Raw genomic sequence first — 288,358 nt, 5'->3', positions numbered from 1 at the left:
CACCATTTCAATCAAAACAAAGTAAGGACATGTCGCAAACAACAATTTATAAAAAAATGTTTGTCGATATGTCATACAGTATTTGAAAATAAGTGAAAGTAAGCCAAGATCAAAATTTAGAATATGACCTTGACGTTTGACCTCGGCTTATTTTTCATTTTTTCCAAGGACCTCAAATCTGAAGATCCTAGGTCTCTATCATTTATGGTTTACCAGGTAGAAATGCATATCACTTGAATCAATTGAAAAGGATTATTTTTTGTCTATCTGATGAGTTAAGCCTTTTTCAACTGATTTTTATAGTTCGTTCTTATGTTGTACTGTTATACCACTGTCCCAGGTTAGGGGGCAGCACTCCTTTTGCGCCAATTACTGTTTTTCATGGGTATCATTTGCGCCAATATTTTTTTTCTCAAATGTATCAATTGCGCCAGTTTTCGGAACTAATTTGCGCCAAGATACCTGAACACATATTGATCGTACATACTAAAGAATAATATTTGTTATCATTTTTTTTCTAATAATTTTTTATTCATTAAATAATTGTTACTGTTGTTGGTGAAAGGTGAGTATAAATAATAGGATTACCATTAAACTAAAGGTATGCATATAAACAAACAGGTAAACACTAATTATAAAAAGTGTTCAGTGACGAATAAAAATAAATTATATATAATTATATATAATTATATTATATATAAATATATTATATATAAATTATAAGATAAGATAAGATAAGATAAGATATTTTATTTTCCAATTATGGGCCCCAAAGGGCATAAACATTACAACATCAATAATTTTTTTCATAATACAATACAAACAATGAGATAAAAAAAAAAAAGTTAAACGAGAACTATTTAAGTTCTTAAAGAATACGTAGATAAAGAATCTATAGTATGTTTTTTTTTTTTAATACTAATGCATTTTATTGCAAGCGTGGTTGATATAGATAACAAACAAGTAGCCCAAAAAGAAAAAAAGAAGAAAAATAGATATCCACATATGTATAGTACACAAAAAGTTGGATCAATTAAATATATAATAATTAGCCAAAAAGAAAGTAGAAATTAAACATGTCCATGACTCATCCTGTGTCAGCAGCAAATAGGAAAGCATTATGGTTTCCTAAAGGCAGCTGACACCAGGGGGCGATACCTTATGGGCCATAGGCATGTAAAATGTGTGTAAATGTCTCTTTCCTACCTGTATCAAAAGCAAACAAGGAAGCATCATAGGTAACTTGAATGCAGTTGATACCAGGGGACGATGCCTCAAGGATATAAGAGAACATTTGAATAAATAATATATCTTAACAATTTTTTTTTTTTTAATCGGCTAGTATGTTTGTGATATTCAGATGAATATAATTTTCTATGTCCAATCAAATGTATATACACACATAGATCTCCTTTAACTAATCTTCACTAAGGAAGATGTTTGTATATAAAATTACATATTATTTTAAGTAACTCAACATTTTCTACACTAAATAACCAGATAATTTTGCTTTGACTGTTCATATGATTAAAATAAGAATTATATTGTGCAATACTAGCTAACATACAATTTCTATCATCCTCAAATTTGTTACAATCAAATAAAAAATGAGCCTCATCTTCGACAGTATTGGAAGAACATTTATTACATATTCTGTTAATTCGGGGAATACCCTGATATCTACCTAATTCTATTTGTAATCTATGAGAAGATACACGTAATTTAGTAAAACTTCTTCTAAGTTCAAAATTCTTGATCAATGTTAGATATTTTTCAAAACCAAAATTTGTTTTATATAAAAGGTAGGTTTTCAGTTTACTGTCTGAAAATTTATCTATTTGTTTTTTCCAACAGCTAATAAACAATATTGTTAGCTTGGTTTGTATATATTTCTTAAATTTGTATAAGGATTCACAAAATGGAGCATTTATGGCATTTGTATAGTCAATACCAAGTATTTTAAAAACAACATTTATTGAACCATACCATGATGTTATATTCATGTGATGTAGTGTCTTTGATTGTGTATATGCCTCTTTTAATAGAGGAAAATTATCACCTAAATTCTCTAATCTATACCAGTACAATAACATTCCTTTTATAATATTAAAATATATTGGAAATCTTCCAAGTTCAGATAACACTGCAGCATTTGTTGTTTTCTTGTGTACCCCAAGTATAAATTTACAAAATTTTATATGAAGTTTCTCACAGGGTAAACCTGAATATAATTTTTCAAAAGATATATCTTCCTTCTTACATTTAGAGGAAAGAGAATTAAAAATCCCCCATATTTCGCTACCATATAATAAAATAGGTTTTACAGTGTGGTCAAAAACATGAATACTTGTTTTTACATCAGGATTAAGTGATAAAAGATCTTTCCTTAATTTGAAATGAGCTTTCAGGGATTTTTTGTATAGTTCATTTTGAGCATAACTGAATGAACCAGATGAGCTTAAATATAAACCTAGGTATTTGTATTTTGAAACACATTCCAGATTTATATTCTGAAATGTGAATATCTGTTTTACATGTCTGCCTGCCTTGTTGAAAATCAGCACCTTTGTCTTATTAGTATTCACATTGAGACACCAATCTTTGCAAAATTTATCAAGCATTCCCAGCTTTTCTCGTAGTCCTTCAGCTGATGTAGATAATAAAACAATATCATCAGCATACATTAAACAATGTAGATCTTTGTCATTGACATTAACTGGGTCTCTAGTATCTGACAAATATCTGGGCAAATCATTTATGAATATCTTGAATAAATTCGGACTGAGGTTGTCACCTTGTTTGACTCCAATATCTAATGGGAAAAAATCACTTACTTGATTTTGAATTTTGACACATGATTTGCTAATTTCATACATACTTTTAATAATGTTATAAAAATAAGACCCAGCCCCAATATCTAGTAATTTAATCTTGATCCCTGTATGTATAACAGTATCAAAAGCCTTCTGAAAATCAACAAAACAGGCAAACAGTCTACCTTCTTTTGAATTACAGTATTTGTTAATAAGACAGTTTAAAATAAACATATGATCTGCAGTTCTGGCTTTCCTTGTGAATCCAATTTGACTATCATGTATAATATTATGTTCCTGAAGAAATTTGTCCAGTCTTAGACTTAATATTCTATTAAAAAGCTTTCCAATTGCACTTGTTATTGTTATTCCTCTATAATTGTTAGGGTCACTTGTATCGTTGCTTTTAAAAATTGGTGTAATATAACCTTCAGCCCAAGATGTTGGGTATATACCTGAAGACAGACAAGTATTAAACATCTGTTGAAAACTTTTTAAAAGGAAAGTCTGTCCATTCTTTATCATATTATTACTAATGTTATCCAAGCCTGATGATTTATTGCATTTTAAGTGTGAAATGGCTTTGGATATTTCGGACTCAGTGATAACGGAGTCCAACTCGTTGAAACATTTTGAGTTTTCTAACTGTTTCAGTTTTTCACATAGCTCTGTATATCTACTTTGAAATTCACCTTTCAGTTGTGACAACTTTTGGAAATGTGATGTCAAAGTTGATGGTTGTACTCCACATTTTTTTTTAGTTTCATTTTTTTCCTGTAGTTCATTAATTAAGTTCCAATACAGTTTTGGATTCTCTTCGTGCAAGGAGTCCAGCTGACTAATCAATGATTGTTTGTATTGTTTGTATTTATATTTCCTTAGTTTGGAGTATTCACGATTCAGTTTATAAAAGTGATTTTTGTTAATTGGATCATATGGAAATCTTGAATAAATTTTTCCATAATTAAGCAAGTTAGTTCGAGCTTGTTGTAAACTTGCATCAAACCACTTTTTGTTTTTTTTTGTTTGTTTGTGTGTTTTTTTAAAGGTCGTTTAAGTGATAGATTTGCTGCTGATAAAAAGATGTTTGAAAGTTTTGATGATGCTTCATCTACTGATGTCTGAGTAAATTGAATTGTGCTGTTGTTGAATTCTAGTATGTAGTTTTGTAGTGTATCTGAAGAAAGTGTTTCTTGAAATTTTATTGCTGAACAGTCAGTCCAGATATAATTAGGTGTCATATTTTTCAACTGGATTGGAATATCATTTTCTCCAGGAACACAATATTTTGCAGATAATTCCCACTCAAGTTTACAATGACAATCAGATAATGTGGGAATAAATCTGGATACTTTAAAATACAGTACTTTTTTAAGAATTTCTTCCGACACAGCAACATAATCAACCACACTTGCACCGTTGGGGGTATAGCAAGTAAAATTACCAAATGTATCACCAAGAACTCTGCCATTTAAAATTCTTATTTGTTTACTAATGCAAAAATCCAAAACTTCTTTGCCTCTTTGATCAATTTTTTGGTCTCGACTTTTTCTTGTCATAATGTTTTTGTCAGTAGGGTATGTATCAAAAATTGGAGTAAATTTTGAATCATCGTTTACTATAAAGTCATTTTCAGAGCCTATTCTGGCATTAAAATCTCCACATAACAAAATTTCACCCATTTTTTTATACTGAAAGATATCTTTTTCTATGCATTCAAAAACATCAGAAGAGAGTTCTTGGGTATATTTAGACGTAACAGGGGGGTTGTACAGTACACAAATAAATAGGTCACTTTTAAATCCAAAAAAGGATTTTTCTAATTTAATCCATTGATAATCTGGATTACTGTTAATCAATATTTTGACATGAGGTTTAACGTGACTTTTCTGTAGAATTGCTATACCCCCAAAATGACGGTTATTATTTGATAATTTTCTACATATTGGATGATAATGAAATTTACCAATATTGTGTATTTGGGAATTATATCCCACATGAGTTTCGACTAAAAAAACAATGTCGTAATTCTCTATATGTTTCAGAAAAAGGGGATCCTCTGCTTTATTCATGCCCTTTGAAAATAAGCCACCTATATTCCAATAACCAAATTTTACAGATGATTGGTTTGATTTTGGCATTTTGGTTGATACAATTAAATCTGGTATAAATAATAGAATAGATTTTCTATCTATAAAAAAAAAATAATAAAAATTTGTCTCTAAATAGAAGGAAGAGACAACAAGGAAAATATTCAGAAATGTAAATATTTGAAATAAGTAGATTTATTTAGAGGATAGTTTTTACAATGGTTTTCTAAATACAAATAGTCTATGATATAATGACAGATAATTTCTTTTCTATGTATCCTCTTTTAACTGAATAACTATTAAACTGATTTGGGTTGAATAACCTGATATCCTGGGTTAATTCAAGATCAAAAGTATGATTCAAATGTGAAAAATAAAAATAAAAATGAATGAAATAAAATAAAAAAGGCGAACTTTTATACCTAGCAGAGGTTACATATATATGACCATGTAATAGTGTGACTTCTTCACATAATGGCTGTTTCATTTGAAAAATCTATTCAAATGAGAATATGAATTTATCAGCCCAAAAAAAAAAAGAAGAAATATATAAAGTTGTACATGTATATATAAATTATATGTAAATGACTTTAAACATGTTAAAGGAAGTCAACATAATGATATGGTAATATGTATAATATTAAAAAGCAAGTTATTCATGTTGACCTCTGCCACGTCCACGTCCACGTCCACGTCCTCTTGTGTTGCGCGATTTGGATCTACCTCTTGAATTTGGCATGGGAATGTTTAAGGCAGTGTGTATTCCACGCTTTAAGTTTGCCGATAGCTGAGACACGCCAGAGTCAGAGAGATGAAATTTATCTTCACTTAGTAGCTCTGCAATTGGGTTTCCATTTCGCAACATATTGCCATGATCAACAAGTAGAACATCTTTATTGTCATCATATATTTGTTTCAACAAGGCATTTATATATAAATATACTAAATAAATAAATGATTTGGAAAATACATTGAAGGTATAAAAAGTCAAGAGAATTCTGAATGCAATTAGGTTCTATCCGGGCACTCTGGTTCTAAACCTTGGTTCCATCTGTTTTTTTTTTGGTTCTGAACCTTGGTTCTTTGGTTCGAAACCATGGTAACTGATTCAACATCCGGGTTGTTTGGTTATAGCAACCCGACTTCTGGGTTCTATTCTAGATCATTCTAATGTTCCCGTTGAACTTGGAGAAGATAACCGCAAGTATCCGAATAAAAAGATAAAGTAGGTCGAAGACGCTAAAATTGTTTTATAACAATAAACATTTCAGCATCGGCGGTAAAGGAAGCTGTAAGGTATTTATCTTCTCTTTTCATTATTTTCATTAGGAAACTACATTGTAGATAAAAATAAATTATCGTATAGATTTAAAAAATAAACCGAAATATACAGTATATCGAACATCCTTTTATTTAATTCAGTCGTTCTGTTTTCTTTTATTTTTCTTTACTCATTCCTTATTTCCGTTAATATTTCTAGAAGTTTTAAAACGACATGTTCAATTGGCCGACGATATGTGCATCTAGCCACTTGACCAGTTAACGACTTGCATATATATTTGAATGATTGCATATTTATTTCAAGTTCGACTGAATTTTATTTAATTGGCTTTGTAGTAATGCCAGATTTGATAGAAATACATGTGAAGTATATGTAACAAATCGTTTTGTTCAAAACAAAATGTTAAAAGACATATAAAAAGAAAGAGATGATCAATTTAAGTTTGTAAGATTTAATTATTTGGAAAATAAACTATAAAATATTACAAAAATGTATATGTACAATACATTTGTCGAAGTTGAGACTCCTTGTGAAGGGTATGCATATAATCATTCGACCCCCCAAAAAAGAAATCAAAATTAAGATAAAATATTTTTATGATTAAATTGTGTTTGTGTGTTAATGACAGTGCTAGTGGGATGGGTATTACCAGCACAATAGTTAGAACTTCTGTGTTGGTGCCATAGTACAGAGGCATAAGTTGTTACCCTAGTCCCTCCTTCCCGAACATCCCAAATAAGGAGTCCCGTTCTCCTAACTTTAGTTTGCCTCAACCAATATTGGGAAATACTGCAAAACTTATACACAATATAAAAAACAAAATGTGGCATGAGTGTCAATGAGAACTCTCCACAAGAGACCAATTCAAATGACTCAGAAATTAACAACTATAGGTCACCATACGACCTTCAACAATGAGCAAAGTCCATACACAATAGTCAGCTATAAAAGGCTACGAAATGACGATGTAAAACAATTAAAACGAGAGAACTAACAGCCTAATTTATGTTCAAATAACAAATATGTAACACATAAACAAACGACAATCACTGAATTACAGGCTCCTACAAGCACATACATACAAAATAAGGCGGGGTTAAATTTGTTAACGGGATCCCCATCCTTTACCTAATATGGCTTGAGTGCCAATGAGAACCCTCCACAAGGGATCAGATGACACAGGAATTAACAACTATAGCACAATACTGTGTTCAACAATGAGCAAAGGTCATATCTCATAGTCACCTATAAAAGGCACCGAAATGACAATGTAAAAGAATTCAAACGAGAACAGAAACGGACAAAAAAATGAAAGAAAAACAAATATGTAACACATAAACAAACGACAAACACTGAATTACAGGTTCCTGACATGCAACAATCACATACATACCTACCGAATAAGGCGGGATCCCGACCATCCCCCTAACCTGGGACAATGCTTATTACCACACAACACAAAATAAAATTTGAAATTTGGTAGCGTCACTTTTACCGTTTATGAGAATTCGTGTCCCTATAAAAACATAGAAAATGTTGAATTTTTCGATTCCGTTCTCTAAAATAAGTTTGTGTCAATCAAACGTTATAAACCTTACACGTAATGCTTATTACCCAATGACACAGATCTATGAAGTTCGATATTGGGTGGCGTCACTTTTACTGTTCATGAGTCATTAGATGATGTGGTACGAGTACCAATGATACAAATGTCAACACGGAGCCCTAAGATAGGAAATATGCTAAATCTGTTGTTACCGTTCTTCAACTTCAGTTTGCCATAATAATATATTTTGAAACTTATACATAATGCTTATAGTCACAAAACGGTCAAAATAACGTGAATCCTGCACCTATATGTGGAAGTTTACTCCTATTTTTTCACAAGCAGGGGCATCTGTGGTCCATTGACATATTTTACATTTATTTTTAACAGCGTAATTACTTCCATTGAATTCTACTTCTAGAATTAACTTGCATATTTTTTTCAGGATCTCGGTGCAGTTTGGAAACAGACAACGATATTTCAAATTACATGTGACCAGCATAACAAAGTGTTTCACTAGATTGAGCTCTCTGTCTAAGTGTACTTTAAAGGTTCTTTGCATTGAGTTCAGTTTATTGATATGTGTATACCTTCTGTGTGAATTTTTAAGATGTAAAAACAGACTATCCATATCTGCATGTCCATGAAATGAAATCAAAGGTAAAATGATTAAAATATTTTGCATTACCTATCACAACTGGCAGCACATGATACTACTAAAGCAGTAAATGTTTTCTCTAATGGGGGTCTTGTTGGGGGTTCTGATCCCGGATCCCGCTTTTTAGGTCAAGGTAATATACACAGTCACTGTATCCCGACGTGTATAGGTCAAGAGTCAAAAAGTCATATTCTGGTCAATAGTTCCATGTAAAAAATATTATACACAGCTGTCATGCACGAAATTTCATCATGGTACACGTAACAATGTCTTATGGCATGATGCACTACACATGCCAAATGCAGAAAACGTAGCCGTCAAAGACAGAAACACAAGACATATAACTAAACTCAATTGAATGGTCCTTGTATTGCAGGTCACTACAATTGCCTTCAAAATAGAACATAAACTCTCGCAACACTGCAAAATTAAAACCGTCTTTCATAAAAGTTTAGCAGGATTCTTTGCAACGATTATCTTACCACTATCAATTGAGAATAGAGTCGTGCAGTTATGTCAATAAGTTAAAACGCACTAAAACTAGGGTTTACCATTAATTCCAAACCTAACTATGTGATAGTTCTATGGTAAACTGATGGAAACACATGATACAGTCATGAAATTTAATATTTACAATAGTTTGACCAGAACACTACAAGGCAGAGTTGTATACAAATGAAAGTAATGATACATACGAATTTTTAATCACATTTGTACAAATAAGGAACCGTAGTTTTCATTCAATTTATTTATCTAAAATGTACGCGTGCGTTAAACAATGGAAATTAACACAGTACATTTATATAAACGATCAATCTTGTTATATTATATTATATATAAATATACTAAATAAATAAATGATTTGGAAAATACATTGAAGATATAGAAAGTCATGAGAATTCCGAATGCAATAAGGTTATATCCGGGCACTCTGGTTCTAAACCTTGGTTCGATCTGGGTTTTCTGGTTCTGAACCTTGGTTCTCTGGTTCGAAACCATGGTAACTGGTTCAACATCCGGGTTGTTTGGTTAGGGCAACCCGACTTCTTGGTTCCATCTGGGTTCTATTCTAGATCATTCTAATGTTCCCGTTGAACATAACAGAAGATAACCACAAGTCTCCGAATAAAAAGGTAAACTAGGTCAAAGACGCTATAGTTATTTTGTAACATTAAACATTTAAGCATCGACGGTAAAGGAATTAGCTATAAGGTATTTATCGTCTCATTTTAATTATTTTGATGAGGAAACAAGATAAAAATAAAGCATCGTATAGATTTTTAAAAACAAACCGAAGTATACAGTACATCGAACATCCTTTTATTTAATTCAGTCGTTTTGTTTTGTTTTTTTCCTTTACTCATCCCTTATTTACGTAAATATGTCTAGACAGCGGTGGATTCAGAACTTTTCCTAAAGGGGGGAAGGGGGGCTCCAGTCATGCTGCAATGATTCCATTTATAATCAACCAATTTTGTCCCACGAAAGGGGGGACTCCCCTCTGGATCCACCTTTGCTAGAAGTTTTAAAACCACCCAAGTAGGACATGTTGTTTATATGGCTAACGATATGTGCATCTAGCCACTTGACCAGTTGACGGCTTGCATATAGCTTCGATAGCACATTTATTAACTGTTAAACAAATCTTTTTGTTCAAAACAGAATGATAAAAGACATATAACGGATGGTGATGATCAATAAGTTGGTAAGCTTCAATTAGTTGGAAAAAAAGTTATAAAATATAATAAAATGTATAATTGTGTACAATAAATTTGTCAAATTTGATACTCATTCAGTCATTGTGAAGGGCATGCATATGATCATTCGCCCAAAAATAAAGAAATCAAAATTAAGATTGAATATTTTTATAATTAAATTATATGTACATGTGTTAATGACAGTGCTATGGGGTGTGTATCACCAACACAATAGTCAGAACTTCTGCGTTAGCGCCATGATTTAGGGGCATAAAGAGTTACACTAGTACGTCTGTCCCGAACGTCGTATAAACACGGGTTCCGCTCTCCCAACTTTAGCTTGCCTCAACCAAATACTACAAAACTTTTACACAATAAATAAAAGAAGCTGGTGCATGAGTGTCAATGAAAACTCTCCACAAGAGACTAAATGACACAGAAATTAACAATTATACAATGTAGCCTAGGTCACAACACGGTCTTCAACAATGAGCAAGATTCATACCGCCAAGTCAGCTATTGAAGGCACCGACATGACAATATAAAACAATTCAAACGAGAAAACAAACTGACTGATTTATGTACAAAAAATAAACGAAAAACAAGATAGGCACGTGCATATATAATAAGGCGGGGTTAAACATGTAAGCGAGATCACAACCCTCCCCCTTATGTGGTATGAGTGCGAATGAGAACTCGCCAAAAAAGACCAGATGACACAAACACTAACAAATATAGGTCATATACAGCTTTCAACAATAAGCAAAGTCAATACTGCATATAGTCAGCAATAAAAGGCACTAAAATGACATTGTAAAACAATATTCAAACGAGAAAATAAACGAACAAATTTATGTACTAAAAAAATTACGAAAAACAAGTATGTAACACACAAAAAAAGACATTCATTGAATTACAGGCTCCTAACTTACCACAAGCACATACATACCGAATAAGGCGGGGTTGAACATGAAAGCGGGATCCCCACCTCTACACAAAATCAAATTTGAACTTTTTAAGTGTCACTTTTACCGTTCAAGAGTTATCATGTCCCTTTAAAAACGTGCTGACTTTTTCGTTTCCTTTCTCTTAAATAAGTCTGACTCAATAAAATGTTAGGAACCTAATACATGTACGCGATTCACATTACCCCATAACACAGATCTATTAAGTTCGATATTGGGTCCCGATGGCGTCACTGTTGTTCATGAGTTTTTAGATGTTAAAAGTTGTGGTCCGAGTACCAATGATACAAATGTCAACCCGGAGCCTTGAGATAGGAAAACTGCTAAATCTATTGTTTCTGGTGTTTTTTTAACTTTAATTTGCCTCAACCAAATGTTTTGAAACTTATTTACAATGCGTATGGTCACAAAACGGTCAAAATTACGCGAATCCTGTATCTATATGTGTAAGTTTATTAATTTTTTTCACAAGCAGGGGCATCTGTAGTTAATAGACATATTTTACATTTATTTCAGTAATCAGCGTATTTATTTCCATTGATTCTTCTTTAAATAGACTTAACTTGCACATTTTTTTCAGGATCTCGGTGCAGTTAGGTAACAGACAGTGATATTTCAAGTTAAATGTGACCAACTTAACAAAGTGTTTCACTAGATTGAGCTCTCTGTCTAAATGTACTTTAAAGGTTCTTAGCATTGAGTTAATTGATATGCGTATATCGTCTGTGTGAATTTTTATGATGTAAAAGCAGACTATCCATGATACCTACATGTACATGTCCATGAAATTAAATCTAAAGTAAAATGATTGAAACATTTTGCATTATCTATCACAAGTGGCAGCACACAATGCTACTGAAGCAGTAAATTTTCTTACTTGATATTCACGGAAATCAAAGGATCTAGTTTCATCTGAACCAAACATTCTTACAAATTGAGAATGGAAATGTGGAATGTGTAAAAGAGACAGTTACCATGTCAAAAGAGCAGAAAGCACTCAAAGGCCACTGTTTTGTCCTCATAGCTGACTATGCAGTATGGGCTTTGCTCATTGTTGAAGGTCGTACGGTGACCTATATTTGTTAATGTCTGTGTCATTTTGGTCTTTTGTGGATAGTTGTCTCATTGGCAATCATACCACATCTCCTTTTTTGTATCTTCAACAAAGCGAGAAAATCCCTCCCCAAGAGGCGGGCTTTAGATGGCGCTTAACAAAATGTGATCCAGTTCAAACTCCAAATAATAAAATAAACTTACAATTAAAAACATACAAGACTAACAAACACCAGAGACATCCCACTTGCCGTCAAGGTAATCATACCAGGAGACACATCCAATATGCAAAGGTCAAAAGTCAAAAAGTCATAGTCTTGACAAGAGACCCTTGTAAAAAAAGACACAAAGCGGATTTTGAGAAAAGGGTCATCGTGGTACACAAACCTAACAATATATCAATATATATAATATATCTTAGAAGATGTGGTACGAGTGCCAATCATACAGTTAATTCTCCATTTAATTCAAACAAAATATACAAGTTTTACATTGAGGGCAAAGGTCAAGCTCATACGAAGTTTCTTGTGCCAATAGACTCATCATCTTATGACAACACATCTACATGCCACATATTCAGAAGCAAGGTCAATTTAAAATTATATTTTGAGGTCGAGGTAATATACCGAGGAACACGCTGCAACATGATGACATACCCAACGTGCATACATGTAGGTCAGGAGTCAAAAAGTCAAAGTCTGATCAAATGTTCCATGTAAAAAATATGTACACAGCAGTCATGCACGAAAGCTCATCATGGTACATGTAACAATGTCTTATGTTATGATGCACTACACATGCAAAATATAGAAAATCTAGGGCAGAGACAGAAACACAAGACATATAACTAAACTCAATTGAAAAGTAATTGTATTCCAGATCACTACAATTGCCTTCAACAAAGAATATAAACTCTCAACAATGCAAAGTTAAACCCGTCTTTCACTTAAGTTTGAGCAGGATTCTTTGCAACGATTATATTATTAAAACGGTAAGATTAGACATTAAAACACTAAAAACTAGGGTTTACCATTAATTTTTAACCCAACTATATGATAGTACTATTGTAAACTTATGAAAACACATGATACAGTCATGAAATTGAATATTTGAAATAGTACGACCAGAACAATACAAGACAGAGTTGTAAACAGAAGAAAGTAATGATACATATCGAATTTTTAATCCCAATGAACAAATTAGGATCAGTTAGGAACCGTAGTTTTCATTCAATGTATTTATCTAAAATGTACGCTTGGGTTTAACAATGGAAATTAACACTGTATATTTATATAAACGATCAATCTTGTAAATAATATAAATAAATAATATAAAAGATGTTTTTGCTGATTGAACATATAAGTGTTGTCCGAAGTATTTCCAGCAATTGTATACAATACATGGATTCAGGAATGGACATTATATTCCACTTTTATATTGCCTTTGCCTTCCAAATCAGGAGAATGTTATAGAAAAATGTTTTCTTTGTTTAAGGAATGTTGTGAAAGATTTAATCTTCAAATGAATTTTACATCCATGCATGTAGATTTTGAGGAGAGAATGCACGTTGTCGTTAAAGAGTGTTTCCCAAGAATTAACATCAAGGCATGTCGTTTTCGCCTTGGCCAGCCATTGGGTCGGGAAATACAAAATCTTGGACAAGCAAAAGAGTATAAAAAAAGTTGGCAGTGATGTTAGCAAGTGGTTACACCATTTTTTTATTAGCTCCCAGATGAAGTAGGTGATTGCTTTGCTGAGTATTTAATACAGGATAATGCTAAAATACAAGAAAATAGAAGTAATTTTTCTTTAAATTGGCGCAATCGTATATTTTATATTTGGCGCAAATGATACCATGTAATTTTTAAAACAGGTGGCGCAAACGTAGCATTGGAGAAAAAAAGTTGTGGCGCAAAAGGACGCATTTTTGGCGCAAACGGATCTCTCCCGTTAGGGGGAGGGTTGGGAATTTGGGATCCCGCTAACATGTTTAACCCCGCCACATTACTTATGTATGTGCCTGTCCAAAGTCAGGAGCCTGTAATTCGGTGGTTGTAGTTTGTTTATGTGTTACATATTTGTTTTTCGTTCATTTTTTTACATAAATAAGGCCGTTAGTTTTCTCGCTTGAATTGTTTTACATTGTCTTATCGGGGCCTTTTACAGCTGAGTATATGCGGTAAGGGCTTTGCTCATTGTTGAAGGCCGTACGGTGACCTATAATTGTTAATGTTTGTACCATTTTGTTCTTTTGTGGATAGTTGTCTCATTGGCAATAATACCACATCTTCTTTTTTATATAATTTTCTTATGAAGTTTTCTTATAGCTTCAATCCAAATGAATAGTCTTATCCTGGAGATGTAACGAACAATTTGGTAAAATAAATCTGTCGTAATCTTTTATGGTTGCTATGGAGTAGTGGCCACAAGAAAAACAGTGTTTGGGGAGATAACTCTTACAACATTTTTAAAGCGAATAAACTATACAATACTTTATTTCAAATATCTAAGCGCGTCTTTTGAAACATCAATACTACCCAAGAAAAAAAAATGAAAAAAAATAATAATAATTAAAAACCAATTGTTCAGAGAATAATTGAATGTCTTTCAACCAATAAGGATCTATTTTGAAATGAAAATTTTAAAATTCAGTTAAAATTGTCAGTTCCTATGGCTTTATGATGCATAAATATGTATTTCCAGCAAAGGTCAAAATCTAGAACATCCAATTAACCTATCATCTTGACCTCAATTTAAAGGTCATAGACTAAACATCTCAAATCAAAAGACACTAGTTCCTTAATATGTATGAATAATGAGTTATATCACTTTATGCATAATTCTAAATATAAGATGGGCGAAAACTCCCATTTATTGTTTACGCACCCATTCAACCAAAATTTATAAGTTACGACATGTCGCAACTAACAATTTAGTAAAATTAATTTGTTGATTTTTAGGTTAATGAAGGTTAATGAAAATAAGTGAAAATAAGTCAAAATCAAAATTTAGAATTTGACCTTGACCTTTGACCTTGACCTTATTTTCACTTTTTTGGACCAAGGATCTTAAATTAAAATACCCTAGGTCTCTATCATTTATGGTTTACCAGTTAGAAATGCATATCACTTATATCATATACAAACGGGGGGATAACTCTCATATGGAGTCTCCGTATAGCTTTGGTCCAAACAGCCAATCTAATTCTGAAGATGTAACGAGCAATTTGGTAAAATAAATTTGTCGTAATGTTTTATGGTTGCCAAGGAGTAGTGGCCACAAGAAAAACAGTGTTTGGGGAGATAACTCCTACAATGTAAAGTATTTGGTTACGCGGTTGTCAGTTTTTGAATGAAGTGTATAAACTATATGATATCATCTTCCAAATATCTAAGCGACAACTTATATAACAACCATACTTAGCACGAAAATAATTTGGCGGAAGACTAAAAAAATAATAATCAGAACCGAAAAGGTTGAAAAACCTAATAATCAGAACAAAACCTATCGGTTTTTCAACCAAAAAGGTTGAAAGACCTGATCATCAGAACAAATTCAATAGGTCTTTCCACGGAAAGGTGGAAAGACCTAATAAACACAAACTGCCCCCACCGTACAAGCCTCTCCTGCTAAGCATTCATCACTTGCAATGTTAAAAAGTTAAATCACAAAAATACTGAACTCCGAGCAAAATTTAAAACTGAAAGTCCCTTATTTTAACATTGCAAGATCATAAGCCCGAAATACCAACCAAATGGAAAACAACTGTCATATTCCTGATACAGGCATTTCTGGTGTATAAAATGGAGGATTAAACCTGGTTTTTATAGCTAGATAAACCTCCTACTTATATGACAGTCACATCAACACTCAGTCAAAATATCTCTATTGGATAGGACATATATATCCAATAAAATCAAAGATTAGACGTTTTTTCTGGTATGGAAAGGTAACCACTTGGTCGATGCCACTGCTGGTGGACGTTTCGTCCCCGAGGGTATCACCAGCCCAGTAGTCAACACTTCGGTGAGAATGGAAATGGGAAATGTGTCAAAGAGACAACAACCCGACCAAAGAAAAAAAAACAGCAGCAGGTCACCAACAGGTCTTCAATAAAGCGAGAAATTCCCGCACCCGGAGGCGTCCTTCAGCTGGCTCCTAAACAAATATATACTAGTTCAGTGATAATGAACGCCATACTAATTTCCAAATTGTACACAAGAAACCAAAATTAAAATAATACAAGACTAGCAAAGGCCAGAGGCTCCTGACTTGGGACAGGCGCAAAAATGCGGCGGGGTTAAACATGTTTGTGAGATCTCAACCCTCCTCCTATACCTCTAGCCAATGTAGAAAAGTAAACGCATAATAATACGCACATCAAAATTCAGTTCAAGAGAAGTCTGAGTCTGATGTCAGAAGATGTAACCAAAGAAAATAAACAAACTGACAATAATACATAAATAACAACAGACTACTAGCAGTTAACTGACATGCCAGCTCCAGACTTCAATAAAACTGACTGAAAGTTTAAGACTTCATCATATGAACATCAGGCACAATCCTTCCCGTAAGGGGTTTAGTATCATACCATCATAACATATATGAGAAGAACATAACCCGTGTCATGCCAACTACTGTTTTTTTTTAAATAAATGTGTTTAGTTCCGATGCAAAGACCCTATAAGTGAATCCATATTAACGCCAAAATATGCAATCTTTGTTGATCTGACGGGCAGAATCAATTTGCGCCAATTGCAGTTTTGAAAAGGTATTAATTGCGCCACTCTCTTTTATTATGATGGTATTAATTGCGCCAATAAATGAAATGAAATTGCGCCACATTTACCTGTTAATATTTTTTAGCTATATCATACCTGTACATGTTTCACCTATATCAAGACAAGACAAGACAAATACTTTATTAAAGTCTCGTTACTTGTTACATATAAAATATTATTATACAGCTTTTTGAAACACTAGTTATCAACAAGAGCCACTCTATAAAGAGTTTTGAGAGACTATAAAACATTGTTTTCTTAAAATTATAATGCAAATACAAGTCAACTATTTAGAAAAGAAAGATTTAAAATATATGTGTTAGTCTATGTATAGAGAGAGAAGAAAACTGCGTCCGACTTACTTGAAAATTTTATTAGGATGCGAGGCTAATTTGAAATTTCAGTGTACAATGTCAGAGAATTGTTTTGCTGTTGGTACCTAGTTAATCATTTAGTTGTTATATATAAATAAAAATATATAAAATTGGCGCAATTAGATGATTTTTTTATTGGCGCAAATGATACCTATAGTTTTGAAAATTAGGTGGCGCAAAAGAGGTATTGGCGCAATAAAGTTGTGGCGCAAATGAGTTACTTTTTGGCGCAAAAAGATATCGCCCGATCTGACATGTTTGTGCTTTGTAAAGAATATTACCATAAAAAAGAATGTAATTAATTTAAAAATTGATTGAAGTCATCTAAAAAAAAGTGAATCATTTTTAGAACTATACTCATGTCTCAGTTATTTTTTTTCTTTTTCACGCAATGACACTTAAAATGTAAAACAAAAATGATGAATGAGGGATAAATGACTAGAGTCCTTTTCCTATCTATGAGTTTTCTTTCAAACAAAACATATAAATATTATTTGAATTTGAACCCTGCTTCAAATAGTGTGGTTAAGTCAAGTTGCATTAAAGTTTTTCACTATAACGTGCGTTGCGCTTTGTTTCAGTTGGTTTTGTGTTATAAAAAATATATTTTTGTTTTCAAATTATATGGGGATTATTTGCATATGCACAAGAAATAACACCAAATCATTATGAAATTATGTAAAAAATTCAATGTTTTTCCTTAAAAAAAATATTACAGTATGTGTTCCTAACAAAAATAAAGATAACAGAATATTTGTGCCAACAGGAACAAATATAGAGGCAAATGTTTATCTAAAAAAGTTTCCAATGGGAACTCCTGTTACATTGACAATGCCCGTGCCGTGTACAGTAAATGCAGCTCGGCATGAAGACAATCAACTTGAAACGTCAATTAGAAAAAGACAACTCGGGTTGTCAAACAGATCATGGAAGGTAATTTTAAAATGGATTTGAAACTCATTTGCACTCGCTCCACATCTTCCTATATCTATTGAAGACAAAATATTGAGCTGGGGTGTCAATAGAGACAACTTGGTTCGTTTTGCCTTCAGCAAAAATACGGTACGGTATAGTAAACTATAAAATTTTGTACAATGCCATTTCTGTATGGATACATCGTAGTTGTATATACTGGCTTTTATATGAATGCATATATAAGGTGCATCTGGTCTTTGTTAGTTTTGTATGTTTATTAGTATTGGTTATCTTTTATGTTTTGGAGTTTAGTGTGACGTCAATTTTCACTGAATAGTATACAATTTTATTTAGAGGCCAGCTGAGGACTACCTCTTGTCGGGTTTTTCTCACTTCGTTGAAGGCCAATTGATGGCCTTCGGCTGTTTTCTGCTCTTTGGTCACGTTGTTGTCTCTTTGACATTTTCCCCATTTCCATTCTCAATTTTATCAATTTAATTAGTTATGCTTAAATTGAAAAAAAAAGTGCTCGTAAATATTGTTTAAACTTTTCTACTTCTTAAAAATATATCTAATAAAATAGACCATTCCGTACCTGAAACTACTAGACAATTATTAATATAGATTAATACCATTTCACAATTATTAGACAACATTTTTTTTCTTTCATCTATTAATACAGATTGAGTATCCTGACTTTTTGACAGGATACATCTTTTTTAAGAAAAAAATGCAATGCTTTTCACTGTAGCCTTAAAACATATTCTAAAAATCCAATGTACCGATATGAAGGTTAGAGTAAACTTACTTTTTTTGTAACTTCCTCTGTATAACATGAAGCCATGGCTCTAATGTATGATATGTGCGCTTATTTCACACATTATTATATATGTTTAAATACAGCATTTCTATTGGACAATGCATAAACAAGAGTTCGGGGAATTGAAATAGGAAGTATTCGTTGTCATTTCTCTTTAATATAAAGGCTGTTAAGCCGCTTGTATAAATGCCAAATTATGATTTCAATAAGAACTCCCGTACGTAGTTAAGGTCATTTAGAAAATCACCCGTTTCACAACGCTGATCAACTTCCTTTGTTTTGTTTTCCTTCGGGATATAAATTTACCTTTTTTTTTGAACCGCTGCAATTAAATTCTCATATTTGTTCCGATCATTGATTCTGGATCAGATATATATATATATGAATACGTATATTATTGTCAACACGATTTTGTAACATCATCTTCATATATTACCATCTTTTATTGGTACCATATGTGCAAATTTTTAGACTTATATATATGTATTATATCAAAATATGGTTGAATATTCGGGGAGTGAAGCATGGTCTGTTTGATGTTCTTTGATCTTCGGACTCTCGACATATGAACTACATGTGTGAGGGTGGGTTCTGGAATCTTACATTTTGTGGTGGGAACTAGCTTTGATCAATCTTGATGGGGTACTAGCCGTGGACATCTGGATGGGGGAACTAGTCGTGGACAATGCCTTGGATGGTATTTGGCATTGCCGCTGGCAAGCCGTCCGGGCGTTGTTGCCGATGTAAAGGCAGGCCGGGATCGACTGACACCTATAAGTTTCAAAATTCAAACTTTTTAATAAAATAAATAAAAACAAAAATAATACAAAACAGTTACAAACAACAATAAAGTAAAACAAATACTTTAAATTATTTCCCTAACAGAAAACAATAAATATTTTGATAAAACTTTATTTATGATCACTATTAATTATCTTTATTTTAGTTAAAATTATTTCAAAATAATTTATTTTAAATCTTAATACTTTTAAAATCATGACTTACCTATAAGTTTCAAAATTCAAACTTTGACGTCTCAAAGCAGAATTCCTACTTATATAGCAATCATTTAATTGATGTTATGCCAACGTGGCTTTCTTTGTCACGATTTGATTAGAAATTATCTCTAAGTTTACTGTCCGAAATAAGGTCAAAATGTTGCATAAGTAGATATTACATATATGATAGAGAGGTCAATTTGACTTTGGTGATAACAAATAATCTTTAAATGACCAGAGAATTGTTTGCATCATCTAACGGTATACATATTGATTAAGATAATCAATACCTTTCTTATTTAAATAAAATTTGATTAATAATTTTAACGTCAGCTATGTCCAAAATGTAGTCCAAATATCTGTCACAATACATGTCTCAAAATTTATCACCAAAAATGTTAGATCCTCAAATTTGCCTTAGCAATTTTTCGTTCTTCCCTCATACGATACAAATGTTTGTAAAGGTGTTTGTGCCAACTTTAACACCGACGTTCTCAATTGGAGTCACCAAAGTTATTCAGATCAAACACCATAATGTATATGTAAAAGTATGTTATTTATATACTATTCAACAAAAGAAACGATACACGACTTTGAAATAAAATTTATCAAACAGTATTAAATATAACACAAAATGAGATACACTATTTTAAAGTTCTAAATAAAATTTCAAATTTGTTTAAAAATATTCAATATGCTTATCAAGTAATGTTCATGTTGTAACTAATGGGTTGAAATATTGTTTTTTTTTCAAATTTTTTGGAAAAAAGTGTTTTCTCAAAAAATGCAAAAACAACTTTTTTTTATTTCGTCTGAAATCAATGCTTTAGATATGAAAACAACACACAATAAATTTGGAACCTAAAAATAATAATAAAAATAAAAAAAACAAAAAGAAACGTAGAATAACAATATGTCACCCAAACTCCGTTTAGGGTGCCATAATAATATTTTTTTTAAACGGATTTATATTTCCATAATAATTAACTATTTCTACCTTCAATGTTGGTCCAATGAACGAAAAACTTTATCTTTAATTTGAAAAAAAAGTCTTGTTTCGTTTCTTTTGTTGACTAGTTTATGAAAATAAACTTCTCATAGATACCAGGATTAAAATTTAGTGTTTGCGCCAGACTCGCGTTTCATGTACAAAAAACTCATCAGTGACGCTCGAATAAAAAATGTTAAAAGGCCAAAATAAAGAACGAAGTTGAAGAGCAATATTAAAGAAACAAACAAATCGCAGAAAGTTTTTCCAAATAAATCTTAGGTCATCTATTTATGAGGTAGAAAAGTCCTAGTATTTCAATAATTCAAAGTTTTGTAAACAGTTAATTTATAATTTATGACCATATCAATGATAATTATTTTCGTTGGTCTTTTCTACTCGACCAACTGTGTATAGCGACAAGTGGGTGGTTTACCTAAAAGGTCCAATATTTTTGTTTGTTACAATGATACATATTTTACTTATCTTATTGTCACAACAAATTTTGATTTTATTTAATTCTTCTAATTACGTGTATGAGACCACTTTACGACAGACGTCATCCATCGAATAAACTGTTGTTAATCATTCATCATCCGCGCACGGTTTTGTCTCAGAAAAAATATATCTTTGTATCTAAACCTCACATTAGGTATGTTCATTCTTAGCCATGGTGGCCATCTTGTGACGAAACAGGAAAAAAAACACAGTTTATTCTAGATTTTCAATATTGTTTAAGTATTATATAGTTTCAGAGATGTTTGAAATAGTTTACTATTATTCTGGTACCTTCGATAAATATTAACACCATTGGTTCGATACCACTGCTGGTGGACGTTTCGTCCCGAGGGTATCACCAGCCAAGTAGTCACACATTTTCGGTGTTGACATGAATATCAATTATATGGTCATTTTAATAAATTTCCTGTTACAAAACTTTGAATTTTTCGAAAAACTAAGGATTTTCTTATCCAAGGAATAAATTACCTAGCCGTATTTGGCACAATTTTTTGGAATTTTGGGTCCTCAATACTCTTCATCTTTGTACTTGTTCAGATTTAAAACTATTTTGAAATGAGCGTCCCTGATGAATCTTATGTATATGTTACAGTGAATTTGTATAGTCAGGGATTAATATGTAGAATCCCTGATTTTTCAGGGAATATGTAGAATCACTAAAATTATAGTAATTATATACAATCCCTGAAAATGACCAGTGATTTTACATAATCACTGAACATTTTAATAATTATTCTACCTATTCCCTAATATGATTTCAGGGATTATGAATAATTTAAGGATCCTTTGTTTGATAAAAAAAAATATAGACAAATTATCATTTTACTTTCAAATTCCTTGCCAGATGAAATAATTTTGCTTTTAAACACAGGGGTTTCAGATAGATTGGAAGACTTCAAAATCAATAATATCAAGATTCCGATTATTGCGAGAACTTTACATGTATCGTTTGTTTATTTTAAAAAGCCAGCGTCAAATGTATAGTCATGTTCTATTTGTAAATCTACAGAACATGTTGTTTGTGGTACATGTAAATAAAAACACAGGGTAAAAAAGGAAAGGGAATCACAAAAAACAATAATTACCAAAAGTCTGAAAAGGGAGGTCGCCTGGCCTAAAAAAATGGTATCTTGTTCGAACTAGTTCGAGGTTGCTAATTCCCCTTATTTTTTTTATTATTTTTTTTTGGGGGGGGGGGGGGGTATGGAACCTACAGATGTTTTACTGAACACTTTATTTCTCTTAGGTGGGTCTTACAATCTGATTCGATATGTAAAGGAAACATTTTTTTAAATGTGAATAGTGTGGTTAAAACAGATGTGAAGCATATTATTTTAATATAATGTGTTTCATATTTTAATATATTGTGTTTAACAGTTAATTAAATAGGGTTATCATTTTGATATTTTGTGCTTAACATTTTACAATTTATGTTTACAGTGTAATGCTGTTTTAATATGATTTTATAGTATAGATTATTTGACTTTTATTCATTTTCTTCATAAATAAAACTATTTCACTATTTCAGTTATTATGTTTAATCCCTGACGTTTTTTCTAGTGATTATACATAATCCCTGAAAATTTTAGTGATTATATATAATCCCTAAACTGGCCAGTGGTTCTACATAATCCCTGAAAATTTCAGGGATTCTACATAATCACTGATAATACAAATTCACTGTAACATATACAAAATGTGCATCGTCTGGTGTAATCCTTGTACTTTTGATAACTATTACACCAGACGGATGACAACGGACGCCAAGTGTTACCAAAAGCTCACATTTCCTTAATCTTCCTTTGAAAAGGTAAGATAAAAATGCATTCTCCTCCTAAATGGTTTTAAAGGATTAAATCGTTTACGATAAAGTGCATGTCTGGTCATTGTTAATTTATTTGTTTTAATTTCCTTGGTTTTCAGTAACTATCAGGACTCTAATTTTGGTACCTCGTGTCCACTGTTTTTAGCTTATTCCATCACTTGGCGTCCGTCGTCGTCTGTCGTCGTAAACTATTTCAAAAATATTTTCCTCTGGAACTACTGGGCTAATTACCTTTAAACTGTAACTGAATGTTCCTTAGGGTTTCTTGTTTATAAACTTTTTTCGAAGTTTTGATCCATCGACGAATATAGCCGTCATGGTTAAAAATAGAACATTGGGGTCAAATTTTAAGGCTTATATCTGAATCAAAGAGCTGATAGCTCTGAGGGAGAAGAAGGTGAATAGAATTAACTTGAATAACCATAAAAGCAGCCCCACTTACCCAGCCTGCTTTGTTCCATTTTTGTTATGACGTATTTTTTTTCTTCAAACAAGAATGTGTCATAAGTACATAGATTTCCCATCCTTACAATCATTTTCTATGTTCAGTGGACTGTGAAAATTAGGTAAAATCTTTAATTTGGCACTAAAATTATAAAGATCATATCATAAGGAACACATGTGTACTTAGTTCAAGTTGATTGGATTTCAACTTCATCAAAAACTACCTCGACCATAAACTTTAACCTGAAGCCGGACGGACGGACAGACCGGAAAACATAATGGCTATAAATCGAGCATAAAAATAGTAAGACTTGTTACATTCCCGCCAAATTTTGAAAGTTCCCATGGAGGTTTTTAGTGCGCGACAACAATGTTAAAGGTTACAATTTTTAGCGAAGTATTTTGCACGATCTGAATTGTCTAGAAAAAGTGTCATATTTGTATTATGAATTTACATGCCTTTTTCTTAAGTCTGTTTGCATGATTCTAGTTATTAAATCGATAGAAAAGATGAACATGTAGACCAGGGTTTATTTTCTTGTGTAAGAATATTAGATGCTTGTTGAAATTTCGAATTTTCAATTATGCACACAAAGATGGACCTTTTACAGGTTGGGAACAACACTCCAAATGAGGGGTAACCCTGATTGGAAGAATATTACAACCCACTGTAAAAAAAAATGAGCACCTTTATAGTCATATTATTTGATGAAACTTTTCCCCTAGAACTATGCATCCATCAAGTATTAAATGTTCAAAACATGTCAAAAGAATTTTGTGATGTTTCTAAACTTATATCTTCTTTATTAATTTGACCCCTCATTTAGAAAAAGTTGTTCCAAATATAATGAATTTTTCCACCTTTGAATATAAAACCTTAAAAAAATGTCTTTCTTTTTTTTCAACAGTAAAATGACCCCTTGTTTTAGGGACAGTCCCTCATTTAAGGGACACCACTCATAATGGGGGAGGGGGGTCCCAACCTGTTTGTTGGTCTTTGTGAAAAAAGAATAGTACATTGTCCTTTAAATGATTTAATTGAATACAAAAATAAAATATGTTACAACAAGTAGTATGTCAATAAAAAGTAAAAACACAAAAATACTGAACTCCGAGGAAAATTCAAAAAGGAAGTCCCAAATCAAATGGCAAAATCAAAAGTTCAAACGCATCAAACGAATGGTAAACAACTGTCTTATTCCTGACTTGGAATATATAAAGACATCTTCATCAGGTTAAGTATTGGGTCAATTAGTTAACAGCAACTGGGCAAGCGATGCCTATAAAGTATATTTCGAAATTTCTATGAAGAATAAAATTTCTTTAGTTAGAAAAATGGCAAAATTTGTTTAATTGCTTTCAGAAGTTGTGACCAGTAAGAAGGTTTTGGTTTTTACAGACTCTATAGGGATATATTTGGATGACATAATTTGCATGGATTTGGTCGCGGTCAGAGGAGCCAGGATGAATTATTTAAGAAACATGATAAAGAGTAGAGATATATGTTTAGCAAACTATTCTCATATTATTATTTACTTAATTTAGAATTGAGCAGGATGTGCTCTAAGAGTAATGTAAGTTTCAAAAGGTCTTTTAAGAGATTTTTTCATAAAGGCATTCTAGTAAGGTCATTATTTGCCTTTAAAGATGGAAGGCTTCACCTTAATGAAGCTGGGCAATATTAATTGCGCAAGTGTTTTCAGCATGCTATTAATCGTATGTAAATAATTTAGTGTATTTTGTCTTCATGTATGTCACTATTATTATTTAGTTTTTATAGGCTAGACTAAAGGAAGTGTTTCATTCCTTAGGTTTTTGGATTTTCAAGGGAGTGTTTCATTATTTCGTTATTAAAGCATCACTTCTTTTGTAAGACCCTAATGTTTATATCTCTTGCAAACAAAAATTACATTGATTTTTTAAAACTGTTTATTGGCAAATTTTAATGACTTCGTTTCGTAGTGGACATTTTGTGAGGACGTACCTTCTGAAATTAAAAATAATATATTGAAAGCTGTTAATTAAAATATGTTGGCTCTGAACATACTTTTGAATTATTAAAGAACTTATGTAAAGTAAAAATAACATTTATTTCTTCATTTTTTACGATATTTTAGAGTATGAATGTTGAACAGGCGGTCTAGGGACATGCCATTTTGGTTGTTTTGGACCATTCAGGAGTCAATATCTTATCAATACCTCTAATAATAAACTGTTTCTTTGCTTAACAATGTTAAATCTAATTCAATGTACTGACTGCACAAAAAATTACTTGCAAAGATCAAACTCATTTTTTTTAAAGTGCCTGGGACAAGAAAATACGTTTTTATTGAAAAACGCCCACTGTATCTCTTGGGTTTAACCGCATCTGAAACTTGTATGGTTTTGTTTGGCGGGCTTGTTTGGCGGATATTTAATTTTTGCGGCCCGCCATTATGTGTATTGTTCTAGTTTAACTGAATAAGTATTAGCATTTGTATATGTCTTGGTAATGGTTCTGTATATTATTGTAAAAACATGTATGTAAAGATTTATGTGTTCGGCTAAATAAATTTATATTATTATTACAGTTTTTTATGATGCCAAAAAGTAATTAATCAGAAGTTGTTATGAAATTGTAATACACAGAAACGAATGCGACATACGGAGGTTCGATGATTTTAAATTCGACACCATAAGCCTTTAGAAGACTTGAAGTCTTCGTCCACCAAAAACTAAAGCTTTTAACGCAAATCTGACATGGGATAAAATTGGTCAATTGGTCCAGATTTATCAGCACTGAAATTTTCAGACAAACCAAAGTTAAGCTACATCCTTCTTCTTTTTCTTATGGTATCCAGTTACCCATCAGATTTTTGATGATTACTAACTGCTGCGCATACGTAGGATAATAATAAATGAATATTTACAAAAAAATAGTGCCAAAAATAAACGAATACTTACATGACATGTGGTTAAAACTATTTACATAACTACTAGGTTTACTGTTCTATATTGTAGATGTCTAGTGTGTCAGCTGTTCACTAAAAATATTTAAGGTCGGAGAAAGTACTACCTTTGGATGTAGTACATTCCATTGTGTAATAGTAAACGGAAAAAATGAATATTTGTAACAGTCTTTAAATGTAAGTATGTGTCTGTAAGTTTATGGATGAAATTGTCGGGTTCTATTGTCTGTTGGTATGAGAAAATCTGATGGTACGGCGACAATATGGTGAACAATTTTATAAAACAGTATGAGTCTAGTTTTAATTTTGCGTTGTTGTTAGGTAGGCCGATTTAAAGTATTGAGCATGCCTGTAACGCTACTGATGTTGTGATCTAACGATTGCAGGCATACATAGCTGCCCGATGTTGAACCATCTTAAAAGTTTATTGCATTGTTCAGTAGTATGAGGGTTCCAAACCGAACAAGCATATCTAGTTTTGGTCGAACAAGTGGTAGGTATGCCTGGGACTTAATGTTTGTGATTGATGTTTTTAGATTTCTTTTTAGAAATCTAGACTTTTATTTGCATTGTCAATGATGTTGTTTGTATGCTGGTTCCATTTTAAGTCAGATTGCAGTGTTATACAAAGATATTTAGCGGAGGAGACAGATTCTAGGGTATGGCTGTGAAGGATCTAGTCGTGTTTAATTGTATTTTTCTTATTTGAGGCAGTGAGAACTGTACATTTGTCTGGATGGAAAGCCATCAGCCAGACTTCTTCCAACTTTGCAGCAGCATCAAGATCTTCTTCAAGTTGACGGCTATCACAATCTTCTTTAGATTTTATGCTTTTTATGGATTTCAAATATTCTGGTCAGGTCGTTTCTGTAAACCAGAAATAGAACTGGAGACAGAACTGGAGTTGATTTTTGCCCATTAACAATGATTTTTCTGATTTTTGCAATAGATAGCATACTTTCACAAGACAATTATGATGAGAACTTATTTTAATAAGATTGAACATGAAACTAACTTAACAAGGTGCTCTCATAGAGTCTGAATCGCTCACCTGTAATTTTTTGCTTTTCAATATAATTATATTAATGAGTAGCTTGAAAATGCCATTTACAAGTTCATTGTATCTTGTCATATTTTCTTCAAAAGCAAATAAATGCATTTCCCCCATATGTTTCATTTTAGCCATATTGTATACGTTTCTTGACGTACAAGGAAGTAAAATATTATTTTTTTTACTAGATTCAATTGAGAAGATTTTTAATGTTACAAAACATACACAACTTTTGTAAAATTGTTCTTAAAGGGCCATAACTCCTTAAGGGGTCAATTGACTATTTTGGTCATATAAACTTTTTTTGTAATTTTATTTTGCTGAACATTTTTGCTGCTTTATCTTTAAATGAAATAAAACTCAAGATAATAACCAAAAACTGCGAAGTTTTCTTAAAATATCCAATTTAGTGTCAACAATGGGTTCTATTTCTACCGAATGCTAGTGGAGTTGCTCCCCTAAAAAAAGAGGGAAATTAATAACTGATACAAAACAAACAGCCAACATTTTAAATGAGCAATTCCAATCATTCTGTACCACCGAAACAGCATGTAATATGCCTGAAAAAGGGCCAAGTCCCCATCCAGTCATACCATCACTCACAATCCCCGTCGGTGACTTTCACATCCACATTGACCACAGGAGGGCCTTATAAATATTCTGGTCAGGTCGTTTCTGTAAACCAGAAATAGAACTGGAGACAGAACTGCTCTGTGGGACACCAGAAGTAACTGGACTAGCAGCAACATCTGATGAATCTCCATCCAGGACAACTGCTTGTGTGCGGTTTGATAAAAAGGCAGAGATCCAGTTAAGTGTTTCATTTTGTATTCCATAGAAGTGTAGTTTGTATTTGAAAATTTTAAAATGCCTGTACCAAGTCAGGAATATGACAGTTCTTGTCCATTCGTTTTTGATGCGTTTTGTTATTTGATTTTGCCATGTATTATAGACTTTCCTAATTGATTTTCCTCTGAGTTCAGTATTTTTGTGATTTTACTTTTTTTCTTTTTTTTTTTTTTTGTATAAGAGTCTTTGGTGAGGGACTTTGTGAAAGGCTTTGGCAAAGTCCATAGTTATAAGGTCTGTTTGGGTGTTATTGTCTGAATTTGAAGCCAGTTTTTGTATGAAAAATAATTGTTTCAGATGATCTAGACTGTCTGAAGCCGTGCTGGAGGTTGTATATAAAGTAGTTTTTTTCTAAGTGATTAATTAAATGTTTTGTTATGACATGTTCCATTAGTTTGCAACTGATACAAGTGAGAGAGATTGGTCTGTAGTTAACTGTGTTGTATTTTTCACCTTTTTTGTATGCTGGTGCGACATTTGCATATTTCCAGTCCGATGGTATACAACCAGATGTAAAATCACTTTCGAGTTCATCCGTCACCGGCAAAAACTCGTCAATTATACGCGCCTTTATTACGTCATTTACCAGATAGAGGGGGTCGCCTGTGATCGTCATTATGCAGGATAAACTAGAAATAATGGTTCTTCTGCAGGTACTTAATGACAATTCCCTAATGACAGCAATGCTGATTGTCAATTTTGAGAATTAAATTTGCCGAATAATTCGTACAATATAGAATTATAGTTTACCAACCACTCGCTCAACATTGGAATGGAAGTGACGACGTCCCTTAACGCACAAATGACGTTCACTAAACGGTGGTCAGAGTTTTTGACGGAAATGCATCGAACTCGAAAGTTGTCTATTGATTTCTGGAAAATAATGGTGGGAATAGGTACCGTTATGTTTTGAAGTTGTTTTAGAACTCTGCCACTGATGTTATCTGGGCCAGTGGCTTTGTGCGGATTGATGTTGGATAAGAGTTATAGTATGCCAGGTGTGGTAATTGTGAGTGATGGTATGACAGGATGGGGACTTGGCCCTTTTTCAGGCATATTACTTGCTGTTTCGGTGGTACAGAATGGTTGGAATTCTTCATTTAAAATGTTGGCTTTTTGTTTTGTATCAGTTATTAGTTGTCCCTCTTTTTTTAGGGGAGCAACTCCACTAGCATTGGGTAGAAATAGAACCCATTGTTGACACTAAATTGGATATTTTAAGAAAACTTTGCAGTTTTTGGTTATTATCTTGAGTTTTATTTCATTTAAAGATAAAGCAGCAAAAATGTTCAGCAAAATAAGATTACAAAAAAAGTTTATATGACCAAAATAGTCAATTGACCCCTTAAGGAGTTATTGCCCTTTAAGAACAATTTTACAAAAGTTGTGTATGTTTTTTAACATTAAAAATCTTCTCAATTGAATCTAGTAAAAAAATTATTTTTTCAAATAGTCACTGAACCATGAAAATGAGGTCAAGGACAATGCAAATATGACACAGAGTAACTTCATAACACAAGCATCTATATAAACAAGAGGCTCTCAAGAGCCTGAATCGCTCACCTTAATTCTTTTGGTTAAACCTCTCATCAATGATTATTTTGGCTTTTCAATTTATTTAAATGTTTTTTGGATCGTCCTATTTTCTTCAAAAGCCAAAAAAAATAATCATTTTCTCCTATGTTCTATTTTAGCCATAGGAGCTATGTTTCTTGACATACAAGGAAATAAAATATAAAATTTATACTAGATACTCTGAAACTCATTTAGCCTAAGTTTGGCTGAAATTGATACAGCAGTTTCAAAGGAGAAGATTTTTTAAAGTAAGTCAACATGATGAACAAATTGTGAAAAAAGTCTTTAAAGGGCAATAACTCCTTAAGGGGTCAATTGACAATTTTGGTCAAATTGACTTAATTGAAGATCTTACTTTGCTGAACATTATTGCTGTTTACAGTTTATTTCTATCTATAATTATATTCAAGATAATAAACAAAAACAGCAAATGTACTTAAAATTGTCAATTCAGGGGCAGCAACCCAACAACAGGTTGTCTGATTCATCTGAAAATTTCAGGGCAGATAGATCTTGACCTGATAAACAATATTACCCAAGGTCAGATTTGCTCTAAATGCTTTGGTTTTTGAGTTATAAGCCAAAAACTGCATTTGACCCCTATGTTCTTTTTTTAGCAATGGCGACCATGTTTGTTGATAGATCATAACTTCGGATACAATTTACAAACTAGATACCCTAAGGAACATTCAGTTAAAGTTTGGAAGTATTTGGCCCAGTAGTTGCAGAGGAGAAGATTTTTGTAAAAGATTACTAAGATTTACGAAAAATGGTTAAAAATTGACTATAAAGGGCAGTAACTCCTAAAGGGGTCAACTGACCATTTCCGTCATGTTGACTTATTTGTAAATCTTACTTTGCTAAACATTATTCCTGTTTACAGTTTATCTCCATCTATAATAATATTCAAGATAATAACCAAAAACAGCAAAATTTCCTTAAAATTACCAATTCAGGGGCAGTAACCCAACAACAGGTTGTCTGATTCATCTGAAAATTTCAGGGCAGATAGATCTTGACCTGATAAACAATATTACCCTATGTCAGATTTGCTCTAAATGCTTTGGTTTTGAGGTATAAGCCAAAAACTGCATTTGACCCCTATGTTCTATTTTTAGCAATGGCGACCATGTTTGTTGATAGATCACAACTTCGGATACAATTTACAAACTAGATACCCTAAGGAACATTCAGTTAAAGTTTGGAAGTATTTGGCCCAGTAGTTTCAGAGGAGAAGATTTTTTGTAAAAGATTACGAAGATTTACGAAAAATGGTTAAAAATTGACTATAAAGGGCAATAACTCCTAAAGGGGTCAACTGACCATTTCCGTCATGTTGACTTAATTGTAAATCTTACTTTGCTGAACATTATTCCTGTTTACAGTTTATCTCTATCTATAATAATATTCAAGATAATAACCAAAAACAGCAAAATTTCCTTAAAATTACCAATTCAAGGGCAGCAACCCAACAACGGGTTTTCTGATTCATCTGAAAATTTCAGGGCAGATAGATCTTGACCTGATAAACAATATCACCCTATGTCAGATTTGCTCTAAATGCTTTGGTTTTTGAGTTATAAGCCAAAAACTGCATTTGACCCCTATGTTCTATTTTTAGCAATGGCGACCATGTTTGTTGATAGATCAAAACTTTAGATACAATTTATAAATTAGATACCCTAAGGAACATACAGTTAAAGTTTGAAAGTATTTGGCCCAGTAGTTTCAGAGGAGAAGATTCTTGAAATAGTTTACGACGACAGAGGACGACGACAGACGACGGACGACGACGGACGCCAAGTGATGGCATAAGCTCACTTGTCCCTTCGGGACAGGTGAGCTAAAAATATGAAGCATCCACTCAAGGTCTTCCAGCTTCTTAAAAATAAAGCTTTAAAGAATTTAGCTAACGTCAATGCTGCTGGATCACTATTCAAATGTTGAGCTTTCTGTCACAAAGTTCAACAAAAATTACAATATACATGTAAAAGCATCATGTAAATGGAGTAAGAGTAATAAATGGTGTAGCCAAGCGAACAAGACATGATGGGCTAAGAAGAAATATCAAAAGTTATAAATATAATATAAAGCATTTTTATTCATAAAAAAAATATTTGTATATAATTTGAAGAATTTAAAAGCTTGTATTGATCAACAGATACATTTGATTTCTCAACAATGTAGAAATATCCGACTAATATTAAGTCTAAATGTAGTTTTTGATGGGTAGATTTTAATCCATTTGATTTTTTATTGTTTATGATATTAAATACAGTATTCCTCAAAGCTATGGTCCATATTTTTATGTATAACATTTTAACTGTATTGGATAGAAGCATTTCAGTTTTTAACTATGCAATAGAAGATATCTTTTTGAGATCAACATCTTAATCCAAAAAACATTCACAAATGAAACACATGTAGATCTTTCAAATATTGATTAGTAGAATACGACTTGTATTTTCATTAAATGATTTACAGAACACATCTTTTTATTGCAACATTTAAGAAACTAAAAAGTATCTATATACCCTGAAAGCATTTAAGAATTCAAAAACTAAAATAGCTATCACTAAAGTATTATATTTAATGATACATATGTAAGGTCTACACACATTTTGAATAGATTAATAAATAAAAAATGTATATTTAGTAAACAAAAAAGTATCAAAGAAAATCATGTAGAATCACATTAATCATATAAAAATGCCAGTCAAAAAATTAAAAAATATTTGTTCTATTTCACAATACTGGAACTGTCATATCCATCCAACTCATGGTTTAACAATCTACCTGAAAATAAATAAAGTTGCTCTATTAAATCAATAAGTTCATTCAATGTATAAACATATAAAACAAAACATTTCACTATCCTTTTTTTTTAAATGACCAAAATTAATTCAAAACATATATAACCTTTAATACTTATGTTTCAAATCTATTTTATATACTTTTAAAACAACAGAAGAAATCAACAGATTAATTTTCTGGAGTTTGTATGCAGAAAACATACTTTACAAAATGTACATGTATCTTGGTTACAGAAATCACTCAAGACTGATTTTTGTTTACAAAACAATTTTCACCATTACAGTTTAGAATTTTAAATAGCAAAATCTCTCAGTTTAAAAACTGGAATGAATTACTAAAGTAATATAGAAATACAAATTACTAAAATCCTCAAATAAATAAAAGATATTAATATCATGATTTTTAATATCACTTTAATCATTAGTTTATTTGACATATTTAAGGTTAAAGAATAAGGGCAAGTAAAGAAATATGACATTAACAGTCGCAGTTGCTACTTAATATTTGACTGTGGCAAAAACAATCCTATCACATTATATATCCAAAATCAACTCCAGGATACCAGAAATGAAAATTTAAAAACAAAAATGATTTGTTTATGTAATAGCTCTGTACACTACTGAAGCAGAAGACTTGGCACCTGTAAAATGTATGTTTGTTTTATATAATTTTTTTAATCATCTTACTAGGAACCTGGTATTCAGCATTATTTATTTTGAAGTACAAATGTGATTTATTATATGCTTACATATACAGTATAGGTTAAAATCCATAGGTGCCTTTCATTTCTGATACTTTGCTAATGTACTCCTTCTCTGCATCCTCCTTGGATTTACCTGAAATATTACAGTACACTATATACACAATGAACTAAAAAATCTAGCACCAAAAAGGTATATACAGTATATATCTTCAATTTCTAAATAACATTTTAAACATTATCCCTTTGTGCATGGGTTAAGACAATACATATAGCTTTAACCTAATTTAAAACCCATTTTTCTTTCATCATTAACCAAGTCATTAAATGATTGCTCCATTGGACTGCTGGGATGGTACTATTTCTTTCATTTGAATTGTAACAGATGCCAGCTTTAAAACTTTGGAATTTCAACTGTTAACATAGATAGGTCCAGGGTACCAAGAAAGGGAAAGTAAGTGTCTAAAATGGTTACATATTTTTCTCAATCTGCCATTATATATCATATTTAAAAAACACTTAAAATGCCACTTTCCAATCAATCAAGGACCATAACTCAAAAACAACATTAATCAAGTGAATTTTTCAATATCGTATTAATTTTACTTTCATTTTGTACCATAAAAAAACATGAAAATTGAAGCATTGGTTGAATGTTTTACTTGTTATTGCATTGGAACAAATACTTACCCTGTCCGAACTTTAAGATACAAATTTGGGCTATTAATGATTGGAGTAACTATAATATCATTTTACTATCAATATAAACATCAAATACCTTTTTGTTTCTCCCAAGCGTCCCATTTAGCCTTTCCTGTAAGATCTAGCATTCCTGGTCGTGCTGTAATTGATAAATGTTACATATATAATGAAAGAGCTTTATCATATACATAATAAGATTTCCTAACATTTACTTTTTTATCTTGGTATGAATTTTGATTGCTAATAAATGAAGCTTGAATGAACATGGGACAATTTCACTATGAAATATAAGGAAATAAAACTGATCTATCAGAGGAACTAATTTGCATGTAGTCAATTGACAGTTCCAATTAAAATGTCACTTATGATGTATTCATGAAACAAAACACTTTGTTTGGTTGCAGGGTACATTTGGTGTGACATTACAGCAAGGTGGTCCAAGTACATCATCTACATGTATCACTAGCAGGTCAACTCTGAGGTTCTTTCATAAACTTAGAATATATCAAGTAAACTTGAATTACAAAAATATGTTTATGAGTTATAAATTGTAATACATTGTACATTACCTGTATAAACATTGCCTACATTTGCCCGTTTAAATAAGCCGTATATTATTAACATTGTATATTACCTGTGTTAACATCGCCTACATTTGCCTGTTTAAATAAGCCGTATATTATTAACATTGTTTATTACCTGTGTTTACATCGCCTACATTTGCCTGTTTAAATAAGCCGTATATTATTAACATTCAATGTATATTACCTGTGTTAACGTCGCCTACATTTGCCTGTTTAAATAAGCCGTATATTATTAACATGTCATCATTGCTTGGTTTGGTTTTCAAATTCTTCACTTCCTCTGCTGCTTTATTGAATTCCTGAATAAAGAAAAAAAATAGAAGTTAACCAGATGCTTCGCAGGGCGTAGCTTTATACGACCGCAGAGGTTGAACCCTGAACGGTTGGGGCAAGTTTGGACACAACATTCAAGCTGGATTCAGCTCTAAATTTGGATTGTGATTAAATAGTTGACACAGCATAGGTTTCTGACACAGAATGAATGTGTTCTAATGAACTTAAAATTTGTGTTTTCTCTTAGAGCAATTCACTATGCTGTTCAATATTAATCCTCTCAAAAAAATGTTTGAAGAAATTTTCTTTTTATTTATGAAATTTCAAATGAGAAAAATCGAACCCAATTTTTTAATCACATCCCTCTTTCCCTTATTCCAAAACTAATCTCAATTAAAATATTCTAATGGAGTTTGCAACAATAACTACTCATTCAAATACATCATAAAATATTGAGATGTAAAAAACTGCTTGTTATCACTGAATGGTAAAGATTATATAAATTTATCAGTTGGTAGTAAAAAGTGAATATACATTGTATATTGTATATAACAAAGATTTAAGTTGATTCTGGACAAAGAAAGATAACTCCAATTAAAAAAATTCTTGCTTACTATTTTGGACAAAGAAAGATAACTCTAATTAAAAAAAAATTTGCTATTTCACAATATTGTGAAATTGGATATTTCTTGCCATTGCACAATACTGTGCAATTGAAAAGACTTGCTATTGCACAATACTTAATATAATAATTTTAGATCCTGATTTGGACCAACTTGAAAACTGGGCCCATAATCAAAAATCTAAGTACATGTTTAGATTCAGCATATCAAAGAGGCCCAAGAATTTAATTTTTATTAAAATCAAACTTAGTTTAATTTTGGACCCTTTGGACCTTAATGTAGGCCAATTTGAAAACGGGACCAAAAATGAAGAATCTACATACACAGTTAGATTTGGCATATCAAAGAACCCCATTTATTCAATTTTTGATGAAATCAAAAAAGTTTAATTTTGGACCCAGATTTGGACCAACTTGAAAACTGGGCCAATAATCAAGAATCTAAGTACATTTTTAGATTCAACATATCAAAGAACCCAACCGATTCATTTTTTGTCAAAATCAAACTAAGTTTAATTTTGGACCCTTTGGACCTTAATCATTAATGTAGACCAATTTGAAAACATGACCAAAAGTTAAGAATCTACATACACAGTTAGATTCGGCATATCAAAGAACCCCAATTATTCAATTTTGATGAAATCAAACAAAGTTTAATTTTGGACCCTTTGGGCCCCTTTTTCCTAAACTGTTGGGACCAAAACTCCCAAAATCAATACCAACCTTCCTTTTATGGTCATTAACCTTGTGTTTAAATTTCATAGATTTCTATTTACTTATACTAACGTTATGGTGCGAAAACCAAGAAAAATGCTTATTTGGGTCCCTTTTTGGCCCCTAATTCCTAAACTGTTTGGTCCTAAACTCCCAAAATCAATACCAATCTTCCTTTTGTGGTCATAAACATTATGTTTAAATTTCATTGATTTCTATTTACTTAAACTAAAGTTATTGTGCGAAAACCAAGAATAATGCTTATTTGGGCCCTTTTTTGGCCCCTAATTCCTAAACTGTTTGGTCCAAAACTCCCAAAATCAATCCCAACCTTTCTTTTGTGGTCATCAACCTTGTGTCAAAATTTCATAGATTTCTATTAACTTAAACTAAAGTTATAGTGCGAAAACCAAGAAAATGCTTATTTGGGCCCTTTTTGGACCCTAATTCCTAAAATGTTGGGACCAAAACTCCCAAAATCAATACCAACCTTCCTTTTATGGTCATAAACCTTGTGTTAAAATTTCATAGATTTCTATTCACTTTTACTAAAGTTAGAGTGCGAAAACTAAAAGTATTCGGACGACGACGACGACGCCAACGTGATAGCAATATACGACGAAAATTTTTTCAAAATTTGCGGTCGTATAAAAACTGTATTTAAATACTTTTTTTCAGGAGTGTAAGCTTGAAGCCACAGATTGAAGTTTATAAAATAGATTTTAATCAAATGACTTTCCTATGGAAATTGCATTTGAAACCTTTACTGGCCCCAGTTTATGGCAGTTATTAGTTGGAGGGAGAGTATGACTAAGCAAATATGCATTTTGCAACTAGTCACATTGTACACATGTACCAGAATATGTGTGAAAGCAGAGAAAGTGGCTATAGTCATGATAGCAGTTAATTTCTGTGTCATTTGATCACTCGGATTATTTTTAATGTAAATGCAATAAATGCAATGAATAAATGAACAAATGAACAAATAATCTTAGAGGTTAAAAAACTGAAATCACATTTCTGTGAAGACATCACAAAATAAACTATTTAGACATCAAATTTATGGAACAACATTCATAATGTACGCTTACAGGGAATATTTGTAGACTAAAATATGTCTGGAATAATATTCATAAGATAAGCTAGAGGGAAAAGTCTGAAGACAACACAATAAGAAAAAAAATCATGTACATGTATGCTTGAGGGAAAATTCAAAACACATCAAACTTTAAGAACATCATTCAGAGCAAAATTGTTAATCTCATCCTGGATCTTACTAGACAATAAGTAGATAACAATTAATTCACCAAATAATGATTAGACAGTCATGGGTCTCACTAATTAGCAACAGGTAGCATCAAGAAGCTACAAGAAGCAAGCTCTGATAAGTGACAAGAAAACAAATTCAGCATATAGAAATTAAATATATCAGTGACTGAGTCTGTATGTACATTGTTTAAATCATGGTAATTGTAAAACAAATATATATTTTCTCTGTTACTTTAACCAGTCAGGGGACTTACTGAAATAAGTGATTTTTAAATTCACTTATTTGAGTAGCAAATTCGAGGTTTTGTCACAAATTGGGATTTTTTAGTTTTTTTCAAAATTTTAAACACATGGGTTTAAATAATATCTTTTAATTAGTAAAATTAAAAAATATATGAACTTTTTGCTTCTTTTAAGTAGCAAGGTTTATGCCTTTGATGCTATCATTTACCTGAAAATTCTATTTTAGTTGAAAAAAAATGCTATAATAATGGCTTTACATTTAAATGAACTGATACTTTCTTAAAAGATTTTTCACAGCAGTGGGATTATTTTTCCTGTAAAGTTCAAGGTTTCATCTTTCAGATTATGTAATAAAATTATACTGTTCCCGATAAAAATTTCACTGTTCAGGGGTGTTAAAATTAGTGGGGATTATTAAAAGAATGATACTTAAAGAAGTGATTTTTGGGAAGGAAACTAAGGTCTGATACTTAAACTAGTAATTTTTATGTCATTATCCTAATTTCAGTACAAAGTCATCACCTGAAATGACCTGGTCATCCTAACCTAGACAACACAGATGTTGGTTCTGATAAGTTTAGAAACATAATTAATCCCTGGATCATTAGTATTCTATATTTAAAGCTACACTAATATTAAATTTCTTCTTCTAGTGATTAATTTGTACTACTTAAATAGGTGATTATTAAAGAAAGACAACTCTAACTTCCAACCTTTATGGAAATAATGTTACTTGAATCAGTGATTTAGAAAATCACTTGTTTAAGTAAGTCCCCTGACTGTTAACATGTAGATTTGTGAGAATAAAGGTCATTCATTCACATATAACATAATTAAGCTACAGAGCCAAAATTGACAGTTTGACACCTGAGGGTCATGGAAAGATATAAGAGACTCAAATAAGAAACACAATGGGAAGTCAGACAAGCCAACAAAAAATATATGGAAGAAGTAAGCACCAATTATAAAGACAACTCGAAGAAATTCTGGTCTTATATAAAGAGCAAAGGTCAAGGATGGACAGGTGTAGCACCATTGAAGAATAAAATGGGATTTCTGCAAAGCGACAATAAAAGTAAAGCTGAGATACTCAATGATCAATTCCAGTCAGTATTCACAAAGGAAAATCTAAATAACTTTCCCAACAAAGGAAAGAGCCCATATTCCACCATGGATGACATCAAAATCAGCACTAAGGGAGTACACAAACTACTTAAAAACCTTAAACCACACAAAGCTACTGGTGCAGACTCAATTCCATCTTTCATCCTGAAAACAGCAGCAGACCAACTCGCTCCTTTTCTAACAGATCTGTACCTAACATCCCTTAACACCGGAGAAGTCCCAAAAGATTGGAGAGATGCTAACGTGGTACCTCTATTCAAGAAAGATGAAAGACATCTAGCTTCCAACTATAGACCAGTATCCTTAACCTCCATCACATGCAAGGTCTTGGAACACATAGTCCACAGCAGTATTATGGACCATTTCGACAAATACAACATACTTACCAACGCACAGCATGGATTTCCCAAAAAATGAACTTGCAAATCGCAACTCATAATAACAATCAACGACATTGCTAAAAAAACTGGGAAAAGGACAACAAGTCGACATCATCCTTCTTGACTTTGCAGAGGCATTTGACAAAGTACCGCACCACCGCCTTTTACATAAACTGGAATTTTATGGAGTAAACCTAAAGCTAGAAAATGGATTCAATCATTCCTTGAAAACAGAATGCAGAGCTTTATATTAGAAGGAGCTGTCTCTTCTCAAGTCCCGGTACTTACAGGCGCCCCCCAAGGCACAGTTCTTGGACCGCTATTGTTTCTGACCTACATAAATAACATGCCAGAAACATCAACATCATCTGAAACAAAACTATTTGCAGACGATAGCCTACTTTTTAGAACAGTAAACAACCAGGCAGACAGCGAACTTTTACAAAAAGACCTTACATCATTGGAAGAATGGGAGAATAAATGGCAAATGAGTTTTAACGCCAAAAAATGCATAGTTATAAGAATAACTCAGAAGAACAAAGAAGTGAGAGACACATCATATAAACTCCATGGACATACACTAGACAACGTTGATGCAAGCAAATACTTAGGCGTAACAATCAGCAACAACCTATCTTGGGATAGACACATTGACAGTATTGTAGGCAAAGGAAATAAAACACTGGGATTTATCAGAAGAAACCTAAAAGACTGCACAAAACCAGTAAAAGCAGCAGCATATACATTGTACAGCCATGGTAAGACCTTCAGTGGAATATGCCTGCACAGTTTGGGATCCATCGAGCCAAAAGAAGATAAAATCACTAGAACAAGTTCAAAAAAGAGCAGCAAGATTCGTTAATAATAACTACTCAGACCGAACACCTGGCTGTGTAACACACATGGTTAAACAACTACAGTGGGAAAGCCTGGAAGAACGTAGAAAAACCAACAGACTATGTATGCTATTTAAAATCCAGCATGGGCTTATTGCTATAGATAGACAACAATATCTAATACCCAATGACAGCCGGACCAGAGGTATAGGCCGCTTTTACCAAGAAAGAACAAAATCTGAAACCTATGGACAGTCATTCTTCCCAAAGACCTTCAGGGACTGGAATCAACTGCCAGCTAATACAACATCAGCTGATTCGATAGAGGGTTTCAGAGCTGCTCTGAAAGCAGGCTCTGGAAGGAAGTGAACAGCATAGAGTGTACATAATTTTAATTGTAAATTGGCGAATGTTTTAAATGTATATACAGGGTTTTAGCTAGGATTTTGAGGGCTTTAGTCACTTTTGCGCGTGATAAAAATCAGCCTTAATTTTTTATAAAGCAAGGGATCTAGGATGTTTATCAAACTAGCTATACATATATGTCCAAGTCCTTCAAGGACTAGTCTAGGATCTTTGAAGACTTTAGGATTACTAATGTAGGCAGTTATTGACAATTTTGAATGAATTGACTGATGTGATGCTAAGATATGAAGATAAGAACAGGGATCTGGTAATATGGTCAAAACATCACTTCAGTTATTTTCAGGGCACACCCCTTATCAACAAAAGTTGGGTGCCTCTATTTTTTAACCACTGCACAAATGAACTTGTAACGACTTTTTCACTTCACAATCATGTATATCCTTGAAAATACGTTTTAATATCTATTTGGAATCAATTTCTTTAATATTGGATAGAAGGATCTGCATCCGTACTTAATGTGACGATTCTAATGACTGTAGACTGTAGATCATGTTTACTTTCGATTTTTAAACGAAAGAAATGAAAACGGGAAGTGACAATTGAATTATAATTTCAGAATAAAACCGGATTCATCTACGATCTTTTACGCATGCGCAATACATAGAACAGGAAGCACCTGTTTGCAAGTGAAAATATTTACGTTTTGAATAAAGTTCATTCTTTTTAATCGAAGTTGTCGAAAGTTTTTGATGAATATTTATATAAAGTATGACGAAAATACGTTGAAATGACGAAACTACGACAAGCAAACTGCAAATTATGATCGTAAGGGAAATATTGAAATTAAAATAAAGTTGAAATGTCTGGGAAGTTTATCAATTTTGTTCAAATGACGAAAATACGACTGAACTGTGAGAAATGATTAAAATGAAATGCTGACTGACTGATTTAACCTAAATAGATTATTATGATGGTCATTTATGAGGTTTTATAATGATAATTAAGGGATTAGCGACCCATCTGATTGGCGATAGGCGGATTACTTGTCATCACAACTTTTAACACCTTTGGTAAACGTTAATTACCTGAGGGTCATAAACTTGTCAGAAACATAAAGACAGGTAGAATTCAAGTAATTTGATGTGTAAATATTTTTACACTTTCCAAATTTAAGTGACGAAATTGATATGAAATATTTTTGTCATTTCGAAAACCTTTTCGTAAAATACGAAAGTGACGAGCGCTAGCTAAATCACTGGTATATAACTTTGAGAGGACTTGCTGCCTTGCCCGGCAATGCGCTAAGTTTTCGCGGGACCAAAAAACATTCAGTATGAATATGGTTCCTTACTTGGAAGAAGAAGAAGAGGGTACAGTCTAATGGGAATTTCAATCCTCATGTAGACACGGGCCTTGGTTTTGATAAATGCCACCCTCCTCTTTTCTTGTCAATGACAATATGGACAATAAGCAACTAACAATCAATCAATCCTGTCAAATGGTGTATCCCCCCTACACACATTAAAATTTCTTCAATTTCTTCAATAGTGAGAACCCTGCATAATTAACACCGACATTCAGAAGTTGCTGGGCGCGGTTTCAACCACAAGACACCTTTTTTCAAGAAGTGTACCATTATTTCGCTAAGCACAGTACAATAGAAATTAATTGATACTCACCGCAGACATTTTCTTGGCTGAATATTTCTGTACGTTTTTCAGTTAAGGTTATCAGGGTTGGATTTATAATCAATAGGCACGCGTTTTCGTTACCAAAGTCCACACACACGGAAGCCGGATATTGTCAAGGACATATAATATGACATCAAGTTCGGAAAGAATAGTACAGCCTGCGGATTATACATGTATTATGTACACGTAGTTCTTATCGGTATCTATGTACCGAAATTGGTAAAGCTGAGTCATATCCTAGGCACAGTTTACCTTAAATTTGAAATGTCTAAGTAAAGCAGATTTACCAGCCTGCATCGTAAATTACTAATTAGGGTTAATTCTGTCAAATTACATATAAATCATTAGAGCCTATTCAACGGTAATACGAAAATGATGAACTTCTGGGAGTTACTATATAAAATCGAGATAAAATTTTTATAATCAAGTTAATTTATCTGAAATATGTAGTATTACGGAAGTGTAAATTCTAATTTAAAGTCCGAAAAATATTTGATCACATTTGAAGAAATTACTATAGTACTGCTGAAATTTATTTCATTTTAAAGTTTCTATCAAGTTATCTAGTATTTTAGTTTTGAAGATAATTAATGGATTTTCAAACTTGAAATGCAAAACATATCATTAAAAGGCAATGACTACCTTAAATAACGAAACGAGTGGTTCGTGAAATATCTTGGATAGTTTATAAGGTTTTCGATTTCTTTCCAATTTCGCGGATTAGCCTTGTTACCACAGGCACTTGTCTCAGAAAATATTTTTTCCTATATACCTTATGTTATAATAAGGTATATATAGGGGAAAAAAATTCTGAGACAAGTGCCTGTGCTTGTTACATAAATTCAGGAGATATTATATCTTATGAAGATTCAAATATTTTGTTCGGGGATTGAACAACCCATTTTACACTTGTGATTTTTAAATTTGAGATTTCATTTCTACAAGTTAGTAAATTCTTTCAAACGTAATCAGATGCTCCGCGGGGCGCAGCTTTATACGACCGCAGAGGTCGAACCCTGAAGAGTTAGGGCAAGTATGAACACACCATTCAAGCTGGATACAGCTCTGAAGGAGTGTGAATAAATAGTTGAAACAGCATAGGTTTCTGACACAGAATGAATAAGGTCTAATGAACTTAAAAACTTATTTTGCTTTTGAGCAATTCACTATGCTGTTGATTATTAATCCCCTAAAAAAATGAAGATATTTTCTTTTTAATTTCTGAAATGAGAAAAATTGTACCCCTTACTTTTTTTTACTCCTTTCCCCAAAACAAAAATGTTCCCCCCCCCTCCCTCTTTCCTGTATTCAAAAATTAATCTCAATCAAATTTCTAATGGGGTTTGTAACAATAACTACTCATTTAATTAAACATATATATATAACAGTATTCTTTAAATTGAATTGGATTACCTCCCTTACACTGCTTTTAAATTGTCTGAATTGTCCTTTAACCCTCTTTGTTGCCCCTATTTGCGAAATGATTTGAGCAATAACACCCCTTAACCATCCATTTGTAGTATGGAAACTTGTGGTATAATTTCGGAGAGATTTACATACTTAAACACAAGTTATTGACTGGAAACTACAAAAACGCTTACTTAAGCAAAAACAGTTGTTGGCATGACACGGGTTATGTTCTTCTCATATATGTTATGATGGTATGATACTAAACCCCTAACGGGAAGGATTGTGCCTGAGGTTCATATGATGAAATCATAATCTTTCAGTCAGTTTAATTGAAGTCTGGAGCTGGCATGTCAGTTAACTGCTAGTAGTCTGTTGTTATTTATGTATTATTGTCATTTTGTTTATTTTCTTTGGTTACATCTTCTGACATCAGACTCGGACTTCTCTTGAACTGAATTTTAATGTGCGTATTGTTATGCGTTTATTTTTCTACATTGGTTAGAGGTATAGGGGGAGGGTTGAGATCTCACAAACATGTTTAACCCCGCCGCATTTTTGCGCCTGTCCCAAGTCAGGAGCCTCTGGCCTTTGTTAGTCTTGTATTATTTTTATATTAGTTTATTGTGTACAATTTGGAAATTAGTATGGCGTTCATTATCACTGAACTAGTATATATTTGTTTAGGGGCCAGCTGAAGGACGCCTCCGGGTGCGGGAATTTCTCGCTACATTGAAGACCTGTTGGTGACCTTCTGCTGTTGTTTTTTGTTTTTTATTTTGGTCGGGTTGTTGTCTCTTTGACACATTCCCCATTTCCATTCTCAATTTTATTAGACCCCTTTTTTTGTCCCCAACTTATTGAAACCCACATTGGAGCAAGAACACCAAAACTAAAGTCCAACCTTTCCCTTGTGGTAAGAAATCTTGTACATTTTAGGATAATTTCAGAGAGATCCATGCATACCCTAAACACAAGTAATTGTTGGTAAACTAGAAAAAATGCTTCTTTTTGGCCCCTTATTCCTACATGTTCGGGGAAACTAACCCACAAACTCAATCCCAGCCCTCCCTTTGTTATATGGAATCTTGTGGTACAATGTCAGAGAGATCCATACAGTTACACACAAGTTATTGTCATGAAACTAGATAATGCTTGTTTTTGGCCTATTTTTGGTCCTTAATTCCAAGACTGTTTGCTGCATAACCCTTAAAACCAATCCCAACCTTCTACTTGTGGTATTAAACATTGTGGTACGATTTCAGAGCAATTGAACTACTTATACACAAATTATTGTCCTGAATCTAGATAATTGGATATAGGAAGATGTGGTGTGAGTGCAATTGCTTGTTTTGGACCCCTTTGGGCCCCTAATTCTTAAACCTTTGTGACCATAACCCCAAAACCACTCCCAACCTTTATTTTGTGGTAATAAACATTGTGTTAAAATTTTATCGATTTCGATTTACTAATACCGAAGTTATCATCCGGAAACCATCTGTCTTCGGACGATGCCGACGACGACAACGACGACGACGACGACGACGACAACGTAATACCAATATACGACCAAACAATTTTGAATTTTACGGTCGTATAATCAGATAGTATTTGTAAGTTTTGATCTAGATATCTTACAAGGGTCTGGTTGTTTTTTTCAGTAAAGTGACTAATGGACTAAAACGAAATGAAAAAAGTTTTTAAAAAAATTAGAGAATAATGTTAATGCATCTGTATCTTACATTAATTTGTAGGATCCTTTACTATAGATGATTTAGCTGATCTGTAAAAATAACATCTCCATATATACCTTATATTTCATGTACTGTAGTAAGATGCTAGATTACACATGGAAAGGTAACACCCGGCCACCGAAAACTTCATTTTTATGAAGCCCAGGTGATCGTGTGGTCTAGCGGGACGGCTACAGTGCAGGCGATTTGGTGTCACGATATCTCAATAGCATGGGTTCGAATCCATGCGAGGAAAGAACAAAAAATTTGCTAAAGCAAATTTACAGATCTAACATTGTTGGGTTGATGATTAGACGAGTTGTATATACACATTAATGTACACAGCCATGCATCACCATCACTGCTGGTGATCCGATGGATAAATCTGCTGTAGAGTTGTCACTGGCTCAGACGTACTTATATATATAAAATCTTCATGCCTTATATATCATGTACTGTAGTACGCCGCTAGATTAAAACTGACGTGGAAAGGTAACAGATCTAACATTGTTGGGTTGATGTTTAGACGAGTTATATATACAGTGTATACCGAATCTGAATTGGTCTAAATTGGGGTCCAAAATTTAAAACTTGGTTGATTTCAACAGAGATTGAATATATGGGATTCTTTGATATGCTGAACCTAAGCATGTATCTCAGTAGATTTTGGTTATTGAATCATAATAGATCATTCTAATTTCAGTTTTTTTTAGCTCCTTGGCCACATTAATTCTTTGTCAGAAAAAGTGTCAAATATTTTATCACATGCCAAATCCAGAGCTGTATTAAGCTTGAATGTAGTGTCCATACTTTGCCCAATTGTTCATGTTTCAACCTCTGTTGTCGTACCAAGCTTTGCCTAGTGGAGCATTTCATAAGTTTGGTTATGTAAAGATCATGCTTAAACCTTTAATGGATGGCATACCAAATATATCAATAAATTACTTCGCCAAGCGCAGCTGTATACAACCGCAGAGGTCCAATCCTGAACCATTGGGACAAAAAAGGACACAATATTCACACTTTATACAGGTCTGAATTTGGATTGTGATGAAATATTTGACACATACTCAGTTATAGGTTTCTGACACAGAATAACTGTTGTCAAAGAACTTAGAATAGGTTATATGATTTGAATTTATACTCACTTTTGTTTTGCTTTTGGGCAATACACTATGCTGTTGCGAATTCAACCCAACCCAGAAAAAAATTGTATCCCCCCAAACAAATTATATTTATAAAGTAACTTTCTTTTAAAAACTAAAATGAGAAAAAATTGCCCCACCCCACCACACTTTATTTTTTACCCTCCCCCATTTTTTTTTAGCAATTTCTTAATGTAAATCAGCTCAAAGAAAATACAACATAAATTAAAGCAGTACAAGGGAGGTTATCCAACATATTACCTCTCTTACACTGCTTTAAAATGAAATAAAAAATTAAAATTAAAATTCAGTTTTTTGAAAACTGATTTTTATAATTCATTCTTATATTGTACATTGTACTGTTATACCACTGTCCCAGGTTAGGGGAGAGTTGGGATCCCGCTAACATGTTTAACCCCGCCACATTACTTATGTATGTGCCTGTCCCAAGTCAGGAGCCTGTAAATTCAGTGGTTGTCGTTGGTTTATGTGTTACATATTTGTTTTTTAAGGTCTTTCCTCTCCGCGAGGAAAGACCTTATTGTTTTTCTCCTGTTTTTTTTTTTTTTTTTTTTTTTTCATCCAGCATTTGTTTGACATGGCCTCCCCTCGTTCCCATTGGAGTTATCAAGACCAAATATGGATCATCGGTAGACCTCATCATGAAGTACTACCAGATGAGGCTGTGTAGGATTTCATCATCCCCTTTAGAAGTCATCTCCCTTTTATTGGGTTTTTTCGACATGGCTCCCCCTCGTTGTTTTTAAAGATATCATGACCTTATTTGGACAAAAGTTAGATCTCATCATGATGTGTTACCATATGAGGCTGCTAAGGATTTCATCATTCCCTATGAGAGTTATGTCCCATTGAAGCAATTTCTTTCCTTTGCTCATTTCTCAAAAAATGTTAGAGATAGAATCGATTTGAAAACGGCAACATGTACAGGAACAGATGGCAATGTTAATGAACATATACAATCATTTTGTTATTAACCCTTATAAGGAGTTATTCCCCTTGAAAAATTGTATACAATTTTAGAAAAAATCTATTTCAAGAACTGGAAGTCGTAGAGACTTGGGACCTTCACCAATAATCTTTAATTCATGTGACCTTCAATATGCACCCAAGGTCAAAGGTCACAGAGTGCAAAGAAAAATTACGCTGCAATTTCAAGCTTACATATTAGGAAAACGATAAGACTTTGCTGCCTACATACAGCGTATAAAATGTTCCTCTCGACGAACTCTACATTTTATATAATAAGCCCAAAAATGTCCGATTGTCTGTTCAAAAGTTACAACGGGATGATTATTAAAAGTATAGTATTTTGTGTATATCTTTTTAAAGGTAACAGATATCAACCTACTATAAACTGAAAAGATGATCAGTAATTCAAGACCTTCAATTTGAGGTCAATGTCAGGTCATGATGAAATTTCACCTTGACCTTCACATTATACTATGACCTTGACCTTGTGATATTTGAAAGGTCAAGTGGTCTTGAGTTGAAGGGTGATAGTCCGATGTCTCTACGCCTTCCGGTTCTCAAGTTTGGTATTGCATCATATATTTGATGATTAATTGTGACCTTGGTGAACATTGAAATTGTCCCAATTCTTTTTCTATGATGTTGTCCTTTAACTGTAGATCATTTACCATTTAACAGATTTGAGATATCTGCTGTCGTTTTAGAGATAATGCAGTTTGAAATTTTGCGAGCGGCGGCATGTATTTCTAAATCAACAACAGCTTACCACTTAAAATGTTTAAGAAATTGAAGAGGTTGGCATAGTTATATGTTTGACCAAATACCAAAAACATTCCATGGGAAAAAACACCAAAAAAATCATTTTGAAATTTTCATGTTTTGCATTAACTTTGTAAGTTTCATAACTTCTATTTATATCGTTGATATTGCATCATTTTTGACACTTTGCCAAATGGGGTCAACTGATATATCAAATTGAAGGTCTCAATAAACTCTGCTTAAAAATGAAAATTTTAAACCTCTTTTCATCCCAGGGGGAAGGGTGGGGTCATTTAGTGCAAACATTCAAATTTTTCAGATGGTAAGGTTGTCGCATATCAAATGAAAGAACATAAAGCGTACATTTCAAATTTCAAATTCACGTCCCCCGAAAATTGGTTGGATGGGGTCATTGAGTGCAAAAAATATTTTTTTTTTACGATATGGTTGTTGTATATCAAATGAAAGGTCATTATGTGTACATTTGAAATATCAAATTCCCGACCTCCAAAAATTAGTTGGATGGGGTTATTGAGTGCAAAAATCAAACTTTCTAGGACATGGCGTTGTCGCATATCAAATTAAATCTCATCTACCCTGTGTTACATATATCATACTTCCGATCTCAAAAATGTCGGCGGATGAGGTCATTAAGTGTAAAAAGCGAAAAGTTTCAGAAGGTATGCTTGTCGTATATCAAACGAAAGGTCATACAAAGTACATTACAAAAACATCACTTTTACAGGAAAGACCTTTCAATTGTTTTACAAACAATTGAGATACTAGTTGGTTCATTTTTTTTTACATAGATAAGGCCGTTAGTTTCTCGTTTGAATTGTTTTACATTGTCTTATCGGGGCCTTTTATAGCTGACTATGCGGTATGGGCTTTGCTCATTGTTGAATGCCGTACGGTGACCTATAGTTGTTAATGTCTGTGTCATTTTGGTCTTTTGTGGATAGTTGTCTCATTGGCAATCATACCACATCTTCTTTTTTTATATTGTAAATTAAATACTCACCTTCATAAATTTAGATCTCAGTCCACTCAATGCATTATTCAACCGGAAACCAGCCAGAAAAAGAACCGTGAAACCGTGACAACCTCTCCCACCTGACACCTGACACCCGTTCTAAGACTTCATCATTTGTTCCTTGAAATGCCAGGCACTAAGGGGGATGCAGGGGAGGGGAAGGACCCCTGATTTATGAAGGTGAGATTTTAAATTACAAAACTAAATTTTAATTAAAAAAATTGGATGTTTTAACATTTAATTCCTTCATAAGTTTAGATAACAGAATTTAACGATGCGCTGAATCCCCCCACTAGGAGGAGGAAAAACAACCTGTTGAGCAGCAACTAAAGGCCCTAAAGAATGGAGGTTGTCATAATGAAGAGGCATGGACCGTAAATAATGGTTATAAAAGGCACTATCTGACTGATCTGATTTCGACATAGAGGAGGAATTAAAAATATTCCAAGAAGAGGGTAGGGCTCCTACTTCATGTGCTTTAACTTGATGTTTAATTAAAACTTCAGAAGAAGTAGACTTATAAGCCAAAATGACAATATTGCAAATCCAGGTAGTTTTAGCAGAAATGTCAGAATTCCTTTTTTAATAAGAATGAACAACCTAACAGAACCAGCAGATCTTAATTTACTTGAAGAGGCTAGCTAATTTAAACAAGCAAAACTCTCACTGAACACTGTCACAAAACCTGATTATATGCCGTAGCAGGTGAAGCAGGAATAGTTATAAAACCAGAACCTTTATCAGGTGCTAAAAAGATGGATCAGCGAGAAGAGTAATTGAGGACTTATCAGCCGTAAAGCGGAGACACGACTTAGATATTGACAAGGCATGAATCTCACTCCTTCTACGACAAGTAGCCAAAGTTATCAGAAAACAACATTTATTAGATAAAAATTTGAAGGAGGCTGAATGTAAAGGTTCAAAAGGGGGAAACTGAAGAACTTTCAAGACTAAAACTAAGTCACAAGAAGGAACCAAACGCATTTGACGAGGTCTACTACGACGAGCTGGGACAGATGAAAACTGAGTCAGAGCATTGACTAACTGAAGATTACCTTCTCTTCTGGAGGAAGCACTAGACCCAAATCTGTCCGAAAATTTTCTCCCAGGAAATTGAAACTCTGACTGGAAATTATCTCCGATTTTCCCCATGAAATAAAAAAAACAGTCTCAGGAGTAAAAGGATGTCCAAATTGGTGTGTTCCTCTAAAAGAGATCGGCAATGATTCTTGATAAGAGAATCGTCTAGGTAGAAGTGAATGAGTATTGCCTGAGTATGGATATAAGACACCACCTTCTGAAAAAATCCTGGTAAAGAACTAGGGTGCTAATAACTAGGCCAAAAGGCATACTAGTAGCATTGAAACTGTAAACCTTGTCTGCCCAAACCAGTCGCAGGAAGTGACGAAACTTTTTCATCTAGGGTTTTATTCCCGGCTGTTCTTGGTTCTCAATCAATATCTGGTGGTGAAAACTTGTGAGAAATTGGGATGTGAAAATAGACGTCAATCAAATCTTGAGAGATTGTCCAAATTCCTAAATGAATTGTGGACCTGATAGACCTGTTGGTCTCCATTTTGAAATGTTTGACCACCAGATATTAATTGAGAACCAAGAACAGCCGGGAATAAAACCCTAGATGAAAAGGAGGATTTACCTCCCCCAAAACACCCTTCTGAATAAGAATGTTCACTTCGTCTTGTAACAACTGATTCTTTTGAGAATCCTTTGTCAGACAGATTGAGAAAGAGGAGACTGTTTCAGAAACTGAAGATCCAATTCCCTCCGTAAAATCGAAAGTACCCACTTGTCTGAAGTTATCAGAGCCCATTGATCTACAGAGTGGTACAGCCTCCCCCAACTGGAAGATGAGGAAGAGAAGTATAGTTTTCCTCTTCCAGTGGGGTACGATTCAACAGAGGGGACAACACATCACTTACCCTGCTTCTTTCCTTTAACCACTTTAGCTTTCTTCCCACTTGAGTAGTTGGGACGAGAAAAGGGTGATCTCTTCGTAGGCTGTGAAGAAGAGGTAGAAGCATTGGGCTAATGAGCGGAAGGATTGTTAACCTGAGTAGTCTTGACAAATATTTTCCCCATCGGTGACCTTCACATCCACCTTGACTACAGGAGGGGCCTTATTCACCTCCTCTTGTAACTGCTATAAGGAACCAGAGAACAACTTGTCCATAGACAAAGGAGAACTGACAAGTCTCTGCTGAAGAGCTTCAGAGATAGTCGATTTATCAAGAATCCCCTGTCTCTTAGCAAGCATAAAGTTGGACACCGTACTAAGAAGAAGGAAATGAGACATTCCGAGAATATTGTCTACGCGGAGCAGCATAGACCTCAAGTTTGAAAATTCTACCGACATATCTAAGGAAGATCCATGGATCTCAAACTCCTTAGATCTGCACCTTCCTGGTAAGAAGCAGGTCCGAAACCAGAGAATTTACTACCAACAGTTTTTCTAGTGTTAGAAAGATTCTCAGCCAGAGAAGAGTTTACAAAAGACAAAGCAGTTGTAAAGTGCCCAGACTCTGGGAAGGAATTATACCATTAGAAGCAAGACATAAAATCCGAAGTAGAAGAAGAGACCCTAGGTGGATACGACATGGGCATATCTGACATATCCCTGCGAATAGAGTAGACCAGACTCCTAAGACTATCCGAGTTGTCTGAAGAAGGCTACTTAGGAATGAAAGCATGTCTCTATGTGCTAACTACAATGTCAACATCTGAAATACCACCTTGGTCATCCAAAAAGGTACCTTCCTGACTTCTAGGAGCCAAAGAAACAGAGTCATCTTCCACCAACTGTCTAGGAATCTTATGTATAGAGGTGGTAAGACTCCCCTTCTCCTCTTTAAAAGAGGATGACTCTGAAGAGGGTCTATCACCAGACCCCTAACCATACCAAACTGATTGAGCCGAATACGGATCAAAGGGCTGAGGATAAGGTGGCAAGTTGTGCATACCAATAGGCATGGGATCGTAGGCAAAATTCATGGGCCACCTAGTACTAGAAAAGGGGTCACTCCTGATGTCAGCTGGAAGAGTCTCTTGACTACATGTTGTGCAAGAAACAGGAGACGTTGGTATCTCTGTAGCCCTAGTTAGGGTATGTGATACTCTGCAGGCCTAGTTAGGTTATGTGGTACCCTGCTAGGCCTCAACAGACTAGCACCAGGAGTGAAAGGCAAAGTACTGACAGGAGCAGGTTCTTGTTCCAAACTAACACCCAAAACACCTGGGATAAACTCCAAACTCCAATTCCAAAATTCATCCGAATTGGTGGCTGAACACCAAGGGGACCATAAATTACTATTGAAAGTGTGTATTTGACTGTTACGTAGCTGAAGCTTGAATTTTATCCATAATATTCAGATAAAATGAATAAATTTATCCACATATAACTAACAAAAAATTTCAAATTACATTTCTATATATAAATAAACAACTTGTTTGCCAAAAACAACTTTTTCATTCTCCTCAACGAAAGTGTGCAGAATGTAATGATGAACCGGAAAAAATTATGAAGGTTTAGGATGTGCAGGTGTCAGATGAGAGAGGTGGTCACGGAGTCATGGTTTTTTTCTGGTTGGTTTCTGGTTGAATAAAGCAGCGAGTGGACTGATATTTAAATTTATGAAGGTGAGGTATTTAATGTAATAAAAATGGTCTAAATGTCCATTAACCAAGAAATCCTTGTTTTCCACACTTGTTTGCCCATAATTCCTCAACAGTTTGAGCCATTATAAACCCCACAAAGCCAATTCTAACCATCCCTTTGTGGTACAGAAATGTGTTATTGTCTGAAAAACTAGAAAAATGCTTTTTAGGGCCTTTTTTTGTCCCCTAATTCCTAAGCTATTAGGATATTAGGACCATACCCCCCCCCCCCCCCCTCCAAAAAAAAAATCAATCCCAACCTTCCTTTTGTGGTTATAAACCTTGTATTTAAATTTCATCGATTTCTAATTACTTATACCAAAGTTATTGTCCAGAAACCAACTGTCTTCTGATAGCGCAGACAATGTGATACCAATATATGCCCACAAATTTTTTCGGCAGTCATATAAAAATCATTATTTTCAATATAACTATTCCAAATTGACATTTTGAAGCCTCACACACTTAAATAAACAACTATATCAGGAATTACAATTTTATTCTGGAAATACAGAATAAGTAACATGTAGGAAAATAAAACTGTGGTCAAATATAAATGATGAAATGTATGGCAACTTTGTAATACTACAATGCTTCAACATAAACAATATCAACAAAGAATATTTAATGAATAAAATATGCATTAATGATAAATACAAAGCGATTACAAATTTAACATTAATAATGAAACTTTCCACAATAACTATGTTTAATCACAAGAGAATTTGAACAACCTTTTTTAATTTCATGGAACTGAAACAAAAGTAAAACCTTTCCTGTCTATTACATTATTTTCTTCATGACTTCAAGAAATGGGAAATTGATATATTTGTCATTTAACTTTTTGTATAACAAACTTGTGAAGACATCAGTGAAATAAAACTCAATATGTACTAATTTAAAAATGCAAAAAATGAGTATTATTATCAGATTCAGTATCACAAATATAATTTATATTTTTCTTCATTTGGTTGTCTGAGAACTATTTGTACATGTATTTCAATATTTCTTCCAAAAAAAACCCAATTGGTTAGATAGATCCTCACAGAACATAACCTTTCCGTTCTTAACAATTTAAATTGGTGTACCTATCAAACTCTACCCCTGAATGCAGGTCAAATGAGGAGTTTTACCGTTTTATTGTCAGAAATGATTTGAGATAAAGCATAATATTCCTGTGGTCTGCCAAATTTGTGATTTTATAGGTGATCAGAATTCAACAAGTTGGCAACACTAAATCACAATTGTTTGTTAGATGTGTCAATGACTTTATCTTGAAATCCTTTCAATCATTATGGTATCCCATTAACAAGTTTAAAACAACTAAATGTGAAGAGTAATTAAGCTTCATATTTTACCTGGCATTATGATTATGATGAAATAATGAAGTTGCCATATAGTTAAACTATACAACAAATGAAATATTGTACACATTATTTACATCTAATTACATTTATTACACAATATACAATACATATATGGCATAAATATTGGCAGTAAAAACAACCATCCTGGATTATAGTCAGTTATCCATATATTCTGTAAAGAACCTTTTTATAGTGAAATATTTTAGAGCTATGATTTCTGAAGCACTATGAAATATGAAATATGAGATTGAACTATACAAATTTTACATTACTTTTTTTTTTATATAAAAATCCCAATTATAAAAGGAGTGAACCTTTTAAGCAATTCATTTAGCATTTCAATTTGTTTCCATTTGTAATTAAAGTCATGCTAAATATGATAATATTATATCAATAGACAGTAAATGGGATTTGTTGTCTTCTTAAAAGTCTAAATATGTCATAATACTGAAATTAAGTTAGAAAGAAAAAATATTCATTACCATAATAAAAGTAAACATTTGTTGATATCGTATGTCCAAATAAAACTAAATCTTTGAATATATTTTTCCTCAATCATATTTAGATATTTCTTATAAAACAGCTGACCTTCATAAATTTAATGAACTGTTATCACACAGTTGTTACATATAAAATGTATAAAACAAAACAATACACAAATATCTGATGTTTTTCTGTTTACATATAGGATTTGTAGCTGCCTATGTAAATAATACATGTTTTCAGTATAGGTTGAATAGGTAACTGATATGTTGGAAATACACAAACTCTTTAAAAACATATTGGATATATTTATTAACTCTGTGATCTTTGTTAAAATATTGGTCATAATTTAAATGGAATGTCTTGAATATAATCAGAGCAAATCCAGGCATATTTATCATGCATATACCTTTAATAATGATTGATTATTTTATGTTTATGATGCAAAAACCTTTTTACCAGCATACTACTTTTATTCAGCATTATCATTTAATCAAATAATTTGTTGAATGTAATTTTTTAAAAAGGTACAATATATGACTGGATTTACTCCTAACATAAATGTGACTAATATTCCAGAAATCTTGAATAGAGGTAGAAGTTATTTTTAAAACAAATTAAAGACATAGATAGTCCTGCTTTCTGATTCTATTTGTATATTCATCAATTTTATATTTTTCAATTAATGTCCAGTGCAATACATAAAATACAATACTGAAATACTATGATCTCTCTGGCCCTCTATAGAAGATTTTTTAGGAAATATATAAGGTAAAATAATAAAAATAATAATCAATATTCAACTCTTTTCTTTTGTCTTGTTTAACAAATGTGTAAATAGTCTTCTTATTAGGTTATATTTATAATTTCATACAGCCTTATTTATCTTGTATTTTGTTTTTGTCCATACAATAATCTTCAGAGGAATGTTTGCTTGAAAAATGCAACTCGGTTTATATACTTTTATATGGGTAAAACATTCAGCATCTTATTAATCTTTTTATAAACTTTCACCTTTAACCAGTGACCTTTCAAATGTGTGATAGATTAACCATATCACTACATGCAATTTAAAGGAGCACAAAAATGAATCAATTGGTTAAAATTTCTGTTCTATTCTGAGCAATGTTAATGTCTATCATTATCAAACAAGTTTGGTAAATCATGTAGTTTTTCTCATCTTCCTTCAAACATTTAAAGACAAATATTAGCCTTACTGACCCTAGATTCAAGAAAAAAGTGTTGCACACAGATATTTAAAAGACTAGATGCTATAAAATTTAAAAGAAATTTAAAAAGGCACATGTGTAAAATAAAAATATTACAACCATTTGCAGCAAAAATAACAAATACTGCATAGCACTAACTAAAGATATTAAAAGTGCAATAAATAAAACAACACATCAATATAAATGAGGCATATTTGATATAAACAGTTTTGTAACTGCTGATTCACAACCATTTGTTCAAACTCGTGTTTTTGTATTCAAGAAAAAATACATTTTTAAAGACAATTTTAAGTACAGGAACTGTTTAACTTGGTTTTCAACATGAAACAGATAAAACTTGTATAAAATATGATTATTATTAATCATTGAACTTGTTTCTGTTCATGCATCTTTTTAACGAACTTTACTGACAAAAATGAAGTAGAACTTAAAATCTATAATTTCATACAGGTTACAAGTAGAAATAAAGAATATAAACTCATAAAAAAAGTTAAATCAATAAAATCTTAAATAAAAGTCCAGAAGTACAATTTTGTCCACTATAAATCATTACAATGATATATTATATACCCTCTGTCAAATAGTGACATTCTATCACAACTTACTATTGCTATGCTAACAGGGGAGAACAAAAGTGGCATTTTGCAAAATTCATTCCTTTTGTTCTTTTTTATGTTGCTGAGAAGACAAAGGGAGGCAAGAAATGCAATAACATTCTCTACTTATATATATTTAACCTTGTAATAGATATGTTGACATCTTGGGTTGAGAGAGCAAAATCTTTTTAAAAATAGTTGCCAAAATTTCTCACAATTGAAGGGAATTGAACTTTAATCAATGTTAAATCAAAAGGTAAATAAAACATCAGTTTATTACAATGTAATGGTAATTTTTATCAGTCAGGAAAACATTCTCTCTCATCTTATTTGGTACATTTTTACTATCAAATTAAATCAACATTTGAAATGAATGAATTTGAATTCTTACTATTGTTATATATGTCAAAAAGATAGATAAGATACTGAAGTATGAATGTTGTGTAATGATGACCAGTTTAGTTGTGAATAGTTTTCTTTTCATTCAACGTAATACCTATTTCATGGTTATAATTATTTTTTATCATTTGTCAAACTTTTGCTGATCCTGATTGTGATATAGTTTGAACAGGTCTTTTTCCTGCCACTGAAGGATATACTGGGTCCCTGTATGCAAATATTGGGTCTCTATAATATCCAGATGAATGTTCATATCGTACTGGTTTTTCATGATAACTGAGTTCTCCATCAAAGTATCTCTCAATAGGAGTATGGCTTCTGGATGGCATACGAGGAACAAAATTGTCTCTATATGAATGTGTATTGTCTAGAGTATCACTACTTTGTCTCTGATGAAAGATTTCTGCAGCAGGCTGCCGTTGGTATCGTGGTTGTTCTCTTTGCTCATAATGATGATGAGATGGATGTACTTGGTAATGTTCTGGTCTAAAAAAGAAAACAAATGGTTAATTGAAAACCACTGTGTTGAAAACATCTTGTTTGTAGTTTTGACATGATACATTTTATCTGTTATGCAGAATGTATGCCTGCTCCAAGTCAGGAGCCTGTTATTCAGTTGTTGTCATTGGTTGCTGTCGGTTATATGTGTTCTTTATTTAATGTTTTGTAAAAAAATCTTGCTGTCAGTTTTTTTTTTGGTTTGAAATGTTAAAATCTTGTCATCTGAGGCCTTTCATAGACTACTAGTATGTATGCATTTTCTCATTGCTGAAGGCTGTATAGATACCTATAGTTGCTTAAGTCTGCTTCATATGGATTCTGTTGGATAGTTGTCTCATTGGCATTCATGCCTAATCTCTTTGTTTTATATAGTTCACATAGTTCAACCAAAGACTCCAAGACAACTGTCTTTTTCAACATGGCTCATTCATTTAATATGTCCTCGTGTGTAATATGAAAATTCTAAACCAAAATCACAATGCTGTAAATGCAGAAATCATTGAGAGGCTTTCATCTTTGAAAAAATTATGCTGGGTGAGTATCTCAATGATAAGAACTCATACTGTTTTTTTGGAATGCATTTAACATTGTACAAAAAAATAATGCTATCATTTTTGCAAAAACCTATCCCATTGCCTTTTTTTTAATCCATATAAACATTGCAAAAATTTCAGAATTTACTGTAGATTTCTAGAATAAAGTGTCAAAACTATATAGAAACTAATTCTTCTGGCAGTTGTAAAAAATGTACTTACTGATGTTTAACATGATTAAATTAAACATTAATAAATATATTAGACTCAAATTACTTCATTAACTTTTTTTACCATCTTCAGTTGGCGTCAAGTAATAATTTTAGTTTATCAAAAGATATGTTATATATACTAATCTGCTGGGTTGGATTAATCAGCTACTATGCTTTTTTTGCAATCCATTTCACAAAATAGTACAGAAATCATACATTTAATCCACTTGTGCAAAATGTTTCAAAACCACAAATGATAAAATAACATTGCTTAAATTGACAGTTTGAATTGTGCATTTCACACTTGTGCTGATATATTGTATACTCTGTTTGACTGTGTTTTGTTAAAATCTACTATTGCTTCAGACACATGTTAGCAGAAATGATAAAATGATGCTTTTATGAAAATAACCTTTTTTAACTGACGAATAAAATTACTGATCTTTCAGTTTAATAAAAAAAAAAATACCACTAAGTAACTAGCTCTGTCCTTTCTCATTAAAAAAAAAATATGTGAAAAATAAAAAAAATAAAATAGAAAAAAAACCCAACTGAGATGTTGTAGGCATAATGGAGAGTTGTTGCATTGGAACTTATACCACATCTTCTTTTTTTTCTATACAAAACAGATACCAAGTATTAGCAATAGATCCATTCATCTATAACTAAGCCTATGTTGACCTCTAAATTTCACTTTTCATACATTTGTAGGAAACTTTTGTGATAAATCAAAATATAAAGATAAAACATGCAAGATGAACCAAACTAGGCCTTAACTCTATGAAAATAACCATATTGAAGGCAGTCAATTTCACTCAACAAAAATTTGTCCTTGATATAAAAATGTATCTGCACATATAATTGTTCAGTCTTTGAATCAGAGAAAGATTGGTTGATGATTGCTTACTTCATGTCAAGCAATATGAGAAAGAGCTAATGAAAAATGTTGGCTAAGCCTTAAATGTAAGACATAACGATTCCAAAACACATAGTAACTTGCACCTAGTATCTAATTCTATACAATAACAAAGATGAACAACCAATTTTGTTTTAAGACCTTGTATTACAGTACACCAGGTTATCTCTTCTCTGAAATGAACATTTGTTTTCAATAACCATGTGCTTTAAGAGCTTGTGTTCATGTAGTTTAAAACATGTGTGCAATAACCTCCATAACCCTTCCTGTTTGTGATGCTTAAGAAAAAACCAAATTCATAAAACCTCTGCCCTAGAAAACATGGTGATATTATGATTGTTGATGATTCTTGAAAAGCATTTAAAAAGCACCTAAATAAAGCTTAGTATTATAACTTACAAAGGGATGTTAATCTGTCAGCTGTAACTATATATACATAACACAATAATTTTACTATGCCGTATGGCTGAGACCATCAAGTGTAAGATATTAAAATCTATAAATGCATTTTACATATGAAATCAAATGATCCAAGATTTTTTTAAACACATATACATCATGTATTAATAGCAGGATTCAGAAATTTCCATAATACATTGTACAATACAATAAAGATTACTGTGCCTACAAAAACTTTTTTTTTTCTACAAGAGTTCTGTTAAATATTAAAATAGGACTCGATCAATGTTCATTTCTAGGATAAAGGGGAATTAAACTATTAAAATACATTTTTATAAATCAATTAGTAAGTTAAAAGGATGTGAATATACTGCTGATACTACTTTATCGTGTAGGACATTTTAACAGGGAAATTAAGGTTTGGAACAATTAAATAATTACATCTTCTCTAATAAAAGCCTTAAAAACTTTGACTATTCAAACTATTCACACTAATTGTTTATATAAATGATACATTTTAAGTTAGTTTATACATTACAAGCGAGTATGTTGTTGTTCTGATGTTTGTACTTACCTTGGATTGTGTTACCTACTGTAATAACTAGTTTATTTCATATCTATATCATAGTCAAATCTTGTCTAATTTTTAGGGAGTTCCATATCATTGATATACGGAAATAAAGAAAGCCTGTGTATTAAATTGGAGTATATACATGTTTTTCCCACGATTACCGGAAGTCTAATTTCCTTTTGTAAGCTTAATAAAAGTATCAACAATGTCAATAATAAACATGACACACCATTTCTTTTTTTCCACTATAACATGCAGGAAAACATCACATATATAGGAGCTGTCTTATTTGACAATTAAGTCAAAAACCTTAGCTATTACGGGTTAAACTCATACTTATTTTATGATCAAAAGTTTGGAACAGAATCTTTCAAAAAGTTACTTTTTCCTGATTCCATTTAAAGTCAGATATTAAACTGGCTCACCAAATCCCAAGCTTTACAAATAAGCTAAGCTAAAGCTTCATATTTTCTCTGTTTACATAAGCATTTAGGTACATGTTGTAAATTGTAATTTTTCTTAACGATGAATAATAAGGGTTTTTTCCTAAACATAAATCTAGAGTTTACTACAAAATAATAAGCTAGCTTGCTTCTCCATAGTGTAGCTATCAAATATTCATTCAAAAGATTTTTTTCAATCAGTAAGTAGTTACCTGTCAAATTGCTGTCGACTTAATGATCTAGGTTTCTGATGATACATATTGTGGTGTATTGCACTGTCCCCATGAAACTGTAAATATAAAAGAAATAAAATGTATGAAGTTGATCAGATTCATTGTTTGAATTTGAAAGACTTGAAAAAAGGGAGTATCAAAGTTAGATCAACTTAAGTTAACTATCTCTGTACAATTTCGTTTTCCTGTAAAACAATGCTTATTTCCATTCCCAGTTTTATTACTTAGCCTAATGATGAAGATGCACTGCAAATATTGTCCAATTGGTCGATAATGGGAACTTACTTATCCGAAATTATGAATAAAATAAGCTGTCAGCACATATCAATTCATTGTACTTTTTCACTATTGCTTTGTAGTCAAATGTTTTGATTTCATGTTTCTACTAGACCCTTAACCTTTTATGATCTGACCTTGAAAATCGATACAGTTCATGTAATTTTTATGGTGATTATTGATACCATTTTTTTTAAAGTGTGCTAGCATGGTTTAGTCTGTAATGCATTCATACTATTTTGATTGAAACCACTGACCATTAACAATGGATATCTGAACTTTGACCCAAAACGTTTTAAGTTAGCACCAAAAATAAGACAGAGTTCTACAGCAGCAGGAAATATTTAACATTTTACAATTGGTGATATGTATCCTCCTTGAAAAAGGCATAACAAGCAACTGATAATTGTATAATGTTGAGGATAATAACTGACCAAAACTAGATATCATTGAGATGGAAGCCATCTCTGTGGGCCCCGCTGTCAATAACTTGGGGTAAATAAGTGTGTAAATGAGTGTAAATACTCATGTGTGATTTCAATCTAAGATTTTAAGTTAAAACTGATAATTATTCTCATCTTACTTTCATAGTATAATAGTGATATGACTGCATGATGTGAACTAATTGTTGACTTCTCTAAGGTGACTTCTGGATATATGGATTGATGTTTGAACAATATGTTTAAAGGTGCTGCCCAATTGATATTTGTCACATATTTTTAGAATTATGCCTTCAATATATTATGACCCACCAAGTATAAAGTATGAAATATTAACGGTTCGAGAGGTAGAGCGGACACAATTTGTTAAGAACAACGAACGGATGGACAGACAGACAGACTGACCTTAGACCTAGGATGCATACATTATGATACATTCTCTGGTGTTGGTTTATATATATGTTAAGTTGAAAATGTTTGTAAGGTATAAAGTATGACATAATAACAGCTGTCCTCTCAAAATATAGTGTGGATCAAATTTGTTAGCGATGGACAGACCAACAGACAGACAGACCTTTGACCTAGGAAGTGGTACATACATCATGACACACCCTCTGGTGTTGGTTAAAATGGATGTCAAGTATAATATTTGAAATCATAATGGTTCTCAAGATATAGAGCAGACACAATCTATCAAGTATAAACTTTGAATCATAATGGTTATCTAGATATGGAGCGGACACGATCTTCACCACAGGACACGGGGTTGTCAACTAAAACCAAAGTTTTTGACCTTGACCTTTGACCTAGAAAGTTGTACATACAACATGACACACCCTCTGGTGTTTGTTGATAATCATATTAAGTATTAAGTATGAAATCATAATGGTTCTCTAGATATGGAGCGGACACGAAAGTGTTACGGACGGACGGACAGACGGACGGACAGACTGATCACTAAAGGGCGACCCGACTTTTAGTCGGGGCCCTAATAATGCAGCCAAAGAATAATTATATGACTACCTGAGGTTTTTCTAATGATTGCTGTATTTCCTTCTCATGATACTCCTCCCTATCCTCATGAGGGTAATGCCCTTGTCTCTCACGATGTTTACGCTGATGCTCCATTCTTAAATACTGTATCCAGTCAGCACGAGACATATTGCTTGGTGGAGATTGGTCGCTGTCAAAGCTCCTATTAGATCCATGATAATGCTGTAGTAAACGGTACTGCTCGGAAGGTTGATTGGATTCTTGGAGACGACGAAATTGCTCTTGTGCCCTGAGAAATATTGAAAAAACATGTAACATGCCCCAGTTATTGTTACATTATAATATGTTGTGATAAAAAATATAAATTTTGAATGGTCAGATATAAATCTAGAGGTCACATGAGCTGAGGCAACAGTGGTTACTACAATCAATGACAATAATAGTATATCAAATGGTACAGAATTCTCTATAACAATCATATACATACTTACCACATGAATAAAATGCAAACCTATGCAAAAAGCTGTCATACTTTTAAACAGGTGAGTAACGAAGTAATATTTTCTCCATAGAGCCATATCTGCATCTAATTGGGAGAACTGTTTTCAAGGAAAATGCAAAAGGCTCCTTACAATTTTATTTTTTTTCATAACAGTTGGCCATGTTCACCATGGTACAGGTAATAAGAAGGTACATTATAAAGGGCTTTCTGACAAAATTAATTTCATATCGAGTAGAATTTCTGAATTCTCTAGTAAAATGAAAATTCCCAGACTGAGTGATTAGCAAAAAAATAAACAAGAATGTCTTCATAAGACAAGGATGGGCCACTTTCACTATCATTTTCTATGTTCAGTGGACTGCGAAATTGGGGTCAAAACTATAATAAGGAATTATATTAGAAAGCTCATATCATAGGGAACATGTGTACTAAGTTTTAAGTCGATTGGACTTCAACTTCATCAAAAACTACCTCGACCAAAAACTTTAACCTGAAGCAGGAAAGACGAACTAACAGAAGGACAGACAAACAAATGCATAGACCCAAAAACATAATACCTCTAGGTGGTGCATAAAAATATCAGCAGGTAATCTAGAAGATAACTAGAGACTTCTGTCATGTTCAGTGTCAATCTATTGGAACTCAGCCATTCCCAAGAAAAGATTTGACAATGCAATGAAGGCATATAATCTACATGTAAATAAGTTTTGCAATGATGGATGTTATTGGTGAATTGAGACTAAATATAAAACACTTATCCTTACAAGATTTTTTTCCTTAGTAAAATGTCAAATATAATGTTACCCAATCTTATATAAGTTACCCAATCTTTTATAAAATACCTTTCTTGTTCCTTTTGGTGTGCCCTGATAGTCTCCTCTCTGACCTTGAACTGTAGCTCAGCCTCTTTCAGACTATCCTGATCATCCTCCAACGTTTGAGCAGGTTCCTCTGTTTTCTTGTGCTTACCAATTCTATAACAAAGATGACTCTTATTTGCAACGTGGAAGAGAATACTACTCAATATAAAATATACTATGAAAAATACATCTGCACTAGTCTATTACATGTACAACAATCTCAATTCTGAATTTGTCATTTACTATAAGATTCTAATCTGACATTATGCATGTCCATAACATATAGAAATTGCAAATACCTATTGTGAAATTCATACATATACCATAGAGCATAAATAAGTTATATATTTCAGGAATCCATAGTTTAAGGATATATTAAAAAAATATCTTGTCTCCTGTTTGTCATAACTGACAATAAACTGACAACTCACCTGAAAATTCCCTTAAGAATGCCTCCTTTTTTATCTTTAGGATTTTTCTTCTTGGTCTTTTTATTATCATCTGTATGATCACTGCTGACAGATGACCTGGCTGAGTTAGGTAAGTTACTCTCACTGCTTTCTTCTTCCACTGAAATATAGTCATCAACACTGAACATGTGACATAACAAGACATTGTTTACACTTTATAATCTATATAAATGATCATGCTAATGCGTTAGCAAACAACTACCTGCTGGAGTCTCTCTTATTACCCTGAATATAATTATCATTGTGAACCATTAACTCTCTTATCTAAAATATGTAATAAAGACATTTTAATAAGGTCTATTTTAATTTCTAGATAATGTTGTCTACTTTTTTTCCATTTGAATTTTAACACTGGAAGTTCAAAAGATATATTACATGTGTTGGTTACTTTGCATCATTTCACAACTTCTGTCAAAACTAGTTTAAATAAACCAATTGAACTATTTAATCAATCTTTTTTTATAAATATTTGTTGACCCTTTGAGCAAACTGAACTGATTTTTTTTCTGAAAACATGTACCATTATTTTTATCTACTAATTCAGTTTACAGTTACCACTGTGTATGGAATAAACAAAATATAACCAGTGATGTGTGAAGTAACTCTATACACAACCATCGTGATATTAGTTTGTGATCTAGTTGACCTCATACTTGAAGTTTAAATTTAAAAGAGTTTACCTAAAATGATTGCTATGGCATTTCATTTTAAACTTGTTTATGATTTAGTTTGACCCAGATATAAGTGGTAAAAAATAGAATCATCATTTATTGTCAGTAACTCCAATTAGGAATCAGCTGATAATTGTGGTCAAAATGGGTAGAAGTTAAAATTAGACACCCTCTATTTAGAACAGTTTTCAAGATGTAAAGACCATACTTGGATTTTATTCCAGTTCTATATATGGCCCAGTTTGATGGGCCTAATATCATATATATTTATACATTTATGTATCTTAAACGTATACCCAAAAGATGAGTGTGGCAAGGGTTGGTTCCAAATAGCCCAATAGTTTCAGAGGGACAGATTTTTTTATAGGTTAACATATGATGACAGACAAAGTGATTAGAAAAACTCACACTGGCACCATGGGGCAGGTGAACTTAAAAATCTCCCATAAGTATTAAGATTATACATTTCCTTTTACAAATAAATTAGGCTATAAACCAAAAGGATCATTTTAACATGTCAAATAATGATAAATAATTACATAAACAAGGAAGAAAACAAACAAATAATCTGGAAATAAAACTATAGTTATTATTACATAACAAAAGTATATAAACAACATAAAACATCATCCCAAGGGAAGACAACTGCTACCACCAATATCCAGCTACCATGCTTCAACAAGATTGTGTCTATATAATCTGCTAGTCTAGAAAATTTTAGGGTTTTCTCTTGTGAAAATTCATTTGCTTAAAATCTTATAAAAAATCAATTTTCTATGTATGTACTGGTTTAAAATGTGGATGAATTGTGATGTAAAATATCACTGTCAGAGTAAAACTTCATTTCTCAATTACTTTTTAAAATGTCAAATAAATATTAAGTATACAAAGAAAACGCTTCATTAATTTTGCACTTGATTATATTTTGGATTAAATTCAACTCCATATATATATTCACTCTCTATAATACAAATTATTGGACCTGATATTAAATCAAATTAGTTTCTATATATAGACACAGTCTGCATTAAAACTTAACAATCGTGCTGTTAGAAAACATGAGCTATTCATGCACTTAAATAATTCTTTTAGTACCCTCGCCTTGTACGGCAAAACCACCGCTTGAATTTAATGGATCATCTTCCTCCTCTGGTTCAGAGTCATTGTTACGATTACCTAAAGAGCAAAATAAACCAGTCCAAAATATCATTAGCTCCACAACCAATGTGTTAAACTGTACCAAAAGATAGAACTAGTAAAAAGCATTATTCTTAGATAAAGTATAAACTTTAAGAAATCCAAGAGCCATTGAAGCCCCAAAATGCCAGAGAGAAATATAGTTATCATATAAAAAAAAAATGGTTGCCATATGTTATACACTTATTTCATATAATTTTCAAAATATAATTGGTCAGTCATGATATTTTCTACAGCATTGAAATATTCTTTTAAAAGACCTAAATATACATGTCTGACTGAATATTATATCTTTATAGTATCTGCAGGGACAATGATTTAAAGGTAAAATACTACTTGGCAAAATCTTATTCAGATTTGGAATAAGTGGGATGTTTAAGAGGAAAACCACAACATTTACAGCTCTTATACACATTAAAATAAATTATACAATTGTTGTTTCCTTGAAATTAATTAGATTTTCATGTTTGTTTCAAAAAGAAGTATCTCAGAAAAAAATGTAAAACATAATTTTCTTTTAATTTTCTCTTGGATGACTATTCATATAATTTCTCTATGTAATAAATCCTTTTCAGAACCTCATTTGCTTTGCTTTATGTTTCCTAATCATGCAACAATACAACTACACTAGCATTAAACCTACATGTATCCATAGTACTATGTGGGGTAGGAGGGTCATATGATCTATCCACCGCCGCTCGAAAACTATCATTACATTTCCTTCCCCGTGCCATGTGTGGTAGCTCAGGACTAGGAGAACTTTCTATTATTTCTGGACTTTCCCTCTTGTCTTCATTATCAGAACTTGTTCCTGTTGTTGCAAGGTTTTCCAATGATCCAAATCTTTTGAGATTTGATACCACAGGCTGCTGTGATTTTTGACCTGATGAGAAAAAGCATAAATCTATTTATAAATGCAATATATGGCACATAAATATTTCTTAGATTTAAAAGATTTATTTCAAAATGTTAGAAACAGACGTTAGGAAAAGGATAAACTATATTAAAGTTGAAAACTAACCCTGGAAAATAAAAAGATAATCTTGGTGAAAGACATATAATGTAAGACCAAAAAGAACTACTGACAAAGCACTAAATTACATGTTTGCATGTTGATTATTTAATGTGATGAAATTAATTTTATTGTTGATTGTTAGATCTAAAATAAGTATCTTAATGAAACACAATTCTCAAATCTATCATATGAACATAGCAGCCTTGGTGAAATAAAGATCTGAACACAAGACTCATCAAAGTTCAATTACATCTCAATTACATTTCAACTAAAATAATTCCCTAACTGCATGACCATATTCCTAGATAGTATAGAAGAATACTGTTTGATCATTCAAGCTACTTCATTCAGTAGTTAACTTAAACGACATTTACCATTGGCTGGATAGTGAACATTCTTCAATGGAAGGGGAGGTAACCTGGATCTGTTTCCATTACTCATTAATGATTCCATAGAGCCTACTCTAACAAAGTTTGATGACACTCTCTTCTGGCCACTTTGAGCTGTAAAATACCATTAGTCAATATACACTTTAAATCATATATTTCTCTTTACATAGAAAAGAAATTCAATTTGCGATCTAAAATCATTCTTAATTTTTTTAATTTTTTTCTCCCACTTTTTTCAGGTCTCAACATGCATGCTTTAATAGGCAGAACAAACTAAAATATTTAAAATATTAGGTCAATAAAAGTCCACACATTTAGTGCACACATTAAATTAAGTTCTATAAAGTTATTGTCTATAAACCTGAAAATTTATGAAAGATGAATACTTTGCCACAATTTGTTTTTATTAAATTGATATCAAGTTTGATTCAAATTAAAAAGTGATAAGAAAAGAGACTGCCGAAAGTTATTGAAAAGACAACCTTAGTAATTGTATATAATGAAAAGACAGAAATAAAGCAAAGAGCTGCATTGTTATAATGGGGAAAGAGCTTTATAAGTATCTTTTTATAAAATGTGTCATTTATAAGGAAATATGTGTTAAAAAGAATTTTTAATTTTGAAAAAAATTATGAGTAATCTGCTGTGGTTGTAACTAATGGATATAAATTAACTTTCCAATTAAGCTCATTGTAATAATAAAAATTGTAAACCAGAATATATAATTCTTATTAGCTAAATTCTGGCAAATTTACAGCATCAATAATTGAATATTAGATTTATGAAAAACAAGTGAAACTGCGAGCTGCTGCTCACTGATGATACCCCCGCCGCAAGTGGATAATATTAATAGTGTAAAAATATGCAAGTGTTCGGTAACTGGAAGTTGTTGAGTGATGAATCTGAAAACACATCACACGGTATAGCTGACTTATATAAATCCTGAAACCAAATTTCAGAAATCCTTGTATTGTAGTTCCTGAGAAAAATGTGACGAAAATTTTCAACTTGGCTATCATGTGTGAAATCATACAAGTGTTCGGTAAACAGGAAGTTGTCAAGTGATCAATCTGAAAACGCATCACACGGTATAGCTGACTTAGATAAACCTGAAACCAAATTTCAGAAATCCTTGAATTGTAGTTCCTGAGAAAAATGCGACAAAAATATTCATGGGACGGACTGACTGACGGACGGACGGACAGACAGAGGTAAAACAGTATGCCCCCCCTTTTTTAAAGCGGGGGTATAATAATAAATAAATACAACAATGAATTTCTACATGGCTACAACTCAAAATGAAAGTATTAAAATTAAAATATCTTTGATATATATTGTGACGTAAACTATCTGCAAATTAAATATAAATAATAATATATTGTGCATTAAGTCAGCTTTTTGAAAATTCTTGATTAAGTACATGTTATTGGCATTTAAAAATTTAAAAACAAACCTGACTTTAAAAGCTTAAGTAGTTTCAAGATGGAGACACATTTCTTAAGAATAGCAGAGTTCAAAAGTCGAAGTTATTTGCACCATACAGGTTTAACTAGGTTTCTGAAGGTGGTTAATGACCTTTTTCTCTAGATGTTATTGAAGGCCTTAATATTTGGCAGTAATTAAGCATTGTTAAGGATTTACACTTATTGGAACTCTGCAATTAATCATTATTTTTGGATTCCAGAAAAAATGCAATATATGTATGGAATACAGAATTCAGAGTTCCATTTTTCTGGATAATCAGGATACACCCCTTATTGGCCCCTCCCTCTTTCTGATATTAGGTTAAATGGCAAAAATAACTATGAACAGGACATAAAGCTTGATTCAATTGCTACATGTATGTGCACATTTGAATGGACATTTGACCAAATAGATATAATACATCAAAGACAAATAATCACACCACAACTTGATCTTGTTAGTTGCAAATAAATTTGGAGCATATATGCATTCTTTTAAGATAGTCCAAAAAAAAAACATCTGAAAATTCAATATATTTTTTGAAGCAATATATCTTTGCACAGTTTGGAAAAGGTTGATTTTTAGCAAACCATTCATGCTTCCTCAATATGTTGAGGGATACATAATATGTTTTAGTTTTACTGGTGAATTAAACTTCAAATCCTAGACTCGTTAAAAAATTATAATGTAGTTTACTGAAAACTGCTAAAAATCAATAACCAATCACTACCCTACAGACACATAGTGAAACCTATTTTTATATTAATATTCTAGAAACAAGGGTCTTAAATAAGAAAGTAATAGAATTACAGAAATTAAAAAAGAACTTTGAAAATGCTGGTCATAAAAAAACTATTTCCTCTTTAACACCACAATTTTGCAGATAAATGGTTATGACTAATAAAATCACATCATTAAATTCCCAACAATTTTAATATGGCTTTAAATAATAAATCAAATAGTCCACAGAACTATTTACAATTTATATGAAATCGTTTAGACGCAACTTTGAGGACTCGCTTTTACTTAATTTCATGAAAAATAGAAATGCATAAAAAATAATTGTTTTAAATTATTTTACCATCATTATATGTAAATATGTATAAGTAAAGAAATTATTTCAATTGTAGATTAGCACTACTGGTATATAAAACATCCAAAATAATATTATATTTCTCTCTATATGGCGTGAAATTTGGTAAATAACAAAAACAAAATCAGTTACAATTTGTCTTTACTAGAAACAAAAAAAACCTATGAATCAGCATTTTCAACAACAAAATTTCTAGGTTACAAAAGTTATGCAATACAAAAGAAGCAACAAAGATTTGATCCCCAATGACTGTCTACTAACAAATCATGGGATTGTGTACCTGGTATGTGAAAAGAAAGGGTTTTCCTTGTAGCAACACCTGAAATTATCACTGGTAATTTTTAAAAATGTAATAGAATATGTCCTCATAGCTATCTTATATGTAGTTATACTTTATGGTCGCTAAAAAACAGTTTTGTAATAATAGTTTAATATACAGTAATTATTATAGCTTTCAACTAATTAAAAGAAAAATAATTCAAATTAAACGATAAATGACCATAACAGACAAGTGAAAACCTCCACTATGGAAGCGGTATAACATTGAAAAAAACATGTACACTTTAATGAATTAATTTGCACGATAGTATGCACACTTCAAAATATCCGATAGTTCATTTTATTAGTACTCTTACCTCTATTACTATCCCTAATAGTTTTGATTTTCTGATAGACCTCACTCTGATTAGGATCAATATGGCCCTTGCGTTTCTCTGACATACTCTGTCTACCAAATCCTTCACGACTGAACGTTGCTGCATCACCCATAGGACTTACTCTACAATACAACAATATGCTACCATAAAAATGCAATATAAGGCTTTGAAATCCAAATCATTCATAACAGTTATAGTTCACCACAGTAATTCAATAGTTATATCTGTTAGCTTCAGAAGTGAGTATTTATGAAGAGGACATATGTATGCAAGTTATTTTCAAATTACAGAATGGTTTTTTACATGTAGTGCATGTGTCATCAACTAAAAAGAGATCTTTAAACAATATTTTTTTTTATAACCTTGAATTAATTAAAAAGTAGACAAAAATTTAAGCTGAAATATGGGAATAAGTAAGTCATCTCAAATAAACATGCAAGGAAAAAGTGACAATTGGTACAAATTATTTAATTACAATTCTTCACTAGTAGTGCTAGGATGCCTATCCCAGTCCTGACTTTGTAACCAAGGAGGCTGCTGGTTCCCCTCCTCTGAACTGGAACTGTTTGTAGAATTGTGACGAAGAATTCCAAGTGTAGAATGGGGTCGCATTCTTGTCTAAAATAAATGCATCAATAGTGTTAAGTTTCAAAATTGATAAATAGACAAATAATGTGAATTAGACCACATTCCATGATATCATTATCATTGATATATGTGCATGTTTTAAGTCAGGACCCTGTAATTCAGAGGTTGTCGTATGTTGCTGTATATATATCATATTTGTCTTTCATTGTGATTTTGTACATAAACCTGTCTGTCAATTTTCTTATTACAATTGTTTTACATTTTGTTATATAGTGGTATTTCAAAGCTTACTATGACGTAAGAGATTTTGTGAATTGTTAAAAGTCACGCAGGGACCTATAGTTGTTCAAATCTACACCATTTGTTCTGTGGTGGATAGTTGTCTCATTGGCAATCATATATTCAGGTCTTCTTATTCCACATTACTTGGATAGTACTTTTTGATATTTACTGTTGATTGCATGGATATGTTTTTGTTTCTCTATAGGAATTTTAATCATTATAAATGTCATTTTGTTTTACTGACAGATTCATGTAATAACAAGATGAATTCAAGAGAAAATGTTATGAACATTACATTTTGTAGTTTGTCTTCTTTTCATTAATGCATTCCTTATTTTAAATATATATTTTACATTTTATTTTATGAAACATTATTCATATATATATCAGAAATGAATGATATGAGATGTACCAGAACCAATCAAAGATTCTGTTATAAAAAATGTCACTTTCTGAATTAAAACCCACCTGTGGTTCCTGAGAATCCTCCTCAATCAATATAGAATTCCTTGTATTTCTCTCTAACAGTTCATGAACAGTTGGAGCACTTTTTAAAGGTTTTATAGGTGACACTTCTGGTGACGAAACATTACCACTGTCATTAAAACTATCATGAGTAGCACGTGTATATGACTCATTTCTTAGTCCATTGCTTGCTCCCATTAATCTCTCAATTAAAAAGTTCCGAGATTTATCTACCCCATAATCCTTCAGTTCTACAGGATGTATATTTTGAGTTATATCAGGTGGTACAGAAACAATCTCTTTTGAGTCATTAGATTCTGAATAATCACTGGATTTGTTTAGACCATTATAAAGGAAATAGTCCGTAGAACTCTCCTGGAATGGAGAGGGAGAAGGTGCACCTATTTTACGTGCTATAGTTAAATGTATGTGTCCTTGGATAACACCTTCTTTTTGCATAGCTTTTCTTAATGTTTCCATAGATTCAGAGTTGGAAAGATTTCTGAGACTTTCATCATTGACTTCTAATAATTGGTCATTTATTGCTAATCTACCATCCTGAAATAAATGTAATCATGTTATAATGGTATTGTTTTAATGGTATTCTAAATATTATCATACTAATGAAGCTTTACATAAATGATAAACTGTAAATTCATAAACATAATCTCACTCAAATCTTATGCCCATATTCATCTGTAAATAAGTATTTTAAATTACAATTGAAAATGAATCATCCTCTAGTGAATCAGTATTACCGTAAATTCACCTATTAAAGTGGAAACCTCAGGTATACAGGGTCATTATGATAAAGCACATTTAATGTAGAAAGTCTTAAAACAACAACACTTTAGGGACTGCTGGAGAAAATTATGTTTCAATGCCTAGGGCACCCTCATCAGGATAAACTGTTATAAGACTTTCTACATTGTAAATAAGAATGTGTAATGAAATCATTGCATGTGGTTGTGTAAGTTCTTAGCTAAAGTGATCAAAAGCTGCAGCATAAGCCTTAAAAGATATAACGTTTGTAACCATGACCTGGCAGATAGATATATATAAACCTTACTGTTGACACAATCTAGTGGGAACAATAACATCAAGTGATATCTGTATCCTTCAAGACAAAAGTTAGCTCTGGATAACATCTCCTCACACATTCTTCCATCGCAGATAACTTCTCCACGGAAATTGTGACTTAAATGATAATGTCTACTAAAGTCTAAAAGCCATGATACTATAATGACTGAGCAACTGACCAGGTTGATATAGGCCATGGGAAGGACAATTTATGACATCATCTTTATTAACTATTGCCCCATGTAGCACAGATCTGGAGTCGATTTCATAAAAAAAACTTACGAGTTTAAGATCGGTCGTTAGTCTTGAACAAATCAGTATACTGACTAATCTTAGTCATAAGTTTTTTTGAGAAATCCAGTCCTGATTTCTTTATTTAACATCCTGGTTTATTCTTACCCTTGATGCTGCTCCTCCACTTATTACTGCCTTTATAAATATTCCTAAGTCTCTGGTCCCCTGTTCTGGAATAGTTATTGTTTTTCCCTTCACACTAACACCCAGACCTGCTGATCCTGTGTCATTCAATGGAATGTCCAGAGATAATATTTCTTTATTTTTCAATAAAGCGAGTGAGCCATCATCTCCAGATTTCTCTGTAGGCTGCAAGACATTTTGTTTTTCTATGTTCTGTAACAAAATCAGAGGAGTCCAGGACATGTGCACCAAATAATAATAAACTAAACATGTTACAACAGTTAGCTGTGTTATATCTACAGGCATGTCACAAACCACACAGGATACACAACACATAGTCAGTGTTAATTCTGTCTCATATGTAGAACAGCAGCTACTTATGGAAAATTATAGCTTATTAAAAGACTTTTCTCAATTAAATATTAAAAAGAATGAGAAAATACCAATGTCCCAAGGAGCAATCAAATCCACAGGTCAAAGAATTATATTCCAATAGTTATCTTAATATATACTATGATTACTGAATTACAAGACAACAAATCCATTCATATACACTTAAACAAACATGCTGCTATTACAGGCTTTTTCTAACTTTATTAACTGTAAGTTAATCATATAGATGTAGATAAGATATTGTTAACACCAAGTTATGTATTAGTTTTATCATTCCATGCATATAAAGTTTCAGTACATAAAGCACAGAAGTCAGTCAGAAATATTAAGGACTAAATCAATGTCATCATTCATTTTCCTAAAAGTCTCCACCCCCACCCCCCCACCCCTTTTATTATTAAACAGATTCACTTCCATCAAAGACAATATAATGTATTGCTAATATGTGAAGCTACTGTGAATTTATTATTATCAGTTCAGTTATAATTGTTTGTGGATTACATGTGTATCAGAGTTCCTGAAGTTTTTAGTAAGTCATTCATAGGGTGAAGGACAGCTGACATATGTAGGATGGAAATTTCAAAAAATAACATACAGATATTCAAATTATGGACTTAAACTTCACTCAATAAGTCAAGGTCAATGCAATGGGATAAGAATATTTATGTCTAACATTAAATGACTTTTGTTGCAAGAAACACACAAAATTAAAAAGAAAAAGAAGAAACATTTCATCAAAACAGAAGAAACAGCTTACATAAAACAGAATATATAAACCAGTTCCAATAATTATCAATGTTTAACTGAGCTCAAACTGTTAATAAAAATTTCATGCTTTTTAAATTTCTTAATATTCAAACAGGTTTTAATTTGACAGGCTGCTCTCCTATTTAAAACAAAATTGCTATGAGGTGGAGAAAGGAAATGCATAATTTAAATATTGCCTGATAAAAATTGTGAATTTAATTTACGATTTTTAAAACAGATTTCAAAATTTCAAATTCAAAACAAATATATTTAAATTAAACAAAAAAGTGTAAATTGAAAAAAAAAAGTTTTCCTGAAAATCCTAGAGTAAACAGAGGATTTTGAGAAATGATGCCCTTATACAGATAGATTTCTATAAAAGAAAGGCCTGATTTGAAAAAATATCTGAAAAACATATTCTTCAAAGGATTTAAAATTGAAGTAGTTTGAGCTTCATAGATTTGCTCATCCCTAAACTTAGCTCAGTTAAACAAAAGGTTAGCTAAAATACAAGGACTACAGCACACAGAGCATGTCACTAGAACAGAATATATAATGGTTAAAACTAAAGTTAAATTAGCATCCAGGACTACAAAATTAAACAATGGTGCTTTCTGGACTCCAAACAATTTTGTCATCTGAAAAACTTTGAAAACCAATAAGATAAGAATTTGATATAAGACAAAACATTAAGATATTGAATAATAGGTTGCACTAAAAGCTAAAAGCAATAGAACTTTTGGTGGAAATAATGGACTTGACTCTGAAAGCTTTCAGAGGCATATGATAAAGAAAATAAATAAAGCATTCTTTTCTAATTTTTCAACAGATTGTGATTAAATAGTACAAATGTATAGTAATTACAAATATCTGAGCAAGAAGATACATCATTCAAAGAATGAACCTGCATTCAAAAGTGTAATTCAATTTTGGCAAATAATTTAGTAATAAATCTAAATCTGTTTGTGGTTTTCAACTTTACAGAACTTTTATACATTTATACATTTAGTGGTTTTCATTTGTTGATGTGGTTCATAAATGTTTCTCATTTCTTGTTTTTTATATAGATTAGACCCTTGGTTTTCCTGTTTGAATGGTTTTAATTTAGTCATTTTTGGGGAGTCCTTACTAGCTTGCGGTTTGGTGTGAGCTAAGGTTCTGTGTTGAAGACTGTACCTTGACCTATAATGGTTTACTTTAACAAATTGTGACTTGGATGGAGAGTTGTCTCATTCGACATTGGCACTCATACCACATCTTCTTATATTTGTTAAGATTTAAATTATTAATATATCAAATAGTTAACATGTTTTACTGAATCATTTACTACATAGAATTTTACCTGTCTTGAAACTTCCCGAACAACTTAAGACAAATTAATTTCTATGAAATGTGAAGCAAGAATATCATTTTAAAGAAATGACATTTTGTTTTAAATAATCATGTATGTTACCAATTGTCTAGGGACTTTAAATCGATCTTCCTCAGTAACCTGTCGAGATATCTCTAAACTGACAGTCTCGTTAAGTTTAACGTTACGTAGCAATGCAACAACTTCTGACTGGGACTTCCCATCCATATCCACACCATTAACCTATATGAGATCATAATATTGTTACATTATATATATTCTATGTATGTTTTCAAGTTGCATCAATACTGTTTGAAAGATTGTATAAAATGATCACTTTTTACATAAGTAATGTCTTTTTCTTTCTATTTTTTTTCAACTACCTTTTATTATGTGTATATGTTACAGTAAATAGGTGAAATTAGGAATTACATGTAATTACTAAAATTTAGGAATTACAGGTAATTCCCGATGCACTTAGTTAATACAAGTAATTCCTGAAACGGCCCAGTTATTACCAGTAATTACTAATTTTAAAATGCATTTTTACACCTATTTACTGACTGCTAAAGCAATGTTGTATTATGGTCAGATGATCAAAAGTTATAGTAATACTAACTAGCTATATATATAGAAGATCAGTTAGTACTCTTAAAATATTGAATGGTTGATTTGTATTAAAAATATCTTGAATAAATATGGACTTTTAAATATATGGTTAAATCAGAGTAACTTAAGTTTTAATCCAAATTGGTTAAAGTTGAGCATTATACATATATTTTTTAGCAATTTCAGCAGACATAAAAAATGGAAAATTCTCCCAAAGCATTTTGTTTTAACTTTAAAAAAACTGTTTGAAGAATATTTAGACTTAGTACCTTATAAAGATAAGATAACGTTATGTAGGTTGGGAACTGGAATGAACTGTTATGTATTAGCTTCGAGATATAAAAATAAATAAATATATTTTTTTTGTTTGTTAAATCATAAATATGATATAGTACAATTATAACTCAGCAGCCAATCTGGTTCTATTTTGTTAAATTAGCTGAGAAACAAGGTTGATAGGTTGTGCACTTGCGAGTTAATATTTGGACCTTATTGAATACGTATTCATGTGACCTTCAATTCAACCCCTAGCTGGAGATCGGTTATCGATGTATTAAGTTATTAAAATTGTAAGGGTTTTACAGAACAAATCGTCTCGCCTACTTTTTCTGTTAATCGCAGGCTCAACAAAAATGAGGAAAAAAAAAAAAAAAAAAAAAATATTATAAAATTTTCCTCTTGATACTATTTTTTACTAGTACTATAAGAAGCTTCTGTCAAAATTGGGTAAAATCCAGGATGGTTTATAAAGTATAATGTTTTAAAAACTTTAACTGCAGAGTGTATGTAATGTTAACTGGGGAAAAAACTAGTCCGTTTATCCTGTTTATAAGTAATATAGGATAAAAAGGATTTCTTTTACAAACTTTACTTTCGGATATTATTTTATGATCATAAACATTTAGCTTCTGTCCAAGTTTGGTAGAAATCAAGGATATTTGGAGAAAGTTATTTTAAAGTTTTAAAACACAGTGCATGATTAAGATTTTAGTTTAACAAAATTATGAAATCAATTTCGGATTGATATCATTGTCTTGCATGCATATATTTACGGAGTTTTAAGACCTAAAAAACAAACATTTTCCTGTTTCAATTCCCAAACACTAAAGAGTGAGCACTTTTGATGTGCCTTATATTCCTACATCCTTAAGTAAGCTCCCTTAAAATCCCTACCCCTACACTTTCTTTTTTGGTATCTTGAATTATGTTTTTAATTTTAAAACAAAAACATTAAGTTAGTAAATAGCTGTAAAAATGACAGAAAAAATCAGTAATTACCAGTAATCACTGAAACAACTAGTAAATACATGTAATTACTAAATTGGCTAGTAATTACAGGTATTTACTGAAATGTTTAGTAATTACGAGTAATTCCTAATTTCACCTATTTACTGTAACATATATATGATCTTTGCTCATTGTTGAAAGTTGTACAGTGACCTGTAGTTTTTAATGTCTATCTCATTTTGGTCTCTTGTGGAGAATTGTCTCATTGCCAAATTGGCAATCATACCACATCTTCTTTTTGTCGAGCCTGCATTTTTTTCAAATATTCACTCAGTGGTTAAAAGTTTTTTGAAATTTTAATAACTTCCTTAATTATGCTAGATTTCTACCAATATTTGACAGAAGCTTGATTATGATCAAAAACTAGTATCTAGAATAAAATTTTGGCAAAATATGTTTCCTTTTTTTTTTAGGTATATTACTTATATATGAACTTAGTTTTTCTTCCAGTTAACTTAACATGCAGTCTTCAGTTTAAGTTCTTAAAACATTTATTAGATTAATAAAGTAGGTGAGACAATGGGTTCCGCAGAATTTTTTATATATATAAACTGCAAATGGTGTTTTTTTAATATATGTTTGATGATGAAGATATTTTTAGGTGAACTGATTAGAAGGTAAAAATTATAAGGCTTAAAGTAAATATTCAATATTATATGATTCATGGAGAGGTTATACAATAAATACATAAATATGCAGATTTATAAAACATTTACCAAAACAGGACCTTCATTCCATTACAATGTCCAGTAAAATGCATTATTAACTTTGTAACTTTTTGCTTTGTTTACTTCAAATTTAATGACACTGTTTGGGTAATTACAAGTTCATGTTGATTGAAATATTATATATTACCATGAGAAGCCTATCACCAGCCTTCAATGTGCCTTCTTCAATGGCTGCACCTTTCTGGAGAATATTTTTTATATAAATAGGAGTAAAACCTCCAGCCGGATTGTCTCTTGTAGTCACACTGAATCCCAGACCAGATGGACCTGTATCAACAAAAAACTCATATAATAAAGTTAGTAAAAGTGTGTTTCTAAAATCTTCTTTCTATTTCCATTTATCATAAGAGTACAGTATTTTTTTAGTATGACATTTTACTTAAATGTATGCTACAATTAAGCTATCTTTCAATCATAACCACATGTTTAAATACCATTAGACTCAAAGCATACAGCATTTAAAGTTATGTCATAAATGCAACTGTACAAATCTTTTCAGTTTCAATGAACAAGAATAAAAGCTAGATTATATCAACTATTGATAAAATTTCAGAAAGTTTTCGTAGTAAATACCTTTTTTCAACTGGAGCGAAATTTTTGTTCCAATTTTCTTGGTATTAGTTGGAGCTATAATTGCATTCTCTTGAGATGACAGTGAAGTCTTGGGATCTCGAACTGGCACTGCTGGTGGAGTTTTCTTTGTTGGGGACTGTGGTTTGCTTGGTAAACCAGGTCTAATAGGTGGTCCTGGTTTTATTGGTTGTGGATCTCTGGCGACTGGTCTCCCATCTGTTGAGTCTGAGCCTAATGGACTATTGCTAGAACTGGGACCAGAATCAGTAGGTGTACTAGTTTTATCAGGACCAGTTGGAGATAAACAATTAGAACTGTCTAGTTTTGGTGGTGGCAAGGACAATGGAGAAGGTTTTGTTGGAGAATATCCCCTTGGTTTTGGTAGGGTCGGTGGTGGTTGTTTGGGTAAGGCTGGTGCTGGTTTCTTTTTAACAATTCGTATTTTGATTTCATCTCCTTTCATAGATTCACTAAATGTTTGTCTGGCACTGAAAAAACAAAATTTGTGTAATATTAACTTTCAGGTTGAAAATGAGTCACTACACATAATATGAATAATGTAATCTTGTTTTCTGTTGTCATTTACGATAATACAACAGAGATGGTATGCAAATTATTGGAAGAAGAAGAACTTGCCAATTAAAGCTTAATGTTAAGAAAGACAATTGTTAACTTTATCAGTGCTCATGATAAATATCTTCTGACAATATAAGACACACACCAGGAAATGAACGACATAGAATTATTTTTTTTGCAAAAGGTTACACTTGTCAGTTGAAAATAAATAAATAATAATGTGCTGTATTTTTGTTGACAAGATGTGACTCTGATTTTACCTTATAAAGCTGACATTAACTAAACTGATTCCATTGATTTCTACAATTCTATCGTTTTCTCGCAGACGACCATCTTTGTCAACCCTCCCTCCAGGTTCAACTCCATGTACCAGTAATCCATTTTCTCTGTAAATTACAGACAACAGTTTACAAACATGTCTTGGTCAATGTAATTCAACGTTATTCAACATATGCGTTGCTTAGGAAAAATTAAACATTTTTTTTTTATAAATTATTAAAAAGACAGAAGGATTTTTTTTTGGTGGTGGTTGTTCGCGTAATAAGATTTTCCATGTTTCAATTTTTATTTTTCAAACTTGTGTGCATGTTTAAATTCTTTAAAACAGTATTTCTACCTATATAATTGCTACCTTCTATTTTGTTTTACATTGATTATGTAATTTAGCTACTTTTATTTGTTTATATCTTATGCTCATATATAAAATTACTAATTTTGAGAAGGGTCATTTGCTTTGACCGATCAGATACTTACTTCCCTTCTTCATTGTAATCGGGAACCACATGTATACCAAGAGGACCTCCTTCTGTTGGTAGATTTATTAATATACTTCTGGAAAAAATAAAGAACAACATATTTATTGTAGAGACTGGATAACTATATAGAAACAGATCTGATGTAGACCAAATTATTTTTCTAACCAAATGTTAAGTTTTTTCCAATAAGTACAAAATAGCAAAAAGTCAAAGTAATTTTCAGTTTACAAGTTTCACTGAAACGATCACCTTGTAAGGTCACTGAATGATCATAAAAAATATGACAGAAATGTAGTCCTTGCATCCACTCCAATAACTAAATATAGAATATCATTGAGCAATCATGTTTACAGACTAAATTCTGAAAGATTAACCTGTGCACTGAAACATGAAATTGAGGTTGAGGGCATATGACATAAATTTCCTGTCAGACATATAGTGATATAATCCTTATAACCAAATAACCAATCTAATCTTATTATTTAGAGGTGTCTTGTGTAATTACAGAGAATTTGTGTCATCCTAATATTTGACCTCACCATTTGGGTTTGTCATGAGATTTAGGTCAGTTGACCATATTAAACCTGAATTAAAAGGTCTCATTATTGTGAATGTGTCCGCAACAGAAAAAGTAAAACCTATGTCAATGCTTCAGACTACTTTCAATGAGGGAGAGAAAATAAGGTCTTATAAATATATATGACATCTTTATATTTCCAATTTCATTGCCTTCAGGACTTTGTATAGAACTACTGCGCTCTGTCAGACTTTATGTGTAATTGATATATTAATCCTTATGTTCATCAAAGACTCCTCATAAGAAAATATACCGCCATATCATTTCCGATTAGTGGTCTACGAAACTTAATCTTATTTGACTTTTTTATAAACTGAGTAATTATCATATCACATAAATGTTTGAACATAAAATTATGAAAAATAATATAAATAATCCAGTATAATAATCTTACCCTTGTATATGTGGTTGGTGAACTCTGCTGATAACATCTGGGATATCTTTCTTCACATCAGAACTGACTCCACCCAAGGGCTCTTTCCTTTCCATCTGAATCAAAACATATAATCATTGGATTATGAATTAAAATTAAATAAAAAATCAAACAGAGAAAGAAAAAATAAAGAATTAAAGAGCCTGTAAGCTCTGATGGGAATGAGGAAAAGTTAATGAATAACTCCAATTATACAATAACAATGAAAGCAGACCATACCAACCAAGCCTACTATGTGCCATTCTGGCCAACATGACACATGGAGCATTCTGAATCTGATTATGTTAAGAAGGGATTCATTTCAGGGACTGAGCCTAGACTTAATCTGTACAGGGAATTGCTGGTTCCCTAGGACTGATGAAATTCAGATTCTATAGATAAATTCAAATGCTAAAGTCTTCCTCCCCTTTATTTATTTTACACCAGTATGACCAGTGCCATTTTCATAGTATTCAATTTTTTCTCATATGTTAAATTCAAACTATCATATCTCCATGTGTGCACTTTGAGATTTTTTACTTTTTAATACTTATTTTCTTAGCAGATAACAAAATCATGAATGCCCCAAAACTGCTAAAAACTACAATTTTGACCAATTCTAGCCAATTTTATGAATCCATCCTAGAAACAAAATTTAGAAGCTGTGCATTCTTAAACCAAACAAAAAAATGACATAATGTCAAGTTAACATTATAGCCTATTGAATACAAAACCATTCATTTTGTAAGAGACTTTCTTAGAGGTAAGAATTCAAAATTCTACATGTCGCTGTTGCATCTTAGAGGTCTCTTACCAAAATGACACCAATATACATGTCATACCTTGCCCCTTCTTTTGTGCCCTAAGTGTTCTGTAAAACCTCTAATTAACCCCTTGCCCTTGTTTTATTTCTATCCCACATTTTGCCCTTGTTTTATTTCCATCCCACATTTTGCCCTTGTTTTATTTCTATCCCACATTTTGCCCTTGTTTTATTTCTATCCCACATTTTGCCCTTGTTTTATTTCTATCCCACATTTTGCCCTTGTTTTATTTCCATCCCACATTTTGCCCTTGTTTTATTTCTATCCCACATTTTGCCCTTGTTTTATTTCTATCCCACATTTTGCCCTTGTTTTATTTCTATCCCACATTTTGCCCTTGTTTTATTTCTATCCCACATTTTGCCCTTGTTTTATTTCCATCCTACATTTTGCCCTTGTTTTGTTTCCATCCCACATTTTGCCCTTGTTTTATTTCCATCCCACATTTTGCCCTTGTTTTATTTCTATCCCACATTTTGCCCTTGTTTTATTTCTATCCCACATTTTGCCCTTGTTTTATTTCTATCCCAAATTTTACATTTATGTTCTATATTTTTTACTTGTTTTATTTTACATTCTTCACTTGACCTCTGTCCTTATTTCATTTTACCTCCTTTCCTTGACCATTATCCTTGTTTCAATATTATCTTAAAACAGTATTTTAAGTTTAATAATGATAACAATACGTTTTGTCAATCATCAAAATAAAAACAACTGTTTACCTACATACATAGCCTTATCAAATATATATATATAAATGAACAAGTTACTCATGATACTTAGTTCTCTAGTTGACACCTCTCTTACATAAGATCAGTGTATATAATGATAATTGGTGTGGACTGGAGAGCTTGAACACACTGGACTAATAGTAAATAAATCATTTGTAATGTAATAAAGATATAAATGTCTATCATCCTGTTGTACCTATTATTACCTGTTTATAAACTGTGTCAACAAATGAACAATTTATCAATTATATTTCTGGGTGACAAAATATTTTCTTTTTCAAAGGTTAATAGCTTTTGAAAAGTTTTCCATTCTGGCTTACCATGCTTACTCTCTCCTGATACAGTTTGTAATGGGTATAAATTGTTACTTGGATGGAGAGTTGTCTCATTGGCACTCACACCACATCTTCCTATATCTATATAAAGAACCCCCACAAAACTTCTATTTTCGACATGTATTTAACTGTTTTCACCTGTATGTGTATATCCATCACATTTAATTTTATAGGTTGACACTAGGATCTGAGTTTTTGCCAAGGTATATGTTGTGAGACTAGTAAAATATAGTTATAACAAATATGTACCACTGTACACATGCTAATAGGGGATTGTTTACCTCTTTTATTTGTACGACCAAAAAAAAATGATTAAAGTTAATTCAACATATACAAAAATTCAAAGTATCAAAACAAGGAAAGAGTTTGGCTTACTTTTTAGGGTTCATCTCTCTTTTTCAAAGGTATAGATGTGATAATAATTAATGTGGACTGAAGAACATGAACACACTGGACTTATAGTTAATACATCTTTGTAATTAAATAAAGCAATACATGAAGTGATTCTGTTCAGTACATGTAATACTAATAATAGGTTCATCAGGTGTCTGACAGATGTGAAATGTGTTCGCACCATCACTGTCAAGCTGATTTAATATGATTCTTTACCAAACTACCAGTGACAACAGTATTTCCTGATTGCAATATAGCCACACTCCATGTATAATAATAAGTGATAGGAATTAACTGGAAACTCTTACCTTATATATGAATGTACATGTATATATTTTAATAAAGTTGTATTTTTCAATAATCCTTAAACTTGTAATGAAATAAAAGTTCCCCTTTAACTAAAACTGAATTCATTTGCTGTGAATTCTAACCCGTATGAACACTTATACATGTACCTCAATTTCATTTCCAGGTATATTTCAATAATGCTAATTAACATATATTCTTCTCACATATAGATATTTGTTTATTTACTTCATTATGTATAGTTCTAACTAATTACCTGTACTCGGTCCTGTTGTTTTTCCTGAGCCACCAACCATTTGTACATGTCTGGCCTGTTCCCAAGGGACTGCCGCCATGAGTCCCTCGCGAATCTGTTAAATGGATTAGTGGTGGCAGGATTCTGAGTTCCATTTCTGGGTGAAGAAGTTCCGTCAGAGGAATGTTCCTCGATCACCTGTAAGAACATAACATATGAAAGGTAAACAATAAATACATATCTTAATACATGTCAAATATCATAGGTAAAATAACCCAATACACATCACTTATAGTCTGTTTCCTAATGTACATATGAATAATAATCTGACAATTATACCATTGTCATCTTGGCTCTTATAAATCAATTAGGACTAACGATTGTCGATTCTAGAAATGGATAGGCCTCTCCATCAAATTGTTTAAAGACAGTCATTTTCCCACTTAGGTTTACATATAAAGACATTCACAATCACACCTTTTCCAGCCTCAATAACAAATACATGTATCTCTTTACTGCTGTGATACAAAATGGATTAATTATATACAATGCAACCACAGTATAACAAAGTGATTATATTATTTTATAACAACTTTGATTTATAACAAATTAATTATGTAATCTTCTTGTCATTGAGAAATGTTTTGTATTATAAATGAATCTTAACTAGATGAAAAATATCATAAGGTCACAATTTTTTTTTAAATTATAACATAACAATTGTAAATTCATTTTGGTCAATGTTTAATTACAATAATCAAAACTGTCCTTCAATAAAAAAAAAAATACACTCAAATCTCTTACAATCAACTTCAAGTATATTTCAAATTTATATTTTAATTTGCTGTAAAATAAAGAGTTCAATGGCATCTTCCTAAAGAGGCCTTAAATACTGTAAATTCAGAAATTATTGTGTGCATTTATTATTGCGATTTTAATTTTTGCGATATTTTTGCAATATTGAGAAACTTTCTGTTTAATTCACACACATAAAAATTTTGTAAGGGTTCCGCTGAATCCAGTGTCTTCTTGCCTACTCTTTCTGTTAAACACACACTCAACAAAAATGAGGAAGAAACCATTAAATTTATTCCTCTTGATACTATGGTATCTTTTGATTGTAAGGCCACACCAATTTGATTCCTTGTTCGACGGACCCGCCCGCACCTATTTTTTTCAAAACAGATTTTTTTTATTTTTATTATATTCCCGCTTCCCGCATCCGGAAATGAAATCATGTCCATTTCCCGCACCGTTTTTTGTAAATATTATATAAAGATCTCAACATTTGTTTTTTAAAATCACAGTCTAGCCTTTATATAACGATTTTTAACCTATCAACACCCCATAACACTGTAAATATCTGCGAGAATATTTGTTTCAGCATCAGCATGTATTCCAAGCTGGAGTGCTCCGATATAAATAGAAATACCAGTACAGAACAAAACGTTGGTTTCTTTCCCCCTAACTTATTTTCCCTATAAAAAAAATGTTCGTTGTTAAAATAAAGTACAAAGAACTTCTGAAGGATTTGCCTTCAACTGCAATTGTAATGTATGGTGACGGTGATACCCGCTGCAGGTTTGTACACTAGTCCTCGTTGATTCAGAGACCTGTCGTTCAGCAGTTATCGTTTGTTGATGTGGTTCATTGGTATTTTCCCGTTTGGAAATTTTTCGTATAATTTATAGTCGCCGTCAGCTAAAATTCGTAGCGGTTATCGGTAAAAATAATCTAAACTATCAACCGCGTTCTCTCGAGATATAGTTTTTCTCAATCCATTCATAAATCGCAAAAAGAAAAACCACTACTGACCTACCTTTTAAGTGATCGCACTGTAATAGTCCTGACCTTCACATTTTCCAGAATGTTTTCCATTGTAATTCCGCCATCTTCGTTTCTATGAGGATCATTTGTTTACATGTGAAATTCGTCATTTACGCAGTTTCCTGAAATGTTCTTTTCATTGATGTGATACGGTTTCCCGCGCTTTATGCAAATGTTATGAAATTGAACTCCAGGAGAACACTTCCGGAAAAAACAATGGCGGATTCCACCATTGAAAATAGTCTTGGAAAATGTGAAGGTCAGGATTATCACAGTGCAATCACTTAAAAGGTAGGTCAGTAGTGGTTTTTCTTTTTGCGATTTATGAATGGAATGTGAAAAACTATATCTCGAGTGAACGTGGTTGATAGTTTAGATTATTTCAATTGATAACCGCTACGAATTTCAGCTGACGGCGACTAGATCGTTGGTTTTCCTGTTCGAATTGTGTACAATACTAAGTTGTGGTCCCTTATAGCTTGCTGGTTGGTCTTGATCAAAGCACTGTGTAAAAGGCCGTACTCTGACCTATGTTTGTTATTATCAGGTTGGGACCAACCCTCCCTCAGACAAGGGCCTTGAAGGGGAAATTTTACCATGTTTACTGTTCAGTCTGTTGTAGAAAAGAAAATAGAAATACTAAGGATTTGTACAGTGCTACTATACAAAACCTTTGACAACTTAGAATTTTTTACTCAAAAAGAGGAGAAATACATTGTATTTTAAACAACTTTTCTAAAAGAGGGATGGGTCCACTTATTTTGAATAATATTAAACTGTTAACATGATTGAAGTAAATGTGTTAACATGGTTAAAGTCCAGGAATATTACAAAATTCTTGGACATGTTTTGAACATTTAATACCAAATATTATAGTTCTTTGGGAAAATATAAGCCCTTTTGTATTAAAGTGTTTTTACAAAAAAAATATATTATAACTTGAATATTTTGACCCCTCATAAAAGGGATATTCATAACATTAAGGGGTTGTTCTGAACCTGATTATGACTTGGATGGAGAATTGTCTCATTGTCAGTCACACATACATAGACCAGATTTAATTATTCAATTATTTCTTGTTGAACAGGGAAAACATACTTCATAAATTAAAGAAATGTCAAGGTACAAGAGATAAATCAAGTTTTAATATAGTCAAAACCTACTATTTTATGTTTACAAAAAAAAAATATAATCGCTCGTCTTTACTTTTTAAGCTTCGCCTCAAAAATTTGCAAATTAAATATTTTTTTATTAAAATTTTCAAATCGCTCGCTCGCCCCAATTTTTGGAGTCCAAAAATCCGTAGAACAAGAAATTAAATTGGTGTGGCCTAAGAAGCTTCTGTCCAAGTTGGGTAAAAATCCAGAATAGTTTATGAATCTAATAAATTTTTTAAAACTTTAACTACAGACTGAATGTAATCTTAACTGGAACAAAACAAAACTTCCTTCTATATACTAGCTTTTGATCATAAACAGGCTTCTGTCAAAGTTTGCTACATATCCAAAATAGTATAAGAAAGTTATTAAAATTTCAAAAAGTTTAACCACACAGTGAATGTGTTGTTTCCTGGCAGAAAATCTAAGTCCATTTAAAAGTAAAATACAGAAAAACGGATTTATAGTTTTACAAAATTTGTTCTGGATACTGTCTCCTGATCATAAACAAGCTTCTGACCAAGTTTGGTATCAATCCAGAATAGTTTAAGAAAGTTATTAAAAATTACAAAAACTTTTAATCAGAGTGAATATTTGTGGATGTCGCCAACGCCGCAATGTAGGGTCACTTAGTTTCGCTTTTTTCGACTAAAGTGGAAGGCTCGACAAAAATGCAAGTTTAAATAATTCAGATTATAACCCAGTCACATTTTTCTCAATAATTAAAACAACGCCATTATTTCTGAATTTACAGTACTCAACAGGCTAAACTGCTGTCATTCATAGTTCTTGAGAGAATAAACTTCTGATGTATTAAGTGTTACTGTTTGTGTGTACATTACTTATCTACCAATAATTGAATTAATGTATAAATCTGGTAAATTAATCAATGAAGTTCCCTATTTATGTGTTCTATACATCAGTTATTCTCTTGGACAATACCCAAATGATATATAAGGATGTGAAGTCAATTGAAACACAGAGAATTTCTATCACAGCTTTATCTATTCCCATTGAGTAACAAAGTATCAGACAAAATAATTATTTCTACATCTGCATTCTAGAATTATAAATACTGCAAATTCAGAAATTTTGTACAATTCTTTTGAGATTGTTCAATCAAAGACCAAAAGAAGTAAGAATTCAGAAAATGCTGCATACTAGTATTAATAAAATTATCAAAATATAAAATGCCAGTTTTTATTTGTGCTAATCTTCCTCTGTAGAAATTCACACAATATTTAAAACAGTATTCAACTATACCCTCTATAATTAAAGGCAGTCAGCACATTACCCTGGGTCTCAGATGATTTTTTTTTATTGAAAAAATCCTATGCGAATCAAGTATGTGAGAGAAAAAAAATCCATGGAGGAAAGGGTTAATTATTTAAAAACGAAAGCTTCAGTAGGAACAGTCTGACATAAAACTCATGATAGAAGATACTTCAGTATATACATTAGAAAATTAGTAGCACATCTGATAGTTTGATGAGTAGTCTGGTAAGGCTAATTCAATCATCTAATTATCTCAATGTCTGATGTACGACTGTTGCTTAACTTCATACTCATTTCCTTAATGAAATCTAGATGTTTAATCATTAAATACAGACAATCGTAAAAACACACCTATCCGCCTCATCAATTAGCATTTGGTACTATCTTTTGGAAGCATCTTTATTGTTTGAAATTCAAGCGGAAATGTGTGTACTAGTGCTTTACATATCAGTGAAAGATTTCACTTTTCTTTGCTTGGCTGGTATATCTATATCTACCTCTTTAATTTTTTAGAAACTAGCTATAACATAAAAGATACAAAGGTTGACTAGATAAATTTGACACAGGTATTTGGGCAGTAACTTTCCAAATCTATCATATTACACTGCTAATATAGGTTTATTATCTTCATCATTTAAAAATTAGTCATGTATAAGACTGTATCATGACATTGAATCTTTATTGTTTTAGAAAATGTTTTTTTTCATATCATTTTCTGCTACTTTCACAAAGGTTTAAGCAGAATGAACTTAACATCACAGCTTACTCTGTCCCCGTCTAATGAAATGAAAATTGGGACAACTGCTTTAAATTATAAAATCAAAACACATTAATAATATTACTTCCATTGACATTTTCTAGATGGGACTAATTATGCCCTAAATAATTTAAAAAAACCATTTTAATGTCATTTCTCTCATATAAAAGATACTGAAACCAACTGATCTATGGACAATCTTGAGTGTAATCTAATAAAAGACCTTAAATAAATTCAAAAAGAGGTTAATTCATGCCTGACTGTGAAAATATTTAGTGTTATGATACTACCCAAGATAAACTTTAACCTAGATTGACACAATGAAATCAGGATACAATATGGCCTTTCATAAAGTTAGTCTAAGGAAACGTGGTATTTAAAAAGTGAAAAGGTGTTTAACATACAAAAGGATAATTTGCTGTTAATTTAGATAATTCTAAAGTTGTTTAAATAATAATTGCCAAAGATATGTTAATTAACAACATTGAAAAATGTTGTCTACAATCCACAATAGATATATTGAAAAGAACATTGTACCTGAAGTACTCTAAAAGTCAATAAAATAACAATAATTCAAATGGCAAATCTCTGTTCCTTTTATTTCAAATAAAGGAATAGCAAATGGTTATGCATAATACAGCTTGCAGAGATTCAAATAATCAAATAGTAAATCATATTGATCAATCAGTTGTTAAAATTTCACTTCTGCATATGTAAAAGGTAGTACCTAGTAAATAATAAATAAAACATAATTTATAATGACTGATGTTTTAATATTCTTTATCACTTAAATTACAGTTTACTTGTAAATTTAAAATAAATTTGAACAGGTGAGAATACCTGCTAATTATTGCCTGACATGCACACTCACAGATTGTTATTCTATTTATCTACACATGAAGCCCCAATTAACTGTATCCAGTCTAACCTTCTATTTGAAGTACCCAATAATAGAAATATTAAACAGACCAATAAATTGAATAAATTTACATAAGTGAACACTTCAGCAGGAAAGCAGTTTACCCTGATAATACCACAAACATTTACTGATTTAAAGGTGAAAGAGACTTGTAATAAGTTGACAAATTTGTACAATGTTTAAGATCTAGACAAGTAAACCAATATATATATATATACCTATAGAATAACCATACGTTGTCTCAAGATATTAGTTTGATTTTGCCAAGGCTTAATACCAGGTAGAATGTGATACTTCGAATAACATATCAGTCACATTTCATGTTCAAGTATGGTTTCTCTTATTATACTGCAACTATTAAAACTTCCAAATGACTATTTTTTTGTGTGAAATCAACAATAATGAATATGAACCAGACAACATCAAAATTTGGTATTATTTCATGACGCCATAGATAAAATTGTACAAAAAACATTATTTATGTCACATATAAGGCTAACATGATAGGTATTGGCAAATAATATAGTTGCAGTACGTTTAGCAATTATAGTGTAATTAAAATGCAATAACAGTTTTTGCCCACACACACACACTTAACACCAACAAATCATAGTAAAATAATTTTGTTCTTGAAGAGGAATTGTTTCAAGGGAATACATATGCAACAATTTTTCATTATGTTTTCCCTTCACATCAATTTGAGCTAAGAACACATAAAATATTAGGAAGAAATGACTGAATAACTGAGGGTATGATTTCACCATTTTCTCAAGATAATATTTTCTGCTATACAAAATATATTTATGCAATATTTAGGTTTCAATTTGACATTATTTTTTTCCTTCTCTTGTAGGTAAAGCTTTTTCTTATGTTTACATTACACTTTTATTTCTTTTTCGTTTTTAGCTGATAGAAGTTATCCTTTTGTGTTACAATTATATTTTATCTTAATTTTTTTAATGCCAATTTTCTTTTCACTTCAAACAATATCACAAATGTTTAAACATTTTTATTAATTTTCTATAAATTTGTGTATTTCATATATAGGCATTTCTTTTTTTTTATGATTACATGTATTCTTTATTCCAAAAACAATACAGTTATAGTTTAAAAGTTAACATTACAATAAATGTTATAGTTTACATCACATAGTAATTTGTAGAAACTTTATATGATACAATAGATTTATACAATTCCGGAGCATAATACACATTAAAAAGTTACAAACTCTTTGAGCATTGTATAAATACACCATAATCTTTTATTTAACACACAGATAAAATTTGTATAGGGTTAAATGCAGATGGATTTCTCTACTAATAAGATTCACATGAGTTCATATGAATTTCTTAATATTTTATAAATTCCATATTAAAATGATAAATTATCCTCTACAGAGTTACAGTCACATATATTAAATATTCTAGCATTCCTGTTTATATCTAAATTCCTTCCAGTTTAAATGTTCATGATATGTGCATGTAATTGATACTTGCTAATTGATGGATTGTATCTACAATTAACAGGGTCTACTCAGATAAAACTGCAACACCAGGACTGTCAAACATGTATTTGTAAAACTTAAATTTAGTGAACTACTTAACAAATATAAATTTAACTTATCAATCTTTACACTAAAATTGTTACATGTACTGCTACTGGGGTCAAACTGTGTTAAAATTAAAAGTGTTAATATAAGTAATTGTACAGGACACCTTAGTTATAATAACTAGAGTGCCATTGCCACCCGATGTAAATTCCATTATTATACATTATTATAACCATGATAACCATGAATACTGTTAAAATCATCCCCCCAAAAAAACTATCTCATTTCTTTGTGTTCACAAAATTTATATTTCTGTAGCCATCAACTTTAATATTTTGTTACAAAGTTTTCTGAATATTTACCGGTACTAAGAAAATATCAAACTGTCTAAAATGTCTAAATTCAGCCTTGCATCCAAATATGAAAAGCAGGTGAAATGTGGACAAAATTACACTCCACCACTAATTATAGATCCTAAAACTTACACTTCAAAAGAACATGTTGTAGATTGTAGAATGTAAGTGAAGGAAGATAATTTATCTATTTATTATATTTTCAAATATTCAAATATTCGTTTTTTTTTAATTCACATAAAATATATACTTAACTTACATTTTTGACTTCACATGTAGCAGGAGGTGTAACATTGTCATTTAGCGTATGAAGTGTGGGTTCACTACCTCTTCGCACTCTTAACCTCGAACCTGAAAATAAATGTACAGTGGATGTTATTTAGTTATGTCAGAATGTTTTGTATATGTATAGTTCTAAGTTTATTTTGACTTAATTTTTTCATCAACTGTACAAACTGTACAAAATAATTAATTTCTTCACACATTCCTTTTTAAAGATACATCCTCAATCAGTTTGCTGTTCCCAAAAAATGAAGATCAAATGCAAGCTTTTATCTGATTATTTTAGTATTACCAAACATATGTGTTCTTTACTGACAATATATGGTTTCTATTCTAAAAGATACCTACCAGCTGAGAGATCTTTAGGTGTGACAACCACTGTGTCATCCTCATTTACAGTGTGATATGTTTTAGGAGGTCTCTCTACAGGTTCTGGACTAGCTGTTCCTGTTGACGAGGCACTAGCACCATCTCCATTGTGTGGCTGGTAGTTATTGGCTCCCTGCTCCTCATAATCGGCTACAAGCTACAAATATCAAATGGGTGTTCGCTGTGAGTATAACAGTACCAATTTGCTCTAATCAAAACCATATTAATAAATATTCTAATTTGGATTAATGACAACTACTATGGAGGGTATTGTACCAGATGATAAATATGTTTCACCCAAAGTTCTATTTATAGTTATGACAGCCATGTTGGAAAACAGTCATATGTTTACTAAATATTACATAAATAAAAAACTTTTCCCCCAATCTTATTTAACAATAAAGTTAACTTTTTCCCCCTTGATTTAATGGATTTAATGAAAAAGATACTGAATAACCTCAAAAAAGTGAGTTTTTTTTTTTTGTGTGTGTTGTTTGCTTGCTGTCTCATTGATGCATATGCCACATTTTTTATTCAGAGAAGTTATCAAGAACCTGTAAGTGTACTTTAGGTTAACCAATGTTGAACAATATAATACTTCCATGATTGAGTATATTTATAGCACTTAAAACTATACTAGCAAAGTATTCTATCTAATTAAAACATTTGTTTGATACCTGTCTGATGAAGATATTTTTGGGGGTTCTGCAATAAAGACATGAGCTTCGAAGAGATGACTTTGCAGCTGGTACTAGCAAACAAAGTAACACATACATTTGTAACTATAATACTGAATTACACAGGCTAAACAAATGAGAAAATGTGAGATAAATACCTGTTCTTTGTCGTCAACCACATCAACCAGTAAATCATCAGGGTCTAGTATTCCACCATCAGTTGTTCTTAGGTTGTTTACTGATACCCAATAATCACCAGACTACAATACAAATACAGCCAAAGTTTAAAGTTTACACAACATACATTTTGTATAAACAAAATTCCATGATTCTGTTCAGATATAAAAGGTATTTGGAACATCAAAAAATAACTTGAGTAGCTTACTCTATCCACCAATTTCTAGTTTTCCACATGATAAAATATTTTCCATATATCTTCATACACTTTCTTTGTACATGTTGTACAAATCTAGTAATGATAAAAACCTAACTTACCATTCTAATACCCACATGATCAGTTCTGTAACTTACCATTTTAATACCCACATGATCAGTTCTGGTTTGACTAATAGTAATCAAAGCTCTCCCAGGTTTGTATTAGCAGGTCGAATGTTAGGTTTTATTTGTCAACATACATGTAGATAAATTTACAGGCCAAAGTACAAAATCATTGTATATGTTTACACTTTTTGTACAATGAACAATTCGTTTATATTTATCTAAACCTTCAATGAGATTACTGTACAACTGATACATTGTTTTACCTCTATCTGTCTTTGTCATAGTTATATGATTATACCAAATTTATAAAGTTGATATCTCACTTTATATTTACCCTATATTTCTTATTCAACTGACAGAGATAAAGACAAAAAGTCAGGTTGACAATTAGTGCTGAAATATTAAGGTAATCATGTGCATGTCTGAAGACAAGAAACCTGTTAAATGTTGTACATTTTTGTATTTGCATTGCATATTACTTTATTTTTGTATTGTGTTTACCAAGATTGAAAGTTTTCAAAGTTTAGAATTTGCCATAAAACACAGACCTTCAATTACATGTAATTAAATTATAAAAGGCAGGTACATGTGCAAAAATGTATGATGCTCTCTTGAAGTCTCTTCACTGCTTTTCTTGTTTTATTACATTGCAGGATCCTGTTTTAACTTTTCAAAATTATTAACTTATATTATGTGAATAAATATAAAGAATGTAAAGAATACCAATAAAGTCCTTCAAAATTAATGACCCATTTTTAAGTAAAAAAATACAGGATTATATCAATAAAATAACTCTTACATCATGTACATAATTCAATCAATTCAAAGCAGCGTACATATATCTAGTGAAATATATAGGGCTAATAACTTTTATCACATTTTTCTCTAAAATTTTGAAAAAGAATTTATTCTCTATTAACATGACTAATTTCCTTTGAAAAGATGATGATGATGATAATTAATGGCTGATTGTTTAGAATCCAGTGGCAAATTAAATAGATATAGGAAGATGTGGTGTAAATGCAAGTTCAAATTAGGGAAGTAAACATATTAAAAGTGATATGAATATCAACCTTTCTTATACATGTACTAACATTACCAACACTCTGAGCCTAATTTTTTAACAGGCTAAGTCATAGCCTGCCACATTATTTTAACTCTGGGCAGACCAGTCTGTGCTTTCAATCATTATTAAAGCATGCTTAGCTGAGAAACAACAATGAACAAGCATCAACTTAAAATTTGTTGATTTGACCAGGATAGGGCTTTACCTTGCCCACTCAAAGGGAGCACACTACCACCAAAAAGTTTTAAGACAAATAAAAATATTCTCCATAATCAAATCACATAATATAATTGAATTTCATCATGTTTGATGAGCTGACAACAAGCATGTGGTGTTCAAATGTTAAGTTTATATCTAAATTAAATGTAAAATATTTGTGCATGTACATTTGTACTCTTCCTGATAATACTACAACAATGCCTAAGAATGTGTAAAACAAATCATATGGGGAAAAAGCTTGTTTTAACTTGTAATATCATAGTTCTAGCAATAATATGTTAACATGAGAAGTGTACATGTCAGTCTCCCTTTTATTATATTTTAGGGCTCATAACAGCCTTGTAATTGACAATGAGCACATTTCTGTATGAAACACTTTGTCAGTGTTAATACATTTATAACAAATTGTACACTACTATACCCTTTTTCACCAAAAAAAAGAGACTAAAAGTCCATACTTAACTTACCGGTAATCAAATTGGACATAATTATAACTAGCACATTTATAACATGCTTATTATTTAACAAAATGAAGTCAATGTTTACATACATGTGGGTTTTAGAGTTAATTATAAACCTTGCAGATACAACCATACATTGTACATGATGTACATGTTTCAATGTTTTACCAAATTTAGTAAAATTCAATTACCCACCATGTAAGGACATATGATATGCAAGTCAAATCCACAGGGAATTAAACAGATAACTAAAATGGATTAATTAATAACATTAAAGGATCATGATGGTCATTCTATTGTCAATGCTTAATGTGGTGTATTCAAATGAATTCAGACAATCAATATCTGAAAATGACAAAGTGTAAACCAATTTCACTTCCTTTATCAGTTATCTCCTTCAGTGCACAACAAATCTAAGACACACCCCTTCTTAACAACCTCAGGTAAACAGATACTGACCTACTTATAATTCAATAAGATGGGGTAATATTTGAACAAATAAATGTCAGATAAAGGTGTAAATTTTGTTGATAATCTTACATAACTCAAATATCTTAACAGGACTGGAGTCAACCATCTGAGACAACCTTAAACCTAGACATTATGATGACAATATCACAATCTGATAAATCCATTTATTAATATATGATCCATTGTAGAATAAATTATTTTATCAACTTTACCATGATACGAATTCCAGTTCATTAAAGGTTTATATATTCTTTGTGATTCACCTTAATACAGAGGTGATTTACACTTCTATATCAGTTTATAGAAAAATTGCCTGCATATTTTTTTGTATTTACATGTGTACTTTTTTACCAATTTTTTTCTTCTTGATAAATTGTGTAAGCAAATACAATTTTACACAATAAAGAAATAACAGAATAGATTGTAGCATTTTGACTCACTCACTTATTTAATACACTGACCAAATCAGGACTTTGTAAACAGAGATTTTAAATCTCCACTACAAAACTATATCTTTACCTTAGATATTCCATCACATTAAACCAGAAATCAATAGTATCTAACTCATGTTCATTTCATGTAAATTGTCCTAGGTCAACAAGCCTTTGGTCAAAAGTGAGGCTAGGTCAATTGACAAAATATAGCAGTATTCAACCACCCTGCTTAAAACACTGAAGTAGTAATTATAATAAGATCATTAAAAAAAAATTTACTGAATGGATACAGATATCTATTTTGCCAATTTTCAAACAAACCTTTAGAATTAAGAATGTATACCTTAAAATGCATCATACATGTAAAATGTACATGGAAATTTACATTTTGAACCGAAACGTTTATTGGTACTTGCATTGTGTATCTTTATAATTCATACATGTACTTTGTATTATATTGATGATACCTCATCTAGACTATAAAATTGAGAAAGGAAATGGTGTATGTGTCAAAGCAACAAACACCCAACCATAGAGTAGACAACAGCCGAAGGCACATGTACAATGTTGTTGATCATCTATACCTATCTTATTGTATGGTTATTCTTTGTCATAGACCCCTACATATATAAACACATCCCTGGATTTTAAATGTTTAGATTTGAGTGTTCTTGATGTCTATTTCATTACATAAGTTGGGTTTAATATATATATAATGCACATACAAAATAATAAACTACATGAACAAAACTATAACTACATCTTGAAAGAAGTAATTGTATATATATTGACCAGGAATTTAAATACTCTTTTTGATTTTTTTTCACTTTTTGTATATGTACAGGTGTACATTTATTTTTTAAAACTAGAAAATGATCCTGCAGGATAATGGTTTCTTGTACACTCAGACATTGTAGTTACCTTAACTGTTGCTTTTTTAAACCTTGTGATGGCCTTTTCTATTAAACTGTGCACTGGAATCTCACCATCTCCACATGGAACAATAACTCTGACTCTATCAAAACAGACAGTCACTTTCATTGGCATTCTTCATGAAACCAATTGTAACAGTCTACACATGTACATGACCTATGCATTTCAGATCATTCAAATCTATATCTCTACATCATCAACGAAAAGTATAATCAACCTGAAATTAACAAAATTTTATTAAATGTTGTCATTTTTTATATAATTAATGCACATTTTAAGGTTTGCAATGTAATAACCATTGCTTAGCAAAGGAAGATGTAATTTGTGCATGTACTTTGTAGATTTAGATTTATATACAGAGCTTGTGTCAGGTCCAGGCTTTCAAAAAAGGAGCATTGATTCAGCTACATTTTACTTAGCACACTCATTGTTACACCTTTCTCTCAGTCTGTAAATGACTATTTCCTGAATAAATTTTAAAATTCTAGTTAATCCTTTAAAAAATGTCCTAAAATTTAATTATACACTATATGTGTCTATGTTGAACATGTTGCATGGGTGGCCATTGTATGCATTGTTTCGCATTTGTTTTTTTATAAGTGAGGTAAACAAAAACATGTCTACATGTATTTCCTGCCTCCTGTCCAATTCTATGTGTAATCACCCTTCAAATGTTTATTGTAATGCAAAAATAAAATCGAAGAAATACAGTTTAGTGTTATTAGAGGAGATGACCAATCCTCCATGTATTTTCTCTTAGTTACTAGTCACTTATTTAATTTAGTCAAAAAATTAATAAGATGAAAAACAATTGAATAATATATACAAATATAACAGCTTTAAATATTTCAAACAATCAATTGTGCATGACCAAGTACATGCACTTGATTCATAGTTGATTAAACACATGAATTGCAGTGGCAGATCCAGAGGGGGGTCCCTGGTTTTGTAGTTGGAACCCCTACTTTTTTTTTGGATGATCAATGCATTGAATTGGAACCTCTTAATGGAACACACATACAACCTCCTGGGTTGAGAACCCCGCCTTTTGAAAATGTCTTGATCCACCCCTGAATTGTCATATAAATCTGGACCAGACTTTTAGACAGCATGTGATCTCAGAAGAAAAATAATACATCAAAATGCAATAAAACTACTTGTAATTTTGTATGACAGGCGACAGAAATAATATAAAGTCATTGGTCCAGAAAATATCATTTAAAAATTAAAAATTAGCAAAACATCACATTGTAAATTATTCGTTACTTTGAGTGATTTCACTGCATCAGACATGATCTCCTCAGACAGAAGTGACCTAGTTCAAATATATATTTCACATGTACATTTGTACATGTAATGTATACAATACCCTTAGGATCTTACAGCCCACCCGTAGTTGTACAAACATACATGTATACATGAAAAGCACAACATATCTATAACAAATGGTGGTGTAAATGTTGTATTTATGGCTACAACAGCAACCTGATATAAATGTACAATGAATAATAAGTTCGATATTGCTTTACTTTTATGAGACTTCTTTAAGATCTATTACACTTTCGATTTTATTTTGCCATCTGTATCCTAGACTATGTGGCTCTTCAAAATTAAATTCTGTGACTGTGATGCCATTTTTGTCAAGAAATTGGATACAGATTCTGAATACGAAAACGTACCTAATTTTCTGCAATGATAATCCAGTGTCAGAAGAAATGAATTGATACTCCAGGAAATTAAAAGACGCGGGGGTCGGGTGACATACCCGAAGTAAAATATTTGTAAACACCTGGTAAAACACGATCGTCTGCGCAGTTTTTAGACACAATATCACACTTTTTACGAAGTTTTCGATAATCCCATACAAAATTGAATTACTTGGTATAGTTTTACAGCAATCTTAATCATTTATCTGGCAGAAAACAATCAAGGTAAACTGTTTCAATTAACTTTGATGACACATATCATGTTGAGATATATTTACTTGCCTCGTTTCCGCTTTGGAGTTTCCTAAGGGATGTAACTATTTATTTATTTTTGATAGATTGCGAGGCGATCACCTTTGTCGGCTGTCTCCTTTTTGAAATACAAAAATATTCCTAAAATAATTGTTCAAAGATATCACTCACCTTTATTTTTGTTTTATTCATTATGTTTTGGATAGGCTTTTGATCAATATCATATACATTTGTATTTTCGTCCACCTGGACCTTTTGTATGACTTTTATGGCAAGCAAAAGTGGGGGGAAAGGCCAATTTTTTTATACTGATTTTTTAATTTTATAATGAATTCATTTTTTAATAATAAGAATTTATTTTTTCATATCATTAAGACATCATTTTCGAATCTATTGAAAAATGAAGTTTTAATACGGTATCAAAAAAGAAAAACTCCATTTCTTAAAAGGGCACTAGCCTAGTACGAGATATATTTTGTTTTTGTTTAATCAGAGACATATATACACATATGTGTATATATGTCTCTGGTTTAATAAAAAAATAATGAAACAACAAAAATCAAACTAATTCGATCCACACAAAAATCCTTCTTATACAGGTTAAAACGATGACTAACATATATTTTTAATCTAAAATAATGCAAACGAACAGACATAGAAAAATCCAAATACACGAGTCTGACATTTTATATCTGTAAGTATATTTATATCCATTGCTTACATGGCAATCCGGAATGTTTTTTGGGGGTCAACTCGACAGTTAATTTGATTGCGTCTAGACTAAAATACACACGAAACGCTACCGTGATATTATCCAGCATATGCTCGGTATATTGTTCATTTTAGACATTTTAGAAATAACATTTGTTTTATATATTTATATTCAAAACATCACAAAATGATGTTTATAAGTCACATCATAATTATAAAGTGAACAAACTTTTATAAAAAAAAAAAGAGCAGGAGAGGCCAAAGAAATAGCCATTGGGATATCATCATCTCTCTCTAATGTTCTAATGACTATATTGAGACGGAGCCAAATATTCAGATAAAAATCAGATAATTTAGCTAAATGAGGAAGAGAATCAAATGCTTTTAATCGATCCATTCAAATTGAGGCAACTTTTAATCCGATGTCATTTCCAAGATCTCGAAAAGCATTGAAGGCGTTGTTTGACTACCTTGTCCTATTCGAATAGCATATAAAAGATCATAAAAGGTTTTCAGTTATTTTTAAAAAGTCCTTTTTTTTTAATTTTACTTAGATCTTTTTCAAGCACTTTTGATATCATCCGAAGAACACCTTCGGGTGTGACTATAATAGTAGCATAAGGGAAATGGGCTACCATCCATGTCACACCATCAATACTTGCAAAGCAAACAAATCGACAACGCAAAGGTGAAGCGTTTTTAATGCTGTTCGTCATATCAAAGTAACATTGAGGCCTTCAACACAAAGCAAATAAAATGTTTCATCTATAGTTCTTTTTGCCTTCTAAACTGACAAAAGTGTGCTTTGCCTTTCCTATGCCAAGAGTTTATAGTTTAGTGGTTGTCGTTGGTTCATGTCTGTCATATTTCTTATCTTAAATTTTGTTTTTAAATTTGACTAGTTTTTTTAAATGCAATTGTTTCATATTTTTTCATGACCTTTCATAACCGACTTAAAGGTAGGGGTTTTACTCATTGTTATTGGAGGTATTGTACCAAATTTTCATGCCGTGCGGAAGACCTTGGAACAGTAAATCTATATATATATATTCCTGGGAAGACATAACCTTTCAATCAGTATTAATGTCATTATGAGGTCTGGAGCTGGCATGTCAGTGACTGCTGGTAGTCCTTTGTTAATTTATGTAAATGTATCATTGTGATTTTGTTTTGTTTCATTTGTTACCTATTCCGACATCGGACTCGAACTTTTGTATACTGGCCTCTGATTGTCTTGTATGATTTTTAATTTTAGTTTATTTATATGTTTTGGATAAAAAAAAAAAAAAGAAGATGTGATATGATTGCCAACGAAACAACTCTCTTAAAGAGACTAAATAAGACAGAAATAAACAGCTACAAGTCACCGTACATGGAGTAAGACATCCATTTTCACTGAACTAGTATACTTTTTTAGGGGCTAGCTGTAATCCACCTCCGGGTTCATGATTTTCTCTCTGTGTTGAAGACCCAACAGTGGCCTTCGTCTGTTTTCTGCTCTTTAGTCGGGTTGCTGTCTAACACATTCACGATTTTCATTCTCAATTTAATAATGTTTTTGACAAGTCAGTCCGTTTTCCGACAAATCTTGTTCTTTTTGTCGCAACTCATGAAATCAAACAACAGAATTTGTAGGAAACTTTGTAGACAATTGGAACATTTCAAGCAGATGTTCATATCCATATTCTTGTTATGCTGCCCATTAAGGGCCCTTGATTGGAATAATAAAAATATTTTTTATTCTTATATTCTATTCTTATCCATAAGAATCTTTCTCAGTTGACGTTGCATGAGTTAATATAGACATCTAAATTGGTATCTGGCATATTGTCATTACTTAAAATGATAGTACATCTTCTAAGGAACAATTTGGACATTTCAACGAAATCTTTTACTAATAATACTAGGAAGATACTTAACAAATATGCAGTTTTTGTGGACAAACACTTGTAAGAAACGACGACAAGAAAGGCACATATATAGATAGAACCATACAACAAGTACATATGCATTCAGATGCTCAGATACAATCTTGCACATCGCAACGTGCAGAAGTTTATATAATGCCTTCCTTTCCAAATTTGGAGTTTTTGCTGCTATCCCAAATCAAAGTTATGAAACACATTTTATGAGAATCATTTGGTTATCAATGACACTTGATAGTGCCTCCTCCAAGACAGTCTTTAACATCAAAAGTAAACATTGGATACAGGACACTGCTAGTTATAGGAATTAACATAAGTCGGCTGTTTACATGCAACACAGTTTAACATAGAACCCTCTGAAAACAAAAAAGAGAACTCAATTTTTTTCAGAAAACAATGTTAAACGTCAAAACAGATTATTAACACGGATCTCACGGTATCCACACTTGTACGATTTAAAAAAATATATAAATGTTATTCCTTGATCTTGAATATTAGCTATAGATGAGTATCATAAAAGATCACGAAGATACACAAATTAAAGTCATAAGAAACGAGTGACCGGTGAAAAATAATGTTCTTCCAATTCTTCAACCAATGCAAACAAACATTATAAACTTAGTCTTCTGTGCTCGAATTTATCATTTTTTTCGTGTAAATTTCGTATAATCGTCAATTTTTTTTCAATCGGTCAGTGTTGTTGTGAAAATATGGCAGGTAATTAAAGTTCGTGTTTTGAAGCCGAAGTTTAACGATTGTCACCTGTTTGTCAACAATTGACGAAAAATAAACAAAAAAGCATGGAAATTGAGCACGTGTTTAACATGTAAATTCAGATAATAGTTTATTTTAAGGACATCCATGCGTATTGTGGTCACCGGATTTTTACGAGATGGGTCACACTGAGGTCACCTTGCATACGGAAAATATATCGGGGGAATTGCTTGCTGGAAGGAAGCAATTCAAATAAAGTAAACTTCTTCTAAATATGAATAAATTAAAGAATTTTCTTTAGAAAAAAAATTCCAGACTATCAATATAACGTTTAAAAGTGCAACATCAAACAAATAAGTCCATCCATCTTTTAAATTACGGATAAATTAAAGAAACGTATTTTCAGTCAAATTTGGTTCAGAGGATTTGTTTTTGATCGGTTATTTATTTTTGTAAACTGAGGTGACAGATTATTCATTTTCTGCACTATTGAAGCAAGATTTTTCATTTTCATTAAAGCAAGGGACTGATTATTCATTTTCACAACTATATTTATGATATTCGGACGACGATGACAACGCCAACGTGAAACCAATATCCGACCAACAAATTAAAAATTTTGCGGTCGTATCAAAAGGTAGTACCAAAGGTCAAAGCCTTATAATTATATCAACAGTGTTATTTTTATAATTAGTAATATTACATACTTTATCATGTGTTTTTTGTTAACAGTATTTAGTATATTCAATTTGACTATGTTTGTCCCAATGATTTCCAAAGCTAGGACCAGCTGTATCCCTACACAGAAAGTTTGAATGATTATAAGGAATCATTCTCTGTCATTCTGTCAATGATCATAAGTGCTGTTCTGACCTGTCATACAGATTTCCTTGAAACTATTAACAGCAAATATATTTTGAATAGAGCAAACAAATTGTGTGTACAATATACCCCTCTATAATATGAAAGAAACTTGATCTAATCTGGCGGACCTTTCTATAGTGACCTTTTCAACAGAACAATGCATTCCAATGATCCTTGTCAGAAATATAGTAAATTATGGACCCTAATAATGCAGGAACCTGTCTTGACAGGGAGATAATACAATTTGTAGTTTATTTGATCAATCCATGATATTGACACTGTTGATGCAGTAAGACAAGATTGCACTCACTGAAATGTGTCGCCTTCTTTACTAATCCTTGATACTTTCATGATAGACCTAAATATAAAGCTTTATTACAACTGTCACATAAACTCAACATTAACCAAGAAAATGAAACATTGATCAATGATCCATGAAAATAAGGTCACGGTCAGATGAACCATGCCAGGCAGACATGTACAGCAAACAATTCTTCAATACAACAAATATAGTTGACTTATTGCTTATAAATAAAGAAAAATAGACCAAAACACAAACACTTAAAACTTAGCAATAGACCGTGAAAATGAGGTCAAGGTCAAATAAACCTGTGTAACCGACATATAGATCATCAAATATTTCCATACACCAAATATAGTTGACCTAATGCATAAAGTATTAGAAAAATAGACCAAAACTAAAAAACTAAACTTTGACCACTGAACCATGAAAATGAGGTCAAGGTCAGATGACACCTGTCAGCTAGACATGTACACCTTACAATCATTACATACACCAATTATAGTAGACCTATTGCATATAGTATGAGAAAAACAGACCAAAACACAAAAACTTAACTATAACCACTGAACCATGAAAATGAGGTCAAGGTCAGATGACATCTGTTCATTAGACATGTTCACCTTACAATCATTTCAAACAACAAATATAGTAGACCTATTGCATGAAGTATGAGAAAAACAGACCAAAATACAAAAACTTAACTATAACCACTGAACCATGAAAATGAGGTCAAGGTCAGATGACACCTGCCAGTTGGACATGTACACCTTACAGTCCTTCCATACACCAAATATACTAGACCTATTGCTTATAGTATCTGAGATATGGACTTGACCACGAAAACTTAACCTTGTTCACTGATCCATGAAATGAGGTCGAGGTCAAGTGAAAACTGTCTGACAGGCATGAGGACCTTGCAAGGTACGCACATACCAAATATAGTTATCCAATTACTTATAATAAGAGAGAATTTAACATTACAAAAAATCTTAACTTTTTTTTCAAGTAGTCACTGAACCATGAAAATGAGGTCAAGGACATTGGACATGTGACTGATGGAAAGTTCGTACGTGAGGCATCTATGTACAAAGTATTAAGTATCCAGGTCTTCTTCCTTCTAAAATATAAAGCTTTTAAGAAGTGAGCTAACACCACCGCCGCTGGATCACTATCCCTATGTCGAGCTTTCTGCAACAAAAGTTGCAGGCTCAACAAAAATCATGTTATCAGCACATTCAAAGTATTAAAGTTGATGACTTGATTCCTTGATACTGTAAATTCAGGAATTAATGTGTGTATCATTTTTTGTGAATTGTTGAACTCTTGCAAAAATATGAGGTTTAATTTTAATGAAGTCACTGGTGAAATTGTGAATGAAAGTTTTTGTTTTTCCAAACTTTTACAGTCACTTATATGATAAATGGTGTTATGTATATTATTTATGTATGTATGTGCCTATTCCAAGTCAGGAGCCTGTGGTTGTTGGCTTTAAGTTTTATGTTTTTGTTGTGCATTGCTGACTATTTTTTCAGTTACTGGTATGTGTTTTTTTATAATACATTTTGTACTTCTTTTAAGAGTACTAATTCCCCTTTTCTGTTCCAGTTAGTATGCTTAAATTGTTATTGTTATGCAGTCCACCTGAATTGTTTATCCAATTCACACAATTGTTTAATTATAGTTTTATATTGTCTCTGGTTGTTTAAATGGTTGCAATGCCTCTGTATTATAACAAGAGTGCACACACTGAAATGTCTTGCCATCTTTACTAATCATTGATATTATGTTGAAAGTCCTAAGTATAAAGCTTTATTACAACTGTCACATAAACGTTACATTAACCAAGATAACTAAACAAAGACCAATGAACCATAATAATGAGGTCAAGGTCAGATGATTATGAACCATGCCAGGCTGACATGTACAGCTATCAATGCTTCCATAAAACAAATATAGTTGACCTAATACTTATAGTTTAATAAAAAAAAAAGACCAAAACACAAAAACTTAACACTGAGCAATGAACTGTGAAAATGAGGTCAAAGTCAAATAAAACCTGCACGAATAATATATAGATCATAAAATATTCCATACACTGAATATAGTTGACCTATGGCATATATTATTAGATTAAAAGACCAAAACTGAAAAACTGATCTTTGACCACTGAACCATAAAAATGAGGTCAAGGTCAGATGACATCTGTTCATTAGACATGTTCACCTTACAATCATTCCAAACAACAAATATAGTAGACCTATTGCATGAAGTATGAGAAAAACAGACCAAAATACAAAAACTTAACTATAACCACTGAACCATGAAAATGAGGTCAAGGTCAGATGACCCCTGCCAGTTGGACATGTCCACCTTACAGTATTTCCATACACCAAATATACTAGCCCTATTGCTTATAGTATCTGAGATATGGACTTGACCACCAAAACTTAACCTTGTTTACTGAGTCATGAAATGAGGTCGAGGTCATGTGAAAACTGTCTGACGGGTATGAGGACCTTGCAAGGTACGCACATACCAAATATAGTTATCCTATTACCTATAATAAGAGAGAATTCAACATTTCAAAAAATCTTAACTTTTTTTTTAAGTGGTCACTGAACCATGAAAATGAGGTCAAGGACATTGGACATGTGACTGACAGAATCTTCGTAACATGAGGCATCTATATACAAAGTATGAATCATCCAGGTCTTCCACCTTCTAAAATATAAAGCTTTTAAGAAGTGAGCTAACACCGCTGCCGCCAGATCACTATCCCTATGTCGAGCTTTCTGCACCAAAAGTTGCAGGCTCGACAATAAATATAAATTATACGAGCATTTGTTAGATTTCTTCACTTATTAGAATCTGCAGTTATTCATTACACACACTTTGTTAACTAATAAAATATTCATCTGAAACTCATGCTTGGAGCTGTCTTAAAAAGTTTCATAAAGAACATATAAAGATTCTGAGTCATTTAATACACCATATATTTCTAGTTCATATAACACTATACAACCTTGCAGTCATAAAAATTTCAAGCAAAATGTTTGTACTCAGACTCAGATATACCTGAGGAATCTTTCACCAAACAAGTCAAAACTCTGTGTTGAAGACAGTACTTTGACCTATTATGGTTTACTTTTACAAATTATGACTTGGATGAAGAGTTGGGTCATTAGCACTCAGTGTTCTTATATCTATATAAGATCATATAAAGATGTTTAAACAAACTTTATGAAAACAAGTTTATGTAATTTACACATGTTTCTGGTTTCTTGTTTTTTATATAGATGAGACCGTTGGTTTTCCCGTTTGAATAGTTTTACACATTTTGGGGCCCATTATAGCTTGTTGTTCGGTGTTAGCCAAGGCTCCGTGTTGAAGGCTGTACATTGACCTATAATCATTTACTTTTTTAAAATTGTTATTTGGATGGAGAGTTGTCTCATTGGCACTCAACCCACATCTTCCTATATCTATTGACACAGTATGGCTTTAAGAGATCTCATAAAAATTACCAACCTGTTAATGTGTAAATCAGTTTAATTTGCATTCATTAAAAATGCATTTTAATAATATAAATAGTTCTTCTTCACATAAAAATAAATCATAAAATACAAAAACAATCTTCTGCACATATAATCCATAACATTTAAATATGTAAACAATTTTCATATCACAGTCTTAAAATAGAATCGGAATAAATAGTTCATAATTAGTTGTAGAATAATATAGGATTACTCTACAACAGTAAAGAACTCAGATACAGGCATATTATTACTAATTTTGCCGAATACAGCATAATGCAACAATAGATTTGTTGCACACCAATTTCCTAGAGATACACAAAATTCATTTGCATATTTCTGAATCCTCCAGTTTGTGTTTATATAAAACAATACATAATAGTCACATTTATATATTAGATAAATGGGATACATGTGTAGTATTCAATTTTAAGTTTTGTTTTTATATTGAAAGCATACAAAAATTATGCAATATCACATAGTTTGCTTTTAGTGTATAATAAATCAATTAAAATGGACGGATTATTTTTCATTCAATCTGTTTCTAGAAAAACATGATATAAATACTATTAAAATTCATAAAGGTTATTCTATTTTTTTCTTAGATTTTTTGGGCTATTTGTACTTATCTTAGGCTGTTTGTAAACTCACACATATAAAGCACCCTATGAATATATTTTGAAATCTCCTGCTAGAGTTTTAACCCAGTACGTTCCAAAGAAGGGAAAATTGCTTGAATGTGTATTGAAATAATGGAAATTTTTCGCAATGTATACTATAAGATTCAGAAGCACTTAGTTTTAAATCATATAAATGTTTAGTAAGTCTTTTTTTTATCTCGTTACAGAAGTCTTCACTTAACTATGCATTAAGTTAATAGAAAAGGGCAGTGATAGAGAATATATGAAAGCATGATACATCATTCGGTCAATTTGTAAAACAAAAGAATAAACATTTTAAAATTATCTCCCTTGAATAACACAAAGGAAACATACAGTTCCATCTTAAAATTTGAAACATCTACCTTATAAGTTATACTCTACAGAAGTGATAAATTGGGTACTTCAGCAGTGCCTACTTAATTGAATCAACCTACTACTTCTGTGTGGTCATAAGGAAATATAAAGCATTCAAAGGCAGAACTATTGGTGGGTGGACAGTGAGAATACAGTATTATCTTGTGCTGATAAACCTGAAAGACTATATTGAATTCATGACATTAATACTGTCCTGCTTTCCCCATGCTTAAGATTATTCCTCTTCTTTTTTCACATTAGATGGAAAAATTCACACCATAGCATTTATACTCTATGATCCACAATCCTTTTATCACATCACTTTAACACAAGTTTAGGATCTGTAATGAGATTGTCTAGTTGAGTTGTTTTTGTCTGTATTTTTCCTCCTAATTTGTTATATTTTTTCATCATGAAAAATTCTATTTCTTCTTCTCTCTTTTCTCTACAAAAAGAAAACAATAAGTGAAAGTTAGGAAATTATTATTTGTGACACATATTTTTTTTTTTTTTCATATGGAGCTCATAAAAAATATATTAATCTTTAAAAAAATCTAACACTTATTTCAATTTTATTATTTAACAAGTGTTAGGATAATTAATAAATCTGAAAAAAGGTGAAGTAAGTCTATATATAAGTATAAAGAATTGAATTCACAAAGAGTGTAACATAATGCAAATTAATCCAAAATATGGAAAAACCATAAATTCATTTTTTTATGAGCCCTCATCATGTGTAGCCTTATCACCTATATCCAATTATTCCCTATTTCAGTAAATATAATTGCATAAACAGTTTGTTATTTCTAAAAAAATTGATGTTTTTAACTGGGATTTTTGTTATAAAACTGTTATTCTATGAAAAAGGCAACTCAAACTATTTGTAAAGGGAGGCAATTCAAATCAAATTTTATTGAGTGCCTATTTTCACTGCAATAGTAAATTCCTTGGTATAATGGGCAGTTACTCTTGACACATATTTCAAACAAAATACATAAGTTCAAAATAATAATCAAAACATATAATAAAACCAAAAAAAATTAAAAATTAACAGAACATTTAAGTAAATGCATGCCAACTTGTTCAAACCGCAAAGCATAAATCTGTGATGTACACATATAATTTAACATTGACTATAATCATTATTGTTCTCATTTTTATAACTTTATCATCACAAATTTATGTACTCACATGGTAAGAAAGTATGGTTACCTTAAATTGCTGTGTCACAAGTAACAAATTAGAATGTATTAGAGTTATTTCCCCGTAGATGCAAGGCAACTACATTGATGTTTAGAAGTTATTTTGTAAAGATGTTTTTATGAAATATGCAGTGATTAAACCAACATGCACAGCCCTGATTTTTTTGTCCTAGTTGGTTTTACTTTGGACCTTTTCTTATAAATCCACCTCTTAAAGTTTGCATTAACTTTGGGATTTTAAAATGGAATGGTTCATGTTTTTTTCAGTGCATAGCTAAACCTTCCACATAAAAACCATAGATAAAGTTAAGTGGTCTAACTGTCTACTCATGAAAAGAGTTAAAACCAAAACAACTAGTGTTGGCATTAAGTTTACATAGACAACTCTCAATTAGCTAAAATAGAAATATTAAGAAAAAATCCTTCTTTTAAGTTTCTTTTGCTTGCAAATACAGTCTTGTCTAACAATATAGCTAAGATTAAAAGCAAACCATTATTTATATGACTTATTTGAATCATTATTTGAAAATATGATTGTAAAGTGCTCTTAGCCATAAAAAAACCCAAGTTGTACTATAAGCTATTGTTCATTTCAAATGACACAGTATTGAGTAACAAGGTAGGTGAATAGTAATGGACTTTAAAGCATTTAACACTGTGGATGCAGACTTTATATAATCTTTTGTGATTTTCTTGACCATTTATCAGGTACCAATGATTACTGTATTTACCTTGGAACTGGTCCATATGCTGATACTGGAATGTTTGTTGTTGGAAGTTTATTGCCATAAGGGAATACATCTCTGAAAAAAGAAAAAAGTACATTAATTAGCCATCGGTGGTCCATTTTGAAATGTTTCACATAGTCATTCTATGGTCTTTTTCAGTTTATTATTTGGCATGTATTATTGCTCATTATTCAAGACAATGCAATTTAGTCATTGAACCCTTGATCTCTGATAAAAAATCTTTGTTTTGGCTATCCAACCTTATCTTCTTATTTTTATGCACAAGTTTATCTATAAACATGAAATTATTCAAAAACTGATAGAAATTCATACTGATTTAATATGGTAGAATTTACCATTTGTCAAATTTCTTCCATCCATAAAAAAATGATTTTTTTTAAAGGACTAAATGATGTATTTGCATGCTAATTTCTGTAAAAAGTTTTACAGTTTACCTATACCCATATAGCTTTATTTTAAATAATTAAACAGAAAAGATTAGTTTACATATACTTACTGTGATGTTTTCTCGTCTGTTGGAGTAGACGTATCAATGAGAGAGAATTGTGCTGTCACCATTTCAGGTGTTAATGTTACTTCCTGTCGGGATGTCGTCCTGCCTTCCTCTTCCTCTCTGAAAATAGCAATCACAAAATAAATATTTAAAAAAATATAGGATTTTTTCATTTTTTAGCATCAACTTAAAATCAGACTATAATGAAAATGTTATAACTGTGTTATCAATTTTTTTGGGGTATATTTACAAGCTTGTTTACCACCTAAGATGTGCTATCAAAAATCTTGGAGAGTGTCATGCATTTATTTGATGTAAAGGCAAGGAAGACATTCAGCTTCAAATAAATTTAATATCAAAGGGATGATTTTTTACATTGAATTTTATCATCAAATATATATTTCAAACAACATACTTTTGATAGAATTTTCTTGTGTTTGATTTTAAGAGCATAACCCAACTTGTAATTCAAAGTATCATGAATGTAAAATATGAAAGTGTTCACATGTAACAACATCACTGAAGCTGCTGGCCAAACAGGAAGTAATTAAATTTTGACAACCAGGAAGAACATGTAAGTGTCTGACAGAACTGAAAAAAGTCACATGTTACAACTCATCACTGTCGAGAAGCAGATTATTAGGACATGATTCTGTTTATAAATTCAAGATAAAAGTGTGATGGAAGAACTTGCTGGACACACACACAGTTGTTATATAATGTCTGTCCCTAGAGAATGTCTGTTTATATTTGTGTAATTTTAAAGTATATCCGAATGAGCCTATACAAGACTTACTCATCTAGAATATTTTGTTTGTCATCATCTGGTAGGGAGTCCAATAAATCTGGAACATCTCTAGGTAATAAATCATCATCAAATTGATCATCCCTTTAATAATAAACAATACTCAATCAGTTATATTGTCACTTTTACCTCAAGGTATTTTCGGGAGTCAGTCTACTGACTAAGAGACTCTTTTCAGAAAACAGTCTAATTTTAATGAACTTCAATAAATCCAAATTACTTTTAATTTTATTTTAAATGCTTCTCAAGTTCTGGTCCTCTTATAACAAATGTTGTACAATTTTTATCTCTTTTCCTTCAGAATGATATGAGTAATATTTCATTTTCAAGTCTATTATAATTTAAAGATATTTTTTTAGGAATAAAAATACAAAATGTCTAAGCTATGATGTAAAGTAAATATATATTAGAGGTAAAGATATGTCAACATACCATCTTGGAACCCACACATTAGTTAATGTAGGTGTGTTGGATAATGATGTCAGGCCTTGGGATGGGAACTTTTTCCATGTCATAACACCTCTGACTACATCCTGGAAATAGAACACTGTTTTTTAAAGTATTTCTAGCATAGCATAAGTAAGATATAGTATTAACACCCAGAGAGAGCCAGTATAAATATTGTATACTTGTACAAATTTTTGACAATACAAGACTTATTCATCAAGTCAAAAGTAGCAAATTATTTACTAAAAAGTTTTATATTGTAGATGTTTTATAGAAATGGCTAATACTAATAACATAAAAACAATTATTTCTTCTGATTATGATATTACATTTGTGTACTTTTCTTTATATTATAGAAAGATCTTGACACAGAATTATTTTCATAATGTTTTTTTGTAAAAGTCTGTTATATCAATAAATCCTGAAATCAACCTAGCCCACCTATATTTTATCTCATTCTTATACTGTATTAGTTTTAGTTGCAATTTAAGCAATCAGAACTTCTTTTATAATGCCAATGCTAAATTTCACAGAGTTATTTTTAAACATTTTAAAATGCAAGTAAATAAACTCATCATAGATACCAGGACTAAGTCTAGGTATATTTTGATTGTAACCCTGTAAAGGTAAACCTACCTCTCTATCTAGGTACTTCCTTTGTGTGGCTGCATGCTGATTTGTAGCATAGTCTTTCCTGATGTAGCGTGGTAATGGACATAAATGGAAATCAGGGTCTACCTCAGCATATGGAGCTGGAGCTTGGAATACTTGTAAACCTGGAGCTGGGTTCTAAATAAAAAAAAAAATCAAATAATTTTCTTTATCGTAATTTGTTTTACCTCTAATATCTAGTTTATAACTGATATAATACCTAGTTTGTAGCCTATTGAAAATAATCTGTAGACAACAAGATTTGATAGTTAATTAATAATGTAGATTTTAAAAGGACATTACTTTATCATGTAAAATAAGCAAAACATTCAACCAACAAACAAATGACTGAGGAATGGGGTACTATAGTTTCCATGAAATGAGATGTGGTAATGCTCATTACAAAAAGGGTGGATAAAAAGTTGACTCTGTGTAAATTTTTTATGAAAACTTATTGTAAGATTTTTTATGCATTTAATGCTTTTAAGGCTTTAATTTTATGCTAGTAGTTCTTCAATTTAACCATAATAAACAAACTCTATATATATAGAAAGATGGTAAAACTTTGATGCCATGAATTAAGTATAGACCAAGTAATGAACAGAAATTCCTTCGTTGATCATATTGGTTGGAATTATTGAGGTCTAATAACATTAAAATTATCAAAAATACTTATAATTTCAATGTTAAAACCATGTCATTTTGATTGTAATGCATTGAATAGATGTTAACGCAATATTATAAAACTTACAAATATATGTAGGGGTGGATATTCAATTGGATGAAATAATGCTTTAGGTGGAGTTAAAGCTACAGGCTGTGGATGAGACTGTATAACAACATCAGGTTTGGTGAAGTCCTCTGTGCCTTCAGGCAGAGTAATTGGTCCGTCCTCAGTTACATCTACCACTCGAGGAGCCGCTGTATCAGCCTGGTAAGCTGACAAAGTTATCACTTCATCCTGATAACAGACAAGTTGCCATTATTATCAAGTTCATTCAAATCAAAGTATTTTTCCATTAAAAGTAGCATGGAATTCATTTTAAGTTAGTACGATAAAACATACTTATATTATCAAATCCTATTATTTATTTTCAATTGCTTAAAGAAAACTTTTGCATTTAACACCTCCTATTATAATTATGGATTCTATTATTTTGTGGTCTATTATTTTACATTAAACACACATCAATTTCAAATTAAAATAGAGATTAATTCATATGAGATGATTTACTTGTGAGATGAAAATTATATATCAGATTATCAACAAAAACAATTTCTTTGTTTGGTATAAACATAACAGTTTTGGAAACATGAAGTAAAACCAAAATAAGAATCAAAACTATACAGATAAAATTTAATAACAAGCTGTATAAGTACCTAAATTTCTGCTTAGGTACAGTTTTATCCAAAATTTCATAAGGTAGAACAATATGTCTGACAGTGCAATGTACTCTTAAACAACTATTGCCAACAGGCTTAGAAACATCACCAGGTGCTGTTAACTATGTGCATTGCCATATATGCTGTATCTATATGCTTTCACATTTTACACATAATTAATATGGCTTCTGCTAATGAAAGCTCCATTTGGAGCTAATGTGTTTAGATACCTCTTATGTCATACCTTTCCTACACCCCTGTGTAGATACATTACTAACCTCAGCCCCTGTCTTTAATGGCCTGGCAAGTTTGGGTGCTACATATCCACTAGCTGATGTATGACTCTCGTGTATATCATATCCCATAAGTCTGTAGGTCTGGGGTACCTGAAATACATATCACAATTTGTTTTCTTAATCATATATAAATATACATTGCTTTTTAAAATTATGCATGCTTAAATCTGGGGTGGAACTTTGTGATATTGCTAGCTAAAAACAAGGTGTTATCCACAAAGTACTATAAAATCAAATGAGCAAAGTTAACACCCAAAAAGGTAAAAAAATCTTGTACAATAATGGTACAGAATATTAGTTTTATAGTTTGAATTGTGAACGGCAAATGAATGGACAACAATAAACCATATATCACATAGAGGTCATAAGAACGACATACAGATTATTTGTTGTTGTTTGTAAAAACATGTTGTAGCATTGACAACTGTAAAAAAATAATCAACTAAATAGAGGATCATACCTTTAATCCAAAATAAGGAACTTTAGTTTTGACCACAACTTCTGTAGGTTTAAAGGGTACCTTTCCAAGTGCATCTGGTGCCTGTAAATCATAAAAAAGAAAATGATTAAAACGCTTACTACTGCACATGTAATATGTAAATATGTACCATTTTATTCTTGAGAAGTAACATCTTTACCTTCTACTACATATGAGTGTTGTTCTTATGTATAAAAACTTTAACATTAACATTATTTTAAAAGCAAATCCTCTGTTCCTTAGGATAAGTTTCGTTTCTTGCATGTCCAATGCTACTGATACATGCTGATTTACCTATATCATTATAGCATAATGAAAAATATGACAATCAACGTGAAAATTTAAAATCTATCACTTTAAATCTCCTGGGTTTTTTCAAGCCCATGACTGTATACCGGTAGTAGTAAAGAAACACATCAAGATCAAAAGGTCTAAAATATAGCTGCTAACCATGAAATCGAAATGTAAGATTTGTAAAAAAAATATATGCAAAACTTAATCATTCTCTAGCCTGGTATAAAATACCTGAAACAATCTTGTCAAATTCTTTCGCAATCAAAACACCCACCAATATATTTGATAAAAAAAGTCCTGAAAGAGAACCTTCGCAAGTGCAGTTGAATTCTGTCCAGTCATTTAAAAACATTTGTGGATTATCATTCAGTGTATCAAGGTGACAGAAGTGATCCCTATGTTTGCTAGCGAAACTAAACTCTATCCGACAACATAAACCAATCTGTTGATTTGTTTCAACATGCTGGTATCTAAAGGGAGATAATTCTTACCATATCATCCTTGACATTAGGTGGTACATCTAAAGGGAGATAATTCTTACCATATCATCCTTGACATTAGGTGGTACATCTAAAGGGAGGTAATTCTTACCATATCATTCTTGACATTAGTTGGTACATCTAAAGGGAGATAATTCTTATCATATCATCCTTGACATTAGGTGGTACATCTAAAGGGAGATAATTCTTACCATATCATCCTTGACATTAGGTGGTACATCTAAAGGGAGATAATTCTTACCATATCATCCTTGACATTAGGTGGTACATCTAAAGGGAGATAATTCTTACCATATCATCCTTGACATTAGGTGGTACATAAGTAGGAAATGTAAATTTATGAATCTTCTCATAAGCCATTGTTAATGTGGTTGGTATTAATTCTTTTTTAGCATCTTCTTCCATTTTATCTTGTTGGTCATCTGCAAAGTTATGAAAAATTTATTCCATCATGTCAAAATGAGATTGTTTTATTGGTTATTTACAAAAAAACATAATTTGCTTTTCCCATCATACCTATCAATAGACTTCAAGAGATGGTTTGACACAAAACTAAGAAAAATGTGAGAACTCAATCTTTTAAATAGTCTCTCTCTCTTTTTAATTTTGATGATGGTATGTTAGTAACTATAAGAGGAATGCATAAAAATTACTTCAAGCTTTTAACACTTTTAAGATAACACACATCATAACTTTACTTTAAAATATTAAACAGTACTTACTTGACACAGCACTATTTATAAACTTTTTATCTTTCCATTCTGTAACAAGCATAGCTAAAGACTTCAATTTCACATCTGCTCTTGACCTAATTATAACCTTAAAAAGAAAAAGAAGAGAGACAATTATAAAATTTGTAAGGGTTCCACAGAACCAAGTGTCCCGCCTACTTTAGCTGTTAATCACAGGATAGTTTAAGGATCTTAAAAATGTTTAAAAACTTTAACTGCATACTTGATGTAATGTTAACTAAAAGAAAAACTAAGTTCATTTATAAGTAAAATACAGAAAAATTGAAATTTTATTTTTACAACAAAAAAAATTCTTGATACTATCTTATGATTAAAAACAAGCTTCTGACCAAGTTTGGCAGAAATCCAGGATAGTTCAAGAAAGTTATTAAAATTTAAAAAACTTAAACCATAGAGTGAATGTTTGTGGACTCTGCCAACGACACCACCAACCAAATGTAGGATCACTATGTCTTGCTTTTTCAACTAAAGTCGAAGGCTGGACAATAAATGAATTAAGTTCCCTTCCTTTTATATATTTTGCATGTGTATTTGTACATTTTCAAAAAACAATTCACAGCAGTACAATTCATTTTATTTATTCAAATTGACCCTTTCTTACAAAAATAAAAAATTTGTTAAGTGGCAACAAAACAATTTCAAAATACATGATGAATTATGAATCAAAAGAAACTAATTAGTTTTGTTGAATTGTTTTGTAAAACTAAGCCCAACATACATATTTAAGGTTATTGATTTAGTTCTGCAGCATTTATTTTTGGCAGTGTTTTGACATGTTTCTTGATAAAAAAAAAATCAAAATTTTATAATGTTAAGGTCTGTATCTATCTACAGTAAATACCACTATATTATATCAAGAATTTATATTCAGAAATTAATTTGACTTTAAAAGGTTAGATTAATTATTATAATATCAGGAAAATCTGTATACATATACCAGAAAGATGAGTTCTTATCATCGCCCAGTCACATTACTTGCATAACTAAAATCCACACAATGATTTCTGAATTTACACCATATAAATGTTCCAGACAAATACGTCTGATAACCAACAGCTTGTGATAAACAACTTACCTTTCTAGCTGCTTGTGCAAATTTACTTAAAGCTCTATGTCTGACAGCCCATAAATCATTGGTGTATGTATCAAATAAAGCCTCCTCTGGTGCCAACTGTAAAATAAACATGAAGATTTGTATAAACATTAACCATTAGAATATGACTTCTTAAAAAGGTTTATGCAGTAGTCAAGAAGCAGACGTTCTAAACCACATTTTAATGGTAACTTACAGCATAAAATTATGATAAGGTGGTGTCACAATGTCTGGTTGATAAAATACAGCTAGCACTGAACAAAATTTCACTTATTTAAGTAAAACATATTATAAGACAAAATTGAATCTATACTTTAGAATTCATAAATTTTCAATCAATTCTGACATTGTGCATCAGACGTTTCAATAAATTTGAACTACCAGTATCACAAAAATAACTGTTATTATTGTATAGCAATATAATATTTCCCACAGAAAGTAACCAAAAGTTAGCGTGCAATAAATTCTATTATTGCACTAGTGCAATAAATCTTCAAAAGTCATGACGTCATCAACGACAAAACGTCAGTTTATACCAATTTTAACTTTCAAATATTAGATTGCTATACAATAAAAGGGTTATTGCATGAATATTGGGGAATATTGTCCCTCGTAAAACATATATTGCACTCGCAAGCTCGTTCAATATAAAATTCTACTCGGGACAATATTCCCCAATATTCATGCAATAACCCTATATTATATTTACCTCTGAAGAATCTCTAAAAGTCCTTCGTAATGTACACTTAGTTCCAGTTCTTACAAATTCATCCTCCTCAACAGGGTCACCTCTCCTCTTGTACTAAAATATAGAAACTCAATCAATATTCAATGTATATTTACAATGGTGTTCAAAAATCTCTTCAATTTAATAGAAACAATGTCCTCTATTTTTTCTGTAATTTTGAATCTAACAAGACCAAACAATCATTATAATTTGATTGGTGCGTTTTTTTTACCTCTTTAATTCTTTAAGATATATTTATAAAAGTGTGCCAAAAGCACAAGTTGAACCCGGCTGCAACAATTGACCAGTAAACATTGAGAACATAACTAAAACCTACCACATATTCGTCCCAAGCTTCCCCTCTGGCAGCTAAGACACTTGCACGAGCATCATTTGTAATTTGATCATCACCTAACTTCACCTGCCATCGTAACTGGTTCTGTCTTTCTTCATAAACATTTTGCCGTACATTATGCTCAAACAATGCTTCCTAAAACATTAGACGATATCAATAAAATACAAAGTAATTATTGTACATTGTAATAGATGTTTAACTTTATGATTCAATAAGCGAAAAAAAGTTTACTTAAGGCAAGACCAACCACATAAATATAAATTATAATATGTGAAAAAATTAAATTACATCTTCACAGAGTTGAAAGGCCAAGAATAATTTGACCACTTTACAAAACAAATGTAAAAGGTTATAAAATTCTGTGCTTTATTACTCAATTTACAAATAATGCTTTAATGAAAGAATTATATTTCAATTAATAATATAGCAGAAATCATAATGTGAAGATGTCTTTTTTGTTTATAATTGTTTTGTTTGTGGTGTTGTTTGGTTTCTTTTGTTTGTGGTGTTGTTTGGTTTCTTTTGTTTGTGGTGTTGTTTGGTTTCTTTTGTTTGTGGTGTTGTTCGGTTTCTTTTGTTTGTGGTGTTGTTTGGTTTCTTTTGTTTGTGGTGTTGTTTGGTTTCTTTTGTTTGTTGTGGGTTTCTGTCTTAATAATGGTAACCACACATCTCCTTTAATTGGTATTCTGACTTGTACAAAGAGTGTCCTGAACTAATTGTTACTTTACCTTCATCTGTCTTGTGGCTTTCTTTGATTTGTCTGGTTTACTTTTGGCTAATACAGCTGGAAAAAAAGGGAACCGGTTTTAATCATCAACTTTCTTCACATGTATAACTAATAACTGGTTTTGAAGAAGGCATTCAGGATAATTTTATTGTGGTGTTTAGACCTTGCAATAATTTGAATCTGTTTTTCAGATTCAAAGTTTTATCATGTCTGAGTCAATGTGTAATGTAACTTTTACATCTCTTAATCTCACATATTATATAGATTATAAATATTTACAATTATCAAAAAATTAAAACACCATTTGTAGGGAACATTTAGACTAGTTGGTGTTCCAAATTTGTATTTAAAGATTATTTTAAACAAATATTTTCTCCTTGAACATAAGTCATCCAAATATGTTGTACAGAACAAAAAACCTTTTTATCATTAATACCTACTTTCTCTGAGATCTTTTGCTCTCAGTTTGCCTGGTTCTTGATTTAATACTTGTGCAACTGCATATGGTGTTTCTAAGTTTGGGGGAAACCGCACACCTCCATATTCAATTTCCTGAAGAAGAAAAATTTATAAAAAATCCAAAGTATAAAAAACATAACTGTAACTTATTTTCAATTATTTCAAACGACATTTTCAATTTTATCTTAATCACAAAATGAGCAAATACAAACCCCCTTAATTTTACCACAAATTTTTTAGATCTGGTTTCACTGTAATTTACATATACATGTATCAAAAAGAGGATTTTAATCAAATTGAAAACTGCTATGTTCAAATAGGCAAACTAGTTAATTTAAAGAGAATGACCATTTTTTTGAGATATTGAGACCTGAATATAAAGATGAATGTGACATAAGGTCGTACATAACACTAGAAAAAGATAAATAATAAATATGTAAAAATCAACAGAATGATTAAATCAAGTTCTATTGTAAAGGAAATATCAAGCTTCTAAATGATCAAAAATAAGGGTGCTTGACAAACTGCTATATCCAGTTCAATTTTTCCAATAAAATGTGTGGTTCAATTTTTTTTTGCAATTTTCACATTTTTGCAAAGGGTAAAGTAAATATTTTGTCAAAATTTTGAGAATTAAATTAAAAGATCCAAACTAATTTTATTCAAAATATTTGATACCACCTTAATTTGAACATGTAAAACTTGGTTATTTTTTCTGATTATTCATGTTTCTGGCACAGCTTTCAAATTCTTAACAATTTACACAATATCCAAATCTTGTTTCTGATTATTCAGTTTTTCTGGCACAACTTTCAAATTCTATACAATTTACACAATATATATCCAAAACATTGCATCAGTGTATGGAAAACAGTATAATTTTCTAAAATAGTCTATATTTATAATAAAAATTTACTTGTGATTTGAAAGGTTGTTCGTCTTTTGATTCCCTGAGTTTTTTCTTTGATCTTGATCTCTCTAAAGGGGTTACACATCTAGGATCTAATATATTCTGTTCTGATACTTCATGGTCATAATCCCTCAAAGACAGGTCCCTGAAAAGAAAAATATATTCTAGGCTAGAAAAGACATATAAACTTATTTCTGAAGTTACATTTCAAGTATATATATTGAAGCATTGAAACAAAATCAGAAAAAATATTTTAAAATTTGTAAATTAATATTTTAACCCTGAATTCATCCATGAGATAAATAAAATATAGCATTCAATGTACTCATTATTTGGCAAAGATGTCTCATTCAAATTATGACTTTTCATTTGACTTTGATGTGGAAATCCATATAAACATTAATCTATCTAACTGATTTTTTTTCTTCCTAATTGATAACACGATCTAGCACACTATAAGACTACTAAGCCCCCTCCTGTTAATCTGTTAATTGAATTTGGCCTAATCACCAGACTTCATCAAGTACAGTATAATTTTTGTGGTGTTGGATCTTTTAAATCTCTCCCTTGCAATCCTATTGTCTCCTACTTATGATTTTTTTATGGTCATTTTGCTATTTTCGCTCATTTCTAAACAAAGGTTCAATGGTTGCCATTCTATTGTCTTTATAGTATGTCAAACACAAAACTGTCCCTTAATTATCAAATTTGTTCATTAATTGAATGAAAAATATCTAATGTCTCACCCAAATCTCCAAATAGGAAGAAAAATCTGGAAAATATGACATGAGAAAATCACTCAAGAGGAAAGACAAAGTCTACAGCGGTAATATTTGGAAGGTCATATTATATTTGAGATTATACCTGAGTAACCCTGGTACAGATGAGCCTGTGAACTGACATACTATTGGTTTGGAGTTGAACTGTGAAATAGTTAGCTGTATCTTCATAAGTGCAGTCTGAAACTCAAATGGGGCAAATGTGACTGCAACATCTGCTTCTCCTTGTGCTGGTATAATACCTGTAACATAAATATCAATATTATCTTTCCTACCTTTCAGGTGTTTTTTTCTCTCTTGCTATTATGAATAAATAAATCTTTCAACTATATATACTAGAGGCTCTAAAGAGCCTGTGTCGCTCACCTTGGTACATTTGTATATGTGAATATTCAACAAAGGACACAGATGGATTCGTGACAAAATTGTGTTTTGGTGATGGTGATATGTTTGTAGATCTAACTTTACTGAACATTCTCGCTGCGTACATATATCCCCATCTATAATGATTGGCCCAGTAGTTTCAGTTAAAAGTGTTAGTAAAAATGTACAAATTTTATGAAAATTGTTAAAAATTGACTATCGATTCGTCTGAAATTTTCAGGGCAGATAGATCTTGACCTGATAAACAATTTAACCCATGCCAGTTTTCCTCTTAATGTTTTTGTTTTTGAGTTATAAGCCAAAAACTGCATTTTATCCCATGTTCTATTTTTAGCCATGGCAGCCATCTTGGTAGGTTGACCAGGTCAACAGACACAATTTTTAAAATAGATACCCCAATGATGATTGTGGCCAAGTTTGGTTTAATATGGCGCAGTAGTTTCAGAGGAGAAGATTTTTGTAAAAGATAACTAAGATTTACGAAAAATGGTTAAAAATTGACTATAAAGGGCAATAACTCCTAAAGGGGTCATTTGACCATTTCGGTAATGTTGACTTATTTGTAAATCTTATTTTGCTGAACATTATTGCTGTTTACAGTTTTTCTCTATCTATAATATTTTTCAAGATAATAACCAAAAACAGCAAAATTTCCTTAAAATTACCAATTTAGGGGTAGCAACCCAACAACAGGTTGTTCGATTCATCTGAAATTTTCAGGGCAGATAGATCTTGACCTGATAAACAATTTAACCCCATGTCAGAATTGCTCTAAATGCTTTGGTTTTTGAGTTATAAGCCAAAAAATGCATTTTACCCCTATGTTCTATTTTTAGCCATGGTGGCCATCTTGGTAGGTTGACCGGGTCACCGGACACAATTTTTAAACTAGATACCCCAATGATGATTGTGGCCAAGTTTGGTTTAATATGGCGCAGTAGTTTCAGAGGAGAAGATTTTTGTAAAAGATAATTAAGATTTACAAAAAATGGTTAAAAATTGACTATAAAGGGCAATAACTCCTAAAGGGGTCATTTGACCATTTCGGTAATGTTGACTTATTTGTAAATCTTATTTTGCTGAACATTATTGCTGTTTACAGTTTATCTCTATCTATAATATTTTTCAAGATAATAACCAAAAACAGCAAAATTTCCTTAAAATTACCAATTTAGGGGTAGCAACCCAACAACAGGTTGTTCGATTCATCTGAAATTTTCAGGGCAGATAGATCTTGACCTGATAAACAATTTAACCCCCATGTCAGAATTGCTCTAAATGCTTTGGTTTTTGAGTTATAAGCCAAAAACTGCATTTTACCCCTATGTTCTATTTTTAGCCATGGCGGCCAACACAATTTTTAAACTAGATACCCCAATGATGATTGTGGCCAAGTTTGGTTTAATTTGGCCTGGTAGTTTCAGAGGAGAAGATTTTTGTAAAAGTTAACGCAGGACGACGACGGACGACGGACGACGACGGACGACGACAGACGCCGGACGCAAAGTGATGAGAAAAGCTCACTTGGCCCTTCGGGCCAGGTGAGCTAAAAATGGATCTATTTTCATACATAAGCAAAATGTCAAGGAAATTATGCATTAAACATGAATATGAATTTCTTAGAAAAATATGAAGAACTAAACATGTAAAACCGTTTTAGTATATTTGTATTGAATTCTTTGAATATATAACAATTAGGATGATTCTTTTTGACAGATAACTATCAAGTATGGTTACAAAAATGCTTTTATTTCAGAGATTTTTATACGCTTATCAGATTGATGTTTTTGACCAATAAATGAAATTTGACAGTTTGAAACAATTCAGAGGGCATGGATTTAACAGCTAATTCTCCTTTAATAAAATTGAGATGTATGATTGTTTCATACAGATGTAAATACTGTTTCCTATGCATGATCTTGATGAAGTAACATTAAAGAAAAATATTGAATTCTAATTTATGAACTTTCAACCTTAAACATGTTAAAAAATCTAGTTTGATTAAGAGTATGTAGGAAGACAGAATACCATTAATATTTTTTAATTTATATAAACCAAATATTAACACTTTAAATCAACACTGCAGGGATAAAAAAAAATGTTCATTTTTTACTCTTCATTGAGCCTGTAGGCTACATTGCAGGTTCACTTCCAAGAAGTGAAGATATTCAACTTAAAATTATAATGTAGAATAATTTCCTGATTTGTGGGTAGGACTACCTACCATTCATTGGATCAACAGTGAAAGCTGGATGAGGTTGTAAATAAGCTAACTGAAATTCAAAATCTATTGGTGCATCACATCTTAATGGAAAAATTTGTGTCATTCTATGACCTACTGGTACGTTTGGAAACGTAAAGTTGGTTGGAAATTCCTTGGTACTCATAACAGGGTAGGCATGTATTGGAATAACCAAATTCTGTTCTCCCTGAAATCAAATATTACACATATTAACTAGATTTTACTAAATAAATCAGAGTGCATGAAACTGATTCTATCATATGATGGTTCAATGTTTGTAAAATTATTCATGCTTTTATCTAAAGTTAAACATAGTTTTACACCAATATTTGGAAATAAATTCATGAAATTATCATCCAGTTTTACCACAAGCAAGCAAGTTCTGCTGAGGTTGTACATAAATACATCCAAATGATCGATTGTGTGATTGAGTATTCAAAGTGCCTTCCCTTGATGATACATGTATACATGAAAAAGCTGGTTGCAATGTTTTTTAAGATGATTCCAATTTTTACAATTGAGCATTTATATTGATACCTTATTAATTAATTCTAATACAGTCATATTAATATCTCCATGATACCTACCGGACAATTAATTCTAATGCAGTCATAATAATATCTCCATTCATCTGGTGTAAACTCTATTGTGCAGTCTATTGTTAAACCAGGAACTAATCTTTCCTACAAGCAAATAAACAAAATTATAGTACAATATGATAGGTAGATTATAAAGAAGTATATAATATATCACAAATTTTACCTTCTAAATATTAGCTGGTAATATTTTACTATACACTTGTACTACATTGTACAACATGTACAGGAATCACATTAATTAATTTTTGGATTATTATTAAATGTAATACATGTATAATGAATGCATGTATTTGAATTTTTATGGCATTTCTGTAAATTCTGAATTTATTTGCCGTTATTTGTACTTTGAATAGTGAAATAAAAGCAGTATTAAACCTAAATGATGAAACATACTTGTTAAAACAAAATAAAGAAAAAAAGTTTCATTTCAAGTTACATTGTACAAATGATGTACCAGATGAACATGAGTTTTTTTCTCGCTCCAAGTTTAGGACCTCACTGTTGAGTTGAGATGATTGAAGAACAGCAATAAAAGTTAATTCTTTGCTGTGAGTACATTTGTTGTTGTTGTGCATATACTGATTTTGTGTCATGGATAGATACTCTGTATCCCTTGTTTTTCTATTAAGTAGAGCCTATCACATTTGAAATATTTACTCACACTTTTCTTATATTTAATGTAGAAGTATTTAGTTTGTGGTGGTATTATATGCATCCTTATGACATCTGTTGATGCATTTACAATGCTAAGTTTCTGAACATGTTTTTTGTCAGCTTCAAATCCACCAAAATGAACCACAGCTGGTTTAGCAATAACCATAGCATTTTGAGCAACCTTTGAATATATCTCTAAAATAGAAAAGTAAATAGATATAGGAAGATGTGGTGTGAGTGCCAATTCAATGAATATAAAAATGTTTCAAAAATGAACTTGAACTATCAGGAGATATTGATAAATTTGGTGTTCTCCTTAAAATTTGAAATTCTGAATGCTTTTTTTAAGTTATACCAAAAACATGTGTAATACGTACAACAGTTAAACGAAGGACAATAACAGATCTATAGCGATCAAAATGTTCATTGATTGTGAATTACCTTTATGAGAGAGACTAATTTAATAGGCATTCTTTTTCTTATTAATTCCATTACCTAAATTTGTACATTTTTTGTGTGTTTTTTAGTACAATTTTCATAACAGCAATATAAAGGTGTATTGTTATACCTAACAATAAGTTTCCATCATACTTTTTTAACCCAGCTACCTGCTAAGACATATGTGTAGAGAATATGTACAATGTACAAGTCCAACTTATAATAATGTCTTGAACATGAAAATAAGGAGATGTGTAATGATTGCCAAAGAGAGAACTATCCATCCAAGTATAAATAAATATATATCAGCAGTTAAAGGCAACTGTAAGGGGGGGGGGTTCGGGAATCAATAAAGATCATATATCCCCCTCAACTGTACAGCCTACAATTATGTCAACAATGAGAAAGATGACGTGGAAGCCGTTGATTTCTGCCTGGAATAAGAGAGAAATTTCAACCAATCTTTGAGCATTATGAAGGGGTCTCAATTGGGGGTTCCGATTCCACATCCCGCTTACTGTTTTGTCAGGTTCATGTATCCCACAAACACTTTAAAAGTAAGCAATTATCTTTTTTTGGTCATTTCCCGGGTCCTGCGAGACCTCATTTCCTGTTTTCATAACACAATATTTCACTTTCACGTGTAACGCTTGCAAAAAAATCAGCTATCCCACGTCACGCTTAGACCCCAATGAATGAGATCCACTTATGATGTTGAAAGAAGATCACAGAGTTGAAATTTATTAAAAACTTTCATGACATCTTAATATTTGGACTATATAAATAAAATATGTGCAAGTTGTTGATTTCTTAGCATATGATGTTACAATGCAACCAATCTGTGTTTAAGATGTGTGCTTATAGAGTGCAGCAAATACGACGAAAACTCATACTTGTCTCAAGAAGATGATTTGGGACTGTCTTGGAGCGTTTGGGTTCCACCAGTTCCATAGTGTCTATCAAAAGACCATCTGAACCATCATTTTGGAACCCTTTTAAAGGACCGGAAACGGCCCTCGTCATTGAGCTCACTGATGGCATTCTGAATTTAACAGTCAGTCGCGCATCTGCAGATAATTTTCACATCTTGTCAAAAGTTAGTTGTATGTAGTGTACTGGTGTCCGCCATATTGTTGATATGTAGTTAGGTTTTAAATTATACACAGAAAATAGTTCAAAAGTAATGCAAAAATAGATCAATCTTTTGTGATTTCAAATAAAAAATACTTCATTTCCTTTCGTAAAAACAAGTAATACACAAGAAATTTGCTTATTTTTACAAAACAGTTGTTTAATTAGGTATGATGCACTATTTCCGTTTCTAAGGAGATTATTTCGCAAAGCGGAAGTCCGATATTGGGTTGTCTACCTTGAACGGCGGGTTATATGGTGGTGCAATTCACTATTTTATATGAAAACTACCTAACTCTAAGCTGGAAGATTGCCTTCTACTTGGGAGTCGATTTTTAAACAAACACATGTATGATTCGTTTATTTTAAAACCTTCTCATGGTTGCCATTTCCTCATTACACAAATAATTGCACAAATAAAAAGGCAAAAATAAAATCAGAGCACTTGTAGCAGACGAATTTTGATACATAAATCAAAAGTTTTTAAACTATTTAAATACCTAATTTTGCAACAGTGAAAATATAAAAAACAAACGGTTTTAAATTTTGTATTTCATCACCTTTCGATTCATGCCAAGACTGACTGAAAATTGTGAAAAATGAAGAATTGTCAGTATCGATACTTCTATACACCTTATCGCTATTTGTCCGCCATTACTGGATATCACGCAGGTTCCCGTAAAATTTGGACATCATAAAACATAATATCTGACACCACAGTGGAAAAGTGATTGTTGTTGACGTCAGAAGTTCAAGCGGCCGTTCAGCCGAGATTAGTGAAAGGGTGTATACACCTAATCACTATTTATTTCATTCCTGATAAACTTTTATAAGGAGACCTGTTTAAACAACTGTAAATACTTCAAACAAAATATTTTTTTACTTCAATTTTAATTTTGAAAAAGTGGATCTATATATATAGTCCAAATAATTATATGATGCCTTGAAAGGCTGTTATATTTTTTTTTTACTCCTTTCTTCGACCCGTCAAAAAAAATATTATAATAGCCTTTCAAGACTTCATAATTATTTGGACTAAAGTGGATCATACTCTATCAAAGTATTTGATTAACGCTTTCTAAAGTTTTTTCTCCCTCATCTCATTACTGATGATTTAAAAAAGAAGATGTGGTATGATTGCCAATGAGACAACTATCCACAAAAGACCAAAATGACACAAAATTAACAACTATAGGTCACCGTACGGACTTCAACAATGAGCAAAGCCCATCCCGCAGTCAGCTATAAAAGGCCCTCATAAGACAATGTAAAACAATTCAAATGAGAAAACTAACGGCCTCATTTAAGTTAAAAAATGAACGAAAAACAAATATGGACCATAATTTGCTATTGGGCTCCGTTTCCTATAACTATAGAAAAGTGATAAAATGTGAATTACTGTAAGAAAAGTTGCAACTACATCTAAAGATGCCATTATTTTTATCAACATACAAGTGTATGCTACTCTTCCCTAGAAAAAAAATTAAAATAAACGAATTTCAAAGATTCTACAACCGTATTTTAGTGTCGTTTCTCGCGTTACTTTTTGCTTCCGAAGAGCATAACGCTGACTGATTTATAGATAATCGTCACCGGCAAATTTGTAACTTTTGCTTTCAAATAACAAAGAACATCGACCAATAAGAATAGTGAGAAGAAAATGCCGAGAACTATTAGTATTTATGTAGCAGATGTAAGAACAGTGGCATGATTTTTGTGTCCGATTTCGTAACGCAATTTTTGGATGATGTAATCTGCTTTGTTGTAATAGAATTCTTAAAAACAATATGCAAATATAAACTCTCCCGAGATGTTCAAACAGGTAAATCCGAGATGATTTACATTCTTGTTTTGATCTTCGTAATAATTAAGTAAGAAAATGACGTTATCGTTATGCGTTACATTTCACACGAAACAGAAGTCCAGTTATTTATTAAAATTGTTTTTGTCCTTAAGTTCTAATCATTTCCGGTCATACGTGAAACATGTGACTAACATGTGATAACGCCATTACGGCCGGATGTACGAAATACTGGGTCTAAACATTGTTTTTGTTTCCAACGGGATGTTAGCAAACATAATCTGTAGACTTGTTTCGTCTTGTTTAAAAGAGGAAAATACAATTGTCAAAGCGATTGTGCCGGTGGTCTATTATTTTTCCTATGTGCATAATGTTACATACGATCCTGTGTGAAAATAAATGCCCAATGACTTGACAAAATCGATTTCATATTTGACAGACGTGAGAGCACACTTCGTTTTCCGATAATGACGTGAAGAGTCCTTGGAAAAATTAATCAAAATTACGTCTCTTATCATTGTACCAATGCTCGTTGGATTGATTTAACTTCAGCAGTAAATATTACTGGATATTTTAGGTGAATAAATATAATTTAATAAAAAATACATGTTAATATACCGTTACACTTGGAATGTACAAAGTTGGAATCTTTGTCACAGTTTTTAATTAATATTTTTTATTCATGTTCTGCAAACACTTATCAGAAACGCAATAAACTTGTCAAAGGAGAAGTAAACTTTTACCATGCATGACTTGAAAGGAAGTACTTTATTGATTTTAGCCCACTAAAGTAGGTTAAAATGTGGAAACCATGTAGATGGTGTACAGGTCACAAGTATCACATTGTGCCTATTTTAAAGATTTTAATTCCAAGTTAAAAGTTTTTTTCTTTACTGGATTTAAAGAATGTTACATTGCCAATGATTTGGAATAAATTGTATATAACTGGAATATCAAAACCAAATATAAATACATTTTTTTGGCTTAAACATCAAGATACAACGATTATGGTATCCTGTATCAATGAAGAAAATATGGAAAATTCTGAATAAATTGTACTAATTGTTTTCAAAACAAGCACATATTGAGGAGTTTTATATTACTGTTACATTTAAGATGGATTTTAAGAAAAAGTATACTGTTCAGATTATTTTAAGCAGATTTTGCAATAAAATAAAACTAAAAAAATGCTTTCGGTTTCTTATGGTTTCCTGTCAGGTTTAAAATTTTTTTTAATATAACATTGAAAATAGATTTTAAATATTAACATGAAGCAAGTAACACTAGTAATGGTGTTTATTTTTGCCTATTGAATTATATTGTGCAAAATAAAGAAAATAAAGATTGGTTTCCTGTTTGGTTTCATGTCACGTAAACGGTGAATCAAAATGTATTAATTTTTTCTCGAAAAACTCAATTGTTCCATTCATACTATTCTAACACCAACACAACCCACAAAATAAAAGTTAAAATTTTAGAACTTATAAAAAAGGATACAAAAAGAAACCAAAGGCCGAATACCAAATTATGGTCCATATGTAACACATAAACAAACGACAACCACTGAATTAAAGGCTCCTGACTTGGGACAGGCACATACATAAATAATGTGGCGGGGTTAAACATGTTAGCGGGATCCCAACCCTCCCCTAACCTGGGACTGGTATAACAGTACACTGTTTTTCCCCAGATTGGACTAAATAGCGATAAGGTGTATAGAAAAAACCCTGTTGTTTATAGGATTTTTAATTTAAGTCATTTTCAATTTAACAACAAACATACAAAGAATCACTATTTCCAATTTATTTTTAGTATTGGAATATTTGTTTATACTAAATTTGTTTTTATTAACAATTTAAAATTTACCTTTAAAAGGCAAAGGAGAAGGTTCAGAAAGAATCAGAAAGGGTTAAAATTGGCCCTAAATTTTTAATGTTTTTTAAATTGATCATTTCCAGAAATTTGTTCATAAACATTTCCAGAATTCTGTTCATGAACATTTCCAGAAATCTATTCATGAACATATCCAGAAATCTATCAATGAAATTTATGCTCAGATATTCAAGTTGAAAATGAGAGCTTTTTGTAAAACAGTCTGAATTTATCTGCTTTCACTTTTTGTAAATCACAAAGTGTTGTTGTCACAAAACAGAATCCCTGTAAAAATTGTCAAATGGAAATCATGGAACAATATCATATGGTTAACTAAATATGATGGAAAACAATGCTACCAAGTAATGGAGCTTTCTAGTCTCATAGGAGTTATGTTCTCAAGGTGATATTTTTGGCATTCTACAAAACAATGGATAATGTACCATTTCTCCTTTAGTTATTTCAAAATCAAATTTAAGAGCAAGCATGGTTAAGAAAATATAATGACAAAGAATATTACAAAGTTTGAAGGCTGTTTGCTAAATGGTCTCTTGAGTAACAATGTACCACCCTTTTGATTTGAAAATTTTAATGTTACTGCACTTTGTAAATAAAACTCCTTTAAAACCATTTGACAAAATGCTCTCATACTTGGTAGTTTTGTTCTTTATCAATGTTTACCCATAAAGAACTGTCATTTCTATCTTACCATTTTGGAAAGGAGCTATGTGACTTTAACTAATTTTTCGAGTATTGTAATAAAATCACCGTACTATCTGCTAATGAATGCAACTTCTCTGAAATCATTTTACAAAATGCTCTCATACTTGTTAGGATTGTTTGCCTCCATGTTTAGTTAACCACAGTGTACCATAATTTTTTACTTGGCCATTTATATAGGAGTAAAGGGTCAATTAACAAATTCTGACTAATGTACCACAATGACATATGGTGACCAACTATTTAATTCCTTATTTATGCAGCCTATGGTACAATTTGCAACAGTAGCAACTTTGTTCTTAAAAGAGTCTATATGCATGATTTGTATATATGAAATATGATTTTTATTTTTTAAATTATTTATACCACTGACAATGACTAAGGTATCACATGACATTCTGTATTTACTTTTTACAGACTGGAAGAAATCATAAGATGGCAGTAAGTAAACCTGCCCCTGGAGTTATAAGAAAATTAGATGAAGTAGTTGTTAATAGAATAGCAGCAGGGGAAGTTATTCAGAGACCTGCAAATGCATTAAAAGAAATGATAGAAAATAGGTAGGTGAAAAGTAAGAAGATGTGGTATGGTTGCCAATAAGAAAACTCTCCATCAGAGACCAAATGGAAATTTACAATTATAGGCCTAGGTCTATGTACGGCCTTCAACAATTATCTTTTAAAAAATCTTTCACAATCACAGAGTAGAAATGGTCCTGTCAGTTTTAGAACTCAGTGGTGGATCTAGGATTTCAGAAAGGGGGCTGGCAATGACCTAGTGTTCTATAGTTCAGTGAAAAAAAGAGGTCACACTTAACTCCAAAACATACAAATGAACTTGAATTAAAAAACCATACAAGACTATCAAAGGCCAGAGGCTCCTGACTTGGGAATCCCGCAAAAAATATTTAATGCACACAATTAACATGATAACTAATATTTGTTTCAAGGTGCAAATTTAAATGTTCCTGCAGGGCTTATCTATCCATGATTTACTGCCTGTTCAGCCTTATTTCCAATGAAAATAGGCTGTGATTCCCTTCAAACATTTTCCTACTAAAAAATTGCAAAACTACTTTGATCATCTGTAAGCATGGTAAGGGCATGGCAAATTTCTTTCAAAATATAATTTGCAATTGTTTTGAATATATATATAAACTATTGATGCATCGGTATGTATTATCTGATAACTACGGCATATATACCAATATACAAACAATGTATCTTATAAACTCAGTGGACCTCAAATGCCTTCTGATTCATTGTGAGGGATTTTAGGGAAGGAGAGGTAGGAGCCATATTTCAGATCCAACCCTCTAAATCTTAGAAGTGTAAATTTTTTGTCAAACAATCCAAATTTTGAATGGTTATTTCCATGTTATTTGTTCAGAAAAGTACTAATTAAAAGAACAACATAACTTATTTTTTTTCATTTTGAAAGGTTTCAGGTTCAAAATTAAATTTCACACTTGAGACAGCAAACACTTATACTCATGTATTGTAATCTTAGCAAAAAACCTGTTGTGTCTAGTATATGTAAGGGTAAACTAAATGAAAAATAGATGGCAGTACACCTGGTTACATCATTTATTAGAGTTAATTTGAATAAGGAAACAAAAGAGAACAAGTTGAACTGACAGTTGTCTTAATATCCAAATTTTCTGATATTTTAAAAATGTTTGATAGATTATTTTTCTTTTACATGCTAAATGTAAAAGTATTCACACCAATTTGGAACATCAGCTTCTATTCTTTTCAGTTTGGATGCCAAGTCTACATCCATTCAAGTAACAGTTAAGCAAGGAGGATTAAAACTGCTACAGATACAAGATAATGGATCAGGTGTAAGGGTATGTATAACAGTAAAACAAGGAGGATTAAAACTCCTACAGATACAGGATAATGGACCAGGTGTTAGGGTATGTATAACAGTAAAACAAGGAGGATTAAAACTCCTACAGATACAGGATAATGGACCAGGTGTTAGGGTATGTATAACAGTAAAACAAGGAGGATTAAAACTCCTACAGATATAAGATAATGGACCAGGTGTTAGGGTACCTGCTGATAAGTTCTTATTTATAAATGTGAAAGACTGTTTTTCATTTTTGTAGAAGGAAGATATGGAAATTGTATGTGAGAGATTTACTACAAGTAAATTACAGAAATTTGAAGATTTGAATTCCATAGCAACATATGGTTTCCGTGGTGAAGCTCTAGCTAGTATCAGCCATGTTGCCCATGTGACAATAACAACTAGAACAGCTGATTCAAAATGTGCTTATAAGTATGTTATTACTGCATATCTTCAATAGGCATTATCATATGTATGACAACTTTTTATTTCCCCCCCCCCTCAATTTTGGTGAAACAACCTGCTTTTGTTCTGTCTGTCACAGTCATTCTCCATGCAGAATCCCTCGATATAAGATAAACATTGAATTGGACATTAAAGCACCATATGAGGTTAAGTAACTCATCTTTATATTTAAACTTTAATTCACAATGTGGGGATATTCATCTAGATTAGTGGACAGTTATACTCAATGATGATTTTATTAACATTGGTATTATTGATATGTTGATCTTTTCTTTAGGGGCATGTATTCAGATGGAAAGTTAAAGGAACCAGTGAAGCCTTGTGCTGGAAATGTTGGAACACAAATAACAGTAAGTTTTCTGTTGAAAATGCTTGTACATCTTTTGAAATACAGTTTGGTATTTGATGAAAGGTTTCATTTTTCTGATGTTCTAGATTGAAGTGATGTTTTCATGATATTTTTTTTCTAATTTTCTGATATATAAAAGGCCATTTACGGAGTATACTTCAAATAATGTGTCATTTATTCTTAAACTCATTTTTATGGCCCATTGATTTACGTTGCATTTGGTGATTAGACCCATTTCTAAACTACCTTATAAATATGTGAAAACTCATGAGTGGCCCTTATAAAACAGCATCGTCCCCATTGTATACTTGCAAACTAAATTTTGTTAAGTTGGAAGGGATATGTCAGTAAAACCATGTCTTAGTTGAAAAAAAAAAATAATCCTGATCTAAGATGATAAAGGGGAGATAATCAAATGTTCTTACTCCCATTTTACAATATAAGTCCAATCAAACCTCAAACTAATTGCAACAGATTTTTTTTCGTGGTTCTAATCTATAGCATTAAGCCCCAAATATACACAGTAAAATATTTCTTAAAATATAGCTTGAGGAAAACAAAAAAAAAAATGTTATGGGTATTTTGATTTTTTTTGCACATTTTTCAGTGAAGAAATTGCTTTGTGACCATTTTGAAAAAATAATGTGAAAATTTGATATTGTTTGTATCTGTAATTTATATTTTTTCTTCATCTACCTTGTTTAAAAAAACACTTTAAAACACAAAAAGAAGAATATATGCTTAATTATTTTTATTAAATTTTAGATTCTTTACCTTGACATGTTGAAAAATATAATAAATGGTCAACTAATAAATTACAAAATCTAGATTGAAGCTTAATAAAAGATATGAAAACACAATTTTACTAAGTTCACTCATGGTTCTAGTTGTATTAAACACAATCTTTTTATATTATCATCAGTTACACAGACATTTCTATATATATTGTATAGGATAATAATGATGCTACAACAGTGCTAATGCTTGTTTTGGGTTTTTCAATGCACCTGTCCTGTGATTTTGTTTCCTGGTTTCCTCTTTATCATACAGATATTATTATGGCAAGTGCTAATGTTGAAAAACTCATGAGTGACATATGTTTATGTTTTATCATTATTAGCCAAGATCTTGTATATTATATTGTATATTTTGAATATGTAGGTAGAAGATTTATTTTACAATATCACAACAAGGAGGAAAGCATTAAAGAGTCCTTCAGATGAGCATGCTAAGGTGGTAGAAGTTGTCAGCAGGTAATTTTTATTTTATTATCTTAGTTGATATATATTACAGACATAAAAATGTTAATCCTTAAACTCGTTTCTTTAGATTTTAACCTTTGCTGCTTTTTTAATCTCGATCATTAAATTACCAAGTATAAATTAACAAAATGTTCGGAAGAATTTGAATAGAAACCAGCAAGGAAAATCTCTTAACTCTTAATGCCTTGTTTCAAAAATTCCTATAGGGAACATATATAACATCATTGTAGTAATAAACCGTTTTTGAATGGTTTCTTATAACTTAATCTTAATAAAAGATAAGGGTATGATAAAAAACAAAATGTCATACATGTGCACCCTGCGTTGGACAATGCAATGTTTTATAGGAACTTCTTTCACGACTAAAACTGTACCTCTTTTACTAAGAAGTTCCAAAATTTTTCCAATTAGAATGGAAAGCTCATATGAACCACTGCTATTTTTTTGAAAGCTGAAAATATAGGGTTGTGCAGCATTTTTCCAACATTTATAAACCTCAAACTTTCAAAGATTTTATAAACTTATACTAAATCTCTGTACTACCACTACCTTCAGATTTGGTCCACTTTAGAATTTAAGTTGCCGCTAATTATGTTTATCTAGCTTGGAAACATTCCCAAGTTATGTCTCTATAAGAGGATACATAGTGATCATATCTGGGAACCAGTATGTAAGCAAAACAAACTATCTATGAATATTAAATATCTCCCAAAAAAGGTGTGTTTTGAGAAGCAGTTTTTTTTTTACATACTGCTTAAATTTGGGTTTTTGACCGTATGAAAACACCCAATAACAACATTCATCACATCTTTGAGTTTCAATGACTTCTTTACAATTCAAATAACATATGAATTTACTTTGCATACAAAGCTTTAGGTAAAACTATGTATACCGTAAACTCTGAATTTATGTCGAGTCATCATAGGGCAGGCCATGGATTGCGCAAATACTCACCACACTGCTATGAATATGAGCTAATCATGTTTAAAAAGTAAAATAAAGTTTTAAGATTATTTTATAAAGGATATATATAGTTGTGACATGTAATGTATTTTTATACCCCCGCTTTAAAAAAAGGGGGGTATACTGTTTTACCTCTGTCTGTCAGTCCGTCCGTCAGTCCTTCAGTCCGTCCGTCAGTCCGTCCGTCAGTCAGTCCGTCCCATGAAACTTTCGTCACATTTTTCTCAGGAACTACACATCCACCCTTTCTGTGATTTGGTATCAACATTTATATATGTCAGCCATACCGTGTGATGTGTTTTCAGATTCATCATTTATCGACTTCCTGTTTACCGAACACTTGTATGATTTTACACATGATAGCCAAGTTGAAAATTTTCGTCACATTTTTCTCAGGAACTACAATACAAGGCTTTCTGAAATTTGGTTTCAGGATTTATATAAGTCAGCTATACCGTGTGATGCGTTTTCAGATTCATCACTCGACAACTTCCTGTTTACCGAACACTTGCATATTTTTACACTATTAATATTATCCACTTGCGGCGGGGGTATCATCAGTGAGCAGTAGCTCACACTTTCACTTGTTTTAATTTTTTTTTTACAGATATGCAGTTCACAATAGTGGTGTAGGATTTACAGTCAAAAAGGTAGTAGATGTTACTAACCATCAGCAAGGAATGAAATGTAGTCACTTATTATTAAGTTCTTTCACTTACCCTTAATGGGCTGTAAAGATTACAGATTAAGTCAATATGTTAGCCTATCTTTCTTTAAAAAAAGCAGGGTTTTGATTAATTATGGGTCATATGATTCGATTTAGATATTGAATTAACTGAATAAAGAATATGATAGGTTCTAAGTTAACTGAATAAAGAATATGATAGGTTCTAAGTTAACTCACAGAATAAAGAATATGATAGGTTCTAAGTTAACTCACAGAATAAAGAATATGATAGGTTCTAAGTTAACTCACAGAATAAAGAATATGATAGGTTCTAAGTTAACTCACAGAATAAAGAATATGATAGGTTCTAAGTTAACTCACAGAATAAAGAATATGATAGGTTCTAAGTTAACTCACAGAATAAAGAATATGATAGGTTCTAAGTTAACTCACAGAATAAAGAATATGATAGGTTCTAAGTTAACTGATCAGAAAAATTTATAAATTGATAGAACTGCTATTGTATATTAATGTAAGGCGATTCAATGGTATACATCTGTGAGAAGGAAACCCACCAACAAAAAACCAACATGACATCTATTGGTAATGAACGGTAGAAACCCAACCAACAAAAAACAAACATGACATCTATTGGTAATGAACGGTAGAAACCCAACCAACAAAAAACAAACATGACATCTATTGGTAATGAACGGTAGAAACCCAACCAACAAAAAACAAACATGACATCTATTGGTAATGAACGGTAGAAACCCAACCAACAAAAAACAAACATGACATCTATTGGTAATGAATGGTAGAAACCCACCAACAAAAAACAAAACATGACATCTATTGGTAATGAACGGTAGAAACCCAACCAACAAAAAACAAACATGACATCTATTGGTAATGAACGGTAGAAACCCAACCAACAAAAAACAAACATGACATCTATTGGTAATGAACGGTAGAAACCCAACCAACAAAAAACAAACATGACATCTATTGGTAATGAACGGTAGAAACCCAACCAACAAAAAACAAACATGACATCTATTGGTAATGAATGGTAGAAACCCAACCAACAAAAAACAAACATGACATCTATTGGTAATGAATGGTAGAAACCCACCAACAAAAAACAAACATGACATCTATTGGTAATGAACGGTAGAAACCCAACCAACAAAAAACAAACATGACATCTATTGGTAATGAATGGTAGAAACCCAACCAACAAAAAACAAACATGACATCTATTGGTAATGAATGGTAGAAACCCACCAACAAAAAACAAACATGACATCTATTGGTAATGAACGGTAGAAACCCAACCAACAAAAAACAAACATGACATCTATTGGTAATGAATGGTAGAAACCCACCAACAAAAAACAAACATGACATCTATTGGTAATGAACGGTAGAAACCCAACCAACAAAAAACAAACATGACATCTATTGGTAATGAACGGTAGAAACCCAACCAACAAAAAACAAACATGACATCTATTGGTAATGAATGGTAGAAACCCACCAACAAAAAACAAACATGACATCTATTGGTAATGAATGGTAGAAACCCAACCAACAAAAAACAAACATGACATCTATTGGTAATGAATGGTAGAAACCCACCAACAAAAAACAAACATGACATCTATTGGTAATGAATGGTAGAAACCCAACCAACAAAAAACAAACATGACATCTATTGGTAATGAATGGTAGAAACCCACCAACAAAAAACAAACATGACATCTATTGGTAATGAATGGTAGAAACCCACCAACAAAAAACAAACATGACATCTTTTGGTAATGAATGGTAGAAACCCACCAACAAAAAACAAACATGACATCTATTGGTAATGAATGGTAGAAACCCACCAACAAAAAACAAACATGACATCTATTGGTAATGAATGGTAGAAACCCACCAACAAAAAACAAACATGACATCTATTGGTAATGAATGGTAGAAACCCACCAACAAAAAACAAACATGACATCTATTGGTAATGAATGGTAGAAACCCAACCAACAAAAAAACAAACATGACATCTATTGGTAATGAATGGTAGAAACCCACCAACAAAAAACAAACATGACATCTATTGGTAATGAATGGTAGAAACCCACCAACAAAAAACAAATATGACATCTATTGTTAATGAACGGTAGAAACCCAACCAACAAAAAACCAAACATGACATCTATTGGTAATGAATGGTAGAAACCCACCAACAAAAAAACAAATATGACATCTATTGGTAATGAATGGTAGAAACCCAACCAACAAAAAAAACAAACATGACATCTATTGGTAATGAATAGTAGAAACCCAACCAACAAAAAAACAAACATGACATCTATTGGTAATGAATGGTAGAAACCCACCAACAAAAAAACAAACATGACATCTATTGGTAATGAATGGTAGAAACCCAACCAACAAAAAAACAAACATGACATCTATTGGTAATGAACGGTAGAAACCCACCAACAAAAAAACAAACATGACATCTATTGGTAATGAATGGTAGAAACCCAACCAACAAAAAAACAAACATGACATCTATTGGTAATGAACGGTAGAAACCCAACCAACAAAAAAACAAACATGACATCTATTGGTAATGAACGGTAGAAACCCAACCAACAAAAAACAAATATGACATCTATTGTTAATGAACGGTAGAAACCCAACCAACAAAAAAACAAACATGACATCTATTGGTAATGAACTGTAGAAACCAACCAACAAAAAAACAAACATGACATCTATTGTTAATGAACGGTAGAAACCCAACCAACAAAAAAACAAACATGACATCTATTGGTAATGAACGGTAGAAACCCAACCAACAAAAAAACAAACATGACATCTATTGTTAATGAACGGTAGAAACCCAACCAACAAAAAAACAAACATGACATCTATTGGTAATGAACGGTAGAAACCCACCAACAAAAAAACAAACATGACATCTATTGTTAATGAACGGTAGAAACCCAACCAACAAAAAAACAAACATGACATCTATTGGTAATGAACGGTATGTGAAGCACTGAATCATTTCAAGTCTATTCAAAACATGGAACAGAAACTACACAAATATTTATCAGCCTACCATATTCTTAAAACGGTCACTCACAAATTTTTTGACTTGATTAGGCGAAGACAATTTTGTATAGATAATATTAACAAAGTTGAAATGCCTATTCTAGCATGGAGACAGTACAGCAGATGTAAGAACACCAGTTAATTCTTCACCTGTGGACAACATCAGGACAATATTTGGTCCATCTATTGCCAAGTAAGTCACTTTACTGTATTAATGTCAACTCTATGTACTGTAAATTCAGAAATTATTGCGATGTTTTTATTATTCCAAAAAATGTGACAGGGTTATAATTGCAATGATTTAAACTTGCGTTATGAAATTCTTTATATGAATTAAACAGGATTTTTCTCAATATTGCACAAATTTAAATCACATTTTAGTCTAAAGTTACATAATTGCAATAATAAATGCACACAATAATATCTAAATTTACAGTATCTCAAATTTCATATCTTGTCAGGAAGGTTGGTATTGATTTTGGAAGTTTTGGTCCCAACATTTTAGGAATAAGGGGCAAAAAAGGGCCCAAATAAGCATTTTCTTGGTTTTCGCACTATAACTTTAGTTTAAGTTAATAGAAATCTATGAAATTTTGACACAAGGTTTATGACCACAAAAGAAAGGTTGGGATTGATTTTGGGAGTTTTGGTTTCAACAGTGTAGGAATTAGGGGCCAAAAAAGGGCCCAAATAAGCATTATTCTTGGTTTTCGCACAATAACTTTAGTTTAAGTAAATAGAAAATAATGAAATTTAAACATAATGTTTATGACCACAAAAGGAAGGTTGGTATTGATTTTGGGAGTTAAGGTCCCAACAGTTTAGGAATTAGGGGCCAAAAAGGGACCCAAATAAGCATTTTTCTTGGTTTTGGCACCATAACGTTAGTATAAGTAAATAGAAATCTATGAAATTTAAACACAAGGTTTATGACCATAAAAGGAAGGTTGGTAATGATTTTGGGAGTTTTGGTCCCAACAGTTTAGGAATAAGGGGCCTAAAGGGTCCAAAATTAAACTTTGTTTGATTTCATCAAAATTGAATAATTGGGGTTCTTTGATATGCCGAATCTAACTGTGTATGTAGATTTTTAACTTTTGGTCCCGTTTTCAAATTGGTCTACATTAAGGTCCAAAGGGTCCAAAATTAAACTTCGTTTGATTTTGACAAAAAATTAATCGGTTGGGTTCTTTGATATGCTGAATCTAAAAATGTACTTAGATTCTTGATTATCTGCCCAGTTTTCAAGTTGGTCCAAATCGGGGTCCAAAATTAAACTTTGTTTGATTTCATCAAAAATTGAATAAATGGGGTTCTTTGATATCCCAATTCTAACTGTGTATGTAGATTCCTCATTTTTGGTCTTGTTTTCAAATTGGTCTACATTAAAGTCCAAAGGGTCCAAAATTAAACTTAGTTTGATTTTAACAAAAATTGAAATCTTGGGGTTCTTTGATATGCTGAATCCAAACATGTACTTAGATTTTTGATTATGGGCCCAGTTTTCAAGTTGGTCCAAATCAGGATCTAAAATTATTATATTAAGTTTTGTGCAATAGCAAGTCTTTTCAATTGCACAGTATTGCGCAATGGCAAGAAATATCTTATTGCAAAATATTGTGAAATAGCAATTTTGTTTTTAATTAGAGTTATCTTTCTTTGTCCAGAATAGTAAGCAAGAAATATCTAATTGTAAGATTTTTTTTTATTTGGAGTTATCTTTCTTTGTCCAGAATCAACTTAAATCTTTGTTATATATACAATATACAATGTATATATTCACTTTTTACTACCAACTGATAAATTAAAATAATCTTTACCATTCAGTGATAACAAGCATTTTTTTTACATCTTAATATTTTATGATGTATTTAAATGAGTAGTAATTGTTGCAAACTCCATCAGAAATTTTAATTGAGATTAGTTTTGGAATAAGGGAAAGGGGGATGTGATTAAAAAAATTGGGTTCAATTTTCTCATTTGAAATTTCATAAATAAAAAGAAAATTTCTTCAAACATTTTTTTGAGAGGAATAATATTCAACAGCATAGTGAATTGCTCTAAGAGAAAACAAAAAAAATAATTTCATTAGAACACATTCATTCTGTGTCAGAAACCTATGCTGTGTCAACTATTTAATCACAATCCAAATTTAGAGCTGAATCCAGCTTGAATGTTATGTCCATACTTGCCCCAACGGTTCAGGGTTCAACCTCTGCGGTCGTATAAAGCTACGCCCTGCGGAGCATCTGGTTTTATGAGTAGAACTAAGCGGCTTCCCATTATCGATTTTAAACCAATGGAGAAATAATGAATTGATTATTTGGTACAATTATTTTAGTTTTAACTTGTATAGAATGATTTCCATTAAACATATCCTAGTTATCTCCCTTTACATACTTAAACAAACCTGTCAAGTGTCAAATCATCATTACGGTTGTTATCATGCTATTTAAATCACTGAGACATTTGATTGTTCTCAATACACATATTAAGTTAATTTAGGCTGACAAAAGGTCATCTCGCCTCTATTTATTTGTTTACTTTTAGCTAATTGTTTTAGTGCAACAATATTAGAGGAAAATTCCATACACCTGTTAACTTCTTACATTGATGATTTTTTTTCTAAACATGCAAAAATGCACATACATGACACAAATGTGGCATTTATTTTGTCCTCATAGTGTTGTATAAAAAACTAGAATAATGAGGGCATATGAATTAAACTATGATTATTTTTAAAATAGGTCAAAAATAAAAGTACATGTAGTTATAACTTTTGTGACTGTATTAGCTATGAGTAAACTTTGGTGTGGAACACTCACAATCTTACAGCGAATTCTATTGTTATTTTGAGGAAAAATTGGATAGCTCTTCCTTTTCTTTCTAAACAAGGTCCTTCCAATTGAGATTTCTTATTCATACATGATCTCTATAAGTTTTTTTGTCCAACATTATTGATTTCAATTTTCAATATTCAATTTTGATAATATTTATACAAATGTGTACTGAAATCATAAATAGCAATGTTAAATTTTAAAAGAATTACAGCGGTATTCAATAAATCAATTGTCAAGTATACTGACACTGAAAACTATCAAATTTTTCAGAATTATTACAAAGGCATATAGTGCAAAATCTAAAGTACACATAATTTACATGGTATAGATGTGTAAAATAAATATAAATTGTACAATAGCAAGCTAATCAAAGATTATGATTTCGTTCTTTATTTCACTGTAACTTAATATAATGTTGATGTAAATGTAAAATGGTCATCGACATCCAAGGCTTGATCATATTTCAAATGAAATACGGATTCAAAAATTGTGAAAGTTACAAAGTATATCATTAAAAACTTGAATTCCAAAACTACTTTCGTAACATTCACGGTGATCTATTCATGTGCGATACACATGCATGCATACTTTCATACTAGTTATATACAGACATGATCTTGAATAGAATGAACTAGACAAGGAAGTCACGATAAACATCAATACTGTTTAATTTGATTTATAATGTCGAAAATTTGACTCGGTATGTAAGTCTTTTATAAAGCGCCTTTCGTAACACTTAAGAAGCCATTCAGGAGTTGGTTTCATAAAAAAATTTACGACTAAGTTTGATCGTTAGTGTACTGAATTGTTAATGACTTATGATCTAAGTGGTAAGTTTTTTTGTGAAACCTACTCCTGCAACTAAGTCTGTGTGGCTGTTGATACTAAGTAGTTCATCTATAGTGATTAGTGTCAACACTGAGTTTGTGAATTCAAACCCTGTTTATGGAAAAAGTAAAATCACAAAAATACTGAACTCAGAGGAAAATTCAAAACAGAAAGACCCTATTCAAATGGCAAAATCAAATGACAAAACACATCAAAAACGAATGGACAAAAACTGTCGTATTCCTGACTTGGTACAGGCATTTTCAAATGTAGAAAATGGTGGATTGAACCTGGTTTTATAGCGCTAAACCTCTCACTTGTATGACAGTCCCATCAAATTCCATTATATTTACAATGATGTGTAAAACAAAACAGACATAATAGGTAATTTTTTTAAAATATGTGTACAACAATCATCACTGTGTCACAATCTTAAAACAAACAAACATAGAAGGGGTTGACTCTGGTCTTACTTTATAAGGATTGCTAGTTTTTCTGCCATAACTCTTGTTTTTCTCCAGGTACTCCTCTTCCTATGCCAATAAATACTGACAGCCATGATAAAGCCAAGTGAGCTGAAGGTGGCCTTAAACACCAAATTTGAATCAATCAATCATGCTTTTTAATAAACAAATGTCTACATAATAATGACATTAACTGTTTCATGCAGATCATAGTAAAATGACTCTGTGGCCTGGTAATTTTATGTAACCTAATGATGCCTTCAATAATCTGTTTAACTTTGATTTGGTGTCAGAATTAATATAAATATTTACGAATTCCATAGTGATGATAAATTTGTTTATTAATTAAAACTATTGAGGGTCACTACAAAAACAAGATAATTGCAAAAATATAACATTCTTATGTTTTATTATAAGATAGCTACTGTGACCACAGTCATCTAAAATATGTGTTGTTTATAAAGCAATGTGTTTTACTGACATATAAGTAACCTGTAACCTTGGTCTAAAGAGGAGTAATTAATTAGTTAGTGTAAATTACATTTATACTCGGAAGTCAGATAGTATTGAAATCTTGTCAAGTGAATAAAAACAATGATATATGAAAACATTTTAATTAAGTGAAATTTATGATGATTTACATGATTAATAGGGAAATGAATTATAATTTATAGTTTGATAAGTTGCATGTCGTTCACTTTTTTAAGTGAAAGATTTGTCTTATTTGAGGTTGGTTTGTTGGCTCTTTGTGAGTTATTATTAGAGCAGAATAATTAACATCAATATGCTCAAACTTTCCATTAGTCCGTCCTTCGGTATATCTGTCCGTCCTTCCGTCTGTAGGTCCCAAAATTGGTTTCTGTTCTCGAACTTAAGTTTGCCTAAACCAAATGTTATGAAACTTATAAATAATACTTATTACCATAAAACTTAAATCAAGTTCAAATTTGGGTAGCATCACTTTTATAGTTCTTAAGTTATGTTCCTTAATAAAGTTACATGCAAGCGAGGGCATCATCTGTGTCCCAATGACACATTTCCCATTTACATTATTTTTTTTAGCTTATCTGACCTATAGGGCCAAATAAGCTTTTTTTTATCCCTTGGAGTTTGTCCTCATTCTTCTTAATAAAATATTCTCCTCTTAAAAAAACTAGGCCTTAATCATAATCAGGGATTAAAAAATGGTTGAAAATAGAACATAGGGGTAAAATGCTAGTTTTGTCTGTTATGATTATCTTGAAAGCTGTTATAAATAGAGAACATCTGACATGGGCAGAAATGTTCAAATCTGCCAACTCGCCATTTAAATTAAAACTGTTACATGACTTTTTAAAGGAGCTTTTATCATGTCATCATGAATTTCTCTTATTTTTTTTTATCATTGTTTTTATTCACATGACAAGATTTCAATTCCATTGCACTTCCCAGTATAATTACATGTTATCAAATTGATGAAGTACAGCGAACACACAGGTGGCTGCCAGCTGTTTCCTTGCTATAATATATGAACTGTTCAACTAATGCTTATCAATTTTTGATATGTCGATATTAATGTCAAAATGGAGGTCAAGTTCAACATTGATGATTTTTGCCTAAACCGTTCAAGAGTTATGGTCCTTGATATATCGAAATATGGCACTTTATGTGTTGTCTGTTTAATAACTTATGAAACGTTCAGATTTCAATATGCTGTACCTAATGACAAGATGATGGTTAAGGTTGATATTCAGGATTTTTGTCGTGCCTGCAACTTTTGTTGCAGAAAGCTTGACATAGGGATAGTGATCCGCCGGCGGTGTTAGCTAACCTCTTAAAAGGTTTATATTTTAGTGGATGGAAGACCTAGATGTTTCATACTTTGTATATAGATGCCTCATGTTATGAAGTTTCCGTCAGTCACATGTCCAATGTCCTTGACCTCATTTTCATGGTTCAGTGACCACTTGAAAAAAAGGTTAAGAATTTTTGTAATGCTGAATTATCTCTTATTATAAGTGATAGGATAATTATATTTGGTATGTGCGTATCTTACAAGATCATTATGCCCGTCAGACATTTTTCACTTGACATTGTCCTCATTTCATGGATTAGTGAGCAAGGTTAAGTTTGGTGGTCAAGTCCATATCTCAGATTCTATAAGCAATAGGTCTAGTATATTCGGTGTATGAAAGGACTGTAAGGTGTACATATCCAACTGGCAGGTGTCATCTGACCTTGACCTCATTTTCATGGTTTAGTGGTTATAGTTAAGTTTTTGTGTTTTGGTCTGTTTTTCTCATACTTTATGCAATAGGTCTTCTATATTTAGTGTATGGAATGGTTGTAAGGTGTACATGTCTAGCTGGCAGATGTCATCTAACCTTGACCTCATTTTCATGGTTCAGTGGTCAAAGTTAAGTTTTTGAGTTTTGGTCATTAATCTAATATTATAAAGAAATATTTTATGATCTATATGTAAATCCCACAGGTCAATTTCACGGTTCATTGCACAGTGTTAAGTTTTTGTGTTTTGGTCTATTTTTTTAGCTCACCTGGCCCAAAGGGCCAAGTGAGCTTTTCCCATCACTTTCGTCCGTAGTCCGTCGTCAGCCGTCGTTAACTTTTACAAAAATCTTCTCCTCTGAAACTACTGGGCCAAATTAAACCAAACTTGGCCACAATCATAATTGAAGTATCTAGTTTAAAAAATGGGTCCGATGACCCGGCCAACCAACCAAGATGGCTGCCATGGCTAAAATAGAACATAGGGAAAAAAAATGTAGTTTTTGGCTTTATAACTCAAAAACCAAAGTATTAAGAGCAAATCTGACATGGGGGTAAAATTGTTTATCAGGTCAAGACCTATCTGCCCTGAAATTTTCAGATGAATTGGAAAACCATTGTTGGGTTGCTACCCCTGAATTGGTAATTTTAAGGAAATTTTGCTGTTTTTGGTTATTATCTTGAATGCTATTATAGATAGAGATAAACTGTAAACAACAATAATGTTCAGCAAAGTAAGATTTACAAATAAGTCAACATGACCGAAATGGTCAATTGACCTCTAAGGAGTTATTGTCCTTTATAGTCAATTTTTAACAATTTTCATAAAATTTGTAAATATTTACTTACATTTTCCACTGAAACTACTGGGCCAAGTTCATTATAGATAGAGATAATTGTAAGCAATGTTCAGTAAAGTAAGATGTACAAACACATCACCATCACCAAAACACAATTGGTCATGAATCCATCTGCTTCCTTTGTTTAATATTCACATAGACCAAGGTGAGCGACACAGGCTCTTTAGAGGCCCTAGTTTTAAACTATAAGTAATATGTCAACTATATGCATTGTTAGCTTTACATGTCTGCCTGGCATGGTTCATCTGACCTTGACCTCATTTTCATGGTTCAATGGTCTTTGTTTAGCTATCTTGGTTAATGTTAAGTTAATGTGACATTTGTAATAAAGGTTTATACATGTACTAAGGACTATCAACATAATATCAATGATTAGTAAAGAGGGCAAGACATTTCAGTGTGTGCACTCTTGTCTTTTTTGCTGTGAAGAGTTATGGTCCTTGATAGATTGAAAACTAGGCATTTATGCGATTTTACTTATTATATCGAAAATTGTAGGAGTTAAATAGATACTATGAATAGCAAAAATAATCTACAAGACAAGATGTTTAGGAGTGATTGCCCTTATATAATGATTTATTTTAGTTTTTTTGCAAAATTTAAAGTGAGAAAGAGAGAAATTGTATACTGAAAAATGATCAGAAATATAAGATCAGCAAAAAAGATATTTTAGATATTTATTCTTTTCTAATCTACAATGTTGTAAAATGTCCTTTGTTGAAGACTCCTTAGTTACGGTAAGCCTTTTGATTCATTTTTAAAGAAGAATATTCTAAGAAATTTGAATGTCATACTGTGCTGACAATCAGTCTTGACAGTTTTAAATAGAAGGTGATCTTATACATATCTTTTGTATGTGTATGGTGTATTTATAGCTAATGACAGATGGTGATGCATCATTTACAATAATTCTTTTATCAACAGTAATATGTGATTTTCATTCAAGAAACAAAATTTTGATGTATGAGCGGTTTTTCCTTTTCCAGAAAGATAATAATAGTTATTTATCCTTGATTTTTAAAATAAAAATACCTCTTTTAACATAAATCATTGACTAAATGAATATTTTTCTAATACTTTGCATGGTTGGAATATTATATTTAATGGAAATTTAGGATTTTAGAAACTCAGGACTTTTAAACATGTGTTTGTCTTGATTGATTTATTTCTGTGTTTACTTATGATCATTTGAAAGGGAATACTTTATTTTATTATGTAAAAAGGGAATATTTTCATTATGGTTACTGGTTTGTAAAAGGAAGAAAGTTTTATTGTACAACAGTTTGAATACAAGCTGTCATTTCTTAAAGTTTTGGTGTATATTTATCATCATCATAACTGCTCTCCTATAGTTCAGCAGTTGTTGAAATACATGTATGTTCATAGATTAACTTAAGCCCCACAGCACCACAGCAGAGGACATGTAATAATCTTGCTGCCATCTTTTTATTACAGCCTCTTACTCTTAAGACCTTGTGTTGGATTGTTTATCACCTGACTGTACCTTTATAGATATAGGAAGATGTGGTATGATCCTGGTACCTTTGATAACTATTTACACCACTGGGTTCGATGCCACTGCTGGTGGACGTTTCGTCCTGAGGGTATCACCAGCCCAGTAGTCAACACTTCGGTGTTGACATGAATATCAATAATGTGGTCATTTTTATAAATTTCCTGTATACAAAACTTTGAACTTTTTGCAAAACTAAGGATTTTCTTATCCCAGGCATAGATTACCTTAGCCGTATTTGGCATAACTTTTTGGAATTTTAGATGCTCAAATGCTCTTCAACCTTGTACTTGTTTGGTTTTATTAATATTTTTGATTTGAGCGTCACTAATGAGTCTTATGTAGACGAAACGCGTCTGGCGTACTGAATTATAATCCTGGTACCTTTGATAACTATTATTATTCAGAAATTGCTGTATTTTTTTTTTTGGGGGGGGGGGGGACTTTCGTGATTCTCAACAGGTCATGTGTATCTGTTTTCATGTGACCTCACAAACACAGTAAGTAAAACATAGAATATATTATTCTATAAAGTGTGCCATTAGGTTTTAATTCTTGATGATTTAATGTAATAATAAAAAATTCTTGTCATATAAAATTTTAATGTTGAACAAACCTGTGCCAATACTAAATAAGTGATGGCTGTATTCTTAAATGTAGGTGTAATATATTAAAATATAGTAGTAATTAATAAATATTCTGAATATTCACATGCAGGGTTATCTGATTATACTCCTAATATATATTAATTACATATTATTTTTTATGTACCTGGTCCAACCAGTTTATGTGGGAGTACTTGTCAAAGTTGAATGTTAATATATGTCTTCACAATGAATTATTCTCACATTAAGATAAGTTCCAATTGTTATAACCTACACAACAATTTACCTGCTGCTAGCATATGGCTTACGGGAACACTTGTTTACGTAGACTTGTGGAAAGGAATATGTTGTATGATTACAAGTGAGACAACTTGTTGATAGAACAGAGAAAAGGATATTAACTACTGCCTTCAACATGCCATACCTATACTGTATACTGTAAAGTCAAATATTTAAAGACCCTGCAAAACTCATACTCTACTGTAGTAAATATGAAAAGACCCTACAAAACTTATACTCTAGTAAATATGAAAAGAGCCTGCAAAACTTATACTATAGTAAATATGAAAAGAGCCTGCAAAACTTATACTCTAGTAAATATGAAAAGAGCCTGCAAAACTTATACTATAGTAAATATGAAAAGAGCCTGCAAAACTTATTCTCTAGTAAATATGAAAAGAGCCTGCAAAACTTATACTCTAGTAAATATGAAAAGAGCCTACAAAACTTATACTCTAGTAAATATGAAAAGAGCCTGCAAAACTTATACTCTAGTAAATATGAAAAGAGCCTGCAAAACTTATACTATAGTAAATATGAAAAGAGCCTGCAAAACTTGTACTCTAGTAAATATGAAAAGAGCCTGCAAAACTTATACTCTAGTAAATATGAAAAGAGCCTGCAAAACTTATACTATAGTAAATATGAAAAGAGCCTGCAAAACTTATACTCTAGTAAATATGAAAAGAGCCTGCAAAACTTATACTATAGTAAATATGAAAAGAGCCTGCAAAACTTATACTCTAGTAAATATGAAAAGAGCCTGCAAAACTTATACTATAGTAAATATGAAAAGAGCCTACAAAACTTATACTCTAGTAAATATGAAAAAGGGCCTACAAAACTTATACTCTAGTAAATATGAAAAGAGCCTGCAAAACTTATACTCTAGTAAATATGAAAAGAGCCTGCAAAACTTATACTCTAGTAAATATGAAAAAGGGCCCTGCAAAACCCATACTATATAGATAAATATGAAAAGACCCTGCAAAACTTATACTCTAATAAATATGAAAAAGGGCCCTGCAAAACCCATACTATATAGATAAATATGAAAAGACCCTGCAAAACTTATACTCTAATAAATATGAAAAGAGCCTGCAAAACTTATACTCTAGTAAATATGGAAAAGGGCCCTGCAAAACCCATACTATATAGATAAATATGTCAAGACCCTGCAAAACCCATACTGTACAATAAGATATAAAAAGGGCCCTGCAAAACCCATACTGTATACAGTACCTTAGTAAAATATGGCAAGAGCCTGGAAAACCCATACTGTATATAGTAAAATATGAGAAGACCCTGCAAAACCCATACTGTATAGTATATTATGAAAAGACTCGACAAAACGTATAGTAAATTATGAAAAGAACCTGCAAAATCTGTACTGTATAGTGAAATATGAAATGCATTTTATACATAAAAAGGTACAAGATACCGCCTGTTTAAATTTATTACCATAGACAATCATAGATAATTAAGACAACCAATGACAACTATTTCAAGTCGATTTCATGGAAAACAATATTTTATCACTACAATCTATCTACCTTGTTAAATATTGTCAGCAACATTTGAGTAATCTTGACCTTTAAGATGTTTTAGAATTGTTTATTTATTATTTTTGAGCCAGTGGATCAGACATTTAAATGATGAATTAAGCCAAGGTGATACTCTCAATAGTTTAACTGGTGTAACCTAAATAAGAGAGCCTGCAGTAGTAGGTTATTACATAACATGGCCATTATAGAATTTGTTGATAAATCACCACTATTTTTATAATAATAAAAGTTAAACTGTCTTTTGCAGATCGCTAAACTACCGCAGTTGAAATGTTATGTTGTTATATATTGTGTGCTCTGTATATTATCACTGACTATAATATAATGCACAAAAAAGACATCTGAAAAGGCTTAGAATTCATGGACTGCTTTCCAATAAGTCAGCTGTTTTGGCATGTTTTAAATGTTGTGGGTCTGTTTAGTCTTATGTTTAAGTCCATTATGGACACCAGTTTGGAATTTTGATAGATTTACTTTTTCCAGTAAAAGCTTCATCTGTTGATATTTACTGTGAACTTTTTGTGTACATTTAAATATATTCAGCTATGCTGAAAGATGTGTATAATGTTTAATCATAAAAATTCCAATGGTTGAGTCTCAAAGAAAACTTGTAAAATTCTGAAGAGATTTTTGTTGTGTAGGTGCAATTTGGGTACTGTGACGCTAACTAATCAAATTAAATTGTGTATAGGCTAATTTTATTATTTCATTATGATCTTAACAGAGAATAATTTATGTATGATAATTTAAAATTATTGCCTTGATCTTTTGGTGAATGTTCTGTTTTGTAGTGATTAGATTTTTGCACTTTCACCTAGGGTGCCAAAAAGCCTCAAAATTTTACAACAAAAATATCGTAATTAACTATAACTTAAGGATGTACAAAGGTGAAATTAAAAAAATTCTAGAACTTAAAATTGATGCTACAAGTCAGAAGAGCATTAGTTAAGGAACAAAATAAGCACAAAATATTGATAGGTTATGTTGAAGGCCGAATGGTGACCTATAGTTGTTTTGGTCTCTTGTGGACAGTTGTCTCATTGGCAATCATACCACATCTTCTTTTTCATATACAGCTCTTTTATGAGATAATGATGTTTTTTAAATGGCATGAAATGTGTGAATTCAATGGACTTTTACCTTATACTTGCGTTGGTATTATTTGGGTATAATATCTATTTGGGAATAATATCATAAGAAAAAAAATCTTGAATCTACCTTAATTTTGGTAAATGATTTTTTATGAACTATTGTAGTCTTATTTAAAAAGAAAAAATGCTAGATATGATTTTTTTTTGTAATTTGAAAGATGCAAGGAAAATAGTTCTCAAGTATATATATTTTTTTTTTATCAATTTGTTGTACAAAATGCTTGATTAACTGATTAAACCTTACTGAACATCTGTTAAATAATGTCAACTAGTCATAACTTATATTTCTAATGCTAAGTATAGTAACATCCAACCACATGTCTTGTCATATAGTAGTGACAATTTGTCAATTATTGCCAAGTTTTGGACATTTATATCAATTTGACTACTAGCTTGTAAGGTTGATATATAACTAGGGGGAAACAATTATGATTTTATTTTATTGGTTATTGATTGGATAATATGAAACAGAAAATGATAAATGTGGTTATTGATCTCGGTATATTTTTTGGCAAATGGCAGGATGAAAAATGTGTGGTTATTTTGATGTACTTGTTTACCTCATAAATGTGTAACAAAATTAAGAAAATCAGTTTAGAAGAATTATGCCCCAATTATTATGGTCTGTTTTTCAAATTATTTTTGATTATCTCAATTAAGTAGTAAAAGAAATATTTTAGGTTGTTGTCTTGTTTCAAATAGATGCCTTATTGCTACCGTGGATTCGTTTTTGGACATGGGTTTCAATTTTCATTGATTGAGGATTAATTTGTGGTTGTCTTTATGTCATATGGTAATGTTTTGCTGGTTTTTATTTTTGAGAATTCATTGTTGTTGGGGATATTTGATAATGCAATGATAGAGCTGGTTTTTAAGCTTTGGCTTATATGTACAAATTAACACAGTAAACTTAAGGAGTACTTAAACTAATACAGCCAATGAGGGACAGTTATTTGTCTACTTTGTCAAGGGAAGCATAAACTAGTCAGAATACCATGACGTAAATATCCAACATCAAACCATAGCTTTACTCACTAAATCTTTATTTATGTTATTCAGTTGGGTTCCAAATATTAACAGTAAGGCATGATTTTCTTCCCAAACCCATATTACAAGATTCCATTGTTCATGTGTATTAATTTACCTAAGTTATAGTAAAGCAATGGATTACTATGCCAGTGGTTCCTGTTTTAGAAGATTTAGAGTTTGTTATTTTGTATTGACCCCTCTATATTGTTGATTTAGAGTTTGTTATTTTGTATTGACCTCTCTATATTGATGATTTAGAGTTTGTTATTTTGTATTGACCTCTCTATATTGTTGATTTAGAGTTTGTTATTTTGTATTGACCCCTCTATATTGATGATTTAGAGTTTGTTATTTTGTATTGACCCCTCTATATTGTTGATTTAGAGTTTTTATTTTGTATTGACCCCTCTATATTGTTGATTTAGAGTTTGTTATTTTGTATTGACCCCTCTATATTGATGATTTAGAGTTTGTTATTTTGTATTGACCCCTCTATATTGTTGATTTAGAGTTTGTTATTTTGTATTGACCCCTCTATATTGTTGATTTAGAGTTTGTTATTTTGTATTGACCCCTCTATATTGTTGATTTAGAGTTTGTTATTTTGTATTGACCCCTCTATATTGTTGATTTAGAGTTTTTATTTTGTATTGACCCCTCTATATTGTTGATTTAGAGTTTGTTATTTTGTATTGACCCCTCTATATTGATGATTTAGAGTTTGTTATTTTGTATTGACCCCTCTATATTGTTGATTTAGAGTTTGTTATTTTGTATTGACCTCTCTATATTGATGATTTAGAGTTTGTTATTTTGTATTGACCTCTCTATATTGTTGATTTAGAGTTTGTTATTTTGTATTGACCCCTCTATATTGATGATTTAGAGTTTGTTATTTTGTATTGACCCCTCTATATTGTTGATTTAGAGTTTTTATTTTGTATTGACCCCTCTATATTGTTGATTTAGAGTTTGTTATTTTGTATTGACCCCTCTATATTGATGATTTAGAGTTTGTTATTTTGTATTGACCCCTCTATATTGTTGATTTAGAGTTTGTTATTTTGTATTGACCCCTCTATATTGTTGATTTAGAGTCTGTTATTTTGTATTGACCCCTCTATATTGTTGATTTAGAGTTTGTTATTTTGTATTGACCCCTCTATATTGTTGATTTAGAGTTTTTATTTTGTATTGACCCCTCTATATTGTTGATTTAGAGTTTGTTATTTTGTATTGACCCCTCTATATTGATGATTTAGAGTTTGTTATTTTGTATTGACCCCTCTATATTGTTGATTTAGAGTTTGTTATTTTGTATTGACCCCTCTATATTGTTGATTTATGTCATTGTCTTCTGATTTCTAGAATAAAATTGAGAATGGAAATGGGGAATGTGTCAAAGAGACAACAACCCGACTAAATGAAAACAAAAACAACAGCAGAAGGTCACCAACAGGTCTTCAATGAAGCGAGAAATTCCCGCACCCGGAGGCGTCCTTCAGCTGGCCCCTAAACAAATAAATGCGGCGGGGTTAAACATGTATGTGAGATCTCAACCCTCCCCCTTTACCTCTAACCAATGTAGAAAAGTAAACGTATAGCAATACGCACATTAAAATTCAGTTTAAGAGAAGTCTGAGTCTGATGTCAGAAGATGTAACCAAAGAAAATAAACAAAATGACAATAATACATAAATAACAACAGACTACTAGCAGTTAACTGACATGCCAGCTCCAGACTTACTATTGTAATTATATCCCTTTTTAATAAGTCTATTCAAAGGTTTTGTAAGTTTCTGAGGTGAATACTGACACCTGTTTGGATTTCTATCTTTAATCTTTTTTTATTCTGTTTTGAACAGTCATATACATGTACTACTGGTGCATTTATGCATAAACACTTATCTTGAAGGCAACTAGAGTATTAATTGTGCATTTTGCAAAGAAAATATATATTTTCAAATTGTTGAACTGATCTGTTGCACAATCTGCTTAAAGCATTTGCACTGAAATACAAGTGTTAAGTTTCTTTTATGTAGAGTAATGAATTTGAAATATGGCAGCCAGAAGCCCAATTTTATAATAGGACAATTATCTTTACATTGCATCCTAAATTCTTACTTTGTACTGGATTATTTTGAAGAATTTAGGTGGAATTGCAATAGCATTGTTTGTTTTAGATATTGCCAAAATCAGCTGTAAAAGCCTAAGGATACTTCAATGCAGAATTAAATGATTACAATAGTCATTTAATTGTTAACTTAATTTTACATATCTTTTAAACTTGAAGCTCTTATTATTCACTTTTCCTCCCAACCAGAACATACATGAAATATTTGCCACTGGATTTTAATCAACAAACAGTCGATCAATCAATCCACCTTACCTGCCACTGTCACTATGTTCGATGGAGGCTTCCAAATGGCCATTTTGCATATAAAACCCCCATTGGTATTTTGAAAAGTTGGCAGGTATGCTTGTTGAAGGATATATGGTTACCTATAGTTGTTAATGTTTGTGTCATTTTGGTCTTTTGTGGAGAGTTTTCTCATTGGCAATCATACCACATCTTCTTTTTTATATTTCCTGGAAAATCAACTTTAACTCTCTAGTATTAATATTGACAAAACTAAAAGTAAAAAACTCGACAGATTAAGACTATACAAAACTAGAAGTAAAAAAACTGACGGATTGAGACTATACAAAACTAGAATCGGTAATGAGTCTTCCTAACTATCAAATCATTGTAGAAAACCCATTGAAATTGATGGAAAATAGAAACCTGCTAAAATTTGTCACTTAAGCAATAAGAGAAATGTTTAATTATTGTAAGAAATCTGATGGATAGACTAAAGGAAGTTCACTAAAATATCTTCTTTTTGAAGATGAAAGAGGAATCAAAGTAAGGGTTATATATATCATGTGAAATATTCTTATACAACCAATCCCTTATGTTTAGGCAATAATCATTCTGGAATTCAGGAAGTAATGTAGTAAGTTCAAATCATTTGTCTTCATTTATAAAATTTACAGAAAAATTTAATGTAAGACCTATGTTTAATTGTCTGCATCTGATTGATAACAATGGCGATAAAAGTATTATTTAGACCTGTGTTACCTGAATCTATATTTACTTTTTATGTTTTTAAAGTATTTTGAGTTCATTTAGGTCATTTAACATAAAAAATGTTAAGTAACATTGTGATTTTTCCTTAAAATTTTGCATGACCAAAAATTTACCGTGGAACAAGGAGTTTTGTTTTGTCCAGACAATTTGCTGATAATTCAAACCTGAAGTTATGCTGCTGCCACTGTTTAGCCACTGACAAGAGCCTCAAGAGGCATAGGAGTAATTTACTCATTTAGCCAATTATTAAAAACAACAATAATTAAATGATATGTATTTTAAATACTGTACTCTTAACATATCCTTGTCGTATCTAGATTTAGACATAGAATATGCCTGATAAACATGTTGTTGACATTGTATGTCACTTTGATGTTACATACGCCGATAATAACATCATCATAAGAAATGTTTTAAACCTAGGTACAATCTATAGGTGGCCATATAAGTATTCAAACTTGACGGAAATAAGGAAGGAAGTATGAATATGTATCGTACAGGTCTCAATATTAATTCTATTTACGTCAATTGAAATTTTAAAATCGTCACTAGATTTGATGAAAGACTTTCTATGTTAATTAGGCATACAATGAAGGTAGCATTTGGATGTCTTGACCATTTGATTTATAAAGCTTCCACTATTTTTAAGTATCGGATGCTGTATTTTTGGTAGATTCGATTGGTAGTAAAAGCATTGATCAAAGCACTTTTTTAAGGATCGTAGTAGTGCTCCATAAATAAAATGTGTGCAGTCCTTTGAAACTACAGAAAAAAGATGTATTTAATTCTTGTGATAACATTTTAATGCTAAAAGCAGAAACATACATAGGTTGTATATGCAATGTTATCAAGGAGTTACATTTTACTGAGAAATTAACTACTAGTATCAATTTAAAAGAGAGGTGTATTAGAGGTGTATTAGACCAATCAGTTTAGTAGAATCCTAATGAAATATTTGTGTAGTGTAATTATAATCATACAATGTAAAGTTGAGTTGACCAGTTGCTATACTTATATGATTATAATGCAATGAAGGTTAACCACTTGCCATAATTATATGATTAAAATGTTAGGAAGGTGACCCACTGATCATAACGTTATGACAAAAATATTTTGATGGTTAACCACTGGCTTAATTGATTGATAACAATGAAATAAAAGTTTCCATTGGCCATAATTTTATGATAATAATGTAAAGGTAATGATGTTATGTTTTATATGATAATAATGAAAAGTTTTAATAATAATGTAAAGTTCTATATGATAATAATGTAAAGTTCTAATAATAATGTAAAGTCTAATAATAATGTAAAGTTCTAATAATAATGTAAAGTTCTATATGATAATAATGTAAAGTTCTATATGATAATAATGTAAAGTTCTATGCAATAATAATGTAAAGTTCTAATAATAATGTAAAGTTCTATATGATAATAATGTAAAGTTCTATATGATAATAATGTTAGGTTCTATATAATAATAATGTAAAGTTCTAATAATAATGTAAAGTTCTGTATAATAATAATGTAAAGTTCTAATAATAATGTAAAGTTCTATATGATAATAATGTAAAGTTCTAATAATAATGTAAAGTTCTAGTAATAATGTAAAGTTCTAATAATAATGTAAAGTTCTTTATGTTAATAATGTATAGTTCTATATGATAATAATGTAAAGTTCTATATGATAATAATGTATAGTTCTATTATAGTATTAATGTATGAACTTTTTAATATTGGCCATGTAACATGCCTGAGGTGTTAATAATGGCCAAGGATGGTTGTAATGGCCCTGAGGCAACGCCGAGGGCCATTACAACTGTCCGAGGCCATTAATTAATATCAAGGGCATGTTACAGGGCCAATATGAAAAAGTCCATATATTGATACTTTTATTAACCAACTTTAAAGGCAACTTCATTCAAGAACAGTCTTCGAGTCTCGGATCCAAAATTATACAGCTATCCACATACTACAACAGGACCAATACAGAAAAACCTGTTTCATAACATTTCTATTCTAAAAAATGGTTTTAATTCTTCGATTAAACAAAGAGTAAGAAACTTACCGTGAAGAAGATACAGGAATTTCATAGCTGAGCTTCAACTTGTCTTTTCACATTCAATTTCGCATGGAACTTTAGTCAACATTATGACTGTCAGATGTAATTTCTGATTTCTCATCCAAGTACTTAATTTTATGCTATTAAATTTCATTTCATCTAGCAAATAAAAAGTAGCTGGGAAGAATAAATCAGACAGTTTAACTATTCTAAAGTCTGCATTCTGAGGATAGTACAACGTAAATGAAACAGTGATAATAATCGAAAGTCGTACGCGAAAAATGCTGTGAAATATTTCCGTTTCAAGTCGTTACAAAACAATGTCAATGAACATCATTTAAACTTGTTTTTATACGACCGCAAATTTTGAAAAAATTTTCGTCGTATATTGCTATCACGTTGGCGTCGTCGTCGTCGTCGTCGTCGTCGTCGTCGTCGTCCGAATACTTTTAGTTTTCGCACTCTAACTTTAGTAAAAGTGAATAGAAATCTATGAAATTTTAACACAAGGTTTATGACCACAAAATGAAGGGTGGTATTGATTTTGGGAGTTTTGGTCCCAACATTTTAGGAATTAGGGGCCAAAAAGGGCCCAAATAAGCATTTTCTTGGTTTTCGCGCTATAACTTTAGTTTAAGTTAATAGAAATCTATGAAATTTTGACACAAGGTTTATGACCACAAAAGAAAGGTTGGGATTGATTTTGGGAGTTTTGGTTTAAACAGTTTAGGAATTAGGGGCCAAAAAAGGGCCCAAATAAGCATTATTCTTGGTTTTCGCACAATAACTTTAGTTTAAGTTAATAGAAATCAACGAAATTTATACACAATGTTTATGACCACAAAAGGAAGATTGGTATTGATTTTGGGAGTTGAGGTCCCAACAGTTTAGGAATTAGGGGCCAAAAAGGGACCCAAATAAGCATTTTTCTTGGTTTTCGCACCATAACTTTAGTATAAGTAAATAGAAATCTATGAAATTTAAACACAAGGTTTATGACCATAAAAGGAAGGTTGGTATTGATTTTGGGAGTTTTGGTCCTAACAGTTTAGGAAAAAGGGGCCCAAAGGGTCCAAAATTAAACTTTGTTTGATTTCATCAAGAATTGAATAAATGGGGTTCTTTGATATGCTGAATCTAACTGTGTATGTAGATTCTTAATTTTTGGTCCCATTTTCAAATTGGTCTACATTAAGGTCCAAAGGGTCCAAAATTAAACTTAGTTTGATTTTGACAAAAAATTAATCAGTTGGTTTCTTTGATATGCTGAATCTAAAAATGTATTTAGATTCTTGATTATTGGCCCAGTTTTCAAGTTGGTCCAAATCGGGGTCCAAAATTAAACTTTGTTTGATTTCATTAAAAATTGAATAAATGGGGTTCTTTGATATGCCAAATCTAACTGTGTATGTAGATTCTTCATTTTTTGGTCCTGTTTTCAAATTGGTCTACATTAAAGTCCAAAGGGTCCAAAATTAAACTAAGTTTGATTTTAACAAAAATTGAAATCTTGGGGTTCTTTGATATGCTGAATCCAAACATGTACTTAGATTTTTGATTATGGGCCCAGTTTTCAAGTTGGTCCAAATCAGGATCTAAAATATTATATTAAGTATTGTGCAATAGCAAGTCTTTTCAATTGCACAGTATTGCACAATGGCAAGAAATATCTAATTGCACAGTATTGTGAAATAGCAATATTTTTTTTTAATTAGAGTTATCTTTCTTTGTCCAGAATAGTAAGCAAGAAATATCTAATTGCACAATATTGTGAAATAGCAATATTTGTTTTTAATTGGAGTTATCTTTCTTTGTCCAGAATCAACTCAAATCTTTGTTATATTCACTTTTTACTACCAACTGATAAATTAAAATAATCTTTACCATTCAGTGATAACAAGCAGTTTTTTTACATCTTAATATTTTATGATGTATTTAAATGAGTAGTTATTGTTGCAAACTCCATTAGAAATTTAATTGAGATTAATTTGGAATAAGGGAAAGGGGGATGTGATTAAAAAAATTGGGTTCAATTTTCTCATTTGAAATTTCATAAATAAAATGAAAATTTCTTCAAACATTTTTTAGAGAGGATTAATATTCAACAGCATAGTGAATTGCTCTAAGAGAAAACAAAAATTTTAAGTTCATTAGAACACATTCATTCTGTGTCAGAAACCTATGCTGTGTCAACTATTTAATCACAATCCAAATTTAGAGCTGAATCCAGCTTGAATGTTGTGTCCATACTTGCCCCAACCGTTCAGGGTTCAACCTCTGCGGTCGTATAAAGCTACGCCCTTCGGAGCATCTGGTTATGATATTAGTTTAAAAAAGAATAAAAAAATGTCATACTTATTTAATGAAATAAAACGACATTTTGATTTAATCGATGTCCCGTTTCATCTATTCATAATGCATGACTGTGATTTCGTAATGCACCGGTATGATTTCGTAAAGCATGACTGAGATCTCGTAATGACTGGCTGTAGCAATTTCTCCGTTCATAATGACCAGATGTCGAAATTTTCCTTTTATAAAGCATGGGCATTTCTATACATATTGTAGTAAGTTGGTTAATAAATAATAATAATGTAAAAAAATTCTATATGATAATAATATAAAGTTCTAATAATAATGTAAAGTTCTAGATAATAATAATGTAAAGTTCTATATGATAATAGTATAAAGTTCTATTTAATAATAATGTTAAGTTCTAATAATAATTTAAAGTTCTATATGATAATAATGTAAAGTTCTATATGATAATAATGTAAAGTACTAATAAAAATTTAAAGTTCTATATAATAATAATATAAAGTTCTATATGATAATAATGTAAAGTTCTATATGATAATAATGTAAAGTTCTATATGAGAATTATGTAAAGTTCTATATGATGATAATGTAAAGTTCTATATAATAATAATGTAAAGTTCTAATAATAATGTAAATTTCTATATGATAATAATGTAAAGTTCTAATAATAATGTAAAGTTCTATATGATAATAATGTAAAGTTCTTTATGTTAATAATGTAAAGTTCTATATAATAATAATTTATTAACCAACTTACTACAATATGTATAGAAATGCCCATGCTTTATAAAAGGAAAATTTCGACATCTGGTCATTATGAACGGAGAAATTGCTGCAGCCAGTCATTACGAGATCTCAGTCATGCATTAAGAAATCTCAGTCATGCATTACGAAATCACAGTCATTCATTATGAACAGATGAAACGGGACATCGATTAAATCAAAATGTCGTTTTATTTCTTTAAATAAGTGTGACATTTTTTTATTCTTTTTTAAACTTAATATCATAAAAACAAGTTTAAATGATGTTCATTGACATTGTTTTGTAACGACTTAAAACGGAAATATTTCACAGCATTTTTCGAGTACGACTTCCGATTATTATCACTGTTTCATTTCCGTTGTTCAATCCTCAGAATGCAGACTTTAAATAGTTAAACTGTCTGATTTATTCTTCCCAGCTACTTTCTTTTTGCTAGATGAAATGATATTAAATAGCATAAAATAAGTACTTGGATGAGAAATCAGAATTTACATCTGACAGTCACAATGACAATGTTGACTAAAATTCCATGCGAAAAGACAAGTTGAAGTTCAGCTATGAAATTCCTGTATCTTCTTCACGGTAAGTTTCTTACTCTTTGTTTAATCGAAGAATTAAAACCATTTTTAAAAAAGAAATGTTATGAAACGGGCTTTTCTGTACTTGTCCTGTTGTAGTGTGTGGATAGCTGTATAATTTTGTATCTGAGACTCGAAGACTGTTCTTGAATAAAGTTGCCTTTATAGTTGGTTAATAAAAGTATCAATATATGGACTTTTTCATATTGGCCCTGTAACATGCCTGTGGTGTTAATAATGGCCAAGGATGGTTGATATGGCCCTGAGGCAACGTCGAGGGCCATTACAACTGTCCGAGGCCATTATTAATATCAAGGGCATGTTACAGGGCAATATGAAAACAATCAGATAATTTTTGACTGTCATCAGAATGTTTATCGTTTATATCTACGTTACAGTTTTAAGAAATCAGTCTATACCTTATGTCTATCTCTAACTGTGTCCATTAAAGTTGGGAATAAATTGAATAGAAAATAATCAAAGATCTGACATTCAAAGTCATTTCTCAATATTCCCCTGTTTGTTGAGAATATTAACAGGAAAGGACTTTTTGGTAAATGTTTTTATTTAATCCCTGCATGACTATCATAGCATCATGTATTTTTTGTTTTTCTTTTGCAAGTAACAAAACTATAACTTAATAGGAGGATTCATCATATTTGTTATTTTTCCTGGAATATTGATTACATGAAAAAGTCAAAACTTTTTAAAGAGGACATGTTTCTAGTCCTAACATTGCTACAATTTTATGCATTTTACTTGCAAAGGAAGAAATGGAAAAAAAAATATTCCAAAAAATATGTAGTCTTCACCATTAAAAAGTGCATACATTAATACTATAGTAAAGTTCTATATGATAATAATGTAAAGTTCTATATGATAATAATGTAAAGTTCTAATAATATAGTAAAGTTCTATATGTTAATTATGTAAAGTGCTATATGATAATAATGTAAAGTTCTATATGATAATAATGTAAAGTTCTATATGAGAATAATGTAAAGTTCTATATGATAATAATGTAAAGTTCTATATGATAATAATGTAAAGTTCTAATAATATAGTAAAGTTCTCTATTTTAATAATGTAAAGTTCTACATGATAATAATGTAAAGTTCTATATGATAATAATGTAAAGTTCTATATACATTTGATAATAATGTAAAGTTCTATATGATAATAATGTGAAGTTCTATATGATAATAATGTAAATTTCTTTATGATAATAATGTAAAGTTCTATATGATAATAATGTAAAGTTCTATATGATTATTATGTAAAGTTCTATATGATAATAATGTTAAGTTTTATATAATAATAATGTAAAGTTCTTATAATAATGTAAAGTTCTAGATAATAATAATGTAAAGTTCTATATGATAATAATGTAAAGTTCTATATGATTATTATGTAAAGTTCTATATGATAATAATGTAAAGTTTTATATAATAATAATGTAAAGTTCTAATAATAATGTAAAGTTCTAGATAATAATAATGTAAAGTTCTATATGATAATAATGTAAAGTTCTATTTAGTAATAATGTAAAGTTCTAATAATAATGTAAAGTTATATATGATAATAATGTAAAGTTCTATATGATAATAATGTAAAGTTCTATATGATAATAATGTAAAGTTCTATATGATAATAATGATTGTTCTTTATAATAATAATGTAAATTTCTATATGATAAAAATGTAAAGTTCTAATAATTATTTAAAGTTCTATATAATAATTTAAAGTTCTATATAATAATAATGTAAAGTTCTATATGATAATAATGTAAAGCTCTATATGATAATAATGTAAAGTTTAATATGATAATAATGTAAAGTTAACTTTCAGCTCTCTCTGTTCTTTTTGCACTATAATTATAAATAACTTCAGCTGTTTTCTAATACTAAAGTTGTATAACATTGTTTTGTGTATTTTATAGCTTCAAGTGTCAATACTTTTACTTGTTATATTGTCTCATTTATCATGTTGTGTTGGTCCAATTTTCCTATTTCCCTAGTCTAGACTCTAGACTTGTATGCTTTCTCATTCAAAATCATGTCAAGGTTAAATTTAAGCTAAACATTTTTATTTTTCTTCAAATTTAAAATTCAAAAACTGGATTCCTAAGCCTTTAAGACTGAAAGTAAACTTCATTACTTTTACCCAATTAGATTCTAATAAAATGTTATAAATTGAACACATTCAATGTTGAATGCTTTGATATTTGTAATAAACAATTGGTTCTCTTTGCTCATGTGAGATTCTGTTTTTTTAGCTATTGGACAATAGATACTTCATTGAAGGTCAAATAGAAAGCTAACAAAGTAAATAAACAAATATCTCAAGCACCCAACTAGTATTGTACATTATTGTTTAGGGTCCAGCTGAAGCACTGCCTCCAGATGTGAGATTTTTGGACTGACTCCTGCTCTTTCGTCAGGATGTTGTCACATTCCCCAATTCTATCTCGTCTTCTATGATATATGACAACAAAACAGTTTTTTTTTATGATCAATACAATACTATCATTATTATTAGTGGGGTACAAATTTACATGGATTTTGTGAGTAAAGGTTACAAGAAGTACATATTTATATATAGGCTTGAAGGGAGAATTTTGGAAAATCATAAAATCAAATATTTATGAAAATATGATTTTTCCTCATGAAAACTGATTTATACAAAAATACATGAATCCACAGTATTTGAAAAATATTAGTTTTAGGCTTACATCCATGAATGATTCAATGTGATTTAATGATGTGCTAGAAAAAAGTTTTTAATCAACTCTGTCACCTGTAATTTATGATTTTATAAGCATGTTAATTAAGCCATAAGTTAATAATAATTTATGACTACATGCTATGTAAAATTTTTTACTACAGTTGAGTTACCTTCATCCTCAAATCATGTACTGGTAGGATGTTTTAAACCCATGATTTGTTTTGAGATTGTGGATAAGAAATTAAAATGATGAGAAACCTACAATTTTATGTTGGTGTGTGATCTACCTATAATTGTCCTGGTACGATGTCCATGCTTACAACAGTAGGTTACTTATGTTTGTATTGTATTGTTAAATGGACAGTGATTAATGACCTTGATAGATAATGACCTTGATAGATACAGCAATAGATTAAGGTGATGGGTTGTTCCTTACGGGTATATCTTAATCCTTCACTTTCTTAAATTGTCAACATTGTTTATTCAAAGAAAAAAGGGAAAGCACAAACAACTTATTTATTATCTAATCCTAAAGATTACGTCAAGACTGTAGTGCCATTTCTCTGATGATTAAAACAAAAAATTAAGTATTTTGATCAAGCATTCTTTTTTTAAATACAATTTTTTTTTAATATTTCGCAATTTGATTTTGCATACAGGGGAAATTTGCTGTTATTTTTTTTTCTAGGAGCTATGCCCCTTTTAAACTTATTAGCCTCAATATACTAGTGCAACAGTTTGTCATCACAACTCCTTTAAAAGCATACAAAAGAATTTCATGAAACTTTGTAGATTATAAAGGACAAATTATGTGCATATCAACAGGAAATTATGATTAATTTTTCCCCTATGATTTACACCCCTTTAAACTTATAAGCCTCAATATACTACAGCAACAGTTTGTCACTGCAACTCCTCTGAAACCACAAAACAGAATTTCATGAAACTTTGTAGTAAATGAGGACATACTATGTTAATGTGCATGTCCACAAGAAAATTTTCATCATTTGACTTTTGTAGAGTTATCAGTCTTTGAACTTTGAAACTGGTGAGATTTTGTTTGTATAGTGGCGGAGGCATGGGATATGTTAGCATACTCACATAGGTTCTTTAATTGTCGAAGGCCTTATGGTGACCTATAGTGGCGGAGGCATGGGGTATGTTAGCGTACTCACATAGGTTCTTTAATTGTTGAAGGCCTCATGGTGACCTATAGTGGCGGAGGCATGGGGTATGTTAGTGTACTCACATAGGTTCTTTAATTGTTGAAGGCCTTATGGTGACCTATAGTGGCGGAGGCGTAGGGTATGTTAGCATTCTCACAAAGGTTCTTTACTTGTTGAAGGCCTTATGGTGACCTATAGTGGCGGAGGCGTAGGGTATGTTAGCATACTCACATAGGTTCTTTAATTGTCGAAGGCCTTATGGTGACCTATAGTGGCGGAGGCATAGGGTACTATGTTAGCATACTCACATAGGTTCTTTAATTGTTGAAGGCCTTATGGTGACCTATAGTGGCGGAGGCGTAGGGTATGTTAGCGTTCTCACAAAGGTTCTTTACTTGTTGAAGGCCTTATGGTGACCTATAGTGGCGGAGGCGTAGGGTATGTTAGCATACTCACATAGGTTCTTTACTTGTTGAAGGCCTTATGGTGACCTATAGTGGCGGAGGCATAGGGTACTATTTTAGCGTACTCACAAAGGTTCTTTAACTGTTGAAGGCCTTATGGTGACCTATAGTGGCAGAGGCGTAGGGTATGTTAGCGTTCTCACAAAGGTTCTTTAACTGTTGAAGGCCTTATGGTGACCTATAGTGGCGGAGGCGTAGGGTACTATGATAGCGTACTCACATAGGTTCTTTAATTGTTGAAGGCCTCATGGTGACCTATAGTGGCGGAGGCGTAGGGTATGTTAGCGTTCTCACAAAGGTTCTTTAACTGTTGAAGGCCTTATGGTGACCTATAGTGGCGGAGGCGTAGGGTACTATGTTAGCGTACTCACATAGGTTCTTTAATTGTTGAAGGCCTCATGGTGACCTATAGTGGCGGAGGCGTAGGGTATGTTAGCGTTCTCACAAAGGTTCTTTAATTGTTGAAGGCCTTATGGTGACCTTTGTTTACATCTTTTTATTTTGATACAGACAATTGATTTGATTTCCATTAACTGTAACAACAATCAGATAATTTTTGACTGTCATCAGAATGTTTATCGTTTATATCTACGTTACAGTTTTAAGAAATCAGTCTATACCTTATGTCTATCTCTAACTGTGTCCATTAAAGTTGGGAATAAATTGAATAGAAAATAATCAAAGATCTGACATTCAAAGTCATTTCTCAATATTCCCCTGTTTGTTGAGAATATTAACAGGAAAGGACTTTTTGGTAAATGTTTTTATTTAATCCCTGCATGACTATCATAGCATCATGTATTTTTTGTTTTTCTTTTGCAAGTAACAAAACTATAACTTAATAGGAGGATTCATCATATTTGTTATTTTTCCTGGAATATTACATATAAAAGTCAAAACTTTTAAAAGAAGACATGTTTCTAGTCTTAACATTGCTAGAATTTTATGCATTTTACTTGCAAAGGAAGAAATGGAAAAAAAAATATTAAAAAAAAAATGTAGTCATCACCATTAACATGTACATAAACGTACAGTGAATTTTAAGCTCTTTTTAGGTATTTTACGAGCAAAATGTATAAAAATATATTATGAAACATATAAAAAGTGAAATGATTATACTTTTTTCGTGTCTTGTATTGTTATTATTGTTTTGGAGTTGTTTACATCAATGGAGACGGAAGACTTGTTATGTCATTCTCTTCCTTGTTCACAGGTGTAAATTGTCCTTGGGCAGTCACAAGGCTTTGTTCTAAATATCCAATACATTGTTTAGGGTGGTAAAGCCATGGGCAATCACAAGGCTTTGTTCTAAATATCCAATACATTGTTTAGGGTGGTTAAGCCATGGGCAGTCACAAGGCTTTGTTCTAAATATCCAATACATTGTTTACGGTGGTAAAGCCATGGGCAGTCACAAGGCTTTGTTCTAAATATCCAATACATTGTTTAGGGTGGTAAAGCCATGGGCAGTCACAAGGCTTTGTTCTAAATATCCAATACATTGTTTGCGGTGGTAAAGCCATGGGCAGTCACAAGGCTTTGTTCTAAATATCCAATACATTGTTTACGGTGGTAAAGCCATGGGCAGTCACAAGGCTTTGTTCTAAATATCCAATACATTGTTGAGGGTGGTAAAGCCATGGGCAGTCACAAGGCTTTGTTTTAGATATCCAATACATTGAGGGTGTATGACATTTGCACCGATTTTTAAAAATTTTCATTCTTTCAATTATGTGCCAATTTCCTTTTTAGCTCACCTGGCCCTCTGTTGTCCATCGGCATCCGTCGTCGTATAGATAGAGATAAACTGTAAGCAGCGATAATGTTCAGCAAAGTAAGATCTTCAAATAATTCAACATGACCAAAATGGTCAGTTGACCCCTTAATGAGTTATTGCCCTTTATAGTCATTTTTTACCAACTTTTTGTAAATTTTTCTAATCTTTTACAAAAATCTTCTCCTCTGAAACTACTGGGCCAATTTTCACCAAACTTAGCCACCATCATTATTAGGGTATCTAGATTTAAAGTATGTGTGTTGACCAAACATACCAACCAAGATGGCCGCCATGGCTAAAAATAGAACATAGGGGTAAAATGTAAATTTGGCTTATAGCTCTGAAACCAAAGCTTTCAGAGCAAATATAATTAGTATTTAATTTTTTTTTTAAGTCAATATCTATCTGTCCTGAAATTTTCAGATGAATCGGACATCAGGTTGTTGGGTTGCCTCCCCCCTATTTGTAATTTTTAAATAAATTTTGCTGTTATTGGTTATTATCTTGAATACTATTTTAAATAGAGATAAACTGTAAACAGCATTGTTTTATGGTGTTTTTTTATACTGTGGAATGGTCTTTTGAAAATGTCCTTGGGCAGTCAGAAGTCTTTATTATAACTATCCAATATGTCAACTTGTTGTTTGTAGTTATCTGTTTACTGTGGAGTGGTTTGTAAATTGTCCTTGTAAAGACACCAGACTTTGTTTTAAATCTCCAGTATGTCAACTGTTTACCGTGGAATGGTCTGTTGAATGTCCTTGGTCGTAAGCAGGCTTTGATATATATCTCCAATGCATTGTTGTATGTTAGTTATCTGTTAACTGTGAAATGGTCTGTAAATTGTCCTTGAGCAGTAAGAAGATTTTGTTATAAATATTCAATATGTAAATTATTTGTTTACTGTCCATGGTCTGTAAATTGACCTTGAGTAGTCAGAAACTTTTTTGTTAACTGTGGAATGGTTTGTTACCTGTCCTTGGGCAGTCAGAAGCTTATTAGTTTTATTGTGGAATGGTCTTTAAATTGTCAATCGGCAGTCAGATGTCTCTTTATTAATATTGTATATGTCAGTTAGTAGTTTATGGTGGAATGGTCGGGGCATATAAGTGTTGAAAATATGCCGCACAGTCCTGTATTTTGACCTTCGAGTACATTAGTAGTGCATATAAACTTTCCAATCTAGGATATAATTTTTTATGAGACTTTATAGTAAAAGTGGCACTGTTTTAACCTCAGAAAAAAATTGCAATGTGTATTTACAGAAATACAACCTATAAAATTGTAAGACAATACATGAGTTAACAAAATCTAGAATATGCCCGGCCCCTAACCTAAAAATGGGAAGACACAAAGGTACACCCTCAGACCAAGGATTTTGTAAGCCATGTAAAGATGACATTGAAGATAAAGTTCATTTTCTACTTCAATGTCCATCACTTAGATTTGGAAGGTGTGTTATTGCTGATATATTGTCTAAATTAACCAATTTTAAATCTTCAAATAACCTCTCAAAATCAATATGGTGGATGTCAAATGGAGATTTTAACAATATGGTAATAAAATGGTTAAATATCTTAAGATGTGACTGAGGGTCATTGACCCTCTTGCTCTTCCAACACTTGCAGAAAAATTCCAACTGCACCATTCAAACTATGATTGTTGTCTCCCTTTTCGTATCTTTTAATTAGTTTTAGTTTAATGCTTTCAATCAACAAAAATGATCATATTCATTGGTATACAGTGATTATGATTGTAATTGCTCTGCTCCTTTGAGGCATCGTAATTGAGAAATAAAATTGTTGAATTGGATTGTCTTGTCTTGGAAGTAAGTATGATTGCCATTACAACACTTATTTCAATGACTTTCACTTGAACCTCCTGGTTGACAGAATAAGCAAATCACACAATAAAATGGGGTGCAAATGGTAGTCTTGCTCAATAATCCTTGAGAGGCCTCGGAACATTAACAGTTACAATATGACCTTGAACAATGAGAAACCCCGATATCTTATGATTTACAAAAGATCATACAGTAAAAAATTGGGAAAGATTTTTAAAGAGAATTAATAGCCTTAGTAAAGGTTCCTATAATAATAAATGGAAAGCATGTTTTGTAAGAAACCTTTTAAATGGAATAAGACCAGGCTGTTTGGTTCCCTACCAATTAAAATGAATACTACAATTTAGTATCTACAACATCATTATAGAATAAAATCTATTTGTATACTAAATAGTATTGAATAATGACAATGTAAAATTCCAATGCAGAATAAACAAATGCTCATTCACCATGAGTCTGTAAAACATTGAAGTTTAGATATGATCCCTTTGGCCATTAATTACAGGGGACCTCATTATACTTCAAGACAGAGAGGTTATAAACTTACTGAAAAAGGACCAAAATATTGTCCACCCACAAAAATAAATTGGAAAGCGTGTTTTCATGTCATAAAGATGCTCTTTCATTATAAAGTAAAAATTGAAACTTAGATCTGTACTTTTTGCTGTTGTTGAGGAATGTAGAAATACCTTACCAGGTCCTGACTGGGTTTTAACCTGAGTTTTCAGAGAGATGACAAAAATGAAGGTCAAGTTTGATATTGACAATTTTCTTTTTTACCATTCAGGAGTTATGGTCCTTGATAGATTACAAAATAGCACATTTTGCTGTTTCTGTTTAATAATTTATGAATCCTCTCACCTGTAGTTTTCAAATTATAATATATTCTTACAAAAAACAAAATGGAGTCCATGTAATATTTTAACCATTTTCACTATTACCATTTAGGAGTTATGGTCCTTTATATGGGTTCCATTCAACTATTTATGAATCCTTTTATCTATTGTTTTCAAATTATATAACATTGTTACTAATGACAAAATTGTGGTCAAGTTTGATATTGATGATTTTCAATTTTGCCATTCAGGAGTTAATGGTTAATACATTGTATTGGAAATTTGCACTTCATGCTGTTTCAGTGCAATAATTTATGAACCTTCCAGACAATCCTTTTCAAATTTAAAAATGCTGTTACTGATGACAAAATGCTAGCCCTATTTGATATTGACAATTTTTATTTTTCTGTTTAAGAGTTACAGTTTCTGGTATATTGGACTATACATACAGGGCAGGTTAATAAGCCTGAAAGCAACATTTAAAATACAGAAAACACAGTTTGCTGTCAATTTGACAGCTCATTTCTTGTCATTATTTTTTTATGCTTGTATCGATCTGATGAGTTAAGCCCTTTCCAGTTTTTGTCAAGCCTGCAACTTTTGTTGCAGAAAATTTGACATAGGGATAGTTTTCCGTCTGCAGCGGCATTAACTAACTTCTTAAATGCTGTATATGTTAATGTAGAAGGTGGAATCAAGATTGTTAGGTGAACATGTCCAATTGGCAGGTGTCATCTGACCTTGACCTCATTTTCATGGTTCAGTGATCAAAGATTTTTTTTTTTTTTGGTCTTGGTTTTTCTTTAACAGTATTCAATAGGTCTACTAAATTTGGTGTATGGAATAATTGTAAGTGCCCAGCTGGCATGTCAAGTTTTTGAGTTTTGGTCTTTTTTGATATGCAAAAGGTCAACTATATTTGGTGTATGGAATTTTCTTTATGATGTACATGTCAGTCTCGCAAGTTTTGTTTGACCTTGACCTCAGGGTTCAGTGCTCAGTGTTAAGTTGTTGTGTTTAGGTCTGTTTTTCTAAGGATATAAGCAATAGGTCAACAATACTTGTTGTATGGAATGATTGTAAGCTGTACATGTGTGCCTGCCATGGTTAATCTGACCTTGACCATATTTATATGGATAATTGACAGGGGTCAATATTAAAGCTGGTTTGGTGGTCCGAGACCAGTAGAATTTGTGTCGAATCGGTAGATTTTGACAGCTGTTGGTCCGGCAGACCAGTAGATACTTGTTTGATGGAAATTGATGTTTGCATTGCAATCTTGTTTAAAACAAAAAAATTACCTGCGAAAGCAATGAATTGAGTTAATTAATATCTGGTCCTTCACAACAACACAAAAGGTGGAAATTTTTGGAAGGAGTTAAACCGCCAGACAAAAAAATTAAATGCAAAAATAAAGTTTATGAAATTGATAAAAGGAAACATAATTATAAAAAATCCTGGGAAAATCATCTTGAATGGTTAAATTATATAGTTGATCGCAATGAAAGGAATTGCATAACATGTGAAAAATGTGCAGTGACAGACCTACATGAAGATAAGAATTTTTTTGTAAAGGGATATTCAAATTTTAAGTTAGATTCAGTACTTGCTTAATTGAACAATCAGAATAGCCCAACAAATCTACGAGAATAAAGGAGAGGAAATCACTTTTCTTGTTTAACATATGTCAAAGAAGACATGAAAATAAAACCAAACATCTTTCATTTATTTAATTTAGTGTTTGTCAAATGAATGTCATTTTTGTAAGACCTGTAGATTTTTCAGTCTACTGGTCCAACTGGTCAGTAAACGAAAAAGCTTAAATTTGACCCCTGTTCATTGGTCAATGTTTATTTTTCTTGTTGAAGTCTGTTTTTTGGAAACTTTTAGTTGGTCTAATTGGCAATCATACCACATCTCCTTATTGTTTTAAATGTTTGGTAGTATCTCAGTTTAATTCCAGTGTTGTAACTTACCCAAGCATGGTATTTTTTTAAAGAAAAGTTATCCAATTAGGCTTGTAGTGAGGAATTTGTAAGAGTGGTTACATATCCCTTCTGTTACTCCTTAATTAAAAGAGTATTTTTACGATGAAGGCCATATGAAAAAATAGATAATTGTGCACACAAAATATTTTGAAATTAAATTATATATAAATACATGTAACAACAAATATTTTAAAATTATAAAATGATAAATGCATTCTGTAATGTTAAATTAATATATGTAAGTTGAAATTCAGTTTGTAAATCTAATGGGTAATGTCTTCACTACAATGTCAAATGCCTAAGTACAGTTAAATGAATAAACTAAAACAATTGTATCCTACTGGCTCCATGATAAGTTTTTCTATGTTTCCCTTACACAATACACATATTAAAGTTTTTAATCATTTCCTTCTCTCAATATTAGTTATGTTCTGTCAATCATATCATTCGTTGTCACATTCAATATTGGATTTGTCTTTATCTTTGTCACAGCCATTTTCACTCATCATCAAACAAATGGTTCTTTCTCCTGTTTCCTGTTCAGAGACAACTCTCGTTTTACGTCTTTCCAGTAATGAAACTATCTTGGATGACTTCCTTACACTTATATTTTGTAATAGTTTGTATTCCCCACATAGTGATTTCCAGAACTTTTTGTAGCCTAACTGAACTTCTTTAATTCTTACTGCATAGATGATTGGATCACAAATTGAGTTCAGTAATAGTAGAGAATACAAGTACTTGTTAGCTAAAATCAAAGCTTTGATCAAAGTAATGTCCTTCAACAAAGCTTGAGGATCCACATGGATTTTAATAAGAAGTACAGTTTGAAGCGTGAATAATGGCATCCAGCACACAGTAAAAGTTCCAATTATCAAAAGTGTTGTTATCAAAGTTTTAGAATTGTGTTCTTTATTGAAGGTCAATAAGGTCAGACGTTTGTTCATCTTACGAACTTCACAATATATCCTTAGGTACATGAAAACAATACTAAGAAGACAGACAAAAGTAAAAGCTATAACCAGATAATCTCCATGGAAATCATTGTACATTATGTATTCACAGTAGTTCAATTTACCCTCTTCAAAACTTCCTATCCCAGTGAAAAAGTTAACAAAGGCACCAATAAATGCCACACTCCACATTGAAATGATGATAATAACGCCATTACGCTTATTAAGGAGAAAAGCATACTGGTATGGTCTTATAATGGCCAAGTAATGATCTACAGCCATCATCAGCAGGTTCAACAGTGATATCAGATGGGCCATTATGTTCAGAGAACTGATAACCGCAAATGAACAGGCAATTGAGATTCTTTCATTGGCAGTAGCTGTTAATGGATTCAGAGGTTCATGGACAATATTCGAAATTTGGTGAGCTAAAACACTGATAACAATGAGAATATCTGAGATGGCTAGACTTATAATTAGTTTAGAATGAGTCGTTAATCCATTTGGTATATTATATGTTCCACACACAGCAAAGAAATTAAGAATCAGAGCCACCATACTTAGAGTTATAGTGATAATAGTTTCTGGTTCGGTAGAAGACGATTCTGTTGTTTGGTTGGTTTCAAAAGTAAAATTCATTGATGACAAAAATTCTTCAAATCCTGTTAATTTTTCCCTTTCAAGAATCTTTTCCAAAAATGAGATATTGAATTCCATGTCTATGGTATTGTGGATTTCAATTGCTTAAAAGTTAATTGATTCCTCTGGCCCAAGTTGATGTTTTATTTTTTTACAGATATGTTATCATAACTAGACAACGATTTAGTTCCTTTTAACTCCTCTTTTTATTTTCTGGTTTATAGTATATGTCTCTCTCTAGAAATCCACTTTGTGAATTCCTTCTTCATTAAATGCTTCATCCGAAATACTACATATTAATTAGTGAGATAGTTGTTGACTTCACTTAACTACGATTTATGACAGTTCTTCTCAAGTTTCTTTGAAGTTTCTGAAATTAGAATATGACAAATGATTACTTTATTTGTATAACCTTATAAGATCTTTTTAAACAATAAAAGAAGAATAGTAATTAAATTGAGAATGGAAATGGGGAATAATTCAAGGAGACAACAACCCGACCAAAAAGCAGAAAACAGCTGAAGGTGACACTGATGGGTCTTCAATAGTGAATACAGCGAGAATGTCTGGTATCAGAAGGTGTGCTTTAGCTGGCTCCTAACAAAAATGTTTAGTAGTTCAGTGATAATGAACGTCGTACTAAACTCCAAAATATTTGAAAGAAACTAAAATTAAAATTCATACAAGATTAACAAAGTCTTAATTAGTAAGCGTTCTTTAAAAAAAACCAAAAATATAATTTTGTAATTTTTTTCCCCTTACTAATTGATACCAGTTATTTTCTTTTTAAGGCAAAGTTTATGGAATTGTGATGTATTTCAGATTTTATGAAGTTTTGTATTCATATAAAACTCATTTTTTTTACATCTATTAACTATAAAAAAAAAAAATAGTGAAAAATGTCATCATATGTATAAAATTTCTGTTTAAGGCCAGAGAAAAAACAGAAGCAATTTTTCACTTGAAATTGTGATTTCTCAAATAATTGTGTACAGCCACTCGAAACATTAAAATACCGAATTAACATGGAATTTATATTTAAAAAAAATCAAGCACAAGAAATTATGGAAATTACATAATTTAAAATAATTCCAAGTTAAAATCACAGACAGATAGCCTGTAAATTAGTAAGGCTGAAATGTTCACAGCACTAGAATAATTTCAGCAAGTTGTAAAAGCACATACAAGTTTGTCAAAGTCCAGATTTTTTCTGAATTACAAATACTTTGCTCACATTGCAATTTAAAAAAAAAGTGCTATTCATAAAATTACTTTAAGAATTCTCAATAAATATTTTTGACAAATAAAACCTACTTTTTATTTGTATTCCAAATCATTCCAATATCTTTTATTTATTCCAATCACAACGACACAACCACTGTTCACCAATGCGTTTGCAATAATGAAATATCATTTCACTGCAATCAACATTTTCAATATATATTCATATTTTATGGGCAATCAAGTTCTTGAGTAAAATGTGGCATCCAGAATTTTTTTTTAATGCGGAAACTTCACAATTTTTGATAGGCTTGTTGTCCCAGACACAAAACATTTTTGGTTAATATTCCATAATTTATTCTTCCCTCAGCAAAACAAGTTGATTAGCAATATAGATCTCCTGTCCTAATTGATATTGACATTTGTTATTTATTTCATAGTATTCTCTCGTAAATATTAATTTATTACGACACAAATTAATTAATTACAAAATCTTCACACGATAAAACTCTATTTATAAGCTGATGTTTAGGTGGAGGATTTTAAAGTTGTCATTTTGATTGGCAGTAGATAATTTTTCCTTTGTCTGTGTGCACTTTCCGTTAGTTTTCCTGTATAATTCTTCAGACTTACGGAAACATCATACGTATGTGTATTGCTTGAAAAGTAAAAGTTATAAAAAGACTTATATAATATTTTACATTCTGGTTGGACAAGATTTGGCAGCAAATTTTAGATCTTTATAATTACATGTAAGATCATAAACAAAATTAGAGTAAATTAGAGTGTCTGCATATTATAGAAATTATATGAAGTTGAAGACAGTGCAGAAAGTTTCAGTCCTAATCCTCCAATATCTATACGTTGACATGATGCCAATGTTGCTCTCTGTCAAACTTTAGCTCAATTACCTCTTTCTGTGTGATGCCAATGTTGCTCTCTGTCAAACTTTAGCTTAATTACCTCTTTCTGTGTCGAACACAAGTAAACTTGTTTATTTCAGAAGCAGGTAATTTTACTTTAAAGTTAGTACCACATTAATTATGTCTTACCTGTTGATGAACTTGGAATTTGACTTTGAAGATTGAAGTGGATAGAAAATATACCTTTTAAATGAAAATGGTCTCTCAGATAGAAATCTCTTGGGATTCAATCACCCAATATAAAAGCCAAATTTGTCACAGATATATGTTACATAATATTATATTCTGATTCAGGTCTTATAATCATAAAAACTTTAAATCATCCTAATGATGTATTCAGGAAATAATCATTAAAACTTTTAATAAGATATAAAATAACTATTAAACTTTCAATCAAAAATAATCTATATATAAGATAATAAAAAGCTTCAGACAGTGTTCTGTTTCCTAAAACTGTTATAAGCAGTGCAGAAACTTATATATTGGTACAACAGAAGTTGCTGTTTTAGTTCCACAAGACATTGCCGATAGTTATGCATGAATTTCACAAAAATACACTTCATCAAATTTGTTACATGAATTTTCAAGAAGTTGTAAAGAAAAAAGAAAACATATATAATCTATTTCAGGGCATACAGTTTTGGGGAATATTCACTTTATGCTATTGGCTTTGCTCATTGTTGAAGGCTGTACAGTGACATTTAGTTGTTAATTTCTGTGTCATTTGGTCTCCTGCAGAGAGTTGTCTCATTGGCAATCATACTATAGAATTGAGAAAGGAAATAGGGAATGTGTCAAAGCGACAACAACCCAACCATAGAGCAGACAACAGCCGAAATCCACCAATGGGTCTTCAATGTAGCAAGAAACTCCCACACCCGGAGGCATCCTTCAGCTGGCCCCTTTTAAAAAATATATTTACTAGTTCAGTGATAATGGACTTCATACTAAACTCCGAAATTATACACAAGAAACTAAAATAAAAAATCATACAAGACTTATTTCCTGTATGACAAATTCTAAATTTCTTTGAAATCATTTTAACTCTAAATAATATTTAGGAACGCCATAGTACTGGAGTTTTCCGATTAGAGGGAAATTACTATTGTTCTTATCTGATTTTATGAGATTTCACTAAAGAATTTTACACTGACTATATAAAAGAATATTTGTCCTTATCTAATTATTTTTTGGAACCCAAACTGAGAATGGTAAAAATATATAACCTTGCATTGGCACAAGAGCCTTTCATTTGGAACTAAGTCTGAGTCATATCGAGGGATATAAGCATCACAAAGCTGTTCTTTGAGATATCTTTTTGCAGCTTGTTTGGAATCTGCTGAAAGAGATGTTTTGAGTCTTTCAAATTTTTTGTTAATTTGGTCGCAAGTTAACTTCTACTAAAAAAATAGAAAGTTTACACTTTTTTTCTTTCGAAAAAAGGTTTTCAACCGAGATGTGCAGATTATAAATGATGGCCAAGGTGAACATATTTTATGATAATTGAATATTGTTATATTGAAAGCTTTAATATCTTCTATTTGATAAAGGTCAAGGTTCACTATTGGCACAAAACTGCCTAACTTTATTATAAAACACCAAAAAAGTCACAATTTGGTTCATAAATGGGTCAATTTTAAAAGCCTCAGTTTTTTTCATAAAACTACATTATATTCTCCAAAGTAGGAGTATTTTGGACATTTTGTCAAAATACAATAATTTTGTGCAATTTCCAGACTGAGACATAAAAGCTTCAGGAAAACCTTGGCCACCACCTATGATCTAAAATGTTTATTGTAGGGGTCTAAGCATTATAAATTTTAAAGGAAGGTGCGAAACAAAATATATCTTTGTCTTACTAGTTTTATCATATAAGTATTTCTAAGTGAAATTTGTCATTTTTTAGCCCAATTTTAAAAACATCAAAAATTTATAGCAGATTTTAACCTTTTAACTGTTAATGAAATTACTCCTTTGTCTTTACATCTGAAAATCTGGAGTAATTATAAAATAATTAAATTTAGACAAACATACTTACGTTTTTTCCTTATAATGTAGAATTATTACACAGCAGTTATAATTTTCATCCCTTACCAAACTTTGTACCTGAGAAAAGAGACTGATTAATCAGTCAACCAGTTTTTTAGTTGGACTTCATTATTTATTCATATATATGTATACATTATGTCCAAGTGATGAAGAATATTTATTTCCTGAGGGATAAATCTGGACATTAAATGTGTACTATATTATGTTTAAAATGACACCATGAAAAACAGACTATGAGATTATTTGTATATATTGGACCTTGCTTTCATAAATACTGTAAACCAACTTATTTTCGTGAGTGATTTAATCTGCAACCTTCACGAGTAGAAAAATAACACAAATATAAATTAGAAAATCGCAAAATTTAACCGAAGCAAAGTGGACTCGGCAAGGAATAAAACAAAATAAAGTATCCAGGAAAATAAGTTGGTTTAAAGTAACTGATGTACGGAAACATTAACCTTGCTGTGTACTATGTTTAAGCTGGTTTTTTTTTAAAGGACATGAGAGATCTTCTGGAAAAGTTTTGAGTGATATAAAATACTATATAACGAAATTTTACTTTCTTTGCTCACATTAGTTAGATATTAATAGAAAACAATGTTCTTGAAAACTGGCTTTCCTGTCAGGCCCTGACGACCTGTCTCTTTTAATCAGTTTGTGGTGGTTTTTGTTCTTTTCTACGCTTTCTGGTATTTTATTTAGCTCCACTGATCACAAAGGTTTATTAATATAAAGTATATAATAAACTTATGGAAACAATTGATGGATCAAATTAAACTGCAAATACAGGACCAACAAATATGTAGTTGTGGTGGTCCAGTGATCATTGGGGTGGTCCACTAACCACATAGCAAAAAAGGATTTTGAGAACTGTGTAAAAAATAGAAAGTTAATACATCAGTATCTCACTGCAGTACTGATTTGAATTACCAAACTTTGTACCTGAGAAAAGAGACTGATTAATCAGGCAACCAGTTTTTTAGTTGGACTTCATTATTTATTCATATATATGTATACATTATGTCCAAGTGATGAAGAATATTTATTAATCTGGATATTCAGTATTTACTACATTGTGTTTAAAGTGACACTATGGACATTAAACCATTTATTATTATTATACCCCTTGATTTTTGAAGCAGGTGTTATATATAGAGAAGAGGGTTAGTGGGAATGTGCCTAGGTTACTATACATTTATACTAGATACTCTGACAGTTTGGCTGAAATTGATACAGCAGGGGAAGGAGAAGTTTTTTTTAAGTAAGCAAACTAGATGAAGAAATAGTGAACAAAATTCTTTAAAGAGCAACAACTCCTGAAGGGATCAATTAACAATTTTGGTCATATAAATTTATCTGTAGTTCTTACATTGCTGAACATTTTTACTGTTTACAGTTCATCTTTATCTATCATGACATTCAAGATAAAAACAAAAAACTGCAAAAGAATTCATTGATAAATTTAGATTTAAGCAAAGAATAACAGCTGAGCAATTCAGGCTCTTGAAAGCCTCTTGTCTTTATAAATGCTTGATGTAATTTGTGATCTTCTACCCTCTATCAGACCCTATTGTCTTAAACAATATATCAGATATCTTTGTGTGAAAAACTATTCTATTATTGAACAATTTATTTATTGGTGAGGTTTTTTTTATTTTGATGAGTGATCTGTTTTATCTGAAGTCAATAGGTTAGTAAATGTTGCATTTACATGCATAATAAGTTCTTAGTTAGTAAATAATAAGTTCTTAGTTAGTAAATAATAAGTTCTTAGTTAGTAAATGTTGCATTTACATGCATAATAAGTTCTTAGTTAGTAAATAATAAGTTCTTAGTTAGTAAATGTTGCATTTACATGCATAATAAGTTCTTAGTTAGTAAATGTTGCATTTACATGCATAATAAGTTCTTAGTTAGTAAATAATAAGTTCTTAGTTAGTAAATAATAAGTTCTTAGTTAGTAAATAATAAGTTCTTAGTTAGTAAATAATAAGTTCTTAGTTAGTAAATGTTGCATTTACATGCATGATAATGGTTAAAAAAATATTCGAGTAAATGTGGTGCAATTTGATTTCATTTCTAGGCACAATAAAAACCACCTGAAAAGTAGAGAGTGGTGCATATTGATACGTTTTCAAAACTGTAGTTTGTGTGAATTGATTCTGGCCATTTGTTGAAGGGGGTACTATTAAAAGATTTTAAACAATTAATTAGGATAGGAATAAAATCATCAGAGTAACAAATATTTACCTGAAAACATCGTCATGTATAGTCATATTGATTCATTTCAGCAAGAACAATACTGAGTGCATCATTATAAGAAAATACCAATTGGAGAGAATTTTAAAGTGAACATTTTTCATTTTTGCTTGAAAAGAGGTCTCAATTTTAAATAGTTTTTATATATGATTTGAAAACCAAGATAGATTGATATTTGATTTTTTTTTTAATTTTTGTCTTCCGGAAGTTTTCATTTTATTTTAAAGACAAACAAATTTTATTAAATGTACTCTATTTTATAGACAATCTTAATTTTAGCTTTTGTCACTGACTTGCACTTTTGAAATAAAAATGTATCTTACTTTTAGCTGTTTAAGGATTGTCACATGTACGAGACACATCACTTGTTTAGTCACTCCATTTCTGAAAACTTTTGGCAATCATACCACATCTTCTTATTTTCATATATCTTGGAATTCAGCCCATAATCTAATGATATGATGCGACTTATTGACTACTTGAAGGATTAAGTATTCTTAAACTATTTCCATCTGAAATTTTATTTTATTTTGGAAACCTAGACGTTCTAGTTCACATATAGAGAGTCTGGGTTCCTCAAAATAACGCTAAGCCCAAACCTTGATATATAAGACAGTATTTTGTAGTCATTGGTGTTATATTTGATTTGAGTATACCATTCTTAGCTACATATTTCAATGGTTCCATGACTTCATCACTAATTCTTTATTTTCATTGGTTGACAGGTATTGTGTGGAGTAATATGCTGTATGTTAGTTAAAAAATATGATTGATTAAGAGAGTTAGGGAGAGGAAATCACATGACATAAACCAATTCCTGGAAGAATAGTCTAAATGTGTTAAATGACAGTCCAACATAACTGCTGCTTAGTTTTTCAACAAGATCATTTGTAAAAGATAGGAATTCAAGAAATTAAACAATTATTTACTATTTTTTTTTTCTTTCTTGAAATTGATTTAGTGTAAATTGAAATGTCATTTCTTTAAATGCTAGACAGAATAAAAAAATGTAGAATATAATCATCCAAGATTAATTTATAAGGGTAAGGATGGACTTTTAAAATACCAAATTAAAAAGCGTTATTAAAATCAGCTTTTTTTGGATGTTGACTGTATGAGGTACAAAGTAATGTTAAAACCTAATATACATAGTGGGGTTATTTCCCGTGATAGCAAACTACCGTATATCAAATGAAATATACAATTGCACAGAAAGATATGAAATGTATTTAAAATCTACAACCTAAGGCTGTATTAGCATGTACTGTATGCATTACAAAAGAATTAAAATGTATTATAAAAAAAATGATTTATCTATCTTAAAGCATAAAATGGAGTTGGCTTTCTGAATTTTATTAAATATAATGATATCTAAACATGGATTCAACAATTGATGACTTGTTACTTTGCTGAAGGAATCCTGCTGTAAATTATTTATTTGTATGATATAAATGTATTATAGAGTTATATTGTTTTATTAATACATGACAGAAAATAATGACCCAGGCCACTATTGCACTTCTAGTGTTACCTTTTATAGATAAAGCACTATCATTGTCATGTACAAGTCAATTGGAAAATGTAAAAAAACACAAAAACCAACAGTAAATGTGACAGCATGTTACAAGCAGACAATTTATGATCTTATCAGGGACAGTGGTACTCATATACATTAATTATTGAAATGGATAGTTTGTCTGCTCTATGGTCGGGTTGTTGTCGCTTTGACACATTCCCCATTTCCATTCTCAATTTTATTATCTAAAAAAAAAGACAAATATAAGACATGTGTATGTCTAAAACGGATGACTTTGGACACAATAATTAGTTATCAGTTTATGTCTATTCCATTAAGATAAATAATAATAATATTAACATCAAGATAAATAATAATTATAATATAATAATCTACCTGCTCTTATCTGTGTAAGCTGTGTTTGCATGCTGTATAGATGATTTCTGCTGAACCATCACAAATATCCCTAAAAATATCTATGGTTGAAAAGGTTACAGTCAACTTGTTTTTCTATAACCATATCATATGTAAAACTATTCAAATTTTTGTCAATATAAGTTTTGAAATAAATGGCCTCAAACTATACTATCAGTACATTACTACAATGGTCAGTGTAGATATGTGAAGAGTTCAGGGACAGTCTAATTGTACATTTGATAAGTCTTGATGAAGATTATACTATATATAAATATATATTGCTGGATATGACATAATAAAAACACTGTACTGGTCTGCATTATTTAATGTCCATGCCAATATGGTATTATAGAGGTTTTATATGTATTTATCAAACTTAAAATTACATATTCGATTATTAGATAATCAAAAAGTGGGTAATATTTTAACACCTATGTAGGACTTACAGGAATTATATAATAATAATATCTTGACTTTTTTGTTGCCCCTGACCCTTCATTGTACATGTCCAGTGTGAATAATGTTACAAAGGAGAAAATTCGGTATTTATTTTTGACTCCGATTATAAAGTTCAATGTTACAACAGGGAAAAAAAATTGAACTTGACTTAAAGACATGTGAGAAATCTAATAGATCTCTTTGTCTCAAATTTTATTCTAAAGCATTCATTTTTACATCCCAAATAGGTCAGGATAAAAGATTTTGATGAAATTTGACAAAAAAAATCTGCCGGTTTTCAACCAACTTTAGAACCAGGAAACATTAAATAGAGTTTAGGCGTCGACAAACCAAATAATGAACTAACATGTTTTTCATGTCTTTACCAACATTATTTCAAAAGATCTTTTTGGTTCATGTATGTCTTTTTTAGCTCACCTGGCCCGAAGAGCCAAGTGAGCTTTTCTCATCACATGGCGTTCGTCATCGTCCGTTGTCCTCGTCGTCGTCATTAACATTTTACATTTTGTGCTTCTTCTAGAGAACCACTGAATGGAATGAAACTAAACATAGCATAAATGTTCCTTATGAGGTGCTGACCAAGTGTTGTTACTTTGTAGCCGATCCATCAGCCAGAATGGCCGCCAGCGGGGGACTTAGTTTAACATAGGACCCTATGGGAAATGCATACAAATGTCTTCTTTTAGAGAACCACTGAATGGAATGAAACCAAACATAGTATAAATGTTCCTTATGAGGTGCTGACCAAGTGTTGTTACTTTGTAGCTGATCCATCATCCAAGATGGCCGCCAGCGGGGGACTTAGTTTAACATAGGACCCAATGGGAAATGCATACAAATGTCTTCTATTAGAGAACCACTGAATGGAATCAAACATAACATAGCATGAATGTTCCTTATGAGGTGCTGACCAAGTTTTGTTACTTTGTAGCTGATCCATCATCCAAGATGGCCGCCAGGGGGGGACTTAGTTTAACATAGGACCCTAGGGGAAATGCATACAAATGGCTTCTTTTAGAGAACCATCAAATGGAAAGAAACCAAACATAGTATGAATGTTCCTTATGAGGTGCTGACCAAGTGTTGTTACTTTGTAGCTGATCCATCATCCAAGATGGCTGCCAAGGGGGGGCTTAGTTTAACATAGGACCCTATGGGAAATCGAAATGCATACAAATGAATTCTTTTTAGAGAACCTCCGAATGGAATACAGCCAAACATAGCATGAATGTTCCTTATGAGGTGCTGACCAAGTGTTGTTACTTTGTAACCGATCCATCATCCAAGATGGCCGCCAGTAGGGGACTTGGTTTACCATAGGACCCTATGGGAAATACATACAAATGACATCTTTTTCGAGAACCACAAAATGGAATACAGCCAAACATAGCATGAATGTTCCTTATGAGGTGCTGACCAAGTGTTGTTACTTTGTAACCTATCCATTATCCAAGATGGCCTCCAGCAGGGTACTTAGTTTACCATAGGACCCTATGGGAAATACATACAAATGACTTCTTTTTAGAGAACCACCGAATGGAATGCAGCCAAATATAGCATGAATGTTCCTTATGAGGTGCTGACCAAGTGTTGTTACTTTGTAACCAATCCATCATCCAAGATGGCTGCCAGCAGGGGACTTAGTTTAACATAGGACCCTATTGGAAATGCATATAAAAGTCTTCTTCTAGAGAACCACTGAATTGAATAAAACCAAACATAGCATGAATGTTCCTTTCCTTTATGAGGTGCTGGCCAAGTGTTGTTACTTTGTAGTCAAATTTGATCTTTTTTTATATGATTTCAAAAACCCAAATAGAGTCAGGTGAGCGATACAGGCTCTTGAGAGCCTCTAGTTTGATATTTTATACTATACTACTATAGTGTGTCATTCTATGTTGTGATGTTACACTATTGTTTCAGATAAGAGTGAAGGTTAGTACCTATTAAAAAGTTTAAACCAGCTGCAATAGTTTGCAACTGTTCTTAGTCAGGAATCTGATGTTCAGTAGTTGTTTTTTGTTAATGTGTTTCATAAGAGTTTCTATTTTTTTGTTTTTTTATATCGATTAGACCATTGGTTTTCCCTGTTTGAATTGTTTTACACTAGTCATTTTTGGGCCCTTATTAGTTTGCTGGTCCGTGTAAGTCAATGCTCCATGTTAAAGACCGTACTTTGATCTATAATAGTTTACTTTTATAAATTTTGACTTGGATGAAATGTTGTCTCATTGACACTTATACCACACCTTCTTATGTATAATTTAAAGATATCTTATATATTATATGAGATATCTTGAAATTTAGATTAATAGTAAAACAGCTGGCCATACTTCTCTTTATACAACATGTTATATGACAGTATATGATTTGTCCTTACTAAATATTTGCAAATAACAGAAACTATCAATGAGAGCATTATACATAAGGCCCAAGGACACAGTTATCGTCCTCTGGTTTTCGTTGTCTACGAATATAGTCCCTAGTGTAAACAGTGTATAACTTGCATGTTTTATTTGATACACTTTCCCAATTCAGTTCTTGCTATTAAATGCATGAAATATTAAGTAGGGGTATGTAATTACATGTCAAAAAAATTTTGGTGCTGAATCTTTATGTTAAGTAGTGAATTAGTCCAGTTCTAAAAGGTCAAATTTTATCACATCTGAAGCTGTCAAACTGAATTTTACACCCCCTTAACACAGAATTGTCAATATTTTGAGTTAGAGCTGGTAGAAGTTTCTATAATTTTGATATTATTTATCTCACTGGTAGTACACTACACTGTAAAAATCTTTTTGAGAAAGAGCAGGTGCGATTTTTTTAATTTGAATTTATTGTCTAAAAGAAATGCACTACGAAATAACTGTGTTCTCGGGCCAAAATTTGCTAAAATCATGACAATATGGTTATAAAATAATCCTTCAGACTTGTAGCAATGAATAACTAGAATAGTTCCAATTTTTAAACTTTGAAAATAAAATTGAGAATGGATATGAGAAACAATAACCCAACCAAAGACTGAAGAGCCCAATAGACCAAGTTGATGACTTTAACAGATTGATATTGATCATTTGAAAATTTGTAAAAGTAGTTATAATTAAATTTCACTTGAGAGATATTGAGGGAGGTTACATTTTAGCTGTACATTATATATGGTACCATTCGGTGAATTCCTAAGCTTTATATTAAGTCCTTCACTAAGTAAACTGAGAATCATTTTCACTCCTAACTGCCAAAAGTTCACTTAAATTATGACTTTTTACAATAAGAATCAGATCCTGAAAAGGCCATCAGAAAAGAAAGTTTAGAAGTTGAGTGTTTATATCAATTATTGAAACAGACACAATAGTTTGATTATTTAGTAGCAAAGTACACAGTATTTCTGGTAAGGGCAGTTGAAATAGCAAATTGTAAAGTAAGTTTTTATGACTAATACACCTGTTATAAACACAAAAAAGAAAATTGACCTATTTATTGTTTTATTTAAGTATGTTATGAAAGTTAACTATCAAATATAGCTAGGTACACATATTTTAGCTAGTAGTACATGTATCTGAAACCAGATTAATGATTTATCTACTTAATTATTTAATACTAACAATGATTTTATATTCAGAACTGTTGCTTGTTCTACAGGAGTCTTGTAATTAGCTATGGACATAATAAATTAGTTTTATTTAGTTACAAGAAAAATAAATTGAGTTATTTTCCTTTGTTCATATTTGATATAAGACATATAGCTAAACTTCATGTATGTTCATTACTCCAGTCTTTTATTATTTATTTTTTTTGTGTTGTTCAGGTATTGTCTTTTAAACATATGATACATCTAACATCTCAAAATCAGATGTGATGAAATATTTTTACCAAAGATATGTCATTTTTTTAATTTAATGGAAAATTGTATTGTGAGTGCAATTCTGTTGTCAAACCTACATTTTTGTTAGATTTTTTTTTTTATGAAATCTTTACCAAATTTTCCAATCATTTTTGTATTGGCTGCGACAAAAGTTGCAGAGATATATTACAAAATTTCCATCTTTTATATGTCCATTGTCCTTGATCTCATTTTCATGGTTCAGTTACTGCTAGAAAAGATTTTTTTGTCATGTGTATTTGTTACGTATGAGTAAAAGGATTACTATATTTGGTATATGGGTACCTAAAAATTTTCAACTGACCTCTGAAGCTCAACCTTATATCCTTGATCTGTGATCAAAGTTACATTATTAGGTCTGTTTCTAAGATACTTTTAGCAATAGGTCAACTATATATGGTGTATAGAATGATTGTATAGTGTACATGTTTGGCTGGTATCACCTGACCTTGACCTCATTTTCATGGTTCATTGGTCAATGTTCAGAATCTTGCTTCGTTTTTTTTCTTGGATACTATAAGCAATAGGTGAACTTTATTTTAAATATAATGAATTATTGTAAGGTGTACTTGTCTAGCCAGATTTATCAAACCTTGACCTCCATGATGATTAAGAAAATTTAAGTTTATGTGATACTTGTATTACAATCTGTACCTTAAAAGACTTTCAACAAAATCTTTCATTGTCAGTACAGTAGGTGAACAATTTCATCATGTGCATAGATATAAGAAGATGTGGTATGATATATGTTCATTAACTTCTATAGAAACAAACTATTTTCTTCAACTTCCTATTGAAACAATTTTTTTTCTTTTAAAATTTTTAATTATAATTAATCTATAAAAAAACACCCAAGCTCCCTGGTCTGTGCCTATTTTAAACATAGTCACATTAGAAGACAGTTATCAATCTTAAAAATCATACAAGAATAATAAAACCTCAATCTTTTTGTTTTGAATAAAATGATTTATGTTTGACTTTGATATTAGCCAACACAGAGCACTGGTTATGCCTGCAATCTTAACATATAGGGCTTAGTTTAGCAGTCTTACAACTTCTGTTTTGTAAAATTACAGAGTTGTACGAAGTTGAAATTAATTAAAAAAGATATCAATGAAAAATACAATTGAAGTCATCAAAAAGTCAATAGACATCAATGACATGTAAGATTATAAAGATGATCAATGCTATAATAGTTATCAGTATCAGTTTATATAACATTATTCAAGATTTCACTAATGAAATATAACATATTATCATAACATTTGATTATTAGTATTACAAATATCTAATTTACAATAAGATATTAATGTCAATACAGAAGATTGTTTTCAATAATGTCAGAGGGCTTTCCTTTAGCGATTTGACCATACTTATTTATTGAAAAGCATGATAAATGTAGGGTATCCAGTTAAATCAATGTTGAAACAATTCCAGCACATATTCATTTGAAAAAAAACCCAACAAATGTAAATACACATACTCTAAATTATTGTCTGCATTTCTTATTGCAATTTTGTTTAAGACTAAAATGCATTTTTTTTTTGCGATATTGAGAAATATCCTGTTTAGTTCATATAAAAAAATTTCTAAATGTGAGTTAAAATAATGGTGATTATAGCCCTGTTGTTTTTTTCACAATAATAAAAACATTGCCTTAATTTGTTATTTACAGTAGTTAACATAACCTTCCCCCATTAAAAGGTCTATTCCGGGATGTGTTTGTGATATTGTTGTTATTAATGTCAACACGATACATCCACATTATCTATATTACTGTTCTCAGGAGATAATGGACCTCATTTTTCATCACAGTGCATGAATTAAGTTCATACAGGTGTAAAATATTGCAATTTTTTCTAAGATGTAAAAGCAAATTTATTCTGCCACAAAAGTAAAGCCTGTAGCTATTGTGTGATTTAAGAAAACCTCACATGACTTTGCTTAATCTAATAATAGACCACATTTGGGCTTAGTATATTAATTTAAATTTGAATTTTTTACAATTTAGATTTGGCAATTTACATCTCCATTAAATGATATTGAAACATGTAATGCCATTGATAAACAATTTCTCATTGTAAACTTAATTTACTGAAAACATTAGTATGCCCTGGTTATAAGTATATTTCACAATTCCAATCCTTTCATATTCTTCTCCAAAAAAATGTACAATTATTTACGTGTATAACATACTAAATGGAGAAATTAGTATAAGAGACAATATAAGGCTTCTGAAATTGCATAAAAAGTAATATTATTTAAGCGGTTGAAGCTAGGTTGTGTCATTATGGTTCTGATAAACAAATAATTAAGAAAATACAATCTGGAGTAAGTATGTAGTGCAGAAAGAATCCAGTTCTGATTTCATAAACATGCTGAAATGGACCATATGATGGGCAAATATAATTTTGAGTTGCAGATATATCTAAATGTAAAAGACACAATTTTAAAAAGATACTTTTTACTCAGTTTCTGCAGTTTTACAATAATATCAGTCTTAATCATTATACATTTTGTATTGCTTGAAGAATACTTCAAAACTAAACGATGGTATCTGATACTATCAAAAGCCTAATTACAAATACAAACAATTTTATAGCTTTGAATTATGTAGATTGAAAAAAAAAATGTCACCCCACCTTAACTAAATGTCAATCACATTAACATCACATTAGATAGAGGTTCACCAGTGCAAAAGTATTCTGGTTTGTAAAATCATTAATGAATAATTATCATTATGGTTTCATTAGTATTTCATAGGACCATAAAACCTTATACAGACATTTGATTGGGCTCATTTGTCAAAAAGAACTATTTTCATCTCTTTAGGACATCTCATTAAAACTAATATATTATACATCTACTATACAAAGACAAAGAAATTTTGTTTGTAAACGTTAGTTTATTGTTTGTATATCTATTAAATTATAAATTCATTATGAATGAAAATGCATATAGAATGACATTTAAACTTTATTTAAATCTGTCTATAACAATGCGATCACTGACAAACTCCTCCAACTCCAACTTTTATTTTTGCTACAAGATGTCATGAAAGACAAATCTTTGGTCTGCCAGGATTTTTTTTGGAATAATTTTCTACTAGCTGTATACATATCTATTGCCTAAAATAACCAAATTTGAATATATGGAGATTGTTTTGGTGAGACCTTGTCATCTAAGACCTTTATCTCTTGTTCGCATTCCAGAGGTCAAAACAAGCTTAATATGGAAGTAGAGAAATGCAGTATGAATGCACAGAGACAATTATTTAATAGCAACCAAAAGATATGGTTGTAAACAGCTATTAGAGTTCACTATACACCCTTCAAAAATGAGCAAAATCCGTACAGTATAGTCCTTAAGGGGGCTCTAGGGTCTAAATCATTTTTTTAATTTAATATAAGATTTTGATATATTTTTCTATAAATGAACTTTATCTTATGCTTAGTAGAAAAATGAAATAAAAAAATGGGGTCACCGTTCATTTACGCTCACAATCTGCCTTTGAAAGAAACATACATTTTTGTTAATGTCCTTTTTTTCTGTTGAACTAATAGGAGAAAAAGCAGTAATATCGAAATTAAAAAGGAACTAAATTACAGAAATCGCTTAAATTGTACAATTATTTAGTTTTTGTACAGCGTATTCGAAAACGACAATAAAAAGTATAGGTCACCGATGAGTTAAAAAAGTTATTTCAATTTTGAGGCCAAAAAACGGCATTTTTACACCAAAGGGAGATAATTTGGAGCTTTTTCAATGATATCTACATTTTAAAAGTCACCTGGGGCCAAAACGAATAGATTTTTCGGAATAATTTTTGTACCAAGTGTTAAAGTCAAAACTACTAAAGGTAATTTATAAAATTTATATTGAAAAATAAATGTTTATTTTGTTTCTGAAAATCTTATACCCGCGAGCCTCCTTAAGGGCATACAATACAGTTTTGATCCCATATTTACAGTTTGATAAAAATTTCCATATAGACTATTTTTTACCTGATTAAATTAAATATATAATAAAAAATATACCTTCATATCCTGCTTTTTGAGGGCTATTGGTACTTTACGGAACGGAACGGAACGGAACGGAACGGAACGGAACGGAACGGAACAGAATTTCATTTAAGGTATCCAAAGGGGGCATTTATCAAAATTTCGAAAAATCTTTAAAACAAAACAAACTTTAAAATTTCTGTGTTTTACGGTTTTCCATATACAAATAACACAAATGTATACTTAATCTCATCTTCACAGGTGAAATGTGCAATAATGTATAACATCGGGAACTATTCTGTAAATGAATATGTCGGATTGTCCTGATAAATTATCATGAAATTAACGCATTTGCAAGTCATGCATTATGATATCTAGACTGACCTCACGTCGTCCTTTCCGACAATGATTAGAAACATTGGTTCTGATTTTAACTTTTTAAATTTATTATTCCGTTCCGTTCCGTTCCGCAAAGTACCAATTGCTCTGAGGAATTGGTATTTAACGGAATCGAACGGAAACAGACATCTTTAATGTAATTAAAGCAGTATGATAAAAAAAAATTGTCTGACACCTCTTTTTGCATAAGTGGTATGTGTTTTAGATAGCATTTTCGACTTGATCAATAAAAATTTTAACACAAAGGCAGGTTACACAAAAAGTCTTTCTCCTTCCATCGGTAATTATATTTTAAAAAAGAGGCCTACAACAGCCCGTTCCGACGATGATTAGAGACAGTGATCAAGTTGAATCTGATTTAATTTTTTTAATTTATTATTCCGTTCCGTTCCGTTCCGCAAAGTACCAATTGCTCTGAGGAATTGGTATTTAACGGAATCGAACGGAAACAGACATATATAAAGTAATAAAAGCAGTATGATGAAAAAAAATGTGTCTGACACCCCTTTTTGCACGAGAAATAAGTGTTTTAGATAGCATTCCCGACCTGATAAATAATTAAGAATTTAAAACAAAGGCAGCTTAGACAAAAAGTCTTACTCCTTCCATTGGTAATTATATTTTTTAAAAGAGGCCTTCCACCTCTCGTGCCGACGAGGGTTAGAAACAGTAATCAAGTTGAATCTGATTTAAACTTTTTAATTTATTATTCCGTTCCGTTCCGCAAAGTACCAATTGCTCTGAGGAATTGGTATTTAACGGAATCGAACGGAACCAGACATTTATAATGTAATAAAAGCAGTATGATGAAAAAAATGTGTCTGACACCCCTTTTTGCAGAAGAAATAAGTGTTTTAGATGGCATTCCCGACCAGATAAATAATTAAGAATTTAAAACAAAGGCAGCTTAGACAAAAACAAAAAATCTTACTCCTTCCATTGGTAATTGTATTTTTCAAAAGAGGCCTTCCACCTCTCGTGCCGACGAGGATTAGAAACAGTAATCAAGTTGAATCTGATTTAAACTTTTTAATTTATTATTCCGTTCCGTTCCGTTCCGCAAAGTACCAATTGCTCTGAGGAATTGGTATTTAACGGAATCGAACGGAACCAGACATTTATAATGTAATAAAAGCAGTATGATGAAAAAAATGTGTCTGACACCCCTTTTTGCAGAAGAAATAAGTGTTTTAGATAGCATTCCCGACCAGATAAATAATTAAGAATTTAACACAAAGGCCGGATAGACAAAAAGTCTTACTTCTTCCATTGGTAATTATATTTTTTAAAAGAGGCCTTCCACCTTTCGTTCCGACGAGGATTAGAAACAGTGATCAAGTTGAATCTGATTTAATTTTTTTAATTTATTATTCCGTTCCGTTCCGTTCCGCAAAGTACCAATTGCTCTGAGGAATTGGTATTTAACGGAATCGAACGAAAACAGACATATAAAAAGTAATAAAAGCAGTATGATGAAAAAAAATGTGTCTGACACCCCTTTTTGCACGAGAAATAAGTGTTTTAGATAGCATTCCCGACCTGATAAATAATTAAGAATTTAAAACAAAGGCAGCTTAGACAAAAAGTCTTACTCCTTCCATTGGTAATTATATTTTTTAAAAGAGGCCTTCCACCTCTCGTGCCGACGAGGGTTAGAAACAGTAATCAAGTTGAATCTGATTTAAACTTTTTAATTTATTATTCCGTTCCGTTCCGTTCCGCAAAGTACCAATTGCTCTGAGGAATTGGTATTTAACGGAATCGAACGGAACCAGACATTTATAATGTAATAAAAGCAGTATGATGAAAAAAATGTGTCTGACACCCCTTTTTGCAGAAGAAATAAGTGTTTTAGATGGCATTCCCGACCAGATAAATAATTAAGAATTTAAAACAAAGGCAGCTTAGACAAAAACAAAAAATCTTACTCCTTCCATTGGTAATTGTATTTTTCAAAAGAGGCCTTCCACCTCTCGTGCCGACGAGGATTAGAAACAGTAATCAAGTTGAATCTGATTTAAACTTTTTAATTTATTATTCCGTTCCGTTCTGTTCCGCAAAGTACCAATTGCTCTGAGGAATTGGTATTTAACGGAATCGAACGGATCCAGACATTTATAATGTAATAAAAGCAGTATGATAAAAAAAAATGTGTCTGACACCCCTTTTTGCAGAAGAAATACGTGTTTTAGATAGCATTCCCGACCAGATAAATAATTAAGAATTTAACAGAAAGGCCGGATAGACAAAAAGTCTTACTTCTTCCATTGGTAATTATATTTTTTAAAAGAGGCCTTCCACCTTTCGTTCCGACGAGGATTAGAAACAGTGATCAAGTTGAATATGATTTAAACTTTTTAATTTATTATTCCGTTCCGTTCCGTTCCGCAAAGTACCAATTGCTCTGAGGAATTGGTATTTAACGGAATCGAACGGAACCAGACATTTATAATGTAATAAAAGCAGTATGATGAAAAAAATGTGTCTGACACCCCTTTTTGCAGAAGAAATAAGTGTTTTAGATAGCATTCCCGACCAGATAAATAATTAAGAATTTAAAACAAAGGCAGCTTAGACAAAAACAAAAAATCTTACTCCTTCCATTGGTAATTATATTTTTTAAAAGAGGCCTTCCACCTCTCGTGCCGACGAGGGTTAGAAACAGTAATCAAGTTGAATCTGATTTAAACTTTTTAATTTATTATTCCGTTCCGTTCCGTTCCGCAAAGTACCAATTGCTCTGAGGAATTGGTATTTAACGGAATCGAACGGAACCAGACATTTATAATGTAATAAAAGCAGTATGATAAAAAAAATGTGTCTGACACCCCTTTTTGCAGAAGAAATAAGTGTTTTAGATAGCATTCCCGACCAGATAAATAATTAAGAATTTAACACAAAGGCCGGATAGACAAAAAGTCTTACTTCTTCCATTGGTAATTATATTTTTTAAAAGAGGCCTTCCACCTTTCGTTCCGACGAGGATTAGAAACAGTGATCAAGTTGAATCTGATTTAAACTTTTTAATTTATTATTCCGTTCCGTTCCGTTCCGCAAAGTACCAATTGCTCTGAGGAATTGGTATTTAACGGAATCGAACGGAACCAGACATTTATAATGTAATAAAAGCAGTATGATAAAAAAAAAATGTGTCTGACACCCCTTTTTGCAGAAGAAATAAGTGTTTTAGATAGCATTCCCGACCAGATAAATAATTAAGAATTTAAAACAAAGGTAGCTTAGACAAAAACAAAAAATCTTACTCCTTCCATTGGTAATTATATTTTTCAAAAGAGGCCTTCCACCTCTCGTGCCAACGAGGATTAGAAACAGTAATCAAGTTGAATCTGATTTAAACTTTTTAATTTATTATTCCGTTCCGTTCCGTTCCGCAAAGTACCAATTACTCTGAGGAATTGGTATTTAACGGAATCCAACGGAACCAGACATTTATAATGTAATAAAAGCAGTATGATAAAAATAATGTGTCTGACACCCCTTTTTGCAGAAGAAATAAGTGTTTTAGATAGCATTCCCGACCAGATAAATAATTAAGAATTTAACACTAAGGCCGGATAGACAAAAAGTCTTACTTCTTCCATTGGTAATTATATTTTTTAAAAGAGGCCTTCCACCTTTCGTTCCGACGAGGATTAGAAACAGTGATCAAGTTGAATCTGATTTAAACTTTTTAATTTATTATTCCGTTCCGTTCCGTTCCGCAAAGTACCAATTGCTCTGAGGAATTGGTATTTAACGGAATCGAACGGAACCAGACATTTATAATGTAATAAAAGCAGTATGATAAAAAAAAAATGTGTCTGACACCCCTTTTTGCAGAAGAAATAAGTGTTTTAGATAGCATTCCCGACCAGATAAATAATTAAGAATTTAAAACAAAGGTAGCTTAGACAAAAACAAAAAATCTTACTCCTTCCATTGGTAATTATATTTTTCAAAAGAGGCCTTCCACCTCTCGTGCCAACGAGGATTAGAAACAGTAATCAAGTTGAATCTGATTTAAACTTTTTAATTTATTATTCCGTTCCGTTCCGCAAAGTACCAATTGCTCTGAGGAATTGGTATTTAACGGAATCGAACGGAACCAGACATTTATAATGTAATAAAAGCAGTATGATAAAAATAATGTGTCTGACACCCCTTTTTGCAGAAGAAATAAGTGTTTTAGATAGCATTCCCGACCAGATAAATAATTAAGAATTTAACATAAAGGCCGGATAGACAAAAAGTCTTACTTCTTCCATTGGTAATTATATTTTTTAAAAGAGGCCTTCCACCTCTCGTTCCGACGAGGATTAGAAACAGTGATCAAGTTGAATCTGATTTAAACTTTTTAATTTATTATTCCGTTCCGTTCCGTTCCGCAAAGTACCAATTGCTCTGAGGGATTGGTATTTAACGGAATTGAACGGAAACAGACATCTATAATGTAATAAAAGCAGTATGATAAAAACAAGTCAGACCCTTCTTTTTTGAATGAGTGGTAAGTGTTTTAGATAGCATTTCGACTTGATCAATATTTAAATAAACAGCTGCGCCATGAGCACATGATACGCCCGTCGTCTTGTGAAAAAACATAAATCTTTTTTGAATAACACAGGGTTGTACAGGATGTCATGCTTAGTATATCCTGACTCCTTCCTTATTCCCGCTCAATAGGAAGATTCATCATTGTACAAGATGTATTTGGAAACCCGACGCAACATTAGCCTGTTAAGTTTTAAGCAACATGTGAAAAAAAACCTCTTTTTTTACAAAAAACTCAATAACTCGAAAATATAAAAATGAATCATCACCAAAAAGTATACAGATCTTTAGATTAATATAAAGAAGTGTGTAAAGTTTTAAGCAATAATCATAAATCGTTTTTGAGATATGGTGCGACATGTACCCCCCCCCCCCCCCCCTTTTTTTTTACACTCAATAACTCAAAAATGAAATTTTGAATCATCACCAAAACGTATACAGATCTTAAGATTTATATAACAAAGACATGTGTAAAGTTTTAAGCAATAATCATAAATCGTTTTTTTGATATGGTGCGACATGTAAACCCCCCCTTTTTTTTTACAAAATACTCAATAACTCAAAAATGAAATTTTGAATCATCACCAAAACGTATACAGATCTTAAGATTAATATAACAAAGACATGTGTAAAGTTTTAAGTAATAATCATAAATCGTTTTTGAGATATGGTGCGACATGTGAAAAAAACACACCCCTGTTTTAGTTACAAAGTGCCGTAACTCAAAAAGTTGTAATCTTATTTTCACAAAAAACCCTCCCCCTTTTTTACAAAATACTCAATAACTCAAAAATTAAATTTTGAATCATCACCAAAAAATATACAGATATTAAGATTAATATAACTAAGAAGTATTTAAAGTTTAAAGCCATAATCAAGAATTGTTTTTGAGATACGGTGCGACATGTGAAAAACACACACCCCTGTTTTAGTTACAAAGTGCCGTAACTCAAAAAGTTGTAATCTTATTTTCACAAAAGAGTATACAGATCATTTGACTATCATAAGAAACAACTATGTTAAGTTTCATGAAATTTGGATAAGTCGTTCTCAAGTTACGGTGCGACATGTTTACACCGGACAGACGGACAGACGGGCGGACGGACGGACACTGGACATTTGTATACCATAATACTTCCCGTCAAAATTGACGGACGTATAAAAAAATAACACAAAGACAGGTTATACAAAAGGTCTTTCTACTTCCATTGGTAATTATAAATTAAAAAAGGGGCCTTCCGAAGATGATTAGAAACAGTGATCAAAACTTGACAGACAAAAGATTGACGTGCGAGTTTAACACAATGTAATGTGATGCCTGAAACACTTCTCAAGCAACGTGGGTCCTATTTGGCACCACAAATAGCAGAGATCTACAAAAAGCTTGGCTGTGACAAAGAGACGTCTGCAGTACTCAAACTTTATTTATAGAACGAACAACATAAAAACAAGTACACAATCCCGAACCTAATAACCGTTACACTATCCCCCCTTTTCTTTATAAACAGACAGTTCTCAATTGGAATATCTCTTATTTTTTGGCACAAATGTTTTTGTCAATCTGAGAAACGTAAGGGTTGGTTTATTTTGCGTCCATATCGACTGATTTTAGGTGGGTGCTTTACTTTTGTCATCTGATGATTCCCAGGTAAGTCTGGAGCCTGTGTCCTCGACTCACTGGAATCTGAACTGTCATCCATCTTGGGTGAAATCTTTGGATTTAAGGCATCATTGAGAGACCCTATCTTCTTGGTTACGTTTGCATGGGTCTTACTACCACTTGAGACTGGACTCAGTGTCCCCGAATCACGTGATATAATCTCCTTCTGTTCTGATTCATCATCTTGTTTGGTTGAATTCTTGCCCGAATCTAAACTTTGTATCGTCTGTTCTAATGAACATATGATATAGTCTTCAAATAGTGAATTCTCTTTCTTTGAACTATCAGATTTATCGTCGTTAGCCACATCATAAGCATCTGAAATTTCGACAACAAATTCTTGCGATAGCTTAATATTCTTGTTCTCAAACCCACCTGAGTCTGAAGCCTGTGTCCTCGGCTCATGTGGCACATTTGAACCAATCGCACTTACCTCGTCCATGTCTGAAACATTATCTTTTTCAAGATTATCCTGTAGGCGAGTTTCCACTAAAACCGACCCAGTGTTGTTATTGTCTTGTAAGGAAGCTGGGTCTAAAACATCAACAATACTTTCTTTTAGACTTTCAACTCCTCCATATACATCTGTCTCGTCCATGGGCTTTAAAGTATCTAAAGTGGGTTCCATTTCAGCCGTCACTCTTGATATTTGGCAATCATTTTCTGTTCGATACCGTCCTGGTATCAGCTCATTATTTATCAGCAGATCACCTTATTTGGCCATTATGATACCATCTACTTCTTTCAAATTCCAATCAAAATATCATCTCTTATGGGGGCAATGCATACTTTCCAAATTATCTCCTTTTTACCCAGTTGAAGCTTTGCAACAATATTTATGTCAGCCTCCATTTCTTTCCCATTTTCTGCATTCAATAAGCAAGCTTTTATACCGGTAGTACCGCTCAAACCAATACAATTTGCAAAGGATCTTGAAAGTACCGTTACATCTGCTCCTGTATCAACAATAGCATCGACCTTATTGCCATTGGCTTGAATTGGAATGAGTAAATCTTGTCCTCTGCCAATTTGATAATATATCTCCTTTCACAATCAGCACCAGTATCTTGTCTTCTCATAGGGCTGGAGGATCGTGATCTTTTTGGACAATCACGTTTGAAATGGCTTTTATCGCCACAAAAATAACATCCCGTTGACTGTGCTGTCAAGGTAGCTGGTTTTGAATCATGCAGCATGGCCCTTTCTAAAAGATCTCTTAGTGCTTTGATTTCATTCTGTAATGTTTGATTATCTAGTTTCCGAAATGAATTTACCAACTGCCTAACGCTGTCCATCCCTTCATATTGGTCAGTTCTCTTTTCCTCTTCATCTTTCCACGTAACGCGTCTGGTCCTTTGTTTTGTATTATAATCAACATCCCTGCCCAACGTAGCATGATAATTGTGTTGTAGTTGTACAACAATATCTAGTGCTGAAGATACAGTCTTAGGTTGGTGGTTTAAAGCTTCATATGCTATTTTGGCGTTCTTGTGGCCCTTCAAAAAGTGTTCCGCTCTTTTCGGTTGAACCTGTTTTCCATGTGACGCGAATTGGATTCAAAAGTATCTCTTTCCTGTCGAGGAATTGCGGTCATAAATTTACTCGCCTGTCCTCGCAGGCATTCAATGAACCTATCTAAATTTTCCTCCTCTTTCCATTCGTTTCTCCTAGCTTCCCTGTTGAATGGGATAATAAACCCCTCATAATCATCCTTCCCGTCGAATGTTGGAAGTTTTTGGTGGGGAACGTCACTATTTGGTACTTTTTGTCTTGTCTGCTGTGTATTGTTACTACTGTGCATAGCTTCAATATCACTAGAAAACGAAGGTTGTATGTTTCTAATCAAATCTTGTCTATTATTTGTGTTCATAGAACTCGACCTAGACTCCCATCTTTCTATAGTGCTTAACAACGGTTTAAACGGGGGAGTGTTGTGGTATCCCTTGGTGTTGATGACAATGGTGTGTGTGAATTAGCATTTAGTCTGGGACTGTTCCCGCGACCAAACTGCAAACTCCCGTTCTGTCTGTCATCATCTAAATTCTGTGTTGTATCCCTTTGTGTTGATGACAATGGTGTGTGTGAATTTGCATTTGGTCTGGGACTGTTCCCGCGACCAAACTGCAAACTTCCGGTCTGTATGTCATCATCTGTATTCTGGGACGATGGCCTGGGACTGTTCCCTCGACCGAACTGCAAATATCCTATTGGTTGATTATCTAAACTAAATGAAGGTGGTCTGGGACTGTTCCCACGACCGAACCGTAAAACCGATTTCGGCTTGCTATCTTGACCGAACAGAGATTGTCTGTGACTGTTCTCTTGGCCAGCCTGAAAACTGTCAACTGGTTTGTTTTCGCCTAACTTAGGGTCTAGGTGTTCATTATTTCCATCATATAATCCATACTTTGGACAAATAGAAGACCCAGAAAAATCGTCAACTGTGTAACCGGAAGTATTAGTTCCTGTGCTCTTAATGTCGGATTTCGATGTCTCCCGGTTCTGCAAAAACGTATTGTTCAATTCTTCTATACTTCTACTTTGTTGGTAGAGTAGCTGCATTGTATTGGCAGAAACCTCATCCTGTTTTCTAAACATATGTCATGGTGTCAGCCAAGGTTCCCATGTCGTTCCCCATTCTTTCTAACACGTTAAGCATTTTTATGCCCAACTGATCACCATTTGGCGGGGAATCTTCGCTGACTTTTCGATCAGAACCCGTCTCTACTACTGTATCGTCAGTCATGTTTATTATTAAATTGCAATTTATAAAAGATTGTTATTTTCAATCCTGTGGATCGACGTGTACTGAAAATGATTCCCTATCTAACCAATACTCTTGGCATATGTCAAGTGGTAATCTTCTAAACCACTTTTGTGCCCATATTCTTTTATGATGAAGCCCGTCTCTTAGCAGGTGAAAATTAATATTTTGTCTGTTGTGTGATGACGAGTGGAATAGACCTGAGATAGTTGTGTAGAACAGTTTTACTCATAAGTCCTTTATTTTCTAAATTCGATCTGTAATACTTAAAAAACACGTATTACATGAAACAGTCTAAAAATATGCAAATTATTATGATACAAAATGCATATCTTGACTAAAATAAAATAAGAAATAAAAAATAAAAATGTTTTTGTATGTCCGGTAATTTGGTGACGAGGTCGGAGCCACCGGAATTATTTTTTTTCAAATGCAAATTTTCGTCAGCTAAATTTTTTGTAAAATTAAAACAATTTTCAGTATTTAAAGTATAAAAATCATACGATCTCACCGGAATAATTATGTTTGGGTTGTGATTGACGGGGATCCGCTTCTGGATCGCCCAATCGTCGACTCACGTGGTTTTCAAAACTGGCAACTTTCCGATGAATTTCCAAACTTCTCAGTCGAATAAATTCACAATAGTCGACACTTCTGACACCAGTGTGATGCCTGAAACATTTCTCAAGCAACGTGGCTCCTATTTGGCACCACAAATAGCAGAGATCTACAAAAAGCTTGGCTGTGACAAAAAGACGTCTGCAGTACTCAAACTTTATTTATAGAACGAACAACATAAAAACAAGTACACAATCCCGAACCCAATAACCGTTAAAGTAATTAAAAAATTGACACTGTCATAGTTTAAGTACACTTGTATTTCTACATCAAAAGCTTATGTCATTCGCACTGTATATTGTCAAAGTTGGTTACTTCTAATTTAATAAAAGGTTGATTTTGATATTTTCATTTGTAACCACTGTAATGACGCCGGGTATAATTGACGAGAGCTTTGTTTTTATTCAAGACATTTTTTTTCATTTTTTTTTTAACTTAAATACACATGCATGATATTCATTAGCACAATTTAAAACTTACATTCAAATGAATTCCAAGATGATCAACATTACTTTAGACATACAAATGTAGCAACTCATTCCGAACTTTAATAATTAACGACAACATTTTTTTGCCCATTTCATCATTTTTTTTCCCGAAAATTTTAAAATATAATAAGGAATGGATGGATTTTGGGTAACCTGCATTTGTGTTAAATTATTTATTAATGATCAGGTCGAGAATGCTATATAAAACAATTACCACTCATTCAAAAAAAGAAGTGTCAGCCTTTTTTTATCATACTGATTTTATTACATTTGTAAATGTCTGTTTCCGTTCGATTCCGTTAAATACCAATTCCTCAGAGCAATTGGTACTTTGCGGAACGGAACGGAACGGAATAATAAATTAAAAAGTTTAAATCAGATTCAACTTGATTACTGTTTCTAATCATCGTCGGAACGAGAGGTGGAAGGCCTCTTTTAAAAAATATAATTACCGATGGAAGGAGAAAGACTTTTTGTGTAACCTGCCTTTGTGTTAAATTTTTTATTATTGATCAAGTCGAAAATGCTATCTAAAACACATACCACTCATGCAAAAAGAGGTGTCAGACAATTTTTTTATCATACTGCTTTTATTACATTATAGATGTCTGTTTCCGTTCAATTCCGTTAAATACCAATCCCTCAGAGCAATTGGTTCTTTGCGGAACGGAACGGAACGGAATAATAAATTAAAAAGTTTAAATCAGATTCAACTTGATTACTGTTTCTAATTCTCGTCGGCACGAGAGGTGGAAGGCCTCTTTTAAAAAATATAATTACCAATGGAAGGAGTAAGATTTTTTGTTTTTGTCTAAGCTGCCTTTGTTTTAAATTCTTAATTATTTATCTGGTCGGGAATGCTATCTAAAACACTTATTTCTTCTGCAAAAAGGGGTGTCAGACACATTTTTTTTATCATACTGCTTTTATTACATTATAAATGTCTGGTTCCGTTCGATTCCGTTAAATACCAATTCCTCAGAGCAATTGGTACTTTGCGGAACGGAACGGAACGGAATAATAAATTAAAAAGTTTAAATCAGATTCAACTTGATTACTGTTTCTAACCCTCGTCGGCACGAGAGGTGGAAGGCCTCTTTTAAAAAATATAATTACCAATGGAAGGAGTAAGATTTTTTGTTTTTGTCTAAGCTGCCTTTGTTTTAAATTCTTAATTATTTATCAGGTCGGGAATGCTATCTAAAACACTTATTTCTTCTGCAAAAAGGGGTGTCAGACACATTTTTTTCATCATACTGCTTTTATTACATTATAAATGTCTGGTTCCGTTCGATTCCGTTAAATACCAATTCCTCAGAGCAATTGGTACTTTGCGGAACGGAACGGAACGGAATAATAAATTAAAAAGTTTAAATCAGATTCAACTTGATTACTGTTTCTAATTCTTGTCGGCACGAGAGGTGGAAGGCCTCTTTTAAAAAATATAATTACCAATGGAAGGAGTAAGACTTTTTGTCTAAGCTGCCTTTGTTTTAAATTCTTAATTATTTATCTGGTCGGGAATGCTATCTAAAACACTTATTTCTCGTGCAAAAAGGGGTGTCAGACAATTTTTTTTATCATACTGATTTAATTACATTAAAGATGTCTGTTTCCGTTCGATTCCGTTAAATACCAATTCCTCAGAGCAATTGGTACTTTGCGGAACGGAACGGAACGGAATAATAAATTTAAAAAGTTAAAATCAGAACCAATGTTTCTAATCATCGTCGGAAAGGACAACGTGAGGTCAGTCTAGATATCATAATGCATGACTTGCAAATGCGTTAATTTCATGATAATTTATCAGGACAATCCGACATATTCATTTACAGAATAGTTCCCGATATTATACATTATTGCACATTTCACCTGTGAAGATGAGCTTAAGTATACATTTGTGTTATTTGTATATGGAAAACCGTAAAACATAGAAATTTTAAAGTTTGTTTTGTTTTAAAGATTTTTCGAAATTTTGATAAATGCCCCCTTTGGATACCTTAAATGAAATTCTGTTCCGTTCCGTTCCGTTCCGTTCCGTAAAGTACCAATAGCCCTTTTTGAGTAAAATGAGGTCAAAATTTTGTATATTTGTTCAAAATTCAGATTTGTGGCCGTATTATCATTTTCAAAAGAAAGACATAACTTTTTTGTTTTAAAGGAAAAACACAAATTGTTTTTTTTAAACAATTTGTTATTTCTGTATTTTATAAGTATCTTCAAAATTTATACATTTTTTATTCAGAAATAAGTCAAATCTATCAAATGTTCATGAACGTAGAAAAAACATAATGTTTTTCTGTATATTTATCAAATTTTAAAAAATTGCGCTATTTACGTTGTCATGAAAATTGGCACACATAATCTTCTTGCATAATAAAACCAGATGGCATTTTAAAAAAGAGGGATTCATGAACTCATTTTCAAATTAGATAAGTTTGAATGATAAAAATCAGTTGAAAACTGAATCTCTTTGCGATAAGTCATAGTTTGACTTCGCAAAAATATCAATTTACGTTAGCAACGTCATTACCTCCCCTGTAACTGTATCCGATGTATCGTATGCCCTTAAAGTCAGCCAATTTAAATGTTTTAGGATTAGAAAAGGTCTGTTGTCATCAGCTACAATATTTAACCAATCATTACTAAGTTATGTATATGATATACAGGGAATTTAGAACCCGATGGCCAGTGGGTATTGAAGGGGATGTATATGATATACAGGGAATTTAGAACCCGATGGCCAGTGGGTATTGAAGGGGATGTATATGATATACAGGGAATTTAGAACCCGATGGCCAGTGGGTATTGAAGGGGATGTATATGATATACAGGGAATTTAGAACCCGATGGCCAGTGGGTATTGAAGGGGATGTATATGATATACAGGGAATTTAGAACCCGATGGCCAGTGGGTATTGAAGGGGATGTATATGATATACAGGGAATTTAGAACCCGATGGCCAGTGGGTATTGAAGGGGATGTATATGATATACAGGGAATTTAGAACCCGATGGCCAGTGGGTATTGAAGGGGATGTATAATTAAATGCAGTCAGAATGGAGACTAAAAAATTAAATCCATTGTATTTGAAAAGTGCCACACTATTTGCCTGTTAAAGTAACATTGAGTAGCTTTAGGAGGGATCTGGCAAAATATCTACTTTTACCCAACACATCTACTGACTTTTTGTCCTTTGACCTTGGATTATATTACAGAATGAAGTTGTAGCAAAAGCCTTGACCTTTATCTGGGGAAATTGTAAGTATCTAAAATTACTGGAGTGACGTGGACCATGCCTTCACTGACTGACTATTTATGACTTCATTATAACCTATATGTTATTCTTTAGGCTAGTTTTTATCAGACTAGATTACCTTTGTTGTCTATAAAGTCTATTGGATTTTTTTCTCCTCTATTTCTCAGATTCTACCATGAATATAGGAAGGAATTGATAGAGTAGGCATGTTGCTTTGTCTTTTACTGGATGGTCATGAACAGACATGAAATAGTTGCCACTGGATGTTATGCAACAAATAACCAATCAATATCTTCCTTGTTTGATAATTTTTATGGTACTTTGACTAGTTTTAGCACACCTGGCCCAAAGGGCCAAGTGAGCTTTTCTCATCACTTGGCGTCCGTCGTCGTCGTCCTGCGTACGGCGTAAACTTTTACAAAAATCTTCTCCTCTGAAACTACTGGGCCAAATTTAATCAAACTTGGCCACAATTATCATTGGGGTTACTAGTTTAAAAATTGTGTCCAGTGGCCCGGCCAACCACCCAAGATGACCGCCATGGCTAAAAATAGAACATAGGGGTAAAATGCAGTTTTTGGCTTATAACTCAAAAACCAAAGCATTTAGAGCAAATATGACAGGAAGTGAAATTGTTGATCAGGTCAAAATCTATCTGCCCTGGAATTTTCAGATGAATTGGATCATCAGTTGTTAGGTTGCTGCCCCTGAATTGGTAATTTTGCTGTTTTTTTGTTATTATCTTGAATATTATTATAGACAGAGATAAACTGTAAACAGCAATAATGTACAGCAAAGTAGGAACTAAAAATAAGTCAACATGACCAAAATAGTCAATTGACCCCCTAAGGAGTTATTGCGCTTCATAGTAAATTTTTAACAATTTCACAAAATTTGTAGATTTTCACTAACATTTTCCACAGAGCGACTACTGTTATAGATAGTGGTAATTGTAAGCAGCAAACAAGTTTAGTAAAGTAATATCTACAAACACATCACCATCACCAAAACACAATTTTGTCATGAATCCATATGTGTACAATGTTTGATATTAACATAGACCAAGGTGAGCGTCACAGGCTCTTTAGAGCCTCTAGTTTTAGCTCACCTGGCCTAAAAGGCCAAGTGAGCTTTTCTCTGACATCACTTGGCGTCCGGCGTCTGTCGTCGTCCGTCGTTGTTAACTTTTACAAAAATCTTCTCCTCTGAAACTACTGGGCCAAATTAAACCAAACTTGGCCACAATCATCATTGATGTATCTAGTTTAAAATTTGTGTTTTTTGACCTGGCCAACCAACCAAGATGGCCGCCATGGCTCAAAATAGAACATAGGGGTAAAATGCAGTTTTTGGCTTATAACTCAAAAACCAAAGCATTTAGAGCAAATCTGACCTGCGATAAAATTGTTTATCAGGTCGAGATCTATCTGCCCTGAAATTTTCAGATGAATCAGACAACCCATTGTTGGGTTGCTGCCCCTAAATTGGTAATTTTAAGGAAATTTTACTGTTTTTGGTTATTATCTTGAATATTATTATAGATGGAGATAAACTGTAAACAGCAATAATGTTCAGTAAAGTAAGATTAACAAATAAGTCAACATAACCAAAATGGTCAGTTGACCCCTTTAGGAGTTATTGCCCTTTATAGTCAATTTTTAACCATTTTTCTTAAATCTCCATGATCTTTTACAAAAATCTTCTTCTCTGAAACTACTGCGTCAAATTAAACAAAACTTGGCCACAATCATCATTGATGTATCTAAATTAAAATTTGTGTTTTTTGACCCTGGCCAACCAACCAAGATGGCCGCCATGGCTAAAAATAGAACATAGGGGTAAAATGCAGTTTTTGGCTTATAACTCAAAAACCAAAGCATTTAGAGCAAATCTGACTAGTCAAAATTGTTTTTCAGGTCAAGATCTACCTGCCCTGAAATTTTAAGATGAATGGGAAAACCCGATGTTGGGTTGCTGCCACTGAATTGGTAACTTTAAGGAAATTTTGCTGTTTTTGGATATATTCTTGAATAATATTATGGATAGAGATAAAATGTAAACTGCAAAAATGTTCAGCAAAGTATGATTTACAAATAAGTCAACAGGACAAAAATGGTCAGTTGACCCCTTTAGGAGTAATTGCCCTTTATAGTCAATTTTTGACCATTTTTCGTAAATCTTAGTTAACCTTTACAAAAATCTTCTCCTCTGAAACTACTGGGCCAAATTTTACCAAACATAGCCAGAATCATCATTAGGGTATCTAGTTTGAAAATTGTGTTTTGTGACTGGGCAAACCAACCAAGATGGTGGCTACAGCTAAAATTAAAACATAGAGGTAAAATGCAGTTTTTGGCTTATAACTCAAAAACCAAAGCATTTAGAGCAAATCTGACAAGGGGTGTAATTGTTTTTCTGGTCAAGATCTATCTGCCCTGAAATTTTTAGATGATTCGGACAACTCGTTGTTAGGTTGCTGCCCCTATATTGGTAATTTTAAGGATATTTTGCTGTTTTTGGTTATTATCTTGAATATTATTATAGATAGAGATAAACTGTAAACAGCAATAATGAACAGCAATTTAAGACTCAAAAATAAGTCAAAATGACCAAAATGGTCAATTGACCCCCTAAGAAGTATTGTCCTTTATAATCAAATTTTAACAATTTTCATAAAATTTGTAAATTTTTACTAACATTTTCCACTGAAACTACACGGACAAGTTCATTATAGATAGAAATAATTGTAAGCAGCAAAAATGTTCAGTAAAGTAAGATGTACAAACACATCACAATCACCTAAACACAATTTTGTCATGAGCTGTCTGCTTCCTTTGTTTAATTCACATATACCAAGGTGAGCGACACAGGCTCTTTAGAGCCTCTAGTTTAGTATTGTGACAATAACAACTTGTGAATGCAACCAATCTGATACCTTAAAAATAGCTAATAAAGCTCTCATACATGGTACCTATGTTTTCCATCATGTGTAGTTGACCATATTATATTTTCATTTTTGAATTGAGTAATTTTGTATTTTATTCACTGCAATTTCATACACAATTGGATACATCTTTGCATCATAAAACTTAGAATGAATATTTATGACATCACAGGATTCAAAATACTCAAAATGTTTGGAGAAGTTTGTAATCATTCAAAATATATGCAAATAAACACAAATCCATGTTTTTTTTTATAGATAGAGGAAACTTTACTTTGTAAAATCAACCTGTTGGATGTTTACTGACTGATAATTTTGTCTTAGATACATGATTTTTGGAAATTAGTTGTAATTGGCTTTGATCTAGCTGTCAGTAACTGCTAGTTCTCTCAGTCTCAGATCTGTACTTAGTGTCTATTTTGTTGTTAAAGATCACGGATGGATATATAACCTGTCACATCATGTCTGTGTTTTTGTTTCATGGTTTTCTTTGTACCTATTTGATGAGTTAAGCCTTTTTCAATTGATTTGTAAATGTTGAAATATTAAAGTTTGTTCTTATGTTGTTCTATTACACCACTGTTCCATGTAAGTGGAGGGTTGAGTGCTCACAAACATGTTGAACCCCACTATTTTCTTAAGGAGCCTGTAGTTCAGGGGTTGTCGTTGGTTTATAACTGTCATATTTGTTTTTTTGTGACTTGTTTGTTATCAATAAGGCAGTAAGTTTTCTCAATTGATTTTCTGCCAGGGCCTGGTATAGCTGACTATACAGTATGGATTTTTGTGATTGTAAGTGGCTATATGGTTGTCTTTAATTGCTTACATCCGTGTATGTTGATAGTTGTCTTATTGGCAATCAAACCGCATCTCCTTATATTGAAATCACGTGAAATCTTAGCATATTACTTCCTCAATAGATATACCTGTTGACAAAGTTTCCCTTTGAGAAAAAAAATTGGTTATAAATTAAAAACCTACTACATGTTGTAATAGATTATTCAGTACTGGTAGAAGATGGAGTATAATTTTTTACTCTCCACTATATCTGTAATCTTGGTTCCAGATGATAAATCAAATACTTTATTTTAAATTATCACTTTACTTGGATAGATTATAACATGCAGTAAGATGATGATTACTCCAGGACCAAACTTAGACATGATGATATTTTAGGAGAAGAAAAAAGGGGGGTGGGGAGATATTGATTGGTTAGCTCAATAAACCTAAGGTCAAGATCACAATTATTAGAAATCAATTTAAATTTTTTACATAAGGGACACTAGAACCCCCTAACCCCATGGCATCTCTGTTCAGTACCTAATTTTATATGGTTTAGAGGAGTTGCAGCTCATTAAATATGGGTCTCTTTCACTAATTACGTAGCGCAAGTTCCATATCAGGAAAGTCACCTCCCAAAACATCAATATAATAATAATAATAATTACGTAGCCTGATGACAATGGCATGGGATATTGTGATCTTAATTTTTTGTTTGTTATACATATGTCATATGGTCTGAAGTTCCCATCTAGTGTCTGTTGTACTTTACCTCTTTTTTATTGTGCATTGGCCAGATCATAAAAAAAAATGAATTTTATAAAAAAAAAAATTACACTCGTTGACATAATTTACTATCCTTAAGAAACCATTATAAATTATAGTGGTTATCTATTTTAATGGAATAAGGAAAAGTTATATTTTCAAGGATACTAGTTTATGACTGCATGGTTTCTACAATCTCTGCATACAAATCTATAGGAAATTCGTACAATTGAATTTGTGGTTAACCTATACCTATGAAATACATGACCATTTGTACCACACCAATAATAATGAAACCACAGTATGATGTCTTTATGTGGCATCTATTAATGAAGTACTTGATGCAGTAAATTCTCATTGTATATATCACCAGGATGGTGTTTATAAAGTCAGGGGATTAATTAAGTACTTGATGCAGTAAATTCTCATTGTATTATCACCAGGATGGTGTTTATAAAGTCAGGGGATTAATTGTTTCTGTGTGACATCATTGACTTTGTTAAACCTTCATACACATAAAATTAATTTAGATCTACACTTCTTAATTACATGTATTTATGTGCTGTTGTCTAAAGCAAAGTTATTTTTTTTTCTTTTCCCCTTTTAACAGATGACCTTTATAGCAGTGTTTCTTGCAGTCAACATTTACATTGACTCTGGGGTTAAACCTTTTAAAGTATCAAACATTTTTGCTAACTGTAATAAATTTACTTATCTGGGATAGAATCTTCTGCATGATCATTAAATACCATATAAAGGAAAGTTTTTAATTGTCAAGTTGCTTTTTAGCTCACCTGGCCCAAAGGGCCAAGTGAGCTTATCCCATCACTTGGCGTCCGGTGGCGTCGTCCGGCGTCGTCGTTAGCTTTTACACAAATCTTCTCCTCTGAAACTACTTGGCCAAATTAAACCAAACTTGACCACAATCATCATTTGGGGTATCTAGTTTAAAAAATGTGTGGCGTGACCCGGTCAACCAATCAAGATGGCCACCGTGGCTAAAAATAGAACATAGGGGGAAAATGCAGTTTTTGGCTTATAACTCAAAAATGCAAGCATTTAGAGCAAATCTTACATGGGGTATAATTGTTTATCGGGTCAAGATCTATCTGCCCTGCAATTTTCAGATGAATCGGACAACCCGTTGTTGTGTTGCTGCCCGTGAATCGGCAATAATGTTCAGCAAAGTAAGATTAACAAATAAGTCAACATGACCGAAATGGTCAGTTGACCCCTTAAGGAGTTATTGTCCTTTATAGTCAATTTTTAACAATTTTCATAAAATTTGTAAATTTTTATTAACATTTCCACTGATACTATTGGCCAAGTTCATTAAAGATAGGGATAATTGTAAGCAGCAAGACTGTTTAGTAAAGTAAGATTTAAAAACACATCAACAAAACACAATTTTGTCATGAATCCATCTGCTTCCTTTGTTTAATATTCACTTATACCAAGGTGAGCGACACAGGCTCTTTAGAGCCTCTAGTTTTGATATTAACTGATGAATTATAACTCTTATTGGAATATACAGTATGGACATAATGCAGTATGTCAGTGACATCTATGATTTTAAAGAATATCAGAATAGAGATTTTGTTAATACTTTGTTACGGTGTTTCTGTATTTTACTTATAAATGGACTTAGTTTTTCTTCCAGTTAACATTGACAATTCTTAAATAAATTATTGTATTATGGCATACCCCCACATTGTGGTCATATTCCACAGTTTATACCCAGAGACAGTTGACAAACAGTTGACATTTCACTTTGGCATAGTTATTTCGTTATTATATGGATGATTCTCAGGACAAGTTTGGTATAAAAATCCCACACATTCAAAGTGGATCTATGTGATGACACAGCCACCTTGTACATTACCACTGAATTCATATTATATATAGTGTGTCTTTTTCTATGTTTTGATAATACACTTTTTAGCTCACCTGGTTGGAAGGGCCAAGTGAGCTTCTCTCATCACTTGGCTTCCAGCATTAGTCGTTGGCATAAAGTTTTTACATTTTGAACTTCTTCTAGAGAACCACTGAACGGAATGAAACCAAACATAGCATGAATGTTCCTTATGAGGTGCTGACCAAGTGTTGTTACTTTGTAGCTGATCCATCATCTAAGATGGCTGCCAGCAGGGGACTTAGTAACATAGAACCCTATGGGAATTACATACACATGTCTTCTTTTAGAGAACCACTGGATGGAATGAAACCAAACATGGCATGAATGTTCTTTATGAGGTGCTGACCAAGTGTTGTTACTTTGTAGCCAATCCATCTTCTAAGATGGCCGCCAGCAGAGGACTTAGTTTAACATTGGACACTATGGGAAAAACATACAAAAATCTTCTTTTAAAGAACAATGGAATGGAATGAAACCAAACATAGCATGAATGTTCCTTAAGAGTTGCTGGCCAAGTGTTGTTACTTTGTAACCCTTCACTTATCCAAGATGGCTGCCAGCAGGGGAATTTGTTTAACATGGGACACTATGGGAAAAACATACAAAAATCTTCTTTTAAAGAACAATGGAATGGAATGAAACCAAACATAGCATGTATGTTCCTTATGAGTTGCTGGCCAAGTGTTGTTAATTTGTAACCCCTCACTTATCCAAGATGGCTGCCAGCGGGGAACTTAGTTTAACATAGGACCCTATGGGAAAAACATACAAAAATCTTCTTTTAAAGAACCACGGAATTGAATGAAACCAAACATAGCATGAATGTTCCTTATGAGTTGCTAACCAAGTGTTGTTACTTTGTAACCCTTCATTTATCCAAGATGGCTGCTAGTGGGGAACTTAGTTTAACATAGTACCCTATGGGAAATACATACAAATTTCTTCTTTTGAAGAACCACTGAATGAAATGAAACCAAATGTATCATAACTGTTCCTTATGAGTTGTTGACCAAGTGTTGTTACTTTGTAGCTGATCCATTATCAAAGATGGCCACCAGCCTGGGACTTGGTTTAACATGGGACACTATGGGAAATACATACAAATGTCTTCTTTTAAAGAACAATGGAATGGAATGAAACCAAACATAGCATGAATGTTCCTTAAGAGTTGCTGGCCAAGTGTTGTTACTTTGTAACCCTTCATTTATCCAAGATGGCTGCCAGCAGTGGAATTTGTTTAACATGGGACACTATGGGAAAAACATACAAAAATCTTCTTTTAAAGAACAATGGAATGGAATGAAACCAAACATAGCATGAATGTTCCTTATGAGTTGCTGGCCAAGTGTTGTTACTTTGTAACCCTTCCTTTATCCAAGATGGCTGCTAGTGGGGAACTTAGTTTAACATAGTACCCTATGGGAAATACATACAAATTTCTTCTTTTGAAGAACCACTGAATGAAATGAAACCAAATGTATCATGACTGTTCCTTATGAGGTGCTGACCAAGTGTTGTTACTTTGTAGCTGATCCATTATCAAAGATGGCCACCAGCCTGGGACTTGGTTTAACATGGGACACTATGGGAAATACATACAAATGTCTTCTTTAATAGAAATACTGAATGAAATGAAACTAAACATTAGGCTTAAAACATCATTATAAGTATCTGTTACTATTTCTTTCATTTTTTAATATTATTTCAAAATCCCAAGTAGAATTAGGTAAGCAACACAGGCTCTTGAGAGCCTCTAGTTTTTGTATGTAGTAAGGGTGAAGCTTGGCACCTATTAAAACGTTTAAACCCACTGCATTTGTCTACAGTCAGGAACCTGATGTTCTGTGGTTGTGGTTCACTGATTTGGTTCACAAGTGCTTTATCTTCTCGTTTTTTTCATACGCCCGTTTACAGGATGTATTATGGTATACCGCTGCCCGTCTGTCTGTCCGTAGTCAACATGTAGGACATTACCTCAATAATGCTTTACCTAATTTGTATGAAACTTTGGTGAATTGTATATATGGATTGTTCCCTTTCTTTTGAATAAATTGTGGATTTTATGATTCTGAGAAATAGGATTTTATTCATGTAAAAAAAAGTTTTCAAACAATTGCTCAAAAATGCTTTCTCCTATTTGCAAGAAACTTTCTTCAATTGTTTTAATATTGACATGAGCTCTCTTTTGATTTTTATAAATTTTAGATTTTACGTGTCAGAGTTATGGGATGGATTATTTCATAAAAAAGGGGAAAATCAGAAATCTTCGTAAAGTAGTTTTCATTTGTGTTTCATATAGAGTTTGAAATTAAATGCATACTTGCCTTATACATGTAGTAGTTTTTTTGTACGTATGACTGTATGCAGCTCATGGAAGGTAATGATACAAAAAAAAAGTCAGCAATAAAAAGAACTGGATTTTCACAAAATTTAGAAATATTGATTTTTGAACAAATAAGTTTGCAATTTAAAATTTGTGTATAGATCTAGACAAATATAATGTAATGTTTGGCAATGTCACTTCAGAAGTTTAAAATTTTTAGATTTTTAACTTGACTGCAAATTAAAGCATGTTAAGGGATATTAATAAAACCAAGTTATAAAACTTCCGTAGAATCTAATGACTCCTGCGTTTTTTAAAATAAGTGGTGACTGATAATGAATTTTTAATAACTGAAATTAACAAAAGGACTTTTAGGGTACATTTAATTCCATAGAGATACATGTTCAAATTTTAATTATAGTAAGATAAATATATAAATAATTTCAATGGGCATTTCTAAGTGAATTTAATTTGTTGTCTTATTTGAAATTTTGAAAATTAATCATTTATAAATAAGACTATAAATATTTTGAAGGACATATCTTTTAAAAGAAATATATAATATCAAGGTCACCTTTGTAATACCTATAAATAATGTAATATAGGTCAATGTGCATGTATATGAATATCATTGCAGTAGGCTAATTGCATCTATATTATTTTATATACCAGTATGTATATAACATCTGAGAAATGATTGTATAAAGGTCTCTGATAATATCCACATTTAAATATTTCTTATGTTTTAAAAAAAAAGTCAACTGACTAATAGTAATAGATAAAAAATGAAAATTACAACTTACAAATTAAAAAAAAATATGTTGATGTAAGTCTGGGGATTTTCCAATTTGAGAGAGTTGACTCTATCAAATTTGTTTTATCTGTATTTATAAATCATGTGCAAATTGTTGATTTAAACCTGCTTGTCTTGTATAATTTTCATTCTCATTTCATGCATTATAGTTTGTCTCTCTGGTATTTAATGAATTTTGGTACCACTGATGAAGTTAAATAAGATGTTCTCTGTCAACTAAAACAAACTTTGTAAGATTGATTTTAATGTATGCAAAATTGATATTAAAAATACACATTTAAGAAAATATTAACTACATTCTGAAATTTAACTAATGCATTTCTGAAGTGGTTAATATCTACACATTTGAATATCTTTTCTTTTTTATTTATCTGATATATTATTTGCTGTGATGATAAAATTATGCTGCACAAGAAAAGAAAACAAATAGGACTTTCTATTTTTTGTAAAAGGACTATGAATCTTTTCATTTTTCTTTAAAATGCTTTTCAATTTCAAAAATGTACTCTAACTTTCCTATTATAGTCACTAATTTTTTTCTGGAATTGAATATAAATAAGATATTTTGTAAACAAAAACAAGCAAATAAAATACATTTGTTCCTTGTATATGTCAGTTTGATTACTTCTTTAATTAGTTAATGAGACTAAATGAAACGGAAAAAGTTTGAAGAAAATAAACATCTGTTAGGAAAAAAATAAAGAAATGTGAAAGAAAACAACCAAAAAAACATTAGAGAGCGTAATGATTATTTAACTGTTAAATAAGATGTTTAATTAATTTTCCGACAAAGACAAAATAGACTAGTTTGAAGGACATATATGTGTACATAGAGCAATTATATTCCTATAACATTGTCATGCATGTTATAATGATTGAAGACTTTTTACATTGCTGTCTAATTTTGAGCGAAGATAAACATATCATGAAATAATTTTTTTGAAAATGAAAATTAAATAACTTTTTCTTTTATGTTTATTTATATAATTGGAATAAAAATTATCTTGATTAAGTTATTTTCATTCATTCAATTCAAATACTTTTTTTTGTCAATAATTCGTTTTCAGTTTGAGAGAAAAGAACTTGATTTTTTCTGACTAATTTAGTTCAAGTCAACAGTCTGGTCAGACAGTAGGGTAAAAATATAATGTCTGCAAGTAAAATTTGATTATATTATAATTCTGATTTAAATATATATAGCAAATAGTGTATTCAGTGGTAACCATCTTGCCTTAGGAGAGGAAACATTTTCTATAGTAGACATGGAGAAACAATCATTTGAATCCAAGTAGTACTCAATGGCTTTTATGCTGCTTAAACGGTTCATTCCAATTAACCTTACTTGTCAACTTTGTTAATGAATATTATCCCGTTCTCTCCTTAGTGAAAATTTTCATCAGATAATAAATTAGAACATTCAACTTAGGTGGAACTTGTGTAAATAAAAAAATGAAACCAAGTACTTAATCTTGCAATCAAAAAACAAAATTAGAATAACTTGGAGGTTTAGAAAAAAACATCCATTAATTACTGATATGTATTTTTAGGACCTTAGATATGTGACTTGAAGAAATATTACAGTGAGAAATAGATTTGCATTTGTAAAATTTTACATGAGAAGAGAAGGAACTATTTTTATTTTATTTTCTGTAGTCTCATATTACTGATAATTCTACCCAAGAGGCATAATGAGACATCGTTCTATTACCTGTTTATTTTTTAAGTTGGTGTTTGTTTCCTCAATCAGATTTAAATTTATTTCTAGCAATTATTTTAACATTAAGATAAAGAAAATAAAGAAAATTCGTTGGAAAGATATGGCACAACCATTGCAAACATGTATTCAAAACAATTTTCATGAGGAAAGCATCATTCTGTACATATACCCTTTTCCCCTTTCACAATATAGAATTATGAGATATGCTAATAAAAATAAGGAGATGTGGTATGATTGCCAATAAACAACTATTCACCAATAGAGTTCAAATGAAGTGAACAATTTTAGGCAACCGTTACAGGGCTAAAACAATGAGACAAACCCATGCTGTACAATTGCCAATGAAAGGACTTGCTTCAGAGTCTTAATAACATTAATTTAAGCAATTGTTTGTCTTAAATGTACAACCTCTATCCATAACCAAATCCAACTAGCTGCTTTTTGCAACATTTGCTTTTTTTTAATTATCTCCTTTCAAGATATGGATCATCTCTTTATATTTGTACTCTAAATTACTTGTAATTGAGAAACTGTAATTTTAATTTATGGTGTATATATTTTGTTTATTATTAAAATATTATATGACTGCTATCTTTAAGTTAAAAATCATATCTATATGTGTGATTTCAATGGAAAAAAAACCTTTTCAATGGACTTACTAATGTATTGTTTCCCATTATTTTTCCAAAAACATCAAGATTAGGAAGTCAAAATTATTAATTGAGATATCTATTAAAACAGCATTCTAATATTTTATATATATATTTTAAAGAATGGAGCAATTTAAACCGATTTTGAAAATAAATTTATACAACATAATTATAAGAAAACATAAAAAGAAATTTTAATCTTTCTTATATAGATTTCTATTACGCCTTAGAAATAGTTCCCATCACACCTAAGTTCTTGTTTACCAGTGAACGTGAAATAAAAACATGCCATTAAACAGTATTGATGGATAGTAATAAGATAAATAGAAGAGTAATCAAGACCAATAACTTGTCACCTTTGAAAGGCCATTTATCTACTCTCATATTACGTTAACATAGAAAAACATAACCAAAATATCGGAAAATTAAACTTCAAAATTATTTTAACCTTTTTATCTTATTTTTAATTCCTAAAAGGGTCTATATTATTTTACAAAATGCAATAAGAAGTTGCAACAAACTTTTAAGACCTGACAAAGTGCTTCCCTGTTTGATCAAAACTGAATTTTAATTCCCTCTCCATACTGATCTGGCTTTATTCTTTATACTGTCAGTTTTTTAAAAATTAAACTAAGAAAATCACATTTAAATAATTTAATAATAATGATTTTAAAATAAATTCTGGTGTAAAAGAGTTGTTTCTGATTCCAAAATTTATACTTGGTAACTTTATTGGGAAGTAACCATTTATCATAAAAAAAATAGTTGCTCTCTTTAATGTGTTCTACTTAAATTTTATTTAATTTGTTTGGTTTTGCATAATTTGAAAACAAATTGATATGCGGCCATGATATATCAAAGATTTCTCCAAATATAAGGAGGAAATGAATAAAAGCAAGATTATTTGAATGATAAAACAAAGATTTAGAAATAGAATTAAATAAGTTTTTTGAAATGGTTATAAATGTTTTACTTTTTTGTTTTTCCTTATTGGTGTTGATATTTCCCGACATCATGAAATTCCTGGTTTATTTTTAATTTCCAAATTCCAACACATCTAGTTGTAATGAAAACTATAAAGATTTGTAATTTTTTAATAAAAAAACAAATAAATACTAAATAACAGACTCACAATGATTGATGTTTAAAAGTGAAGTTTCATTATCTTCATTTTGACTAAAATGTGAAGTTTCATTTTCTTCACTTTTACTTGTGTCCTCGGCAAAGTCTTCAACATTATTTACTACACGAAAAGAAAATGCACTATCAGAGGGATTTTCCTCAATTCCTATCGTTCTATCAGTTTCAATTTGTGTAACACATCTAGAAAATCGTCTTGTATGTTTCTTTTTCTTCAAAAGTTCTCTAGTTTTTTTAAGGAATTTAAAATATCCTAATTGAACTTCTCTCAGTCTCACTGCATAAATAACAGGGTCACATATTGAATTGACTAGAAGTAATGCATATAAATATTTGTTCGCTAACAATAAAAATTTGAACGTCTTTTTCACCGACTCAATATCTAGATGGATTTGAATGATTATCACAAGATTGAAAGAAATGATAGGAATCCAGCAGATAGCGAAGGTTCCGATGATTAAAAGTGTTGTTATAAGGGTCTTAGAATTGTGTTCTTCATCATATCGTAATATCTGGATTCTATTCGTAATTCTTTTAACTTCACAATAAATTCTGAGGTATATAAAAATGATTGATATTAAACACAAAAAAGTACAAGCTATTACTAAGTAATCTCCATAGAAATCATTATACATGATATATTCACAGTAGTTTAGATATTTACTGGAGCGATTAGAAAATGAAGCAATTCCGGTAAAGAAATTTAAAAATCCACCGATAATCGCCAACAGCCACACAACTATGATAGTAATACATCCATTACGTTTGTTCATTATGTAGATATAATGCAGCGGTCTCATTATGGCCACATAGTGGTCAATGGCCATCAATAGTAGATTCAATAGAGATATTAGATGTGCCATGATATTTAGAGAACTCACAAAAGCAAATTGACACGATGATGGAAGTCTCTCCGCTGAAGAAGTTAACAGTGGATTCTGGAGAGGATTAAACATTTTAATCATCAAATGAGCAAAAACACTAATCGTCACTAGTATATCTGAAGACGCTAAACTTATAATCAGTTTAGAATGGGTCGTTAATCCATTGGGAATATTGTATGTTGCACAAATTGACACTGTGTTTATGCAAAATGCCAAAGAGCACAGAATCAGAGTAATAATTGTATCTGGTTTTGACAGAATTTCTGCTGATCTCCGGAAAGGGTCTATTGTATTATTAGCAGTCAAATTGTTCAAAAAGTTAATAAAATCTCCAATATTAAACTGTGTTACATTTTCTACTTGGTGAAATGTTGTGTAGTTGAAAGATGTGAAAGAGCTTTCCTCTGTATTATCCGTTCCAGCAGTTCTATCCACAAAATTTCCAAAATCAATTGACTTGAACAAGTCATCCATCTCGAGGAAATACAGTCATCATGATTTTTATTTCAAAGAATAGAAATTTCTGTGATATTGTTATATCTTAGAAACATTTTATCCTTTTAACAAGTGGTATAACAGTACGGCTTTATGATTGCTCCACATCAAAAGCTGTAAAAAAAAATAATGGAAAATTATAAAAAAGTATAAAAAAATAAGATAAGCAGTCATCTTTCACTGAAACTCTAAGCAGTCATATTTCTCAAAAAGAAATTATTTATTTTTACTCAAATTAATTTTCCAAAAATTAAAAAAAAATGTAGAAATCCATATAAAAAGTTTTATATGTCCAGTTTTATAAAGTCCTTAAGAAATGCTATATTACCAAACGTGTTGAGAAGTGTTGACACTTATTATCTAGTAAGATATATTTGTATAATTCCCTAGCACATGTAAGATAACTTAATTCCCTATAAGATATATTTGTATAATTCCCTAGCACATGTAAGATATATAAAAAGTTGTTCAGTATCCACCCATTTTCACACTTCTTACTATTATCATCAGTAAATGTAATATACAAATACATATATGAATTCTGATTGGGACAAGTCGTAAATATATTTATGACTTCTATTTTTGTATTCTGCTTAAGGCAAAGTTGTTCTTACACTCCAGTACAATATTGGTTACCATAAATAGTTTCCGCACGGTCATGTCCTATAATGAGCTAAATCGGGACAATCATTACAAGGTTTTACAAAATTTCTTACTTTTCTGTATGTTATTTTTTATTTGTTTCTTTTGTTTTAATTTATTCATACTTTTTATTTTGAAACTGGAAATTATTATTTCACAATTGAGTTTTTATGATTCTTGGAATAAAATGTAATATTTTAGTTTTCACACCTGGACAAAATATTTTTTTATCCTATATGTGGTATACTTTATGTACACCTTATTAGCTAAAAGTAAATAAAATGAAAAAATAATAATGAAATGTAAAAAAATTCTAAAAGTTGGCATTCAATTCTCATGGATTGAAAATAATTTCTTTAGTTAGCTTTAATTTACTGGCCTAGAAAGATCAATGATGCAATATGAAAACAGCGAAGTCAATGTTATGCTGGTGAAAACATCTGGAATCAATCAGATGAATAATTTAAAAGAAAAGAAAGCAATGCCTACTAGTAATGAAGAATCTTTGAAAGGGTCTAGAAAATCCTTATACACATTTAAAAGGAAATGTAGATGAGAGATTTCCAGGAAATATTTTTGTCTTGTCTGTAACAAAAATTGTAGAATGAGACACAAAGGAAATACAATCTGGCGATATAAACTATTTGTATAAAGCTGTATATTTGAAAAAAAATGAAGTTTTGTGAATTTTTCCCTTATTAACAATGTTTGGTATACATCTTCCTTGAAAGGTCTATATGTTCGTCAGACTAGATTCACCTGACCTTGGATATGTTATCAAGGTTAAAGTTATCTGATTGTAGATGAGAGATTTCCAGGAAATGTTTTTGTCTTGTCTGTAACAAAAGTTATAGAATGAGAGATATAGGAAATTAAATCTTGTGGTGTAAACTATTTGTATAAAGCTGTATATTTTAGAGGGAAAAAAATAAATCAGTTTTTTGAATTTCTCTCTATTTCTTTGAAAGGTCTACATGTCTGTCAGACTAGATTCACCTGACCTTGGATAAGTTATCAAGGTTAGAGTTATATAATTAAACCTGTTTCTTAAATACTTAAAGCAATTTTTCAACTAGATTTGGTGTATGGAACGATTTTAAGGTACACATCTCTGTCTGGCAGGGTTCATCTGACCTTGACATCATTTATATGGTTCATTGGTTAATTTTAAGTTTTTGTGGTTTGGTCTGTTTTTCCTTAAATTCACTATGCAGGTCAATGTGACAAAGTAATTGCAATGTGTTCTATCTTTATATTTAACACAAAATCAATGGTACATAAAGCAGGATGTTTTAGTGTGTGCACTGTGTGCACTCTTGATGGTTATTATGTGCATTATGGTGAATTACAAATGGAACAGTGTTTTATTCTGCACTACCTCTTTGCAATATATCATGACGGTATAATACTAAACCCCTAACAGGAGGGATTGTGCCTGATATTAATATGATGAAGACATAATCTTTCACTCAGTTTAATTTAGGTCTGGAGTAGGCATGTCAGTAACTGCTAGTAGTCTGTTGTTATTTATGTTTTATTGTCATTTTGTTTATTTTCTTAAACTGAGTTTTACTGTGCGTATTGTTGTGCATTTGTTTTTCTACATTGTCTAGAGGTATATGGGGAAGGTTGAGATCTCAAAAAATATGTTTAACCTGTCTCATTTTTGGGCCTGTCCCAAATCAGGAAGGAGCCTCTGGCCTTTGTTAGTCTACCTAACCTACTCACATACAACACCACATCTGCAACTAGAGGACACAACAAAAAACTGACCATCCAAAGATGCAATAAAAATATAAGATCCAACTTCTTCACACAACGAATTGCACCAATATGGAACAGCTTACCCAGCAGTGTTGTAAATGCACCAACTATTCAGACATTTGAAAGTCGCCTAGATAAATTTTGGACAAATAGTGAAATGAAATATAACTATAGAGCAAAAGCTGACACAGGAACCGGAACCGAAACAAGTCAGCAAATAACGGAAGATCTGAGCATAGTGGAGTGATCCAGCGCTCAGTTACAGACTATGTAAGACTATGTAAGTGATGTTTGTCGAGCAAAAAAGTTGCAGAAAGCTGGACATGGATAGTGATCCAGCCACAGAGGCTGTGTTAGCTAACTTTTTAAAAGGTTTATATTTTAGTGGTGGAAGACCTGGATGCTTCATACTTTGTACATGTATATAGATGCCTCATGTTACGAAGTTTCCATCAGTCACATGTCAAATGTCCTTTTCCTCATTTTCATGGTTTAGTGATTACTTGAAAAAAAAGTTCAGATTTTTTGTAATGCTGAATTCTCTCTAATTATAAGTAATAGGATAATTATATTTGGTATGTGCGTACCTTGCAAGGTCCTCATGCCTGTCAGACAATTTTCTCTTGACCGCCACCTCATTTTATGGATCAGTGAACAAGGTTAAAATTTGGTGGTCAAGTCCATATCTCAGATACTATAAGAATAAGGGCTAGTATATTCGGTGTATGGAAGGACTGTAAAGCGTACATGTCCAACTGGCAGATGTCATCTGACCTTGACCTTATTTTCATGATTCAGTGGTTATAGTTCAGTTTTTGTGTTTTGGTCTGTTTTTCTCATACTTTATGCAATAGATCTACTATATTTGTTGTATGGAATGATTGTAAAGTGTACATGTCTAGTGGGCAGATGTCATCTGACCTTGACCTCATTTTCATGGTTGAGTGGTCAAAGTTAAGGTTTTTGAGTTTTGGTCTTTTTATCTAATACTATATGCCATAGGTCAACTATATTTGGTGTATAGAAATATTTTATGATCTATATGTCAGTTGCACAGGTTTTATTTGACCTTGACCTCATTTTCACAGTTCATTGCTCAGTGTTAAGTTTTTGTTTTTGGTCTATTTTCTTAAACTATAAGTAATAGGTCAACTATATGTGTTGTATGGAAGCATTGTTAGCTGTACATGTCTGTCTGGCATGATTCATCTGACCTTGACCTCATTTTCATCGTTCATTGGTCTTTGTTTAGTTATCTTGGTTAATGTTAAGTTTATGTGACAGTATTTAATAAACCTTTATACTTAAGACTAACAACAAAATATCAATGATAAGAAAAGAAGGCATTTCAGTGTGTGCACTCTTGTTTAGCCTTGGTCATGTAACTTGTCATGGTGTTTATTCCTATTCCAGGTCAAGGAATTTTGTCATTGTTTATCCTTGGTCATAGAATCTTGTCATGGTGTTTATTCCTATTCCAGGTCATGGAATCCTGTCATTGTTTATCCTTGGTCATGGAATCTTGTCATGGTGTTTATTCCTATTCCAGGTCAAGGAATCCTGTCATTGTTTAGCCTTGGTCATGTAACTTGTCATGGTGTTTATTCCTATTCCAGGTCAAGGAATTTTGTCATTGTTTATCCTTGGTCATAGAATCTTGTCATGGTGTTTATTCCTATTCCAGGTCATGGAATCCTGTCATTGTTTATCCTTGGTCATGGAATCTTGTCATGGTGTTTATTCCTATTCCAGGTCAAGGAATCCTGTCATTGTTTATCCTTGGTCATGGAATCTTGTCATGGTGTTTATTCCTATTCCAGGTCAAGGAATTTTGTCATTGTTTTTCCTTGGTCATGGAATCTTGTCATGGTGTTTATTCCTATTCCAGGTCAAGGAATCCTGTCATTTTTTATCCTTGGTCATGGAATCTTGTCTTGGTGTATATTCCTATTCCAGGTCAAGGAATCCTGTCATTGTTTATCCTTGGTCATGGAATCTTGTCATGGTGTTTATTCCTATTCCAGGTCAAGGAATCATGTCATTGTTTATCCTTGGTCATGTAACTTGTCATGGTGTTTATTCCTATTCCAGGTCATGGAATCCTGTCATTGTTTATCCTTGGTCATGTAACTTGTCATTGTGTTTATTCCTATTCCAGGTCATGGAATCCTGTCATTGATTATCCTTGGTCATGGAATCTTGTCATGGTGTTTATTCCTATTCCAGGTCAAGGAATCCTGTCATTGTTTATCCTTGGTCATGGAATCTTGTCATGGTGTTTATTCCTATTCCAGGTCAAGGAATTTTGTCATTGTTTATCCTTGGTCATGGAATCTTGTCATGGTGTTTATTCCTATTCCAGGTCAAGGAATCCTGTCATTATTTATCCTTGGTCATGGAATCTTGTCATGGTGTTTATTCCTATTCCAGATCAAGGAATTTTGTCATTGTTTTTCCTTGGTCATGGAATCTTGTCATGGTGTTTATTCCTGTTCCAGGTCATGGAATTTTGTCATTGTTTTTCCTTGGTCATGTAATCTGGTCATGGTGTTTATTCCTATTCCAGGTCAAGGAATCCTGTCATTGTTTATCCTTGGTCATGGAATCTTGTCATGGTGTTTATTCCTATTCCAGGTCAAGGAATCCTGTCATTGTTTATCCTTGGTCATGTAACTTGTCATGGTGTTTATTCCTATTCCAGGTCAAGGAATCCTGTCATTGTTTATCCTTGGTCATGTAACTTGTCATTGTGTTTATTCCTATTCCAGGTCATGGAATCCTGTCATTGATTATCCTTGGTCATGGAATCTTGTCATGGTGTTTATTCCTATTCCAGGTCAAGGAATCCTGTCATTGTTTATCCTTGGTCATGGAATCTTGTCATGGTGTTTATTCCTATTCCAGGTCAAGGAATTTTGTCATTGTTTATCTTTGGTCATGGAATCTTGTCATGGTGTTTATTCCTATTCCAGGTCATGGAATCTTGTCATTGTTTATCCTTGGTCATGGAATCTTGTCATGGTGTTTATTCCTATTCCAGGTCAAGGAATCCTGTCATTGTTTATCCTTGGTCATGGAATCTTGTCATGGTGTTTATTCCTATTCCAGGTCAAGGAATTTTGTCATTTTTTTTCCTTGGTCATGGAATCTTGTCATGGTGTTTATTCCTATTCCAGTTCAAGGAATCCTGTCATTGTTTATCCTTGGTCATGCAACTTGTCATGGTGTTTATTCCTATTCCAGGTCAAGGAATCCTGTCATTGTTTATCCTTGGTCATGTAACTTGTCATTGTGTTTATTCCTATTCCAGGTCATGGAATCCTGTCATTGATTATCCTTGGTCATGTAACTTGTCATGGTGTTTATTCCTATTCCAGGTCAAGGAATCCTGTCATTGTTTATCCTTGGTCATGGAATCTTGTCATTGTGTTTATTCCTATTCCAGGTCAAGGAATCCTGTCATTGTTTATCCTTGGTCATGGAATCTTGTCATGGTGTTTATTCCTATTCCAGGTCAAGGAATTTTGTCATTGTTTATCCTTGGTCATGGAATCTTGTCATGGTGTTTATTCCTATTCCAGGTCAAGGAATTTTGTCATTGTTTATCCTTGGTCATGGAATCTTGTCATGGTGTTTATTCCTATTCCAGGTCAAGGAATCCTGTCATTGTTTATCCTTGGTCATGGAATCTTGTCATGGTGTTTATTCCTATTCCAGGTCATGGAATCTTGTCATGGTGTTTATTCCTATTCCAGGTCATGGAATCTTGTCATGGTGTTTATTCCTATTCCAGGTCATGGAATCTTGTCATGGTGTTTATTCCTATTCCAGGTCATGGAATCTTGTCATGGTGTTTATTCCTATTCCAGGTCAAGGAATCCTGTCATTGTTTATCCTTGGTCATGGAATCTTGTCATGGTGTTTATTCCTATTCCAGGTCAAGTAATCCTGTCATTGTTTATCCTTGGTCATGGAATCTTGTCATGGTGTTTATTCCTATTCCAGGTCAAGGAATTTTGTCATTGTTTATCCTTGGTCATGGAATCTTGTCATGGTGTTTATTCCTATTCCAGGTCAAGGAATCCTGTCATTGTTTATCCTTGGTCATGGAATCTTGTCATGGTGTTTATTCCTATTACAGGTCAAGGAATCCTGTCATTGTTTATCCTTGGTCATGGAATCTTGTCATGGTGTGTATTCCTATTCCAGGTCATGTAATCTTTCCATGGTGTTTATTCTTATTCCAGGTCATGGAATCCTGTCATTGTTTATCCTTGATCATGGAATCTTGTCATGGTGTTTATTCCTATTCCAGGTCATGGAATCTTGTCATGGTGTTTATTCCTATTCCAGGTCATGGAATCTTGTCATGGTGTTAATTCCTATTCCAGGTCATGGAATCTTGTCATGGTGTTTATTCCTATTCCAGGTCAAGGAATCCTGTCATTGTTTATCCTTAGTCATGGAATCTTGTCATGGTGTTTATTCCTATTCCAGATCAAGGAATTTTGTCATTGTTTATCCTTGGTCATGGAATCTTGTCATGGTGTTTATTCCTATTCCAGGTCAAGGAATCCTGTCATTGTTTATCCTTGGTCATGGAATCTTGTCTTGGTGTTTATTCCTATTCCAGGTCAAGGAATCCTGTCATTGTTTATCCTTGGTCATGGAATCTTGTCATGGTGTTTATTCCTATTCCAGGTCAAGGAATCCTGTCATTGTTTATCCTTGGTCATGGAATCTTGTCATGGTGTTTATTCCTATTCCAGGTCCAGGAATCCTGTCATTGTTTATCCTTGGTCATGGAATCTTGTTATGGTGTTTATTCCTATTCCAGGTCAAGGAATCCTGTCATTGTTTATCCTTGGTCATGGAATCTTGTCATCGTGTTTATTCCTATTCCAGGTCATGGAATCTTGTCATGGTGTTTATTCCTATTCGAGGTCAAGGAATCCTGTCATTGATAGTCTTGGTCATGGAATCTTGTCATGGTGTTTATTCCTATTCCAGGTCAAGGAATTTTGTTATTGTTTATCCTTGGTCATGTAACTTGTCATAGTTTTTCCTAATCTAGCATATTTTTTCTTTCTTTTACATCTATTGGTGATTTATCCTACATTTTTTGGTCCTAGAGTGTATAAGTGACAAAGGATTATAAAACCTGTCAATTTACAGACCATTATATAGTCATAAAACACAAAGTTGTCAGATATCACTACTTGCATATTAGGAATTTATTCAATTTTTTTTGGTTAATAAGTAAAACATATGCCTTGTAGGTCGCAATGTCAATAAGACAACTATCCACCAAAGTTCGAATGAAACGGATGTAAGCAATTGTAGGTAACTGTTCAACCTTCAATAATTAAAACATTCCATAACATATAGTACGAAGACCATGAAGACCCTTTATAACATAGGAAAAATATGAAAAAAATCAAATAGGAAAATTTACTTTATTTTCATAATCAGAGAAATCCAAGCCACTGTCACTATACCAGTGCATTTATACCACTGAAATATAAATGTAAGATACCAGGAAAAACTCCTTCATATTGTATTTATTTTTATTTCAAAATCAACATTATAAACAGGATATACATATCCACATTTCAGCAGTTTCTTATAGATTATACCTAATTGAAAACTTTTGCTTGAGCAAACATTCTGTATCTTATTATCAAAGATAAAAATGCAAAGGAAATCTTATCAAAACTTTATACCTGGCCTTTCAACCAAAACGGTGGAAAAACTGAACATTGTGGTAAAATGCCAGTTTTATCTATTTTCTTGTACACTTCTTTTGATAGAGAAATTCGGTCTCTTTTTCTAATACTATATGCAATAGGTCAACAAGACAATATCTACAAATAATGAATAGCTCAAATTTTGCTGAAATTAGCAATACAAGACCATTTAAAACAAAGTTCTAGTTTACAATGGTAGAGAGTGTGAACTTCATAGTTTACAATGTTGGAGAGTGTTCATAGTTGACAATGAACATAGACCGAGATGAGCAGCACAGCCTCTAGGTAGTTTAACCAAATGATGGATTTAAGTTTGTCAGTCATAATAATTTCCTTTTTGGTGACTGACATGAATTTGAGTTCCTTAATGTTAAAATTTGCCATTTCAAATCTTATTCGATTGCTCCAATGTATATTCTAGAGAAAGAACATGTAAAAAAAGGTATTTCTTAAATTGAAATTTGTTCAACTAAGAATACATATTTCTGATATATATTTTTAAAATATCAGGGCATCAGATTTTTTTTTAAAGAAGTAGCTTTCATCATAGAATGATGAGATGATATTTTAGGCCAAAAATTACAGTAAAACTTGTGTTAAGCAATGCAGGTTGTGTTTTAATTTGCTTTTTAAACTACAGTTTCAGAGGTTTTCCAAAGTTTAAAGGCAAAGGACCACCTATATAAAAAAAACTAATCACCTTTTGATATGATATTTACATATCAATTTATTATGATTTGTCACATGTTAATGGGCTTGGTCATAACTAAATAAGATATAACAACAGTTACATAGTTAATATATCCTTACCTGTCCATCTATCTGTTCTTTATATTGCACATTTGTTTTTATTTGGATATTATAAGAAATTACTACAGTTTCAATTGGGTCAAGCATTTTTGTCATGAGTCAAAACCCTTGGAAACGCGAGAACTGCTTTGAAATCTAAGTTTTCCACACTTTTTTCATATCACTTCATAAAATAATTGTAGTATAGTCATATGATATGAAGTTAAAAATTAATTGAGTTGTATTTTGTTATGTTAAGTGATTTTTGCTGAATATTTTGTCGATTGAAACAGGAAATTGCTTAAAAGTCTCTATCATTCTCACCCTTCTTTCTGAACTGGCTGAATCAGTTATTATGTGGTAAACTGTCATACAAGAAGTTATAAATTGAGTTTGGTTTGAGCTATTTTTGTTTAGCGATCCTTGATTCATTATCAGGGTTAATATTTAGGTTCAGTTCGTGGTGAGAATTTTTTTTAAGACATCAATAACTTTGTCAAACCTTCATGGATTTTTTATGATTTGAATAGAAGCATGTTTGAATCATTAAAAACAGTATCCATATAGCAAAATTTTGAAAATATTCAGTTTACTGATATATGGACTCACTTTTAGGTCAGCATTACACTTTTATATTCACAGCAGCAATCACAGGTTAGAAGCAGAACCTTTAACATTTTTTTTATGAAGTTGTTGCCCTTAGAAATAGGCATATTGCTAGAACTTCTCAGTTTTCCACACTTTTCTCTGAAATATCTAAAGCATGTAATTATATTTTTTTAAGTCAGTGATGAAAGTTGTGGAAGCTGAGTTGTCTGTGTCATCTGAATTTAGCCTCTACCTGAGGAAGAAAAATAAGATCTTGAAAATCATTGCTGTTACATGTGTCTTAACACTAAAGCTCTTAACACTAAAGCTGTGAAGGGACATTGTATTGTAACACCTTCAGAGTGCTGGTTTTACATAGGTCTCATGTTAATTTTTTGTTTTTTTATTTAATTGCCTCAGTTTTTTAAAACACGCCATGTGTCAAGTTAACATTATGCAACTGTGATATTTACACAAAGTAGAGTGAAGATTTGACCCATTTTGAACATAAACCATCAGTTATATATAAGATATTAAGGAAAAACATGTAAGTTGTTCTAGTACAATAGATATATCATAGAGAGGAGTTACCACAAGGCATTTTATTTATTGTATTTGTTATATAAGAACTTGTAGCATTTCAATTTTAACTGAAAATTTAGTTTTTATCAAGTTTATGAACCAGAATAGACTTTTAAAAATTAGTCTCTTCTCTCAAAAATGTACTCAATCTGAAGACTGTACATTTTAGTTCATTGACTTCAGACATTCTTGTGTTGAAATTTTCTATAGCATGGCACTTTTATGACTAATATAAGGTTGTATCCTTTAATAAGTCACATATTTTAAAACACATGTTCTAATGTTTAGGTATGTAATATCCATGCAATACAAGCTTTTGAAATAATGAGGATGATCTTGATACTGCAATCATAAACAGTTGTAACTTGTATACACATACAGTTGACTATATACAGAATACAATAAACAATAGAACAATTGGTGTATAAATTAATATAATATCAAGTTACAGATTAAGTTAGAGAGATTGTTGCTGAAGTGTTTGGCCTAAGGACATCCTATTTAACATTCCTTAGTATGTAGGTATTCATGCTAGCTAGCATATTATGTCAAATTTAAACGGTTCCTAATTATGCAATTATTTATATATTTCTTAAAAGAATAGAAAATTTATTTAATTTTTCTTTAGTCATTGCATATTCAACTAGAGTAAATGTGTCATTGTGTTAGTTTTTGAGATAAAGACAACCTCTTCCTAGATTTAAGTGATTATTTTCTGTCAGCATTATGACAATGTTATAAAACATACCATTACCTCCCCCTACTAACGGTGTAGTATGTGCTTAAACACACGCACATATATATCAGAATCAGAATGGGGTTTCTCATGTTTGAGCCCATTTACAGGTTTTTTTTAGTCTTTAAACAAAAGTAAGCTTATTGAAATTGTATTTTTTTTTAAATCATTATATGTTGACCTCTAGATGACTTTTCTCAATTAAGGTATGTTATTTGGTTGTTTTATCATTATTATCTACCCTGTGCCTCTTTTTATTTGTATTAATGAAGTCTTCAATGAAGAAGAAACTAAACCCCCATTTAATAGCTTGCACCGTACGTAGAAGCTCAACAAAAAATAAAAGAGATTAGTGTCTGCTGCATTGAGCTTCCTAAATAATTAGGCCTAAATAATGAAATATGAAAGACCTCTACAAAAAATCTCCTTTGTTCTGATTATGGAAAATATTTTAAGTAGGTACTTATTTTTCTGTCAGATGCCTCTTTTGGAGAGAGAGAGTGTCACACTCTTTGCATTTTAAAAACTATTGCAACAACTCTCTGTGGTTGGCCGGTGGCCTATTGGAAGGCAAAACTTCTTTCTCTATTCAATGTACCTTCATTTTCCAGTAGCAGTCCAAATTTCCCAATCCTTCAGCGAAGAAGTCTTCTTTAACCTATTTTGTTTAATTATTTAAAAATTTGTTTTTCGTCTGAAACATACATGAAGTATTTGCTACTGGACAGTAAGCAATCAAATGTTAGAACTTACAATCAATCAATGCTTCTGATAGGTCAATTGTCAAATATGTTTTTCATTTTATAAGACATCATCAAACTTTGATGTAGACTGAACTGAGCCTCTGATTAATAAATTTTATCCTCTAAGCAATGCATTATCCATGCACACTCTCATAAATTGCCTTCCTACCAAACATTTTAATTAAGTATTCACAATGAAATTTTGAGCAATATGTCATTAGGTACAACATGTGTGCTGTACAATGATTTAATCACATAAATCATTGTCATATCCTTAACCCTTAATGTCAAGGTTTCCTCCAAACTTTCTTGACATAGTGTTCCTCGATTTGGAAACATTCAACCTTTTTTACATTTGATTAAGCATGAATTTTCTTTTGAAGTTGTTGATAGCTAGAGGTTATTTTTATACCTTAAAAATCTTTTTTTTTTATTAATTGATGTTTATACATATACATTTTATATAAGTATTTATTGCTAAGTCTACTTCCTTATACAATGATTGTTTTTTATTTATTTTATTTTTTATACAAATAATGTCAATTAGAAATACAATCAAGGATAACATCTTTACTTCCCTTTATGACTTGTTTTGCTGAACAATATCCTTACATGGTACAATGTAGTTTAATATATACATTTTTTTCAAAATGTGATGTGCACTTTCAGCCTTACAGAGATGAAATTAAAAAAAGAAAGAGATGTGGTATGATTGCCAATGAGTCAACTATCCACTAGATTTCAAATGAAGTTGATGTAAGCAATTATATACCACAATATGGCCTTCTTCAATGGGGAGATTTAAGAACTGTATAGTCATGCAGCTATAAAATGTCCTGACATGACAAATGGGAAGCAATTGTTTTGATTTTGGATAAAAATTGTAATAAGACAGTTTGCTAAAAAAAAAATCATATATGCACTTGAGAGAGAAGGTAAAATTTGATGAAAAATATGATATGAATTTACATATAGTACTTACCACACAAAAATATTCATCCAGGAGATACATTGAACTGTCCTGTATTTTAGGGGGTGGCAAGATGACTCCACCTATGAAATTGGTTGTCATGTCTGTATTTTCGAGGATTCTACTAAGGAGATACATTGCATTGTAATGTACTATCTATATTTTAAGGGATATCGTCCAGAGATACATTTTACTGTCATGAACTATCTGCATGTTAAGGGATTCCACTACGGAGATACATTGTACTGTCTGTACTTTAAGGGATTCCACTCAAGAGATACATTGTACTGTCTGTATTTTAAGGGATTCCACCAAAGAGATAAATTGTACTGTCTGTATTTTACGGGATTCCACCAAAGAGATAAATTGTACTGTCTGTATTTTACGGGATTCCACCAAAGAGATAAATTGTACTGTCTGTATTTTACGGGATTCCACCAAAGAGATAAATTGTACTGTCTGTATTTTAATGGATTCCATAAAAGAGATACATTGTACTGTCTGTAATTTAAGGGATTCCACCAAAGAGATAAATTGTACTGTCTGTATTTTAAGGCATTCCACCAAAGAGATAAATTGTACTGTCTTTATTTTAAGGGATTCCACCAAAGAGATACATTGTACTGTCTGTATTTTAAGGGATTCCACCAAAGAGATAAATAGTACTGTCTGTATTTAAGGGATTCCATCATGGAGATACATTTTACTGTCTCTATCTTAAGGGAGATACATTGTACTGGTTTTTTTAAAGGGATTCCACCAAAGAGATAAATTGTACTGCCTGTATTTTAAGGGATTCCACCAAAGAGATAAATTGTACTGTCTGTATTTAAGGGGATTCCACTCAGGAGATACATAATGCTGTCTGTATTTAAGGGATTCCACCAAAGAGATAAATTGTACTGTCTGTATTTAAGGGGATTCCACCCAGGAGATACATTGTACTGTCTGTATTTTAAGGGATTCCACCAAAGAGATAAATTGTACTGTCTGTATTTAAGGGGATTCCACTCAGGAGATACATTGTACTGTCTTTATATTAAGGGATTCCACCATGGAGATACATTATACTGTCTGTATTTTAAGGGATTCCACCCAGGAGATACATTATACTGTCTGTATTTAAGGGATTCCACCCAGGAGATACATTATACTGTCTGTATTTAAGGGATTCCACTCAGGAGATACATTTTACTGTCTCTATCTTAAGGTATTCCACTAGGGAGATACATTGTACTATCTGTATTTAAGGGTTTCTGCCCAGAAGATACATTGTACTGTCTGTATGTATGTTAGGGTATTCCCATTATCCTTCCTAATGTATTATTTAAAGCAGAGAGAGAGTCCAGATTTTTTAAAACTAGGTTGATCCCCTTACAAGTACATGTGTCTGTCCCATATCTGGAACATAAGCAGTGGTTGTCTTTGGTCATATTTTAATGTTATTGGTATTGTTGGAATATGGTGATGACAGTAGTTATCTTTATTGCCTCTGTTTACATTTCATCTACTTTTAAAGTTGGTGGAGTGGGAACTTCCGGTATATAGCATTCACCTTGTTGTTTCTGTCTATTTGTGCAACAAGTGTTTACACTTTTCTCATGTATTACAGAACAGATTGACTTTGTAGTGTGTCAGAAGATTGACAATGATGAGTTGTTACATGCAAACACTTTTTTGGATCTGTCAAAATTTCTTTGGGTTTGAAAGTTTCAATATGTTAAATGAACTTCTCATACTAGTATATATATATACTATTGAATAGAACTACTTAATATTAGGATCGCAGCTGAATACTGGTGACTTGTAACATGCTTTAGGAATCTGTCAAACAATTATACTCCCTCGTTTTATATACTTTGAAATAGCAGTTACTAAGGACATGCTTTAAGAATCACCTGTAATTTCTTGTAAAACAACTACCAGCTTGCCTCATTATGAAGCTTTTTGAAGTTATTAGCTGTGATAATTTACTTAAACAGTTGTTTTCTATAGCCGATATATTAAAATATCAATCTGAAGAGAAAACTGATAATCTCTCTGTTTATGACCTGATACTTATTATTATGTCCAGTGGGACCATGACAATGTAATGTTTGATGAGTATCAGCTTGTCACATTCCTTATTCTTCAGATGATTTATAAACCTTTGGTATATTTTTGACTGTAGTTTAAAATTACACCTTCAGTTGTCCTTTATAATGACCTCTATAGTCAAGACAACGGCAAAAATAGAAAAGATGACAAAAACAAAAACATATTTTTCCAATATAGGGCTCATAATTCATGAGTGTATTATAGTATTAAACTAGTACCTTCCTTTACTTAGACCTACTGATGCATAATGTAAATCAGTCATTAGTATGAAAGCACTAGTGTTATTGTGACTAAACTTTTCTTGATTTATAGTTCATTAGGTCTTCTAATTACATTACGTGTGACAACCCTACCTAAAAGGTATGATGGCTTTCACTGGTACTAAAAAAAATCATTTTGGTTTTTATTCAATTGATTGTTCCCTCCCTTAATTTTATTTATTTGGATTTGATTATTTTTATTTGGATAACAATGCCATGTGATGTTTGACTTCTTGATTGGTTTAAATTTTTTCTTGTCTTTTGCTCAAATCTGCATTCTTGACATTAATAAATTAAAAAAATAATGGGACCAGATTCAAACCATGCAAAAGTAATCTTATGATACCAAAAATATATAGATACAAAATATTCAGGAAAGAGAACCTTTATTCTGTATTTTTTTTAAAATAGTTAGTTTGTGCCTTGCAACTTTTGTTTGTCATTATCCAATGCCATGACATTTATATTCAATAAAGAATATAAATACTGATATATAAAAATGGGACATAATTTGATGTCATTACATAATTATGCATTTTGATTGCTTTTTATACGACCGCAAATTTTGAAAAAAATTTCGTCGTATATTGCTATCACGTTGTCGTCGTCGTCGTCGTCCGAATACTTTTAGTTTTTCGCACTCTAACTTTAGTAAAAGTGAATAGAAATCTATGAAATTTTAACACAAGGTTTATGACCATAAAAGGAAGGCTGGTATTGATTTTGGGAGTTTTGGTCCCAACATTTTAGGAATTAGGGGCCAAAAAGGGCCCAAATAAGCATGTTCTTGGTTTTCGCACTATAACTTTAGTTTAAATTAATAGAAATCTATGAAATTTTGACACAAGGTTTATGACCACAAAAGAAAGGTTGGGATTGATTTTGGGAGTTTTGGTTTCAACAGTTTAGGAATTAGGGGCCAAAAAAGGGCCCAAATAAGCAATATTCTTGGTTTTCGCACAATAACTTTAGTTAAAGTAAATAGAAATCAATGAAATTTAAACACAATGTTTATGACCACAAAAGGAAGGTTGGTATTGATTTTGGGAGTTGCGGTCCCAACAGTTTAGGAATTAGGGGCCAAAAAGGGACCCAAATAAGCATTTTTCTTGGTTTTCGCACCATAGCGTTAGTATAAGTAAATAGAAATCTATGAAATTTAAACACAAGGTTTATGACTATTAAAGGAAGGTTGGTATTGATTTTGGGAGTTTTGGTCCCAACAGTTAAGGAAAAAGGGGCCCAAAGGGTCCAAAATTAAATTTTGTTTGATTTCATCAAAATTGAATAATTGGGGTTCTTTAATATGCCGAATCTAACTGTGTATGTAGATTCTTAATTTTTGGTCCCGTTTTCAAATTGGTCTACATTAAGGTCCAAAGGGTCCAAAATTAAACTTAGTTTGATTTTAACAAAAATTGAAACCTTTGGGTTCTTTGATATGCTGAATCTAAAAATATACTTAGATTTTTTATTATTGGCCCAGTTTTCAAGTTTGCCCAAATCGAGGTCCAAAATTAAACATTGTTTGATTTCATCAAAAATTGAATAATTGGGGTTCTTTGATATGCCAAATCTAACTGTGTATGTAGATTCTTAATTTTTGGTCCAGTTTTAAAATTGGTCTAAATTAAAGTGCAAAGGGTCCAAAATTAAACTAAATTTGATTTTAACAAAAATTAAATTCTTGGGCCTCTTTGATATGCTGAATCTAAACATGTACTTAGATTTTTGATTATGGGCCCAGTTTTCAAGTTGGTCCAAATCAGGATCTAAAATTATTATATTAAGTATTGTGCAATAGCAAGTCTTTTCAATTGCACAGTATTGTGCAATGGCAAGAAATATCTAATTTCACAATATTGTGAAATAGAAAATTGTTTTTTAATTAGGAGTTATCTTTCTTTGTCCAGTATAGTAAGCAAGAAATATCTGCAAGAATTTTTTTTAATTGGAGTTATCTTTCTTTGTCCAGAATCAACTTAAATCTTTGTTATATACAATATACAATGTATATTCACTTATTACTACCAACTGATAAATTTAAATAATCTTTACCATTCAGTGATAACAAGCAGTTTTTTTACATCTTAATATTTTATGATGTATTTAAATGAGTAGTAATTGTTGCAAACTCCATTAGAATAATTTAATTGAAATTAGTTTTGGAATAAGGGAAAGGGGGATGTGATTAAAAAATTGGGTTCAATTTTTCTCATTTGAAATTTCATAAATCAAAAGAAAATTTCTTCAAACATTTTTTTGAGAGGATTAATATTCAACAGCATAGTGAATTGCTCTAAGAGAAAACAAAAATTTTAAGTTCATTTGAATACATTCATTCTGTGTCAGAAACCTATGCTGTGTCAACTATTTAATCACAATCCAAATTTAGAGCGGAATCCAGCTTGAATGTTGTGTCCATACTTGCCCCAACCGTTCAGGGTTCAACCTCTGCGGTCGTATAAAGCTACGCCCTGCGGAGCATCTGGTTTAATTTTAATTTATAATATGTGTTATCAATGCATGTATCTTTTTAATTTTCAATCTAGTTTCTATAGCAATTGAGGTTCAAAACCACAGCTGAATTGCCAAAGACAGTGCATTAACTTTATTTTTTTTATTTTACCAGTATTGAAATAGTTTATAGAAGAAAAATTCTTGTTTGCCAATACATAAAATGTTATTTCTAGAAATAATTATAAGCATGCAATATTTTGTGTTTCAGGGAACTTCTGAATATAAGCCATGAGAACCAGCAGATGTCATTTAAATTAAATGGATATATTACTAATGCTAATTATTCAATGAAGAAATGCACATTTTTATTATTCATTAATCGTAAGTACTTTCTACACCTTTATAAAGGTGGATGACACATTATTATGAATGCCAACACTTCTAAAATATTATGTATTATAGCCCTATATAGCTAAGGTTATCTAAGTGTGGGTAACAGTTTTAAGTGGGCTTAGTTATCTCTTGAACAGCCTTATATAGCTAAGGTTATTTAAGTGTGGGTAATAGTTTAGTAGGCTTAGTTATTATAAAAAAAATATGTGGTATGATTGCCAATGAGACAATTGTCCACAAGAGACCAAAATGACACAGATATTAACAACTATAGGTCACTGTGTGGAATCTGCTCTTGAACAGTGAAGGTTACTGGTAAGGCTTTGCTCATCAATATTACATTTAGCTAACAATTATAATAGAAGATGCCTAGTGTTAGTTAGCTAAGTAATACATTAACAAGTCAAATGTCCTGAAAATAACACTGAGAAAATAAGTGGGAGATCTTAAAGGGGCGATCACAAAGTGGAATACAAATAAACAGCACCATTACCAACAAAAGAAGAGGCGAACAACAGTCCACAATACATTACTCAAACAGATTGAGAAACAAAACTTATCAAAAAAAGGGGGGTGAACTCATGTGCTCTGGAGGGTAAACAGTGACTGCTTCACTTTAGTCATCTGCAGTATTAGATTAAATCCAACAGTAAATGGTTTTATCTCACCTAGATGAAAAGTGTGAACTATGGTCATACACTTTTGTCTTTTGTAAACTTTGAGATAATGATATATTAAGGATCCTCTTCTGAAAATTTAGTTAATGATTTTATTTCCTGTCACACAAATATTGCCGCTGCCCTTTCCATAATTAGATATGCATACAAAATATTCAAATCTTTTTTTTTTAAATCTGAAAAGCCAGGGGAAAAGAGCCAACATTACCAGAGATGGATACTTTTAAATTTCAAGAAAAGATTGTATATGAATTTAAAAAATAAAAGCTGAAAATTTTACTGATACAAATGTACATGTATTTACATAAGTAAATTATGATGTAATGTGACAACATGTACTGAATTTTTTTGATTGCCTAGATAATTGTAATGAGGCAAACATAAACTATACATAAGTTAGTTTTTGCGAGTATTATTAACACCAGAAACTTAGAGATTTCATTGAAATGGAGAAATGCCTAGGATTTTATCTTGGATTATTATGAGACGGGGCTCTTGGTTATAAACCTTTACTCAGTACTCTCAGTACACAATTTGTGATTGAAACAACAAATCCTTTTCTTTTTTTTTTCACAAAAATTTATTATTTTGATTTTGTGAATCAGTTCAGTAGAGATAAACAAAATTTGAGTCTATAATATGTTGTGCACTACACAGTAAAATACTAAGAGAACAACAAGGATTTATGATGAATTACTTGTATCTTGATAAAGTTATAAGAATATATTAAGTACAAAAGGCCATCATGAATGTTTTTCTTGTTTGACGTCATAATTGGTCTAATTATAGGTGTTCAGTGATGTTTAATATTATTTCCACATCTCACACTGTCTTGTTGACATGAGACTGACAGCTTTATGTCTTAAACAATAAACGTAATTTTTGTCCATTTGACATCATAGAGTTTATTTTGGTATACAAGTTATAAAATGTAGGTGGGAGTCTCTTTTTTTTTAATTTGAACTGGAGAAAAAAATGGTGACTAATTTGTTTTCTAGTAATTTTTCTTTTTCCTCAACAAAATTAAAGACATTTATTTGTTTAATTGATATTTTGTACCACTAAACATTTTTGAGGTCACACTAATGACATATTTGTAATTCTTGACCCAACACTCCAGGATTTCTTCTGACATTTTATTGTAATAAGGAAGAAACGGGATGCAAAAGCAATTACTTAACTTACTTCAGTAAACACCTCAGGGAACCAGAATACAATAACGCTTTCTTACTTTATAATTTCAGTGATTATTTCCCTTTATAAGATTTGTTTTTTTTTATTTTCATTTGTTTCTTTTGTCTGTCTTCTTACTGAAAGTTTTTAGGAAAAAGGTATTGGCAACCAAAAAAAATCATGAGGTCCCAGTATTATCTTTATAAACATAGTTTCATTACTGAAGGCAGACCAGTTATAAATTAATTATGCACAAACTTTTTGACACCAACATTAAATTCTCAGAAAACAAAAATATTATAAGAACATGTTCTCACTAGCATTTTATTTTATCGATCTAATTTGAATCTTCTAAATAAAACCAGTTACCATTCAAATTATCTTCAATCATAACGATCTCTATTGGTCTAATCTGGAACACTGCGTTCACACTAAAATTAAAAATGCAATCGATATGACCTAATTACCCGTAAAACTGCAAACATTAGAAGATTCATAAAATTTATGTGGTGGTACACTGATACACACACTTACAATATGAATGAAGTTATTGTTACTCTTGAATCACAAGTTCAAATTTTGATATGGGTGTTCTTGTTGTTTTTGATCATTTTGAAATTAAAAAAACTGCAGCAAGAAAGTTACAACACCAAGGAAATGCTGTGGTTCAGGAAGAGAAGGGGAAAAAGACAGAAGAAAAGAAGACACACAAATTCATGGTACAGCCAAGACAAGTTTTTTCTGTTTTGTTTTTGCTTGGCTTATATATACTGAGTGCCAATGAAAACGCAACACTTGGTTTTTCAAAAATAAAATTTATATTAGAAATAATAATCTTTCAAAATAAACTGATCTTGAAAATAAACAATTTTAACAATAGATCGATATTAAACAAAAATGTTTCATTGACATCTTTTGGGCGCAATAGGTGAACGAAACAACCAATGTCGAATCAACAACTCACAGTCCTAACAAAAGATGTTACAACCCCGTGTTGCAGCACAATCTCAACAGCGCCGTGAAATTGATCATCCCGGACGTTTTATTTGATCCCGAGGAATGTTATTCGAATTGTCACGCAAAGAAAACTCAAGCTGACTTTATGATATTGGTGATGGTTTTCATCGTCTAAACCATGTCAAATCTGATGCAAAATTCGCTCGATCAGACCAAAATCCGGCGAAAAGCATGAATTTTGGTCAAGGCGGGTACCAAATGTCCATGTTACCACCACTAACAGTTTTTGGTAAATAATGAATGATCTTTGGCCTAAAGAATTTGATGTTTACGCCAGATGGCCGTTAAGATGTCACTAAGGAAAGACTGTGGTACTCTTCAACAATTTCTATGCAAATGGTGCTTTACTGAAATTGCTCCAAAGGTTCTACCGTGACCACCATTGAACTCTCGTGACTTTTGGACATCCATCAAAGTCGATATCGGATATGTTAAAAGCTAAAGGTATCGGTCTTATTGAGCATTTCATGCTTTTTGTACCCCGGGATGTGGCTTATCACTAAATGAGCAATTTTGGTAGAATGTGTTTATGATTTGGGTTATTCTAGATGCTACAACTGCAGTCTCCTCGTAATTGTGTGCTGTGAAACGCTTCATTGGATCATGCTCAAAACTAAATGTCGCTGGTTATCAAAAAGTCCTGACATTAACTCATTTTTTTATTGCAGTTTCTTGACAAAAAGGGCGGGAAAATTCATGGTATTAAGCTGGGGTCACACATTCACGATTTTTACTACCGTTCTTGACCGGACCATTCCCGATTAAAATTTATTAAAAGTCTGATCAAGATCCTGTGAATCGTGGATGGAAATTCAAACTTAAATTAAAATCTGTAAAAAAAATAATTTGATCACGACAACAATCAGATAGTGTTCAGGAAGCACCGATATTCAACCGTTTCTAAGGGAATTAGTCCCGATAATCCCGTTCTAAATCCGCTTCTAATCCGATTTGTATTTTTCGCCAGGTAAAATTCGACCGAGTCTGTCACGACTGCGTCCCGACTCTACCGATTGCAATCCGACTGAGATCAGACAGTGACCAGACAGTGAACCGACGCTGACGGAAGTTATCCGTTCGAAAACTGTCGGCATATTCGGGATGATCAGGTACTGTTGGAACGTAATCCTATCACGGTCTGCTCTATCGCATTGCAAACGGCTTTGTCTGGTCTCAGTCGTATTGTATTCTGTAGTTGTTGGGACTCTGACGTGGGTATCATTGACGAATTTCGTATTAATAACAGGACTGTTTCGGAACGGTTTCGGCAAACGACGGTTCGCAATCGACAAGATCTGGATGCAATCTGGACTCAATCGGCAGAAAAACAGCTATGAAAAAATTACTCTAGATCATTCCCGTTCCACAGGACACCGTCCAGAATACACAAGACATTGTTCGGAATTCGATCCGATACAGCAGAATCTGTCACGACATAGCCACGAATGTAATCCGACTAGACAAAATCGGCTGAGTTGCCCCGATTGTTACGGGACGCACCTAACTGTCGGGATGCTTTGCCGAACTATTCGGATCCTTCCCGATCCGTAGGAATCTGTTACGAACTAAAACGAATGCGTTCAGACAATGATAGGACATTCCAGATAATTGAGGATACTAATCCGACTTTTTCACTTTTCGTGTCGTATTGCTGTCTGATCTCAAACGGGAGCAATAATCGGCAATGTGTGAACCCCGCATTAGCCAAGCTTTGAAAGACAAAATCGTGAAAATGGTGCATATGTTGAAAAGCGTTGAACTCGGTTTATGTCTGTTCAAAATAACCCTTACTTGGCATTTGTTTCAAAAATCACTCAACTGTAAAATCGTTGACAAATGTGTTAAAAGTCATTTGCAACCAACTGATATATAAAAAAAAATATTATAAGATTTTTTTGAAAAACAAAAGTGTTGCGTTTTCATTGGCACTCAGTATCTATAATGGCTTTACACAAAGGTCTGTTATTAAACAGATAAAATATTGGTTAAACAACAAACCACCAATGTATAGGGATATTATGTCATTACACATGTAGTTTTGTTGCTATACATGCACATCCCTTGTAGATTTCGAAAAAAGAGTAGGCTAATGCCGCTACAAGGCAGCACTCGCACCCGCAAAGTGGAAAGGGATTAATATAAGTTGTAAAACTTGTTTCCCAATCCACTATAAATAAATATGTTTAAACTATTAAATCAATTATTTAAGATTGGTTCACTTTAGATCGATTCAAACTAAACTTCCTCTTTTGGTGTTTGACTTTAGACTGATTGAAGATCATTTCAAAGCGTTCACATTATAGCCCTTAAACAGATCTAAAGTGAACCGATATATTTTAAATCGATCTGAATGTCCTAGTGTGAACGGGGTCTAAGAGGCAAAATAAATTTTAATGTTGTTTTTTTTTTCTTTTTCAGATCGACTTGTTGATTCAGGATCACTAAAGAAAGCAATAGATAATGTATACCAAGCCTATCTTCCCAAAAACATGCATCCATTTCTTTATCTCGGGTATTACAGCTAATTTTAAAAGATAAATAGAACACAATATGTATATATTTAAACAAAATCTGAACTTGTTAGAGTTTAAACCTATACTAAAATTGTGTACAACCCCTATCTCTATTTTTTGCCTAGTTCAATATTCATTTTATATATATCTCCCAAAAAGAGTCATGGTTTGAGAAGTAGTTGTATTTACAAAGTGCAACCTTGAAGCATTTCTGTTTTCAGCAGTATTAGTAGGTAAGGAAGGAGAAGGAAACTGCAGTATCAATGTATAATATGAAAATAAGGACGTGTGATATGTTTGTTAATGAGACACAAGAGATCAAATTACATAAATATGTTTGCAACTTTAGTTCAAATGTACTGCCATAAGAATACTTGACTTTGAGTGACTACTTTTAAGCTGTATTTTATATTAGTATTGCATCTAGTTTTGGCACATTTAGAATTACAATTCTGTCTGTCAACCAGTCCAAATTTGTGTAATAAATCATCTTTCGTATTGTCTGTTTGACTGTGTCTGCATTTCAGAGGATTTGATGTGTAAATAACATATTAATTCCATTGAAGTATAGAGAATGAGGGTAAAAGCACATGAGACACATATATTTGGTAAGGTAAATAAAAATAGGAAGATGAAAATAAGAAAAAAAGTATTATGAAATAAACAATCTTTGTTGTGTCAGCAGTACGGATTGATAAATGTCCACAGAACTGTTTATTTAGCTGTGCTATATGATAGATGTACTCATAACTGTTCTTTCAGCAGTACTATATGATAATTTTCACAGAACTGTATTTTCAATGGTATAATCAGCTGTACTATATGATAAATGTCCACAGAACTGTTATTTCAGCAGTACTAAAATACTAATGGCCACAGATCAGTTAATTTAGCAGTACTATATGACAAATACCCTCAGAAATGTTCTTTCAAATGTGCTATATGACAAATATCCTCAGTAATGTTCTTTCAAATGTGCTATATGATAAATGTCCTCAGAAATGTTCTTTCAAATGTGCTATATGATAAATGTCCTCAGAAATGTTCTTTCAAATGTGCTATATGACAAATGTCCTCAGAACTGTTCTTTCTGCAGTGCTCTATGACAAATGTCCTCAGACCTGTTCTTCAGCCGTGCTAAATGATAAATGTCCACAGAACTGTTTTTTTAACTGAGCTCTATGATAAATATCCTCAGAAATGTTCTTTCAGCTGTTCAATATGACAAATATCCACAGAAATGTTCTTTCAAATGTGCTATTTGACAAATGTCCACAGAACTGTTCTTTTAGCTGTGCTATATGATAAATGTCCACAGAACTGTTCTTTTAACTGTGCTATATGATAAATGTCCATAGAACTGTTCTTTTAACTGTGCTATATGATAAATGTTCACAGAACTGTCCTTTTAACTGTGCTATATGATAAATGTCCACAGAAGTGTTCTTTCAGCTGTACTATATGATAAATGTCATTAGAACTGTTCTTTTAACTTTGCTATATGATAAATGTCCACAGAACTGTTCTTTTAGCTGTGCTATATGATAAATGTCCACATAACTGTTCTTTTAACTGCTATATGATAAATGTCCACAGAACTGTTCTTTTAACTGTGCTATATGATAAATGTTCACAGAACTGTCCTTTTAACTGTGCTATATGATAAATGTCTACAGAAGTGTTCTTTCAGCTGTACTATATGATAAATGTCATTAGAACTGTTCTTTCAGCTGAGCTATATTACTAAAGTACACAGATCTGTTCTTTCAGCAGTGCTATATGATAAATGTTTACAGAACTGTTCCTTCAGCTGTGCTATATAATAAATGCCCACAGAACTGTTCTTTCAACAGTTATATATGATAAATATCCATAGAACTGTTCTTTTAACTTTGCTATATGATAAATGACCTCTGAACTGTTCTTTTAGTTGTGCAATATGATAATCCATAGAACTGTTCTTTCAGCTGTACTTTATGATAAATTTCCACAGAACTGTTCATTTAACTGTGCTGTATGATAAAATTGAGAATGGAAATGGGGAATGTGTCAAAGAGACAACAACCAGACCATAAAACAGACAATAACAGAAGGTCACCAATAGGTCTTCAAGGTCACAAATGATGAAACATGATACCTGTATCTGAACAGCTAATTGCTATTGAAAATTATTATTAAAACTTAAACAAACAAAATTTCATGATAGCATGCATTATGTCTTTCAGCCTAGAGATTGCACCACAGAATGTTGATGTAAATGTCCATCCAACTAAGCATGAGGTTCATTTCCTGCATGAAGATGCTATCATAGAAAATATACAAGAAGTTATAGAAACAAAATTATTGGGGTCAAACCAGTCAAGGACATACTACACACAGGTAAATTATAAGAATAATTCTTAAAAATATACAATAGGAAGTGTGACAGACACCTTAAAAAACTGAGACTAACAAATAAAATCAACAAAGACAAACACATTGTCCAGTTAGCTTGACTTAGTACAGGTAACAAAGACGAACACATTGTCCAGTTAGCTTGATTTAGTACAGGTAACAAAGAGGAACACATGGTCCAGTTAGCTTGACAGTACAGGTAACAAAGACGAACACATTGTCCAGTTAGCTTGACTTGGTACAGGTAACAAATATGATAGCTTTAGTTGTAAGGAACTTATCTACATTAGAGTTTGATATATGAAATCATACACACACTTCCTAATCATAGAAATTTAAGAGAGAAAAAAAGACTTCATATTTGGAATATTTGGAGATTTCATTTTGCCATGCTATAAACAGATGAATAATGAAAGCAACACTTAAATATAAATCTGAAGTAGTAACCAATTTGTTAAAATCTTGAAACTTTAATGTTTATTACTCACAGGTAAGAGGAATGAGATTTATTGGATCTGGCTAGTTCATACATTTACATTTAATTAAATGACATAAACAAAACATAAATTAAAAACCCTCTGAACAATTAAAGGTCTTTCCACCCCAAAAGCATATATTTGATGGAAAGATATAAGTTTTTGATTTAAAATGTCAATTCTGGTGTCAGATTAAAGCCAAGATCACATGGATTCCAAAAATGAAAGGTTTATATAGACTTTTGCTTAAAAATAAAGCAGATGATAAGGAACTTCCAGTTTACAAAATTTCACTTTTTGTTTCATAATATCTTTGACATGAAAATAATGCAAAAATGGCTACTTTCAGTTTACAAATATCACTTACCGTTTACCTCCTTTTAGAACATATATTTGCAAACCAATGCAAAAAACCATCATGTACCAATAATAAGTAACAGTAAAGGTCAAAATCTATGAAGTTAAATTTAAATTTGACCTTGACCTTGACCTCAATTTCAAGGTCATAGAGCAAGCACCTCAAATCAAAAGACCTATCTTACTGCATATGGTTTTATAAGTTATAACACCATACAGCTAGTTTTAGATAAAAGTTGGGAAAAAAATCCCATTAAATTTCAATGTACCCTTTCAACAAAAATGTATGTGTAATGACATGTCTAAACTAACCATTTAGTAAAACAATTTTGTTAATATGTCATGTTTTCAGGTTTAAGTCAGGATAAAAATTTAGAACATGACCTTGGCCTTATTTTTCCTTTAGTGGACTAAGGTGCAATCAAAAGAACCTATGTCTCTATCATCTATGGTTTACCATTTACATGTTACTTATTTTAGATACAGAAGGGGAAATAACTCTCTTAAGGAGGCTCCTTAATATCATATTTAAAAATCTTTTTAAAACAAAAAAACAGTGGAAAAAAAAATTGGGCGGAAAAAAATAACCTGAAGATTAAGGAGCCTTAGATATTTTAAACACTGTTTAGTGGTTAACTTGTGCACTAAATCTTGATATCACTCATGACTTCTGGTGCAGGTTCATTCAACTTTTAATAATTACATTATATTATTCCCCTTTAACAGAAAGAGCAGTAAATAATACAAGATAGAAAAGAGCATGATGTCATACTATGATAATTAGACTTGGATTTACAATGTAAAGGGCTCGTCCTGACAATTACTGCTGAATAAAATATATTTATTTGGCCATTTTATCGTATGTAATTAAAATATAAGATCTAGAGAGCTCATCAAGTGAAATGACATTTACTGCCATGGTTAAACCATTATAGTTATTTTTGTGCTAATATCTTCCTTATATAGTTATTTTGATGATGGATTAAGGTGATTGGATTCATAAATAACTTGTTTTTATACACAACCACATTATTTGTGCTGCAGAAACATGGTTTTTATTATAAAGAAATGTTGTGCTTTCTGCAAAACAACTAATTTTATATCAATAATGTTATTACAGTTTTGCCCTTCCTCACATGGTGTAATCAAAGTACTGAAGTACTGATCATCTGATGACTGCAAAAGCACTTGTCACAGAAAAAAATCACATCTCTTTACCTGAAACTGAGGTTAATGTACAGAGATATTTTTTTCTGAGACAGGTTCGTGTGTGGCTGATGAATAAATGACAGGAAATTCAACCTCACTATAATAACTTTTATATTGTAGTGATATATTATATTAATAAAACAGTTACATATAGATTCTTACATTGATACCAGTGGATTATCGGATTTATCCAATCGAGATAGTTAAATTATCAATTTTAAAGTCCAAGCCGCCTCGGCGAGGACTTTAAAATTTATAATTTAACTATCGAGATTGGATAAATCCGATAATCCACGAGTAACTATGTAAGAATCTGTTTCTCTAATGATTAAACAATACATTTTCTTTTTTTGTTAACCGAAAATCCCCTTGGAGTGCCTTTTACATTGCACGAAGTTGTCAATTTCATCCACACCTGTTGGCATATTTTGATTCATCCAGTTGGCTAAAAAGGTCATGACCCTTAAAATCATCCAATGATCTTTTGAGATCACCAGCAACCACACGTTGATTAAATTTTTTTATACAATGGGTTCGGAAAGGGATAAATTTCCGTAGAATTAGAGAAATGTATATATAATTTTCATCCAAATTGTAACACATTCTGTTCTTCTATTCTAATAATAGTGCATTGCAAGTGCATGGCTGACACACTTCTGTAAAAAATTATCTTCTAAAAGATTGGATATGAGTAGGCATTCATATTTTCCTTCAAAAACAATTACAGAGTTACTGGTCCTTGCCAGGATTGTCGCAAAATGTTCTTGAGATATTCTTTTGCATGCTTTAACACAATTTTTTAATACGTGCGCATAGATATTATCAATGATTTTTTACTTATATCTAACGACAAAACATTTTTATTTTAATTTATGTTCATAACAAAGACATTTTTATCAGTATTTATTGAAGATATGTATTTATAACAAACAGTAAGGAATGTTAGTTTACACTACTTAATATCTGTGTACTTATCATGTTTATAGATTGGTTACAAACCCAAAACCAAAGTGATAAGGTACAGACATGGTATTTGTCTTGTTATTATATTCTTTACAAAATGATTTGCAAGTATTTTCCATCTGGTATTTCCTTAATTTTAGTGCAATGCTTGTTGACAAGTTGAAATTATTATGAATATTGGTATAAAGCAATTTTCAGCCTAAAAACCTTTGTTTAAAGGCCTTTTTATACGACCGCAAATTTTGAAAAATTTTTCGTCGTATATTGCTATCACGTTGGCGTCGTCATCGTCGTCGTCGTCCGAATACTTTTAGTTTTCGCACTCTTACTTTAGTAAAAGTGAATAGAAATCTATGAAATTTTAACACAAGGTTTATGACCATAAAAGGAAGGTTGGTATTGATTTTGGGAGTTTTGGTCCCAACATTTTAGGAATTAGGGGCCAAAAAGGGCCCAAATAAGCATTTTCTTGGTTTTCGCACTATAACTTTAGTTTAAGTTAATAGAAATCTATGAAATTTTGACACAAGGTTGATGACCACTAAAGAAAGGTTGGGATTGATTTTGAGAGTTTTGGTTTTAACAGTTTAGGAATTAGGGGCCAAAAAAGGGCCCAAATAAGCATTATTCTTGGTTTTCGCACAATAACTTTAGTTTAAGTAAATAGAAATCAATGAAATTTAAACATAATGTTTATGACCACAAAAGGAAGATTGGTATTGATTTTGGGAGTTTAGGTCCCAACAGTTTAGGAATTAGGGGCTAAAAAGGGACCCAAATAAGCATTTTTCTTGGTTTTGGCACCATAACGTTAGTATAAGTAAATAGAAATCTATGAAATTTAAACACAAGGTTAATGACCATAAAAGGAAAGTTGGTATTGATTTTGGGAGTTTTGGTCCAAACAGTTTAGGAAAAAGGGGCCCAAAGGGTCCAAAATTAAACTTTGTTTGATTTCATCAAAAATTGATTAATTGGGGTTCTTTGATATGCCGAATCTAACTGTGTATGTAGATTCTTAACTTTTGGTCCCGTTTTCAAATTGGTCTACATTAAGGTCCAAAGGGTCCAAAATTAAACTTAGTTTGATTTTAACAAAAATTGAATCCTTGGGGTTCTTTGATATGCTGAATCTAAAAATGAACTTAGATTTTTTATTCTTGGCCCAGTTTTCAAGTTGGCCCAAATCGGGGTCCAAAATTAAACTTTTTTGATTTCGTCAAAAATTGAATAAATGGGGTTCTTTGATATGCCAAATCTAACTGTGTATGTAGATTCTTCATTTTTGGTCCCGTTTTCAAATTGGCCTACATTAAGGTCCAAAGAGTCCAAAATTAAACTAAGTTTGATTTTAACAAAAATTAAATTCTTGGGCCTCTTTGATATGCTGAATCTAAACATGTACTTAGATTTTTGATTATGGGCCCAGTTTTCAATTTGGTCCAAATCAGGATCTAAAATTATTATATTAAGTATTGTGCAATAGCAAGTCTTTTCAATTGCACAGTATTGTGCAATGGCAAGAAATATCTAATTTCACAATATTGTGAAATAGCATTTTTTTTTTAATTAGAGTTATCTTTCTTTGTCCAAAATAGTAAGCAAGAAATATCTTATTGCAAGATTTTTTTTAATTGGAGTTATCTTTCTTTGTCCAGAATCAACTTAAATCTTTGTTATATACAATATACAATGTATATTCACTTTTTACTACCAACTGATAAATGTAAATAATCTTTACCATTCAGTGATAACAAGCAGTTTTTTTACATCTTAATATTTTATGATGTATTTAAATGAGTAGTTATTGTTGCAAACTCCATTAGAATATTTTAATTGAGATTAGTTTTGGAATAAGGGAAAGGGGGTTGTGATTAAAAAATTGGGTTCAATTTTTATACGACCGCAAATTTTGAAAAAATTTTCGTCGTATATTGCTATCACGTTGGCGTCGTCGTCGTCGTCGTCGTCGTCGTCGTCGTCCGAATACTTTTAGTTTTCGCACTCTAACTTTAGTAAAAGTGAATAGAAATCTATGAAATTTTAACACAAGGTTTATGACCATAAGAGGAAGGCTGGTATTGATTTTGGGAGTTTTGGTCCCAACATTTTAGGAATGAGGGGCCAAAAAGGGCCCAAATAAGCATTTTCTTGGTTTTCGCACTATAACTTTAGTTTAAGTTAATAGAAATCTATGAAATTTTGACACAAGGTTTATGACCACAAAAGAAAGGTTGGGATTGATTTTGGGAGTTTTGGTTTCAACAGTTTAGGAATTAGGGGCCAAAAAAGGGCCCAAATAAGCATTATACTTGGTTTTCGCACAATAACTTTAGTTAAAGTAAATAGAAATCAATGAAATTTAAACACAATGTTTATGACCACAAAAGGAAGGTTGGTATTGATTTTGGGAGTTTCGGTCCCAACAGTTTAGGAATTAGGGGCCAAAAAGGGACCCAAATAAGCATTTTTCTTGGTTTTCGCACCATAGCGTTAGTATAAGTTAATAGAAATCTATGAAATTTAAACACAAGCTTTATGACTATTAAAGGAAGGTTGGTATTGATTTTGGGAGTTTTGGTCCCAACAGTTAAGGAAAAAGGGGCCCAAAGGGTCCAAAATTAAATTTTGTTTGATTTCATCAAAATTGAATAATTGGGGTTCTTTAATATGCCGAATTTAACTGTGTATGTAGATTCTTAATTTTTGGTCCCGTTTTCAAATTGGTCTACATTAAGGTCCAAAGGGTCCAAAATTAAACTTAGTTTGATTTTAACAAAAATTGAAACTTTTGGGTTCTTTGATATGCTGAATCTTAAAATGTACTTAGATTTTTGATTATTGGCCCAGTTTTCAAGTTGGCCCAAATCGAGGTCCAAAATTAAACATTGCTTGATTTCATCAAAAATTGAATAATTGGGGTTCTTTGATATGCCAAATCTAACTGTGTATGTAGATTCTTAATTTTTGGTCCAGTTTTAAAATTGGTCTAAATTAAAGTGCAAAGGGTCCAAAATTAAACTAAGTTTGATTTTAACAAAAATTAAATTCTTGGGCCTCTTTGATATGCTGAATCTAAACATGTACTTAGATTTTTGATTATGGGCCCAGTTTTCATGTTGGTCCAAATCAGGATCTAAAATTATTATATTAAGTATTGTGCAATAGCAAGTCTTTTCAATTGCACAGTATTGTGCAATGGCAAGAAATATCTAATTTCACAATATTGTGAAATAGCAAAATTTTTTTTAATTAAGAGTTATCTTTCTTTGTCCAGTATAGTAAGCAAGAAATATCTGCAATAATTTTTTTTAATTGGAGTTATCTTTCTTTTTCCAGAATCAACTTAAATCTTTGTTATATACAATATACAATGTATATTCACTTTTTACTACCAACTGATAAATTTAAATAATCTTTACCATTCAGTGATAACAAGCAGTTTTTTTACATCTTAATATTTTATGATGTATTTAAATGAGTAGTAATTGTTGCAAACTCCATTAGAATATTTTAATTGAAATTAGTTTTGGAATAAAGGAAAGGGGGATGTGATTAAAAAATTGGGTTCAATTTTTCTCATTTGAAATTTCATAAATAAAAAGAAAATTTCTTCAAACATTTTTTTGAGAGGATTAATATTCAACAGCATAGTGAATTGCTCTAAGAGAAACAAAAATTTTAAGTTCATTTGAATACATTCATTCTGTGTCAGAAACCTATGCTGTGTCAACTATTTAATTCTCATTTGAAATTTCATAAATAAATAGAAAATTTCTTCAAACATTTTTTTGAGAGGATTAATATTGAACAGCATAGTGAATTGCTCTAGTAGAAAACAAAAATTTTAAGTTCATTAGAACACATTCATTCTGTGTCAGAAACCTATGCTGTGTCAACTATTTAATCACAATCCAAATTTAGAGCTGAATCCAGCTTGAATGTTGTGTCCATACTTGCCCCAACCGTTCAGGGTTCAACCTCTGCGGTCGTATAAAGCTACGCCCTGCGAAGCATCTGGTTGATTTTGTGAGAGGATTTGTATGTTATATATGCATATCTGACTTTGCTTTTTGTAGGCAGTACTTCCTGGAGCATCTGTAACTTTACCAGATGACAAGGGAGATAATTCTAGCTCAAGTGGTAAAGGTTTTTAAGTTACATTTATTTTGTAGGCACTACTTCCTGGAGCATCTGTCACTTTACCAGATGACAAGGGAGATAATTCTAGATCAGGTGGTAAAGGTTTTCAAGTTACATTTATTTTGTAGGCACTACTTCCTGGAGCATCTGTCACTTTACCAGATGACAAGGGAGATAATTCTAGATCAGGTGGTAAAGGTTTTTAAGTTACATTTATTTTGTAGGCCCTACTTCCTGGAACATCTGTCACTTTACCAGATGACAAGGGAGATAATTCTAGATCAGGTGGTAAAGGTTTTTAAGTTACATTTATTTTGTAGGCACTACTTCCTGGAGCATCTGTCACTTTACCAGATGACAAGGGAGATAATTCTAGCTCAGGTGGTAAAGGTTTATAAGTTACATTTATTTTGTAGGCACTACTTCCTGGAGCTTCTGTCACTTTACCAGATGACAAGGGAGATAATTCTAGCTCAGGTGGTAAAGGAGTTTAAGTTACATTAATTTTATAGGCACTACTTCCTGGAGCATCTGTCACTTTACCAGATGACAAGGGAGATAATTCTAGCTCAAGTGGTAAAGGTTTATAAGTTACATTTATTTTGTAGGCACTACTTCCTGGAGCATCTGTCACTTTACCAGATGACAAGGGAGATAATTCTAGCTCAAGTGGTAAAGGTGAGGTAATCTTAGTTGTTATTTATAAGAATAAGAAAAAGTATAAAAATATACTTAAAATTTAACGAGTTGACAATTTTAAATACTGAACTAATTCAACTATTTTATGAAATATAACTGGTTAATCTGTTGATATAAAAAAAATATACTTAAAATTTAACGAGTTGACAATTTTAAATACTGAACTAATTCAACTATTTTATGAAATATAACTGGTTAATCTGTTGATATCAAAAAAATATACTTAAAATTTAACGAGTTGACAATTTTAAATACTGAACTAATTCAACTATTTTAAGAAATATAACTGGTTAATCTGTTGATATCACATGATCAGCTGATTATGCTGTTAGATAATAAAAAATCAAGAAATTTGTCTACATGAAATAGATGTTGGCATCTGTGTCTCATGCACATTTTATGTTTTTTTAATTTTCAGACATCACATACTCATCAATTGTAATTTTTTAGGTATGAACATCTGTGTCGCATAGTCACATTGTGTTTTTATTTTTAGACAAACCATATGCTCATCAAATGGTCCGAACCGACAGTAGAGATCAGAAGTTAGATGCCTTTGTAAAACCTAAACAAGTACAAAGTCTAACCAGCAGTACTAGTATGGATGTAAATGAAACAAGGTAAAGTTTGAGAAAACCGTTCACACATCTTTTTTGTTCATTTTCTATTTTACATGGCAATTTGTTTGTTTTATTTGTTATAAAACATATCATACTGCAACTATTTGTGTTTATTTCCTAAATATAATAACACAGCTATATTTTGTGCAATGTCAATTTCATCTTGGATTACCTTTTCTACAATTTATGAGTAGTGGTAAGTTGCAGTATAAAAACAATATTAGGTCAATGTCAGAAAAATATAAACTTTTTGTATTTGGCACAAAACTGGAGAAGGGCTCAGTAAAATCTTGCCATGCCCATGTTTCTCACCCTCATTCAAAATAGTTTATATTTTCTGACATTGACCTTATATTGTATATTGACTAGATACTACTGTTGGCAGAATTTTCTGATTATGTTTTCTGATCAACACACAAACTTTCAGAAGGTCTGTTTTATTGAACACATATATGTAGGACTCAAATCTATGGCAGGTTCCAAATCTATGGCAGATTCCTAATCTATGGCTAATGTGACGTTGCAAACTCATAGATTTGAACACCCTTCCAGATGAAGGTATTTCCCTTGACAACAATTTTCAGATAGGAAGATATGACCTAATATCTGGAAGAGGAACAAAAAATGCTGCATCAGCAGAATCCCTCAATAAATTAGGACACTTCTATTTTCAGCACCACATATATTAGAAAAGTAGTTAATGTAAATGTTGTACTGTCAAAGTTTGTAAAGTGAAAGATACCAATTTCATCATTTACAATTTTTTTTAGTTGCAATCATGATTTGTTTGACCATCATGGAATGTTTTCCATTTGCACAAATGTTGCCATAGATTTGGAAACAACAATAATCTGCAATAGATTAGGAAATTACAAAACTTGCCATCAATTAGGATTGTAAAAAATCAGCAATAAATTTTGATTATAAAATGATTGTACAAAATAGGCCATATATTTGGGATGGCATGACGTTGATTTTGCCATAGATTAGGAATCTGCCACAGATTTGGAACCCACGATAGATTTGAGTCCTACCTATATACGTAACAACTCTATAGTTAGCACTGGAAAGGGAAGGTCGGACTGTTCTAAATTTAAGAAAATTCTACCGTGTTTTTAGTTTCTGTTCATATAACATGTGTTCACCGGTCAGTGGCATGTTGTATGACAAAATTGTCATTGTTTTGACCTACAGGGGCGTAGCTAGAAAGAAACGACGTGGAAGCAAGTAGCGCCGAGGGGAGCGAGGCTAAAAAAAATTTGGACCCTTTTTTGCAGAAAAATGTTTTTTTTTCGGTTTTTGGTCATAGGACGGCTAAAAGAGGAGCTACATGTATATGTATAGATAAAAATTTATGAATGAAAAACTATAAATAAATCTTCTGAATAGAGTTACAAATAAACAACTCATATTTTTGATAAGAATTTACTCAAAATTGTCCAAAATCTGCTCTTTGGGTCTTGGAAGAAAGAAACTTTTCTATTACTTTGTCAATATTCACACTGAAATCCCGATGAATATGCAGTAATGCTATGTAACTGTCGTTGATCATTGTTGATCGTACATTTGTTTTGAATTACATATGTAGTACCGTGACTGAAAGATCTCCATCATGGTATGGTAGCACTCGCGAGATGTTATAAACCAGCGTACGTGTCCGGCATCGAGCGACCTTCCCAATCGAATTCGTCAAAATTACATGACAGGTCAGTTTCGTATGTCTCAGACAATATTGAGATTTGTGATATACAGTGATATTTCCTTCATTATGATGAAGCAGATACAGCGCAAAGAAGATAATACTTGAAGCGACTCCACTCTCCAGTTCCCTTATCATATGGTCTAAAAACGCAAAAAATAAGAAGAATTTCCAATACTGTTTTGGCGTGGTTGCAGGGTGATTGGCTCCGGTAGTCTGTCGACCACTTCACCTCGGCATATTTTCAACGATATCTATAATTCTAATGCCGATTGGTACATCTCATTTCAAACTAATGAACTGTACACTGTGAAATATTCTCCAAAACTACATGTCTTAGACTGAATATAAATTCAAATCTTGTAAAAGATACAAGTTACCTCCTGATCTTGTCATTTTTTTTTATTTTGAAACCAAATGTTGTTATTTAAGGATATTTCATTAATTAAAAAGGTGACAACATAGTTGTTTCCTTTAACATTCACGATTTATAAATTTTGATTTTGCCATTTCTTTTTTGCATGCCGAATCAATGTACACGCAGTTGCGTGTAAGTGTATATGGAGCCACGATCTTTTTCTGCATGACTCGAACAGCTTCATCAACACTTGTAACTATAGGTTGTCAAACTAATATCCGGGACACCAACATTCTCCGACGTTAAACAAATATTATAATCATAATAATCTAAGATAATACATGCATCACGCGTCGCTGTCCGATTCCGATTGACAACTCATTTCTCTCTCTCTTCATTTTTTTGTTGTTGTGAAAACGACGTGGATGCACGTGCTGTCGTGCCTCCGGGTAGCTACGCCCCTGACCTATATGACTATAAAAAGATGATATGTAATTGAAAATGTCCAGAGACCAAAGAACAAGAATGTTAATAACTGTAGGTCATTGTACAGCTTCAACAAGTTGGAAAACCCATACTATATAGTGTAAAGGGAATGACAAAATGTGCATCATAATTTGAAAAATAAAAGACCAATTGCCTCGTTTACTGTGAATTCATTTATTTTCATATGGACTAATTTCATTGGTTGTGGAAAACTTCAGTGTTGGTGTTTAAATTATATCTAGGAAATTAAGTATTTCACAAAAAAAATAATTGTAAATTCAAAAATTATTGTGTGTCTTTGTAATTACGATTTTTAAAGAATGAACAAAAATGTTAGTTTAATAATTGTGATTTTAGGGAAAAAGATCTATATGTAACAGATATCAGAATACATTTCTTATTAGCTCACCTGGCCCGAAGGGCCAAGTGAGCTTATGCCATCACTTGGCGTCCGTCGTAGTCCGTCGTCCGTCGTAGTCCGTCGTCCGTCGTCTGTCGTCGTCGTCTGTCGTAGTCTGTCTTCTTCTGTCGTCGTAAACTATTTCAAGAATCTTCTCCTCTGAAACTACTGGGCCAAATACTTCCAAACTTTAACTGAATGTTCCTTAGGGTATCTAGTTTATAAATTGTATCCGAGGTTTTGATCTGTCAACAAACATGGTCGCAATTGCTAAAAATAGAACATAGGGGTCAAATGCAGTTTTTGGCTTATAACTCAAAAACCAAAGCATTTAGAGCAAAACTGACATGGGGGTAATATTGTTTATCAGGTCAAGATCTATCTGCCCTGAAATTTTCAGATGAATCAGACAACCCGTTTTTTGGGTTGCTGCCCCTGAATTGGTAATTTTAAGGAAATTTTGCTGTTTTTGGTTATTATCTTGAATATTATTATAAATAGAGATAAACTGTAATCAGCAATAATGTTCAGCAAAGTAAGATTTACAAATAAGTCAACATGACCAAAATGGTCAGTTGACCCCTTTAGGAGTAATTGCCCTTTATAGTCAATTTTTAACCATTTTTGTAAATCTTAGTTATCTTTTACAAAAATCTTCTCCTCTGAAACTACTGGGCCAAATACTTCCAAACTTTAACTGAATGTTCCTTAGGGTATCTAGTTTATAAATTGTATCCGAGGTTTTGATCTGTCAACAAACATGGTCGCAATTGCTAAAAATAGAACATAGGGGTCAAATGCAGTTTTTGGCTTATAACTCAAAAACGAAAGCATTTAGAGCAAATCTGACATGGGGTAATATTGTTTATCAGGTCAAGATCTATCTGCCCTGAAATTTGCAGATGAATCAGACAACCTGTTGTTGGGTTGCTGCCCCTGAATTGATAATTTTAAGGAAATTTTGCTGTTTTTGGTTATTATCTTGAATATTATTATAGATAGAGATAAACTTTAAAGTGAGCAAAAATCTTCTCCTTTGAAACTGCTGTATCAATTTCAGCCAAACTTAGGCTAAATGATTTGATTTTAAACATATTTTATTCATTAAGATATGAAAAGGATTGAGCAACAGGCACAGCCTATAAAAGCTCTCTCCATAATACATGTACAAGGTATGATTCAATTTATACAACAACTGTTTTTAAAATAATGCAATTTAGTGGAACATGCATGCTACTTGTGAGCACACACGAGCAAAATATGTTAACAGTGTTACTTAATAAATGCAAAGTATAAATAAATATATAGGCAATTAATCATCAGTTATTTAAATTACATTGAAACATGCAAATATCCTTTATAAGTCATTAGAAATATATATATATGGCTTGAAGGAGACACTAAACTAAGCTTGCTTAGTGGAATAAATGAATTAACGTTGGAGTGTAGAAAAAAAATAAAAAAAATAAAAAATAAAACTAGATGAAACAAAAATTAAGTAAGTTTCAAACAAAACGTTGAGTGTCACTGATATATTTCTGAACAGATTTAAAAATAGCAATATTCCTATCATATGATAATAATCTGTTTCCAAAAAGTAGTAATTCAATATTTATGTCAACATTATCAACACTGGAGTAAATGGAATCAAGAAGGATCTGTCTTACATCATTATACTTAGGGCAAATAAAAAAGAAATGTTTGTTATCCTCAACAGGATGGTTACAGTTTGTGCAAAAAGTGTTCTCAGATAAGAACTGATTAAATAAATGAGATTTAAGGTTGCTAGTATTATTTCTGAGTTGACAATGACTTATATTAAGTTTCCTTATCCCATAGTTGAAAGGTTTAAATATATCACCAGTCCTATAAAACTTATCCAGTCCACTTCTAAATATACCCAAACTTGGTGACTTTTGTAAGCTCAAAGGAAGACTATTCCAAAGTCTTATAGTGGAAGGAATGAAACTATTAAAATAAGAGCTAGTTCTAGCAAGAGGCGGGTGAAAAGTGTTATTTTCATTCCTCAAAGTATAAGGGGTTTGTCTGGGAAGATATGGCTGGATTAACTCATATAAGTATGCAGGTGTCATCCCATTTAATATTTTATAGAATAGTATAAGCTTATGTTTATTACGTCTATTCTCCAGAGTTTCTAAACCTAATTCAATATAAAGTTTTTGTCTGGAGGAATTACGTCGTAATCCTGTAATAATTCTAGCAGCTTCTATCTGAATATTTTCAAGGAGCTCAGTCTCATGCTGGGAACAATTGCCCCAAATAACATCAACATATTCTAATATAGGTCTAATGAAAGCATAATAAATACGGATAAGTGAACCCCTATCTAATAAGTGCTTAACTTGGCGAAGCACAGAAAGACGAGAGCATGCTTTTTTATAAATAATATCAATATGTGTATGCCATGAAGCTGATGACTGAAATGTTATCCCAAGATGACAGTGAATATTTATTTTCTCAACCTCTTCACCATTTATCCCAAAAAATACAGGTGGATGCTCCCTTTCCCTTCTAGTAAATACAATATTTTTAGTTTTCTTAGAGTTAAATTGATGATTTTGCCCAATTTGAGATAACATCTAAGTCATTAGTTAAAGAAGCGGCTGCTACATCATGATCATCATCTACTATGACAAATAAAGAGGTGTCATCTGCAAAAAGTCTAATATCATTAGCAATGTCATTTACTATATCATTTATATAAACAAGAAACAGAAAAGGTTTCCAAAACTGATCCCTGGGGGACACCTGCATGTACACTTCTTAGAGTTGACGAAAAGCCTTCTGAAACTACCTTTTGTTGACGATCCGAAAGATAACTTTCACCTGGTTGGAATCCAGATTGAAACTTTGACAAAAGGTTATTACTCCTCATATAATTATACAAATGTTTAAATAAAACTTTTTCCATAATCTTACAAACAATACTAGTAACAGATATTGGACGATAGTTTAGAGCTGAATGTGGACTACCTTTTCCTTTAAAGATAGGATTAACATGTGCAATTTTCCATAACAGTGGAACCTGTTTAACTGATAGAGACATATTAAATAACTTAGGCTAAATGAGTTTCATAGTATCTAGTATAAATTTTATATTTTATTTCCTTGTATGTCAAGAAACATAGCTTCTATGGCTAAAATAGAACATCAGAGAAAATGATTTTTTTTTGCTTTTGAAGAAAATAGGACGATCCAAAAAACATTTAAATAAATTGAAAAGCCAAAATAATCATTGATGAGAGATTTAACCAAAAGAATTAAGGTGAGTGATTCAGGCTCTTGAGAGCCTCTTGTTATTGATATATTCACTAGTCATATTTTTATTGTCGAGCCTTCGACTTTAGTCGAAAAAGCGAGACTAAGCGATCCTACATTCCGTCGTCGTCGGCGGCGTCAACAAATATTCACTCTGTGGTTAAAGTTTTTAAAAGTTTAATAACTTTCGTAAACTATACTGGATTTCTACCAAACTTTGACAGAAGCTTGTTTATGATCATAAGATAGTATCCAGAAGTAAATTTTGTAAAAATAAAATTCCATTTTTTCCGTATTTTACTATAAATGGACTTAGTTTTTTCTGCTGGGAAACATTACATTCACTCTATGGTTAAAGTTTTTAGAATTTTAATAACTTTCTTAAACTATCCTGGGTTTGTACCAAACTTGGACAGAAGCTTGTTTATGATCATAAGATAGTATCCAGAAGTAAATTTTGTAAATAAATAAATCCATTTTTTCCATATTTTACTTTTAAATGGACTTAGTTTTTCTGCTGGGAACCATTACATTCACTCTGTGGTTATAAAGTTTTTAAAATTTTAATAACTTTCTTAAACTATCCTGGGTTTGTACCAAACTTGGACAGAAGCTTATTTATGATCATAAGATTGTATCCAGAAGTAAAGTTTGTAAAAAGATTACTCCGTTTTTTCTGTAATTTACTTTTAAATGGACTTAGATTTTCTTACAATCATAAAATAGTAACAAGAGGAATATTTTTATTGATTTTTTTCCTCATTATTGTTGAGCCTGCGATTTACAGCAAAAATAGGCGAGACACTGGGTTCCGCGGAACCCTTACAAATTTTATTTTTATAGAATCATCACATTAAATTTATGAATTTATAGTAATTCAACACATTGAACTCTTCCCTTATTTTTTTGTTAGTTTCTTTTCATAATTTTTTTATTATTGCCCATGATTTTGCCATTATTTTCTGTTTTGAATTGTTTTCACATTATGTCAGGCAGGGGCTTTTTAAAAATTACTCTACAGTACAGATTTTGATATTTAGGTGGAGAAGTTAAAAATATGGTAATAACTACAAGAACTAGCAATTTCATTGGTTTACATAAGGCATTATTTACAGATTTTATTATTAATTTGTTCATAGTGACTTTTTGTTTTAGTACAATGTTTACCTGAATTCTGTCCAATGACTATATCTGTCCATTTACTCAGTTACTGACCATGTAGGCACTGGTTTTTGTCAAGACTGCGACTTTTGTAGCAGAAAGCTGAACATAGGAATAGTGATCCAGTGGCGGCTAACTTTTTAAAAGCTTTATAATATAAAAGGTGGGAGACCTGGATGCCAAATACTTTGTATATAGATGCATTACGTTACAAAGTTTCCATCTGTCACATGTCCATTGTCCTTGACCTCATTTTCATGGTTCAGTGACTACTTGAAAGAAACATTTTATGTAATGTTAATTTCTCTCTTAGTATGAGTCCTAGGATAATTATATTTGGTATATGCATACCTTGCAAAGTCCTCATGCCTGTCATATAGTTTGCATTTAACCTTGACCTCCTTGCATGGATCAGTGAACAAGATTAAGTTTTAGTGGTCATATTCATATCTTAGATACTATAAGCAATATGTTTATCATATTTGGTGTATGGAAGGATTGTTAGGTGTCCAACTGACAGGTGTCATCTGACCTTGACATCATTTTCATGGTTCAGTGGTTATTTATAATTAAGTTTTTGTGTTTTGGTCTGTGCTTTTTTTATACTGTATGTTATAGGCCTACTATATTTGGTGTATGGAATGATTGTAAGGTGTAAATGTTCAACTGTAGGTGTCATCTGACCTTGACCCTATTTTCATGGTTCAGTGGTCAAAGTTAAGTTTTTGAGTTTTTGGTCATTTTTTTCCTATACTATATGCAATATGCAATAGGTCAACTATATTTGATTTTTGGAAATATTTGATGATTTATATGTTAGTCTCACAGGTTTTATTTAAAATTGACCTTATTTCCATGGTTTATTGCTCATTGTTAAGTTTTCGTCCTTTGGTCTGTGTTTCTTAAACTATAAGCAATACCCATAGGTCAACTATATTTGTTGTATGGAATGAATGTTAACTGTACATGACTACCTGGTATAGTTCATCTGACCTTGACCTAATTTTTATGGTTCATTGGTCAATGTTTAGTTTTCTTGGTTAAGTCTGTTTCTTAGAATCTTAAAGCAATAAGCCAACTATATTTTATGTATTGAATGATTGTAAGGTGTTCATGTACTTCTCGTTTGGTTTATATGACCTTGACCTCATTTTCATGGATCATGTTAAGTTTATGTGATAGTTGTAGTAAATCTTTGTATTTAGGACTATCATCATAATATCAATTGTAAGTTTAGACGGCAAGACATTTCAGCATTTGTTGTATCAAAGTTTAAATTTTGACAGATTTCCTTGTATTTACAGGTATTTACTGCCAGTATAGTCAATACATGTACTAGTATTAACAGTTTTTTTTCCCAACCTTGGAAGATAATAAACATATAAACATCAGAAGTATGACATGCTCTTGTAAACACTGATATCTTGTAAATATATTTACCTGTTTACATATATAGTCTTCTAATTCGGTCTTATTGCTACAGGCTTTAGATGACCAATGCTTAAGTTCACCAGGAGGTGTCTCATCATTATATTAAACAAAGTTATTTTTACATGTAAACATTGGCATTAGTTCAGTTTAAAGTCAAATGGTGTATTTTTGTCTTATAGATTTTTATGCCCCATTTATTGGCATTATGTTTTCTGGTCTGTGCATCCTTTCGTCCATCCTTTCTCTATCCGTTCGTCTGTCCCGCTTTAGGTTAAAAAATTTGGTTGAGATAGTTTTTGATGGAGTTGAAGTCTGATCAACTTGAAAGTTAATAGTTTTAAACATGTTCCCTATGATATGATTTTTCTAATTTTAATGCCAAATTAGTAGTGTTGTCAACGATTAACCGGTTAACCGGTCGAACGACCGAATACCGAATACCAAAAACGCTAACCGGTTAACCGGACTTTTTTTCAATTTTGATAGTTTTGATATAAATTAGCATGGAAATCATGAAATAGTTATGTTTTATTTAAAAATTGTCGTCGTGGTTATTTATTTGACAGATCAATTGTCCAGTATATTGATTGATTGAAGTATTCAATAATATATTGATTGCTATTGTTGATCCTAAATACATAAAATTAATTAGAGCTCAGGGCAGGACCTTAAAGAAACATGATTGGTAAACATGTTTTTTTAACAATAACTTTAAATCAGAGATGCGAATAAATTTTACTAATTAGCTAGTTCATTATTTCGTTTTTGATCTAATGTTGTGTAAACCAACATCTAAATGTGTAACCTCTGCTCAGTAGTGCAAGGGTTAGTCTTTCTTTAAACGAAATGCTACCTTAAAAATTGTGAAATGCAAACTAATGTGAATGTACTCAAGGTATACGTGATAGTACGAGTAACATGCTTAAAGAAACAAGCAAAACAAAGTAAAGGAACAGGTCGTATGTTGATCGAGCTATGTTATTAATTTCTGTGTCATTTAAGTCTCTTGTGGAGAATTGTTTCATTGGCAATCATACCATATCTTCTTTTTTTATTATTATTATAATCATTTCAAATAGAAACACTCAACATTATTTTCGAAGACAACAAGAGAAAATTAAATTCAATTCTACGAGATCAAGACGGTTTAATTTTTTTTATTTTTCAATCTGAAGTTGGTTCAAAGGCTATAGTTGATACGGTGTATTTGTTTATTAAAAACCAAACTTCTCCAGGAATCTTCACAGACAAGCCATATAATGCCAAAGGAAAAACTTCAATTCTTTAATCGTAGTATTATGATTAAATGAAAGGTTGTCAAATTGACACTTATACCACATATTATAACTATGTGTACGTGTATGGTACTATTGAAAAGGCTTTCAAACAACAACTTAAAACTACCGGTTAACCGGTTAATCGGTCGAACGATTATCCGAGTAACCGGTTAGGCTAAAGTGTACGATTTGACAACACTACAAATTAGAGATTTTATCCCATTTTCACGGTCCACTTAACATGGAAAATGATAGTGTGGATGGGCCATCCATGTACTTGGGACACATTCTTGTTAACTTCTGTCTTTGGCTACTGAAAAGAGTTAGGCTTTGTTTATGCTTTCTTTGACGAATGAAAAATGATTTAAGTACATATAAGAAGATGTGGTATGAGTGCCAATGAGACAACTCTCCATCCAAGTAACAATTTTTAAAAAGTAATCCATTATAGGTCAAAGTGCAATTTCAACACAGAGCCTTGGCTCACAATGAACAGAAAACTATAAAGGGTCTCAAATAATGACTAGTGTAAAACCAATTAAACTGGCTAACCAAAAGGCTGATCTATATTAAAAACAAGAAATCAGAAACACTTATGAACCACATCAACAAATGACAACCACTGAACAACATATTCCGGGTAGCTTTGTTACTGCTTCCTTTGACTAATGAAAAGGATTCATCTTTATTGCTTTTTTTTTTATTTGTTACTGCTTACTTTGTCTGATGAAAACAGTTAAAGCTTTTTTTTGTTCTTCATTTTTACCATATGTAAAAGTCTACAGTAAATAAACATTAAAACTGAAACTGTTTCCATTTTTTATAGACCCTGTATACTAAATGTCCTTGTAAGACACTTAATATATAAATATCCTTGATAACCATGTTGTGTCCCGCATGTCAGGTTGAAGACTTGAAATGCAGGTTTTTAACTTGTGTCTTCTTGTAAACTAATAAAATTAACACTCTGGCATGTTTCAATTTTATAGTTAATGATGATGATCCCTATTTGTATTTGAATAACTAACATTTCTTGTTTATGTTTTCTTTTTCTTTCTTTTTTCAGTAAAGGTTCATCTGGAATTGACCCTCCTAAATGTGGAACAAACCCTAAACGTAGAGAAATAAAACTGACAAGTGTGCTTAGTCTGCAAGAGGAATTAAAGAAAAATATACACTCAGGTACAAATGAAATTATATACTTGACTAACCCTTGCATAATATTTTTAAAACACCTGGCTATTTTTGGCGGAATGAACCATTTACATATCCTTCGTCATATAAATTTTACAATCCTTTCTCCTAAAACTGATTAGTCAATTTGAACCATTTTTTATAGAATGTTCCTTTTGACCTTTTACTTATAGATTATGTTTTAGTTTTAGTTTCCTCTACAAATATGGTGACAGTTACTGAAAATTGAACATACTTTTCAAGTCTTAGAAAATGTAGAAATCATTGAAAGCTCAATTGTAATTTCAAACTTTAGGAAATAATACGATAAACATTAAATAAGGATTATCTAGCAGCTGATCTCCCACAAAAATCAAACAAGTTAGCCGCCATTCCTGAAATGTAAAACTTATCAAAAGATCAAATATTCTTAAAAAAATTATAATAATGACGGATAATATAAATAATTATGATCTCCCTTTGGAATTGAGGTAAATGACCCCCTACAGAGATCAAGCATGGTTGCTAAACTGTGGCTCTGATTTAACCACACCTCAAGTGGTAAGTGATTAATTCATCATTCTCTTTCTGATTAATGCTGATGACACAAAACCAGAAATGAAATGACCTCCATAATTACAAGAAAAAGACAAAATATACAAATGTTTTCCTGAGAAAATATGATAAGGACACTTTTTGTCTAGGCTTGGACATTTATGTGGCAAAAGCTAGACATGGCTACATTTTGTCAAGCCTCAGACATTTATGTGGGAAAAGCGAGACACGATCCTAGAGTAGGTCAGGATGATATTCACATTTATGTTCACTCTGTGGTTAAAGTTTTTAAATGTCAATAAATTTGACAAATTTTTATTGGATTTATGAAATTTGGACTGAAGCTTTCTTATGACCAAAATAGAGCAAATATTTTAAAATATTAGTTTTCATTTTCCATTGTTTACAGACTTTATTTTGTTTTACAGTTATCAATATCTTTGTCAAACCTTTATTGAATTTTATAAAGCTTTTTATAAACAAAAGAAAGAAGCTAGTGCAAAACTTACAGACACTGGGATTAAATTCTGTTAACATTATAAGTTTGAAAAACTTCCATGGGTTGTTATGTAACTTAGACATATATTGATATTCAAGATTAAAAAAAAATACATTTCTTTTTAAATCTGTACTTTACTTATATGTTGACACACTTTTTGCAGTCAATGTTACATTTTTACACTGGATGCAATTGCAGATGGGACACAGGGTTTCATCGAACAATTTTTTGACATTTCAAATAGAAAATTAAAAAAAAACATTTAAATATATCAAATAACCCTATTTCTGTATTATTGTCTAACCTATTGGCATTAAAACTGCAAGCTTCTTGAATGCACACCTGCCCAAACATTCTGATTGTGATACCTTGTCACTTACTTGTCAAAGCTTACCTTTAAAGATCTTTTTCTACAAGATGTATTAGACAGAGATGATAATGTGTATGAAATAACTTTTGGCTCATCATTATTTTGTCCAAAAACAAACCATTATATTTACATTTTTGGGTCAATTACGTTATTGTGACATGTTTGACGTGACATCACTGGTAAACTTTCTGCACTAAAGTTGACATCATATTAGGTGACCTTCCTGCACCACAACTTTCAGATAATTAACCAGGTAATTTATCAATGAAATTAATACAATTTTGAAAGACTTGTTTTATTTTCAATTCATAGCTCACCTGGCCTTAAGACCAAGCGAGCTTTACTCATCACTTTGCATCTGTCTTCTGTTTTTGTCATCATTCACTTTTAAAAAACCTTCTTCTCAGAAACAAAAATTGAATAAAACTTGGCCATAATCATACTCGTGGTATTAAGTTTTATATGTGTCTGATGCCCCTGTCTTCCAAACAAAGGGATGAGATAACTCAGAAACATTTTTTTTTTTTTCTTGAAAAACATTATAAAAAGAGTAAATCTGACTGAATTAGAAATGTTCAGAATGTTGAGATCTACCTACTGTCCATTTATGTCAAAACTGTCATGGCTTCTTATAGGAGTTATTGCCCTTATGTCAAAATTAAAAATAGATAGTTTTTTTGTCAATTATTTTGACAAATATTATAGATATAAAGACATTTTTACTAGAAAAAATACAAGATCTATTAATAAGATAGTATATGACTGAAATCTGTAAACTTGACCACAACGAATGATAAATTGAAATTAAATCAGGCTCCTGGAAGACTTTACTTTTTCATTTCACAGACAAAGTCAATTTAGCCTGGAAATGAAAGCAGCATGCAAGATGCAAAATCACAATCTCAGCATTGACAGGCTAGTGATAAAGTATTTCGACTCAGACAATTTGACCGCTGAGGCTCTCATTAACAAAAGCTGCTTCTCATTGATAAAAAAAAATATGACAGTTTATGCCTGTTTTGTGCCAAAGAATATGTTAATGCAAAATAGCCAATCAAATACATGTATTTTGCTTTTTGTTTTATATAAAGATTTTTCTCAAGTAAGCTATAGGTTAAAATAAACAATTGATTTCCCCATAGGCGACAATGGTAGCCTTTTTCGAGATACAGACTTTAGAAAGTTGATTTTCTTAACGAAACCTTGCTAGAATCAAAGAAAAGTTATTAGGACAGTATTTTTTGGTCCAAAAAATATAGGTTCGCGTTGCTTTTCTTAGCGTATTTTGTACTTATCTCCCATGCCTATCAATTTTACCCTTAAAAATACGTGTCTTGTCGTAGCGTTGAAAAGTCATCTCAGTGCCTTTAGGGCTACGGAATAATTTTTATTTTGCCTTTTGTATAAAGCAGAGTGCACGAAGTCTCTTATAATAAAAAATAACGGGCGCACATATCGACCAATCAGGATTCGCCATACTCTTAATTCTGAATACCATGTTATGCTCATAAAATGGCTGCGCCCATAAAATCTAATGGTGTATTGTAACCTATACGGTATTTAATACTTTCTTGTATCGTGCAATTCATAGTGCGTTAGATGCACAAATATATATGCCACAAATAAATCATCTTCAAACCGTTCTGGCTTTACTCTCTGAATTTTCACAATTTTTTATCGGAGGTGACCCCAGTCGAAAAATGTGAAGAAAAAAAATCTGTTTTTTTTAGTAAATGCGGTTCTGTTAAAAAAGGACTGAAGATTATGCCCACTTTCTCCGATGATTCTTTATATATCATTAAGTACTGATTATATTGATAACAAAACCAATCCAATATATTACTACTACGGTGAATTTTGAATAACAGTTTTAAATGAAACCATTTTCGTATAAAAGTACATTTTTGAAACAGACTATAGCATTTCAAAATATAGATTATGTGTTAATATTTGTGTTTTGGCATCGATAACTGTTTGTTAACTACAAAATGGCGTGCTTTTTTTATTCTTTTAGTTTGTTATTCGTGTGAACATTTCAATGTTCGAAGGAGATCAATTCCGTACATTTTCGCTGAATTTGGTAATCTCGATAACAGCACTTGGGTCGAGATTGTTATGTTTAAAAATCGATTTATATTCACAAACTCTAGACGTGTACTTGCTCTTTTCGAACAAATCAGCAGAACTTCAGAAAATGACATATTCGTTCCACAGTAAGTCAAAAGTCGAGCCCACCCTTGTTTCTAAGGTAAAACGCAATACCAATATGAAACAGACTATAGCTTAAAAACAAGGTAATCAATATTTCATTTGTCACCAAAAAATACGGTTTCACATCAAATGTCAAGTAAAATGACTGTTTTTGACACTTTTTGAGCACTATGATAAAGAAATGTCGATGCTGTATAGGTTAAAATAAACAATTGATTTCCCCATAGGCGACAATGGTAGCCTTTTTCGAGATACAGACTTTAGAAAGTTGATTTTCTTAACGAAACCTTGCTAGAATCAAAGAAAAGTTATTAGGACAGTATTTTTTGGTCCAAAAAATATAGGTTCGCGTTGCTTTTCTTAGCGTATTTTGTACTTATCTCCCATGCCTATCAATTTTACCCTTAAAAATACGTGTCTTGTCGTAGCGTTGAAAAGTCATCTCAGTGCCTTTAGGGCTACGGAATAATTTTTATTTTGCCTTTTGTATAAAGCAGAGTGCACGAAGTCTCTAATAATAAAAAATAACGGGCGCACATATCGACCAATCAGGATTCGCCATACTCTTAATTCTGAATACCATGTTATGCTCATAAAATGGCTGCGCCCATAAAATCTAATGGTGTATTGTAACCTATAATAGTGTCACATACAAAGGTAAATAACTCTGATATGTTTTGGTGTGATAATGTGAATAATAACAAATATTATGTTACAGGAGTGCGGGATATGTTTCAGAATAATACATTTGTTGGCTGTGTGGATGAAGAATTCTCTTTAATGCAACACCAGACTAAATTATATCTAGTTAATACCACAAAGTTAAGGTATGCTTATGACTTAACTTAATGATAGAAATGACAGTTAATATCTGTAAAAGCTGATCAAAGACTGATACTACAAAGTTAAGGTATGCTTATGACTTAACTTAATGATAGAAATGGCAGTTAATATCTGTAAAAGCTGATCAAAGACTGATACTACAAAGTTAAGGTATGCTTATGACTTAACTTAATGATAGAAATGGCAGTTAATATCTGCAAAAGCTGATCAAAGACTGATACTACAAAGTTAAGGTATGCTTATGACTTAACTTAATGATAGAAATGGCAGTTAATATCTGCAAAAGCTGATCAAAGACTGATACTACAAAGTTAAGGTATGCTTATGACTTAACTTAATGATAGAAATGGCAGTTAATATCTGCAAAAGCTGATCAAAGACTGATACTACAAAGTTAAGGTATGCTTATGACTTAACTTAATGATAGAAATGGCAGTTAATATCTGCAAAAGCTGATCAAAGACTGATACTACAAAGTTAAGGTATGCTTATGACTTAACTTAATGATAGAAATGGCAGTTAATATCTGCAAAAGCTGGCCAAATATAAAAAAAGAAGATGTGGTATGATTGCCAATGAGACAACTATCCACAAAAGACCAAAATGACAGACATTAACAACTACAGGTCACCGTACGGCCTTCAACAATGAGCAAAGACTGATGATATTAACCAATGGGAAAAAAGGGTACAGAATATGGACTATATCATATTAATTACAAAAAAGTTTGGATCAATAAAATGATCAAAATAAATGTATCCATGGATAGTCAAGGTCATTCCGTCATAGTGAATGCTGTTAATCAAAACAATATATTAAGAATAAGTATGGAAATGCACTCTACTAGTAGTAGTTTTTAACAAAATTTGTAACAAAAACCAAAAGAATTGAATGTGACTTGTCTCTAAGATATTGTAGAACCACAAAATAAAAAGAATTGAATATTTTTGGGGGCTTTATATTACCAGCAAAGAAAATAGAATTGAATATCAGTAGGGCTTTAGATGATTTTGTTTGACTGTGTGTTCATACTCAGAAAAAAATGAAAATTGAAACTTTAAGGCCATAATTTACAGTAAGTCTATTGGTAATGTATAATTGTTTTGCCTTTTGAATTATATTACTAGTTTTCCTGCATATTGATTGATGAAAATATTTTTGTGAGAATTGGAACGTAAATTGATTTAAATTTTCAGTGCAGAGCTGTTTTATCAGTTAACCGTTTTTGATTTTGGAAATTTTGGACTTCTTCGTCTTTCAGTAAGTATTATCATATCATCATAACTTTTACTTTGTTTAAAGGATAATGAATTGTACATGTTTTTGTATTAATGCCAATGAGACAAATCTCTCATCCAAGGCTTTAATTATAAAAGTAAACCATTACAGGTCAAAGTACCATCTCCAACACCTGTCCTCGGCTTACACTGAACAGCAAGCTATAAAGGGCCCCAAAAATGACAAGTGTAAAACCATTCAAATGGGAAAACCATCTGTATAAAAGAACTAGAAAAAATTCTAAGGGCAACTAAAAAAGAGCTCCTATATTTATAGTTGGTTAAAGAATTTCAATGGTCCCTTGCAAGTTTGCTATATGTAATTAGACATTGATAATATCATTACATGGTAATCAATGAAGCTGGTAAGAAATGTTTTTCTTTCTGAAACGCATGTATTGTTTTTATTAGGAACCTGCTCCAATAAACGAGTTAGCCATGTTAGCATTAGACCTCGAGGAGAGTGGATGGACAGAGGCTGATGGACCTAAGGAAGATTTAGCCAAGTATATTGTAGAATTTCTCACCAGTAAAGCAGAGATGTTACTGGATTATTTCTCAATAGAACTGGATAGTGTATGTTATATTATATGATAGAGGATTTACCTTAAATCAGTCTTTAGTTTCAAATGCAGTGAAGTAGGATGAACCTAAATAAACCCAGAATTGATTTTAATTTTGGGATTTATGGTTATATGGATTTGTTTATTACATTTGCATTTGACGGGTATAACAATCATTGAAAGACTGTTTAATAATTCAGGTAAACAACAAACTTACCTAAAAATCAGGACTATTTATCTGGCAGATGGTAAAAAAAATAATATAAAGCAAAACAATGTCCAACACTAAAAGCCATTCCCACAGGAAATGTAAGAATGAGTTGAATAGCATTGATACTAAGTGTTTAAAAATTGCTGTCTCATGGTCATTTGTATTGGGACATTGTGTAAATGTACAGTTTAGTGAGTAAGCAAATATATAACTCATTGTAGCCGAAAAGGAGAAGCACTTTAATATTCTAAGTTATTTATTATACAGTTCAGACAATTAGTTTTCATTTGAAGATGCATTTAAATTTTGTTTTGGGAATGTCTTCCATGAGTATCATGCCTGTTTTATAAGGTTATTTTTGAAAGGGACATGAAGAAGTCTTCTTTTTTTTTCTTCCTTTAAACATTGTTTTAATTTCTTACTCTTTTCAGTGTGGTAACTTGTTAACTCTACCAATGCTGATAGATGACTTTGTACCCAATATGGAAGGTTTACCAATGTATATACTTAGACTAGCAACAGAGGTAAAACTAAGCTGACATCTTATATTGAAAGTGTATTCAGTGAAAATATAACGGAAAGTAGTTACCACAGGTTTTTTACAAAAAGATTTTTATGGTGGAAGCTTCTATCTTTCTAAATATATGGCATAAGGAATTTTGAGGCCCAGTTTTCAGATGAATGAACAATCAAAAAGGTGAACCATGCCAATATTGACAGAAAAATTGATTTATTAATGAACCGAAAGTGGGGTTAAGGAAGAATATTTGGTGGTACATATACTGATATTCATCAGGACACATCATATTCCTCTTCTATTGGCAGCATCCATATACAAATTTTTACAACATTCATTGTGATAAACATTCATGTTCTCTATCAATGTGCAGGAGCTGTTCAAGCATACTCTTATAATTACTTATTTGAAGATCACTTGTTCTTTGTTATAGTATCATAAGGTTATGATAAACACCATAATATTATCTTGGCATTTTATTTTTTAAATTTGGCTATAGCATTCAAAAAATTTGTAATTTATTTTAAAAACATTTTGTTTACTTACAAAGTTCCATTCAAACAAATGGCTGTAGCGTTCAGGAAATTTGTAATTTATTTAAAAAGCATTTGATTTACTCACACAAAGTTAAATTCAAAGATATGTTATCATAGAAAGGAACCATAGCATCTATAAAAGAGAGTTATTTCTTTGGCAGGTTAATTGGGACGCAGAAAAAGAATGTTTTGACACTTTTGCTAGAGAGACTAGTGATTTTTATAGTATGAAGAAAAGTATGTTCCAGGATAAAAATACAGATTCTCAGGTAAGTTAAACACAACTAGAATTATATTAGAAAACCATTCTTTCCCAACAAACCAATCTGACCTCACACTCTTCTTCATGTTTTAGTTGGTTTATTAATCATGAGTGTTAATAATATCCATAGAAATAAGAAGATGTGGTATGAGTGCCAATAAGACAATTCTCCATCTAAGTCACAATGTGTAAAAATTAAACAATTATAGATCAAAGAAAGGCCTTCAACACAGAGCCTTGGATCACACCGAACAGCAAGCTTTAAAGGGCACAAAAAATTAGTAAAAAACATTTCAAACAGAAAAGCCAGCAGTCTAATCTATATTAAAAACAAGAAACAAGAAAAAAAGAACAAGAAAGGAGAAACGCTAAAGACAACTTCAACAATCAACAACCACTGAACAACAGGCTTCATGAAGCTTTTGGAAATTATGATAAAAAAATAATTTGGTATCAGTATTTTAAGGGGCAAAATCATTTATTCTACCTTGACCTTAGAAAACTGTTAGATGATCAATTTATATTTTCAATAGATTTTTCTCCTCAATAAATAGAATTAAATTTGAAAATTTGTGCAATTTTAATAAGATATTTGATTTGGATAAATCAATATTGAAGAAATTTGGTAGTTATTGCACATGAATTACCATTTTTATGAATTCATGAATTGTAAAAGAAACATTAATATACAGCAAGAATTTTCAGCTAACTTTAAGATCTTTTCAAATGAGCCAAATTAACATTCATTTAAGAATTTTTCATTGGCTACTGAGAGGAGTTATTACCCTTAAAAGATGTTTGTTTACCATTTTTGCAGTTTTTTCACAAACAGAAACAGAAAAAAACAAAAAAATCTTCAGCACAATAAGATTTAATAATCAGTCAACGTGGCCCAAAATGTGAAACAACTTCTTGTAGAATTTATTTTTTCTAAAATTTGATAAATATCTATTTTTTGGAAAATGACGCAGTCATTGTTCCATAACTGCCGACCTGAACTTCATTACATTGCTCTGCCTACCGCGCTTGGTTTCGTATTTCCTATTTTCCAAACAAACTGGAATCTGCTTGTGTTATCATTATGCATCATTGTGTAGTATTAAACCAGCCAGGACCCAGTTTACACTGGTTTTTGCTTGTATTCCACTACACTCGAACAAAGTGTTGTAGTTTGACGGGAACCAGTTTTAGAATTTGTAAACTACAAAACGTAATCGGTTATTGTTCATTCCGTTTTGGTGTTTCATACCGACTTATATGGTTTGAATAAGCTTAAGACCATTCAAACATTAATGTGATAGGTATATTAAAGATTGTTTTACAAAAGGATTGAACTGTTTTACTTTCAAAGTCGTACTATAGGGATATCTGTTATATACGGATTTCCACTCTCACCGGTTAATTTCTTCTTTTACACGTGCTTTGGAAACTTCCTGTTTAATCGCAAGTTTTAAAATTGTTTTTGAGTGAATTAAACTTATTTTAACAATCATGAAGCGTTCCAGAATCATTTTAAAGCAGTTTCTTCTTCTCTTTGATGATGGAAAATAGGTTTTCTCAAGAAAATACCGCAAACGATCGCAGAGGAATTGAAACGTACAAGTCAAGTCGGCACCTGGTTAAATTGGCATCTAGTCAAATCGGCACCTATTCGACGTCAATGCGGCATCCAATAATATTTGATATAATATTTTCTATTCAATTAATTAATTACTGTTACCAAGTACATAGTGAATATGTTGTTGTGTATTTTGGTAAACCACGAAACGAAAGTGAATATGTAGTGTATAAAGGTAAACAACGAAGCCCTTACCAAAGCTGTTGTTTTAACAATTAGACAATTTGTGTAATTGTAAAAACAAGTCAATTATTAAAATAAAATGGAAAACTATGAGTCCCTTTTAATAAATCAAACTTTCATGCCAAATAATTAGCAAATTTAAGATGTTTGTTTTTCAGTAAAGTTTAAACAGCATTAAACCAACAATCCTGTAAAATGCTCAACTGGTTAAAATAATGCAGAAAAATACACAATATCTCATGTATTAGTCCAAATAATTATGACGTCTGGCAAGGCTATTTTATTATTTTTCTGGGACGCCTTCCTACAACGTTCAGGTGCCAATTTAACTAGGTGCCAGTTTGACTAGAATTCTTTGACAAAGGTTTGAAACTATCTGAGTTTCATTAGACCTTTGATAGCAGTAACAAAAAGATTATTTACTTAATATTTTGTGGGAGAAGGGGGTTCAGACTGTGTGGCATCAGGTCTGTTTGTGCCCAATACATTTTCGCACCCTACACGTTCGCACATTCACACTCTACTCATTCACGCCCAATTTTAATTCAAATTCAAGTTGAATAATTGGAAAATTATGGTTGTTGTTTTAAATTGCTTTGGTGTAAATACTGAATGTATTTATAGCTTGGTATGAGTAAAACATTGAAGATTTTAAAGGAAAAAACACAAAAGATAATTGTTTTTAACAGCTTGGTCCCATTGATCTGAAACAACGAAACAATAAAACATAGAAACCAAAATATAGCAATCCACTAATATAAATAAAACATGATAAAATTTATTCAACACGCAGAAACAAACATAGTCAGAATCTCACTTCATTTTGAAACAAGTCAATGAAACAAGTTATAGCAATACACTAACCAAAACATGATTAAGAGTTATTCAACACAAAATAAAACGTTGACAAAATACCACTTTATTTAGAAAGGATTATTATTATTTTTAGCAATACCTTATCCAAAACATAATTAAGATTTATTCAACACAAAAAAAAAATTGCTGTCTCACTTTATTTTGAGACAATGACAACAATTATACTTATAAGAAAACACTTGCTTACATAGTTATTAAACACAAAACCAATTAAGATTGGTTGCGAACATGTAGGGTGTGAAAGTGAAAGGGGTGAAAATGAGTGGGCGCAAACTTGAATGGAAGCGAACGGACTCAGATTCAGACTATGTACCAGTGAGAAATATACAAGCCTTTCTACGGTATTTATTTGTACAATTCAGCTAGTCTTGACCTATTCATTTGTCTTAAAAAACCAGCCAGTTGTCACCTTCACTTCACACACACACACATATACGAATATCAATTATATGCTTACGATACATGTTGCATTGTTAAATTAATTACGGTATGTGAAAATCAAGACTTGCATAAAAACTATCCCAATATTAGAGACAGTGGCGTCATTTTTCTTCAGAGCTTTCAGCTCTTTGATTGTTAAAAGCTATAGGAGTTAAGTAGAAACTTTATATTGTCATGTAAATCAGAACTGCCAAATTGACATGCTAGTTATAGGATTTCTTGTCTGCAAATCAAATTAAGGGATTTAATAAAACATGTTTGTAAAGTGATTATATGATTATATTAGATATATGAACTATCTTATGAAATTGTTGATATACTCTGTTGATATACTCTGTTGATATATTGTGTGTGTTGCTTTCAGGAAGAAGATATGGATAAAAGTTGGAAATGGACAATAGAACATGTGTTATACCCAGCTTTTAGAACTTTTTTATTCCCCCCAAAATCTTTTGCAGAAGACTCTAGTATACTACAGTTAGCCAATCTACCTGATTTGTATAAAGTATTTGAAAGATGTTGACTATTAAATATTGTTTTTATATTAACTTGTTACTTTTTTTTTTTTTTAAAGATGTGCAATTTGTTCAAATATGAATAACAGAGATGAGAGGCAATTGCCACAAATGACACTGTGACAGCAATAAAACTAAATGTAATATTTTTTAAAAGATATAACAGTGGCTAAAGTTGTATTGTTTTGCTGTTATGTTGCATAAATGTAAAAAAAATATATCTCCTTTGGGATGAATAACTTCCATTTGAGCTCAGTTTCAGTAGGTCTGGAAACTAATTACTGTGGATTCATTTATTTTAGTTGCTATCAGATTCAATTTTCAAGGATTGATGATAACTTGCATTTTCATGGATATTTGATTGGTGTCCAACAAATAATAATGAATGCACAGTAATTTTCTTTTAAGTTAGTAGGTTAATACTTAGTTTCAATCTGCAACATATAGCCAATCTTCCCTGTGGACCTCATACAATAAGATGATTTAACTCTCATATCAATGAAAGTACATAATATTAATCTAAATGAAACATGTTGAAAATAAAAATGTAGACAAAACAACTGCTGCCTTGAAATTCTAATCTAACTTCAAATTATTGAACAATAAGAAATTATTTTTAAAAACGCATAAGGTTTAAGATCTTTCAGTGTTAGTTGATCTCAAATGAATTTAACTATTCTTAAGTTCGTTTTGATTATGTAGTTTCTTATGTGTTTACATATTTGTATATACCTGACCGTCTTAAGTGTTCCAGATCAAGATAAATAGAGAAAAGTGCTTTGGAAGCAAAAAATTCATAAATTTATTTTCATTTACAATTTATAATTAATATTTAATCAATAATCAACTTTGTAATTGAAATATATATTCAATATAATAGTCCATTGATTCTCTCCACTTATCAGTTATCAATGATAAAGTGCTAAAATATTACCAATATTTGTATTGTACAAAATTAAGCATTCTGTTCACAAAAGCACACATAGTTCTGGATCAAATTATGACACCATATTGTCTACGTTCTTAAACAAATAACAAATGTTAAGGATAGAGTAATTATGATTTTGAACACTCATTCATTATTACTAGTTATCAAAAGTACAAGGATTATAATTAAGTACGTCGGATGCATATTTCATCTGCATAAGACTCATCAGTAACACTCATATCAAAATAGTTATAGAGCAAAACAAGTAAAAAGTTGAAGAGCATGAGGATCCAAAATTCCAAAAAGTTGTGCAAAAAGGTAATCTATGCCTGGGATAAGGAAATCCTTTATTTTTTTGAAAAATTGAAGAAATTTTTGTAAACAGGAAATTTAAAAATAACCACATACTTGTTATTCATGTCAACACGGAAGTGATGACTACTGGGCTGGTAATACCCTTGAGGACGAATCGTCCACCAGCAGGGGCATCGACCCAGTAATGTAAATAGGTACCAGGATTATACTTAAATACACCAGGCGTGTGTTTCGTCTTTATAAGACTCATCAGTGACGCTCATATCAAAATAGTTATAAAGCCAAACAAGTTAAAAGTATAAGAGCATGAGGATCCAAATTTCACAAAAAGTTGTGCCAACTTCTGCAAATTAATCTATGCCTGGGATGAAAAAATCTTAGTTTTTCGAAAAATTAAACAAATTTTTGTAAACCGGAAATTTATAAGAGGGACGAAAGATAAGAGAGGGACAGTCAAACTCATAAATCAACAATAAACTGACAACGCCATGGCCAAAAATGAAAAGGACAAACAGACAAACAATAGTACACATAACACAAAATAGAAAATTAAAGAATAAACAACATGAACCCCACCAAAAACTAGGGGTGATCTTAGGTGCTCAGGAAGGGTAAGCAGATCCTGCCTCACATGTGGCACCCCTCGTACTTATGAGACAACAAATCCGGTAAGAAGTTTAATTCGGTAGGTCACATTTATGAAAGAAAAGGGGACTGCAGTTACGACGTAAGGAACATATCCAATATCATTTGTGAAACAGTTAGTCCATAACGGTCAACCAACTTGTGATGGCGTTTGTAAAAAGTACGAAGAGATTATTTCAACTCTTGATTTAATAGCTTCTTTGTGAGCAACAACCCTCTATTAAGAAAATCATGATAGGAAATGCAAGCACGGGAATATCGTATCAATTGGGAGATATACACACCATATTCAGGTGCTGCTGGAATGATGCTAAAAATAGGAAAGTTCACAATTGGAAAGCTGAAATCATCTCTTTTGTTGTGAAGTTTTGTTTTCAATAGACCCTCATTATCAATTTCTAGATGTAAGTCAAGATATGAGGCCAACTTAACTGTATCTGTTGTGTCCTTTATGGGTTAGGGTTCATGGGATAGATGCATTCGACAGTCACCAAATTTTGAATTATTTGGTGACAGAACATCATCTATATAGCGGAAATTAGAGTTAAAGGATGTTGCTAACTTCTTATCTTTCTTCCTAAGAAATTCCTGCTTGAAGTCAGCCTCATAATAATACAGAAGCAAGTCGGCAAGAAGAAGGGTACAATTCGTTCCCATTGGAATGCCGATAGTCTGTTGAAAAATATAGAAAAAAATATAAGAAAATCAAGCATCTTGATAATGTCAGTTTCAGAGACTTTTTTGTTTGAATCAGAGTGATCCTTTACAAAGTAGGATTTATCCCTTCCTAAGACAAGATACTCGTATCTTCGTTGGCCATTCTTTTTTTGTGAAACAAAGCAATACCAACTCTTTCAATTTGTCTTTTAGTTTGGAATGTAGGCTACTTGTATAAAGTGTAGAAAAGTCAAATGTTTTATTCTATTACAAGATGAAATAGAGTTAGATTGTTAGATTATATGTACTCTAAAAGATCTTTTGAATTTTTAAGTATCCACATCTGATTCACGCAACCTCTAGAATAGGCAGTTTCACAATAACTTTGAAGCCCGTCTTTGATTGCTGATAAAATAGATGTTAATATTTTAGAAAGAGGTTTCGTGGAGCACTTGGAAGACCCAGCAATATACCGTTGTTTGTAAGGACACTTATACAGTTTAGGTATCCAATACAGTGATGGAAGATCCAGTTCATTATCTTTGGTTGAAATTCGAAAGGAACATAGAACAGACCTATGATTATCCAGGATTTCCTCTTTGGTAAGTGTCGTGAGGGTATATGTTGGGTTTCCAAGTGAATTGTCAATACCTAATTCGTTTATCAAGCAGTTAATGTAATGAGTTTTACACACAAAAACGATGTTGTTTGGGGCTGTATCTGCGGGGACAACAACATATTTTCATGAAGGTAGGATAAGTGTTTTGCAACATTAGGGTCTTTAAAGATTGACATAGCATGGGCATTGTTAGACCAATTCAGTTTCTTAATTCTGATTTGTATGAACGACCTCACAGCCTTAATCAATTCGGACAGAGTGTCTACGTCATCCGTCTCACGCTTAGCCCATTGCTTGGCATAATCCTCGACTGAATCCATCAAAATTTTAAAGTATTTCCAATTGATGGATTTTGGCTCACAATATTTTGGACCTTTCGATAACACATTTCGTAGGAAGTGTTAATAACAATGTTTAGGTCACCGGTAATAACGTGGCCAGTCGGATTATATGTGAATTGAGAACAAGCACAAGTGCAATCAGGATATTTTACTTTAGACTTGAAGTCGTCAATACTGAGATCCTGCAAATAGTTATTAAAAGTACCAGGAATTTAATTAGTACACCAGACGCGCGTTTCGTCTACATAAGACTCATCACTGACGCTCAAATCGCAATATTTATAAAGCCAAACAAGTACAAAGTTGGAGAGCACTGATGATCTAAAATTCTAAAAAGTGGTGTCAAATACGGCTAAGGTAATCTATGCCTGGAATAAGAAAATCCTTAGTTTTTCGAAAAATTCTAAGTTTTGTAAACAGGAAATTTATAAAAATGACCACATGATTGATATTCGTGTCAGTACCGAAATGTTGACTACTGGGCTGGTGATACCCTAAGGGACGAAAAGTCCACCAGCAGTGGCATCGACCTTAGTGGTTTAAATAGTTATCAAAAGTACCAGGAATTTAATGTAGTACGCCAGACGCGCGTTTCGTCTACATAAGACAAAACGTGTTTGTAATTAAAATTTTTAATTTGATATAGGTGTAAGAAATGATTGGTACAGACTGGTCTTTGAAATATGGAGGTTTTTTCGAATGAACTAATTTATGATGAAGGATATTGCCTATGTTGACGCCATCGATACCTTTGTTGGCTTGCAATATCCGAAATTATAGCTGTACGTTTGAATGAGGGTTTGTATAATTGCTTTCCAAACATAAATTGAACACAGAATGAAGTTTTGAAAGGGGTAATGAATAAAGTATCGTGCGAATGTGATGAGTACCTAACGGCTTCTGTATAAATGGCAGCAATTCATTAAAAGAGACATCATGCAGAGTAGGTGATGTATAATGACGATGACCATGACTGCGTCTACTTCGAGGAGTAGAGTTGAACATATTCATCACATTCACCAAGCTACACGAAGGACAAGATAGAATATCTTTACCAACAGTTTTGTCCTTGCAACCATATGGTGTCGCAGTTCCATAAAAATGACCACATAATTGATATTCTTGTCAACATCGAAGTGCTGACTACTGGGCTGGTGATACCCTCGGGGACGAAACATCTACCAGCAGTGGCATCGACCTAGTTGTGTAAATAGTTATCAAAGGTACCAGGATTGCACCAGATTGCAATTCAATGTTTGTTTCTTACTAAGTCACACTTAGATAGATTTTGATTTAATTGTAAATCTACTGATAACCATTGAATAATCTTGACCCCAGACACTAATATATTTCGTGTCTTCACTGGCCAGGAAAAGTATTGAACAGTTTCATATTTTGCATTCAATAGTGGCAACAGTAGTATCCCGGTATGTGAAAGTCGTAAATCGATTGAGAGAAAACAAAGAAATAATAGAACATAGAAGTTAACCAAAATACAAACAACAATTCAACATTTATAGATAACATTTTATAAGATAACAACTGCCATATTCCTGACTTTTGAAGAAATAAATGGTTGGTTGAACCTGGTTTTGTGACAAGCCAAAGCTCCGCTCTTTATGGCACTGTTAAATGTACCAGTAGAATGACAACATTACATGATGGGAATACAGTAAAAATAAATGCAAACACACCAAAGACATGAATAAATATAATAGTACATTTCGACATGTCAACCACAGAATAACTAAAATTAATTTAGGACAGTACACCAAAACAGCTTAATAGAATCACGAAGTGTGTGTGTCTGTGAAAACCAGACATAATATTATCCAAGTTAAGACATAGAAAATTACCATACAATAGGAATCAAAGAGGACCAAAACAACCCCTGTATGGTATTCCAAAACTATAATTTATGTTTGATTATTCCTGGCTGTTTCCTGATATTTCTAAAGTTGATTAATTAAAAAAAAAATAGTTATGAAGATATGTTTATCCAGATCAATTTATTTTGAGGAATGATATTCCAGTAAAACTTAAATTGCGGTCGTATATTGTTACATGTATTATGTTGCCGTCCAACGACAGTTAGTTTTCGCACAAAACTTTAGTATAAGTAAATAGAAGTCTATGAAATTTAAACACAAGGCTGAAGACCACATAAGGAAGGTTGGGATTGATTAAAGGGAAATTCCGCGATTTTTTACTTATCCTCTAGTTATGTTCATCTTAAGGGCATACGATACAGTTTTGATCCTGTATTTACAAGTTCATGAAAATTTGCATATAGGCTATTTTTTACCTGATTAAATCAAATATGTAATAAAAAATATACTTCATGTGCTACTTTTTGAATAAAATGAGGTCGAAATTTTGTATATTTGCTCGAAATTCAGATTTGTGGCCGTAATTTCTTTTTCGAAAGAAATACATAACTTTTTTGATATAAAAGATAAAAACATATTGTTTTTTGTTAAACAATCGGTAATGTCTGTATTTTATAAATATCTTTAAAAAATATGCAATTTTTTATTCAGAAATAACTCATATTTATCAAATGTTCATGAATTGAGGAAAAAACGTAATTTTTTACTGCAAGTTTATCACAATTAAAAAAAATCCTCTATTTACAGTTTTATAAAATTTGGGTCACATACTCTCCCTGCAAAATGAAACCAAATGCCGTTTTGAAAAATAGGGGTCCATGAACTCGTTTTCAAATTAAATCAGTTTGAATGATAAATATCAGTCGAAAAATGCATCTTTTCCCGATATGTCACAGTTTGACGTCGCGAAAATAACAAATTACGTTAGCAACGTCATTACCTTCCCTGTAACTGTATCGTATGCCCTTAACATAAAAATCACATTTGCAAAGTTTTAAATTTATATTCCTTCTTATAATGGAGAAAATCAAGTATTTGTAATTTTTTTGGTTGAATTCTCGAGTGGGTCGTGACGTATTAGCCCGATTTATTGAATTCTGGGGAAAAAATAAAATCTGTTTAACTCTTATAGCTTATCGACAATACACGTAATTAAAAGCGCACAGCTGACGAATGGTCGTAGTCATTAACCACAATATAAGAATGAACGAAAATGAATATGCATATACCGTTTTGTATAGATGAATTAAACTCCTATAAAATAATCTCTAATAAATGTTTTCGAAAAAAATTCATTAATTATTGTTGAGATTTTTTTCATAAAATATTTATTGAACATTTTTACTGATATTGAACTGAAAATATTTCAGTTCTATTTACCGTTATTGTTTTGATAATCATTTCAATGCAACTAAAGTGTGAGCAGAGTGTGTATATTATTTTGTAAAGGTCACTGTATATTTCTCGGCTTGAGGTCAATTTGTTTACCTTGTAGCTATTTAGCCGCAGGTGTGAGTTCAAGCGAACACAGGTATAAATGTTGTTATTTGGAAAGGATAAACAGAAAGGATTAGAAAGAGTATGCTGTCACGATTTTAATACACTAAGATTTAATACACGATGAGAATAAAGATACAATAATTAAATTGTGTAAATTAATTGAAAATAAAATTCAGATTCGTAATTCCGAAAGTGTATAAAAATAAAAGGAAACAATTTTTGATTACTTTCTTAGCGGCAATTGGGCAGGCGTAAATGAAGAAAAAATAGTAGTTTTAATCTTTAATAAAAACTAAATGCAATATTACCCAATTTGATATACCTTTGCAAATTTGTTTGATATCATTGACTTTACCGGAATTTTTTAACTTGTATTCAAATCTGGCTGTGTTTAAATGCTTATAAAACTATAGCAATTTTAAAGTTCTAAATTAAAATACAAAATACAACATGCATGATTTGTTTTTTAGTTTTTTTTAACATTTTATTCTTACATAATTAAATTCATTTGACAATCATTTACACGAACTTTTTGTGAAAAGAATACCAATTATCTAAGCTAAGGCATTAATTTTTTTGAGGATTTTTTTTTTTAAAATTCTATGATAATATTTATGCAATGTTGAATATGATAGCCATCATTAATCCAAATAAGTAATACAGTAGTTGTAATAAAACTTATATCTTAGTCATGCATAACTGATATTGACGAATTTAGAATAGTTCGTCCATACATCGCTGTTCTTGAAACAATCATTATTAGTATACATACATGTAAGTTTCCTGACGTATAAGCGCCATTGAGGATGAGATCCAGAGAAAGCAGACTAGTAGCGTTTCGTTCGTTTGTTTGTTGGGAAAGGAGTGGAAATGCAACCACTTGTACAGATAAACGACAGAATTACCATACAAGCATTCATAGTCAATACAATCAGAAAGAGTTCCCATCGTTGGACAGGGAATATGAAGGCTTCCAAGAATGAACAAGTGGCATTTCTAACTCTGAACAGTTAGAAAACGGACTATCGACATCGACCGCTTGTTCTTGATATTTGAAACTGCATGCATATATATATACGTATACGTTTATGAAAGTGATGAGTTCATGCGTCTGACAACAACTAAATTCCTTCATGGTTATAATTTGCCATACGTTTATATTGGTTTGTAAGGTGATTACTCAAAATCGTTATTTGAAAATCTTGTTTGTGAGATGTAGATTCATTTCAATACAGAAATTAAGTCTATATATTAAGTTCCACAAGTGTATAACACGGAGAAGCTCTGAGGGTCCATTACTCCCATTTTGTTTGGGTGTGAACCATCGATGTTTACAGCAATATCAAAGAATAAGATGATGATGGTAGACTTGAACTATGGGCGTTATGTGGCAAATATTACATGCATATCGGACCATGAGTTGTCAATCTGTATGAAAAGATTTCCAATACAACCATATTATTGAGAAGCAAGGTTTACATGCTATACTCTCGTATAAGTATTACAGGGTTCTTGTGGCGTTCACCTTAGACACACATCTTTTTAACGATGTTTAAAAAACGACAGAACCAATTTTATGTCATATTCCCAATTTTTTTTTAAAATATAACTAAAAGTCTTTTATCTGACAAGAATACCCCTATTTAGCGGACAAGTAATTTAATCTTTTTTCTGTTATTGAATACCAAGAAAGAAAATAAATCCCGAAATTAATTAGAAACTTTGATAATCAAAAGTTTCCCAGCAAAATATTCACATCCCTTGGGAACAATTAGTGTTCGTCCAGTGGCATATATAACAATTGTGATGACGAATTACTTCCTTTGTTCGAGAACAATTTTATTGAAATATAAATCTGTGATTTTACTATTTCCCGTGACAACTTCAATGAACCAAAGCAAAAGTTATACATCGACCTGTATTTAAATCAAATTGGTTCTCTTCTTCTTCTGGTATACAATGGTCTATCGACATTCAATGATTACATACTGTTGGCATACGTGGACTAGTCTATTTACAAAACTTTTACCCCAATTTATTCAAAATATATGTTTTTTTTTCTTATGTTTAATGTATACATGTATATATTTTAAATTGCGCTTTAGTTTCATAACTTTCTACCCAGTCGTATAAACGAATCGTCGGCAAGTGCGTACATTTTTTTAAATCAATATTTCTGGTATGTTCCAATATGTCCTTCACCATTGACAATGAGTATATATTACATTTTCTCAAATTCACCCTTGGAAAAAATATTTTTAAAAATAGATTTTAATTTCATCAAATCTGATTTTTTGGGTTTTATTTATATTTTTATGAATACTATTCTTTACACCAGAAATGTAAATTTATAAACAAGCGTATGAGTTTAGTAATGACAAGTAAGACAGAGTTGTATATTATACATCTGATAGTTCAAAATGGAAAGTTATAAGTTATCAGCCGTGTACACTGATCAATACCTGCAGAAGTGAAACGATGCATGAACTTGCAAGCCCGACAGGAAATCGCTTGAATACCTTGACGTGTCACCTCACACCCCTCACAATACCTTTGAAAGTAATACCTTTAGCCATGCTGGTGATCAGATGAGGGACGATTAAAAGTTATTTGAAAAAAGTTTATTACTTTAAAGAATTATGAACAAATTAGATTTTCAAAACAATTTTCACGGAACACTTATTTATGATTTCAACTTTGACTTTTTACCTAATTCCAATATCAAGTTTAAAAACAACAGACCATGGTAATTTAAAAAAAATAAGAATATTTTTCGTATCAATTAGTAAGTCGGATAAAACAACCGTACGATTGACAAGATATCGACACGCAATGACGACTACATTGGTTACTGTAGTTTTGTTCCTTTTGGGTTTATAGACATATCGATTTTATTAACCGGGAAAGAAAACAAAATGGCTGAACGCAGAGAAATGGTACTCTAAATTTAAAATCGATGGTGATCGCTTATCTAGCGGAATAAAACTTTAATATCTATGAATTTGAGCATTTTTATACAGAATGAACATAATATCAATTTTTGATTTTTTTGCGAAGTTTCCCTTTAAGGGATACGGTCTCAACAGATTAGGAATAAGGGTCCAAAAAGGGGCCCAAATAAGATGTTTTTCTAGTTTATAGACAATAACTTGTGGAATGGTGTATGGATATCTCTGAAATTATACCACAAGTTTCCTTTCCACAAAGGGATAATAAGAATTGGCTTTGGGGGGTCATGGCTCCAACCTTTTGGGGTTAGGGGGAAAACAAGCATGTCCTGGTTAATTGACAATTACTTGGACAAGAAATGGACAAGTACAAGACATGGTTTGAATTACCTCCTTTACACAGCTTTTAAATTATGTATAACGAAATGTTGTATTGTCTTGAGGTGAGTAGCTTTTAAATGCTGATGAAGGAATTTATTTTCAAATATTACTCTTAAATGTTGCTGATGATGGGTTTTTAATTGTAGCAATGATTATAATGATGTAATTTTCTATTTATTTTTTTTAGGATATATTAATTTGGCCTTTATAGTTGCAAGTTTATTGGAAATTTGACATTGTATGCTAAAGTAATTGCCCCAAACATGCAGGAATTGGGGACAAAAAAAAGCCAAAAAAAGGATTTATAAAGTTTTCCAACAATAACTTATGTTTAAATGTATGGATATCTCTAACATTGTGCTACAAGGTTCCATACTACAAAGGAGCTTTTCCACCCTAATTTAGTTGTCATGTTGCTGACACTTGATCTTTTTCAACGTCTGCTGGTAACATATCAATCACATCGTCTTTTTACCTTTTCTATGTTATCAATGTGGTGGTACGGGTCTCATACTATCACAGAGTATTCCGTTTTTGGTCTCCCTAATATTTTATAAGCATGCTCTTTTGTGAATTTTGAGATAATGTGGATTTAAGAAACCAATGCTTTTCCTGTGATGTTGTTATTTATGTTAATGTGTTTTCGCCAATCTAAATCATTTGCAATGGCGCAGACTAGATATGCAATGGTCAAATAGAACACAGTATCGTTCGCAAAGTCTCACTGTGGATTGTAGGCCTTCTAGCAGGTCGTAAATTTATAAAAGAAAAGGGACTGAGCCCTTATACTGGTGCTTGCGGTACTCCAGATTCTTCTTTCAGTTTGTCGGATGATTCGCCTTCAACAACAACTACTTAGGTTCTGTATCCATTTGTTTGTTAAACAAATTTTCCAGTATTATCAGATCTGATTAGTTTCCACATTATTTTGTGAGGTCATCGATACATTCAAAAAGTTGTGTTCGGCATGATTTTTTACTTCTGAAGCCATGTCGTAAGTAGTAGTGGGTAAAGGGTGTTACTTACCTTTTCAAGATTAATTTCATAATATTATCTTTGTTCTTTAATTTGCAGCATATACATGTTAGGAATATTGGCCTATAGTTAGCTTCTATGTATTTCTG

The 288,358-nt window shown here is 31.7% G+C and overlaps 6 protein-coding genes across 16 annotated transcripts; 1 reads left to right on the top strand and 5 right to left on the bottom strand.

The window, feature by feature from the left end:
* Positions 1 to 32,272: 32,272 nt before the first annotated feature.
* Positions 32,273 to 42,719, bottom strand: LOC134706284 (acyl-CoA-binding protein-like). The gene is made up of 5 exons (XM_063565069.1): positions 42,499 to 42,719; positions 35,176 to 35,290; positions 34,484 to 34,546; positions 33,754 to 33,841; positions 32,273 to 32,987 (listed from the first exon to the last, which is right to left on the bottom strand). Exons 1-4 carry the CDS (start codon positions 42,505 to 42,507, stop codon positions 33,768 to 33,770), a joined length of 261 nt encoding a protein of 86 aa, XP_063421139.1. The 5' UTR covers positions 42,508 to 42,719; the 3' UTR covers positions 32,273 to 32,987; positions 33,754 to 33,767.
* Positions 42,720 to 55,951: 13,232 nt separating this feature from the next.
* On the bottom strand, positions 55,952 to 100,068 carry LOC134706282 (partitioning defective 3 homolog B-like). 8 transcript variants are annotated; one of them, XM_063565067.1, is made up of 26 exons: positions 99,751 to 100,068; positions 98,060 to 98,288; positions 94,145 to 94,246; positions 93,289 to 93,466; positions 92,918 to 93,009; positions 84,843 to 85,019; positions 81,980 to 82,074; positions 81,007 to 81,084; positions 80,514 to 80,639; positions 79,678 to 80,165; positions 79,232 to 79,371; positions 76,583 to 76,723; positions 73,972 to 74,202; positions 72,496 to 73,050; positions 71,633 to 71,775; positions 71,137 to 71,279; positions 70,782 to 70,820; positions 67,930 to 68,058; positions 67,184 to 67,423; positions 66,439 to 66,519; positions 64,634 to 64,772; positions 64,185 to 64,316; positions 62,871 to 63,129; positions 61,111 to 61,187; positions 59,885 to 59,911; positions 57,707 to 57,809 (listed from the first exon to the last, which is right to left on the bottom strand). In XM_063565067.1, the coding sequence occupies exons 2-25, from the start codon at positions 98,183 to 98,185 to the stop codon at positions 59,902 to 59,904; spliced, it is 3,921 nt and encodes a 1,306-aa protein (XP_063421137.1). In that variant the 5' UTR covers positions 98,186 to 98,288; positions 99,751 to 100,068; the 3' UTR covers positions 57,707 to 57,809; positions 59,885 to 59,901. The 8 variants fall into 8 exon arrangements, with proteins under 8 accessions (XP_063421130.1, XP_063421132.1, XP_063421134.1 ...); XM_063565060.1 differs by lacking the exon at positions 59,885 to 59,911 and having other exon boundaries at positions 55,952 to 57,809; XM_063565062.1 differs by lacking the exon at positions 59,885 to 59,911 and having other exon boundaries at positions 55,952 to 57,809; positions 73,972 to 74,175.
* An 8,010-nt stretch (positions 100,069 to 108,078) lies between these two features.
* On the bottom strand, positions 108,079 to 127,825 carry LOC134706281 (cilia- and flagella-associated protein 221-like). Its single transcript, XM_063565059.1, has 22 exons — positions 127,407 to 127,825; positions 126,083 to 126,270; positions 125,410 to 125,505; positions 124,805 to 125,009; positions 122,282 to 122,438; positions 121,424 to 121,562; positions 120,489 to 120,600; positions 120,050 to 120,105; positions 119,304 to 119,456; positions 118,949 to 119,041; positions 118,222 to 118,317; positions 117,117 to 117,213; positions 116,686 to 116,816; positions 115,583 to 115,663; positions 115,105 to 115,212; positions 114,195 to 114,404; positions 113,429 to 113,581; positions 112,778 to 112,878; positions 112,337 to 112,429; positions 111,544 to 111,660; positions 111,030 to 111,101; positions 108,079 to 109,541 (listed from the first exon to the last, which is right to left on the bottom strand). Exons 1-22 carry the CDS (start codon positions 127,552 to 127,554, stop codon positions 109,415 to 109,417), a joined length of 2,733 nt encoding a protein of 910 aa, XP_063421129.1. The 5' UTR covers positions 127,555 to 127,825; the 3' UTR covers positions 108,079 to 109,414.
* Positions 127,826 to 127,871: 46 nt separating this feature from the next.
* On the top strand, positions 127,872 to 277,040 carry LOC134706280 (DNA mismatch repair protein Mlh1-like). The gene is made up of 20 exons (XM_063565058.1): positions 127,872 to 127,993; positions 132,455 to 132,597; positions 133,796 to 133,886; positions 134,151 to 134,323; positions 134,634 to 134,706; positions 135,867 to 135,958; positions 137,538 to 137,580; positions 140,831 to 140,919; positions 237,905 to 238,017; positions 243,315 to 243,408; positions 245,635 to 245,788; positions 253,272 to 253,341; positions 254,147 to 254,270; positions 265,428 to 265,543; positions 269,888 to 269,996; positions 271,209 to 271,272; positions 271,701 to 271,865; positions 272,495 to 272,587; positions 273,278 to 273,385; positions 276,861 to 277,040. Exons 2-20 carry the CDS (start codon positions 132,473 to 132,475, stop codon positions 277,017 to 277,019), a joined length of 2,055 nt encoding a protein of 684 aa, XP_063421128.1. The 5' UTR covers positions 127,872 to 127,993; positions 132,455 to 132,472; the 3' UTR covers positions 277,020 to 277,040.
* LOC134706278 (melanocortin receptor 4-like) lies at positions 173,904 to 183,982 on the bottom strand. Of its 4 annotated transcripts, XM_063565054.1 has the most exons (3): positions 183,734 to 183,982; positions 179,549 to 179,616; positions 173,904 to 175,736 (listed from the first exon to the last, which is right to left on the bottom strand). In XM_063565054.1, the coding sequence occupies exon 3, from the start codon at positions 175,442 to 175,444 to the stop codon at positions 174,218 to 174,220; it is 1,227 nt and encodes a 408-aa protein (XP_063421124.1). In that variant the 5' UTR covers positions 175,445 to 175,736; positions 179,549 to 179,616; positions 183,734 to 183,982; the 3' UTR covers positions 173,904 to 174,217. The 4 variants fall into 4 exon arrangements, with proteins under 4 accessions (XP_063421124.1, XP_063421125.1, XP_063421126.1 ...); XM_063565055.1 differs by lacking the exon at positions 179,549 to 179,616; XM_063565056.1 differs by lacking the exons at positions 179,549 to 179,616; positions 183,734 to 183,982 and adding an exon at positions 177,640 to 177,739.
* LOC134706187 (glucose-dependent insulinotropic receptor-like) lies at positions 218,855 to 220,748 on the bottom strand. The gene is made up of 2 exons (XM_063564895.1): positions 220,587 to 220,748; positions 218,855 to 220,372 (listed from the first exon to the last, which is right to left on the bottom strand). Exon 2 carries the CDS (start codon positions 220,235 to 220,237, stop codon positions 218,855 to 218,857), a length of 1,383 nt encoding a protein of 460 aa, XP_063420965.1. The 5' UTR covers positions 220,238 to 220,372; positions 220,587 to 220,748.
* Positions 277,041 to 288,358: the final 11,318 nt, after the last annotated feature.

The sequence above is a fragment of the Mytilus trossulus genome, chromosome 2 (genome assembly GCF_036588685.1).
Source record: "Mytilus trossulus isolate FHL-02 chromosome 2, PNRI_Mtr1.1.1.hap1, whole genome shotgun sequence".
Lineage (NCBI taxonomy): Eukaryota > Metazoa > Mollusca > Bivalvia > Mytilida > Mytilidae > Mytilus > Mytilus trossulus.
The sequence above is the reverse complement of the archived record's forward strand: the minus strand, read 5'-3'. Positions and strand labels throughout refer to the sequence as shown.

What these genes read in the sequence shown, in the direction of transcription:
- LOC134706278 (XM_063565054.1), bottom strand. Translation starts at nt 175,444, where the DNA reads ATGGAATTCAATATCTCATTTTTGGAAAAGATTCTTGAAAGGGAAAAA.
- LOC134706284 (XM_063565069.1), bottom strand. An exon ending in TGTAGGCGACGTTAACACAG is followed by an intron (nt 34,547 to 35,175) that starts GTAATATACATT and finishes TATCAATTACAG; the next exon opens with CACGACCAGGAATGCTAGAT. An exon ending in CGCTTGGGAGAAACAAAAAG is followed by an intron (nt 33,842 to 34,483) that starts GTATTTGATGTT and finishes GTAATATTTCAG; the next exon opens with GTAAATCCAAGGAGGATGCA.
- LOC134706282 (XM_063565060.1), bottom strand. Translation starts at nt 98,185, where the DNA reads ATGCCAATGAAAGTGACTGTCTGTTTTGATAGAGTCAGAGTTATTGTT. An exon ending in TGTTCACTATCCAGCCAATG is followed by an intron (nt 67,424 to 67,929) that starts GTAAATGTCGTT and finishes TTTTCTCATCAG; the next exon opens with GTCAAAAATCACAGCAGCCT. An exon ending in CACCAAAAGGAACAAGAAAG is followed by an intron (nt 63,130 to 64,184) that starts GTATTTTATAAA and finishes AATATTTCTCAG; the next exon opens with GGCACAAGAGCAATTTCGTC.
- LOC134706281 (XM_063565059.1), bottom strand. Translation starts at nt 127,554, where the DNA reads ATGCCATCAGTGAGCTCAATGACGAGGGCCGTTTCCGGTCCTTTAAAA. An exon ending in TATAAATAGTGCTGTGTCAA is followed by an intron (nt 116,817 to 117,116) that starts GTAAGTACTGTT and finishes ATAACTTTGCAG; the next exon opens with ATGACCAACAAGATAAAATG. An exon ending in ACAGACGAGAAAACATCACA is followed by an intron (nt 111,102 to 111,543) that starts GTAAGTATATGT and finishes TTCTTTTTTCAG; the next exon opens with AGATGTATTCCCTTATGGCA.
- LOC134706280 (XM_063565058.1), top strand. Translation starts at nt 132,473, where the DNA reads ATGGCAGTAAGTAAACCTGCCCCTGGAGTTATAAGAAAATTAGATGAA. An exon ending in TAGGATTTACAGTCAAAAAG is followed by an intron (nt 137,581 to 140,830) that starts GTAGTAGATGTT and finishes TGCCTATTCTAG; the next exon opens with CATGGAGACAGTACAGCAGA. An exon ending in ATAAAAATACAGATTCTCAG is followed by an intron (nt 273,386 to 276,860) that starts GTAAGTTAAACA and finishes TGTTGCTTTCAG; the next exon opens with GAAGAAGATATGGATAAAAG.
- LOC134706187 (XM_063564895.1), bottom strand. Translation starts at nt 220,237, where the DNA reads ATGGATGACTTGTTCAAGTCAATTGATTTTGGAAATTTTGTGGATAGA.